The sequence below is a fragment of the Aquarana catesbeiana genome, linkage group LG02 (genome assembly GCF_042186555.1).
Source record: "Aquarana catesbeiana isolate 2022-GZ linkage group LG02, ASM4218655v1, whole genome shotgun sequence".
Classification (NCBI taxonomy): domain Eukaryota; kingdom Metazoa; phylum Chordata; class Amphibia; order Anura; family Ranidae; genus Aquarana; species Aquarana catesbeiana.
In genome coordinates, this window is record NC_133325.1 from 311,628,203 (window position 1) to 311,848,858 (window position 220,656).

Consider the following 220,656-nt stretch of genomic DNA (forward strand, 5'->3'; position numbering starts at 1 on the left):
CCTCACCTACTATTTAACTATGTAACACACATACAACAATTACACAGATTGGACTGAATGGACTAGTGTCTTTATTCAACCTTACCAACTATGAAACTCATGTTTGTATTCTTAAAATACCTAGAAGAAACAAAAACAATGCAACCAGCATTCCAAGGTGTAAAATATCTGTTTAGAATCACCGGTTATTATATCACACAGTTGTCTTGCTGTGCAGAATGTAGAACAAAGCTTGAAAAAAGTTTTTAGCCATTTAACCACTTGACGACCGGCCCATAGTAAAAATACATCATTACTTTGACGTTAAACGCCAGTTTTATGGCAGCAGTTAGCTACCGTAACCCCCGGTATTTTTTTTTTTTACTATGGACAATTCTCTTTTTAATAAAAGTGGTCCTGTGGGCGGATTTGCCACGGAATCACTTTTAGAAGCAGTGGGATAGGTTATCCCCCCTCCTGCTGCTTCCCAGTTGTTCCTGGACTTACCTGACCCATTGGTTAAGCCCGAGAACGATCTGATGCGGCCGTTAGTTGGGTATGGAGACAAGTGAGACCAAGATGGCCACCACTTGGCTCTATGCCCTTGGAGGACCAGAGCAATGTTTGACGTCACTACCAGTTCCCAGGCCATAATAATTTTCTAAAGCAAATGTAAAAAAAAAAAAAAATGTATTTTGCTTTTAAAGGTAAATTAAAGAATTTGGGTCTTTTTGACCCCAGATGTCTCAATAAAGAGAGATCTGGGGTCTCAAGGGATGTTTACATTCCTTGTGATAGGAATAAAAGTGATAAAAATAAAATAAAGGGACAGTGTAAATATTAAAAAAAAAGTAGAATAAATGAAAAAAAAAGTAAAGCACCCCATCCCTCCACGCTCGCGTGCAGAAGTGAACGTGTACGCAATCATATGTAAATGGTATTCAAGCTACACATGTGAGGTATTGCCGCGAATGTTAAAGCGAGAGCAATATATCTAACACAAGATCTCCTCTGTGACTCTAAACAGGTAACATGTAAATATTTTTAAATAGTCGCCTATGGAGATTTTTAAATTCAATAGTTTGTCACCATTCCATGTGCGTGCGCAATTTTAAAGAATGACATGTTAGGTATCAATTTACTCAGCATAACACCATCTTTCACATTATACAAAAAATTGGGGTATATTTTATGTTTTCTTTTTTCATTATTATTCATTAAAGTGTATTGGGTAGCTACAGCCACTGTCAACCTGTCACTGCATTGTATGGGCTGAACGGCTACATCTGCGAGCACACACCTGTCATTCCAGCTGCAGAAATCTTCCAATTCTTGCTGCTGGAATAGCCAGTGTGAGCGTAGCTTTACAGTTACATTTTCTGTATAAGGCCGGGTTCACACTGCTCCGACATGGAAGTCGCACGACTTTGCCCTGCGACTTCAGGTCTGACATCTATGTGACCTAAGTGAACGGGATTCGACTTTGATCCGACTTTGAGATGTTTGCAACTTGTCCTTTGACCAATCAAATCAATTCCTTTGGCTCTGGTATGTATGATACCTTACGCCAAATTTATCAAAAAACTGGCGTAAGGTCCCCTCCCAGATCCAAACCAGGCCCTTTGAGTCTGGTACGGATCTTGAGGGGGAACCCACGCCAAAATTTAAGATCTGTATCAGACTCTTCGTTCTGGTATGGATTTTAAAGGGAAAACCCCATGGCAAAAAAACCCCCAAAAAACCGCATGGGGTCCCCCCAAAATCCATACCAGGCCCTTGTCCCTGCATGCAGCCTAGCAGGTCAGGAAAGGGGGGGTGAGTGCCCCCCCTCCTAGACCATACCAGGCCACATGCCTTCATGTTGATGGGGACAAGGGTCTCTTCCCAACAACCCCGGGAGGTGGTTGTGGTAATCTGCAGACAGAGGGCTTTTTGGAATCTTGAAGCCCCCTTTAAGAAAGGGAGCCCCTGGATATCCCCCCCTATGAGAATGAGAGAATGAGTATGGGGTACATTTTACCCCTAATCATTCACCCCAAAAATAAGCAGTGTAGTGTTACAAAAAACGAGAGACAGTTTTTGACAAGTCCTTTACTAGAAATGAAGAATGCCCCCCATCGTAACTCCAACATGTCTTCTTTCTCCGGTACTGCCATCGATGTCTTCTTCCTTCGGTCTTCTCCCTCTGCTGATGTCTTCTCCTTCTGCTAATGACTTTTTTCTCCAGTCACCCCCCCCCCCCCTCTTTCCTGACCTGCTAGGCTGCATGCTCAGATAAGGGTCTGGTATGAATTTTGGGGTGGACCCTACGCCGTGTTTTTTTATTTTATTTTGGAATGAGGTTCCCTTTCAAGATCCTTAGAGCACAAGTCACATACCACAATTCGGATCAGTTAAGATGACAATCTGACTTGGATATTGCATTTAAATCAATGGGCTGAAATCGTGCCCAAGTTAGACCAAAGTAGTGCAGGTACCTTTTTCAAAGTCGGACCGACACAAGTCAGACCAGTTAAGATGGCTCTCATAGGGAACCTTTGATTTTGACATATCATACGACTTGTGCTCTCGAAGTCAGAGCACATGTCAGACCAGTGTGAACCAGTCCTAAGCTTTCAAGCTTCTTTGAAGGTCCAAGCAGTAATGATACAGAAAAGGTTTAGCAAGTCTTTAAGACAAAATCCTTACAGACAACAAATTCTGGAAAAAAAAGTCAGACTAGGGGTAAAGAAGTGGGCTGTGGAATGTGAGTGAAGGAGAAAAGTCCCAGAGGTGAGAATGGTCATAAGACTACAATATTTGATAGTGATTTAGAAAACTGAGGTCCACATTCAGTCTGTTATTTCATGTATCAAACAGAATCATCACTCAAAGTTCAAAGATTTTCCTTTCCTGAGTAGTCTTTAAATTTCCTTAGTAGATATAGTAGAATGAGGGCCAAACAGCAGTGCTCCCATCCTGGGTGGACATCGTATGGCCTTCTCCCAGACTTGCTACTCAGACGCGCCCCTGCAGGTGCATTTTTATGTGTTTTCCGTTCTTTTCAATAGGGAGGTGTGTTTTTGGTGTGGTTTATTTTTGCCGCGCCAAGCATGCACCAACAATGCAGCAAGCAGGACTTTAAAAAAGCAACAGTTCCACGACTAACCAGTGTGAAGAGTTCCATAGGATTTAATGCTCATGCGTTTTTCTTCTGCTTTTTGTAACGCACAAATGGAAGAAAAACTGATCAGTGTAAAAGCAGCCTAACCTTTTGTGCACATCGCCTGTTCAGTCCTGTGCAGTATGAAGGGACCCTCATGGGATAGTACAAAGTGCAGAATCACAGTATATATAAAATAATATGCAAAGTGAATGGAGGGAAGCTTCAGAATGGCAAAGATGTTTTTATTACAAATTATGTGAGCAGACTGTAGTTCCTCTTTAAGTTTGACATGTCATTTGACTTGGGTTTTCACAAGTCGTATCCTATGTCACATCATTGTGATCCGAGCCTTAATGAGAGGTGTGGTTTCTGGTTCAGCTGTTTACAATTAAATCTGATTCCAGTAATTTGTTGGGAAATTTGGTAAAACCCAATTAAATAATGCCTTTCAAAATTATTTGCATAATCACTAAACATGGTATGACCACTTTCCGCACACAATCCCTCCTAGGTACAGATCAGCCATTTATTTTTATTTGAATAACTTCTCAACCTAATCTTTTTACTGGTTTCTTTATAATGTCAAAATTGGTATCTGTGTTATCCACATCAAACTGAAAAGAGCACAACGTCTGTTCTGCATATAACTGAATGGTGGAAAGCAAAGGCAAAGATGGTATCTATCTTTGGAGTATCTGTTATGCCGCGTACACACGACCGGTTTTGCCGTCGGAATAAACTCCGAAGGTTTCTCCGATAGAACTCCGACAAAATTCCATTCAAGCGGTCTTGCCTACACACGGTCAAACCAAAGTCCGAGCAAAGTCCAACCGTCCAGAACGCGGTGACGTACAACACTTACGATGGACTAGAAAAAAGAAGTTCAATAGCCAGTAGCCAATAGCTTCCGTCTCGTACTTGCTTCAAAGCATGCGTCGTTTTTGGTCCGTCGGAACAGCATACAGATGATCGGTTTTCCCGATAGGAATTGGTTCTGTCAGAAATATTTAGAACATGTTCTATTTCTAGGTCCGTCAGAATTTTCGAAAAAAAAAAAGTCAGATGAGGCATACACACGATCAGAATAGACGATGAAAAGCTTCCATCTGACTTTTTCTGTCGGACATTCCGCTCGTGTGTACGCGGCATACGTTTTAAGTAGGGTGCCTCCTACAACATGGTTACAAATGGATATAAATAGATACTGTGGATACTTTCAATTGTGCAATACTATAGAACAACTTTAGGCTCCTTTAACACTTTTAAGACTTAGGACCGACATGTGGGACCCAAAGTCGCAGAACATTGACACTACTGAAGTCGCTGTGATTTCAGAAAAGGTTCCTGCACTACTTTGATCCACATTTGCCACGGCTTCAATGCCAGAGAGTGTAAAAGTCTTATCAAAGTCGGACTAAAAATCGTGCAACTTTGGATTTGGCTTGTGTGAAAGGAGTCTTAACCAAACTTCACCTAGATAATAGCTGGCTTGTGGACAGTCACGGATGGCTGCAGCCAATGTCAACCTGTCATTGCATTGTATGGGCTGAACGGCTACAGCTCTGAGCACACACCTGTCATTCCAGCTGCAGAAATCCTCCAATTCTTGGTGTTGGAATTTGCAGGGTGTGCTAATAGCCGTGTGAGTGTAGCTTTACAGTTACATTTTCAGGACAAGCTTTCGAGCTTCTTCTTCTAAGGTCCAAGCAGTAATGATACACAAAAGGTTTAGCAAGTCATTAAGAGCCCTTTCACACTGGGGCGGTTTGCAGGCGCTATTGCGCTAATAATAGCACCTGCAAACCGACCCGAAAGTGCCGCTGCTGTGTATCCAGTGTGAAAGCCCCGAGGGCTTTCACACTGGAGCGATGCGCTGGCAGGACGGTAAAAAAAGTCCTGCCAGCAGCATCTTCGGAGCGGTGAAGGAGCGGTGTGTATACCGCTCCTTTACCACTCCTGCCCATTGAAATCAATGGGACGGCGCGGCTATACCGCCGGCAAAGCGCCTCTGCAGAGGCGCTTTGCGGTGGTATTTAACCCTTTCTCGGCCGCTAGCGGGGGGTAAAACCGCCCCGCTAGCGGCCGCATACCGACGGTAAAACGCCGCTAATAATAGCGGCGTTTTACCGCCAACGCCGCCCCCCGCCCCAGTGTGAAAGGGCTCTAAGACAAAATCTGTACAGACTACTGTAGCACCCTCCTAGGTAGGTGCTAGAAGAGAGTATCGTTTTTGGGTCTTTCTGCTCACCAGGAAGGGTGTCAGGTAAATTTAGATGCTCTCTGCCTACCAGGGAGCAGGGATCCATTGGTAGGGTCTGCTCATGGTGCTCAGATGCTGCTCATGTTGTCTGAATGTTTTGCACTGGTCCAATAGGGGGCATATTGGACAGTGGGAGGAAACCTGACAAATGAGAGCATAGGCATATTTACAGCCCTGGTGATTGCCCGAGGAAAATGCCTCACTGCATGCTGGGTGACTGTAAATATACCAAGTGCACATGTGTTCAGGGTCTTCGGCTGGAGAGCAGGGTCCCAGAGGGAGGGGACGGCTGCCCCCCGTCTGCAGAAGCTGCTATGTGGCCTCAGGTGGTTGACTTGAGGGCCTGAATGCGAGTAAAGCTGTAACCCAGACTGCCTGCAGAGCTGACTGGAATGGAGACACACCAGGAAGGATCTGTTTCAGTCTATAGTAAGTACAGATCTGTGTCATGGGGCCTGTCGTGTTAGGGCCATCCCTTCAGCTAGTAACGTCAGAGGACGGGTGCCAGTCAAAAGGGATGCTAGTGAGTGTCCTGAACATAAATAGTTTCACCAAGTCTCCTGCCAAAACAAGCAAGGGACTTATTCTTCCCTTGCAAGTGCTGTATGGCATAACAGAAAGTTTGTTACCACATTCAACCTGGTGAGGCCGAGTGAGAGTTGTCCTCATCTGTAATAAGTTCCAGTTGCAGTATCCCACTATTCCCTTTTCCCATCCAAGTTCCAACAATAAATACCAAAAAAAACAAACCCCTGGATTGATTATTGAAAACAAACGGTTGAGAGTACAGGCGGTTGTGTGAAAACCCTTGGTGACTGACTGCAAGATAAGAAGGGGAAAAGCCCAGGGAAGTCTACATACAGCAATCCCTACAGGGGCAGTGCTACACAACATTTTCTGAAAAAAAAAGTCAGACTAGGGGTAGAGAAGTGGGCTGTGGAATGTGAGGGAGAGAGAAAAGTTCCAGAAGTGAGAATAGAATAGGACTACAGTAATTGATAGTGATTTAGAAAACCGAGGTCCACATTCAGTCTGTTATTTCATGTATCAAATAGAATCATCATTCATAGTTGAAAGGTTTTCCTTTCCTGAGTATTCTTTAAGTTTCCTTTAACCGCTTCCCACCCGGCCTATAGTAGAATGAGGGCCGAGCAGAAGCGCTCCCATCCTGGGTGGACGTCATATGGCCTACTCCCATACTTGCCACACGTGCACGCCCCTGGGGGCACGCAGCACAGCGATCAGGATAAAGAGCCAATGACAGCAGCTCTTTACCACCTGATCGCTGTGATCGATCACAGCCGATCTAAAAAATGTAGACAAAGAGACCGGAACTGTGAGTTACGGATTAAGGCTACTTTCACACTGCTCTGTTGCAAAAACGCTGTAAAACCACATATGCGTTTTTGCTGGAATTTTGCATTTTGCACCTGTGAAAAAAACGAACATGTGACTCCAAAATCCCAACAGGGGGTGTATTTTTGATGTCTTTTCAATTCTTTTTAATGGGGAGGTGTGTTTTTGGTGTGTTTTATTTACCGCACCAAGCAATGCACAAAAATGCAGCAAGCAGGACTTTAAAAAAAGCAACAGACCCACAACTAATCAGTGTGAAGATTTCATTAGGATTTAATGGACATGCGTTTTTCTTCTGCTTTTTTAATGCACAAACATAAGAAAAACAGATCAATTTGAAAGTAGCCTAACCCATTACATTACTGTACACACCACCATACGTGCAATATGCAGGGACCTGCATGGGATAGTACAAAGTGCTGCCTCTGCTATGTTTCCTCCCCACCTTTCTATTTTGCAGGTTATCCCCGAAGGCTACTGGTTATCTCTGAAGAAATCACCCCCAGCAACAAGCTGCCTATAGGGCTATTTAAGCCAGACCCTGCTCTCATGCTACCAGCCACCTAAAGAGGGACCATCAGCGCTCACCCGTGCCGCTCATCACCTCAACATTGATGCCCTGCTTCTTTTTTTTTTCTTATTTTACTTTTATTAAGGGTGGTAAAGAATACATTATCATTTAACATTCTATCAGTTACAAATATGTCATTTTAACAACATTCAGTTTAATTTCATATTGCACAGTGTATACACCTATAAACAAACCTTTACCTATTATCTTCTACTTACACCGAGTTTGAGGGACTTGAGGTACTTATCACCAGCACCTCACCTTTCTCTCCTGAATTCTTCACCCCTCCTCATTACTTTATCTTATACAAAAAGCCCCCTAACCCCCCCCCCCCCCAAAAAAAAAAAAAATTCCTCCCCATTCCCAACTCCTCCCCATTCCCAGCGAGATGGAGGAATTCCAGATTTATAATATACCCAGGCGGGCGGACCTTACCCCTCAGAAACCACTTCCATCATTCTCTTCCCCTCCTCAGAGTACATAAATCGATTCCATGTTGACCATGTTTTGTTATACTGCTCTTTCCTGTTTTAAACCGAGAGGACCAAATCCTCCATGACCCCAATCTCTCTTACCCTATTAAGCCACCTTGCAATAGAGGGTGGCCTAGAGTCCTTCCAACACAAGGTCACACAGGCCTTAACAGCCTTAATCAGATGACACAGAACCAACTTTTTATACGTCTGCACCGGGATTTGTGAGCAATGAAGTAGAAAAAAGGTGGGATCGGGGGGGCAGGAGGCGGAGCCTAGCAGAGCAGACATGCATTGTTAGAGCTCCACACCGCTGAGGAGAGAAGAGAAGGACAAAGCGGAGCCTGCAGGCTCAAAAGGTATCCATTTGAACCTTTTTGCCCCAGGGAACAAACTGTAAAAGTTTGGGCAGGAAATATGGTACTGGGAGGAAACCGTGGCAGAAATAAAAATCACCTCACAAAGAGCTCACAGGCACTCACTGCAGCTGAAGCAGCTCCAGTCACCTCACAAGATACAGTATCAGGGCGCTCTCACAGACAGAAAATGTCACAGCAAGACTCTCCATTTGAGTCAGATACAGAACAAATCCTCTCAAAAACTTCTCCACAAGCCTCCTCAGTATCCCCAGTAATATTATTACAATTTGAAAAGATGCTTCATAAGGCTTTAAAACAAACCTCAGACCAAATAACAAAAAGCCTAACCAAAGAAATAAGAGAGCTGGGAAACCGCACCGCAGCCTTAGAAATAAAAATGGATGAAATTGAAATTACAACCCAAGAAAAATTGGAACAATTAAAAAAAGAGAATTTAATACTTCAAACTAAGCTCGAAGATTACGAAAATAGAGCCAGACGTTCAAACTTGCGCATAAGGGGAATACCTGAAACTGTGACAGACCTGCAATCTACTATTACTGCTCTATTACAAGAACTAAAGCCAGATATCCCTGTTGAACGTTTAGAACTGGACAGAGTACACAGAGCCCTCACAGCCAAAAAGAAAGATGGACCCCCACGTGATATAATCGCAAAATTTCATTATTACAGAACGAAAGAACAAATACTAATTGCTGCAAGAGAAAAAAAGGAACTTAATTTTCAAGGACACAATTATCAAATTTTTGCTGACCTATCCCAACTTACTATTACTAAATGACGATCCATGAAACCCCAACTAATGGAACTGCAACGCCACAACATTATGTATCAATGAGGCTTCCCCTTTTCAGTCAGATTTAACTACCAAGGTACAATTTACAGAAGCAGATCAGCAGATGAACTACAACAAACCCTTTTAAAATTAAATCTGACAGAACCCACAAGCAGCAACACTCCCACACGCAGAAGAATGGCATCATCTTCACCTTCAGGCAGCACCCAGAAAATTTCAGAACAAAATGGGAATCATCATTCTCACAAAAGAGGCCGTTATGCCATATCATCCATGGACCAAGAAGATTCAATGGACTGACACCTTCCTGATATCTCTTCATTTATTATACTAAGAGATGGTTCTCTATAAAAAACCTATATTTATAACTGAATGTAACTGCATTCTGATAGTCACACACTGTGTGGGATCATGTTACATTCCAGTTATATTTCTTATTACTTCTGATTCATATAGCCTTAGAATATATAAGTGAAATAAGGAAATTCATGTTCAGTTATATATTATCAGGTAATAACAATAGATTTATTACTTTTTAGGACAAATATGTTCAATAATCCAGAAGTAATGGAAGCTTTTTCTTTCTTTTCTTAAACAAATATATTATTACCTAACTAGTTCCTAGAATTATGTTTTTGTTTATTCTAATCTGAAGCAATACAACCTCAATTTTATGAGTTAACATATCTAAACAGTTACATATGAATAAAATATGTAATTGTTTACTCTAAAAGGGTTAAAATCCCAAAATAATTCAAACTATCTTCATCAATACCAAAGTTATTAACAGTACCTTTCTAACTGAATTATTTAGCCTAGGGCAAGACTAACCATATACAACCACCCTGGAATAAATAATTTCAACAAAAACTATATTCTGCACTCCAATTAATGAAACATCATTTTGATGTCTTTTGACATAGCACTTCTCTCCTGTAAGCGGAAGATCCGTGTACCCCCATTAGCCCTCCTCATTCTCCCAACCATATTATGTGGGAGTGTGACAAAGGCACTTATTCCCCTGAGAGAGATATTTATTCTCTTTCACGGGTAAATTGTGATTACTTGCAAAAAATAATTTATACAATGTATCATCTAATCTCATATTTTTTTGTTTACTCTTTACTCCAGAATTCACTGGTTTCTTTTCTATCTATTCACCTCTTCAGTCCACACAGGTTGATCTGCGCAGTCAGCTCTGCATAACAAAAAGTAAGTCAAAACTATTTGATCTATTGCCATGGCACCACTGAATATACTTTCCCTGAATGTTCAGGGAATAAATGTCCCTCAAAAAAGGACCAAAGCCTTCCGTACTTTCCATAACAAGAAGGCTCACATAGTATGCCTCCAAGAAACACACTTCACCAAAGATTCTACTCCAAAATATATTTCTCCTTTTTATCAACAAATTTACACGGCTTCTGCCTGTACCACCATTCACCTTATCATCAGAAATTAAAGACCCAGAAGGTAGATACCTGATACTCATGGGTTATATAATGGATACAGCAATCACGGTGATTTCCTACTACGCTCCTAACAAACAACCTACACCATTCCTCTCACATATATTACAAGTGATTAATACACACAAAATAGAAACAGTGATAATGTGTAGGGATTCAAAGCAGGTCCTCCTCCCATTTCTAGATAAATCACCTTTTACACCATCCAAAATAACCTCTAGATTACCTTTTTCTCAACTTCTTTCCAAATACAATCTGGTAGATTCATGGAGAGAAAGTAACCCAATGAAAAAGAAATTCACTTATTTCTCGCACCCTCATCAAACCTTCACCAGAATAGATCATATTTTTCTAACAATAGGAATGATACCAGAAATTATTGCATCAGATATAATTCCGATTCCGTGGTCTGACCATAATGCAGTATACACTACTATAGCCTCAGCCATACCAAAAGCGCATGACCCAACGTGGTACTTACCGGACATAATGCTCAAACACCCACTACATCAGATGGCCATTGAACAAGCTTTAAAGGAATACATATCAATTAATAATACAACAGACATCTCCCCAATAACACTGTGGGAAGCTCATAAGCCTGTCTTGCGTGGTACAATACAAAGACAAATGGCACTATTTAAACGGGAACGCAAAAATCTAGCAAAAAAACTAGAACTCAATTTTAATGCAGCCTACATATCATTTCAAGATAATCCATCTCAGAGTACAAAATCTCATCTGGAAAAATCTAGATTGGAATACGATCTATTTCTCACTGAGTCAGTTGATAAATCCCTCAAACGCTCCAAACACAATTTCTACATGAATACAAACAAACCAGGTACATATTTGGCTCGGGCATTAAATTCAACTAACAAATCTTTCAAACCAATACGTTTGAAATTATCAAAAAATGTTTACACTTGTAATCCAGTTAAAATAGTCCATAAATTTCACTCACATCTCGCAACTTTATACAAGACAAACAATGAATTTAATCCTACAGAGGCTGAACCCTTCTTCTCAAAAATAACCTTACCTGAGTTATCTCAGAATCAAAAAAGCAGTTTGGATGAGCCTATAACTATAGATGAAGTTGCTAACGCCATAAAAGACCTAAAACTTAACAAAAGACCAGGCCCAGACGGCTACTCGGCTTTATACTATAAAACATTCTCAGAAATACTCTCTCCCATTCTCACTGAAACTTTTAACAAACTTCTAGATGGACATTCTTTTCGGCAAGAAACACTAATGGCAATTGTTTGTATGATCCCAAAACCCCTTTCTGATGATACTTCCTGTGTGAATTATTGGCCTATCTCTCTGTTAAACCTCGATATTAAATTATTAGCAAAAATAATAGCAAAACGCCTCAATAGCATTATAGGAAAATTAATACATAGAGATCAAGTAGGCTTCATGCCAAATAGACAGGCAGGCGATAATATACGCAGGGCAGTGTTATTGGCACATATTGCTAAAAAACGGAAAATCCCTTTATGTTTTCTATCTCTCGATATTAAGAGGGCATTTGACACAGTATCCTGGCAATATATGCAATATTCATTACAAAAATGGGGTTTTGGACCCCACTTTTTAACATGGATCAAAGCATTATATAATAAACCCAAAGCCTATATAAAATATGCTGGATACAAATCTGAAGCCTTTAATATCGAAAGAGGTACCCGACAGGGTTGCCCATTATTTCCCTTATTATTTGCCCTTATACTCGAACCCATGGCCCAATACATCAGAACAAACCAAACTATAACTGGCATTGAAGTAGGAGGTATTACACACAAATTATGTATATTTGCAGACGATATATTTCTTTTTCTATCATCACCACAGGTCTCTGGTCCTAACTTAATACCAGCTCTTGATGGATTTGCAGCCCTATCCGGCCTTATGATTAATCCTAAGAAATGCCTAGTGCTTAATATTTCACTCACAAACATGGAATTGATCCCGGCTAGGGCTGCACTCCCATTCACATGGGCAGAAAAATCAATCCCATATCTTGGAATTCATTTAACAGCATCTCATTCTGACTTATTCTCAACCAATTATCCTCCTGTATTAAGACAGATCACAAATCTAATAAAACAATGGTCGCAACTTCCTTTATCCTGGATAGGGAAGATTAATGCAATCAAAATGACTATTCTACCCAAATTGCTTTATCTATTCAGAGTCCTCCCTATTCCAATTCCTTCCTATTTTTTGAGAATAGTACAAAAAAGAGCAACTTCGTTTATATGGGGCTCTTCTAAACCACGTATACCTATATACACACTACATCTTCCCAAAAATAAAGGAGGCCTGGGATACCCTAATTTTACTAACTACTACAGAGCAGCACATTTGGCCAGTCTGTCCAAATACCATGCAAAACAGGAAATCCCATTATGGGTATTTATAGAGGCTTCAGAAAATGACCCTCTATTAATATCAAACTTATTATGGCTTGATCCTAAAGACCGCTTTAAAATTCATAATCCCATAACTAAACACTTCTTATCTCTCTGGGATAAACTAAAAACCAAATATCAGTTACAATCTCCACACAATCCTCTCCTTTCTTTTATCAGAAATCCGGCCTTTTATCCGGCATGGATCTACCCAAATTCTTTTAAAGCTTGGACAACATCAGGCATTCAGACACTAAATGACTTCATAGCATCTAAATCATTCCTTTCATTCCCATCGCTTAGAGAAAAATATGATCTACCAAACTCTGAGATATTTAGATATCTCCAAATCAAAAATTTCTATACACCATTCCTAAAGGGGGATACACCATTATCCCAATTATCCATTTTTGAATCAATCTGTACAAAAGATCCATTTGCTAAAGGTACAATTTCATCACTTTATAATCAATTATATGGAGTAGCAAATCTTAATAGACCCTCTTACGTTCAGAGGTGGGAGGAGGACCTGGGACGAACTTTAGAAGACACGGACTGGTCTAACATATGGCTCACATCTAAGTCATCTTCACCCAACATCTTAGCACTGGAGACAAATTATAAAGTCCTAACTCGCTGGTACCTTGTACCCGCTAGAGTGGCAAAATATTCACCTAATACCTCAGCTCTTTGTTTTCGAGGATGCCCAGAAATAGGCACATATTTACACATATGGTGGACGTGCCCAGTAATCCAAACCTTCTGGAAGGAAGTCTTCGTGATTGCATCTAAAATATTTAAAAAAATAATATAACCAGATCCATATTTAACTTTACTTAATCTAAAACCGGAATGGTTAACACTCTCTCAATTCAAACTTATGATCCAACTAATAACGGCTGCAAAACAAACAGTGGCCAAGGCATGGAAATCTCCTACATTGGTACTAGCAGAAACAATTCACAGAATGAATAATACAATGTCCCATGCTAAGATGGTAGCCATCGATCAAAATCAAATTCCAAAATTTGAAAAACTTTGGCATCCTTGGATAAAACAACAGTTCCTGTCAAACTTCAATGACTCTGTCCTGTTGCCATGGTAACAGATTAAATGACTTACAGAGACACCCATTCTAAGGCTTCAAAGAGAACTAAAAAGAATAATAAACTGACGAGCGGGACAACCTTGTGGACCATACCTCTACCTTTCAACCCTTTTTCTTCTTTCTCTTTCCTTTTCTCCACCTTACGATTAAAGCTCATTATCAGAATTTATTTGACCTATATACACTCTACTTGTAAACAATATGTATAGTAGGTATAAATCATTTAAATACCTACAAAAGTAACTAAGGAAATGATATATATCTTTAATTTAGGTTTACGTGAACCCAATGTTTAATATTTGAAATTTCATGATATTTACCTATATAAACCCTACTGTAAAACAATGAGCTTACTTTATAGATCCTTGTAAACTTACTTTATGTATCTTTATAACATTGTATACTCAATAAACTTCTTTTGACAAGGAAAAAAGGTGGGATCATCTGGTATTAAAAATTCTGTAAATTTTTGGGAAATCTTCTGGACCTCTATCCAATACTAAAAGTAGGAAAGACTCCGTGCTTAGGTTAAAAAGGTTTGCAGCCTCCCCTAGTTGCACCCCTCAAGAAAAGGGGTCGATATGTAATTAAATGAAGGTATGGGGTGAGTGGCGCTCCCTATACTAATAAGAATGTGCTCCTTAAATAAACACAGGAGTGTGTTCTCCACCTAAGTGTATTTGATATGTGGGTGTGCTCTCAGTCACCTAAAGTATAATCAATTTTGTAAATATATGTATATCTCAAAAAGTGGGAACTTAATATATAACACAATACAACCCTCTAAACACTATTAATGCAATAGTAATCAATACTCCCACTAGCAGCAACAAAATATTCTTCACTGTTACCAAAGATATTACCCGAAATATGAGTGCAGTAATATAAAAATCGCAATTCCAAGTGATAAGTGACCAAATCAACAGTGTGGAAAAAAATTAATTATATATATATAAACAAAACTGAAAAAGCTGAAGGGTAAAAAATAAGTACAAAAATATATAGTCCAAAATAGCAAAGTGACTCTTGTGCTTCATCAAAATCCAGTGACTTGTGTGCTCCCCCTCAAGGATCGCCACTCACAGACTCCTGGTACCCCTACAGGGGTAATATAGGCATGTGTAGTTAAAAGTAGATGGCCTCCTATCTCGGATCAGAACGTCCACACGGATCATCTATTCAGCACAACCCCCAACACCATATCCAGGGAATGGTTCACCGGCTTCTTTTAGTCAAGTCCTCATTATGTATGGGATTGAAACTATGTACTCTTCCCCAACTTCTGAAGCATCGTCATGTCAATCAGGCACCAACAGTGCAGCTTTTGTGGAATTCATGAGAAAAGCTCAGGGAGTCTCCAATCCAATACTGTCTGATCTTCGAGCAAGACCAGAATATATGGAGTAGGGTTCCTAACTCCTCCCCACATCGCCAGCAACGATCCGAGGCCTCCGCATGAAATTTACGGAGCTTTGATGGAGTATAATACCATTGCGTCAATAGTTTATAGTTGAATTCTTGGATTCCTGTACAGATCGATGAATTTAGCGAAAGGTAGATGATATTCTTACGCTGAGCTGGGGTAAAGATCTTGTTAAGATCCCTTTCCCACTTATTACTGCTTGGCATCACAAAATCTTCTGGAGGAGTATTTAAAAGCACATACATCCTTGAAATCAACCGGGGGAGAGGTTCTTGTTCTTCACAATATAGTTCAAATGTAGTTAATTGACGTTGGTAATTTGTCGGTGGACCCAAGGATCTTAAGAAATGGCGTAGCTGTATTGCCTGCCAAAGATTTATTTCAAAGAGCCCCCCCCCTGTTGTGTCAAGGAAGCAATTGTAGGCCAAGTCTCCAACTGCAAGAATTGTGATGCGTGAAAGTAGCCCTTCTCTAGAAGTTTATTGAATGCTCCTGCCTTCGTACCTGGCAAGAAACTAGGGTTTCCCAAAATAGGGAACAAAGGCGATTGTCTTGACGAATATTTGGGATCACGACAAATCCTAGCACTAATTTGCAATGTGGGGCCTATAGTGGGGTGCTTTCTAATAGAGATCGGTAGTGTTTCGTAACACCAAGGTGCTTTACGCAGGGATATCAAGCTGAACTGTTGTTCCATGTCTACCCATAACTTAAATTCTCCATGTCTACACCAGTCCACCACCCTTCCCAAATGGACTGCTTGATAGTATTTAAATATATCTGGGACAGCTACTCCGCCAAAACACCTGGGTAACTTCATCAGACCTCTCCTTATCCTTGTGATAAAAATATGTGTAACCTTGCGCCAAAAAAATTTTATGTAGGTGTGACTAAATAAAAATGTAAGGTGCTAACCCCCAAACTAGATAGGAATTCTAGTGCAAGTGAATTAATATATATGTGATGGGGGGGGGGCACTAAATCTATATAAACGGTGAGCTGAATAGCATCTAGATAATCTTGCTCAAACAAACTTGATGTGAACACATCAGTGTACCATACAAAAAGAATAAATATAAGTATAAAGCTTAATACCACAAGTGCATATTACAAGAGAATGACAACCATCCAATCCCTGTATATATAGCAAAATAATGTCTTTGTGAAAAACAATAGGGATTACACTATTTTAGTCCTTCTTGTATCCTTCTATATACTGCCTGAGGTTCTACTGGGGGAGAGGAAGAGGTTACTCACAAGGCTTATCCATACCATGGTAGCAAGCCATTTCTTGCTAAAGGCTATAACTGACCTCTTTTTAATTAAAAAGGTCAACATCTTCTGGTAAGCGGACATCCACTTACAGAGCACTTTGGGTGTGTTACACAGCTGGTGAAGGTCGTTTATTCACACAGAGGAAGATTCACTTATATTCATTCGTATATTTTGCAACAGCGGAAGATTTACTTGAATAAAGTGAGTGGTGATTGCGCTGTGATAAAAGGGGAAGGGGGGAAGAGGAAGGGGAAGGGGCTAGCTCAAATTTATAGAGAGGTGAATGAAAAATGAAAAAATTATGCAAAATATAAAGGTATAATGTGCATGAGGGCTAGTATCATACTAGCACATAAAACATATTGTAAATACTGAAACAAAAGAAAAGAAAAATCTCAGTGCAAAAGGGCTAGTATCATACTAGCACATATGTGGTAACTCAGCAAATACTTATTGGTGATTACAAGTAAATAAATAAAATGGTGAACAGTCCCACCACCTTGTAGTACAAAGTGCTCAAACAATGAGTCATCAGTACCAAAAAGGCAAAAATGAAAAAATTATACAAAATATAAAAGTATAATGAAATGTAATAAAGTGCAGTCTCATGAGCACTAAATCCAAATAAACTGAAGAAACAAAATTGCCTAAAACGTATAAACTATAAAATGAGTGACAAATACAGTGTGGGTACAAAAAAAAAATTGAACCAAATAAAAATATGTAAATAAAAAAAAGTCCATGTGCATGAGAGCTAGTATCATACTAGCACATAAAAAATATTGTAAATACTGAAACAAAAGAAAAGAAAAAATCGCAGTGCAAAAGGGCTAGTATCATACTAGCACATATGTGGTAGCTCAGCAAATTCTTATTAGTGACTCCAAGTAAATAAATAAATGGTGAACAGTCCCACCACCTTGTAGTACAAAGTACTCAAACAATGAGTCATCAGTTCCAAAAAGGCAAGTCCACAAGCCACAGGGAAGGGAAAAAGGTCTTCAGTGGGGACACTTCTGTGCTCGCAAGCAGCTCACCTTACTGCTGCAAGACAACAGCTTGTAATCCAATAACAAATCACCAGCAGGCAAGGGTCCCATCCAATAGTTCAGGCGATTCGGGTGGTGGGTGTGCAGGATGGTATATAAAAAACATAAGCAGACAGTATATAGTATAACTCCGTGGCGGCCAGAGTGAAAAAAGGGACAGGACACAGAAGGGGGATGCACTCACTTTTGTAAAATGAGTGTGGGCATCAATCCAACGAACGCCGAGTTCTTATACCTCGAAAGGGTGTCTTCAAACCGTCCCCGTTTCCTCAATGCTCGTCACAATGGGATGAATATATGTGGAGTGTTGGAAGAGAGTGCACATAGCGTGATCCCGTATATAAATCAGTTTATTAGGTTAAAAACAACATGGTACACTTACATTTAGCAGAAGGCTATAGTAAAAAACATCCACGAGCGCCGAGCTCGTATCCTATCGTCAGTCTGTGACAGTTCCCGTGCTCCAATCCTGACGCGTATCGTCACGTGACTTCATCAGAAGATTTACTTATATTGATTTGGACTGCATTGATCTTTAATTGCATGTGGACTCTTTTTTATTCATTCATTTTTTTTATTGGAATTTTCATATTGTTTTTCACAAAGACATTATTTTGCTATATATGCAGGGATTGGATGGTTGTCATTCTCTTGTAATATGCACTTTTGGTATTAGGCTTTTTACATATATTCTTTTTGTATGATACACTGATGTGTTCACATCAAGTTTGTTTGAGCAACACATATATACTCTCCTTATCCTTGGTCGTTTCTTTGCCCATATAAATTTAGTAAAAAGGGGGCAAATTTGGCGCAGAAAGACTGCTGGAATAGTGATCAGTAATGCTTGAAATAGATATAAAAATTTCGGTAGGATACTCATTTTGATGATATTACATCGGTCAAACCATGAATGTACACCGTGGTGCCATTTATGTGATAAAAGCCGGACTAAGTTGTATAGCGCTGGAAAATTTCCTACATTTAATGGTATTTGTGTACCCAGGTAGTTTAGCGCCGCAGACACCCATTTAAAGTTAAAATTCGGTTGTATTGTGTTACACGACGAAGGGTGCAGTGCAACTCCCATTGCTTCTGATTTGGTATAGTTTATTTTCAAATTTGATAGAGTTCCATAGATGTCAAACTCCTTCAAAAGGTTGGGCAATGGGACATGTGAACTAGACATGGAGAACAACAAGTCATCTGCATAAGCTGACACTTTATAGTTGCGGTCTTCTAATTGTAGTCCCTGAATGTCAGGATTTTGTAGAATTTTATTTAGTAAGGGCTCTATCGAAAGGGAGAACAGCAAAGGTGAAAGAGGACATCCCTCACGTGTTCCATTTGAAATTTTAAAGGGTTTCGAGAATACTCCATTCACTCTCACCGCGGCTTGTGGGGTAGTATATACACTAGCGATCCACTGAGTCATTTGGTCCCCCAGGCCAACATACCTCAATACCACAAACAAAAAAAGCCAATTCACTCTATCGAACGCTTTCTCTGCGTCGGTACACAAGAAAACGCAGGCGGTATTTGTCTTATTGGCATGGTGGACCAAATTGAGCACCTTGATGGTATTATCCCTCCTACATGATCTAAGTCAACCAACTGATTAAGCAATGGTTGTAAACGGGAGGCCAGTACTTTAGTAAAAAGTTTTAAATCTACGTTCAATAATGTAACAAGGGGTTAAATTCTGTGTTACATTTATTCATAGATTCATTTATATATTTACCCTTTTAGATATGTGGTCAGTAAATGCAATGATTAAAACACACAAAACAAAGAATGTAATAAAAGAGATTTACTTAGCTTCGATTAAAGATGTATTACAGATGTTACAATACAGGATAAATTCAGCATTCAATCCAGGGAACCCCTCAACTTCTGAGTTTTCAGATAGTTCTGGAAGCCGACAGTCTGTTCAAGATCTGGGACCTCTTACGTCCTCAGCGAAGTTCCCTGGCCTGCTCTATTGTCTGACCTTTTAAAGGCTAGATGGAAGGCGCGAAAAGCTGGTTTAATCTGGTACTAACAACAGGCTAAACAGAGAATGGTCCAGATACAATGACCCTCTGTGAATGACCATCTGTTAGCTCAGAAACATACATTTTTACATATATAGAAATAATCACCTTAAAACTATCATAGTTAATAACTCATAATACCAAGTTCTTTGTAAATCAATTATGAATATAGACCCGTAAATATAGACCCGTACTACATTCCACCCCTTTATTCACAAGGGACTCAGGTCATAGACATAATCTACAGACTTACGTATAGGTAAAGCCTCAATAGTAGATGTTGTACATTTACTAATACAGACAAAAATAATCTTCACTATAATAAAAATTCCTAATGCTAATAAAATAAACCATGCAATATACATAACCACTTGTTGCCCCAATTGACCAAGCCAAGCAAATATTCCATCATTAGAGATAGAATGAAGTTTACCAACAGCTTTTCGGGCCTCTGTTAATTCTGACTCAATGTTTTCACTACTATCTGTAATATAGGAACAACATTCATCCCCAATTAAAGCACATACCCCTCCCTTAGCAGCAAGAATAAAATCTAGAGCAACTCTGTTTTGTAGTACCACCATGACCAGTGTAGTCCAGATTTTACCCCCATCTTGTACTTACCAAAAAACAGGCCACCCATACTCCAACCCCATACCTTCCTAAATAATGAGACCACACCATACTTCTGGAGTATAAAATGGCCACGACAGCCTCTTTATTAACACCGTATAAAATTAACTCCAATATCAAAACTTTAAATATATAAATAACATATATATATAACATATATATATAACCTCAGGTAACGATCAACCTATTTAAACCAATCTATTGGTCAGTGACGGAGCTACACCCTATTTTACCACCCATCAAAAACAGTACACTGCGGGCACCATGATTTAAACTGAATAAGGCCTCCAGCTGTACCGCTCGGAGACAACCCCTACCCGCAGTGCAACATACCGGTATTCCATTTCGGAATACACAGGAGGGGCCATACTATTGATGACCCCCCACCCCATTTTAACCTTTCATTTACCGCTACCGTCACCGACCAACATCAAAAAACCAGCCACAGCCCGAAAGGATGAAACCTTATCCTTAAGGGCCCCCCCACACCCTCAAAGCCTTCTGAATTCCGTCCTGCAATCCCATAGACCAAAGATCAATCCCTACATCCGTGAGGTGAACCCCATCCTTTCTCAAATAGAGGCCTACATTTAACTCCAATTCTCTGTGACGAATCACCATGCCCCCTTGTTGCACTATAAACCTTCCAACCACCCTATTAACTCTTATCCGAGCCTTGTTGATTCTTTCCACTGACCTGGCATTGCGCCACGTCGTACGTGCCACAATATCTGACCATAACAGCAATGTCTGCGGAAATTTAGAACGGATGTGTAACCAATCCGCCTTAACAGCCGCTATCAGCTCCCTGACAGTACTTACTCCAAAATCATTGCCCCCGGCGTGAATAACCAACACATCCGGTGGCCTATCGAGCCATGCATATCTCTCCACCTCTGGCACCACTCTACCCCACAACATGCCTGGTCTCCCCAACCATCTGATAAACGCCTCCCTCCTTGATATGCCCAACTGCCTACCATCGGGTCTCGCATCACCTCTCCTTGCCCCCCAACACACATACGAGTGTCCTAGTATCCAGACGAGGCGTGGAGACACTCCATCTGAAACGAAAAGACAACAAGGAACGGTGACACCAGTAAAACCAAGACTACCCCGCCATCTGCGTACAAACATCAAAACCCTACATCTTCATTTTTTTTTTTTTTTTTTTTTTTTATTCAACTACTAATTGAGGACGGATGTAAGTGCGGAATCTCCTTGATTCCCAACGCCCGATCCTCTTCACCGCCGCCTCGTCCAATCCACATCTGGCAGCTTCTGTAGCCGCCCCAATGCGGAAGGAGTGTGAGGCGTAAGCCTTCCCATCCAAACCTACTGCACCCAAACATTTCCTAAACACTGCCACAAATTGAAATCTGAATAAATGCGATCCATCTGCATGACACAAAAATGGCCCTTCAACTGACGGTCTCACTTTTTGAAAAGCGCTAACCGTTCTTACCGGACACACTGTTGATCCTGGCAAGGCGAACAACCACACATCCACGCCCCTGCCAAGCTGATCCGTTTTCGATCTGCGCAGCCGTAAACCCACCCTGTCAGCGTGAGTACTTACATCCTGAACCAAAATACCTCCCGCTTCCTTCCTGGACGGACTAACCAACTCGCCCACCCTAAAAGCCCCAAAAAAGGCTAACGAAAAAGCCGCTGCGAACAATAAACACTCATAACTTGAATCACAAACAAATCGTAACTGTGCACAGATTAATACCAGGTTTTGAAACGTGACAGGCCTACGGTTATCCCTTCTTTTTTGACCTTTCCGATACCCTTTTAGTGCCTGCCTCACCCCAAAATCTTTAGTCCAATCCCCTTTTCCTTGTAGCTTAAAGAGAAACGACAATGCGGCCAACTTTTTACCAATGGACGAAAATGCCACCCCACATTCCATATTCCTAGCCACAAAATATAGTACCATTAATCTCGCTTCCCCGCCAGCCTCACTAACCCCAGCTTCACAGATAAGTCCTGACCATTCCTTCCATACCTTCACATATGCCGCCCAAGTGGACTCACTCACAGACCGTTGTATCCATCCCGCGATGACTCCAATGCCAGCTCCCAGATCCACTCCGGGCAAGGGATTCCTTCCAACTCTGCATCCGGAGCTAATTCCCTGAACTTGTCCCACTGAAAGCGAGACAGTGAATCAGCCAGTGTGTTATCGACTCCAGGTATGTGGACAGCATATATGAAAATATTCAATTGCAAGCAACGCAAAACCAACTGCCGTAATAGCCTTATGACAGGTGGGGAAGACGCCGACATGCGATTGACTACCTGCACCACTCCCATATTGTCGCAATTCAATCGCAACTTCAGGTTCTGACAAGACTTCCCCCACAACTCTATAGCCAATACTACCGGAAATAATTCCAGCAATACCAGGTTACGCAGGAATCCCGCTTCCACCCAGGATTTTGGCCAATGCTCCGCACTCCATTGCCCTTGAAAATAAGCCCCGTAACCAGTTGACCCCGCCGCGTCTGTAACCAACTCCATGTCAAAATTACTTACCGGGCCCTCCATCCACACCGACTTTCCATTGTACTCTATCAGAAAATGATACCATACCTTTAGGTCCTCTCGATGCTCTTTCTTAAGCCTAACGAAATGTGTAGGTGCTTTAACCCCTGCTGTAGCCGCTGACAGCCGGCGGCAAAAAACTCTGCCCATCGGTATTATCCTGCAAGCAAAGTTCAATTTTCCAAGCAATGATTGAAGTACCCGCAGCTGTACTTTCCTCATCCCATGTATCTCTCTGATTTCTTTCTGCAGATCCCCCAACTTGTCCTGCGGTAACCTGCATTCCATTGCCATGGAATCAATAACAATCCCCAAAAAACTAATCTCTGTCTTGGGGCCTTCTGTTTTTTCTGCTGCCAGGGGCACCCCAAATCGTTCCGCAATGTGTTGCAGCGTTGCCATGAGGATCGCACACACCTTGGATGAAGGGGGGCCTATGCATAGGAAGTCATCCAAATAATGGATCACCGATTCTAGCCCTGACACATCCCTTACCACCCACTCTAAGAAGGAACTGAAAACTTCAAACATGGCGCAGGAAATAGAACAACCCATTGGCAAGCACTTGTCAACGTAGAATTGCCCTTGCCAGTGGCAACCTAACAGCCAAAAACTATCCGGGTGAACCGGAAGTAGCCGGAACGCCGCCTCTATATCCGATTTTGCCATTAATGCCCCTTTTCCATATCGCCTAACCCATCGAACAGCCGCGTCAAACGAAGTGTACGACACGGTACATGCCTCCGGGTCAATAAAATCGTTAACCGAACCCCCTTTTGGGAATGATAAGTGGCAAATCAACCGAAACTTGTTCGGTTCCTTCTTTGGTACCACGCCTAATGGGGACACTACTAAAGCCTTAAACGGCTGTTCCCCAAACGGCCCCCCCATCCGCCCCAATTTCACCTCTTTCTCCAATTTTTCCCCTACCACCCCCGGGTGTTGTACTGCGGATCTCAGATTCCGAGCCACCGGAGGCACCACCTCCAATGAACACGGTATTTTAAACCCCTCAGTAAAACCCTCAAACAACAACCTCGCTGCCTCCCTATCTGGATACTTACTTAGGAAAGGCCGCATCCTTTCCGCCATCACCGGTGTCATCCCTCTTGTTAACAGTATCTCCGGTACGCTTTCCTTTTTTGAAACACCGTGCCAGGGTATGGGTTCCCCCACACCCTGAGCATTCGTGTTTAAACTTGCAAGATCCACCAAACTTACAAGATCCTTCATTGTACTGCCAGCACACTCCCCATTTTCTGCCGGCCGGTAGTCCTGGGGAGTGGGTACCCCCGGCCCCCCCCTGAAATAACTGAGGCGGGGCCCTAGCAGACGTCATCAGTCTCATCCATAAGCTAATGTCCTTATGGTCCCAACGCAGCTCCGGACGCATCGCTCTGCGTTGACGAAACTGCTCGTCATACCGTAACCAAGCCGTACCACCATATACTCTGTGTGCTTCCCCTATAGCATCCATATAACAAAACAACCCAGAACAATGTTCTGGATTCTTTTCACCAATGACGCTGGCCATGATAGCAAATGCTTGTAACCAATTTACAAACGTCCGCGGTATCAGTCTATACCTCCTCTTTTCCTCATCCTCCTTCTTGGAATCGTTGGGCTTAACCCTGTCCAGGTTAAACTTTTCCAATGGCAACAAGGAGAATATCTCTACATATTCCCCTTTGTGAATTTTGTCTCTCACTTCCTGTTTCAGATGAGCTCCTAGCGGGCCCTCGAAACATACATATATCTCACATTTCGCTGCATCTGCCAGCCTTACCACATCAGTCTTACCCTTAGCTTCCGGGCCCCCTTTTTCACCTGACGTGTCCTTACCTGTCACCGGCTCCACCGTCTGGTCAGCTTGACCCACCGTAACCGCCCGTTCCACCGGCCCAACCCCTGGGTTCACACTCACAACCTGTTCTTCATCCTGGGCACCCCCTTGTGTATCCCCTTGTGCATTGCCAAAACGACCTACCAGCACCCGTAAACCCTCCAATAGCTCCTGAAGCTGTCCCGTGGACCCCGAACTGGCGGATACTGTACCCGCCACTTGTTGGTCCGGAACCTGTCTAACCGCCCGCGGCGAAGGTGCCGCCACCCCCCGTGCCCTTGTTGCCACCACCCCCAACAAGCCCTGCAATGCATTGGTAAATGATAGATTGTCACTGGACTTACCGGGCTGACCAGGAGACCTCCCAACAGCCGCTGAGCCGCCTTCCCTCGCCGGTGCTTGCTGGCTGGGCTCCTCTGCCTCATCCGACATTTCCTCCTCCGATGGTGCCCCGTGCGCTGGAACGGACGCCACAGGCGAATCCCTCCTGGAGCCCCGACCTTCTGCATGCTGTATGGCTTGTCCCCTGTTGCGATCCGACGAGAGCACATGCTGCCCTGACATCCCTGCAACCGGGCCAGCCTGCACACGATTCCGTCCGCCATCTTGTGACACCTCCGCGCCGCCGAGTGAGCTCCGCCCCCTCGCAGCGTATCTTGACCCTCTGCTCACCGCTTCTCCTACTCCCGCCACTGCTCTGCTATCCTCCCCCCCACGCTCGTTTAGAGCTGCTGGGGTGCCATTCTGCTGTTTTCCTCTGGTGACCGTGCGCAGGGAAGCGGCGCCATAGCAGCCCGTGGCCCCGCCCGGTGAACTCTGACCCCGCCGAGAAACGCGCCCGGGCCTCGCCGGTGCCTCCTTGCTGCTCCGTTTTGACGGCGGAAGCGATCGTTCTTCCCCTGGACTCCTCTCCGTTCTTCCCGGTCTGTTTACGGGCCCCGGCGAGTACCGTGCCGGAGGCCGCGATCTCCGCGCACGTGCCGCCGGCTCCTCCGCCCTCGCCGATCCGCTTGCCTCCCCTCCGAGCATCTCCACCACCTGTCCGTGCAGCCAATCCGACCCTCTCACCTCCGCTGCCCGCCTCAAACGCTCCAACAAGTCCTCTAAACTGGCCATAGTTGAGGAGCAGAGAGATTCTGCCTCCTTGTGTCTTTTCACCCCACGCACTGCCCGTTCTGGCTCCACCCCCACCTTATAACTGGACACTCCTCCCAACTTTCCTCTTCTCTCCTCCCCCTACCTTTTCCCAAAACTTAACCCTGTGTGTCACTAGACACACTGTCATGCCCGGCCCTGCTCTAACTTCATTTCTTTCATCGCTCCGGGCCTTACTATCTCATTTGCCTAACCTCTTCTGTAAGAGCATCAATACTATCAAATGTTTTGTTGAACGCATATTCTATGATTTTAGACATTCTCCTCAGCATTTGCACTGTCCGAGCCACTCCATACTGAGGGAGAATAATCATACCCAATCTATCTCCTTCTGTGACATCCCACCTCTCGGGTACATCTTATATTTCTGAGGAACCTATGCTCCTTTTCCAATTCCTTACCCTCCCAGGTGGATTATTAAAAACTATACAGACTTTTGGTACTATATGTCCAATATAGCAGCTACCTGACCAATTTGGTGGTAGCCATTTATAAGCGTTCAGACCACATATAAAATAGAATTGATAAGGTAATGGAGTACGAGTAGTTTGGTGAATCCAGTACTGCCAAAACATATCTACTCGCGTTTGATTTTTAGACAGATTTACACAGCTAATAAGGGCACTATCTTTGGCCACACACACATGTGTATCATTTTTAAATGCAGATCCTCCTATGCGGTACCCATCTACTTCAAAATGAAATACTTCTCCTCTCCCCACCACCTGCACCATAGAGATATTATTCCAATGATCTGTTACTACATAATCACAGTTACTATTTCCTAATTCTATGGAATATGAATCATTGGTACTAGGTCTTTGTACACACAATACACCAGTGGCTTTACGGGATAACGTTATAGAATATTCCTCTGGGCCAAAATTAGTTGGTATTTTTTTATGTGATGGATTAGTCAAACTGTCCATAGCTCTATTCATTATTGCTATTCTCCAAGGGTCATCCAAAGGAAACCAGCTAATGTTAACCGGTAGTCCATATAATGGTATGCCCTCAGGTGCAGCACGGGGTGTTTGTCCACACACCCAACAGTTTGTAACGTTAAAAACATGAGCTGTTGCTTTCAAAGTCTCATGGAAGAAGTTCTTCTGTGCTGTTCCGCTGAAAACGAGGCTGGTCATCATCTGAAACCATAGTATTGTCCTCATGGCAACGGCAACAATCTGTGGATAGGAACATAAATAGGTTGGTCTTCCCGTTCAATTAAAACTAAAGCTGTGGACCCGGGTCCCCAGGCCACAATTTCTCCCTTCCTTCCTTTAGCTCTTCCCCGCTCATAGTTAATAACTCATAATACCAAGTTCTTTGTAAATCAATTATGAATATAGACCCGTAAATATAGACCCGTACTACAAATAATGAAATCGGCCTATAACGGCCGCACTCCGACGGATCATTCCCCTCCTTTGGAATAACCGTTATATGTGCAAAAACTGTATACGGGGGGAGTGCGGCAGTCTGACCCAATGCATTAAAGACCTTTACCATCTGATTTCTTAACAATGGAAGAAAGTTTTTGTAATATTGTAAGGTTCAAAAATAAAAAGAAAAACTGCGCTGCAGAGCAAAAAAGGTCAAAGGTAAAAGCTGCACACAAAATACACCAATATCTGTGTATACCATGAAAAATAAAAAATAAATAAAGTGCGCTAATTATATGAAAATACACACATAGATGTTAATACATGTGGGTAGTAGTAAAAACCACAATCTACTGAGAGCAAGTAAATGACTCCATGAGTGGTAAAAATATATAAGTGCAAAACATAAAAACTCAAATAAAAAGAAGAAACAAAAAATGTGTACATGTGAAATACAATGATATTAATAGCGTGAAAATCTGAAAATCAAACAAACTCAGTCCATGGGTTCAAATATAAAAAGTTCATCAGTGAAAAAAAGCTTCCATCCACTATACAGCTCAGCAGCAACTAATCCCCCTATGAGTGGATTGACAAAGGAGAGAGATGTGCAGGATGGTGCAAATCCACTGGCGGTGACTCCAATAAGTGAGAAAGTGATAAAGGTGGACTCTTACCCTCCGTGTTGGACCCCCTCCTTGGCAGGGTCTATCAGGCATGCAGATTTTTGCCCTCTGCAGGGACCATGTAATGAGAAGATCTCCCCAGCAGCTGTTAGGAATGTTGTCTCCGATCCGGGCTGGTCCAAGTGAAACGCCTGGAGAGGGGGGGAAGGAAAGCTCTCTTGCTCCCAGTGTGGCAAAGGAAAAAACAAAAGAGCGGAGCTCCAATAGTGTAAAAAGTTTCGGAATTTATTAAATAAAAGTACAGACCGCAACGGAGAGTGCACGCTCCGTGAGGTGAAAATACAATTAAAAACAAGCCGGCATATAAAAATCGTAATAACCCGTGCATAACATGGGGCAATCGTGACGGCTTACAACGTAGCCACGCCCTACATGTTTCGTCATTAGTAGACGTCTTCAAAGGGGCCTTCAAAGGGGCCTTTGAAGACGTCTACTAATGACGAAACATGTAGGGCGTGGCTACATTGTAAGCCGTCACGATTGCCCCATGTTATGCACGGGTTATTACGATTTTTATATGCCAGCTTGTTTTTAATTGTATTTTCACCTCACGGAGCGTGCACTCTCCGTTGCGGTCTGTACTTTTATTTAATATATTCCGAAACTTTTTACACTATTGGAGCTCCGCTCTTTTGTTTTTTCCTTTGCCACACTGGGAGCAAGAGAGCTTTCCTTCCCCCCCTCTCCAGGCGTTTCACTTGGACCAGCCCGGATCGGAGACAACATTCCTAACAGCTGCTGGGGAGATCTTCTCATTACATGGTCCCTGCAGAGGGCAAAAATCTGCATGCCTGATAGACCCTGCCAAGGAGGGGGTCCAACACGGAGGGTAAGAGTCCACCTTTATCACTTTCTCACTTATTGGAGTCACCGCCAGTGGATTTGCACCATCCTGCACATCTCTCTCCTTTGTCAATCCACTCATAGGGGGATTAGTTGCTGCTGAGCTGTATAGTGGATGGAAGCTTTTTTTCACTGATGAACTTTTTATATTTGAACCCATGGACTGAGTTTGTTTGATTTTCAGATTTTCACGCTATTAATATCATTGTATTTCACATGTACACATTTTTTGTTTCTTCTTTTTATTTGAGTTTTTATGTTTTGCACTTATATATTTTTACCACTCATGGAGTCATTTACTTGCTCTCAGTAGATTGTGGTTTTTACTACTACCCACATGTATTCACATCTATGTGTGTATTTTCATATAATTAGCGCACTTTATTTATTTTTTAATATTGTAAGGTGAATCCGTCGGGTCTGGGGCCTTTCCAGGTTTAACCGTTTTTATCACCACAATCGACTCCTCCGCTGAAATAGGAGCCTCCAGTTTACGACGTGCTAGGGATGGTAACCGAGGGAGGCGTGCTGAGGACAGGTATTCCTCCAGTGCCGACAAGGGTGCAGATGATGGTGCAAGATTATATAAGGAAGAGTAGTATTCTCCAAACATCTGGGCTATATCCTTTGGTAACAAAATTAATTGTCCATCCTTCCCTTTTATTTGAGGTATGTATGCTGTCGTACTTCTTTCTTTAAGTTTCCTGGCTAACTATTTACTGCATTTGTCTCCTAGTTCATATATTACCTACCAACCTTGCGCAAAATATCTGTAATCTGTCGCCTCAAGTGGGCCAGATCTCTCCCAAGGGAGGGTACCTGTGTCCTTTTATTCTGGAGTTCCAGGGCCTGAATTTCCTCTAATAGTTTCATCCTCTGTTTTTCTCTCTCTTTCTTTAGTCTGGATTCATGTTTAATCAGGATCCCCAGGATCACTGTCTTATGTGCCTCCCATACTATGCCCGGGTCACTTCCCGGAGTATCGTTTATCTGAAAATATGCAGTAATTTCTTTTGCCACATCTTCCCGAATTTCAGGGCTCTGTAGCAAGCTCTCATTTAGATGCCACCTTCTCTCTGGGGAGTAAACCGTGCCAGACAGGGAGAGATGCAAGGTGATCGGGGTGTGGTCTGACCACGTTATACTTCCTATGGATACATCTTATTTTTCATAATCAATTTTTATTTTTCCTTTTATAAATACAACTTGTCCATTCATCATTATACAGCTTTACATTCCACAAAACCATTGATGAAAACTATACAATACATTCATTCCACAATCTAACATAAATAACCCTTCACCTTAAATAAAGAAAGGAGAGAAAAAAAAAAAGAAGGGGGGAAGGTTCCTCAACTCTCTCCCTCCTCACCCCTCATTCCTTCATTGTTGAACAAAAGTCAGCAAATGACACTATGGATACATCTAATACCGAGGTGAGTAGAGTAGTGTGGGGCCAGGAACAGATCTATGAGGGAATACACTTGATGGGGATTAGAAAAAAAAGTGTAATCTCTTTCTCCTGCATGTAAAATCCCCCAAATATCTAATAATTGTAGTTTCTGTAACTTCCGCAATATACCCCTCCTGGTGCCACCTGGGACAGATGATGTCCCTGAAGAGGTATCTATTTTGGGGTCCAGGGGGATGTTAAAATCTCCCCCAAGAATCAATTTGCCTTCCCCAAATTCTGTTAACTCTGTGAGGGCTTTCCTCATAAAAGAGTCTTGTTGTAGATTTGGTGCATATAAAGTGGCCAAAGTCACTTTCACCCCTCCCATGTAGCCCTTAAGAAAAAGAAACCGACCGTTTATATCCAAACGTTTGTCTACCAAAGACCAGGGAACCCGGTTAGAAATCAGGATCGATACACCTTTAGATTTTGCTTCTTGATTAGAAGCATGATATACACATGGAAAGAATCTATTCTGGAGGAGGGGAAAGCCGCCCGCCTTAAAGTGTGTTTCCTGTATAAATGCCACATCCGTACATAGGCGCTTGAGATCGTTAAAAAGCATCCTTCATTTTTCTGGGACATTAAGTCCTTTGGCATTTAAAGAAGTCACCTTTACTTCCTCCATCTCTTCTGAGAAAAAAGAAATGAAACCTAAAAAGAAAAAACAAAAAAACAAAAAAAATAACCCCCCCCCCAAAAAAACTCCAAAAACCGCTTCTAACCCCCCTCCCTACAGAATACCCTCCCTTTTCACTAACCCCTAAGGGATGCGCCCACTTCTGAACCACTAACCAATGGTTTCCGTGGGTGCAGACCTATGTGGGGGGTTGGTCTGAATCGGCCGAGGAGCTCCACTCCTTCCTCCAGCTCCTCAGCTACTTTTATAGTTACATAAAATAATATAATGTAGTCACCCTAGTGTCAATGTGAGGGAAAAAAGGTGGGGGGCAAACCCCCCTCTATACGTAAATACCAATATATAACAGAATCCCCTTCCCTCTGCCTCTAAAACTTAATCTTAATCCTAATCTTACCCGGCACCCATCTTCTCCTTACCCTCTCATCGTGTTCTCACCTATCCCCCTCTCATCTCCCCTTCTCCCCTTACCCTCATCCCCCGTCCCTCTCCTATCTAGACGCCCGTTCCACTCCACTCCCTCTCCTTCCTGCCCCCCCCCCCCCCCAGTCCACCTCATTTTTATTTAATTACATTTCCCTCTCAATATCCTCCTAAGGATCCTAAGGATCATCTCTCTCTTACCTCCTTACTACTTCTAGGACTAAGGTCCCTGGTCTATCCAGGGCTCTATAGCGCTCCTGTCTGTTTCCCCTATTTTTAACTGGATCCTCTGTTTTATCCCACTTTATACTTCTCCCACGGCAGACTGACATATTCGTGTAATATTCCCTACATCATTCCCCCCTCCTAATGTGTTTCTTCCTCCCTCCCCCCTTCTACTCCCCACTATAACCCTGAATCCCAATCCCTATTTCCCCCTCTTAAATCCCCCCCCTCCCTTTACTCCTAAAGTATATAGTGCAAAATCCCATGTAATTATCTTATACAAAGTGTCTATCAGGTCTAGTCATGCTGTGTTCCTAAAACTTGATCTTCTAAATGGGCTTTACCTCCTACCTAAATCTCCTATAATTCTATATATCAGAGGAAATCAAAAAAATATAGGGTTCTATTATAGTTACGGGTAGGTATTTACAATTTACAATTTCTTACTCTTTAAGGAGGGAACCTAGGGTTCATGGGGTACATAAAAAAGTTATATTAACTCCCATCCATTCATTCCACCCCCCCCCTTCCTTATCACCCCCCATAAGGGGCTATTTGCCTGGCGAGTCATCTGCCCTCCCACCCACCTCATGAACCTTAAAATAATAAAATGTGACAAAACACCCCCAAAAAAAAATAATTCTTTCCTTTTTTCTCTTTTTCCTGAACAGAGTTTTTCCAAGAGGGGCAAAGGGAGGTCCTCCCATATCGTTGAGATAACTCCCAACCCCCCTCCGTTTGCCCCTTATCTTGTGACTTATTTTCATAGGGTGCCTTCCATCTTACAGCACCCAATAAAGTGCCCCATCCGTAATCAATAATCTATATCACTTCTATTTAGTGCTTGAAAAAATTAATTTCCGTGCAGTGCACTTCTTAAAACTCAAAAACTAAGCAAAAAAACCCTAATCATAAAAAAAAAAAACACACCACAAACAAATGCAAAATATTATTAAGTGAGTCTTATCAATAGTGTCTATTCCACTGTGCAGTAGGGGGTTGGGTTACCTCAAAAAAAAGGGGGAGAGGAAAAGGGGAGAAGAGAAAAAAAAGAGAGCAAGAAGGGGGGGGGGGAAGCACATCTTTCTCTCTCTTCTCAAAAAGGTACCCTCCAAAGCTGGTTAATCTAGATCTTATGTCTTTCTTTGGGAGGTGGTATCCTGAACCCCACCCTCTCCTCTTGTCTGGAGTAATGGATCTTCTGTTCCCAATGGGGTTACTGTTCATCCTATCAGCCCCGAAATGTGTTGTAACCAACGCTTCTATTCCCAAGAAAGGAAATAACTCTGGGAGGTTGGTGGGGTGCCGCAAGACAAATGTCAATGCATCTTTCTTAATTACTAATGAGATAGGGTGGCCCCACTGATAGGTACCCCTCGACCTCTTAATTTTGTCAAGGAGAGGGCGCAACATGGCTCTTCGCTGTAGGGTAGCTTGGGATAGGTCTGGCAAGATTTTTAGCCGGGATCCCTCATACACAACTTCTCCAGCGTCCCAAGCCTTGCGGCTTATTAGCTCTTTATGGGCATAGCAGTGAAAGCAACATATCACATCTCTGGGTTTATGTTCACTGAGGGAGATCCCAGGGATCTATGTAGCCTCTCGAATTCTAATTCTTGTGGGGAAACAGGGATGTCCAACTGTTGGCATATTGCCATATTCGTGGGATGTAAAGCCTCTCTTCCTATTGCCTCTGGGACCCCTCTGAACCTCAGGTTTTTACATCGGCTACGGTCCTCAAGCTCTTCTAACCAGAGCTGCAGAGAGGGGACATAGGAGTTTTGTAATAATTGTACCTGTTCCAGCCGAGTGACACGGTCCGCCAGCGCAGTCCGGGGTGACTCATCCTGATTCAGTCTCTCAGCCAAATGCTGTACCTCTATCCGGACCCCCTCCAGATCCCTACGATGTACCTCCTCCAAGCGACTAACCATTGCTTACAAATCTGCACGTGTTGGGAGTGATTGCAGTAGAGTTCTAAGGTCTGCATCTCCCAGTACCTTAGGCAGTGCTTCCTGCCGTTCCTGGGGTCTTAGTGGCTGTTCCTCTGCCTCGATGTGCGCTCCGGCTTCCGTACTCGGCATAGCTGGCAGTGTAAGCAGGGCGGAGCTCACCGGCCCTCTGAACTCCCTGTCCGTCGCTGCCCCTCTTGTCTCCAGTACACGGCTCCGGGACACTGCCACTCTTGTGCGAGGAAAGTACTGTGGAATCTCTGGCTGAACCGCTGTCCTGTGTATTTTCTCTTCCTTCTTTTTTCATTACAGTTGAAATGTCGGGGAGGAACAGTTAGGCTACTCCCGGGTAAAACTGCATCAGAGACTGCATTGAAAGCTGGTATGTATGCTGTCCTACTTCTTTCTTTAAGTTTCCCGGCTAACAATTTACTGCATTTGTCTCCTAGTTCATATATTACCTTCCTGCCCTTTTGTATTGTCGCTTTAGCTTTAAAGCGCAAAATATCTGTAATCTGTCGCCTCAAGTGGGCAAGATTTCTCCCAAGGGAGGGTGCCTGTGTCCTCTTATGCTGGAGTTCCAGGGCCTAATTTCCTCTAATAGTTTCATCATCTGTTTTTCTCTCTCTTTCTTTAGTCTGGATCCATGTTTAATCAGGATCCCCTGGGGGCGTGTCCAAGATGGCGACGGGAGCAGACGTGTTTTAGCTCCGCCGTTCAGATCATTTATCCACCATTCCTGCGGTGCCGGAAGCCCATCCGCCGCTGAAAAGCCTCAGCCTTAGCCCCTGGACCCGTCTGCCCATGCCTGGCTACAAACGGGGGGGAGCAGTGTCCTGACAGTCCAAAAAACAAGCCGGGACCGCACACCACGCTGGAGGGAAGGCCGCAGCTGTCCCTCACATCATGGCATCCCAGGAGGAGGAGGTGAGTCACGAGGCTGCTGCTCCACAAGTCCCTTCAGAGCACACAGCACTCCTAGAAGCAATTAATGGCTGTAAAACAGCTTTGACTGAGAAAATGGACAGTGTGTACATAGAGCTGGGCCTTATTAGGAGAGACATTGATGCTTTCAAAGGCAGGGTGACAGATGTGGAACAGCGTGTGTCTGCAGCTGAGGATGTACAGAGGGAGCACACGGCTGACCTTCACTCACTAAAAGTCAGAGTTAAACACCTCGAGTCGCGTGTCAAAGATGCTGAGAATCGCAGCAGACGCAATAACCTGCGTGTCATAGGGCTGCCTGAGGGAGCAGAGGGCAATGACACCAACCTGTTTATGGAGCAGCTGTTGCAGTCTCTTCTACCCCGTGCCTCCTTCTCTCCCCATTTTGTGGTGGAGCGGGCCCACAGGATCCCCACAGTCAGGGGTCCGCCAGGGGCCCCCCCGCGCACTTTTATATTTAAATTGCTGAACGTTCGAGACCGAGAGCTTGTCCTAAGAGAGGCCAGAGGAGTAGGAGACCTGAAGTATGAAAATGCTAAACTACTAATATTTCCAGACTACTCCATTGAGACACAGCGTCAAAGGAAATCATTCGATCAAGTGCGTTCCCGTCTTCGTGCCAAAAATATGAAATACAGCATGCTGTTCCCTGCCAGACTCGGGGTCCAAGATGGAGAGCAAGTGAGATTCTTCACATCCCCAGCGGAGGCGTCCTCCTGGCTTGACACGATCCGTGCAGGATAAAGCAAGTATATGTTCTACAGTTTGTGCTTCGCTTGAGTACTTTTTGCTATACATTCGACTGTGGCTTTCTGGCTTTCTCTGATGATTAACTCTGTTTCCCCCTTGCTGACATTGCATCTACAGAGGGTAAGATGATTCTTCTGCCCAATTGTTTTCTGGAAGAACCAGTGTCCCATAATCCAGTGCTCCCCTGTAGCAGGAGACTTGCTATCATCTCCCCCTGAACCTTTCTTCCCTCTTGCCCCACCTGCTGTTCTGGGGGGGCTGGCAGGGAGGGGGGGTGGGGAATGTTTTGTTTTTATTATTGTTGTTTTTGTTCCTGTTTTACTGATTATTATGTGTATGTATACCGGACACAGTCATATGGGCCTACAATTTTACCGCCCCTTGAGGGCTACTCTCTTGATGTAAGAAGGATGTTTGTTTCTGCTCCATCCGGGTTGGGCTTGTCCTCTGATCAATCTCCTAAATTTATGTACTGGAAGACAGAATAGCCTCCCTAACGATTGTCTCGTGGAACACCAGGGGCCTTAATTCTCCTGTGAAGCGGTCACTGGTGTTCCAGTTCCTAAAAACATATAGTCTTCACATATGTGTCCTCCAGGAGACCCACCTGGTTGGAGGGAAGACCTTTGGCTTGAAAAAGCCTTGGGTTGGCCATCTATATCACTCAACTTACTTTTTGCCAGGGGGGTTAGTATCCTAGTGCGCAAGTCTCTGCCATTTCGACTCCTGGGGCTGGTGCTCGACCCGGATGGACGGTACGTAATCATACATGCAGTGGTGTAATGCTTAGAGTTACTGTTGGTGGGTGTTTATATACCTCCTCCTGCCTCGACTAGGTTACTCCATAAACTGAGCCCTCTTATTGCTAATTATGGTACGGACAATTTGTTGCTTATGGGGAATTTCAACATGACACCGAACCCTGGGCTGGACCGCTTTAATGCACCAGGGAGTCCACATCAGATCTGTCCATTTGGGCGGAGATGTATGGGCTGACAGATTTGTGGAGGTGGCGACACCCCACTGATAGGTCTTTTACCTGTCACTCGGCCACTCGTAGGACTCTCTCACGCATAGATCTGACATATGCCGGGAGACCCCTATTATCCAGGGTCCAACAGATTTCCATCCTACCAAGGGGAATATCCGACCATGCACCGCTTCTTCTCCAGTTGTCTCTGGAAGGTTCCCCCGCAGATAAATTGTGGAGACTGTCGAGATTTTGGATCTCTGACCCCGGGGTGGATGCTGGGTTCCGTCAACAAATGAATACCTATTGGACACTGAACCCCGGGTCGGCCCCGGCGGCGGTGGTGTGGGATGCCTTCGAGGCTTCCTCCAGGGGTCACCATCAAAAGCTTATTGGCGGAGTCCTCAGACAGCACAGGGCAGACTTAGTTAAGGCTGAGGATAGGGCCGCCTCCCTGGAGCGCCAATACACCCAGACTCGAGATCCGGAGCTTTATACTAAGCTTCAGGAGTGCACTAGAGAGGTAATGCTGCTCCGCACCTCACTGACCAAAAAAAACCTACTACAGCAATCCCAGAGAATCTTTGAGGAGGATGAACGAGGGGGCAAACTGCTGGCATGGTTGTTCCGAGAACGGTTGGCCTCCATGAGTGTCCCTTCACTGATTGACAAAGACGGGGTCAGACAGGTTTCCTCTAGAGCAATTAGTGAGCGGTTCACTTCCTATTACTCAGACCTATACTCCACTCGGGTGGACTGTTCTATGGAAGACCTCCACATTTACCACTCGGATGTTGACTTCCCTGTCCTGACTGATACCTACAGAAACCAACTCGACTCCCCTATCACCCTTGAGGAGGTAAAAAAAAAACCCACCACAAACAAATGCAAAATATTATTAAGTGAGTCTTATCATCAGTGTCTATTCCACTGTGCAGTAAAATAAGGTAAATGAGGAGAAATCTGGGGTAAGGGGAAGGGGGAAAAGAGGACAAAACAACCCCCCCTAAAAAGAAAAAAAAAAAAAATGGGGGTGGGTTACCTCAAAAAAAAAAGAGGGAGGGGAAAAGAGAAAAAAAAAGAGCAAGAAGGGGGGGGGGGCACATCTTTCTCTCTCTTCTCAAAAAGGTACCCTCCAAAGCGGGTTAATCTAGATCTTATGTCTGTTTCTTTGGGAGGTGGTATCCTGAACCCCATCCTCTCCTCTTGTCTGGAGTAATGGATCTTCTGTTCCCAATGGGGTTACTGTTCGTCCTATCGGCCCCGAAATGTGTTGTAACCAATTTGGTATCTCCAACGCTTCTATTCCCAAGAAAACAAATAACTCTGGGAGGTGGGTGGGGTGCCACAAGACAAATGTCAATGCATCTTTCTTAATTATTAATGAGATAGGGTGGCCCCACCGATAGGTACCCCCGACCTCTTAATTTTGTCCAAGAGAGGGCGCAACATGGCTCTTCGCTGTATGGTAGCTTGGGATAGGTCTGGCAAGATTTTTAGCCGGGATCCCTCATACACAACTTCTCCTGCGTCCCAAGCCTTGCGGCTTATTAGCTCTTTATGGGCATAGCAGTGAAAGCAACATATCACATCTCTGGGTTTGTTTATGAGGAAGATCCCAGGGATCTATATAGCCTCTCGAATTCTAAGTCTTGTGGGAAAACAGGGATGTCCAACTTTTGGCATATTGCCATATTCGTGGGATGTAAAGCCTCTCTTCCTACTGCCTCTGGGACCCCTCTGAACCTCAGGTTTTTACGTCGGCTACGATCCTCAAGCTTTTCTAACCAGAGCTGCAGAGAGGGGACATAGGAGTTTTGTAATAATTGTACCTGTTCCAGCCGAGTGACACAGTCCGCCAGCGCAGTCCGGGATGACTCATCCTGATTCAGTCTCTCAGCCAAATGCTGTACCTCTATCTGGACCCCCTCCAGATCCCTATGATGTACCTCGTCCAAGCGACTAACCATTGCTTACAAATCTGCACGTGTTGGGAGATATTGCAGTAGAGTTCTAAGATCTACATCTCCCAGCACCTTAGGCAGTGCTTCCTGCCATTCCTGGGGTCTTAGTGGCTGTTCCTCTGCCTCGCTGTGTGCTCCGGCTTCCGTACTCGGCATAGCTGACAGTGTAAGCAGGGCGGAGCTCACCAGCTCTCTGAACTCCCTGTCCATCGTTGCCCCTCTTGTCTCCAGTACACGGCTCCGGGACACCGCCGCTCTTGTGCGAGGAAAGTACTGTGGAATCTCTGGCTGAACCGGTGTCCTGTGTATTTTCTCTTCCTTCTTTTTCGTTACAGTTCAAATGTCGGGGAGGAACAGCTAGGCTAATCCCGGGTATAACTGCATCAGAGACTGCATTGAAAGCTGGATAGCCGGGGGGGATGGATGGAGCCGAGTGAGTGTGTGTCTCTCTACTCCGCCATCTTCAGACCACACCCCCCTTGCCCTGGCTATAAATCTATCCAAACAGTAGAATGGCGGACAGTGGCGGCCCGTCCATTAGGGGCACACGGGTGTTGCCCCCCTATCCACACATCCGGCCCCCTAATCTACATACAGGACTCCGGCTGCATGGATTCCAATTGGGGTGGGGGGTGTTTTAAGCACGTTATTAGAGACAGAGGCTCTAAAAGGCTTAAAAAAATGGTGGGCTCAGGGCGCAGAGCACTGTGTGACGCTAGCGAATGAATATTCACTATTTTCCCACTATCTCCTCCCCGCCAATCAGGAAGCTGGTCTGAGACCCGTTATCCGATTGGCCAAAATTTTAGGTGATCCTATTGAACGCCTAGGAGATGGAGGAGGAGAGAGTACACGCACGGCGGAAGTCATGGAGAAAAGGACACTGGAGCTCTCAGCCCGCCGACAGCCACCCGCCACGCTGGGGATACCGGAGCCGTTGCTCACAGTCTTCCGCCCACCACGCTAAGGACATTGGAGCAGCTGCCTGCAATCCACCGCCCGTCACTTAGATGGGGTAAGTGCCGGACAGATGGGTGGGCGGGGGTAGTGGTGTGCCGCTGGCCGCCTGGGGGGTGGGGGGTGGCGTGCCGTCTTGCTTCTTAATGGCTTTAAAAATGTTTTTTTAGTACCTGGATTTACAGGTAATGGTTATGTTTTAGTCAATAACTTCAGTTCGGTTTCTTTTCATCCAGAAGTTGTAAAGACAAAATTGAGAAAGAGCTGAAGGAGAGTAAAATTGCGGGTTTCATCTCCCCCTTTCCTAACTTCAAAGTGTCCCTATTGGGCGTGGTTCCCAAGAAGGAACCAGCTCTTTCCATCCAATACAACTCCTTTCTTATCCTCCGGGCTAATCTCTTAATGATGAGGTGTCTGATTTTGATGCTTTCTGTTACTTATTCATCTTTTGATGAAGTCCTAATACTTCTCTGGCATTTTGATAATTGTGCATTTATGGCTAAAGTGGACATTAAGACAGCATTTGGCTACCTCCCATTCATCCTCAGAGTTTCAGTTCTCTCAGTTTTCATTTTAATGGTCAATTTAATTATGATTTTTTTAAGTTTAACCTTAACCACTTGAAGACCAGGCTTTTTCTGGCATTTTTTGTTCACAAGTTTAAATCAGTATTTTTTGCTAGAAAGTTACTTATAACCCCCAAACATCATAATTTTTTTTTAGCAGAAGCCCTAGTGAATAAAATGGCGATTATTGCAATTTTTTATGTCACATGGTATTTGCGCAGTGATTTTGCAAATGCAATTTTTTGGGAAAAATGACACTTCAATGAATCAAAAAAAAAAACAAAATACAATATTTATCCCAATTATTTTGTGAAAGATGATGTTACGCTGAGTAAATAGATAGCTAATATGTCACACTTTAAAAGTGTGCGCATTTGTGGAATGGCGAAAAAAATCTCCATAGGCGACGCTTTAAATGCCTTTATAGGTTACCTGTTTAGAGTTACAGAGGAGGGATTGTTGCTCTCATTCTAACGTTTTTGGCAATACCTCACATGTGGTGCGAATACCTTATGTGTGCGCGACTTAGGTATGCATTAGCTTCTGCGCGCGAGCACGGAGGGATGGGGCACTTTAAATTTTTAATTTTTTTCTTATTTATTTTACTTTTTATTTTTACACTGTGCCTTTTAAGTTTGTTTTTTTTTTTGATAACTTTTATTCCTATTACAAAGAATGTAAACATCCTTTGTAATGGAAATAAGGATGGCAGATCCTCTTTATCTGGAGATCTGGGATCAAAAAGACCCCAAATCTCTCCTTCACCTTTAAACCCCTTTCACACTGGGGCGTTGCTAAAAATAGCGTCTGTAAAGCGCCTGAAAAATGCTTCATCTGTAGTCCCAGTGTGAGAGCCCGAGTGCTTTCACACTGGGGTGCTGCGCTGGCAGGATGTCAAAAATAGTCCTGCAAGCAGCATCTTTGGGGTGCTTTTAACCCTTGATTCAGCCTCTAGCGATGGTTAAAAGTGCCCTGCTAGCGACCGAAAATCACCTCTAAAACTAGCGGCGCTTTACCGCTAACACGGCCATGCTGTCAGTGTGAAAGGGCTCTTAAAAGCAAAATCTTTTGCTTTAAAAAAAAAGCTTGTTTATTTCCAGTCTGAAACAGAAGTGACTTCATGACGTCACTCCAGTCCTCCAAGGCCATAGAGGCAATCAAAGCGGATCTATTCTTTTTTGCCTGTGTGAGTAGCCGACGGCACCGCAGGGGCAGATCCAGAGTCTAGTCTCAAGAGGGGCACTGCCAGAAAATAAATTTTTTTGCAGGCAATTTATTTTGGAAATGGCTGGGGTTGGCGCTTCAATCATCCTGGCACCATGGTTGATCTGGTGTCAGGATGATTGAAGCGCATTATTTCTATTATTACATTGTTGTATAAAATAAAATGGTTCAACTCACCCTAATGAAGAATCAGTGGGAGACACATCAGTGTGTCACTTGCTACTGTCGCTTGCCACCAGTTGCAGATTGTCACTTGCCACTTCACCTGTCACCAGATGCAGATTGTCACTTGCCTTGTCACTTGCTTCGTCACCTGCCACACGTTGCGGATTGTCACTTGCCATGTCACCTGTCACCAGATGCAGATTGTCACTTGCCACTTCACCTGCTACACGTTGCGGATTGTCACTAGCCACGTCACCTGCCACACGTCGCGGACTGTCATGTGCCATGTTACCTGCCACAAGTTGCGGATTGTCACTTGACATGTCGCCTGCCACAAGTTGTGGATTGTCACTTGCCATGTCACCTGCCACATGTTGCGGATTGTCACTCGCTACGTCACCTGCCACAAGCTGCGGATTGTCACTTGCCACGTCACTTGCCTGCTACAATTGTCACTTGCTGTTTCACTTTCCTGCTAAGGTGGGGATTGTCTCTTGCTGTGTCCCAGAGTCAGGCAGCAGAGAGATAATGTAATCTCTCTGCTGCCCGCAGCTGCCTGCACAGTGATGGCGGAACTGCAGGGATGCAGGGCGGGCGCCGGGCGGTGAGAAATGATGTCATCTCTCTGCTCCCCCTCTCGCCGGCTCGCTGATTGGCCAGGGGCCCGCTCACCCACCGAGCCGCCCAGCTGCCCGCGAAGCCGCCCGCTCTCTCACCTGCCTGCGGAGCCGCCCGCTCTCTTACCCACCCGTGGAGCCTGCCCGCTCTCTCACCCCCCCAGCTACCCACTGCAGAGCCGCCCGCCCACTCACTCACCCGCAACAAATTTCTCAGGGAGGGCAATTGCCGTCCGGATCCGCCCCCTGCGGTACCGTTTAATTTTTTTGGGGTGAACTGGCAGAAATGGTAAGCACGGCACACAGAGATGAGCGGCTGAAGGGGGGGTGTCTCATGAGCGTCTCGGACCGATTGCATGAGAAACCCAGCTGCAAAAAATTATTCCATGGTTATGGCTGATATCTTCAGCCATAATCCCAGTAAACCACAATGTATATATGCGTATTACGGTCAGCAAGAGGTTAAGCCATAGCTCCCTCTATCCCTCTTTCATCCTCATTTGTCCCTCGTTTTGGTCTGATCTATATAGTTTTATATAAAATGCACTACTTATTTTTCAAAAAAGTGTTGCTAAGCCTTTCATCCAAATTCTAAATTGCTGCATTTGTAAATTTTAATAGCCAATATAAAGGAATAGTAGTGGTAAAAAAAAGTCCTTGTGGATTTCATTAACCTTTTTTGGGGTTAATGCACCTTTAAGGGTGTGTGTCAGGGGGCGTGTCCTATGCCTACATACATTTGCAAGTAGGTGTCCCTCATTCCCATCTCAAAATGTTGGGAGGTATGGGTTAAACTGCGCAGGGGGTTGTTCACTGTCAGAGCGATAAGAATGTGGAACTCTCTTCCACAATCGTGGTGCAGCCAGGAAGTATTGATAGTTTCAAAAGACTCTTGGATGGGCATCTTAGTGAACACAATATACAGGGATATGGGAAAAGATTATCGACATGAACACATATACACCATTTACACAGGCTGGACTGAATGGACTAGTGTCTTTATTCAACCCTACCAACTATAAAACTTTGAAACTCATGTTTATATTCTTAAAATACCTAGAAAAAACAAAAACATTAATGCAGCCAGCATTCCAAGACATGGTGTAAAATATCTGTTTAGAATCACTGGTTATTCTATCTCAGTCATCTTGTGTAGAATGTGGAATGAAGCTTGATGCAAGTTTTATAGCCATTTAAGGTTTGGTTCACACGGCTGTGATGGCAAAGTCATACAGCTTTGCCTGCGACTTTGCAATGCGACTTCTTTCCTACTTTATTCCTACCTGGTTGCTATTTAGGAGCCTATACAAGGGCTGAAATCGCAGCCAAGTCAGACCAAAGTAGTGCAGGAAATTTTTTTAAAGTTGGAGCGACTTGTGTAGTATCAGTTAAGACGGGTTTCATTGGGAAACATTGAATTAAGCATATCATCCGACTTGGAGTTTCACAAGTTATATTCTGTCACATCATTGTGATCTGAGCCGTAAGGAGAGGTGTGGTTTCTGGTTCAGCTGCTTACAATGAATGCATCTGATTCCAGGAAATTATTAGGAAATTTGGTAAAACCCAATTAAATAATGCCTTTCAAAATGATTTGCATAATTACTAAACATGTTATGACCACTTTCTGCACCCACATCCTCCTAGGTACATTTTGTACACCATTTTTACAAAAGTGTCTTCTTCTTCCTCTTTTACTAATCCAGCCATAGCAGGATTTTTTTTTTAATTGAATAACTTCTCAACCTTATCTTTTTCTCGTTTCTTTATAATATCAGAATGGGTACCTGTGTTATCCACATCAAACTGAAAAGAACACCACTTCTGTTCTGCATATACAGTTGTGTGAAAAAGTATTTGCCCCTTCCTGATTTTTTTATTTTTTTGCATATTTCTCACACTTAAATGATTCAGATCATCAAACAAATTATAATATTACACAAAGATAACCCGAGTAAATCCAAGATGCAGTTTTTTAATTATTATTTCATTTATTAAGGGAAAAAAGCTGTTCAAACCTGCCTGGCCCCATGTTACAAAGTAATTGCCCCCTCCCATGCTGAATCATGAAAGAACGGTGATTAACCACCATTTTTTCGAAAGCTGAGTTAAATTTCACTTGCCACACCCAGGTCTGATTACTGCCAGACTTGTTGAATCAAGAAATCACATAAATAGAAGCTGTCTGACAAAGTGAAGCAAGCTAACAGATCACAAAAAGCCACACATCATGCCACAATCTAAAAAAAATTCAAGAACCGATTAGAAACAAAGTAATGTACATGTATCGGTCTAGGAAGGGTTTCAAAACCATTTGTAAGGCTTTGGAACTGCAGTGAACCACGGGGAGAGCCATTATCCACAAATGGAGATAACTTGGAACAGTGGTGAACCTTCCCAGGAGTGGCCGGCCTACAAAAATTACTCCAAGAGCATGACGACGACTCATCCATGAGGTCTTAAAAGAACCCAGAACAACATCTAAAGAAATGCAGGCCTCACCCACCTCAAGTTAGATCAGTGTTCATGATTCAACACTCTCCTCTTTCGAAGCACACTGCATTCGTCTTTTCACTCCAATTTCTCTAAGGATAGCTGTGATCTACAGGCCCCCTGGACCAGTATCAACCTTTCTTGAAGACTTCTCTGCCTGGCTACCCTACTTTCTTTCTTCTGAAATCCCCACAATCATTCTCGGGGACTTCAACATCCCTATTAATACTAACACTGCTTCCACTTCCAAACTTCTCAGCCTAACATCCTCCTTTGACCTGAAGCAGTGGATACATGCTCCAACTCACTCAGAAGGCAATATCTTTGACCTCGTGTTCTCTCACCGTTGCACTCCATGCAACCTTTCTAACTATCCATTGCCTCTCTCTGATCACCACCTTATTAGTTTCACTCTCCCTTTCCTTCACCTCCTCTCCCTCCAACCACCTTAAAGTTACCCGCAGAAACCTACGTCATCTCAACCCTTCTCTTCTCTACTCTGCTATCAACAACCTCTACGACAAAATCTCACCCCTATCCTGCACCAACCTAGTCACTTCTGTGTACAACGCTTCACTTCTAGCCTCACTGAACTCACTGGCCCCCCTCACTACACACAGAATCAAGCCCAGACCCCTTCAACCTTGGCAAACAGATGATACTAGAAGTCTGAAAAAACGTAGTCGTGCTCTTGAGCGCCTGTGGCGTAAGACTAAGTCCCAGAGAGATTTCAACCAATATAAATCTGCCCTCCTAAAATATAATTCCAGCCTCCTCTCTGCCAGGCAGACCTATTTTACCACTCTCATTAGCAACTTATCATCCTTTCCTCGTCAACTCTTCTCCACCTTCAACTCTCTACTTCGTCCTCCACCGCCTCCACCCGCCAACTCACTCACTGCCCAGCAAATTGCCAATCACTTCAAACAGAAGATTGATACTATTCTCGCGGAGATCTCTACTGTGCCGACACCCTCCACGCTTTACACTTCATGCCCACAGGCACAATCATTATTTCCCTCTTTCAACCCCACCACTACAGACGAAGTTGCTAAACTACTTGCTAATGTCCACCTTACCACCTGCCCTCTGGATCCTGTTCCCTCACAAATGCTACGTTCACCCTCTGGCCCTATGCTACACTCTCTAACCCACATCTTCAATCTCTCCCTCTCTTCTGGCATCTTCCCTAACCCTCTAAAACATGCACTTGTCAGACCCATACTTAAAAAGCCCTCACTGGACCCATCCAATCTTAACAATCTACGCCCCATCTCCTTGCTCCTCTTCTTATCTAAACTCCTCGAACGTCTGGTCTACAACCGACTGAGCGTCCACCTCGCTGATAATGGCCTTTTTGATCCCCTTCAGTCTGGATTTCGTCCTCATCACTCCACAGAAACTGCTCTCCTAAAACGAACAAACAATCTACTAACAGACAAAACCAATTGACACTATTCTGTACTCCTACTTCTGGACCTTTCTGCTGCCTTTGATACAGTTGACCACCCCCTCCTCAAAAATAAACTACATGCCTTTGGTCTCCGTGACTGTACACTTCGCTGGTTCTCTTCCTACTTATCCAACCGCACCTTTAGTGTTTCTTATAATTCTACTTCCTCCTCTCCTCTTCCTTTCTCTGTTGGGGTCCCTCAGGGTTCTGTTCCTGGACCTCTACTATTTTCAATCTACACCACCTCCCTGGGTCAACTGATAGCCTCCCATGGTTTCCAATACCACCTCTATGCTGACGACACCCAAATCTATTTCTCTACCCCTCAGCTCACTCTCTCTGTCTCCTTATGTATCACTAATTTACTCTCAGATATATCAGTCTGGATGTCACACCACTTCCTCAAACTCAATCTAGCCAAAACCGAACTTATAATTTTTCCTCCCCCATATGCCTCTTCCCCTGATCTCTCTGTCAAAATCGATGGCACAACCATAAGCCCATCCCCACATGCCAAGGTTCTAGGTGTAGTCCTGGACTCTGAATTCTCCTTCAAGCAACACATCCAATCACTGTCCAAATCCTGCCGCCTCAACCTCCGCAACATCTCCAAAATACACCCCTTTCTAACCAATGACACAACAAAGCTCTTAATTCACTCGCTGGTCATCTCTCGCCTCGACTACTGTAACTCCCTTCTCATTGGCTTACCTCTACATAGTCTATCACCTCTTCAATCCATTATGAATGCCGCTGCCAGACTCATCCACCTTACCAATTGCTCTGTGTCTGCCACTCCTCTCTGTCAATCCCTCCACTGGCTCCCGCTCGGCCAAAGAATTAAATTCAAAATTCTAAAACTACGTACAAAGCCATCCACAATTTCAACCCCAGCTACATCACTAGCTTAGTCTCTAAATACCAACCTACTCGCTCTCTTCGTTCCTCTCAAGACCTCCTGCTCTCTAGCTCCCTTGTCACCTCCTCCCATGCTTGCCTCCATGCCTTTTCCAAAGCCTCTCCAATCCTATGGAATGCCCTACCCCAATCTGTCCGCTTATCTCCTACTTTATTAGCTTTCAGACGATCCCTGAAAACCCTTCTCTTCAGAGAAGCCTATCCTACCCACACCTAACAACTGTATTTTCATTTTTTCCATCAGCTCATCTCCCACAGTTATTACCTTTTTGTTTCCACTTGACCCTCCCTTCTAGATTGTAAGCTCTAACGAGCAGGGCCCTCTGATCCCTCCTGTATTGATTTGTATTGTAAGTTTACTGTCTGCCCCCATGTTGTAAAGCGCTGCGCAAACTGTTGGCACTATATAAATCCCGTATAATAATAATAATAAGAAGAAGAAGAAAGAGACTGAGCAAAAATGGCATCCATGGGAGAGTTCTAAGGCAAAGCCACTGCTGACCAAAAAGAACACAAAGGCTCATCTCACATTTACCAAGAAACATCTTGATTATCTTCAAGACTTTTAGGCAAATATTCTGTGGACTGATGAGAAAAAAATGTACTTTTTGGAAGGTGTGCGTCCCGTTACATCTGGCAAAAAACGAATACAGCATTTCATAACAAGAACATCATACCAACAGTCAGACATGGTGGTGGTAGCGTGATGGTCTGGGGCTGCTTTGCAGCTTCAGGATCTGGACGACTTACCATAATTGATGGAACCATGAATTCTGAGCTCTACCAGAAAATCCTAAAGGAGAATGTCTGGGCATCAGTTTGTGACCTCAAGCTCAAGTGCACTTGGGTTATGCAGCAGGATAATGATCTGAAACACAACAGCAAGTCAACCTCCAAATGGTTCAAACAAAGCAAAATTTAGGTTTTGGAGTGGCCTAGTCAAAGCCCGGACTTAAATCCAATTGAGATGCTGTATCATGACCTTACACAGGACGTTCATGAAGGAAAACCCTCCAATGTGGCTGATATAAAACAATTCTGCAAAGAGTGGGCCAAAATTGCTCCACAGCAATGTGAAAGACTCATTGCCAGTTATCGCAAATGCTTGATTGCAGTTGTTGCCACCAAGGGTGGCACAAGCAGTTATTAGGTTTAGGGGGCAATTACTTTTTCACACAAAGCAGGCAGGTTTGGACAGATTTTTTGCCTTAATAAAGGAAACCATCATTTAAAACTGCATTTGTATTTACTCAGGTTATCTTTGTGTAATAATAAAATTTGTTTGATGATCTGAGTCATTTAAGTGTGACAAATATGCAAAAGAAAATCAGAAAGGGGGCAAATACTTTTTCACACAACTGTAACTGAATGGTGCAAAGCGAAGGCAAACATGGTATCTGTCTTTGGAGTATTGGTTTTAGGTAGGGTGCCTCCTATAACAGAGATACAAATGGATATAGATAGATACAGGACATGTAAAATGTAAAGTATCTCTGCGAGAGCTGTGCCAATTAACACTATTGAAGTCGCTGCGACTTCAGAAAAGGTTCCTGCACTAAATTGATCAAACCTGGACACGGCTTCAATGCCAGAGAGTGTAAAAGTCTTATCAAAGGAGTCGGCTAGTGTGAAAGGAGCCTTAACCAAACTTCACCTACATAATAGCTGGCTGTGCGGACAGTCATGGATGGCTGCAGCCCATGTCAACCTGTCATAGCATTGTATGGGCTGAATGGCTACAGCTCTGAGCACACACCTGTCATTCCAGCTGCAGAAATCCTCCAATTCTTGGTGTTGCAATTTGCAGGGTGTGCTAATCGCTCGTGTGAGTGTAGCTTTACAGTTACATTTTCAGGACAAGCTTTCAAGCTTCTTCTAAGGTCCAAGCAGTAATGATAGACAAAAGGTTTAGCAAGTCGTTAAGACAAAATCTGTACAGACAACAATTTCTGAAAAAAAAGTTATGCCGCGTACACACGAGCGGACTTTACGGCAGACTTTGCTCGGCGGACTTTTCGCCGGACTTTGTCCGCCAGGTGCGCCGGATGGACTTGCCCACACATGACCGGACTTTCCGGCGGGCTAAGTCCGCCCGTCTTTCCGACGGAGTTTCGCCGGAGTTACGGCGGACTTTCAGAATGAACGGACTTGCCCACACATGGACAAGTCCGTTCATTTTGAAAATGACTCAGGTGCGACGGGACTAGAAAAGGAAGTCAATCTTGCCGCTTTTATCGGCGAGATTGACACCTTGCGAGCCCCGCCGCGGGTCATACCAGGCCCTTAGGTCTAGTATGGATTTTAAAGGGAAGCCCCCCTACGCCAAAAAAACGGCGTGGGGTCCCCCCTAGAATCCATACCAGACCCGATCCGAGCAAGCAGCCCCGCCGGTCAGGAAAGGGGGTGGGGACGAGCGAGTGCCCCCCCCCCCTGAACTGTACCAGGCCGCATGCCCTCAACATGGGGGGGGTGCGGGGTCTCCGCCTATATAAGTCACAACGGAGCCCTCAGAGAGCAGTCCAGCCAGAGAGAGCGTCGTGTCAACATCTGGAGAAGAGAAGAGGGAAGAAGACAAGAAGCCCAGAAGTCCGGACCTCCGCTGGCAAGAGAGCGGCCTGAAGACAGCGGAGAAGGAACCGGAGGGACCCCCGAAGCCGGAAGAAGACCCCCCCCGAGCTGTTTAATAAATTATTTTAAAAACCTGTGTAGTGTGTTTTATTGACACTTTTTCCCTAGGTGAATGGGTAGGGGTACCATGTACCCCATACTCATTCACATAGGGTGGGGGGCAGGGATCTGGGGGCCCTTATTATAGGGGGCTCCCGGATTCCGATAAGCCCCCACCCGCAGACCCCGACAACAATGTCCAGGGTTGTCGGGAAGAGGCCCTTGTCCTCATCAACATGGGGACAAGGTGCTTTGGGGTGGGAGGGCCCCCCTCCCCCAAGGCACCCCCCCATGTTGAGGGCATGCGGCCTGGTACGGTTCAGGAGGGGGGGGGGGCGATCGCTCGTCCCCACCCCCTTTCCTGACCGGCCGGGCTGCGTGCTCAGATCGGGGTCTGGTATGGTTTCTAGGGGGGACCCCACGCCGTTTTTTTCGGCGTAGGGGCTTCCCTTTATAATCCATACCAGACCTAAAGGCCTGGTATGCCCCGCACTTGCCGCAGTAGGAAAATTTGTTTTTCCTATTGCAGCGAGCACGAAATGCAATACCCTGCCCTCGCGTCGTATCTGGTCCGTTGGACCAGCATACACATGAGCGGGCTTTCCGTCGGACCAGCACACAGACGAGCGGACTTTCCACCAGAAACTGAGTCCAACGGAAAGATTTAAAACTTGTTTCAAATCTAGGTCCGGCGGACTTTTTCCCAAAAGCCCGCCGGACCTAGATTTGAAACAAGTTTCAAATCTAAAAGTTCGCCTGAGCCTACACACGGTCAGATTGTTCGGCGGACTCTGGTCCGCCGGACCAAGTCTGCCGTAAAGTCTGCTCGTGTGTACGCGGCATTAGTCAGACTAGTGGTAGAGAAGTGGGCTGTGGAAGGTGAGGGAGGGAGAAAAGTTCCAGAGTTGAGAATGGTCATAGGACTACAGTATTTGATAGTAAATTTGAAAACCGAGGTCCACATTCAGTCTGTTATTTCTTGTGTCAAACAGAATCATCATTCATAGTTGAAAGGTTTTCCTTTCCTGAGTATTCTTTAAATTTCCTTTAACTGCTTCCCACCTAGTTTATAGTAGAATGCGGGCCGAGCGGGTGCACTCCCATCCTGGGTGGATGTCATATGGCCTCCTTCCAGACTTGCCACTCATGAGTGCCCCTGGGCGCAGCACAACGATCTGTAAAGAGCTGTGTCCCTTGGACACAGCTCATTACCGATCAGGGTAAAGAGCCAATGACAGCAGCTCTTTACCATGTGTCCAATCACAGCCCATCACAAAAATGTTAACAAACACTGGTAACTTGCTGTTTCTCGTTCTTCACACACAGACCATGTGTGAGGAAAATGCGTTTCTGGTGCATTTTGCACCTGTGAAAAAAGAACAGGTGACTCCAAGAACGCAACAGTGGGTGCATTTTTGATTCATTTCAATGGGGAGGTGCATTTTTGATTCATTTTCAATGGGGAGGTGTGTTTTTGGTGCATTTTTTTACCGCATCAAGCATGCCCCAAAAATGCAGCAAGCAGGACTTTAAAAAAAGCAACAGACCCACAACTGACCAGTGTGAAGAGTTCCATAACATTTAATGGTCATGCGCTTTTTTTATGCTTTTTTTTAAACGCAAATACAGAAGAAGAACTGATCAGTGTGAAAGCAGCCTAACACTTTGCATTACTGTGCACACCACCTGTTCAGTCCTGTGCAGTATGCAGAGACCCGTGCCGTATGGTATAGCCGCCTCTGCTGGAAAGCAATGGCTTAGGTGGTGCTTAGCTGAAGACACCCCTACCGCTCAAAGCCAACCAGCTTATCATTCATCCCAGCCTGTCAGACCTGTGGAAGTGGCCTCACCTTATACCAGGGATGAAAGCAACCGCCGCAGGTCTGTTTCCAAGCCACAGAAGTTCTTCAGAACCCGCTCCTTCAGCTACTTTGCAGGAACCAGGCACCTCTTCTCTTCCTGAAGAACCCTAGGTTGCTCCGGAATGCCCACATGGTGAGAACTCTCTGTACTCTATCTCTGGCTTTAGCTGCTTTCTTAATTCCCTAGATCATACCTTTGTTAATATGCCAGAAGGGAACCACCGGCGCTTTCTCCCTCACTTATTGCCAGAGCGCTCTCTGCTGGGGCTGCTTGCCTTCTTCAAAACCAGAATGCTTTGCAGGATGTGCCAGCACAAACATCACAAGACACACATCTTTTTAATGCATTACAAAGGGGCACAGCTTCATCGTGCTTTTCAGGGTGCACAATTTCCTGGTACTCTGCAGGATGCACATTCTGCAGGTGCTATAATGAGTGCACAGCCGCCTGGAGCAATTGACAGAGTGCAATCTTTTGGCGCACAGCCATGTACACAGTCTTCTGGTGTTTGTCCAGGTGCACAACATTTTCGTGCCTTTCAAAGTTTGCAATCTTTCAGTTTAATTCCTGAAATTAAATTAAATTTGGTGTTATCGCTCTCACTCTCTCATACACGGCACCTCATAGCAAAGAACGCTCTGAGGATCTGAAAAAAAGAATTGTTGCTCTACATAAAGATGGCCTAGGCCAGTGATAGCGAACCTTGGCACCCCAGATGTTTTGGAACTACATTTCCCATGATGCTCACCTACACTGCAGAGTGCATGAGCATCATGGGAAATGTAGTTCCAAAACATTTGGGGTGCCAAGGTTCGCCATCACTGGCCTAGGCTATAAGAAGCTTGCAAGACCCTGAAACTGAGCTGCAACATGGTGGCCAAGACCATACAGCAATTTAACAGGACAGGTTCCACTCAGCACAGGCCTCCCCATGGTCAACCAAAGAAGTTGAGTGCACGTGCTCAGCATCATATCCAGAGGTTACCTTTGGGAAATAGACTTATGAATGCTGCCAGCATTGCTGCAGAGGTTGAAGGGGTGGGGGGTCAGCCTGTCAGTGCTCAGACCATACGCTGCACCCTGCATCAAATTGGTCTACATGGCTCTCGTCCCAGAAGGAAGCCTCTTCTAAAGATGATGCACAAGAAAGCCGGCAAATGGTTTGCTGAAGACAAGCAGACTAAGGACATGGATTACTGGAACCATGTCCTGTGGTCTGATGAAACCAAGATAAACTTATTTGGTTCAGATGGTGTCAAGCGTGTGTGGTGGCAACCAGGTGAGGAGTACGACAAGTGTGTCTTGCCTACAGTCAAGCATGGTGGTGGCAGTGTCATGGTCTGGGGCTGCATGAGTGCTGCCGGCACTGAGGAGCTACATTTCCATGAGGGTACCATGAATGTCAACATTTACTCTGACATACTGAAGCAGAGCATGACCCCTCCCTTCGAAGACTGGGCCGCAGGGCAGTATTCCAGCATGATAATGACCCCAAACACACCTCCAAGATGACCACTGCCTTGCTAAAGAAGCTGAGGGTAAAGGTGATGGACTGGCCAAGCATGTCTCCAGACCTTGTTGTGGAAATTTTATTAAGGTGTATTTAATATGTATTGTCACAGTGTTTCCCAGTGTTAGTTCTCCTGCAGCCCACTCTAAAGAGCGGACTGGGGCAGACTGATGCCAGTTGAGACCCGTTTTGGTAGTGAAAAGCTTCCTGAGGTTGCAGAGAGGTGTTTGCAGAGTGGGGATATGTCCTCCAGCGAAGGGCCCCTGTGCAGTGCACAGACGATCGTCTGGGGGGGATGTGTTCACTCTGCGAAGACATTATCGGTTATAGGGGGATGTACGCTGGTGTCGCTCTGTTTGTCTGATCAGCATGTGGAGGGGCTATGACATGTCCCTGCACATAATCTCCCATCAGCAGGAATGGTAGAATAATCTAAAAAATAATAATTTTTTTTGTTATGCTTTTTTTGCACCCTTCTTTTTTTGGATCCCCTTTGGAGAATGGGTGGCCATATGGACGCCCAGGGTGCCGCTGGTGAGGTTCAGCTGTCTAGGTTTCCTGGCAATTGTGCCCTTCTAGGTGGCACCATGGGTGGCCTCCGTTCATTGCTCTCACTGCCTCTGGCCTGTTCCATCCCACCCTGGTCACTGGGTGACCTTGCTTCCACCTAGGAACACCTTGCCTCCTTGTGTGGTACTTTGGTGTCATGAGAGGTGTTTGAGTGTTGTTAACCTGCGGTCAGTTCCAATCTGGGCCTTTGTCTTGAGTGGGACTTTCCAATGGGGTGCCTTTGGTGCCATCGTGCATGCCCATGATTTCACTTCTGGTGGTAAAATTGGGAATCCATGTCCGGCCGGTGAAGTCAGACACCGGTGGGATGGAAGGGATACATAAATTGGAGCAGGTGGAGGTGTTCCGGGGACGGCACCCTTTGGTCTGACATTCGCCCTTTATAATTGGTAAGTGTGGCACCCTTGTATCAAATGACATGGTTGGATTTGACCCTCCCCCCCCCCCCCCGGCTTTTTTATATTAGACAAAAATAAATGTCCCCGTGTGTTCCTTTTGACACAGTGCCTCTATGCATATGTTTTAAGGTTTTCTGTTATCACCGCTGAATGGTAGGTTTATTAGATGTGTATTTAATTATGATATATACCTGGGGTTTTTGGTCTTGGGGTAGATAATTTACCCCTTATTATTAGTATATATAATTTCTTGATCATATTTAGGGTGGTCTTTGCATGGGTTGCTTTTATTTCTTGTGGCATTAATATGTAGTACTTTTAAATCTCCGTAAGAAGACAGTGACTGGCGAAACATGTTGAGTTCAAGTAACTACATGTACAATAAGCCACATGGATATTGCTTGATGGTTTTAAAATTCAGCAACACTGTATAATGTTGTTTTTTATGTTGTGTATTTTGTAATTAAATGTGGATACTTTTATTGTATACTTGTGTTGTTTTGGCACCTCAAAAATCCCTTCTTTTCAGTATTGGCCTAATATTTCTCTATGGGATGCGGTGCCCTTGATTCCCAGGTTGGCCGGTATTATCCATATATAGTCTATGTAATTGAAGGGTTAGTGTGTGGGTGTGGCGCTGTCCTAATTTATAGAAATACTTGGTAAATTGTGTGTAGCCAAATCCCATATATAAAGTCGCATAAACCAAAATTGCAAATAAAAGAAAATTCAAGGAAAATAAAAACAAAACATAAAACAGCAAAGTGACTCCCTTTGGAGTGTGTAGGTGTAACGTTGTCCTAGTGGAGAAAAAAGTGGAGAAAATGGAAAAAAATGGAAAAAAATGGAAGAAATCGCATAAAGGACTGCTGCCTCCACAAATGTGATTTCCACCAAGGTGGAAAAAACAGAAGGTAGGTGAAGGGTTAGTGTGTGGGTGTGGTGCAGTCCTAATTCATAGAAATACTTGGTAAATCGTGTGTAGCCAAATCCCATATGTAAAGTCGCATATAAAGTATAAACCAAAATTGCAAATAAAAAATTCAACGAGAATAAAACCAAACATAAAACAGCAAAGTGACCCCCTTTGGAGTGTGTAGGTGTAACGTGGTCCTAGTTTAAAAAATACTTTGTAAATCGTGTGTAGCCAAATCCCACATGTAAAATCGCATGTAAATTATAAACAAAATATAAACAAAATCGCATATAGCAAATTTAACGGCTAGGTTGGCCCCCTTTGAATTGGGGGAGGGGGAAGGGGAACAGGGGATGAAATCAAAAAATGACTTTAGCCAAAGCTATTCCATCCGCATAAAAACCCCATGTAGTGATTGACAAACATAACATTGCTGAATAATTACATAGGTTAAATTGTGACTAGTGCTCAGTGCAATTTAAGTGAAAAACTTGACATCTTTGTAAAACAAAGCAGGTATTTGTATAAATCTTGGTGACCAGGTGCTCGTGTCTTGTGATCATGCGGACATTCACCAGCTTCTTTAACCCCTGCGGGGGTAATGCGCAGTCACAGTGTATGCCACTGTGCGGCAATCCACAGGCAGTTTCTGGGTCACGGTGACGTTTTAGGCAGCTTCTTTAAGCCCTGCGGGGGTAATGCGCAGTCACAGTGTATGCCACTGTGCGGCAATCCACAGGCTGTTTCTGGGTCACGGTGACGTTTTAGGCATAAGAGAAGAAAGAGGAGATTCCATAGCGTAAAACCATAAAACACTCTTTATTGAACGCAGATGACAGAATGGTACTCACATTTAAGCAGTTTATAATAGGCAACCAAATGTCATCAAAACAGGAGAGCGTCAGATTTAGGTTGGTGATCCTCTGGGAGATGATGCAAAAGCGTCAGAATAGGCCACGCCCTACGCGTTTCGTCATAGGGACTTCAACTGGAGCGTGCCCCCTTTGCGTCACCTCCCCTCCTTTTATACTGTGCGATGTGCTGCATGCCTACACACCGGAAACCTCCGGCGGCCATTTTCCCTTAGGTTTTTGCGCGGCCATCTTGCATGTGGCTATTGCAGACCGGAGCCATATGTATAAACCTTTAGTGGAATATCCCTAGTGTTGTAAAAACAGGAAATGACCCTAGTGTTGCAAAAACAGGAAATAAACCAAAGGGAAATCCGTGGCCATTTTATGAGAGATTTTGCAGACCGAAGCCCAATAGAGCAATTGATAGGTATATGCTATTTTGCAGGCCGAAGTCCGCGGCCATTTTCTTGTAGGTTCTGCAAGATCTATGTAGGTTATATGCCTGAGTCCGCGGCCATTTTCTTGTAGAATGTGCGGGGTTTATTTGGATTATACGGTGACCCCGTACGAAAAAACTTCTCCGTTCGAGTATGTGTCACTCTGAGCCACGGATTTACTCTATCAAGATGGAAAATAAACCCGTAAGGAATCATCATAGGCAGGGGCAGTATTAATTATTCGCACAGTAATTAAATATACCTGACGAATTATACATAGAAATATAAAATATAAAATTTAAAATACATATACACAGAAATGTTTAATATTTATTGCTCCAAAGTACTAAAAATAAATTGCATATCACTATGTACATGCAATATTATAAAATAAAAAGTTAACTAAATATGAAAAAAATAATATAATATAATATTTTATAAAAATTTAATAATAAAATTAAAATTAAAATGATAAAAATGATAAAAAGGGGGGTAAAATAAGAGGGGTGGGAAGGAGACCGAGGGAAGATGGTGTTTGTGTCATCATGGAGCCTAAAATTAATGTCATACGTCAGGAACCTTTTTCATTTTTCACGTCAAAAAAGATTAAGCTAACTAATAGTGGTAGTTTACTGGTAGTACTAATAGTTAGTGAGAAAGCAATTTAGGTCGACATCTATATTCATTCCTGATGGTTGTAGTGTGTCTAGCTGGAAAATCCATCTAGTTTCGTTTTGCGACACTTTAATTTTCTTGTTGTCGCCCCTCCAGTGCCCTTTGATTTTATCAATAGCATAAAAAACAAGGCCTGAGGGGTCCCTGTTGTGGTGGTCTCTAAAGTGTCTGGATACACTGTGCTTTTTAAACCCGTTTTTTATATTTGTAATGTGTTCTCTGATCCTTATGTGCAATTTTCTAGTTGTACGCCCCACGTACTGTTTCCGACATGGGCATTCTAATACATAAGTGACGTGTGTATTATTGCACGTGATCAGGTCCCTGATGGTATATTCATTTCCATTAGATGTCGACCTAAATTTAGTTGTCTTTTTACTTGTTTTCTTACTTACTCTACATGGTAAACATTTACCACATTTGTAAAAGCCTCTAAGGTTATTCCCTATTTTAATTTGTTTTGGGGGGTCAAGGCCATTGTGCACTAGTTTGTTCCTAAGAGTTGGGGCCTTCCTGTAAATAAAAATAGGTTTGTTTGGTAATATTGGTTTAAGAATCTGATCTGACTGGAGAATTGGCCAATATTTTTTAATGATTGATTCCATAGTTTTATATTGCCTGTTGTATCCTGTCAGGAAAGCAAAGCCTATATTTCTACTCTTTTCTTGTTTACGTGAATTTTGTGTTCCTTCTATCATCCCGTTTCTATCCATACTTTTCACTTTTTGTTTCAATAATAATAGGTCCCTTCTTTTATATCCTTTATCGGTGAACCTGTTGATTAAGACTTCAGCTTGTTCCTCAAAATCAGTGATGCTACTGCAATTTCTGCGTATTCGCATCAATTGCCCCTTTGGGATGTTACCTATCCACTTCGGGTGATGGCAGCTACTTGTTGGTATGTAGCCGTTTCTGTCTGTATTCTTGAAGAACGTTTTTGTATTAAGCTGCCCGTTTTCTTTGTATATCTGGAGGTCGAGGTAACTTATGTCTTGTTTACTCCAGTTACCAGAGAAAGTTAAACCGTAGATGTTATGGTTAATTTCTTCGAGAAATACTTGTAGTTCTTCTTCTGTGCCTCCCCATACTACAACAATGTCATCTATATATCGTCTATATAGCTTCATATTTGGCCTATTGGTACTATAGATTTGTTCTTCTTCCCATTTGTTAAGGAGCAGGTTGGCTACACTGGGGGCATACTTAGCCCCCATGGCCACTCCCTTCTCTTGCGTGTAGAAGTCTCCCTTATGCCAGAAGTAGTTATGGCTCATGGCTAACTTTAAACCTTCTAATATGTATTTTATTTGTTCTTCTTTCATGTTGGTTTGTTGGTGTAATGCCCATTCTGCTCCGCTGAGGCCATCTGATTGTATGATGTTAGTGTATAGGGAGTTGATGTCAATAGTCACAAGTATGTCTTCCTCCTTTATGTTGAAATTTTTTAACTCCTTAATCAGCTGTTTACTGTCTTTCAGGTAGGATTTCCCTCCGGTTACCAACGGTTGCAAATAGCTGTCCAAATATGCCCCCAGTCTAGAGAATAGGCCATCAATCCCACTTATTATGGGTCTACCTGGGGGGTTAAATTGGTTCTTATGGATTTTTGGGACATAATATATTATGGGGGTCTTGGCTGCTTCAGGCAATAGAAATTTTGCTTCTTTTTTATTCAGGATTCCTTTTTTCTCTCCTTTCTGTATATAAGCTTTGAGCTTCTTCTTATATTCTGCCTTCGGGTTGCCCCTTAGCTTTTTGTATGTGTTAGGAATAGCTAGCAGTTTCTCCATTTCTGATTCATAATCCTTTTTGTTTAGGATAACAAGTCCACCGCCCAGGGCCGGACTGGCCTACCGGGATACCGGGAAATCCCCCGGTGGGCCGGCTGTCTGGCTGCCCCTGGTGCCGCTGTGAGGGCAGCGGCGCCTGAAAGAAACATGGCCGCGGGGCCGCCAAGCTGACATGCAACTGCGCATGCGCTAGCGCTATTCTCGGAAGTGTGTACGGGCTTTCCCGAGCTAGCCATGCTCGGGAAAGTCCGTACACAACCGGCAATTCTCAGAAGTGCGGGCGCATGCGCAGTGACGATGGCGCCGTGCGGCGACATTTTTAAAAGTACCGCAGCGACTACTTGTCTGGTGGCCTCTTCCTCCTACTCCCCCTGCAGCCTCTGACCTCCTGCCCCCCCTGAAGCCTCTGACCTCCTGCCCCCCCTGCAGCCTCCGACCTCCTGCCCCCCCCTGCAGCCTCTGACCTCCTGCCCCCCCTGCAGCCTCTGACCTGTCCCCCCATGCAGCCTCTGACCTCCTGTCCCCCCCCTGCAGCCTCTGACCTCCTGCCCCCCCTGCAGCCTCTGACCTTCTGCCCCCACTGCAGCCTCTGACCTCCTGCCCCCCTGCAGCCTCTGACCTCCTGCCCCCCCTGCAGCCTCTGACCTCCTGCCCCCCCCGCAGCCTCTGACCTCCTGCCCCCCCCTGCAGCCTCTGACCTCCTGTCCCCCCCCTGCAGCCTCTGACCTCCTGTCCCCCCCTGCAGCCTCTGACCTCCTGCCCCCCCTGCAGCCTCTGACCTCCTGCCCCCACTGCAGCCTCTGACCTCCTGCCCCCCCTGCAGCCTCTGACCTCCTGCCCCCCCCTGCAGCCTCTGACCTCCTGCCCCCCCCGCAGCCTCTGACCTCCTGCCCCCCCCGCAGCCTCTGACCTCCTGCCCCCCCTGCAGCCTCTGACCTCCTGCCCCCCCCTGCAGCCTCTGACCTCCTGTCCCCCCCTGCAGCCTCTGACCTCCTGTCCCCCCCCTGCAGCCTCTGACCTCCTGTCACCCCACCCCCCGCAGCCTCTGACCTCCTGTCACCCCCCTGCAGCCTCTGACCTCCTGTCCCCCCCCTGCAGCCTCTGACCTCCTGTCATCCCCCCTCCACAGCCTCTGACCTCCCCTGTACCATCCGCAGCCTCTGACCTCTCCTCTACCATCCGCAGCCTCTGACCTCCCCTGTACCATCCGCAGCCTCTGACCTCCCCTGTACCATCCACAGCCTCTGACCTCTCCTGTACCATCCGCAGCCTCTGACCTCCCCTGTACCATCCGCAGCCTCTGACCTCCCCTGTACCATCCGCAGCCTCTGACCTCCCCTGTACCATCCGCAGCCTCTGACCTCCCCTGTACCATCCGCAGCCTCTGACCTCTCCTGTACCATCCGCAGCCTCTGACCTCCCCTGTACCATCCGCAGCCTCTGACCTCCCCTGTACCATCCGCAGCCTCTGACCTCTCCTGTACCATCCACAACCTCTGACCTCCCCTGTACCATCCGCAGCCTCTGACCTCTCCTGTACCATCCGCAGCCTCTGACCTCTCCTGTACCATCCACAGCCTCTGACCTCCCCTGTACCATCCGCAGGCTCTGACCTCCCCTGTACCATCCGCAGCCTCTGACCTCCCCTGTACCATCCGCAGCCTCTGACCTCTCCTGTACCATCCGCATCCTCTGACCTCCCCTGTACCATCGGCAGCCTCTGACCTCCCCTGTACCATCCGCAGCCTCTGACCTCCCCTGTACCATCCGCAGCCTCTGACCTCCCCTGTACCATCCGCAGCCTCTGACCATCTCTTGTCTTATATCACGTCTGCAGTCTGGAGAGGAGTCAAGAGTGGGAGTGCCTCAGGGATGGGGGTCATGGGAGAAGTCAGACATGTATGGACTGTGGAGAGGAAACTATGGGGTAAAACCAGAGCCACCGAGCTGGAGCCGACTGACTGAGCCCTGTACGGTGCACCTGAGAGGAGGTCAGTGACAGCGCCGCCAGGCCTACCTGAGGGGGGAGGGGTCAATACAATATTGTAAGGGGGCACTGATATATAGGTTTCCCCCTTATATCAGTAAACCCCCTTACTTTAGTGTTTTCTTTCTGCGGAAGGTACTCTCTGGTCACCAGAGTCCTCCCCACATTCCCAGAGTTCCCCTTTACATCATAGTCTGCAGGATTCCACCTTACAGTGCAAGGGGGGACTCTGATGTGAAGAGGAATGCAGTGGACTCTGATATAAGTGGGGTCTCTGATCACCAGTGCCCCCCTTTTATATCAGAGTTCCCGCTTAGATCATGATCTGCAATGTTCCCCTTTATGTCAGAGTTCCCTTGCACTGTAAAGGGGAATCCTCCTGATATATGGGGGAACTCTGTGTTGGGTTATATTAATCTGACTTTCATGTAAGAGGAGAAATCTGGTTTTTGACTTTTGTTTAACTTAACACATTGCTAATAGCAGTTATAGCTTAAATATTGATATTTGCACTGAAAACTGCCATTTACGGCACCTTTTTTTTGCAGTGTCAATAAAAAATGTGCCAGTAAATGGCATAAGTTTTTGCCTTGAAAAAAATTGCTGCTGTTTGTAAAAGCCATGTCTCTCTTATCTATATATAATACACTCTTCAAATGTGCTTTAAAATGCATGGTTTTCCCTTTTGTGAACAAGAAAATAAAGACATTATGCGGTTGGGCTGGTATAAAAATACTATGGGGCTGGTATGAATTTATTTCCAGGGCTGGTTTTTATTCCCAGTCCGGCCCTGCCACCGCCCTTGTCCGCCGGACGTATGACAATATTTTTCTTTTTTTCGATTTCTTTGATGGTCTTCCAGATTTTTGCTTTTACCTTTTTTGGTTTTAGCTTTCTTATATCTTGTTCCACCATCTTTTTAAAAGTTGTAAGGCTTTCATTCTGTTGAGTATTGGGATTGAATACGGAGTTGTTCTTCAACTGCGAGTGCTTATAAATTGGGGCTTCTTTTTCCGTGAGTAATTTATTTTCTCCTTTCATTGCAAAAAATTTCCTTATGTTTAATTTTCTAATGAATTTTTGCAGGTCGATGTATGCTTCAAAAGGGTCCAAGCGTTTTTCTGGAGCATACTTAAGTCCCAAGTCAAGTGTCTTCATTTCTTCTTCGTTGAAGGTCGCTTCGCTTAAGTTGAAGATACCACCACCTAATACTCTCGCCTTCTTTTTCTTTGTCCCTCCTCTCTTTCCTCTGGTCCGTTTTCTCTTCCTCCTCTCTGCATTCTGTATTCTTGGTCCATTCTCTCTCCCCATTGCATTTCTTCTGGTGCTCTGTTCCTCATTCCCGCTTCTGTGTCTCGGGTACTTCTTGGGTTCCACCCCCTGTAGGGGTATCTGTTGTTTCGGTTCCTTTCTGGGAATCTGAAGGGTTTCCAACCTTGAGGGTCTCTGTCTTCCCTGTGTAGAAATGGTCTTCTTCTGGGGGCCGGGGGTCTCCCTCTGTATTCCCTGGGAAAAAAACCCCTCCTGTATTGGGGTTCTCTATATGGTGTGTAATCTTGTTCACGCCTTAAAGGTGAATACCTATTCCTATACCTAGGCGTTCTTGGTGTTGGAGCATTTGCATGTGTTCTATTTCCATGTATATCTTGTTGTCTATGGTTTCTTCTTTCTGGGCTGTATCCTCCTCTTCTATACTCAGATGTCGGTGTCTGCCCTAGTGGTTCTCTCATACTTCTTACTGGTACAGGTTCTGTTTCTTGCCATATGGTTGCGTCTTCTTCCGTTATGCTCTCATTAGTGTCATCTACCATTGAGATATTCAGGTCTTCTTCCATATAGGTTTCATCGGTCTGCCACTTATATACCTGTTGATTTTTATAATCTAGTACGTCTCTTTTAAATTTCTTTTGTTTTTTTAATTGTATTTCCTTATCATATTTCTTTGCTGCTTCTTGTAAGTTGTTTTCTTTGTCTTTATATTCTCTGGTTTCATGGAATGGTAATAATTGATCTCTTATTTGTAATATTTCTGATTCGATGTTCTTCAGTTTGTGTTGTCTTCGCACCACTATTTTGCGTAGTAATGCGATTTCGCTATCATTGAAGAACTTATACCATTCCTCCATTAGCCCTTTTTCATTAATCGCATCGTTAGGTGAGACATCCCACCTGAGCCTCCTAGGGGTGATTTTCTCTGTAATATACATTTCTATCGTGGCTATGTCCCACCAAACTCTGATCTGTTTTTCTATGGTATGTCTGAGCTGTTTAAAAAGGCTATCCATATCTTTTTTATTGACTACATGTTCCTGGTTAAAGACTTCAGTGAGATTTATATTCCTATTGTTTAGATATTTGAAAATATCCATTGCAGCAGATGACTACTTGGTACTCTAAGGGCCCAAGTTAAATAGTAATGAAATATGAGTGGTGTATCCGCGCAACGGAACAGAAAATTAAAAAAGTGGAAAAAAATGGAAATAATGGAAGAAATCGCATAAAGGACTGCTGCCTCCACAGATGTGATTTCCACCTAGGTGGAAAAAACAGAAGGTAAGTGAAGGGTTAGTGTGTGGGTGTGGCGCTGTCCTAATTTTTAGAAATACTTGGTAAATTGTGTGTAGCCAAATCCCATATGTAAAGTCGCGGATGGAATAGCTTTGGCTAAAGTCATTTTTTGATTTCATCCCCTGTTCCCCTTCCCCCTCCCCCAATTCAACCTAGCCGTTAAATTTGCTATATGCGATTTTGTTTATATTTTGTTTATAATTTACATGCGATTTTACAAAAAGTATTTTTTAAACTAGGACCACGTTACACCTACACACTCCAAAGGGGGTCACTTTGCTGTTTTATGTTTGGTTTTATTCTCGTTGAATTTTTTATTTGCAATTTTGGTTTATACTTTATATGCGACTTTACATATGGGATTTGGCTACACACGATTTACCAAGTATTTCTATGAATTAGGACTGCGCCACACCCACACACTAACCCTTCACCTACCTTCTGTTTTTTCCACCTTGGTGGAAATCACATTTGTGGAGGCAGCAGTCCTTTATGCGATTTCTTCCATTTTTTTCCATTTTTTTCCATTTTCTTCACTTTTTTCTCCACTAGGACAACGTTACACCTACACACTCCAAAGGGAGTCACTTTGCTGTTTTATGTTTTGTTTTTATTTTCCTTGAATTTTCTTTTATTTGCAATTTTGGTTTATGCGACTTTATATATGGGATTTGGCTACACACAATTTACCAAGTATTTCTATAAATTAGGACAGCGCCACACCCACACACTAACCCTTCACTTACCTTCTGTTTTTTCCACCTAGGTGGAAATCACATCTGTGGAGGCAGCAGTCCTTTATGCGATTTCTTCCATTATTTCCATTTTTTTCCATTTTCTCCACTTTTTTAATTTACTGTTCCGTTGCGCGTATACACCACTCATATTTCATTAATAATAGTCTATGTAATACTTGTGATGTAATAGGCCGTTGATTATTCAGTTGATTATTCAAACAATCCACCTGGTGCCACCCCCCTCCCGGGTCGGTCAGTAGATAGTTGGGGCCCCGCACTTACCCCATCTCATGGGCAGCGCTCCAGGTGGCGACGGCTTCTCTCCGGGCTGCGGGCGGCTGCTTTCGTGCTCCCTCTGTGTCTCCTCCCTCCTCCTCCTCCTGGCGGCCAATAAGATTGGATCTCCTTTCGGCCAATCGGGTGACCAGTCTCAGGACCCGATTCCTGATTGGCCGGGAGGAGAATCAGTATTACAATAGCGAATATTCATTAGCTTTTGTCACACAACTGGGTGGACTTCGGGCGCAGTACTCTGTGCCCTGAGCCCTCCATTTTTTGAAGCCTATTAGAGCCTCTGGCTCTAATCACGTGCTTAAAAAAACAAAAAAAAAACAAAAATAAAAATAAAACCCGATAGAAATCCATGCGTTCAACCAATAGAAATCCATGCGTTCAGCACCCTGCATTTAGATCAGGGGGCCTGACGCATGGATGGGGGGAGGCGCCCGTGCGCCCCTAATGGACGGGCCACCACTATGTGTACCCATCTTCTGATGGCTACTTCCAGCATGATAATGCATCATGTCGCAAAGCTCAAATCATCTCAAACTGGTTTCTTGAACATGTACTCCAATGGCCTCTACAGCCAGGGTGGCTTTGGCCAATTATGGCTCAGGGGGTTTAGTACGTGCCCCACACTATATAAGGCCGCCTGCACGTCGGCCCTGTGTAGTGTGTTCCGGCGTTGAGAGAGAGAGAGAGAGACAGTGTCATTTGATTTAAGTTAGATAGAGTAGGCAGGCGAGTCAGTTAACTGCACTTACAGTGTATTGGGCATATATATGCATCCTAGGTGTTTGGTGTATATATATATATATATATATATATATATATATATATGTATATATATATATATATATATATATATACTGTGTGTATATATATATATATATATATATATATATATATATATATATATACACACACATATATATATATTTACAGCTACCTGAAGAAAATTGCTGGTGTTCTTCTGATCCTATTAGTCCTATTAGCTACAGTATTTACAGTTAGTGTAGTGCGTCCTCTGCACAGTGTGCACCTAAAGCTACCTAAATACAATTGCTGGTGTTCTTCTGATCCTATTAGTACTGCAGGCAGCTGCAGTATTTACAAGTTAGTGTAGTGTGTCCTCTACACAGTGTGTACCTAAAGCTACCTGAAGAAAATTGGTGGTGTTCTTCTGATCCTATTAGTACCGCATGCAGCTGCAGTATTTTCAAGTTAGTGTAGTGCATCCTCTCCACAGTGTGCACCTAAAGCTACCTGAAGAAAATTGGTGGTGTTCTTCTGATCCTATTAGTACCACAGGCAGCTGCAGTATTTTTTTTATCTTTTATTTTAAATAATCTTTATTCATTTTCTTTACAGTTACAAAATGTGATATATAAAAAAATACTACACTAAAAATAATACAGGATACGTTTGAGAACAATTTACAGTAATTACCCCTTTATCCCCCTATTTTTTTGCTACTCCCTTTTATCTCATCCCTCCCCTCCTTACATATATTCTAGGTCTTACTTTCTCCTGTTCCTGTATATTTATTTCCACTGGGCCTTCCATAGCCTTTCTTTTAATGCGTTACATAGGGTATCCCATCTTCTCCAACCAGGGTTTCCACATTTTTTTTAAATTCTTTAATATTTCTTCTCCTTGTATACACTGTTTTTTCTCTCCATATCATCTCTGTTACTATGCTGACCCATTCTCTTACCGTTGGGGGTTTTTTTGCTTGCCATCTTTGTGCTATTAATTTTCTTGCTTGAAAAAGACATCTCAGCACTGCTTTAGTTACATCGGGCCTACCATCTATTCCCTCTCCCAAGCCCAAAATGCAGAGTCTGGGATCCATCTCCAGTCTAGACCTATATATCGTGTTTATTGTTTCGAGGATCTCTGACCAATAGCGAAACAACTTAGGGCACCTCCATATCATGTGCAGCAAATCCTCTATGCCCTGACATCTAGGGCACCCCGACTCTGCTCTCCATCCAAACTCAAACATTCTCTTAGGCGTATAGTATGTCTTGTGAACCAGCATCAAAAATTACACCTTCTGTGCGGGCGAGAGCGACACTAAGTGTCCTCTCTCTAATACCTTCCTCCATTGGCCGTCCGATATTGCCCCTAGATCCTCCTCCCATTTCCCCCTACTCTTAAGGGATTCAGGGCTCTCAATACTTCCTCCACATAGATCTAAATATATGTCAGATATAAATCCCTTACTCTTTCCATGGCCAACGATTTTTTGATACAAAGGGGTATTCCGCCAGACCGGGCCTTGTTCCTCAAACTGGGCATTTAAAGCATGTCTAATTTGTAAGTATTTATAGAATGTATGTTTAGGTATATCATATTCCTCTCTCAATGCAGTGAATGTTTTTAACGTTCTTCCCTCATACAGCTGGACCAACCTATCTATTCCTTTCCTTTCCCATTCTTTAATCCTCCCTATCTTTTCCAGTTCCCGCAGATTTTTATTCTCCCAGGGGGGGTTTGTTTTTGTCACCCCACCTTGTCCCCTAAGTGATTTAACTGCTTTCCATATTTTTGTGGCTAGTACTACTGTGGGGGTTTTACTAAGAAAGGAATTAGCCTCCATTATCTCCACTACTGATTTATGCGGCGTCCCTAATATCATTAATTCCCTATTTATATCTCCTTCTGGTTCTCTATTCCCTTTTAGATGTTGCAGTTGGGCTGCCAAAAAGTAACTTAGTGGGTGCGGTACCGCCATGCCCCCCTCCTTTGTTGATAGCTGTAGGGTTTGTAGACTTATCCTGGGTTGGCCACCTTTCCATATTAAACCACTAAATAGAGAATCAATTTTTTAAAACCATTTCTTATGTATCCAGGTGGGGGATATTATGCAATACATATAATAATTGTGGCAACTGCAGTATTTACAAGTTAGTGTAGTGCGTCCTCTGCACAGTGTGCACCTAAAGCTACCTGAAGAAAATTGGTGGTGTTCTTCTGATCCTATTAGTACTGCAGGCAGCTGCAGTATTTACAAGTTAGTGTAGTGCGTCCTCTACACAGTGTGTACCTAAAGCTACCTGAAGAAAATTGGTGGTGTTCTTCTGATCCTATTAGTACTGCAGGCAGCTGCAGTATTTACAAGTTAGTGTAGTGCGTCCTCTGCACAGTGTGCACCTAAAGCTACCTGAAGACAATTGCTATTGTTCTTCTGATCCTATTAGTACCGCAGGCAGCTGCAGTATTTACAAGTTAGTGTAGTGCATCCTCTGCACAGTGTGCACCTAAAGCTACCTGAAGACAATTGGTGGTGTTCTTCTGATCCTATTAGTACCGCAGGCAGCTGCAGTACTTACAGTTAGTGTAGTGCGTCCTCTGCACAGTGTGCACCTAAAGCTGCCTGAAGAAAATTGGTGGTGTTCTTCTGATCCTATTAGTACCGCAGGCAGCTGCAGTATTTACAAGGTAGTGTAGTGTGTCCTCTGCACAGTGTGCACCTAAAGCTACCTGAAGAAAATTGGTGGTGTTCTTCTGATCCTATTAGTACCGCAGGCAGCTGCAGTATTTACAAGTTAGTGTACTGCGTCCTCTGCACAGTGTGCACCTAAATCTACCTGAAGAAAATTGGTGGTGTTCTTCTGATCCTATTAGTAACTCAGGCAGCTGCAGTATTTACAAGTTAGTGTAGTGCGTCCTCTGCACAGTGTGCACCTAAATCTACCTAAAGAAAATTGGTGGTGTTCTTCTGATCCTATTAGTACCGCAGGCAGCTGCAGTATTTACAAGTTAATGTAGTGCGTCCTCTGTACAGTGTGCACCTAAAGCTACCTGAAGACAATTGGTGGTGTTCTTCTTATGCTATTAGTACCGCAGGCAGCTGCAGTACTTACAGTTAGTGTAGTGCGTCCTCTGCACAGTGTGCACCTAAAGCTACCTGAAGAAAATTGGTGGTGTTCTTCTGATCCTATTAGTACCGCAGGCAGCTGCAGTATTTACAAGTTCGTGTACTGCGTCCTCTGCACAGTGTGCACCTAAATCTACCTGAAGAAAATTGGTGGTGTTCTTCTGATCCTATTAGTAACTCAGGCAGCTGCAGTATTTACAAGTTAGTGTAGTGCGTCCTCTGCACAGTGTGCACCTAAAGCTACCTGAAGAAAATTGGTGGTGTTCTTCTGATCCTATTAATATCACAGGCAGGCAGCTACAGTATTTACAGTTAGTGTACTGTATCCTCTGCACAGTGTACACCTAAAGCTACCTGAAGACAATTGCTGTTGTTCTGCTCCTATTCATACCACAGGCAGGCAGCTACAGTATTTACAGTTAGTGTACTGTGTCCTCTGCACAGTGTGCACCTAAAGCTACCTGAAGAAAATTGCTGTTGTTCTGCTCGTATTCATACCACAGGCAGGCAACTACAGTATTTACAGTTAGTGTACTGTGTCCTCTGCACAGTGTGCACCTAAAGCTACCTGAAGACAATTGGTAGTGTTCTTCTGCTCCTATTAATACCACAGGGAGGCAGCTACAGTATTTACAGTTAGTGTACTGTGTCCTCTGTACAGTGTGCACCTAAAGCTACCTGAAGACAATTGCTGGTGTTCTCATACTAATAATACTACAGGCAGGTAGTTGATTCTGCTAGCTGCAGTATCAGTATATATATATACATCCCAGCTAGGGATGAGCTTCATGTTCGAGTCAAACCCATGTTCGACTCGAACATCGGCTGTTCGCCCGTTCGCCGAATTGTGAACGATATGGGCTGTTCGCCAAATTCGTGTGGCACGTCACAGCCCACAATTCACTGCGGCATCGCAGTGCATTGCTGGCTGATGATTGGCCAAGCATGCACTATGACCCACATGCTTGGCCAATCACAGCGCCGTCGCTAGAGAGAGCTGTAATTGGCCAAAGCCAGGGTGGCTTTGGCCAATTATGGCTCAGGGGGTTTAGAACACGCCCCACACTATATAAGGCCGCCTGCACGGCGGCCCTGTGTAGTGTGTTCCGGCATTGAGACTTGAGAGACAGAGACAGAGAGACAGTGTCATTTCATTTGAGTTAGCTAGATTAAGCAGGACAGTCAGTGAGTTAGCTGCACTTACAGTGTATTGTGTATATATATGCATCCCAGGTGTTGTGTGTGTATATATATATATATATATATATATATATATATATATATATATATATATATATATATATATATATATATATACATATACACACTGTATTCAGTTTAGCTAGATCCATTCCTGTTATCTTCCTACTGACAGGCAGACTTGTCTTGTTACAGTATTTACAGCTACCTGAAGAAAATTGCTGGTGTTCTTTTGTTCCTATTAGTAAAAGCTACACGTTAGTAACCTCTGCACAGTGTTCAGCTAAAACTACAAGTTAGTGTAGTGCACAGTGTTCAGCTAAAGCTACAAGTTAGGGTAGTGCGTCCTCCTCACAGTGTTCAGCTAAAGCTACAAGTTAGTTTAGTGTGACCTCTGCACAGTGTTCAGCTAAAGCTACAAGTTAGTGTAGTGCGTCCTCCTCACAGTGTTCAGCTAAAACTACAAGTTAGTGTAGTGCAACCTCTGCACAGTGTTCAGCTAAAGCTACAAGTTAGTGCGTCCTCCTTACAGTGTTCAGCTAAAACTACAAGTTAGTGTAGTGAGACCTCTGCACAGTGTTCAGCTAAAGCTACAAGTTAGTGTAATGCGTCCTCCTCACAGTGTTCAGCTAAAGCTACAAGTTAGTTTAGTGTGACCTCTGCACAGTGTTCAGCTAAAGCTACAAGTTAGCGTAGTGCGTCCTCCTCACAGTGTTCAGCTAAAGCTACAAGTTGGTGTAGTGTGTCCTCCTCACAGTGTTCAGCGAAAACTACAAGTTAGTGTAGTGTGACCTCTGCACAGTGTTCAGCTAAAGCTACAAGTTAGTTTAGTGCGTCCTCCTCACAGTGTTCAGCTAAACCTACAAGTTATTTTTTTGCAAGCTCTGCACAGTGTTCAGCTAAAGCTACCTGTAGAAGGTTGGTGGTGTTTTCCTGATCCTATCATTACAGCAGGCAGCTAAATAAGCTACAAGTTAGTGTAGTGTGAGCTCTGCACAGTGTTCAGCTAAAGCTACCTATAGAAGGTTGGTGGTGTTTTTCTGATCCTATCACTACCGCAGGCAGCTAAATAAGCTACAAGTTATTTTTTGGTGAGCTCTGCACAGTGTTCACCTAAAGCTACCTGTAGAAGGTTGGTGGTGTTTTCCTGTTCCTATCACTACCGCAGGCAGCTAAATAAGCTACAAGTTATTTTTTGGCGAGCTCTGCACAGTGTTCAGTTAAAGCTACCTGTAGAAGGTTGGTGGTGTTTTCCTGATCCTATCACTACCGCAGGCAGCTAAATAAGCTACAAGTTAGTGTAGTGTGAGCTCTGCACAGTGTTCAGCTAAAGCTACCTGTAGAAAGTTGGTGGTGTTTTCCTGATCCTATTACTACCACAAGCAGCTAAATAAGCTACAAGTTAGTGTAGTGCGAGCTCTGCACAGTGTTCAGCTAAAGCTACCTGTAGAAGGTTGGTGGTGTTTTCCTAATCCTATCACTACCGCAGGCGGCTAAATAAGCTACAAGTTATTTTTTGCCGAGCTCTGCACAGTGTTCACCTAAAGCTACCTGTAGAAGATTGGTGGTGTTTTCCTGATCCTATCACTTCCGCAGGCAGCTAAATAAGCTACAAGTTAGTTTTTGGCGAGCTCTGCACAGTGTTCAGCTAAAGCTACCTGTAGAAGGTTGGTGGTGTTCTCATACTACAGGCAGGCAGTTAATTTTGCTAGCTGCAGTATCAGTACATATATATATATATATATATATATATATATATATATATATATATATATATATATATCTCCCAGCTTAGTGCAGCTACAGGCCATTAGTATGTCTGGAAGGCCAACAAGGAGAGGCAGACAATCACAAGCCAATAAAAGAGGGCAAGCAGGCTCTGTGTCTAGAGGCAACAGTGCTGGTCATGGAGACGGTGCATCCTCATCAGCACGTGGCCGTGGGACATGCTTGGCCTTTTTTTCGGCAGCTGGCCGCGTTGAGCCGCAACATGTGGAAGACTTGGTCGAGTGGATGACCAAGCCGTCCTCATCCTCCTCATCCTCTCTCACCCATGCTCAGGGTACTTTGGAAAAGCAGTGGCCTCTTCCCTCGGCTCAATGTCATCAGTGACTCCTTCCCTAGCCCTACCATGTCCTCCTGAGGAGATCCTCGAACTGTTTGACCACAGTGTTGGGTACATGCTCCAGGAGGATGCCCAGCGTTTGGAAGGCTCTGATGATGATACTGAGTTAGATGAAGGCAGTAACGTGAGCATGGACAGAGGGGGTGCCCAAGAAGGACAGCAATCTGGCAGTCATGCTCCCCCTGCTGCAGCATACTGCCAGGTTTGCTTCAGTGATGAGGAGGGAGGGGATGATGAGGTCACTGACTCAACGTGGGTGCCTGATAGGAGAGAGGAGGAGGAGGAGGCACATCACCAACGAGGCAGGATGCCTTCCAGGGGCCAGCCTAAGGGCAGCACACTGACTGCATCACACCCCAAAGCTCCGCATGTGCAGGGCACTGCAGTCTCTGTGCGTTATTCAAAATGTTCTTTGGTGTGGGCCTTTTTTGAGACTAGTGCATCAGATCGCACCGCTGCTATTTGCAACATATATCTCAAGCGTATCTCGCGTGGCCAAAACATCTCCCGCTTGGGCACCACAAGCTTGACCAGACATATGTTGACCTGCCATGCAGTTCGTTGGCAAGCGTATCTAAAAGACCCACACCAAAGAACAAAGAGGACCTCTCCATGCTCCTCATCAGCTGAGATCTCCAACCCCACTATACCTTCATTCCTCTCTGAGACCTGCACTGAGAGGAATGAAGGTGTAGAATGAGGTGTGTCACAGCCAAGTACTTGTGGGCAATCTGCTTTCGGTACACCAACGTCAGATTGTAACAGGCAAATTTCCCTGCCCCAGCTGCTGCACCGCCGAAAGAAGTTCGCTCCCAGCCATCCCCATGCCCAGCGGTTGAATGCTAGCTTGGCAAAATTGCTAGCACTTCAACTGCTGCCTTTTCAGTTGGTAGACTCTGCCCCCTTCCGTGAGTTTGTGGAATGTGCGGTTCCTCAGTGGCAGGTACCCAAACGCTACTTTTTCTCACGGAAGGCGATTCCGGCTCTCTACCGGCATGTGGAAGGCAGTGTCCATGCCTCGCTGGACAGGGCGGTCAGCGGTAAGGTGCATATTACCGCTGACTCATGGTCCAGCAGGCATGGACAGGGACGTTACTTAAGTTTCACCGCGCATTGGGTGACTCTGCTGGCAGCTGGGAAGGATGCAGGACAAGGTGCAGTAGTGTTGGAGGTTGTTCCGCCACCACGCCTCCAAAATGCCACAACTAATGATTGTGACACAATTTTCTCCTCTACCCCCTCCTCTTCTTCTTCCTCCATGGCCTCTTTCTGTGCTTTGTCCTCGGAACCAGAGGTGCTCAGTAGGCTTTCAAGGGGCTACGCATGTACGCAGGCTAAAAGATGCCATGCGGTGCTTGAGCTGGTGTGCTTGAGGGACAGGAGCCACACTGGGGCAGAGGTTCTGTCAGCTCTCCAGGGGCAGGTTCAGAGGTGGTTGACGCCACGCCAACTTAAGGCAGGAATGGTGGTTTGCAACAATGGCACCAACCTCCTCTCTGCCCTCCGACAGGGACAAATGACCCATGTTCCCTGTTTGGCTCACGTCCTTAACTTGGTGGTGCAGCGGTTCTTGGGCAGGTACCCGGGCTTACAGGATGTCCTGAGGCAGGCCAGGAAAGTCTGAGTGCATTTCCACTGGTCATATAATGCCAGTGCTCAGCTGGCGGACCTCCAAAAGGAGTTTAACCTGCCCAAGAACTGCCTAATCTGTGACATGCCCACCAGGTGGAACTCAACGTTGGCCATGCTGCAGCGGCTGCACACACGGCAGAGGGCCAGCAATGAGTACCTGTGCGACTATGGCACCAGGACATGGTCAGGGAAGCTTGTTTTTTTCCCCACGCCAGTGGGCCATGATCAGGGATGCATGCACTATCCTGTCACCATTTGAGGAGGCCACGAGGATCGTGAGCAGTGACAGTGCATGCATCAGTGACACTGTCCCCCTTGTCCACCTGTTGGAGCACATGATGCGTGGAATAATGGACAGGGCACTTGAGGCAGAACAGAGGCAGGAAGAGGAGGACTTCCTTAGCTCTCAAGGCCCCCTTTATCCAGACAGTGTTCCTGCGTGCCCGCCGATCACACAGGAAGAGGACGAGGAGGAGGAGGATTGTGTCAGTATGGAGGTGGAGCCTGGCATCAGCAGCAATCTTTAAGGGATCAGTCCCAAGAAACACATGGACTTGTACGTGGCTGAGAGAAGGTGGCTGCGGACCATGTCGTCCTTAGTGACCCAGAGGACTCCGGACCGAATGCCTCAGCAAACCTACGCTGCATGGCCTCCCTGATTCTGCAAAGCCTGTGTAAGGATCCTCGTATTCGTGGTATCAAGGAGAAGGACCAATACTGGCTGGCAACCCTCCTTGATCCATGTTACAAGGGTAAGGTTGCGGACCCTATCTTGCCGTCGCAGAGGGAGCAGAGGATGAAACATCTTCGGGAGGCCTTGCAGAAAGGTCTGTGCAACGCGTTCCCAGAGACTGGGAGGTTACAAACTCCTGTTTCTGGACAACATTTTGCTGAGGCTTCGGTCAGTCAAAGAAGGAGCGGTGGAGAAGGTGGCCATCTGACCGATGTGTTCAGACAATTTTTTAGTCCGCAGCCCCAAGGTATGATCGGTTCCAGCAACCATCGCCAGCGTTTGTTTTACATGGTGCAGGAATACCTAGGGGCAAGATCTGACTTGGACACCTTTCCCACCGAAAATCCTCTGGGTTACTGGGTCTTGAGGATGGATCACTGGCCAGAGCTTGCACAGTATGCAGTTGAGCTACTGGCCTGTCCTGCATCCAGCGTTCTTTCGGAACACACATTCAGTGCTGCTGGAGGCTTTGTAACCGATCACAGGGTGCGTCTGTCCACCGACTCGGTCGATCGACTGACCTTCATAAAAATGAAGTCTTGGATCACCACCAGCTACCAAGCACCTGATGCTGATGTAACCGAATAATTTTTTTTGAAATCTCAGATCCCTTCAAAGACTGCCTATGCTGATGCTGAGTGACTATCCTGAGTAATTATCCTCTTCCTCCTCAATGATCACGCTGATAGCTTGTAAGAACATTTTTTGTTCTGGGTGCCGCCACCAGTGCCTAAGGCTCAATATTTCAGCCCCTGTTTAACAGGGGCGTGTAATTACAATTTTTGATGCAATACATTGCAGCAGGGCTCGTTCTTGCGTTCCAACTAGAGTATCTGTGAGGGGTTGCAGTGTTGTGGCACCAGCACCAGTGCCTAAGGCCCAATTTTTCAGCCCCTGTTTAACAGGGGCGTGTAATTACAATTTTTGATGCAATACTTTGCAGCAGGGCTCGTTCCTGCATTCCAACTAGAGTATCTGTGAGGGGTTGCAGTGTTGTGGCACCAGCACCAGTGCCTAAGGCCCAATTTTTCAGCCCCTGTTCAAAAGGGGCATGTAATTACAATTCTTGATCTAATATTTCACAGCAGGGCCCGTTTCTGTGCCCAGCAAGAGCGAGTGAGGACTTACAGTGTTGTGGCACCAGCACCACCACCAAAGGCCCAATTTTTCTGCCCTTGTTCAACAGGGGCATGTAATTACAATTCTTGATCTAATATTTCACAGCAGGGCCCGTTTCTGCGCCCACCAAGAGTGAGTGAGGACTTACAGTGTTGTGGCACCAGCACCACCACCACCACCAAAGGCCCAATTTTTCTGCCCCTGTTCAACAGGGGCATGTAATTACAATTCTTGATCTAATATTTCACAGCAGGGCCCTGTAAGGGCTTACAGTGTTGTGGCCACAACAACACCTAAGGCCCAAATTTGTGCTGAGAATATAGGGCAGGCCCCTACTTTCAAACATCCAACTTACAAACGACTCCTACTTGCAAACGGAAGGAGACAACAGGAACTGAGATGAAATCTACCCCTAGGAAGGGAAATTCTCTCCTGTAAGAGTTAATATGGGAAAAACATTTCTCCTTTCCACTGATGCTTTATCACCAATCATTGGGACAAAAAGTGAGGTGAAATCTTCTGAAGAGGAGCACAGACAGCAAATCAAATGTCACAGGGATGATAACCCTTCCCTATGTTTTCCAAAAAGCTTAAAAAAGATTTTTTGGCTGGAGTTAAACACGTTAAAAATGTACCTGTTCAAAATTACAAACAGATTCTACTTAACAACAAACCTACAGTCCCTGTCTTGTTTGCACCGCTCGTATACTGCTGTTCAAAGTACATAGAGCCTGGTGGCCCCACACCTTTCCTTTTTTTAATTTGGGTGCGGGGTTCCCCTTAATATCCATACAAGACCCAAAGGGCCTGGTAATGGACTGGGGGGTACCCATGCCGTTTGTCTCACTGATTTTCATCCATATTGCCAGGACCCGACATTACATTAAACGCGCAAGCAGTTTTAAATGACTTTTTTTCCTTTAAAAATGACATTTTGTGCAGGGACTGTTCTAAGCACGGGAAACATGCGCCACTTTACAGGCATACTATAGACACCCCCAGGTACGATATTTAAAGGAATATTTCACTTTTTTTTTTTTTTTACTTTAAGCATCATTAAAATCACTGCTCCCGAAAAAAGGACGGTTTTAAAAGTTTTTTTTTGCATTGATACATGTCCCCTGGGGCAGGACCCGTGTCCCCAAACCCTTTTTAGGACAATACCATGAAAATTAGCCTTTAAAATGAGCACTTTTGATTTAGAACGTTTGAGTTCCATAGACGTCAATGGGGTTCTAACGTTCGTGCGAATTTTCGGTCCGTTCGCAGATTCTGATGCGGGGGGGGGGGGTGTTCGGCTTATCCCTAATCCCAGCTTTGTGCAGGTACATCTCACTGCAGGCCATTAGTATGTCTGGAAGGCCAACAAGGAGAGGCAGACAGTCACAAGCCAATAAAGGAGGGCAAGCAGGCTCTGTGTCTAGAGGCAACAGTGCTGGTCATGGAAACGGTGCATGCTCATCAGCACGTGGCCGTGGGACACGCTTGTCCTTTTTTTCGGCAGCTGGCCGTGTTGAGCTGCAACATGCGGCTCAACACGGTAGACTTGGTAGAGTGGATGACCAAGCCATCCTCATCCTCCTCATCCCCTCTCACCCAGGCTCAGGGTACTTTGTTTGGCAAAGCAGCTGCCAACGCGGCCTCTTCCCTCGGCTCAATGGCATCAGTCACTCCTTCCCTAGCCCCACCATGTCCTCCCGAGGAGTCCCCTGGAGGATGCCCAGCGTTTTGAAGGCTCCGATGATGGCACCCAGCTAGAGGAAGGCAGTAAAGTGAGCGCAGAGAGAGGGGGTGCCCAAGAAGGACAGCAATCTGGCAGTCATGTTCCCCCAGCTGCAGCATACTGCCAGGTTTGCTCCAGTGATGAGGAGGGAGGGAATAATGAGGTCACTGACTCCACGTGGGTGCCTGATAGGAGAGAGGAGGAGGAGGCAGATCACCAATGAGGCAGAATGCCATCCAGGGGCGAGCTTAAGGGCAGCACACCGACTGCATCACACCACAGAGCTCCGCATGTGCAGGGCGCTGCTGTCTCTGCGAGTTATTCCAAAAGTTCTTTGGTGTGGGCCTTTTTTGAGACGAGTGCATCAGATCCCACCGCTGCTATTTACAACATATGTCTCAAGCAAATCTCACATGGCCAAAACATCAACCGCTTGGGCACCACATGCTTGACCAGACATATGTCGACCTGCCATGCAATTCATTGGCAAGCTTACCTAAAAGACCCACACCAAAGAACAAAGCGGACCTCTCCTTGCTCCTCATCAGCTGGGATCTCCAACACCACCTTACCTTCATTCCTCTCTGAGATCTCCACTGAGAGGAATGAAGGTGTAGAATTAGGTGTGCCACAGCGAAGTACTTGGGGGAAATGTGCTATCGGTACACCGACGTCAGATTGTACCAGGCAAATTTCCCTGCCCCAGCTGCTGCACTGCCGAAAGAAGTTCACTCCCAGCCATCCACATGCCCAGTGATTGAATGCTAGCTTGGCTAAATTGCTAGCACTTCAACTTCGGCCTTTTCAGTTGGTAGACTCTGCCCCCTTCCGTGAGTTTGTGGAATGTGCGGTTCCTCAGTGGCAGGTTCCCAAACGCCACTTTTTCTCACAGAAGGCGATTCTGGCTCTCTACCGGCATGTTGAAGGCAATGTCTTGGCCTCGCTGGACAGGGTGGTCAGCGGTAAGGTACATATTACCGCTGACTCATGGTCCAGGAGGCATGGACAGGGACGTTACCTATCTTTCACCGCGCACTGGGTGACTCTTTTGGCAGCTGGGAAGGATGCAGGACAAGGTGCAGTAGTGTTGGAGGTTGTTCTGCCACCACACCTCCAAAATTCTACTAGTGGTGATTCTGCCACACCTCTCTTCTCCACCCCCTCCTCTTCTTCCTCCATGGCCTCTTCCTGTGCTGATTTGTCCTCGGAACCAGCAGTGCTCCGTAGGCATTCAAGAGGCTACGCAAGCACGCAGGCAAAAGGATGCCATGCGGTGCTTGAGCTGGTGTGCTTGGGGGACAGGAGCCACACTGGGGCAGAGATTCTGTCAGCTCTGCAGGGGCAGGTTCAGAGGTGGTTGACACCACGCCAGCTTAAGGCAGGTATAGTGGTTTGCGACAATGGCACCAACCTCCTCTCCGCCCTCCGACAGGGACAACTGACCCATGTGCCCTGTTTGGCTCAAGTCCGTAAACTTGGTGGTGCAGCGGTTCTTGGGGAGGTACCCGGGCTTACAGGATGTCCTGAGGCAGGCCAAGAAAGTCTGTGTGCATTTCCGCAGGTCTGATAATGCCAGTTCTTGGCTGGCTGACATCCAAAAGGAATTTAACCTGCCCAAGAACCGCCTAATCTGTGACATGCCCACCAGGTGGAACTCAACGTTGGCCATGCTGCAGCGGCTGCACACGCAGCAGAGGGCCATCAATGAGTACCTATGTGACTATGGCACCAGGACAGGGTCAGGGGACCTTGTTTTTTTCTCCACGCCAGTGGGCTATGATCAGGGATGCATTCACTGTCCTGTCACCATTTGAGGAGGCCACAAGGATGGTGAGCAATGACAGTGCATGCATCAGTGACACTGTACCTCTTGTCCACCTGTTGGAGCACACGCTGCGTGGAATAATGGACAGGGCACTTGAGGCAGAACAGAGGCAGGAAGGTGTGGAGCCTGGCACTCAGCAGCAGTCTTCAAGGGATCATTTACAGTCCCAAGAAACCCATGGACTTGTTTGTGGCTGGGAGGAGGTGGCTGCGGATCATGTCGTCCTTAGTGACCCAGAGGACTCCGGACCGAATGCCTCAGCAAACCTACGCTGCATGGCCTCCCTGATCCTGCAAAGCCTGCGGAAGGATCCTCGTATTCGTGGTATCAAGGAGAGGGATCGTTACTGGCTGGCAACCCTCCTTGATCCACGTTACAAGGGTAAGGTTGCGGACCTTATCTTGCCATCGCAGAGGGAGCAGAGGATGAAACATCTTCGGGAGGCATTGCAGAAAGGCCTGTGCAACGCATTCCCAGAGACTGGGAGGTTACAAACTCCTGTTCCTGGACAATGTGTTGCTGAGGATTCCGTCAGTCAAAGGAGCGGTGGAGAAGGTGGCCGTCTGACCGATGTGTTCAGACAATTTTTTAGTCCGCAGCCCCAAGGTATGATCGGTTCCAGCAACCATCGCCAGCGTCTGTTTTACATGGTGCAGGAATACCTAGGGGCAAGATCTGACTTGGACACCTTTCCCAACGAAAATCCTCTGGGTTACTGGGTCTTGAGCACGGATCACTGGGCAGAGCTTGCACAGTATGCAATGAGCTACTGGCCTGTCCTGCATCCAGTGTTCTTTTGGAACGCACATTCAGTGCTGCTGGAGGCTTTGTAACCGATCACAGGGTGCGCCTGTCCACCGACTCGATCGACTGACCTTCATAAAAATGAATCAGTCTTGGATCACCACCAGATACCAAGCACCTGATCTAAACGAATAATTTTTTTTGAAATGTCAGATTCCTTCAAGACTCTCTATGCTAATGCTGAGTGACTATCCTGTTATGCTGAGTGACTATTCTCTTCCTCCTCAATGATCATGCTGATAGCTTGTAAGAATATTTTTGGTTCTTGGCGCCGCCACCAGTGGCTAAGGCCCAATTTTTCTGCCCCTTTTTAACAGGGGTGTGTAATTACAATTTTTGATGCAATACTTTGCAGCAGGGCTCGTTCCTGTGCTCCAACTAGAGTATCTGTGAGGGGTTGCAGTGTTGTTGGCACCAGCATCAGTGCCTAAGGGCCAATTTTTCAGCCCCTGTTTAACAGGGGTGTATAATTACAATTTTCGATGCAATACTTTGCAGCAGGGCTCGTTATTGCGCTCCAACTAGAGTATTTGTGAGGGGTTGCAGTGTTGTGGCACCAGTCCCTAAGGGCCAATTTTTCTGCCCCTGTTCAACAGGGACATGTAATTACAATTCTTGATCTGATATTTCACAGCAGGGCCCGTTTCTGCGCCCACCAAGAGTAACTGTGAGGACTTACAGTGTTGTGGCACCAGCACCACGACCATCACCAAAGGCCCAATTTTTCTGACCCTGTTTAACAGGGGCATATAATTACAATTCTTGATCTAATATTTCACAGCAGGGCCCTGTGAGGGCTTACAGTGTTGTGGCAACACAAACACCTAAGGCCCCAATTTCTGCAGAGTATATAGGGCAGGCCCCTACTTTCAAACATCCAACTTACAAACGACTCCTACTTGCAAACGGAAGGAGACAACAAGAAGTGAGATAAAATTTACCCCTAGGAAGGGAAATTCTCTCCTGTAAGAGTTAATATGGGAAAAACGTTTCTCCTTTCCACTGATGCTTTATCACCAATTCTTGTTTCACTAAAAACCCCAAATTTTCAAAAAACATTTGTCATTGGGACAGAAAGTGAGGTGAAATCTTCTGAAGAGGAGCACAGACAGCAAAACAATTGTCACAGGGGTGATAACCCTTCCCTATGTTTTCCAAAAAGCTTAAAATAGATTTTTTGGCCAGAGCTAAACACTAAAAATGTACCAGTTCAAAATTACAAACAGATTCTACTTAACAACAAACCTACAGTCCCTGTCTTGTTTGCACCGCCTGTATACTGCTGTTCAGAGGGCCTGGGGCCCCACGCCTTTCCTTTTTTTAATTTGGGTGCGGGCTTCCCCTTAATATTCATGCAAGACCCAAAGGGCCTGGTAATGGACTGGGGGGGGGTACCCATGCCGTTTGTCTCACTGATTTTCATCCATATTACCGGGACCGGACATTACATTAAAGCCGTAAGCAGTTTTAAATGACTTATATATGACTTATATTATTATTAATTTAAAAATGTCATTTTGTGCAGGGACTGTTCTAAGCACGGGAAACACGCGCCACTTTACAGGCATACTATAGACACCCCCCAGGTACGATATTTAAAGGAATATTTCACTTTTTTTTTCACTTTAAGCATCATTAAAATCACTGCTCCCGAAAAAACGGCCGTTTTTAAAACTTTTTTTTGCATTGATACATGATGATACATTGATACATTGATACGGAGGGTTGCTCTATAGGGATCAATGGAACTGATGTGGTACACAAAATTACACCTCTCCTAGAGGTCTGTGACTTGGAGAACAGAGTGTTAACCAAATCTAAGTTTGCAATATTACCACAATGTCCCCTATGCCTAATGGGCAGGGACCTAATGTCTAAATTAAAACTGAATATAACTTTTACAACAGAAGGAGGGATTATTGCCAGATCCCCTCACTGTGATTTACAGATGCCAAAAAGACAAGATTTTCTGTGTTACTTCATGTCAGTTCCTACATACTTAGAAACACATCCCATCTGGGCAAAATCCAAAACTGATGTAGGACACATACCTTGTACACCGTATGTACCCACCTTCAAACCAGACACAGTACCCACATTCCAGAAACAATACCCTTTGCCAAAAGAAAAGATCATGGGACTTCAGCCTCTGATAGAAGAATACCTAACATTAGGTATTCTAAGGCCTATAATTAGTCCCTGGAACACACCAATTAATCCAGTAAGGAAGGCTAACGGGGAATGGAGGATGGTGCAGGATCTTAGGGTAGTCAACAAAAGTATACAACCCTTACCCTTACACGGTCCTCCATATACACGGTACTAGACCTGTCAAACGCATTTTTCAGTATAGAAGTGCATGAGGACTTCCAAGACATCTTTTCTTTCACATGGTCCACCGAGCAGGCCGTTGGCCAGCAACTAACCTGGACCAGGCTTCCGCAAGGTTATGTGGACAGTCCGGCAGCCTTCTCAATGGTGCTTAAAGCCACCTTGGATGACTGGGTCCCCCCAATGAAATCCACACTCTTGCAGTATGTTGATGATCTACTGATATGTAGTGAAAGTAGGGCACAATGTGAGGTCGATTCCGAGAGTCTGATGTCGCACCTAGCACTCAAGGGTCATCTTGCGTCTAGAAAGAAGATTCAATGGGCCCAAGAGCAGGTAGAGTACCTGGGGTGCGTCATTGCAGAGGGAACACAGATGGTGTCTCCAAAACGGGTCGAAGCCCTCACTTGTCTCGGCCCACCAAAGGACAAAGCATCACTATTGTCCTTTCTAGGTTCAATAGTTTACTGCAGACAGTGGATTCCTGATTGTTCCTACTATGACTCTCTGCTAAGGCAGGCTACAACAGCACAGGCGCCAAAGCTGATCACATACACCCCAGAAATGACTTCCTCTTTTGAAATCACTAGCCTCGGCCCCGGCCCTCGGCTTGGCAAATTATGAAAAGCCCTATGCCCTATACTGTGTGGTCGGGGGTCATGCCTTTGCTGCAGTTCTAGCCCAAATGCATGGCACCCACTACCGCCCCGTAGCCTACATCTCAAAAAATTACCAGTGACAGTCCAAGGGATGCCGGGCTGCTTGCAAGCGCTGGCAGCCTGTGCAATGGCTGTAAAAGAAGCATAAAAGATCACTTTAGGGACTCCAACCACCCTATACACATCACACAGTGTCCTCCATTTGTTACAAAACATGAACACCCAACACATGACTACGCAACGTTCATCAGGGTATGAAATCATTCTTACAAACACGCACAACTTAACTGTCAAAAGCTGTGCTGAAGTAACACCGGCAATCAAACTCTTACACGCTTTGCTAAAACTCCCAGTCACTCCCCAAGACTGTCATGACTGTACACAAGAACTTCTCACTGTCACAGCACCTTGAAGAGATCTCACTGATCTGCCTAATCCAGACTACCCTAATGTCTTTATAGATGGTAGCTGCACACGTCCAGACAATCAATACAAGACAGGCTATTCGGTGGTAATGCTACCAGATCTCATACTAGAAGATGGTTACCTCACTGGCGCAACCTCCGCACAACAAGCTGAGCTGTATGCACTCACCAGGGCATGTTTAATACACAAAGGAAAAAAAGGTGAACATTTACACAGACAGCAGGTACGCATTCGGGGTCGCGCACGATTATTGTATGATCTGGTTTAGGCGTGGTTTCCGCACCGCAGATAACAAAAAAATAAATAACAGTGGTTATGTGTACGATCTAATTAAGGCAATACAACAGCCCGATAAATTAAACATTGTCAAAGTTAAGGGACATGCCACTGATGGATCTCTAGAGTCACAGGGAAACGCTCTAGCAGACAGAGTAGCAAAAGCTGCAGCAGAAAGGCAGCCACAACCACATGACACAAAGCTCCTATTATTCCAGAATGACTTTAACACCCCCTCGTTCCAACACACATCTGCACTCTTGCAAAAACAGGCATCTGCTGATGACCTGGACTACTGGAGCGATTCAGGTTTGACCAGAGACCCTACAGGTCTCTGGACAAACAAGGAGGGAGTCATAGGGATACCTAGAGCAGCAGCGCCCCTATTGCTGTCTTATCTCCACGGCTTTCAGTAAGGCTAGGGGTCCTCTTCCAGATAAGAACCACCCCCCCACAGTAGGACAGGCTTATCCCCATATGAAATACTAATGGGAAGGCCGGCCCAAAAGAAAGCAATTGAGGGAGAGGAGGTTAATCTTTATTCCTTACAGGAAGAGCACGTGAAACATCTGGTAAGTAGCCTTACTGAAAACTATGACAAGGTAGCTGTCACTTTTCCTCCTCTTTCCACAGAACCTACACACCCCTTCATACCCGGTGACAAAGTCTTGATAAAGCAGCTTGCAGCAAGGAAGGTACCAGGGCCCATCTACCAAGGACCATTTGAAGTACTTAAAGCAACCCGGACTGCCATCCTCACAGACCAAGGACCACAATGGATCCACGCATCAAGGATAAAGAAAGCACCAAGCATGGAAGCAAGCCAAGGACCACGAAAGAAAAAGAAACCAAGCCTAGAAGCAAGCCAAGGACCACAAAAGAAAGACATTGAACTCAAACCCCTGCCCAAGCCCTCTACTATCTCCACCCGAAAGCCCCCCAACCCCCCCCAATCCCTAGAGATCTTAAGCAATCCCTCTGCAGCACCCTCCCTAGAGGACTTGGGAGCCCCAGAAACATTAAGCAAACCCCCTGCAGCACCCTCCCTAAAGGACTCCGGAGCCCCAGAGACCTTAGACCTAATGACATTCGAGTAATAGATGTTCGGGTATTTCCCCCAGGTTCCCAGGACCCACCTGAACAGCCCTGGAAATGTACCACTCAAATAATTTTAGTCTTTGCCATCCTGGTTACTTTTGAAATTATTCTGATAACTACCTTTGTATGTTGGATGACTAACAGTTGTAATTTTCAGCTCCCTTCTAATTATACTAACCGTACTCGGCGAGGTTTTATGGGAAATTCTATTTATCCCTGCTGCACTCAGATAGCCGGACAGATGTCCAAAGCCCAATCTCAAGCCGTTACGGGGTATCATATTCAAAGGAGGGATGGGAATTGTCACATAGCAGCCATTGTCTTTACAGCCAAATATAAGGGAGTAGAAAGGACTTGGTGTATGGATCCCAATCATAAACCAAGTCAGAGCCTGGTGTCCAAGTTTAAAAAGGCCAAACTCAGAGATATAGGAATCAGCCAAGTTATTCAAAATAAAAGATCAAATTATGCTCCCTTTGCACCATTAAATGATACTAGTATGAAAAAGGCCCCCAAATCAGAATTCCAATTTTTAGAATCCAGAAGGGAACTCCTAAGACCAGACTTTAGAAGTATTAATAATGGGGCACAGCTAGATCCTGAAACTTATTCAGTACCCGGGACCTCACAACCAATAGTAAACCCCTTCTCTTTACAGGATACACCAGGAGTCCACAATTTAATCTTAATAGAGCAGGTAAAGACTTGTATAATGGTAGATTTTGCAGAGACACAGTAGTAAATTTTACACTGGTGGATTTGGGGCTCATAGCCAATGGGACACTAGATATAGAGGGACTTCTCACACACAACATAACAGACCCTGATGAACGCATTGGGAACATGTCCTCCTACAGTATTTCAAATTGTATGAAAGGGAATAGCTCGATCACAGAATCTTGGCTTATCAGCACACATATGAATAGTTCATGGATGGAGGAGCAGGAGGATGAGGCACCCTCCATAGGGGACTGGATGTGCCTAGTGGGACTAAGGTTCAACCTACATTCAACTGGGGATGTATCCGCCCCTCATATGCCCCACGGATGGATGGTGTGCTGCGGCCTTTGGTGCCACACCACCATCCCATATCCCCTTGATAGAAAGACCTCAGGGTGGTGCACCCTGGTAGAAATGATTCCTTTCATGGGTGCTACTCCAGGGGACTCCCCTGTTGAGATGATACAAGCACATGGTCATTTAGAGTTTGGGAGGCACAAAAGAGAGGTCACAGTGTAATAGTGGGATAGTGTAATGGGTTTCTTTAAAAAGGCAGGCATGATATTGATCATGATAGTACTCCTGGGTATCGCCATTTATTCCACTATTAAATTCCTATCCTATATAACCAGTAAAGTCCCTGATATTACAGCAAAGATTAAATCGGACTCTGAGCTCAAGGAAACTATGGCCATGTTCTACATTGACCCCCTCTACATTGAGCCAGAGGAAGCCACGGCTATGTTCTACACAGAACATACCTGGTACTCCAAACAATAGGAAATTTATGATCAGGGAGAATGAAATCCTCCCTGATCAAAGGAGGGATTGTAAGGAAAATGGCTGCACTTTGGTTCACTTGGTTCACTATATATATATATATTTTTGATAATAGGCCTGAACTCCTTTTTGAAACGCTTTTTATGCAAGGCTTTGACAATGTTTAAGTGGAAATTTTACTGCGAGCTGTCTGCAAAAACAGAAGGTTTGCGGTGACAGATCTTGTACATATGTACAGGAACAAGACAGGACATCTCACCACAAGTCTGGGCCTAATGCCAGGAGGCACCTTATCGAAAGTACCTTTAAAGGTTATTTCTATATTAAACTTTGGGGTAACTTTTTTTATTAGGTACTTTTTAAGCACGTCATCTAGCAGAAAGGTCATTGTCTCTTTTCTATATGCCATATACCATGTAACTTGTGATACTTGTACTCTTGTGATTGGATAAGCTAAGGGACCGCCCCTTGGTTTGCCCCTTATGATGTATATTGAATGGTTATCATATATACCAGGGAAAGAGAAACATAAAGATATATTTGCAATATCCAACTGACTTGTGTGGTGTCGTTCATATCACTCATTTTTCCAATCGATTGAAGAGGCCTTCTTGATGTCCAAGTTCAGCTCGAGCAAGGAAAAGGTTTGGGGGCGCACTTGACCAGTTGACCAGTTGACCACTACCCTCACACCTGCATCAAGACTCAGGTCCCCAAACCCTTTTTAGGACAATATTATGCAAATTAGCCTTTAAAATGAGCACTTTTGATTTCGAATGTTCGAGTCCCATGGACTTCAATGGGGTTCTAACGTTCGTGCGAAGTTTCGGTCTGTTCGCAGGTTCTGGTGCGAACTGAATCGGGGGGTGTTCAGCTCATCCCTACTTGGCATGTGTTCTTGCGCTTTACTTTATACACTTCATAAAGTAATGTGTTTTAGATAAAATATGAAGCACTTCCTTTTTTTACTTTCTCAGGATATACAGGAGGTCCCCAAGTTACGAACCTCCGACTTGCGAACGACTCCTACTTACGAACGGGAGGCGGCATCGGCGGGCACAGCGGAAAACAGCAGAAAATATTGGAAAACATGGGAAAACTACGTTGGAAAACATCGGAAAACTACGCCTCTGCCGTTCTGCGCATTCGCTTCCGACATACGAACAAATCCGCTTAAGAACAAGCAGGCAGTCCCTAACCCATTCGTAACTCGGGGACTGCCTGTATTAGCGTATAATTATTGTAAATTCTGTTAGATGATAACTTGAGCTAACTGACCATTTAGTTTTGTATCTGTATCAATCAGCTATTAATCTATACTGCAGAAACATCCTACCATTTGCACTCAATATCTGTGGAAATAACAATTATCCCTTAAAAATCAGAAATCCCTAGACACCAAGAAGGGTGACACCATGCTGAGTTTAAAAATATTAATGAACATTATCATCATTATTGCTTACCCCAGGAGATAAATGCTAATAAGGGTAATGCAGTGAAGATTTTTAAGTAGCATAAAATGGGGCTGTCTAAAGTCCCATATATAATTTGCCAATTAAAGTGTTGTAATATTTGCAACAATTTCATATTGCTGATTTTGGACTGTTATTGGAGCACATATACATGGATTTATTTATCCGTGTTATATCTCCACACAGTATAAAACTGCTTACTTTAATCATATCCTTTCTATGGGTTAAGCTACTAGAAACTTTGAATGCAGGATTTTGGAGAAATGTTTATACAGTAGGTGCAATTAGAAGTGTGTGCAACAGAGTACATCATAACAAATGATAACTTGGTGATATCATAAACAAGGAACACCCATGCTTTAATGGATATTCTGTTTTCTGGGAAGCCATGACTAATCTACTAATCTGGAAGTCATGTTTTATTTGATGTAACAAAATCATCCCCAACTATGATATTGTATGATTGCTAGAAATGATTGGTCGTATCAATACTCGTACACAGACTAATATGATGCTGCACTGCATCTTAACTACTTGTGATGTCATACCTCTGAATCCTCATTACATATACATTCAGAACTATTTGCCCCCCCCCCCCCCCCCCAGCAGGAAATCAGTACAGAAAAACCTTTACATATTGTACACTATGGACTGTTAACAGAACAAATACCCAAAACTCCTGGCAGATAGTCGCCTCTATTATTTTTGCATAACAGGACAAGGGAGGGGGAGTTGTGTGGGACAATCAAGGGTCTTTTCCATTGTCACTCTAGCACTGGGAGGTGGCTTACAGGATGGGAGAGCACGTTCTGTAATAGTTCTCCTGTCCCTTTCATTTTTATGACTGAGGAAGGAGAGGTTACTGAGCCTACAGAAAAGTGGTAATCATTCATAGAATTCCTACAGGCACTCATCAAGGCCTGTTCCATACTAGATGCGGCTGCGGCTCACAGCAGGGGGTCCAGTGCATCCCTGTTCTCCTTTTCAGGTGTAAATTGGGTCCAAATCTTTGGCTGGATTCGCACCATAAATGGACCAGAAGATGCACAGGACCCTTTTTTACTGCAGACCGTGGCAGACCCGGAGCTGTGTGAATTGGCTCCATTGAGAGCCAGTCACAGTCTCTTGTCATGCGAATTGGATGCAGAGAAATCTGCATCCAATCAGAATAAGTGTGCACCCAGCCTAAAGGAAATCTGCAATATAAATAGGTAGCATGCCACTGCTGATCCTATCTATGTGAAATTGCACATTGCTTGCTTGTATGCCTAATCAATCAAATTTTTTTTTTTAGAAACTAGTTATACATACACACATTATAAATACTTTTTTTTTATTAAGTGATCACATGACCTCTGTTCTCAGCTACATAAGGGGCTTAGAGAAGTAAGAGTGAAAACTGCAGGGTCGTATGTTAGCAGGAGGCAAAGAAACGTACAGTGATCTCACTTGTGCAGGGGGCGTGTCAGCAGAAGTCTGACCATTGGAGTACAGGCAGGCTGTGCACAGGTAGAATGCAAAGAAGAAAACTGACCATTCTGGGATAGATGTATTTACATGAGTGGCATGGGCACTTTGAAATAGGAAAGCAGGGGACTGGCAGGATCACCAGGTATTTTACACAAATGGAAGAAAAGCAAAGAGAACAGAATACTTTGTTATACAAGTACACAATAACACAGACACATATGAGGAATGTGAAATGTTGGGGTAGCATACACTTTAAATGTTGGATATCATTAACATGATTATAAAGGAAAGGATAGCATTAACCTTATGATGGAAAGGAGAAGCATAAATTGTGCACAGCATAGCTCCCAACTGTCTGATTTCGAGGGACTATCCCTGATTTGGAGCAATGTCCCTCTGTACCTCACCCCCCCCCCCATTTGGCCCTCATTTTGGTCTGATCTATATAGATGTATATAAAATGCGCTTTTTTTTTTTGTTTTCAGATGAAATGTTTCCCAGTGCTAAACCTTTCATCTGAATTCTAAATTGCTGCATTAGCAAATTCCAAAAGCCAATATAAAGGAATAGTAGTGGTAAAAAAGCACTTGTGGGTTTAATCAATCTTGTTTTTTTTTTTTGTACAATTCTCCTTTAAGGGGGCGTGGCAAGGGGTGTGTCCTATACCTGCATACTTTTGTTGATAGGTGTCCCTCCTTCCCATCTCAAAAAGTTGGGAGGTATGGTGCACAGGGAAGACACCTGTAAACAGTGTAATGAAAAGTTTTATTGTTTTCGCATAAATTCAATATGTATCAAAAAAACAAAAACCAAACCTTCACCAACCCATAATAAAAGCATACATGACAACGTTGTTGAGCATTTAAAAACAACCCGGGCTCACAAACATTCATCCAATCATGCCAGGGGATTGATAGCAGATGACAGATGAGTGGGGGCACCTCGGCCAAGCAGTAGACCCCACCAAAACACTGGCAGCTGAGGCAATTGTCACAAGGGAGACACTAGTGTTACACAGTCCATGGAAGAATAACCAGAATGGATGTATTAATGGAGCAATGCAGGTAGGCTGAACCTGGGATGAATTAGGGCACTGTAATGCCGCGTACACACGGTCGGACTTTTCGTCTACAAAAGTCCGACAGCCTGTCCGACAGACTTCCGGCGGACTTCCGGTGGACTTTCGGCGGACTTGCAGCAGACTTTCTAACGAACGGACTTGCCTACACACGACCACACAAAAGTCCGACGGATTCGTACGTGATGACGTACACCGGACTAAAATAAGGAAGTTCATAGCCAGTAGCCAATAGCTGCCCTAGCATGGGTTTTTGTCCGTCGGACTAGCACACAGACGAGCGGATTTCGGGGTCCGTCGTAGTTACGACGTAAAGATTTGAAGCATGTTTCAAATCTAAAGTCCGTCGGATTTGAGGCTGAAAAAGTCTGCTGAAAGTCCGGAGAAGCCCACACACGATCGGATTACCAGCCAGCTTTAGTCCGTCAGCGTCCGTTGGACTTTTGTAGATGAAAAGTCCGACCGTGTGTACGCGGCATAATACACATATGACAAGGCTCATCTAGCTGATGTCACACAGGCAAAAAGTATGTAGGCAGCGGAGAACAGATAGCAAGCAGACATTCATGAGTAGAGAGGTATCCACACGCTGGCATGAAATTCAAGCATGGAAGAGTGTAGGTCTGGGATCAGCGTCCCATGGAACTATCTCACCCGTCCTGTAGTCAGATCTGGTGGATACTGGATGTGCTAGTCCCCTATCACATGTTTCTTAGCTGCTGCGGATATTAGTGGGATAAAAGACAGAATGTTTGATTCAAATGCCTCATCCGCGCTGCTCTAGTCCCCAATCGCATGTCTCTTAAATCCTACAAGTGTCAGTACAGTGGAAGGCGGATGCCTGATTCCAAAATTTCTGATTCCCTCATTGAAAATGTTAGTTATGACGAAACGCATCTGAGGAGGTACGTGCCGATGTCACCACACCATCTCGTTGAGGAGGACGGGAGCTTTTGTATTGTAGCCGGCCGGCTTAGTATTTATATGCAAGATTTTATCGTTTGTTTGTAAGTGCAACTTTTTTATCCTATTAAAACAGTGTTGACGTTATTACGCTATGGTGTATTGTATCCTCTCTTGGGGTGATACCAACTGACACCTACGGCCCATATGGATTACCTGGTTCTCCGCTGAGAGTTTTCTTTCCATCCATCAATTAAGCTGCATGTCTGTTTCCAGCCGAGGATTTGTTTTCCTATAGGGACATCTGCTTTTTTGGTGTGGTATCTGGTAAGGAGGCCCTCTATGTGGTGGCGGTACACTCAATTGTGATTTATCCACTGGGTGGTTTTCTGTCCGTGCATTTTTTGGTTTCACACTGGGAGTGCAATTGCATATATTGTAAATGTATTCATTATTTTTGACAATATTACGCTATGGTACATCTTTTTCCTTTTTGGTTGATATGAAATTATATGTGGAATCAACGCCAACCTATGCTAAGAGGCTTGCAACTATACATCACAGTATCGTATTAGTGTGTCTTCTTGCAAAATCAATAGCCCGGGCTGGGTTAAAGCCAACTGCACATTTGGCTTACAATCTGGTAAGCATGTTTTTCACAAGGTGATGGTACACTTTCTTGTGGTTTAGTCACTGGGTGAACGTTGAACTTATTTCCAGTTGTTCAAGCATTTGGAACACCATATATCACATACATTTTTTGGACTATAATTAACGCGATTTTCTCTTTTTCAGCCTGATTCCAAAAGCCTCACGTGCGCCACTGAGTCCCCTTGGGACAAGACAGACCGGCAGGTGTATGTAGCTGAGTGAGTGAACTGAAAGGGTCGGGTCATATGATGTGATGACATCGATGCTTTTCGCTCACAGATCACATGAGCTTCATCAGGACACTGGGAAAAGCAATCTTTAAGCTTATAAAAAGTAGCGGATCCCCGCTAGTTAAGAAAAACTAAGCTATTAACCACAGTATAATGTCCATATCATGATTCAATGAACAGAGAAAAGTATTTACATAGATATGGGCACCTTTTGGATACAGACATAGTCATTGCAAATATATTTACATAAAATAGGTATTTCATCCAAGCCACTCAATCAAAGAGATCTGCAGCAGAGAAAACATAGTTTAAATAAAAGATAAAGGGGAACTCATAACCCAAGTATTCCCCAATCAAAACCATAGTGTATTAGATAGGGATCAAGGAAAGCTTGTAGGCTAAGTTCAGTATTAAGTCCCTTTGGAATCTGTAAAATGGAAAATCCACTCTTTTTTCTCTCACCACAGGAGGACTGTATCGAAGTCACCCCTGCGGTTGGAGAGAGTGATGGCAAAGAAACCATTTACCCTTATGCCCACATGATCGGAAATTCCGCCAGCAAAAGTCCGATGTGAGCTTTTGGTCGGAAATTCCGACCATGTGTATGCTCCATTGGACTTTTGCTGGCAGAATTTCCAGCAGCAAAAGATTGAGAGCAGGTTCTCTATTTTTCCGACGGAAAAAGTTCCTATCAGAAATTCTGATCGTCTGTAGTAATTCAGACTCACAAAATTTCTACGCATGCTCGGAAACAATTCGACGCATGCTCGAAAGCATTGAATTTCATTTTCTGGGCTCGTCGTAGTGTTGTACGTCACCATGTTCTTGACAGTCGAAAGTTCAGAGAACTTTTGTGTGACCATGTGTATGCAAGGCAAGCTTGAGCGGAATTCCGTCAGAAAAGCCATCCAAAGTTTTTCTGATGTAAATTCTGATTGTCTGTACAGGGCATAAGACCCTCTGGGGAAAAAATGTGAAATGCATCAAAATGTTGGGCAATGGGGCTTCATTCTGGATTGTTTTTATTTTTATCCTTATTCCTGATGCTATTCAGGTGTTCACCAATGCGGACATGCAATTGGCGCTTCATCTTTCCAACATAGATTTTTTTACAGGGACATTCAAGAATGTACAAAACTCGTGTAGTACTGCAGTTAATGACATGTTTAATATGGTATATTTTTTATGGTATATTTTCCCGTGTCGATGAACCTATCAGTGTGTTCCACAGATCGACATATGTGACAATGGCCACAGGGAAACATGCCATTAGTACGAGGCATGTCAGCCAATTTCTGGATGGGGTACGCACAAATTCTGAATGCACCAAGCAATCCTTTAGCTTTGTTGCCCTTCTAGATACCAACAGAGGTCTAGGCCCTTTAATCCGAGACAGGTTCGGGGACCGGGTTAAATTGGGCCAATGTTTGGCCAGGACTGACCAAACTGTATTCCATTGAGATCCTTAACGAGTAATAATGTGGACTGGGGATGCTTGGGATGGAGTAGGTTTCACTGCATGTGTACTAATTAGGTCATCACCTTTAGATACCGAAGCCCTCTTACGTGCATACCTAATAGTTCTGTGTGTATACCCTCTGTCCCTAAATCTCTGATAGAGTTCTATAGTTTCAAGTTGACAATCGGCATCCGCAGAACAGTTACTGGGGATGTGAAGGAAATGTCCAATGGGAATGCCCTGGATCAGTGATGGGTGGTGGTGACTTGAGGCCAACAACAGGGTTTCGTCAGCTGTCTCCTTCCTAAAGGTTCTTGTTTCCAATCTATCGTCATGGAAAGATATGGAAAGATTAAGAAAAGAAATCCTTTCAAAGTCCCATGTAAAGGTAAGTTTAATGTTTCTATCATTGGTATTTAGTTTAGAGATGAATTCCTGTAGGTCATCAATGGTCCTACCCCAAATGACCAGAACATCGTCGATGTACCTGAGCCATAGACGTAAATGGCGGAGGTACATCAGCGAATTGTACACAATGCTCTCCTCCCACCATCCCAAGTGAAGACAGGCAAATGCAGGTGCCCACGGTGCCCAAATAGAGGTACCTCGTATTTGCTGGTAATGCATTCTAGAAAACTGGAAACAATTATGAGTAGGGTTGAGCCGAACACCCCTTGGTTCGGTTCGCAGCAGAACATGCGAACAGGCAAATAATTTGTGCGAACACGTGAACACCATTAAAGTATATGGGACACGAACATGAAAAATCAAAAGTGCTAATTTTAAAGCCTTACAAGCAAGTTATTGCCTTAAAAAGTGTTTGGGGACCTGGGTCCTGCCCCAGGGGACATATATTAATGCAAAAAAAGTTTTAAAAACTGATTTTTTCAGGAGCAGTGATTTTTATAATGCTTAAAGTGAAACAATAAAAATGAAATATTACTTTAAATATCGTGCCTGGGGGGTCTCCTTAGTCTGTCTGTAAAGTAGCTTTTCTTTCCCATGTTCATTACACCACAGAAAAATGACATTTCTAAAGGAAAAACTTAATTCAAAACTGCTTGTGGCTGTAATGTATTGTTGGATTCCAGCAATATAGTTAAAAATCAATGAAATAAACGGTGTGAGTCCCCCCCCCCCCCCAGTCCATTACCAGGTCCTTTGGGTCCGGCATGTATATTAAGGGATACCCTGCTCCAAAATTAAAAAAAAAAAAAAAAAATGATTATATATATATATATATATATATATATATATATATATATAGTGTGGGGCATGGACTTAGCCCCCTGAGCCATGATTGGCCAATCATGGCTCTCACAGCAAAGCGTGCTGTGATTGGCAAAAGCATGCAGGTCAGGTGCATGCTTTGGCCAATCAGCAGCCGCCAATGCACTGCGATCTCGCAGTGCATTGACGATCCCGCAGGTCGTTATGGGGCGTTCCGCAGGTGGTAGAATTTCCCGCGAACGCCTAATAATGTTCTAAATTCGGCGAACAGGTGAACACCCGATGTTCAAGTCTAACTTACGTTCGACTCAAACATCGGGTTCATCCCTAGCTATGAGTGAGGACAAATTCAAGAAGTTCTAAAATTAATTAATTTTGAGATCCTATAGAGGGATATTTTTCCTCCAAAAAATGGGCAACTGCACCTATCCCCCACTCAACATTAATACCGACGGGTATAGATTCCCTCTGAACCTCCACTCCTGCGATCATGGCCAGCACATCCCTAGTATCTTAAACAAAGGATGGCATATCTCTTACCATTCCCTTAATCAGGGCATCAAAGAATTTCCCAGTCCACTCAAGGGGTCCCCTTATGGCTATAATAATGGGCCTCCCAGGAGGATTCGTTATATCTTTATGGACCTTTGGGATTATATATATATATATATATATATATATATATATATATATATATATATATATATATATATATATATATGGTGGGAATATTATACTCATCAACCAGGAGATAGTTTAGTTATTTTTTACTGAGGAGATGTGCCTCAAATGCCAGTTGGAGTTATTAATTCAAGGAGCCAACCACAAGGGGAAAGGAATTGATCTTAAGTTTGGTGGAAGTTGATTAATTGCCTAATTGTCTCAGTATCTCTTGCTCATAATATTTCTCAGATAGAAGGACCACATTACCCCCCACATTACTGGGCTTGATGATTAAATCGGGGGCCTCACTAAGCTTGATAAGTGCTGTTTGTTCCTTTTGTAAAAGATTGTCCTCAGTCAGCCTATTTCATCTGATCTTAGTCGGGTCCTCCTGGACCAAATCAAGGAATATCCCAATCCACCGATTATTCCTGAATTGTAGCATATTTGTGGATTTGATATTGAGGTTCACTTTTCACTTTCATGGAGTCTCGATAGAGCATTCACTCTTCATATCGCTGACATCATCCTCCATCAAAGAGACAAGGTCCTCTGTTGCTTGCTGATCCCTTAGATCATGAGAGAGCCCTGGATCGCCAGGGATATTTGATGTGTCAGAGTGGATCAATCTAAGATACATCTTTCTGAGAAATAGGGAGAGATCTTTAAACACCTTGAAATGACTCATCCTATTAGTCAGTGAGAAGGAAAGACCATGGGATAGCAGCCGCATATGTCTGTCCTGAAGGTCGAATTCAGAAAGGTTAATAATTCTCATCTTGTCGGCACCGTATCCCAAAACTCCTGTATCTCCCCTACTGGAGTCTACTTGTGTCTCTGACACCTGGTGACAGTTTTGTTCATTTCTTTTGTTGCTAGCCTACCTCCTCCTCCGCCTTTTCCGTTTCGGATGTTCTGGCCTTTGTCTACTATAGGTAACTTCAGGTTGCCCCATACAGGGAGTACCTCGTCTACCTGTGGAGTTTCTTCCTATAAAAAACAAACTGTTCGAAAATCGTCCCCATCACTATCTGATGAAATAGGGGCCCCTTTATTTAAGGAATATGAGCACTGACGACGGCGTCTCGAGCCGCTGCGTCCACGATTGGCAGTCAAATCAAAAATCTCACCACATGCCCAATCGTCCAAATCTCGTTGAAACTTGGACTGTTTGGTCAGTTGTAGATTCCTTTGAACTTTAAAAAAAAAAAAACAGCCATGGAAATTATTTCATACCAGACCCATAGCATTATTATACCAGCCTAACAGGATAACGTCAATACTTTCTTGTTCCTAAAAGGGAAAACTATGCATTTTAAAGCACATTTGAAGAGTGTATTATATATAGATAAGACAGATATGAAAGCACATAGGGCTGTATATATATATATATTTCTCCACACATACTGCTTAGAATTAAGGCCAAAAAGCTCTATATTGGTCTCATCACACCAGAGAACGTAATTTCTCACCATCTTGGAGTCCTTCGGGTGTTTTTTAGCAAACTCCATATGGGCTTTCATGTGTCTTGCACTGAGAAGAGGCTTCCGTTGGGCCATTTGCCATAAGGCCCCGACTGGTGGAGGGCTGCAGTGATGGTTGACTTTCTACAACTTTCTCCCATCTCCCGACTGCATCTATGGAGCTCAGCCACAGTGATCTTTGGGTTCTTCTTTACCTCTCTCACCAAGGCTCTTCTCCCCCGATAGCTCAGTTTGGCCGGACGGCCAGCTCTAGGAAGGGTTCTGGTCGTCCCAAACATCTTCCATTTAAGGATTATGGAGGCCACTGTGCTCTTAGGAACCTTAAGTGCAGCAGATTTTTTTTCTAACCGTGGCCAGATCTGTGCCCTGCCACAATACTGTCTCTGAGCTCTTCAAGGAAGTTCCTTTGACCTCATGATTCTCATTTGCTCTGACATGCACTGTGAGCTGTAAGGTCTTATATAAACAGGTGTGTGGCTTTCCTAATCAAGTCCAATCAATATAATCAAACACAGCTGGACACGAAGGTGTAGAATCATCTCAAGGATAATCAGAAGAAATGGACAGCACCTGAGTTAAATATACGAGTGTCACAGCAAATGGTCTGAATACTTAGGACCAAGTGATATTTCAGTTTTTCTTTTTTAATAAATCTGCAAAAATGTCAACAATTCTGTGTTTTTCTGTCAATATGGGGTGCTGTGTGTACATTAATGAGGAAAAAAAGCAAATAGCTGCAATATAACAGAGTGAAAAATGGGGGTCTGAATACTTTCCGTCCCCACTATATATATATATATATATATATATATATATATATATATATATAAATATATATATAAATATAAATATATATATATATATTTATATATATATATATATATATATATATATATATATATATATATATATAATTCTGTTTAAAAGTGGTAAAAGTGGAGCTTTTCACTGACCCCCCCTCAGACTGGCCTGGCGGCGCTGTCACTGACCTCCTTTCAGGTGCACCGTGCAAGGCTCAGTTAGTTGGCTCCAGCTTGGTGGCTCTGGTTTTATCCTATAGTCTCCTCTCCACAGTCCACACGCGTCTGATTTCTCTCATAACCCCAATCCTGGCGGCACTCCCACTCTTGACTCCTCTCCAGACTCCCTCTCAGATACTGTAGACATGATAAAAGACAAGAGATGGTCAGAGGTTGTGGACATGATACAGGAGATGTCAGAGGCTGCGGACATGGTATAGGAGATGTCAGAGGCTGCGGACATGGTACAGGAGATGTCAGAGGCTGCAGACATGATACAGGAGATGTCAGAGGCTGCGGACATGGTATAGGAGATGTCAGAGGCTGCGGACATGGTACAGGAGGTGTCAGAGGCTGCAGACATGGTACAGGAAATGTCAGAGGCTGCAGACATGGTACAGGAGATGTCAGAGGCTGCAGACATGGTACAGGAGAAGTCAGAGGCTGTGGACATGGTACAGGAGATGTTAGAGGCTGCAGACATGGTACGGGAGATGTCAGAGGCTGCAGACATGGTATAGGAGATGTCAGAGGCTGCAAACATGGTGCAGAAGGTGGTCATAGGATGTGCGGACATGGTACAGGAGATGTCAGAGGCTGTGCAGACATGGTACTGGAAGTGGTCATAGGCTGTGTGGACTTGGTATAGGGGGTGGTTATAGGCTGTGCAGACATGGTACAGGAGGTGGTCATAGGCTGTGCTGACATGCTACAGGAGGATGGTTATAGGCTGTGCGGACAAGATACAGGTGCTTTCAGAGGCTGTGCGGACAAGGTACAGGAGATTTCAGAGGCTGTGCGGACAAGATATTGGAGATATCAGAGACTGTGCAGACATGGTACAGGAGGCGGTCATAGGGTGTGCGGACATGGTACAGAAGATGTCAGAGGCTGTAGACATGGTACAGGAGGTAGTCATAGGCTGCAGACATGATACAGGAGGTGATCATAGGCTATGCAGACATGGTACAGGAGATGTCAGAGGCTGTGTTGACATGGTACAGGAGATGTCAGAGGCTGTGTGGACATGGAACAGGAGGTGGTCATAGGCTGTGCAGACATGGTACAGGAGGTGGTCATAGGCTGTGCAGACACGGTACAGGAGGTGGTCATAAGCTGTGCAGACATGGTACAGGAGATGTCAGAGACCGTGCAGACATAGTACAGGAGGTGGTCATAAGCTGTGCGGACATGGTACAGGAGATGTCAGAGGCTGTGTGGACATGGTACAAGAGAGTAACAGGAGGTGGTCAGAGGCTGTGGAGTGGTTCGGTCTTACCTGGCCATGATGTGGTAGGTGTACTCCACTGCCGAGACCGAGAAGAGTGCCTTATGCCGCATACACACGGTCGGACTTTTCGTCTATAAAAGTCCAACAGACTTTTGACGGACTTTTGGCGGACTTGCGGCAGACTTTCTAACGAACGGACTTGCCTACATACGATCACACAAAAGTCCGACGGATTCGTACGTGATGACGTACACCGGACTAAAATAAGGAAGTTGATAGCCAGTAGCCAATAGTTGCCCTAGCGTGGGTTTTTGTCCGTCGGGCTAGCATACAGACAAGCGGATTTCTGGGTCCGGCGTAGTTACGACGTAAAGATTTGAATCATGTTTCAAATCTAAAGTCTGTTAGATTTGCGGCTGGAAAAGTCCACTGAAAGTCCGGGGAAGCCCACACACGATCGGATTGTCAGCCGTATTTTGTCCGTCGGCGTCCGCCGGACTTTTGTAGACAAAAAGTCCGACTGTGTGTATGCGGCATTACATTTAAAAGTGGCGCTGCCCGGCGCTATTATGTTACTACACATGCGCCCGCCTGCCTGAAAATGGCCGAGCGTGTGCGGGCTTTCCCAAGCCCAGCTGGCTTTGGAATGGCGCATGTGCAGTTGACATGTCAACCCACAGCCAGAATTTTTACAGGCACCACTGCAGCCACAGCTCAATGCGGCCCCAGGGCAGACGGCCTGCCGACCTACTGGGAAATTTCCCGCTATCCTGGTAGGCCAGTCCAGCCCTGGTAGGATGTGAAGCTCACAGTGCAGTAAAGATCAGAGCAAGCAATTTCAGTACATCAAAGGAGCATGTACAACTGTGCAAGTCTGAGGATTAAGGCTGGAGTTCAGCTTTAAACTTCAGCTTTAAAATCCATTACTTTTAAAGAACAGCACTCGTGCAACAGCATCATTGCCATAATCTTTTCCAGTTGTGCAACGGTCAACATCATTTAGGTCGCTCACTCTTTCAGCACCGGTTGTATCCTGTAAGAAGTTTTTAACAGTTAGGTTATGCATACTGTTTTAGTGTAATGCGTATTCATTGCATAAAATGTAAAAAAATACTGAATTCTTACTTGGATGTACATAATATAACTGGATACTAACATTTGCAGGTAAAGTTGATCCAGGGAATATCCCATTGCCTCTCGGGGGATCAGGAAGGAATTTTTTCCCCTGCTGTAGCAAATTGAATTGTGCTTTGCTGGGGTTTTATGCCTTCCTCTGGATCAACTGTGGGTATAGGATTGGTGTGTGTATAGGATTGTATGATTTTTTTTTTTTCACTTTTATTGGTTAAACTAGATGGACTTGTGTCTCTTGTGTATTTGTGCCCTGACTAGAATTTATGTTTATTACCCCAGAAGCCAAGACTACAACAGTACATTACTATACCTGGTTCCTTTTGTCAGTATCAAAGCATAGGTACATTTATAAAAATGTAATTGAGTTTTTATTTTTTATTTTAAGTTTGCAAACTTGACCATATTTGATTACAGATGAAGAATAAAACATAAATTAATTGTGTAATGTATTTCATTTTAGTGTGCTTACCAGCCAGAGTGGAAAGAATAAGAATTGTAAAAAAAAAACCTCAATTCTGTTAATTCATAAATGATATAGAGGTAAATATAAATAGCTCGATCTCAGTTTTTGCTGATGACACAAAAATAAGCAGGGCAATAACTTCACATCAGGATATAGAAATTTTACAGGAAGACCTTGATAAAATAATGGGGTGGGCAACTACATAACAAATAAGGTTTAATATTGAAAAATGTAAAGTAATGCACTTGGGGGGTAAGAATATAAAACGCAAGTTATTTGCTAGGGGGAGAAAGTTCTGGGGGTTCTAGTAGAAGACAGACCGAACAATAGCATACAATGTCAAGCTGTAGCAAGCTGCAGCAAGCAGACTATTAGAATGCATTAAAAAGGGAATTTACTCCAGAGCTAAAAAGATAATCCTGCCATATTATAAAACTCTGGTTTGGCCATATCTGGAGTATTCCATCCAGTTCTGGTCACCAATCCTCAGGAAGGATGTACTGGAGCTGGAGAGAGTCCAGGGAGGGGCAACATAGTTAATAAGGGGATTGGAGGACCTCAATTATGAGGAACAACTTCTCCCTAGAGAAGAGACGCTTGAGGCAGCTATGATAGCGATTTACAAACACCTCATGCTGATCCCAGCATAGGAAGAAAACTATTCAGTCTCTGGAAGAGAAGCCGTTTAACCTTAATCAGTTCCGGACCAGCCGCCGCAGTTTTACTGTCATCTGTCAGATTCGGGCTCAGAATACGATCCTGTAGACGACAGCGGCACCCTGACAAATAGCTCTGATGATGTAGTTGTGGTCCCTGCCAAAGTCAGGCGTACCAGACCCTGATCTTCTTCTGCTGTCATTGAGGTGCAAGAACCACAGGTCCCTCGCATGGAGCAGAGAGCCAGTACTAGCGCCGCTATTCCTTCTGGTGAACTGGCAAGCACCAGCGGCCTAGTACATCCTGGTCATACATCCAGCACTGCAGTAACACTTGGTGACGTGGCGAGCCCCATAAGTGCAGTTCAAGCTGGCGAGGTGGCAAGCACGAGTAGTGTCCCGCTGCCACCAAGAAGACAAACACAGGCCCGTTGAGCCCAAAGTGCCCTTCCTGCTGCATTCACTAATCCTAATTGGGAACCCACCACTTCTGCAGCACCCTTACTTCCCCCATTCACTGGCCAACCCGGAATTCAGGTGGAAACAGTTGATTTTACGGCACTTGATTTTTATTCGCTGTTTTTCACCGAAGATCTCTATAGATCTATTGTAGACCAAAGCAATTTGTATGCTGGTCAATTCATCACCACTAATCCCCAGTTCTCCCTTGCCAGAGCTTGGAGACCAATCATGGTTTCTGAATTTAAGACCTTTCTGGGCCTATCCCTCCTCATGGGCATAGCCAAAAAGAGTGAGTTGCAGTCATATTGGTCCACTGACCCAATTCACTATACGCCCGTGTTCTCTGCCTCCATGACCAGGACATGATACGAGCAGATCTTGCGGTTCATACACTTCAGAGACAATGAACTCTGTCGTCCTTGGGGTGACCCTGGATTTGATCAGCTCTACAAAATCCGGCCCCTCGTAAACCACTTCAACCAATGTTTTAACAGCTTTGTTTACTCCCGATCAAGTTGTCTACTTTGATGAGTCCCTGATTAAGTTTTCTGGCCGCTTGTCTATCAAACAGTGTCTTCCCAGCAAGCGTGCCAGATACGGGGGTCAAAATGTATAAGCTCTGTGACAGGGCCACAGGCTTATACATATAGTTTTATGGTTTACGAGGGAAGAGATAGTTATATAGAGCCGGAGAACTTCCCAGATTACATAGGGAGTGCTGGTAAGATTGTGTGGGACTTGGTGTCACCCTTATTCAGAAAGGGGTATCACTTGTACGTGGACAATTATTACACGAGCGTGCCACTTTTTAGTCACCTTTTTGATTATGGAATTGGCGCATGCGGCACCATGCAATCTAATTGCCATCGCTTCCCCCAATGGCTTGTAGAATCCCAAATTAGATGGGGGGAGAGAGCCTGCTTGAGGTGTAATAATTTGCTAGCAGTGAAGTGGAGGGATTCACGGAATGATTTAGTTCTGTCCTCGCTTCACGCAGACACGCCAGTCCAAATTCCTACGGCGACTGGTGTTGTGGAGAAACCCCTCTGTGTCCACGAATACAACCTTAACATGGGAGGGGTGGACCTCAACGACCGCCGTACCTGATTGCCCGTAAGGCCAGACGCTGTTACAAAAAAGTGTCTGCATACTTATTTCAATTGGCTTTGCTGAACGCTTATGTGCTATACAGAGCTTCACGACGGACTGGATCCTTCCTTAAATTGCAGGAAGAGATCGTCAGAGCCCTTCTGCTTCCAGATGGTGCTCTTGCCCAACTTCCCAATCCAAATGCAGTGAGCTGGCTGCATTAAAGGCATTTTCCTTTTGTCCTCCCTGGTACCCCTACCCAAAGAAAACCCCAAAAAAGATGTAGCAAATGCGGATTTAGGCGTGACACCCGCTTTTATTGTCCCTCCTGTCCTGACCAACCTGGTCTCTGCATTGGTGAATGTTTCAAACGCTACCACACACTAGTGGAGTTTTAGCGTAGGATACAGCACCACACAGTCCTAGGCACACTAACACAGGGTCTTGGGGTCTCGAAAGATGTGATGGCCATCACATTTTGAGAGACCCTAATCTGCAACGTTCAGTTTACAGTTTTTTTGTGAAAAAAGTGAAGAAAAAAAAAACACACAAAAACACAAAAAAAATGTAAAATAAAAAAATCCAAAAATAGTTGTATTTTTCTCCCTTCTCTCTATTGTTCTCTCTCTTATGTTCGCGCTCTACTGTTCGCTCACTATTGTTCTATATCTATCGTTCTCTCTATTTTTACTATGTTTTATTGTATTTGCTTTGCAGGTATGGTATGTCATACTGTAATATTTGTTTTATTGTTAACCATCATTTGCTTAGCAGGTAGGCCATTCAGCTGCAGCACCGGTTTATTTATCTTGACAGCAACAGCGTTTGCCCCCATGCTTCAGCATATATTTTTTTAGGCACAGATTGCAATGTTTTATTTTTATTATGTTTTATTGTATTTTTTTTGCAGGTATGGTAAGTCTTGCTGTTATACTGTAATGTTACTTTGTTTTATTGTTAACCATCATTTGCTTAGCAGGTACACCATTCAGCTGCAGCACAGGTTTATTTATCTTGACAGCAACAGCGTTTGCTCCCATGATACGTAAAGCCGTGACTCCAGCACTGTCGGAGGTGATATCACCACCACAGTTTAAAAAAATGGTGCATGTATGCCCATCATTAGAAGTGGGTGGATGAAGGGCAGTATTCTAATGGTGGGCATACCCACCGATCAATCCCTTTTTTTTTTGTTCAGCCCACAGGCTGCATGAAAAAAAGAACATTACAATGTATGCCCAACAAGGACCAGCAACATACTGGTATATTGCTGGAGTTTGAGTGGTTATACCAGAATGATGCCTGCAGGTTTAGGTATCATCTTGGTATCATTCTTTTCAGCCAGTGGTCGGCTTTCATATAAAAGCAATCCTAGCGGCTAATTAGCTTCTAGACTGCTTTTATAAGCAGTGGGAGGGAACATCCTCCCCCCACCGTCTTCCATGGTTTTCTCTGGCTCTCCTGTCCCAACAAGGAACCTGAGAATGCAGCCGGTGGTTCAGCCAGCTGACCATAGAGCTGATCAGAGACCAGAATGGCTCCAATCATCTCTATGGCCTAAGAAAGCTACGAGCATTTCATGACTTAGGTTTCGCCGGATATAAACAGCGCCATTGGGAAATTGTCAAAGCAGTTTATCACACCAATCTTGGTGTGGTCAGATGCTTTGAGGGCAGAGGAGAGATCTAGGGTCTAATAGACCCCAATTTTTTCAAAAAAGAGTACATGTCACTACCTATTGCTATCATAGGGGATATTTACATTCTCTTAGATAACAATAAAAATGATTAAAAAAATGAAAGAAACAGTTTAAAAAATATAATAAAAAGCTGGGCGCCCCAGATATTCAAGCCTACCACCGAGCAACTATCCTAGACCAACTGAAAACATGGTGGTCAGACAAACACCACACTACCTGGAAACAAATTGAATCCAACCTACTACCCACGGATACTAAAAACTTCCTAGCCGCATTGTGGCTCAACCCCCACCCCAAAAGATACCCTCTTGACACTATCACATCCTCCACAAGAATTTGGACTTCAGTACTGCAACTCAAGGGAGGGATATCAAAGGGCACTCTGACAGCAATACCCACTGAGGCATTACACCTCATCTCCCCGGACTTACCTCTCTCAGAATGGACAAAAGCCGGCATCTCCCATCTAGGTATGCTCTTCTCATCATCAACTATGTTTTCATTTGAGCAATTAATGCAAAAATACGGATTACCCAAACACACGTTTTTTCTCTATCTAAGTATCAGATCTAGCTTATCAAAAATTTCCTGGACAACTGCAGACGATATCTCACTCCCTATACTCAAATTTTACAATATAGCTATACCCAAGACCAAAGGAATCTCCTTTATGTACAAGCTACTCACTAAACCAACTACTAACCATCTGGCTTCTTCCGTACAGTACTGGTCCTCTCTGTCAGACCAACTACCCTCAGAAACACAATGGCCAAAAGCCCTCACACTGCCCCTACGCCTGTCGCATTGCATTAACCACTGGGAAGCAGCATAAAAGCTTTTTCACAAATGGTACTTCACCCCAGAAAGGCTGGCGAAAATATACCCGAACACCTCCCCAAACTGTTGGAGGGGATGTGCTCAAATTGGATCTCTTTCACATATATGGTGGGAATGCCACCTAGTCAAGAATTTCTGGAGACAGGTACACAATCTAATTGGAGCTTTATGTGGTACACCCCAATCTCTGTCCCCGCTTGACCTACTCCTAGGTCTCTCGATCCCAACAATGCCCACCCATCGGCAAACAATGGTCACACATATTCTCATTGCCGCAAGACTAACAATCGCAAAAAAATGGAAATCAGCCGACCCGCCAATACTTAAAGATGCTATTAACCTACTCAACCAACACTTTCAGATGGAATTCTCTTTTGCCAAAGCCAACATGTCCACTGAGCGCTTCAATAGAAACTGGCAACCCTGGATTTTGGACTCTAGAAGTACACCACTGTTGTAATAGCCCAACCCCTAGCTCAGCTAGCTTATACATCAGCCCCCACTATCTTATTACGGTCTCATGGACACTTATTAAAACACGTAATATAGGGTACAATGTCATACCATGATTTAGGTTTTACAGAGATGTTCCCCCCAATCAGTACTTAACTTACTAGTACAAGAACCCTTTATACTACCACAGTTGTCTGTAGTATGCTTGTTTACTTATTACTCACCGATTGTTTCTTTTTGTTTGATTTAGATCAATCAAAATTACACTTAAATAAGCTCTTTTCTCATTGCCGTTTGTATAAATGCTAAGACGCCAGGGTATGCCCAATTGGCGATGTTTCTGTATTTTTCTTTTCTCTTTGAAAAACAAAATAAAAATCTTAAATTTAAAAAAAAAAAAAAAATATATAATAAAAAAGCAAAATAAATAATAATAAAAAAAAAGCACCCCTGTCCCCCCGTGCTCACGCGCAAAGCCGAACGCAAGCGTCAGTCTTGTGTCATTTGTAAACATGCATGTGAGGTATCACCACGAAGGACAGATTGAGGGCAGTAATTTTAGCAGTAGACCTCCTCTGTAGATCTAAAATGGTAACCTGTAAAAGGCTTTTAAAGGCTTTTAAAAATGTATGTAGTTTGTCACCGCTGCACGTTTGTGTGCAATTTTAAAGCATGTCGTGTTTGGTATCCATGTACTCGGCATAAGATCATCTTTTATTTCATCAAACATTTGGGCAATATAGTGTGTTTTAGTGCATTAAAATTTAAAAAAGTGTGTTTTTTTCCAAAAAAAAATTGCGTTTGAAAAATCGCTGCACAAATATTGTGAAAAAAAAATTGCAACACTCACCATTTTAATCTGTAGGGCCTTTGCTTTAAAAAATATATATAATGTTTGGGGATTCAAAGTAATTTTCTTTTGCGAAATTTTTTTTTCATGTAAACAAAAAGCATCAGAAAGGGCTTTGTCTTCAAGTGGTTAGAAAGTGGGTGATGAGGGGGTGGGGCGTGGCTGGCAGCCAAGGAGATGGCAGCTTGAGGAGAGAGCTCCGTAAGAATCCAGAGCAATCCAGCGACTGAAAGCAACATAGAAAGGCATCGTGAGGTGATACTGACAGTCCAAACACTCAGCTATCATCTGCCATCAAGATGTACAAAAGAAAACCCGAGCGGGGCCCTAAAAAGCTGACGGTCTTTTTCGGCCTAGCCGAGGACCGCGGACCTCAAAATGGCGGAGCGGCCTATACCTCGAGGCGCGGCAGTGGAGGATCCAGGAACGATCACCACTATCTGGCATCATCCCCAGGGAACAGCAGCAGATCCTCACCGAGCGGAACCCCTGTGCATAGCCCACAGAAGGCTTTACACAAAAGGTCAGTGGAACACAAAATATCCAGGTGAGATGGGGGGACATGACACCTCACAGGACAGTACAAAATAATTCACTAATCAAATGCATAATTTCCCCACCCTGGACCAGCCACTAACTGACACCATGATGAGAGACATGCTTGTCACTTTTAAGGTTCTCACTGCACATGGACCTGATAGAATGCACAACTCAATTAAAATCTGAGGTTGCTGCTATTTTTGACAGAGTATCTCATGCAGAGGACAAAATGGGGGAATTTGCCATGGCCCATAATGAGCTGGTTGATGCCTATAACTGAGCGGAGGATGAGATTCTATCGATTAAAAACAAAATGGCGGACTTAGAAGACTGCTCAAGGAGGAACAACATAAAGTTGAGAGGGGTGACTGAATCTATAGTGTCAGCAGAACTCAGGAAATATGTCCAGCAATTCATCAGAGATATCACTGCACGCATTCATTTCTTTCATGTGAAGGAGGATTTGATGAGATTCACCAGAAAAAACGTCCCTCTACCTGACCCATATGCGGACATTTCTGTGTATTCTGACATCTCACAACACACCATGCTGGCTCGGAAGAACCTCTTGGGCGGAGTTACGAACGTCTTTGCGTCACTTCCGGTCAGCCGAGAATAGGATTCTGACGGCATCCATTTGCTCATGTTTACACCCTTTTAAATATCTGTATAAAATGTGAGTATATCTCTTATTTAATCAATAAATACATTTGTAATACGGATTCACACTATGGGCATCCCTTCTCTTCTATATATGGCGGACAAATAAAAACATCGCCAACAATATTAAAAGCACGGACCAGGGGCTTCAAGGATTGCTACACAGTGGCAGATACTGTGGCCGCGCAATTCCAACCGGGGGAGGGGGGGGGGTGAGGCCATCCGGTGAGTGCATTCACATTAGGATAAGGATCACCAACACCAGCTGTCACCTAAATAAGAAGTTTTTTGAGATATCATTCATCAGCAAGCACTGGACACTTTTTGAGCACAAGTCACTTTGTCTGTGTATATTCGTTTTTATATTAAGTTATTGTCACAAGAAAAATTTATCATTTATTGTTTAAATTAATTTTAACACCTGCCAGAGGGTGTAGTTCATGGTTATTACTATATCACCAGTCTAACCCCTTTTGGTTTAAATATATTGTTTTGTCAATATTCATTTTGTTTAGTGCCTATCACACATCCCAAATACACTTATCTCAACCAGGACATATCCAATTTTTATTTAATCTTTTTTGACTTCTATAGTGCCACACATGCACACAGGCTTTTGTTTATAGCACAAGCATCGGTTTTATGCAGAGGGTGTAGCACAATAGCACAACATTAATAGAATCGCCGCTTCCTTCACTCATCTCTTGTATTGCATCACCCGGATTCATAAATTAGTTTTCCAACATATATTTAACCCTACTCTTCACTTAGTCACATCCAGGAGAGAGTAATATATATGAATACCAGCACAACTTCATAAGGTATTACACCCTGCAGAGGGTGTATATACATTGATATTGTTTTTTTCTGCCAGGATTTTTTTGCATATTCTTTCGGTACTTTGTTTACTGATTCTTTTACATACCTATACCTGGTCTTTGCAGACTGCAGAGGGTGCAACACAGCAGGTTTACTTTAACAGGTGTTTAACCTTAAATCAGAACAGCGCCACACCTACATTCTCTTACAAATCATCTTGGAAGAACCTCGCCACGCTGACAAAACTATTTCAAAATCACAAAATACCCTACACATGGGGGTTTCCTACAAAAATCATCATAACAAAAGAAAACAAAAGCTATGCCATTACTAATCTGGAACATGGCTTAAAATTGGCCAAGCAGTGGCAGCTTATCCCGGCTGAAGAAGAAGGCACCATTGCTTCTCCCACTCATAAAATTTCCTCTGAGTGGCAAAAAGTTAAACCAGGGTGAACACAAGGATGATCAGCAATTGCAATTTTCATTACCCCACACCTTTTTATAACCTATCCTAGATAGGATTCTGGATCTCTGGGAGTAAAGACCCCCACCGCGTTGAAGCGAATGTTTTCGCACATAGTGATATGTTTCACTTTTTTAATATGTTTTCTTGTTTTTTTCTCGTTATTTTCTTCTGTTTCATATATATCTGCAATCTATGATGAACCTCTGCACTGGAAAATGCCTATGACTTCAGAACAACCAGGTCTGCACAGAGTTTTCAACTTCCAGCATTCATTCCCTATCCCTTGCTGCCATCTACAGGTAATAACAAGAAATTGCACTTGATCAAAATGCAATTGATCCACATCTAGCACTGACTTCACAAAATAACAATGACCATTAAAGTGATCTCGCTTAATGCGCATGGCTTGAACAGCCCATTTAAAAGAAGGATCATGTGGCAAAAAGCAAAAAAACTTAAAGGGGACATTCTTTGCATACAGGAGACACATTTCTCCCGGGACAAACAGCCAAAATGTTCGGATAAATCTTTCCCTCATAGCTTTCAAGCTTGTGCCCCAACTAAAAAACGTGGCAAGATGATTGCATTCAACAAATTAGTAGTAGCTTTCAAACTCCATACAGCTGTAACAGACTCAAAAGGCAGATACATCATCTTGGTGTGTGAAATGAACAATTTGTTACACTATAGTCAACCTGTATGCGCCAAATACTGGACAAGCATCTTTTTTAAAAGCTCTTCACCATAGGATTAATAAGCATAAACAAGGATCTCTACTCATCTGTGGAGACTTTAACTGTGTTGTGGACAGAACCATGGACTGCTCCTCCTATCAGAGTGCACACAGATATGAACTAAAACCATTTCTCGCAGAGACTAATCTCTACGATACTTGGAGATGTACCAATTCATCAGAGCGGGACTATATACGTTTTTTTCAGCCCCTCACAATTCCTACTCAAGGATTGACCTAATTTTATCAGACCTCACTATTCTACAAAATATTCCAGAGGTGAAAATACATGCGATAACCTGGTCAGATCATGCCCCAGTAATCATTACCATACAAGAACAAAACTCATGTACCCCTACTTACCTTTGGAGGAATAATATTTCAATACTGTCTAACACGCTCTATCAAAGGCAAATTTCTAAATTACTTAAAGAATATTTTCAGCATAATGATAATGCAGAAGTGAATGTAATGTCTTTATGGTGTACTCACAAGGCATATAGCAGAGGCTTGCTAATCCAAGCTGCAGCTAGGGAAAAGAGGCAGAAGGCTAAAAATCTCACTAATCTATTAACAAACTTAAATACATTGGAGACACAAAACAAACAAAGCCCCTCCCCTATCACCCAATCAGCACTGTTATGCCCTGTACACACGGTCGGACATTGATCGGACATTCCGACAACAAAATCCATGGATTTTTCCGACGGATGTTGGCTCAAACTTGTCTTGCATACACACGGTCACACAAAGTAGTCAGAAAATCCGATCGTTCTGAACGCGGTGACGTAAAACACGTACGTCAGGACTATAAACGGGGCAGTAGCCAATAGCTCGGATTTGTGTACACACGATCGGAATTTCCGACAACGGTTTTTGTTGTCGGAAAATTTTATAGCAAGCTCTCAAACTTTGTGTGTCGGAAATTCCTATGGAAAAAGTGTGTGATGGAGCCTACACGCGGTCGGAATTTCCGACAACAAGGTCCTATCACACATTTTCCATCGGAAAATCCTATCGTGTGTACAGGGCATTAGAATGTAGGCAAAAGCTTTGACTAGCCCTATTAGCAGAACATACAACATCTCTGAAACGCTTTAAAGCCACCTATTGTGCATATGGCAACAAAGCAGGCAAACTCTTAGCTAATTATATACAGAAAAAACAACAAAATTCTAAACTAAGTTCTATCACTGACCCCCATACAGGCAGTTTACCATCCAACTAAAATTGCCAATGCATTTCAGAAATACTACAGTGACTTATATAACTTAAAATTTGACTCCAACACCCCACAACCAAATGACCTCAATATAAACACTTTTCTTAATTCAGTAAACCTGCCCAAACTAAGTGAGGAAGCCTTGGACTCGCTTAACTTACCGATACTAGAAAAAGAAATATTAGATACAATTAAATCACTCCCAGCATATAAATCCCCTGGCAGTGATGGGTTCTCTGCAGAATACTACCAGACCTTCGCAACAATTCTCTCTCCGCATTTACAAAATTGTTCAACTATGCAGGCTCAACTGCCTCTTTTCCCAAAGAAATGCTAGAAGCCACTATTATAGCCTTGCCAAAACCAAGTAAGAAGCCGGACTGTCCTCAAAACTTTAGACCAATTTGGCTGCTTAACACTGATTTAAAAATATATGCGAAACTTATTGCTAATCACCTGGCTATAGTAACCCCACAACTAGTCAAAGCAGACCAGGTAGGCTTTGTGAAGGGACGTCAGGCACCAGATGGAACGCGCAGACTCTACAATCTGACTCGTGGGACCCCCACTGTATTTCTGACGCTAGATGCTGAAAAGGTGTTTGATAGAGTACACTGGGGGTTCCTGAGTGCGACATTGAAAAAATGTGGCATCATGCAATTATGACATTATACACAAAACCCTCAGCTAAAGTATTTACTTCTAATGCTTTATCAGACAAATTTCGCATCACCAATGGTACCCGTCAGGGATATCCTTTATCACCCTTGATTTTCTCTATAATAATGGAGCCTCTGGCGGAGACCATTAGAACTTGTGACTCAATCTCTGGAATTGACGTAGGGGGATGCTCCCATAAAATTGGGTTATTTGCTGATGACGTTGTATTAACACTAACAAGTCCGGCTTCCTCACTGGAAAAAGTACAATCGATCTTGCATGACTTTGGGCTGGCATCTTACTATAAGCTTAATTCAAACTAATCTACTATCCTGCCCATAGGGCTGACAAATAGGCTGAAAGACCATCTCAAAGAAACATTCCCGTTTCAATGGGTATCCAAACAACCTAGCATATCTAGGGGTCACGCTGACTTCACCATCAGCTTCTACGTATGAAGCAAACTTTCCTAAGTTGATTGGAAACATTAAACAAGATCTGCAATACATATCCAAGTTTGAATTATCTTCGATGGGAAGGATCTCCGCATTGAAAATGATCCTTCCACCTAAGATAATATACCAATTTAGAACTATACCGATAATTATTCCAGACAGCTTCTTTACAGAGGTGGATAAACTATTTAGGCAATTAACAGTCAGGTCCATAAATATTGGGACATCGACACAGTGCTAATCTTTTTGGCTCTATACACCACCACAATGGATTTGAAATGAAACGAACAAGATGTGCTTTAACTGCAGACTTTCAGCTTTAATTTGAGGGTATTTACATCCAAATCAGGTGAACGGTGTAGGAATTACAACAGTTTGTATATGTGCCTTCCACTTTTTGTTTTTGTAAGTTGGATCACAGCTTTTGGATTACACGGACCTTTATCAATACTGGATTAGTGACGCAATTGGTCACTACTTGCATGCACATGAGCACTTTGTTATATGATTTAAATCACTTACAGCATAGTTTTTCAGCACGGTCATTATTGACATGTTTGGACACTGTATAAAAGCACAGTCATTATCGACTTATTTGGACACTATATGAAAACACAGAACCACTTTGATATATTGCTGCTTTTTTAATATATATATTTTTTAATTTTTTGGCTTGTAATACACAGTTATGCACTAGGCACTTAACTATATCCATAGTATGATATATGCGTATTAACATTTATAATTCACTGGTTCATTATTTATTTAATTTTAGATCAATTATTTACTGTGTATTTCTTATACTTGCCTTTTAGCGCAGTGTATATATATTTATGAAAGAGGGAATGCAGACAGTTTTTTTTTTTCTTTCTCACTGCTGGCTGTGTTGGCTATGTGTGTTTGCTTGCTCCTGCTTTCACCCCTCCCTCATGGTAGTGCAGAATGGATCAAGTCAGAGAGAGGAATATAAAGAACCTTAGAGAGAACTTGATAGAAAGAAGCTATGAATTGTAGTTCTTAAAGGGGGAGCTGTATCATGCTTGCTATTGAAGACTAATGGCTACTGGACTTCAATTTCCACAAGTGGCTGTACTTAGAGGAGGAGAGCTTTACCGTTTTCCCAGGCAATTTGTACCTGATTGCAGTTCATCCAGGGAACAGAGCGATTGGTACAGACCTATGGTCAGGGTCTATGGCTCACATCCAAGTGACTGGAGCTATTAAAGAAGAGACTGTTCACTCACATCAGAGCGAGGGGACAGACATGCATCTGAGCCTGCCTCACCCCGCTCCTGGAAGTGAAGACGCAGGTCAGCACAGCGCTCCACGGAGGATCCATGACCGACATCCTGGCCGCCCGGAGGCTCTGAGGACCCTCCGCATCACCGGAACAGCTACCAGGACCCAAGTCACAGAACTCACATTCCAGGAACCCCCCCACTGGCCCGTGACACCCACATCCCCCAAGAGCACACGGATGAAAATACTTTATATGCTGGTTTTTAGCAACTCAAATGTGAGTGTTTTTATCTATTGTAATAAATATTTTTAACATACATGCTGCACTTAGAGGGCGCCGTCCTTCTTTCTTTTTCTTCTTTTTTATGCATCTGAGCCTGCTAGAGCTGCCTTCAGAGACTGAATTTGAAAGAGAGAAAGTCACTACACCTTCAGGATTGGCATTGAGAAACTGTGGTCTGTATGAGGGGCCGAGATCTCATCGCTGGGGACTGCTAATCACCAAGTCATTGGAACCAGATTAGCTGCCTGCCAGGAAGTGGTGAGCTGAGCTACACATCTTAAATGCTCAGAACTCACTGTTAGTCCCGGCAGAGACTGCTCCTACTTAGCAGCACACCTGTCATGCCTGTAGCATTAACTCCTGGTGGAGCTGCTGGTTTAAGCAGGTCTGTTACCTTCACTCTGCTTCCCTCTGTTTCACTGGCACCGGGTCTAGGGTTCCGTTGAGTTTACTTCTGGATGACACACGCACCAACACTGGAGTACGTTTTCAATGCTTTATTAAAACAAACGACTTAGGAAGTAGCAGGAAAGAGGTAGAAAGGAAACTTGCAGAAGAAACTCAAACATTCTCTGGTAGGGTTCTCTTGACAAAATGTCCTGGTAGAATTCAAACACTATTGGAAATGCACTCCCCTCGTGGGACACACTCCTTGCTCGTCTGGATAGGCCTCTCTCACCGGTCTAGCAGCCAGCACGCAGCACGAATCAAAGTCTCTGCCACAGACTTGGTTGGGAATTAAATCCGTACGATCCTCTGCCACAGGATGTATAGATTTTCTGTAGTGAAAGTCAGTCACAGTGCCTGAACCTTTAAGCCGAGCCGGCAACACTATGCTGTATAGTTACTTTTGGATACGTCCTCCAACCGAGTCACCAGGCCCCTCTATAGACCAGCACGCTGCGTGATCTCTCCAAGACGGGTCCTCCCCTGGGATCTCCTCGGTTGTCCAGCTTCATCACATAGGACCGACAGCTCAGGACCATTCCTCGGCCGCGGTGGTAGGCTCCAGGCAAGCCTCTGGACCCACCCCTGCGCCACAGTATCGTGGGCCTCCGGAACGGAGGACCACGAGGTAGCTCCTTAATGCATACCTGTCGGCCAGGAGGGCCAGCAGGTGGCTGTAAAACGAACCCCAAAATATGGCGTCTGTCCCATAAATACCCTCGCCCAGAATGCAACTCGGAGGACCACCTCCACCGAGCGTGCCTTCGGGACAGAGGAGCATCCATTCGCTTCAACACGTTGCCTTTCCAACCCTGACCAGTGGCAACAGCGACACCCACCGGTCATCAGGGAAAAACACACAACGTCAGCCAAGCTGGAACAGAGGCAAACTTTTTACCTTACTAACGCACAGTTTACTAAATTTGCCTAACATGCGGTAGATTGCAAATCTGCCAGGGCTACATGCCTTACTCACTAACACTCTTAAAGGGATAGAAGGGCCCCACCAAAAGGCGACCATTATTAATTACAAGGCGCCAGGTACTTTCTACTACCTTCAGGTGTATCCCCATACTAAGGACACATACACCTGCCTGCTGTTGGTGTAAACCAGGAGCTTTTTTTAATTCTTTTGAACTGGTTGAGGTTGTTTAGAGACTATACTTACCCGGAGTAGTTTAATTTAATCTTGCTATAACTTTTGAGTGCCAGCTAGTGCGTAATGAACCATTTCATAGCATCCTTAAATCTGTGTAATATGTTTATCCTTTTACCCTCTGTTTGCATTGCCTTAATAAATGAAATTAACTATCTCCGAGCTATTTGTGGCTTTATTTTTGTGCATTCTTAGAGTGGTAGCCTGCTAACCCACAGGTGTAAACGGCTTTAGTGTATGACCAAGTGTGTCAGTGGGGACCGAGCAGTTAAGAAAGTCGCAGCAGAACAGAAGACCCGTCATCACCAGCGGTTCCTGCAGGGGTAATCGCTACAGCTGCAAATTGAAATGCAAACATTTTATTATTAAATATAAAGAGGCTTTTGTGGCAAGTTATGATTTGGTTGAAGTCCAAAGACTGTAAAAAGAAGCAGATTGGTTGCTAGAGGTTATTGCATTTTGCTCTACAACTCATTGCTGTCCATTATTAAGGGATAGTGGGGCCTAATAGGCTATTTAGGCTAAGCCCTAGCGGGCCTCAGTTTTCAAAGGTCTTCAGTAGTACCTTTGTGATCTGAAGTCTGGCTTTGCTGATTCCTGTTACTGACCCAGCTTGTTCTTTGACCTGCCTGCTTCTATGCTCAACTGTTCCTGTACCAATCCTGATGTGTGTCGCCAAATCTTAAAGCCCCTGTGATGCCAACATCACCAACTTTGTTGTTCCTACATTCCCCTCCTCCCTATGCAGGAGTGTTTGGACTGGAGCAGTATGAGAGACTGCTCTCATTATCTTAGGCTCCCTATCCAGATACATGAGATTTTCGTCTTGTCACCACTGTTCTGCTCTCTGATGTTCCTTGCTGAAGGTTCTGACATGAGAAAGCAAAAGCCCTGCCTCTACCAAGATGGCCACCTCCACACAAAGACAGTGCAGAACAAGATATGGTTAATAGTAATGGAGAATATCAGCTTTAGGGAGAACAAAGACAATGCTGTGGACTAGTTCTTTGCACTCTGTCTATCGTCTAAAAGCTTTCAAAGTCAGCTACACTTGTAGGTCGGTAGGCAGCCTTACAGCAAGGAGGCTTGAAAAAGGAGCGCGCATGCCCACTGTGAGCTTCGCGCATGCTCTGAAACGCGTCGTGTGTTCTCGTCCACCACAGTCATCCTGGTGACGTCACACGCCCATAGCACCTTGCCGGAATACGGAGGTTTCCACCTAGCTCGGCAGCCCAGTGGTCTGTCACTCCGAGCGGAGGTCCGCGGCTATCCCCTCAGAGCAACACTACAGACTCCGGCAAATGGACGCAGGACTGACCTAGGATGACCTTTCCATTGGAACTTTACGTCATTTACTTTACTGTAAGTGTGTATATGTGCTTATTATTTTATATTAAATGCTTGCACTCAGAGGCGCTTTCCTTCTCTTGTTTTCATATGGTTGTCTAGAGAGCTCATCATGAAAGCTGCCCTTAGCGCTGGTGTTCATTAAAGATAAAGAATTTGCCTGTCACCACATTGATCAACCATTGTGGACTTCATATAGACTTTTTTGATATTATCTTCAGCAACCATTATTGGACTTTATATAACTTATAGATAAAATTTATGTGATTCATACCACTGGTCCTGAGCGCTGATACATTTATATGTGTTTACAGCAAGGAGGTGACCATTATCATAGCCAGAAAGCAACCCCAGCTATTTGATCATTTATTTATTATTTTATTGTAGTTTAACCTAGGTTGCACATTTAACATAATTTCAAATAAGGGTTAGTAAGATAAAATAAAAGGTCATTTTTAACATTAACCAGTACTTTTAGCTAGTAAAACGTAATCAAGACAAAGATCATGAAAATGAAAAGTAATATATTTGCAATTTTTGAAAAAAATAATCTAATTAGTAGTAAACATGTATGTTTGGCGCATTTCTCACTCATTTCTGGGAAGGCGCACAGAAACACTTGTTTCTGCGTGCATTTCCAGAATGCGCAGGTGTGAACGGGTCCTAACAGTTCACAACCATTTTAAATATGACCAATGGACATGAAAGTAATAATAACAGAAGAAGAAGAAAATCCACACAACACTTGGTAAAAAAATAGGTGAATAGAGCCAATAATAATAATGATAAGGATAAAAAAAAGGAAAAACGTAAATGCAATATAATTTGTGTAATTAAATAGGATATAGATAGTATAATATCTCTCCTACAAGTCTTTAACATATTTAACAGTAGAGAAACTGGAGTGGTGAATTTTTATAACTTTGCTGGTTTGAGATTGTGCTCTTTGCGAAAGATGTTGCAAAGAAAGATAAATATGGAAGCCCAGAGCCGTTCCGGAATCCGAGAAGTTAACGATAACTGTGGGAAAAAAGTTAAGAAAAATCAACTTTCTACTAGAACAGCTTCTCCTTAGCAGTGCAAGCTCATCTATTTACATTTTTTGCATGTGCATCTGATGGAACATCTTAAACTCTTTTATACTGAAAGCGGAACTAAACCCTACTATCTTTTTCAGCCAAGGAAGCTGCCATTTTAGCCTCTGTTTGATCTGCAACTGCCATGGTGCTGCACATGTGATCAGTTATGACACCAGACATTTGATGGTTTGAACATTTGGCTGAGAGTACAAGCAAATGTGACAGTTAGCATTCCTGGCATGATGGGAATGTAACTGTTTTTTGGAAACCTTTGGTTTAGTTTCAGCTTTGAAGCTGGACTCTAGACAAAAAAGCTAAATACACATGTTACCTTATCTGTCAAAGGATTTGTATTTTTTCTAGAGTGGGGCTTTAAAGTCTCTCTGAGGCTGGGTTCACACTATAGAACGCAGCGGCTCACAGCAGGGGTCTGGTGCATCCCCATTCACTGTATCAGGTCTGATTTTAGCCCCAATTGTGGGATGAATTCGGACCTGAAACAGACCAAAAAGATGCTCAGAGCTCCTGTGCATTTCGCACTCGAGCCGCTGCAGAGATAATGCTGCTGTGCAATTTCACTGCTGAACAAACAGTGCGAGGAAGTGGGAAAATAATGCTCTACTGGCAGGAGCAACAGTTGATAAAATAATGTTAAAGAGAAGTCACCAGTGCGTCATATATGCCATTTTTTATTTTCCCTGTGTTTCAATTTAGGGATAAGGACTATAATCCTGGAATTTCCACACTGGATGTATGTTGGCAGGTTAAATTATTGTTCAGTGTATTTTTAAGTGGATTGCCTGAAAAACATCCTTAGTTATTTATTTCAGTTATTTATATAGCGCTGTCCATTTACGCAGTGTTTTACATATACATGTTACATTCACATCAGTCCCTACCCTCAAGGAGCTTACAATCTAAGGTCCCTAACTCGCATTCATACATTTTAGACAGGATCCGATTAACCTACCAGCATGTCTTTAGAGTGTGGGAGGAAACCTAGGCAGGCACAGGGAGAACATGCAAACTCCAGGCAGATGGTGTCAGGATTTGAACCAGCGACCCTTTTGCTGCTGCTAGGTGAAAGTTCTAACCACTCTGCTGCATCCTTATAAGAGCTTCTGAATCATACTTCATTATGAAGCTAAAAAAAGGGCTAATTCGCACTTAAAGAAGGGTAACGACACTTTCGTGAGAAAAAAAAGCAATATAAATATATATATTGTATACAATTACAAAACAATTCCTGTGAATGTTGTTAAACTTATTATATAAGTTTTATTATTATATTTATACTGCAGTGCTGTCATTTTCTGTAAAATTCAATGTGCTATGGCACCTGGAGGCGTTCTGTACACAGATGGTGTATGGAACACCCCTAAGACATGTCATTTCCTGCTAGTGTGGTTTTCCAAGAAGTCTGCACTAAGAAAAAAGTCAGATTTTGGGCAAAAATGTCATTTTTGGTGAGATATCCCCTAAGGGAAATCACAATTAAAATGATGCAGACCCTGCCACTTTCCTAGCAGGCACAGCAGCAGATTGATAATTAGAAAATCACTCTCATTAGATTCACTTGGACACAGAGATTGCACATGGACACAGAGAAACAAACTAACAAAAGGTAGGACTCTGCAACAAAGTTTGTTAAAATCCTTGCAATGTACATAGATCTCTCAGAGGAGAATATTTTTTTCTCAACAAAAGTGGAATTACTCTTTAAATGCTCTGCTGAGGTTATGGCATGTGTTAAGTCGGCCATAGACAGAGCATTTTTTTTCCTGGCTGCAACCACGGGTTGCAGGAAAGAAAATCACTCAATTCCACTATCAACACAGTCAGTGTTGATGGGGGAATCCCTCGCGTGGAACTATTGTGTTCTCCTGGTGGGGTGAGGAGTCCCTGCCGAGAGAACACAGTGATTACTGCTAGTGGCTATAATAGCCTCTAGCAATAATTGCATGTAAAATCTGACAGGCTGGTTGTACCCAAGTTGATTGATCGATCAACATGGGTACATTCAACCTGTCCATACACGGTTTGAATCTCAGTTGGTCCCTGCTGAACTCGCTGACATTTGAATTGTCTATGGTCAGCTATAGTTTGCGGTGCATTAAAGCAGAATTAAAGTCCGTAATACTTATCTCAACTTCAACAGATTGGTTGCACAAGATTCTTGCTTATACGCAGGAGTTCAGTCATCCCAGCACACAGGACCTGTGCCAGAGTGTAAACTGAGCTACACTTGCATTGCGCTATACTGTGGTGCATTTGGCTGTACTGTATATTGGACTGGGATGCCCTTCACGATGAAGGGCACCACAGTGCCCATAGAGCAGGTGCTTAGCAATTCATTGCAGAAACACATATTTTAGTGCACATTGCAAGGGTGATTAGGCCCTGTGCAATTTTTTAATACTAGTCTTATGACCTGATGTCACCAGATCGGTGGCTGGTCACCAGTGGGCTGCAGCTACTGCTATCATACGGTGCTCCAACATGCCCATTCTTCAGCCTATTCACCCAAAGCTGACATGAAATACACACTGTGCATGCACAATTACCTTCTACCTGCTAGAAAGCAAGCGTTTTGTCATGCATGTGCAGTGCACACCCCATGTTATTAATAAATAAAGAAGACAATCGCTACAAGGCACATGTGACTCTTTATTTCAATCCGGAATAAAAATATGCAAAGTTTCCGCCACGCTCATGCATCTCCGCCCTACACAGGCCTTAGGCCGGCCATACACAGAGCAAATTTCTTTCCTGCAACCATGGCAGGGGGAGCGGGGGAGGGTGGGGAAAGCTGTCCCTGCCGGGGGAAGACAGTGAATAGTGCTAGCAGTTATAGCAGCCGCTTGCGATAATCGTAAGCGAATCCGGCAGGCTGGTTGTACCCAAGTTGATCGATCGATCAACTTGGTACATTCAGCCTGCCCACTAATGGTTCGAATCTCAGGAGGTTCAACCGTGTATGGTCGGCCTTAGTCTTAGCATTAGGAGGTGGCAATTAGATCTTATTTAAAAACTCCCCCTCCAATCCGCTCCCATCAGCCCAGGTGCAAAGTAATAAACTCTTAACTACCTCACTGTCAGCAGAGGATCAGTGAGGGAGACACAGATACATTGTAAAGGATTTAAGAATAAGGCCTGTGTAGGGTGGAAACACGTGAGCATGGAGGAAACTTTATATCGATTTTATCCTGGATTGAAATAAAGAGTCGCATGTGCCTTACCGTGGTTGCTGATTCATTCATGACATGAGGATCGGCCTACAGAACACAGTTCGTTACAGATCCTGCACTGACAGTTCTTGTTCTGGGTGAGCGGCAGCTTGTCCTTTTGTTTTCTAGAGTGCACACTCCATGCCAACTACGGGCAACCATAGCAAGGGTCAAAGAATAGGCACAGGGCGATACACCTATTCTACATCATGCATTTGCAGCAGGGCCTGGGGAGGAGTGGAATGCAGTTCTACATTCCTGCACTGGATGAACCTGTCTATGTACTGGTGTGGTATAGAATGCTGTCCTGTACCCACATTTATACTTTCTATAATCCTTACTTGGATAGAGTGAGACAAGTGTCCTGCTGTTCTCTGTGATATTCCAATAGTTCTTACTGCTTGACGACCATAATCCTTAGCTTCAGGAACGAGTAATGGCTTTGTCTTCAAGAATGTACTAAATGCTGTCATATTGGTCTTTACAAAAAAAGAGACTAAGCTCTGAATAAAGATTCCCTTAGAAGCATATTCATATTGTAGAGCTCGAGAAAAGTGATCCATAAAAGACTGTAAAGAGAGAACATCAATCTAAATTAACATGATTTGGTATACATTGTATAAACAATCCTTATACTCAATGGCAGGTATGTCAAATGCAAAAAGAAAAGAGTCTGCATTCTGTGGAAACAAAAGTGTATAAATAGTAAAACATTTTCACTTTTTTTTAAGTTCAGGAAAGGGAAGGGTTATGACCTCTGTCGTGTTTTTATGTCTGTCTTTTTTAAAGCTGGATTAACCTTCTGTATTTGTCCTATTGGCCATTGTCACTGAGACAGAAGATGGGAAATCCAAAATGTTGAAGTTGTCATCAAAACAGGTCGGGATGATTAATTTTCCGTTGTCCGGGGGGGTTCCCTTCCCTTCCCTTATAGAGATTTTGTCTTTCTATAGTGTCCCTGGGACTGGAAGTGAAATCTCCCCAAGGACAGGAAACAATGAATTGATTAGGGTTCTAACCTTACTTACTCCATCCACAACTACAAATCTTGAGGGGCCATATTATGTCTACTGAGGGTCACATATGCAAAAAACAGCCCTATACTTAAAGAGGAAATAAACCCTGATGACATTGGTGAATGTCTTTTGCAAATATCTCCTAAACCATGTAGGTTTAGGAGATATTTCTTGCACCTACAGGTAAGCCTTAATCTAGGCATACCTGTAGGTAAAAGTGGTCTGTAAGGGTTTACAACCACTTTAATTTGTCTGTAAACAGAAAAAATATTTACTGTGACTCAGCAGATCAGTAAAAACGTACCTTTAGCAGATTACTTCTCCATATGTGATAGCATAATTTCTTGTAACCTCACAGGAACCTGTCAGAGGTCTGATTGGAATATCCTGTCCTTTGATGCCACCAACTTAAAGTGGAGTTCCACCCAAAAGTGGAACTTCCACTCATTAGATTCCTCCCCCCCTCCGGTGACACAGTTGGCACCTTTCAGGGGGGAGGGGGGTACAGATACCTGTATATTACAGGTATCTGTACCCACTTCCGGCATAGATATCCGCAGAATCTGCGGGTATTTACGCCACATCCTGTTCCCCCCCCGCTGCCTGCTGGGAAACACACGGGTCCCAGAGGCAGCAGGGACCATCCCTTTCCGAAGATGGAGGCGGCAGCACCCGAGGACGAAGAGACGCTTCGGCCTCGGGTGCCGACATCGCGGGCGCCCTGGACAGGTAAGTGTCCATGTTTTAAAAGTCAGCAGCTGCAGTATTTGTAGCTGCTGACTTTTAAAAAAAATTTTTTTAGGTGACACTCCGCTTTAAGGCTTGCACAGGCAGCAGCGGGGGCTTTTACACACACTGCTGACATAGCAGCAAGGAATGTGTGTAAACTTCACAAGCCAAATGTTGGCTTTTAAATGGAAGGGATCACCATACCTCCCAACTTTTTGAGATTGGAACCTATCAGCAAAAGTATGCAGGCATAGGACACACCCCTTGCCACGCCCTCTTAAAGGAGAATTGTATAAAAAAACAAGATTGGTTAAACACACAAGTGCTTTTTCTACCACTACTATTCCTTTATATTGGCTTTTGGAATTTACGAATGCAGCAATTTAGAAAATCAGATGAAAGGTTTAGCACTGGGAAACACTTATTGATATATAAAAAGTGCATTTTATATACAACTATATAGAGCAGACCAAAATGAGGAGGAATGAGGGACAAAGGGACATTGCTCCAAATCAGGGACAGTCCCTCCAAATCAGGGACAGTTGGGAGCTATGGGGATCACTCCCACAGACACTGGAATAGTTACATATTCAACCATTAAATTTCCTGGCTTCGCTGTCCTACCTTTGGACCCAGCATGGTTGGAGTCGCTCGGTAGTAGGGAGAATAACAAGCAAATTTCTGTTTTCTGACCTTCCCTAGCTAGTAAAATCCTGGAAGTGACAACAAGGACTTCATCAATTTTGGTTTCAGGTATCATTTTCACTGGCTGCTGTGACCAGGGAAGAAGCAAATGGAGCAGGATTTGTATGTACATTGTATGTACATCCTGAGTGCTAAAGTAGTTAAAGTACATGTAAACCCTAAATGAAAGACATTGAATTTGCTAAAGCACTGTGTATCATAAGCAATCACCTTTTAAAAAATAATACTGTTTTAACATTTATTTCATCCTTTGTTGCATATATTCACTGTTGATTTCTGGCAGCCTCTTTACAACCACTTCCTGCCTACGTGCATGTTAACAGCAAGTGCTGCAGGTCATTTTTCTGTGAGTTTCCTAATCGTGACCACAGTGGAACATACATGTGCAGTGTTACATAGATAGTGGGGTTAAAAAAAGACTCAAAATCATCTGTTCAACCAATAAAAAATAATAAAGAGTGTACCCTGCTTGATACAGGGTGACAACACACAAGAACAATTGGGAGTTACCCTGTACAGAAAGTGCCTATAAAAGAACCTTCATGGCAGGACCACCAGGTATTATTTTTAATGAATTCAAAATAACTTTTAAAATTAGCATGCGAAAGCCTATATGAGACTACAATGGTCAAGCTTACATACAAAATGTAAATTATACTTCTTTTTCTGCAATGTGCTCACAATTAGTCAGGTAGATACGTTACCTTGGAAGATGCATAAATATTCATTAGAGGGGTGGGTTTGCAACAAGATGCAGAGGACACATTAATAATGGCTCCTCTCTTCCTCTGTACCATCCCTGGGAGAACAATATGAACCATCATGACAGCTGCTCCAATATTGATATTAATGATCTCCCATAGTTTGTTTTCTGGAACCTCTGTAGTGATCTGTGGATAATCATAGAACACTCCAACATTGTTAACTAAAATACCCACTTCTACATTTCTCAGAGCCTCCTTAATATGAGGATAGACTTCACATCCCAGGCTGAAATCAGCCACTATGAACTGAGTTTTTACTTTGTAAGTCGCAGCAATGGCATCAGATACTTTCTTAAGCTTCTCAGGGTTGCGGCTGACCAAGATGATGTTGACACCATGACTTGCCAGCTCCTCTGCATATGCTTTACCAATGCCTTCTGTGGCTCCTGTGGAAAAGAAAAGATGAACTGCAGTGATTTATAGAGACTGCGTTAAGTTGTGGTATAATACACAAAAATAATCTGGTGGACATGCTGATGCTACACGGAAAACACATCCTTAAGAGCCGGTTCACACAGGGGCGGCACGACTTGCAGCGCAACTCACAGAGGCGACCTGCACACGACTTCAGCGGCGGCTTGCAAAATGACTTCTGTATAGAAGTCAATGCAAGTCGCCTGAAGTCGCCCCCAAAGTAGTATAGGAACCTTTTTCTAAGTCGGAGCAACTTGAGTCGCTCCTATTAGAACAGTTCCATTGTACAGGACGCGACTTGTCAGGCGGCTAAGTCGTCTGACAAGTCGCCACTGTGTGAACCGGGTCTTAGGCAGCCTGTTAAAGATAATAATATTAATAATAATAAGGCCTTTTTTCTCAGTGAATAGGTGCAAGAACTCAACCGTGCCCCCCTCCACAAGCTACCCCCGCAGTGGGAGAGCACACCATATCAAAGGGAGGGTGTGGCCAAATTGGACTAACATTTAGAGGGTCTTAAAAAGACCTTGTTAAATACCAGGAGTTTGTTATGCACAGGGTTCAGGCATGCACTACATACAGAGTGCAGAGTCCAGGGTTCAGGATTGTGCTACATTCTGAGGGAAGGGTTCAGGGGTGTGCTATGTACAGCATGCAGTGTCCGGAAGGTCGGTACATACAAAGTGCAGGGTTTAGGAGTGTGCTATGTACAGAGTGCAGGGTTCATTAGTGTGCAGGGTTCAGGAGTGCACTACATACAGAGTGCAAAGTCCAGGAGTATTGTACATGCAGGGTACAGAGATCAGGAGTGCGCTACGTATAGAGTGCAGAAATCAGAAGTATGCTATGTACAGGCTGCAGGGCCCAGGAGTGACCTACATACAGGGTGCAGGGCTCAGGAGTACGCTACGTACAAAGTGCACGCCTCAGGGGTGAACTACCCACAAGGTGCAGGACTTAGGATCACGCTATGTGCAGGGTAAAAGGCTCAAGAGTGTGCTACATACAGGGTGCAGGGCTCAAGAGTTCACTATATACAGGGTGCCACCATTACCTCGGAAAATAAAGAACGGCAGCCATCTTGAATGGTCAGCAACAATCCCAGGGTGTGTTGTCAGTCAAGGTGTAGCCAGTAGTCATTTCTTGAAGAGAATTAGATAGTATATTTCTGTATACACCTCCCTGATTTAAGGTGAGGACTTCAGCCAATTATAGTGACTTCTCAATGAGTCAAGGCAAGTCTTGCCAATAGAGATGGGCCGAACACCCCCAACCCCCCCCCCCCCCGTTCGGTTTCAGAACTTTTGAACATCACAAAAGTTCAGAGCCAAACAATGAACCTTATTGAAGAACTGGAAAAATCAAAAGTGCCCATTTTGAAGGCTTATATGCAAGTTATCAGGCATCAAAAGGGTATGGGGGGCCAAGTACTGCCCTGGGGGACATGTATCAATGAAAAAAAGTTTGTAAAAAAAGATAATTTGTAAGTGAGCAGTGATTTACTGATGCTTAAAGTGAAACAATAAAAATGAAAAATTTCTTTAAATATAGTGCCTGGGGGGTCCCCTTAGTCTGCCTATAAAGTGGTGAATCTGTACCGTGTATAGAACCTACTGCAGTAAAACTGATATTTATAAAGAAAAAAAATTACATTTAAATAGTTTTTACTTGCAAGCTTTCTTTATTTGCACAAGCTGGAATTTCGATGCTGGGCATGTGGGTGGCAGTTACTGTTTTTTTGTTTTTCGCTGAAGCAACTGGGGCAGAGAAATTAGCCTGCTGGCTGCTGCAGCTGGTGGTGTGCTGCTGGCAGAAGTGCTGCAAGGACCTGTGACACCCTTCGCTATGCCATCATCCCTGTCAATGGAGGCTGTTGAGGGGTCATGAGATATAGTGGGCGTAGACCTGAAAGGTGAGGAGTGAGGAGGAGCAGAATTGCATCCCTTTTGTGTGGCTTTCAGGTGCTCTTGCCAATGGGCTGACTGGTGGTAGATTAAATGGCTGATATGCTGGTATGCTTGATATGCTTGAGGCCGAATTGCAACAGTGTGATTGCCTGCACATGTCCTAAAAAAGGCCCAGACAGCTGGGAAGTGGGCCGGGAGATAACAGCTCAATGTGATAGAATAGGGTGGCTGCTCTCTACTTTTTCATGATGGCTGCCTCGTTGGGGTTGTGCCTCACCCTCACTTTCCTCCTCTGTCCTTATTTATTTTTCTTTTACATAACAGGAGAAAAATGAACAATCCTTCTGTATATTACATTCCATTCTGCACATACAGCCAGACAAGAAATAAAAAACAAAAAAAAAAACATGATAATAACTTGTTACATTCCATTCCATCTGCTCCTGTCTGTTTCTAATATATTATCCAATAAAGATGCTCTATCCGGCACCCAAGTCACGGCAGTGACCTCATCATCATCATCTCCTCCATCCTCATCATCACTGGAGCCAACTTGCCAATATGCTGTGGCTGGGAAAACATAACTGCCAATTTGTTGTTTACCATTGTTGTCCCCTACTGCAGTAAAAGTGCACTGGCGCACTCCATTTTACTGCAGTAAAAGTGCACTAACGCACTTCAATATACTGCAGTAAAAATGCAATAATGCACTTCAATATACTGCAGTAAAAGTGCCCTGACACACTACAATATACTGCAGTAAAAGTGCAGTAAAAGTGCCCTGACACACTAAACTGACACACTTCAATATACTGCAGTAAAGCTGCCCTGACACAATAAACTGACACTGAAGTAAAAAAGGAAGGTTGCACTACACTCACGCCGCACTATCACTATATTCACACTACACTGATACTTTACACTCACAATAGAATCACAATAGCACACTATAGTACACTAACTCGCTAGTAGCAATGAACAGAGCCCTGTTTAATCTATATCCACTCCAATGTCACACTGCAAATGACTGCTCTGGGAAGGAACATTTTATAGTGTGGGGTGGGTCTATAAACAATAAGCCGGGGCCCATGTGTGGCGTCTAACATGAAGGACGTCTTTTGAGAGAGCTCCAGTCTCCGTCTGCTCTCGGGGACCCCTGAGAAGCTACAAGAGCCACAGTCAGTGCCGGGGGTAAGCTGAATTGATACCTACACTCTTCAGGCACCCCATGGGCAAAATTGGCCAGCAGCAGCAGTACTACAAACCGATATTCAGGCCGCGACAGGAGACTCACATGGATCGGTATATAACTAGGCCGCAAGCCGCGGTCTCAAGTTCTCCCGCAGATCCCTTCGCATCTATGGACCCGCTCCTGGGGATGGATGATGCAGATACACACACAGCAGACACCCATATCCTGGCTCCCATCCCCTCCATTTCACAAGAGGTTCTCATCCCAGCTATCTTAGATGCCAAGTTGGACGCTAAGCTGAACCAAATTGGGGAACGTACTGATGCCCTTGAATACAAACTGGATGAAATGGTTAATTATGTACAGGCTATTGAGGAGGAAAACTATAACCCTAGACATACAGTGTCCCAGCTACAAGTACAACAAGAGGACCTGGAAAACAGGGCGAGAAGGCAGAACCTGCACTTCCGGGGTATCCCTGAGACAGTGGGGGACCCCGCTCTGTGCTCTTATCTCCTTGGCCTTTTAAATGTCCTAGCCCCCACGGTAGTGGATGTGGACTGGCATCTTGATAGGGCCCACTGCTCTCTGGGCCCAAAACCTCCGGCTGAAGCAAGACCCAGGGATGTTATAGTGAGGTTCCACTATTACGATAACAAAGAGGCACTGACACTGGCCACTCACAATAAATCCCAACTCGTGTACAAAGGGGCAAAATTACAGATCTTCAGTGATCTCTCGCCTACCACCCTGGCCAAGCGAAGAAACCTACGCCCAATCACATCCCATTTACAGCACCACCAGGTTCCTTATTACTGGGACTTTCCCTTTCGTCTCACCGTATCCAAAGATGGCGTTCAACACAGCCTCTGTGATCTTCAAGAGGGAGAAGCTTTCATAAAAAGTCTTGGCCTCCCCCCTATACCGAAAGAAGATCTAATCCTTCCTCCTGTTCAGGCTCGTCTATTTCCTACTACAACAAATCGTGTCTGGACCCCTGTGAGAAGCAGATCAAAGAAACAGCAATCCACACCACAACGTCCAAGACCCTCCAAGCAACCTCCTTAATGCCCTCTCCGGGCACACTGGGGCTCATTTTTTTCTTTTTCTGATTTTTCCATAGTCTAAAAGGTACGCAGTTTAGTGCTCTGGACTATTGGTCTATAAATTACCCCATGTTTTACTGGGGGTAAAACTTACCCAACCAATGAGGTATCAATGTTAAAGTTCTTGGTCACTATCATCAGGTTGACAGTTGTTCCTGTTTTTGACTTTATCTTATTTTTGTTCCTCTTACTTTTTTATATAAATATCAGGATCTCTTTTACCTGACTCTTTGCAAATACTGCCAAGTTCATAAGGAGAGCAGGCGGACCCCACCCTCTCTCCCTGAAATCTCCTGGTGGAGGTCCTCATGTGTCCCTGCATGGCCTCTATTGTTCTCTGGGGCCTCCTGAGACATGGCCATGTCTCAGGTACTCAACCACAGGTTTTTTTCTTTTTCTTATTTTTGGTATTATTATGTGATTATGTTTCTGTTTTTTGCTTTCCTTTTTTCTCATGTCTATGCACGGATGCCAACTCTGTTGGTCAAACTTACAATATTTTCTTAATTTTTTTTCCTTCCTTTTGCTGTCCATACCTCCACATGGTATATTGGTTTAAGCACAGGTACCGAAGGATTACTCTGTTTGTATGGGATGCCTCCCAACCTCATATCTTTCTCCATATATTCTATGTATTATGGGTTTTCATGTTTTTTGCACTAGCACAAGCTCCTAAGATAGTAATGCACATATGGCATTGAGGATCATGTCATACAACGTAAAGGGACTGGGTTCAATACGGAAACGTTGGGTGGCACTGAAGGAGTTTAGATCCTCAGGCGCAGATGTGATAATGATACAAGAGACACATTTCCGAGCAGGTGGCTCATTTAAATTTGCCTCAAAATCCTTCCGCATCTCCTACTTTGCCTCTTATTCCACGGGCAAGGCGTGAGTGGCAATCCTGATTAAAAAAGAGTGTCTTATCAAGATTAAGAATACACATGCAGACCCCCATGGTAGGTTCCTAATCCTAGATTGTGACTATATGAACTCCTCCTTCACTCTAGTGAATCTTTATGCCCCCAACACTGGCCAGATTGATTTCCTCAACAAACTTTTTGACTCCTCTCAATATCACTCTCAACCCTTCATGATTGTTGGAGGGGATTTCAATCTGGTCATGTCCCCCACTAGAGATAGGCAAACACTGTTTAATGATACCCCCTCGAAAAAACGAACATCTCAAGCAAATTAATTCCGTAAATGTATTAAGTCTCATCAACTTTTTGACTCATGGAGGATCAAACTCCAATCTGCTAAACAATTCACGTTTTATTCTACGGCCCATAAAATGTACTCTCGCCTTGATCATTTCTTTATCTCCGCCCCTCTCATCCCTCATGTTACTGAATCTGACATATCCCCCATAACATGGTCAGACCATGCTCCCATCATGCTAGACCTTATGCTCTCATAAACCTATACTAGATCATGTCATTGGCGACTCAATGATTACCTTTTGCAAGACGAGGTTTCACGCACTAAACTAGCAACAGGCCTAAAAGAATTCTTTCAGCTTAATGTTGGATCTGTATCTAACTTCTCTACACTGTGGGAGGCCCACAAGGCTGTATTTCGTGGTGAGTGTATAGCCGAAAGTTCTCGTCTGAAAAAGGACAGAAACAAACTTATACAGTCACTCTCGGCTGATCTGGTGACAGCAGAGAGAAGGCTGTTGTGTAATCCCACAGTGTTGAAGTTACGTAAGGTTATTTCCCTTAGAGAACACATCAAACTCGTACAACTTGGGAGAGCGGCCAAGTCATTACTCTGGACAAAGCAAAAATTTTATGAGTATTCTAATAAGCCCCATAAGATATTAGTAAATAAACTACGCCTGCGCCCATTCAACTCATTCCCTGACTTTCTCTTTCAAGCTGATGGAACGAAAACACATTGTCCCCAAGAGATGTCCAGGACTTTTGGTGAATTTTACCATAAACTGTATAACTGCTTAACCCCTGACAATAATTTTAATTTCACCCAAGAAAAATTTAAGGAATTCTTCTCCAATATAAGGCTTCCGAAATTGTCCTCATCAGACCTAGCTAGCCTAAACTTGGCCATAACAGCTGAGGAACTCCTATCTATCATTAAAGGGCTCCCGTTACATAAATCACCAGGTCCTGATGGAATGCCCTATTCTTATTATAAAACCTTTTTCGATATACTCTCTCCCCACATGCTGACTCTCTATGAATCCATACTCAAGGGACAATCTCCCCATCCTCACTTCTCCCATTCTTACATTTCTGTCATCCTGAAGCCTGGTAAGGACCTTTCAACTCCAGATAACTACAGGCCCATAGCCCTTTTAAATTCAGACTACAAAATCTTTACAAAAATTCTCTCCTCCAGATTGTCCAAATTTATCCCCAAATTGATCAACAGGGACCAGGTGGTCCATGCTGGGGATAACACTCGACGCACTATTGACTTGATCGACCTCCTTGACAGATCCTCACGTCCAGCCCTCATCCTGAGTCTGGACACACAAAAAGCATTTGACAGGCTGAGTTGGCCTTATATGTTCTCCACCTTGCGTGCTTATGATTTTCAGGGGCCTTTCCTAAAGGCATTGGAGGCTTTGTACTCTAAGATCACGGCACAGGTACAGATGTCCTCTTTCTTGTTGCCTGGCTTCCCCATGACAAATGGTACTCGGCAGGGCTGTCCTCTATCACCGTTACTTTTTATTTTGTGTTTGGAACCCCTGACCGAGTCCATCCGTATACACCCGGATATACGTGGGGTGGTGATGCGACAAGGGGAGTATAAACTATCACTCTTCGCAGATGATATTTTGTTGACGATCAATAGCCCGCTCCTGTCGCTTCCTTCACTACACAACTTACTCTCCACTTTTGGCGCCATCTCGGGCTATAAGGTTAACACCTCCAAAGCTGAAGCTCTTCCGATACATATCGCACCTCCTTTTTGTTAGCACAGCTCAAAGATTCTTATCCTTACAAGTGGTGCACAAATTCCCTTAAGTACTTGGGTGTCTTTCTTACTCCTCTCTTTATTCTGCAAATTACCCTTCCCTGTTGCTGGACATTAATAAATCCCTACAAAGCTGGACAAAACTTTCCATATCCCTTCTAGGCAGGATTAATGTGCTAAAAATGTCCATTTTACCTAGATTATTATACCATTTTGAAACATTACCTGTCGCTATCCCCACCCCCCAGCTTAAAATAGTTCAGAGAAATTTTCTAAAATTAATTTGGAATGACAGAGCCCACCATATAGCGAGCTCGGTGATTTTTGCCAAAAGATCTAGGAGGGGCTTGGAAGCACTGGATATAGTAAAATATTACTATGTCTCACACCTAAGAGCCATTGTATCCTGGTCCTCCTATGTCTCACACCTAAGAGCCATTGTATCCTGGTCCTCCTTGCAGGCACCCAACCACTGGTCCCTTATTGAGAAAGGTGTGTTATATGCGGTCCATCCATGCTCATTAATATGGATTCCCTCCCCTTCCATAGATCCTATTTACAGACATCAGTGTACTGCTCCAATAGGATTCACCTTATCTATCTGGCGTAAGTGCCTCAAGACCTTCTCTCTTATCTCAACTTGCCCTCCTCTCATGAATGTCCTCTTCAACCCATCTATACCAGATAGATTGTCTCAGGGTAGGGTACTCCCATGGATAAACACTTCCCTGTTCCAACTCTGGAATCTAGTTCATCCTATTACACGCAGACTACACACCTTTGACACTCTTTGTGAGAAATTTAAAATCCCAGCCCACCTTTTTATTTCTATTTACAGGTCAGGCACCTCTTTCGTTCCCACTCCCCATCCCTGACCCTAGATAAACCCACCCCGTAATATACTCCATGAGTCAACCCCTCTCACTGAGACTACACATCTATATATGAGGAGATGGACTCATTTGATAGGTAGACCCATCTCCTTACAGATGTGGGATAGGATATGGTCTTCCACTTTTAAGTCCTCTAAATGTGTGCTCCAGAGGGAAACATCCATTAAATCCTCATGTTTTGGTATAAAACCCCTGAAGTTATTTATAAATATGACCCCTCGGTCTCTGCACATTGCTGGCACTGTTGGACTGATATTGGCTCTTTATTTCACATCTTCTGACAATGCTCTATGATCCAGCCCTTTTGATATGAAGTAATGTGATTAATACAGAAGGTGATGGATGTGTCTCTCCCGCTAGATCCCCTGCATTACCTTTTGGGCCTTCCTTTTTCTGGTATCTCTAGGAAAACTAATAGGCTGATTTCATACATACTTCTAGCTGCCAAGAGGCTTATCCCATTGTGCTGGTTATCAAACACACCTCCTCCATGGTCCAGATTCTTACAGCTGATAGCCGAGATATGGAGGATGGAACACTTGATGGCTTCTGTGCATGATAATGTTCCTCAATTTAATAAAATATGGGACCCTTGGGACCAATCGGTTTACAGTACATCCTTACCAGCCAATACATCATAGAATACTACCCAGAGACCTGTGTCCGTGCACAGGCCGGTACCCCCCTTCTCTCTTAGAAATACCCTACTAATACTTGTATACCATAAGTTTGTTAGTGTCTTTTTATTTGATTTTTGTTCTGTTAATGGTCAATACCTATGAGTTGCTCTTATTTTCTGATATGGCATATAAAACACCCTTGTGCTCTGTATACATGGACATTTTTCATTTGTATCTTTATATCTCATGTTACGATTTAGATACCTTTATGATCTGTAACAAAGTTTTTTCCTTTGAAAATAATTCAATAAAAACTATAATTATAAAAAACAATGAGCCATGATTGGGCACAAACATCATTACTTTCTCCAATCATGGCTCTGACAGTTTTCTGTGCCTTGATTGGGCAAAGCCTTCACTGCTTCAGCCAATCAGGGCTTCCAATGCACTGTGCGTGGGGCGTTCAGTTGACCAAACAAATGGTCGAATGCCCTGACAATTCGGGTGTTTGCTGAACAGCAAATGTTTGGACCGAACTTATGCTCAGCCCGAACCATTTACCCAACACTACTTGCCAAACATCACTTATAGTCTATACATCTCAGTACGGACCTGGTGGTCCCTCATCATACCTCATACATCAGGTCAATCTCTCTGGAGTTCAAGCTATAAAGCTGAAAGGCGTCCCTTCACCATTAAGACCAGCAAACAAAGATTGGGGAGATAGGGTTCTCAAACCCATGTTACACAAAGTACAGAAACAAACAGATAATGCTATATCACTTGCTTTAGGTTATCCAAATGAAATAAAATTCATCCTACTCTCTCCTCCTATTGAAGCTTGTTTCAAATTATCTTCACCTATTAGTGTTTCCGTTCTTTTCTAGAGTATCAACTTACATATACCTTTAGAAGGACCTAACCAAGATTCACCATTTGTGAACCATCAAAGATGGAGCCCCAGCTAAGCTAGCAAAAAGAAACGAAAGATAACATTTTAAGGACATTCTCCCTTTTATTTTAATTATTAGCATTTGTTTTACTATTTATTTTATTAAAGATCATATATATATGTAGCACCATCTTCTTAGGTAGGTGTTAGAGGTAAGATTTTTGGTTAGAACAGGCAAATTTAGGCAGGAGCTAGGCCTGTTTGTTTTGATCTGTGTGGGCTGGGAGTGACTCAGAATAGGCTGGTGACTCACAGACAGCATCATTCCACCGTCACCTCCCTTTTCCTTCTAGAGGGTTCTAGAAGAGAAGCAGGGAAGAGAGGTGGAACTGTCTAGGGTGTCTCAGGGAGCCCTGACCAATCCCTAACTAGGATTGGCAGGGGGCAGGCCTCCTTGATATACCCAGGGTCAGCCTAGCTGGGGAGGAGTTGTCGGGTGGAAGAACTGAGGATGGAGTACTAGGCTGTCTGGGCCTTTGAGGGAGCTCCCCATTCTGGGGGGGGGGGGGGGTGACCTTGGGCCTGGGACTTGGGTGCAGGACAGATCTCTTCAAGAACACACGAGGGATCTGAACAGGAGGCACAGAGAGGAGTCAGAGGACAGCAGAAGCTAGTGCTGCCGGGAAAGTCTTCAGGAGGGAACCACCAGTTTGCAGCCAAGCGGTCTGGTAAATGACATGTGCTAATGGGAGGACTGGAGAGGCATGCCAGAGAGGACTGGGAGGAAACAGTCAGAGCTCGGTGTGGAGCCAGTAAGGATTGCAATCTCAGAGGCAGTGGAGTCGGGCAGCTGCAGCCATGAGGGCTGGCAGGGCCTGAAGAGGGGTGACTGGGAGCAGTAGTCCACCATAGGTCAGCTAGCACACAATGGAGATTTTTAAGGGTAAAATTTTGTCGCCATTCCACGAGCGGGTGCAATTTTGAAGCATGACATGTTGGGTATCAATTTATTCAGGATAACATTGTCTTTCGATATATATAAAATTGGGCTAACTTTACTGTTGTCTTATTTTTTAATTCTAAAAAGTGTATTTTTTCAAAAAGAGTGCGCTTGTAAGACCCCTGCGCAAATGCGGAGTGACAGAAAGTATTGCAACAACCCCCATTTTATTCTCTAGATTGTTAGAAAAAAATGTATAATGTTTGGGGGTTCTAAGTAATTTTCTAGCAAAAACACTGTTTTTAACTTGTAACCAACAAATCTCAGAAAGAGGCTCGGTCTTTAAGTGGTTAATGCTTGGGTTACCCATACAGTATTGTGATTTAGTTTAGATTTTATGTCTGTGAACATAAGTGTCATTTGTACCGGACATTCTCAAAAAAAAAAAAAACACACAGCCAGTGAAAATCTGTGTCTACGGCTTTTCTAACCAGAATGAGTTTTACAATACTTTGACTGGAATGCATACTTGGTGTGATCTGCTAATTTTTTTCAGCTCTGTGAATTACAGGGAGCTTTGTTAATAAGGCATACATCAAAGATGAAGGCATTATGTGAACCAATACAAGTAAAAATAAAACATATTTCAATTACGTGCTTTTAAGTTTCAGATCTTCTCACTCACCAGTAACTATAGCCCATTCTCCATACTGTCTGATATGCTTGGTCCTGCTTAGAAAGCAAGGAATGACATATTGCTGTATCATTGAATACCAGAAATGAAGAAAGATGGAAACATTCCACATGATGAAACACCCTCCAACTACAGCCAGGATCTCCATGTGACTGGAAAAGAGCTCGAACATCCTCTTGGATATCAACACAGGGATCTTATACATCTCATTCACTGTCTCCATCATTCTACTGAAGCCAAGTTCTTCCATCTGAAATAATAAATACTTAAATGAAAAAAAAAAAGAAAAACTTCTACTAGAACTGTAATGTCTCCTACAGCGATAAATCTCATTACAGTTATGTTTCTACCAGATGTAGACATTTATTGATTCTTTTTCATGCCAATGTTATAAGACTAGGTTCACACTTGTGTGGATGGTTGTCACAGCAGGATCGCACCGGTTACCGCGCCTACAACCACCCGCAGATAAAAAAATGAGCTGCCGCTCAGGAGATGTGTGAGGGTATGGTTAATCCTAATGGCACCCATGGGCGCTGAAAACCACAGTGCACTAAATGGTTTTGCTGCGGCTGAGTTTTCTGAAAAGGTATAGAGACTTTTCCACTGCATTTTAAGTGGATGCAGCAGCCCGTTCAAATGAATGTGCATGAGCAAGCGCTGCCTTGGATAACTTATAAAGAATGAAACATGCCATGAGGGAAATATAAGGATTGCTCATGGGCAACTTGTATTTTTAGAAGCACAGGTCAGCATTGGAAAGCTACCTGTTCTCACCATAGGCTTACTTTAATGGACTTCAAGTCCAGGAACAAAAATAATAGTCGATTAACCACATTTTTAAAGAGCATACTAAAAAAGGTAAAGGTGTGAAAGAAGACATTTACATTAATCGTTCTGCATGTGGTGAGCAAAATCTTCTCTCTCTTGCAGAGCTCCAGGTATCTCTCCTATCTGACAGTTTTGGGTGTGTCAGAAAGCGTATTTCCTACTGGGCCTGTAGTTCCTCTCACTGTCCCCTACATGACTGCTTTCTCCTATAGTGATGAAGTGGAATGTTCTATTTTTTAGGATTAATTAGCTAATGAAGGGAAGGGACCTCTTGTATGCACCAGAAGGATACTGGAGACCTAAATGGCTGGAAGGGACCTTTTTCTTTAAACTGAGAGATCACTTCCAAGTAAAGCCTTGTACACACAGTCAGATTATTGGATGAATTTTCGTCAGTTTTTTGTTTGATGCTAGTCTCAAATCGAAAGTGAAGAGGGTACTCACCATCAGAACATTTTCTAATGACAGACGTCAGAAGTGACGTAATGTGTTGAATTGTTTTGTGTGTGTTCTTTCATTTCTGAGCATGCCTAGTCTTGCTCTTCAGATTTTTTTTGTCAGAAAACCATACTGTTTTTCCACTTCCTGATTGAGTGAATCTGTAGACACTAAGCAGAACCTTGGGAGCACTGGCATCTAACAAGCAAAGTTAGCTGATGGTGCACCGTCGAGATGCCAAGTCCAGTTGAGGGTGGAGTCTGCTTCCAAGCCTGGACAAGTGATAGCCAAGTGTAAGGACACCAGGGCATGAGCAAAATCAGTGTCAGAAAAAGGCAGAAGTCAGCAACAATCGGACATCAAGGTACAGGTTCACTAGAAAAAAGTGTGTTCAGTAGTCCAAGCCGAGGTCGAGGTCAATAGCGGAGGCCTGAGGTCGAGGTCAGTAGTGGAGGCAGGCAGTGAGCATGAGCAGACAAGGATAATCTGAGAGCACAGTCAGAGAGGAAGCAGCAACGGGATCAAGATGTGCATCAAGAACTGGATAACAAAAACTGAAGACCATTAGCAAAGGGCTAGTGCAGAGTTCAGGTTTAAAGCAGAACTTTACCCATAACAACTTGATAAAACATCTTTAGCAAGGAACATACAGTCAACATTAATAATTATGTACCAAAAATTACGTGTACTATAAATTGCCTCCAGTCTTATTCCTGCTTCTTCTTGCCGAAGGCTGTCATTTTATTGAAGCCCTGAGCCATTGAGCAGCAGTAAATCTTTAGGCTGTCAGCAGATTGGCCTCTACATTTTCAACACTGTGCCTCAAAATAGAGAACAACTGAGCATGTGCAGAGCAAGGTGAGACAGTGTATTATCAAACGTTAAACCATATAGGCACTTATTTTTAATGTTTTACATAGCTATACCTGCAAAAGGGTATAGTAACAAGACTTCATTTTCTGACTAAAGTGCCACTTTAAATAAGCTGCATGAAAGCAGTGGACATGCACTAGCCAGACAGCACACTTTAGCCTATCGGCTGGCACCATGTTCCTGACAGAAGCACTGGTGATGTAAACAGGGCCTTACAGCTGCATCCTTTCACATGTTCCAGGAGGCAGACCCAGAGTTCTAGGCAGAGTTACAGGAAGTAAAGGGAGATGGATTAATCTGTTCACAGTGAAAATGGTCACCATAAGAAGAATGTGGAGGGAAAGAAAAATAAGGTCAGAAAATAAATAGCCTGCAATTATCTATAAGTATCTGTTTGTAGATTGTAATTACTAAACCTTTCTAAAGATGCCTTTGTTGTAATGTTTACGATAAGGGTGAAGTTCCTCTTAACCCCTTCCTGCTGTCGTTATCCATGAGGCCACATATATGCGTACCTATCTTTTGCTAGGAGCGTGCCGTACAGTGCACTCACAGCACAGGGACCAGGCACTCACTGAAATCCCCGGGTATCGTACTAATGATCAGGACCCATGACTCCCGGTTCTCAGTCACCTAATTGCTGTGATAGCCTCCTATTGACACAGTGATCAGGCACTGTGCAGCCCGCACATGTATTTTCTTTCTCTTCTGAATGGAGAGAAAGATACATTGTATCTTTCTCTGCTTGCAGGAGAGAAATATTTAAATAAACAAAAGCGTGTAAAAAAAAAAAAAAAAATGAAAAGAAAATAGCTAGGTCAAGGTTTGAGCTAGGTCAGACTCAGGATTAGTGTTAGGGCCAATGTAAGGGTCAAACGTTGGAGTCAAAGGTCAGGGTCAGTATATTTTTGGGTAGGATTATTTTTAAAAAAAAGCATTTTTTAAATTAGTGTCAGTGTGTTTTACGTAGGATAAAAAAACAAAACAGAACGTACACTATTGTGTTCCTGGGCCCTACTACAAGTACAAACAACAACTAACATGAACTTATGTGGTACCACTGTGATCATCAGGAGCAGGAGAATTTATTTTGGGTTGTTCTTTGGTGGTAAGTTATAGTAAGAGCAAGAAATATACAGCTACATTTAAAAAGGAAAATGCTTTTTTTTAATATTTTGGGCTAGCATTCCTTTGATAATTAAAAAAAAAACAGGATATATCCATTATCATTTATCACCAAAAGAAAGCCCACTTTGTCATGAAAAAAGCAAGGTACAATCCACCTGGATACACAGAGTAGTTGTGATGATATGTACAGTTTTACTAAAACATGTCAAAAGTGCAAAATTGTGTTCAGGCATTTGTTTTACCCTTAGTCACTAAGGGGTTAACTAGTTCCCCATTATATATTTTCTAAAGGCATAGGTCCTGTAGAATAAAAAGATGGTAGTAGCATTTTTTTATGTTGCATGAAATTTGCTTAACTGTTTATCAAATCTGTTTTCAGGAAAAAAATAAATAAGATACATTTTATTGCACACAAACACAATTTAATCCCCAATTGTTTGTACAAAAAGATGAGGTAGTACAGAATAAATAGATACCAAATGTCTCAAGCCTCAAATGAGTTTCCTAGAATTATTGTCCTCATTCCAATGTTCAGAGCGATATATAACTTATGTGTGACGATATTTGCTTACATACACCTAGGCACCGTGTGCTTGCTTTTGCATTTGTGGGTGTGGACAATGAAGCTGTTTTTAATTTTTTTCATATTTTTTTATTAACCACCTTACTACCGTGCTATAGCCAAAAGACAGCTACAGCATGGTACTATAGTTCTGGGAGGGAGACGTAGACGTCCTCTCAGAACCCTGCCCCCTTGTGCGCCCCCCTAAGGCACGCATTGGACATGCTATGATAACGCTGTGTCCTTCTGAAACAGCTGATCACAGATCAGGGTAAAGAGCTAATTACAGCATCCCTTTACCCTGTGATCAGCTGACTTTCTGGTTATCAGCATTCCTTTCCAGATGGGCTGTGTCTGTGTGAGGAAAGGAGTTCCGATAACTGACAAGGCTGTCAGCACACTGTTTACACTGATAGTCAGGGCACTGATCATCAGTGTCCTGATCAGTGCAGCTTATCAGTGCATCTCAGTGAAGCTTATCAGTGCCCATGAGTGCTGTCTAAAAGAGTCCATCAGTGCGGCTTATCAGTGCCCATCAGTGCCGCCCATCAGTGCTGCCTCATCAGTGCCCATCAGTGCAGCCTCATCAGTGGATTATTTGCCACAATTTGTGGCAGTGTTGAATTGTAAGCCTGTTAATTTGCTGCACATTTTCACTGGCAAGTTGTACACTTGCAGAGCACTTGAAGCACAAGTTCTAGTAGCCACTTTTCCAAATTTGCGTGGCAAGTCTCTAGCAGGAGCAAAGTTGCAGTGGTGAGTCTACAGCAAGTTACAGTGACCCCTGTGGTGGGATGACTTTTGCGCAACATAACTGAACCAGAACTTGCAGCAGATTTGCAGAATGTTTGCAAAGAAAATTGATTTGGAGTCATGGAATGTGGACTTGCTGCAATTGTGCAAAAAACTTGCACAAGTTTATTGCACAAGTCTATGAATAGCTCAGCAAGTCATTTTCAAACTTGCAGCTGAATTGCTTGCTATCTGGGCATCAGTGCAGCCTATCGGTGCTGATCATTTCAGCCTCGTCAGCATACATCAGTGAAGAAGAAAAATTACTTATTTGTAAAAATTTATAACACAAACTAAGAAAACTTTTTTTCTCAAAAGTTTCGGTCTTTTTTCTTTTATCAAAAAATAAAAAACCCAGTGATGATTAAATAACACCAAAAGAAAGCTATATCTATCTAAAAAACTGATAAAAATATCATATGGGTACAGTGTTGCATGGCTGCGCAATAGTCATTCAAAGTGCAATAGCACTGAAAGCTGAAAACTGGCCTGGGCAGGAAGCGGGTGAAAGTGCCCATAATTAAAGTGGTTAAATAATTGTATTTTTTTTTTTTTTTTTTACTTTTTTCATTGAACTTTATTGCTATCACAAGGGCACTAACAAGCCCCGTATGTGATAGCATTGAACTGGTGACAGATCCTCTTTATGGAGACATCAGGGGCCTGTAAAAAGCACTATAAAAGGGCTATACAGCAACCCAGATTATGTTTAAATTACCACCAGAAGCCGGCAGAAGAAAACCAATACAAGCTCATGGCTGCTGCAGTCAGGGGCTTGTTATAAACCATTCACATTTTGAATGTCCCTAGGATGTCCAAAAAAAGGTAAAGTGGTTAATGATATAACTGTGACAGCTAGCAATATTGTTATAATTACTATCACTACTAGCCTTTCTGTCTATATTTCACCTTGAATCTAGGAATCTAATATTTTACAAACAAGGGTTTTTTATTGAAAGTTCTGACACAATGAGAGAATGAAAGGTCTGCATAACTGCAAAATAGTATATATATATATATATATATATATATATATATATATATATATATATATATATGTGTTGTACTGTATAGTTGTTTTGTGATAAGGCAACAATTGTTTAACCACTTCCCGCCCGGCCTATAGCAGAATGACGGCCGGGCGGTGGTTCAGTTATCCTGACTGGGCGTCATATGACATCCAGCAGGATAACAGCCGCCACGCTCCCGTGGGGGCGCGCATCGCGGTGATTGGTGGTGCGGTGTGTCACTCTGACACACTACTACACCGATCTTGGTAAAGAGCCTGATCACGATGTAAACAGGAAGAGCCGTTGATCGACTGTCCCTCACTCGCATCTGACAGACGCGAGTAGAGGAGAGCCAATCGGCTGATCTCCTGATGGGGGGGTCTGTGCTGATTGTTTATCAGCACAGCCCCCCCACAGATGCCCGCCCAAGACTAGCAGGGATTGCCACCACACTGGAACACCAGGTATGCCACCCTAGACCACCAGGGAAATGCCAATCAGTGCCCAGACAGCTGCCAATCAGTGCCCATCCCCAATGCCTGCCAGTGCCATCAGTGATGCCTATCGGTGCCATCTATAAGTGCCGCATATCAGTGCCACGTATCAGTGCCCATCATTGCCCAGCAGTGAAGCCTATCAGTGTCCAGCAGTGCTGTCTATCAGTGCCATCCATAAGTACCCATCAGTGCAGTCTTTCAGTGCCCACCAGTGCCCCCCATGAGTGCCCATCAGTGCTGCCTATCAATGCCCATCAGTGCTGCATATCAGTGCCACCCACCAGTGCCGTCTGTCAGTGCCCCCTCATTGGTGCCACCTCATCGGTGCCACCTTATTAGTGCCCATCAGTGAAGGAGAAAACGTACTTATGTACAAAACTTTATAACAGAAACAAAAGAAAAACTTTTTTTTTTCAAAATTTTTGGTCTTTTTTTTTATTTGTTTAGCAAAAAATAAAAAAAGCAGAGGTGATCAAACCACCAAAAGAAAGTTCTATTTGTGGGAACAAAATGATAAAAATTCTGTTTGGGTACAGTGTAGCATGACCGCGCAATTGTCACTAATTAAACAGCGAAAGCGCTGAAAGCTGAAAATTGGCTTGGGCAGGAAGGGGGTGTAAGTGCCTGGTATTGAAATGGTTAAAAAATTAAAGCTAATATTAATTATATCAATCACCTGATGTCTTGAGTTTAATTAAATGATTAAGTGAACATATAAAGTCTTATTAGAGTTGCTGGATTGGTGACAGAATATCTGATGGAATTGGCTGACTTGGATGGCCCAAAGGCTGGCCACCACCCAAAAAGCTAAATCACAGGCACTCATTGTAATTTGGTGAAGGGGAAAGAAACGACTGTTCCAGACATCTCGGGATAGCTAAGTATACTTGACTGCAAGGACATCAGAAAAAGGAGATAGATAATAAATCCTTGACATCTTTCTGGGGAAAATATCCCTTTTTCAGGGCTAAAAACATACAAATGTGAACAACAGCTGCTTATACTATAAAATGTAAAGTCATTTGTCGAAAAATTAAATAATCTGAAAAAAATACCAAGGCTTTAGCCTAAATATATAAACATGCATGCACAAAACAGCATATAGTACTAACAACAAAATAAACTACTATAAGGAATGTCTATAAAAAATATTTGTAAACATACTGCCCCCCAAAAAAAGTTTTGTTGTTTTGAGAAAGATCAACTAAACATGTATTCCCTTAAAATCAACAGAACTTAAACATATTTATACAAAAAAAAAAAAATAATAATAATAATATATAAAACTTTACTGCAAATAGTGTATTTTGTAAAAAGCCACAATGATATCTTTACAATTGAGATAAAAATTGTATCTAAGAAAAAAAAAGTATTATTTTGCAAAATTCTTAGCAACCTACCGTAGAAAAGTTCTGCTATACAAAGTGATACATTTTCAATAGTTTGAATGGCCTGCTGACTGAGTGATCAGATGGCATTGTAAAATGTATTGCATTGTAAAATGATCATAGGATGGCTATATATACATTTTATAGTAATAGTAAATACCTGAAAGATAGACCTTTGTCATGTAAGGTTCAGTAAGTAGCTGAAGAAAATCCGTTCATAACGAAAAGTACCTGGTAAATGAGGGAAAAGGGGTAGAGACTAAAGGAGGAGATAAAGGTGATGTTATAACATGCCATATGTATTAGCACATAATTAAAACCGGGGAGGGGGGGTTTAAAAAAAAATGTTGTCAACTTATATGTTGATAGTACAAGGCTTTGGCTCACAAGCACATGAACAACTTTTTGCAGATATATAAATCGATAGAAAATGTAAAGGTGTGTCAATAAATACATAGTGAATGAATAAAAAGCTTTATGTTTAATTAAAATCAATTAGTGAAAAGCACAAATAAAGTCAACCAAGGTTCTTTGGACAAACATCTGCAGAAGTTACAAATTTGTACGGTGAGAAAAGTGGCCATGCTAATAGAGCAAGTATTAAATCGGAGTTCCACTTCCGCTTTTTGTAATCCTTCCCCCCCCTCCGGTGTCACATTTGGCACCTTTCAGGGGGGAGGACACACAGGTCCCAGAAGACAGCAGGGACCAGTGGAATTGTGCAGCGCGACTCATGCATGTGCAGTAGGGAACCAGGAAGTGAAGTCGCAAGGCTGAAGATGGCGGCTCCTCCACCCGAGGGAAAGATCGGCTTCGGGTGCCGACATCGCGGGCACCCAGGACAGGTAAGTGTCCATATATTATGCAGTATTTGTAGCTGCTGACTTTTAATATTTTTTTTTCAGCGGAACTCCGCTTTAAGATAAATAATAATAGATGTAATCCTGAGTAGGTTAAAAAGAAATATACAGCATAAGTACAATATGTACAGTATATACTGTACAGCCGTGGCCAAAAGTTTTGAAATGACACAAATATTCATTTTCGCAAAGTCTGCTGCCTCAGCTTTTATGATGGCAATTTGCATATACTCCTGAATGTTATGAAGAGTGATCAGATGAATTGCAATTAATTACAAAGTCCCTTTTTGCCATGAAAATGAACTTAAAGCGGTGTTCCACCCGCAAATTTTTTTTTTTTTAATTCAGCAGCTACAAACACTGTAGCTGCTGACTTTTAATAAGGACACTTACGTGTCCAGGGAGCCCGCGATGTCGGCCTCCTGAGGCCGATCCATACATCGGATCGGGTGCAGGCCCCGCCATTCTAATTAAGGGAAACAGGCAGTGGAGCCTTGCGGCTTCACTGCCCGTTTTCTACTGCTCATGCGCAAGTCGCGAGACACATTGTGAATGGCCAGATGTCTTCTGGGACACACACAGGTCTCAGAAGACTTCGGGGGGGCTTGCCAAAGAAGAGGATATGATATCCTGCACCACGGACCGGCTGGACCGGAAGTACAGGCCGTACTTCTTAAAAAGGTAAGTTAGAAGAAAAAATTATTTTTTTTTATTAGCCAAAAACGAGGGGAGGAGAAGTGGTCTTTCATTTAAGACCACCTCTCAAAAGTGGGTCCGCTTTAATCCCATAAAAAACATTTCCACTGCATTTTTGAAGAAGGCTTCAGGGTACCCAAGAAAGTCCTGCAAGTGCCAGAATTGTCTCCTACAGTTGATTCAGCTGCGGGATCAGGGCACCACCAGTGCAGAGCTTGCTCAGGATGACAGCAGGCAACTGTGAGTGCATCTGTACGCACAGTGAGGCAAAGACTTTTGGAGGATGGACTGGTGTCAAGAAGGGCAGCAAAAGAAGCCACTTCTCTCCAGGAAAAACATCAGGGACAGACCGATATTCTGCAAAAGGCAGGGAACGGCATTCCTGTACTTTTTCCACAACTGGAATTACGTTCCCATTAGTAGCCGGGTCCAGGGCTGATGACTTTAGTGTGGTCTCTGCACAGCCATGGACAAGTGACAACTAGCAACACTGGGGCTGCCAGCCTCGGGAGTCGGGCGGCTGCAGCTGCACTTTCTGTTCTATTTCTGCTTAAGCTCATCCCTCGCTGTGCAGCTGCTTAGAAAAAAAAAAACTTCTCCGGGTCTCCCCTGTGTTCAATAGGGCCGGGGGACAGAGAGCGGACTATTTCACCACTTTCGGCTTTAGGCGGATTAATCCACAGCAGCACGCTACGCAGTTGAAGGCAGGCCTCTTCTATATCAATACATTGGAGCCGGCTGGGAGCTCTGCTGCAGATTAATCCGCCCAAAGCCGAAAGTGTCGAAATAGTCCGCTCTCTGTCCCCCGGCCCTCTTGAACACAGGGGAGACCCGGAGAAGTTTTTTTTTCTAAACAGCTGCACAGCAGGGAATTAGCTTATTGGTTGACAGGATTTGGGAGTCCCTACCCGCTCTACCTCGCCCCCCCCCCCCCCCCCCCAGTCTTCCAGCCCTAGTTGCCCAGGAGAAAGGGAGAAGACCAGATGTACCAGCAGTGCACAGCTGGTCCCGGGCTCCCAGCTCTAGAGGAATCACCTGCGGGATCAGCATGTTTGGAGTGACACATCTGAGGGGGCCCCCCTGTTCCCCCCCCCCCATTGATGGACACTGGTGAGGCTGCACTGATGGGCACTGGTGAGGCTGCACTGATGGGCACTGATGAGGCTATATTGATGGGCTCTCATGAGGCTGCATAGATGAGCACTGATGAGCCTGTGCTGATGGGCACTGGTGAGGCTAAATTGATGGGCACTGGTGAGGCTGCATTGATGGGCACTTATGAGGCGGTGCTGATGGGCACTGATGAGGCTGTGCTGATGGCCACTGGTGAGGCTGCACTAATGAGGCTACATTGATGGGCACTGATGAGGCTGCATTGATGGGCATTGATGAGGCTGCAGTCATTGCCATAGAAACATTTGTAAAGGGGAGGGGTTAGCAAGATGACCACACCCATTTGGGGGCACCAGAAATATTTCTGCGCCAAGATGTCTGTGACCCTAGGATCGGCCCTGTTGCATTGCTGTAGATTAGGGTACACTAGTGTTGCCCTCTGAAGAGTGAACCACAGTGGAGCACTTTTCAGAGGGTGTTTGACAGGCGACAAGGAAGCATTATATTGCCTCCTCACCATCTGATTTAATCCCTAACAACCTACACCACCTTGCTGCAACTGTGTTCATTTTTATGGGGGGGAGGGGGGATGCCAGATATAGGATTCACCCCGGGTGCCAAATGCTTTAGGTATGCCTCCACGGCAGCAGGTTGGGACTGGTGAACAGTGAACTGTGCTGCCTTTGTATCTGCCTGTGCCGATCCTGCAGTGTCACTCTATATTTCACAAGAGGACTCAGAGTGGACAGCACAGGCCCCCAGGGTGCTGAAGACCCTTTGTAAAATCACCAATCCCTCATTCCCTGCTGTACCCATGCTAGCAGCCCCAACCCCTGATGTGCACACACACACACAGCATGGTGCTAGATAGGTGTGTGTGCACGCAGATGCAGCAAGTGAAAATTTCAGTTGGAGGAGACAAGGGGCTGTAAAATCGGTGTGTCCAAACACCCCCCCTTCAACTTGACAAATGTTTGCGTATATCCTTCTCTTCTGCTGCTTTGAGTGCCGACTCACACTATGCGGTACGGAAACCGTATGCGAGTTTGAGCAGGAATTGCACCGCATCCCTGTTCAAATCACATGCGATTCTTCAGCAGTGCGAGTTGAGCCATTATTCTGTATGGCTGAAATCGCACCAAATCTGCACTAAAATGGGGCAGGACCCTTTTTTTGGCCGTACTAGAATCAGATCACTTGGGTGTTCACACCCATGCAATCCAATTCTGTAAATCGCACTGTGTTTTGTGAACTGATTTTGGGGTGTCGTTAACTTAATATACACACTTGCAGGGGTTTGCATGAACGGGGTGCGATTTGGATGTGGGGTGCAATCCACACAGAATTTGTTGCGAATTTGCAGCACAAAAGTGTGAACGGCACTTATTCTCTTACTGTAAAAGACTGCCACTCCTCTGAAAAGCAATCCACACATAGATTGCTTTTCAGAGGTATTAGACAGGCCGTGAGGAGGCAATATGTTGCCTCCTCACCACCTGATTTAACCCCCTAAATGCTGCAGGGCCAGTGAGCGGTAGTGCCCACCAATTGCAACTGGTGATATACAGTCATGTCCATAAATATTGGGACATCGACACAATTCTAATATTTTTGGCTCTATACACCACCACAATGGATTTGAAATGAAACAAACAAGATGTGCTTTAACTGCAGACTTTCAGCTTTAATTTGAGGGTATTTACATCAAAATCAGGTGAACGGTGTAGGAATTACAACAGTTTGTATATGTGCCTCCCACTTTTGAAGGGACCAAAAGTAATGGGACAGTTTAACAATCATCCATCAAACTTACACTTTTTAATACTTGGTTGCAAATCCTTTTCAGTCAATTACAGCCTGAAGTCTGGAACGCATAGACATCACCAGACGCTGGGTTTCATCCCTGGTGATGCTCTGCCAGGCCTCTACTGCAACTGTCTTCAGTTCCTGCTTGTTCTTGGGGCATTTTCCCTTCAGTTTTGTCTTCAGCAAGTGAAATGCATGCTCAATCGGATTCAGGTCAGGTGATTGACTTGGCCATTGCATAACATTCCACTTCTTTCCCTTAAACTGTTTGGTTGCTTTTGCAGTATGCTTCGGGTCATTGTCCATCTGCACTGTGAAGCGCCGTCCAATGAGTTCTGAAGCATTTTGATGAATATGAGCAGATAATATTACCTGAAACACTTCAGAATTCATCCTGCTGCTTTTGTCAGCAGTCACATCATCAGTAAATACAAGAGAACCAGCTCCATTGGCAGCCAGACATGCCCACGCCATGACACTACCACCACCATGCTGCACTGATGAGGTGGTATGCTTTGGATCATGAGCAGTTCCTTTCCTTCTCCATACTCTTCTCTTCCCATCACTCTGGTACAAGTTGATCTTGGTCTCATCTGTCCATAGGATGTTGTTCCAGAACTGTGAAGGCTTTTTTAGATGTTGTTTGGCAAACTCTGATCTGGCCTTCCTGTTTTTGAGGCTCACCAATGGTTTACATCTTGTAGTGAACCCTCTGTATTCACTCTGGTGAAGTCTTCTCTTGATTGTTGACTTTGACACACATACACCTACCTCCTGGAGAGTGTTCTTGATCTGGCCAACTGTTGTGAAGGGTGTTTCCCTGGTGCCTCCCATGTCAGCATACCCATGGTTGGTTGCTCCACCCTCTACCAACCCACAGGACCATTTTAACTCTATAAAAAAAGAGTTCCTCCGCTTAGTCAGTATTCTTTACTTTGTCCTCATGCCTGCAGGATCATTATCAGCCTTACCTCACCGCTTTATGGTGTAACCGTTGCAGGTTCATGCTCTCCTGCAGTATGGAGTCCCATCGCTTGGGCTGCTAAAGGCGCCAGATAAGTATGGGAGGCCGTTTTTTTCTGTGGATCTTTTTTTGGGCCATATTGGAAGATTAACAGGAGCTTAGCCTCTCCTCTATGATCTTCCCTGATGGTATGTCTCCTATCTGTATGTGAGCAGGCTGTTACTTGCACATGTGACAGTACGGTGCATGCTCAGTAGCAAACTGAAGCTGTCAGCGGCCATCTTGGTACTCCCAAAGTGCTCTCAGCATAAATGGAGAGCCTGGGATTCATTACAGGGCCAGCTATCAAGGTGAAGACATCTCCCTTAAGTGTCTTTCCTATTTTTTGCAATGGAGCCTGGCCAAGCTGCCCCTAGTAATGTGATACCGCAACAAAAAGATCCTCATCATACCGCTAGGTAAGGGCTGCAACAATCAGGTAAGTTTTAAACTAAAATAAAAAAGAGCACTACGGGCAAATTAGAACATATTTTTTGTTTCTACAGCCCACACCGGGGATCATCCCGCAGATCATCTCACCGTAGCTCCTCAGATAGGAGATCCAAAGGTCATAGGAGCTCAGGACACTCTCACTCATCCTCAGCTCATGCCTCCCGCAGTGGCCAGAGGTCACCCTGACATACCCCTAGCAGACATGAATCCCACAGACCGGTGTATCCAAAAGAGAAGACCTGTTGGGTATGTGGAAGACAAGCGCTGCCGGAAAAATTGGTATGCGAGAAGTGTCTACTAGAGGCTACAGGGGATAAAGAGAAAGATAAGCAGCAGTCTCTGGAATCAATTAAGAGCTTGATCAAGGATTCAATCAGGGAGTTGGCCCTCTCCCAAGACCAAATTAACCCACCCTCGCCTGAAGCAGCAGTAAGCGCGTCCACTCCTCATTCGGACGCAGAGGTGGATTCTGAAGATGAGGCGGAAGGGGTGGATAGCAATATTTCAGCTTTTGACTTCGCTCTAGTTGAGCCTTTCATAACCGCGGTCAAGGATGCAATCCAGTGGGAGGAAAATCCGGAGTCAGTTATAAGGTTGGCTAGAAACTCGACCTTGCCACTAGAAGACGCAGTCTCCTTTAAAGATGTCCTTGACCGAAGGATTGACTCAGACCTGAAAAAAAATATCAGGCGGCTGGGGGAGCATGCAAGCCGGCGGTAGCTCTGACTTCGATCTCAAGGGCCACCAGAGTATGGTCAGACAACGTGGAAACGGCCCTCAGACAAGGGGTAGGTTCAGAAGAAATCATTAAGACACTGGATGAATTAAAGCTGGCCTCAGATTTCATAGCAGAAGCTGCTATTGACGTCCTAAAATGCTCTCCCAGGGCCATGCTGTATTCCATAATGGCCAGAAGAGCGTTGTGGCTAAAACCATGGTCAACCGACCCAACGTCTAAGCAATCATGGTGTCGTATTCCATACGATGGGAAAGCCCTGTTTGGCGAAAAAATGGATACAGCAATTACCAGAGTCACAGGGGGGAAAAGTGGGTTAATTCCCCAGGACAGAAGCAGGAGGAAGAGATTTGCAAACCACCCGGCGGGCCAGTTAAGAGGGAAGGACTCCAGATCCTACCGTCCGGGAAGGGAGTATAGAAGGGGCTGGAAAGGTTCACAAGCTACCTTTCTGAGGTTGGCTAAACCAAAAGCCTCTACATCCACAGTTGATGGCCAGAAGTCCTTTTGAAGCCCTCTCCACCCAAACCGGTCCGGTAGGAGCCCGTCTAAAGGCGTTTGCCCGGGTTTGGGTGGAAGGTTGCGTAGACCAGTGGGCAGTGTCCACGGTCTGTCAAGGTCATTTCTGGGGATTCAAAAGGCAGCCTCCCCTCTATTCCTTTCAGGCCACCAAGATTCCAACCTCCAGAGAGAAGGAGGTCCTTCTTCAATATGTTAAAATGCTTGTTCTCCAGCAGGCAGTAGTACCAGTTCCAGACTTGGAGAAGCACTTAGGCTTTTATTCCCCAGTCTTCTTGGTCCCCAAAAAATCAGGGGGTTGGAGGCCGGTGCTAGACCTGAAGAGGCTGAACAGGTATATCCGGGTGGAACATTTCAAGATGGAGTCCTTAAACACGGTCATTCTATCTGTTCAGCCAGGAGATTGGATGGCGTCCATAGACCTTCAGGATGCGTATCTGCACATACCTATCTGCCCTCAGTTTCAACCTTTTCTTCAGTTCAGAATAGGCGACTTATATCTTCAATTCCAATGCTTTCCCTTCGGGATTTCAACAGCGCCCAGAACTTTCACCAAAGTGCTAGTAGCGATCTTGGCTCCTCTTCGAGAGAAGGGGATTTGAGTACTACACTATTTGGACGATATTCTAGTTCTTTCTCAGCACAGGCAGACCTTGGTGATACAAATACAGTTGGTCCTAGACACACTGATAAAGTTTGGTTGGCTAATCAACTAAGCCAAAAGTCAACTTACGCCCACACAGGAGATAATTTACCTAGGGGCATTCTTCAACACTCCAGGAAGAGCAGTTTCACTCCCTGCAGAAAAAATCCCTTCATTGATAGGGAAAGTGAAAAGGGCGCTAGCGAGCCATTCTATGGCAGCATCAGACTGTCTAAGCCTGCTAGGTTCCCTCTCTTCATGCATACCTATGGTGAAATGGGCCAGATGGCATCTACGGACTTTCCAGGTGGGCTTCTTATCACAGTGGAAGAAAGATCGCCTAGAGCAGAGGATATTGATTACACCTACAATGAAATCCAGCTTTTGGTGGTGGACAAGACCATCCAACCTTCTGCTTCACTGTCCCCTTGGCCCCATCCCATGGACTGTTCTGACGACAGACGCAAGTCAGTTAGAAGGGGGGGCACATTACCAAGACCAGTTGGTACAGGGCAGATGGCAATTCAATGCGACAGAGGTAGTATCAAACACCTTGGAGCTATGGGCGGCTTGGTTAGCAATCCTGTCTCTGGCCACCTTCCTCAGGGGAAAATCCATCCTTCTCCAGATGGACAACAAAGCGGCAGTAGCTTATGTTCAGAATCAAGGAGTAACGCACAGCAGGTCCCTTCTGAACGAAGTGACACCCATTCTGACATGGGCCGAGAGGAATTTAGTCAACCTACGAGCCTCATATATCCCAGGGCCAGAGAACCAGTTAGCCGATCAGCTTTCAAGATCTTTCAGCCACAACAGTGAGTGGTCTCTGAATCCGAGGGTCTTCTCCTGGATATGCCAACAATGGGGCACTCCCCAAATAGACCTATTTGCCTCCCCACTCAATGCAAAGACACCGCTTTTTTTTTTTCAAGGTTCCCATCTCCGAAATCAGCAGGGGTGGATGCCCTAGCCCAGCCATGGAACTTTCAGATGGCATACGCATACTCACCAACTCCACTGATACTGAGGTTTCTCCAACGTCTAACCACAGAAGCGATCACAGTTTTAGCAGTGATTCCATACTTGCCCAAGAGACCGTGGTTCACGTTGCTAATCAAGATGACCTTGTGCAAACCGCTTCACCTTCCACGCATAGACAACCTTCTGTCTCAAGGCAAGTTCTGTCACCCGCACCCGCCGGAGATCCTAGACTTGAGGGTTTGGAAGTTGAGCGGAAAAGGTTGGGCGAGTTAGGATGTTCGCATAATGTCATTCAAACACTACTACAGGCCAGAAAAGCATCTACGAATTCCACATACTATAGAGTTTGGAGAAAGTTTACTGAATTGGCAGAAACAAACCATTTCGATCCTCTAAACCCCGGAATCCAGAACATACTCCCCTTTTTACAGAGTGGATTGGACTTAGGTTTGGGCCTGAATACGCTTAAGGTCCAGGTTTCAGCCCTTTCAGCTCTAACAGACACCTGGTGGGTGCTAGATCCTCTGGTGGAACGTTTCTTGAAAGCAGTTTTAAGATTGAGACCGCCTAGAAAGACGCTATACCCCAAATGGGATTTGACTATCGTGCTTAATATCCTTTCAAAACTTCCGTTTGCTCCAACAGAAGAAAGCACCTTGGAGGATATTTCTCTGAAGGCAGTCTTTCTAGTCGCCATCACTTCGGGTCGCAGGGTATCAGAGATTCAAGCATTAGGGTCACAAGAATCCTACATTACCTTCTTCCCGGACAGGGTGGTGTTGAAACCTATTCATCAGTTCATCCCTAAAGTACCTTCAGTCTTCCATCTGAACCAAGAGTGGGTTCTACCAGCATTTGGGGAGGATCCAGCCTCCTCAAAACTGCATGAGTTGGATATAGCCAGATCCCTAAGTCACTACCTAAATTTGACGCAGCAGTTCAGGAAAGATCAACGGCTATTTGTCATCCCCAAGGGTGCCAGAAAGGGAATGGCAGCATCTAAGGCGACCTTGGCAAGCTGGATTGTAAGGTTAATCCAAAGAGCATATCCGGCTAGTGGTCTCCCAGTTCCAAATGCAGTCAATGCGCACTCAACACGTGGAATAGCCTCCTCCTGGACAGCTTTGGCTTGGGTCTCCCGTGAGACAATTTGTCGAGCGGCCAGCTGGTCGTCCTTCAGCACGTTCATGTCCCACTATAGTGTGGACCCAGCAGTCCTTACTTCACAAGAGTTTGGGGAAAGGACTTTGCAGTCATCTGTACTGTAGCTTTTTTGTTTAATTAAATTGCATTATTGCAGTACCCTCCCTGTAAGCGAGTTATTTACCATGGGTATGCTGACATGGGAGGCACCAGGAAAACAGAAAATTGAATACTTACCTTTCCGTAATTTTCCTTTCCTGGTGCCTGCCCATGGCAGCATACACCCTCCCTTCAATGATCCTTAGCGTTATGAGATCTAGTTACAAGAATACTGACTAAGGGGAGGAACTCTTTTTTTATAAAGTTAAAATGGTCCTGTGGGTTGGTAGAGGGCAGAGCAACCAACCATGGGTATGCTGCCATGGGCAGGCACCAGGAAAGGAAAATTACGGAAAGGTAAGTATTCAATTTTCCGTTTTCTTCACTAGTGAAAGAATTGTTCGATCATCCACCACAGTTGTTTTCCATGGTCTTCCAGGTCTTTTGGTGTTGCTGAGCTCACCGGTGCGTTCTTTCTTTTTAAGGATGTTCCAAACAGTTGATTTGGCCACACCTAATGTTTTTGCCACTGTTGTAATTCCTACACCTTTCACCTGATTTGGATGTAAATACCCTCAAATTAAAGCTGAAATTCTGCAGTTAAAGCACATCTTGATTGTTTCATTTCAAATCCATTGTGGTGGTGTATAGAGCTAAAAGATTAGAAATGTGTCGATGTCCCAAAATTAATGGACCTGACTGTGTGTGTGTGTGTATATGTATGTGTGTGTGTGTATATATATATATATATATGTATATATGTATATATGTATATGTATATATATATATATATATATATATATATATATATATATATATATATATATATATATATATATATATATTGTATGTATTTTCCATACAATCAAGATATACTCCATACACTGAGGAATATGCTCCATACATGGGTGTATTCCATGCATTGAAGGGTTTACTCTATACATTCAAGGCATACTCCATACACTCAGGGGATGCTTCAATCAGAATATACTCTATACAATGGGGTATACTCTATGTTCAGGGCATACGCCATACAATCGGGATAATATACACCAAACATACTCCATACAACCAGGGTATACTCTATAAATGCAGGGCATACTGCATACACTCGGGGTATACTTCATACAATCGGGATATACTCCAAACATAATCCATACAATCAGAAAACAACCCCATACAATTAGGATATAATCCATACAATCAGAATACTACCCCATACAATTAGGATATAATCCATACAATCAGGATATACTCCATACATTCTAGGCATACTCCATACAATCAGGACATACTTCATACAGTCAGGATATATGCCATACATACAGAACATACGCCATACAATCAGCATATACTTCATACAATTAGGACATACTCCATACATTCTAGGCATACTCTATAGTTACAATCAGGATATATGCCATATATACTCCATTCAATCTAGATATGCTGTATACATTCATGGTATGCTCCATACACTCAGGGTATACTTCAACAGTCAAGATATAGGCCATACATTCTGTGCATATTGCAGTCAGAAAATACTCCATATAACTAAGGTATACTCCATACAATCTGCATATATTCCATATATTCAGGACTAGGGATGAGCTTCGTGTTCGAGTCAAACCCATGTTCGAGTCGAACATCACATGTTCGCCCGTTCGTCGAATTACGAACGATATGGGCCGTTTGCGCCAAATTCGAGTGGCACGTCACGGCCCATAATTCACTGCGGCATCGCAGTGCATTGCTGGCTGATGATTGGCCAAGCATGCACTATGACCCGCATGCTTGGCCAATCACAGCGCCATCTGTACAGAGAGCCGTAATTGGCCAAAGCCAGGGTGGCTTTGGCCAATTATGGCTCAGGGGGTTTAGTACACGCCCCACACTATATACGCCCCACACTATATAAGGCCGCCTGCACGGCGGCCCTGTGTAGTGTGTTCCGGCGTTGAGAGAGAGATAGATAGACAGTGTCATTTGATTTAAGTTAGAGTAGGCAGGCGAGTCAGTTAGCTGCACTTACAGTGTATTGCGTGTGTGTGTGTGTATATATATATATATATATATATATATATATATATATATATATATATATATATATATATATACTGTATTTACTGTATTCAGCTTAGCTAGACCCGTTCTTGTTATTCTCTTCCTACTGACAGGCAGGCAGGTGTTTTTACAGTATTTACAGCTACCTGAAGAAAATTGCTGGTGTTCTTCTGATCCTATTAGTCCTATTAGCTACAGTATTTACAGTTAGTGTAGTGCGTCCTCTGCACAGTGTGCACCTAAAGCTACCTGAAGAAAATTAGTGGTGTTCTTCTGATCTTATTAGTACAGTACCGCAGGCAGCTGCAGTATTTACAAGTTAGTGTAGTGCGTCCTCTGCACAGTGTGCACCTAAAGCTACCTGAAGAAAATTAGTGGTGTTCTTCTGATCCTATTAGTACATTACCGCAGGCAGCTGCAGTATTTACAAGTTAGTGTAGTGCATCTGTGGTAAGGTGCATATTACCGCTGACTCATGGTCCAGCAGGCATGGACAGGGACATTACCTATCTTTCACTGCACACTGGGTGACCCTTCTGGTAGCTGGGAAGAATGCAGGACAGGGTGCAGTAGTGTTGGAGGTTGTTCCGCCACCACGCCTCCAAAATACTACTAGTGGTGTTTCTGCCACACCTCTCCTCCACCCCCTCCTCTTCTTCTTCCTCCATGGCCTCTTCCTGTGCTGATTTGTCTTCGGAACCAGCGGTTCTCCCTAGGCATTCAAGGGGTTACGCAAGCACGCAGGCCAAAAGATGCCATGCGGTGCTTGAGCTGGTGTGCTTGGGGGACAGGAGCCACACTGGGGCAGAGATTCTGTCAGCTCTGCAGGGGCAGGTTCAGAGGTGGTTGATGCCACGCCAGCTTAAGGCAGGTATGGTGGTTTGCGACAATGGCATCAACCTCCTCTCTGCCCTTCGACAGGGACAACTGACCCATGTGCCCTGTTTGGCTCACGTCCTTAACTTGGTGGTGCAGTGGTTCTTGGGCAGGTACCCGGGATAAGAGGATGTCCTGAGGCAGGCCAGGAAAGTCTGTGTGCATTTCCTCAGTTCATATAATGCCAGTGCTCGGCTGGCTGACCTCCAAAAGGAATTTAACCTGCCCAAGTAACCGCCTAATCTATGAAATGCCCCTCAGGTGGAACTCAACGTTGGCCATGCTGCAGCGGCTGCACACGCAGCAGAGGGCCATCAACGAGTACCTGTGCGACTATGGCACCAGGACAGGGTCAGGGAAGCTTGGTTTTTTCACCACGCCAGTGGGCCATGATCAGGGATGCATGCACTGTCCTGTCACCATTTGAGGAGGCCACGAGGATGGTGAGCAGTGCATGCATCAGTGACACTGTCCCCCTTGTCCACCTGTTGGAGCACACGCTGCGTGGAATAATGAACAGGGCACTTGAGGCAGAACAGAGGCAGGAAGAGGAGGACTTCCTTAGCTCTCAAGGCCCCCTTTATCCAGACAGTGTTCCTGTGTGCCCGCCGATCACACAGGAAGAGGATGAGGAGGAAGAGGAGGATTGTGTCAGCATGGAGGTGGAGCCTGGCACTCAGCATCAGCAGCAGTCTTTAAGGGATCATTTACAATCCCAAGAAACCCATGGATTTGTACGTGGCTGGGAGGAGGTGGCTGCGGATCATGTCGTCCTTAGTGACCCAGAGGACTCCGGACCGAATGCCTCAGCAAACCTACGCTGCATGGCCTCCCTGATCCTGCAAAGCCTGCGGAAGTATCCTCGTATTCATGGTATCAAGGGGAGAGATCAATACTGGCTGGCAACCCTCCTTCATCCACGTTACAAGTGTAAGGTTGCGGACCTTATCTTGCCGTCGCAGAGGGAGCAGAGGATGAAACATCTTCGGGAGGCCTTGCAGAAAGGTCTGTGCAACGCGTTCCCAGAGACTGGCAGGTTACAAACTCCTGTTCCTGGACAACGTGTTACTGAGGCTTCGGTCAGTCAAAGAAGGAGTGGTGGAGAAGGTGGCCGTCTGACCGATGCGTTCAGACATTTTTTTAGTCCGCAGCCCCGAGGTATGATCGGTTCCAGCAACCATCGCCAGCGTCTAGGGGCAAGATCTGACTTGGACACCTTTCCCACTGAAAATCCTCTGGGTTACTGGGTCTTGAGGATGGATCACTGGCCAGAGCTTGCACAGTATGCAATTGAGCTACTGGCCTGTCCTGCATCCAGCGTTCTTTCAGAACGCACATTCAGTGCTGCTGGAGGCTTTTTAACCGATCATAGGATGTGCCTGTCCACCAACTCGGTCGATCGACTGACCTTCATAAAAATGAATTGGTCTTGGATCACCCCCAGCTACCAAGCATCTGATGCTGATGTAACCGAATAATTTTTTTGAAATGTCAGATCAAGACTGCCTATGCTGATGCTGAGTGACTATCCTGTTATGCTGAGGGACTATCCTCTTCCTCCTCCAATGATCATGCTGATAGCTTGTAAGAATCTTTTTCGTTCTGGGCGCCGCCACCAGTGGCTAAGGCCCAATTTTTCAGCCCCTGTTTAACAGGGGCGTATAATTAAAATTTTTGATGCAATACTTTGCAGCAGGGCTCGTTCCTGCGCTCAACTAGAGTATCTGTGAGGGGTTGCAGTGTTGTGGCACCAGTGCCTAAGGCCCAATTTTTCTGCCCCTGTTCAACAGGGACATGTAATTAAAATTCTTGATCTAATATTTCACAGCAGGGCCCGTTTCTGCGCCCACCAAGAGTAACTGTGAGGACTTACAGTGTTGTGGCACCAGCACCACCACCACCAAAGGCCCAATTTTTCTGACCCTGTTCAAAAGGGACATGTAATTACAATTCTTGATCTAATATTTCACAGCAGAGCCCGTTCCTGCGCCCACCAAGAGTAACTGTGAGGGCTTACAGTGTTGTGGCAACACCAACACCTAAGGCCGCAATTTCTGCAGAGTATATAGGGCAGGCCCCTACTTTCAAACATCCAACTTACAAACGACTCCTACTTGCAAACGGAAGGAGACAATGGGAAGTGAGATGAAATCCACCCCTAGGAAGGGAAATTCTCTCCTATAAGAGTTAATATGGGAAAAACGTGTCTCCTCTCCACTGATGCTTTATCACCAATCCTTGTTTCACTAAAAACCCCAAATTGTCAAAAAACATTTGTCATTGGGTCAGAAAGTGAGTTGAAATCTTCTGAAGAGGTTCACAGACAGCAAAACAAATGTCACAGGGGTGATAACCCTTCCCTATGTTTTCCAAAAAGCTTAAAAATAGATTTTTTGGCTGAAGCTACACTTTAAAAATGTATCAGTTCAAAATTACAAACAGATTCTTCTTAACAACAAACCTACAGTCCCTGTCTTGTTTGCACCGCCTGTATACTGCTGTTCAGAGTATATAGGGCCTGGGGGTCCCACGCCTTTCCTTTTTTAAATTTTGGGTGCGGGGTTAATATCCATACAAGACCCAAAGGGCCTGGTAATGGACTGGGAGGGGGGTACCCATGCAGTTTGTCTCACTGATTTTCATCCATATTGCCGGGACCCAACATTACATTAGAGCCGCAAGCAGTTTTAAATGACTTTTATTCCTTTTAAAAATTTAATTTTGTGCAGGGACTGTTCTAAGCACGGGAAACATGTGCCACTTTACAGGCATACTATAAACACCCCCCAGGTACGATATTTAAAGGAATATTTCACTTTTTTTTCACTTTAAGCATCATTAAAATCACTGCTCCCGAAAAAACGTCAGTTTTTAAAACTTTTTTTTGCATTGATACATGTCCCCTGGGGCAGGACCCGGGTCCCCAAACCATTTGTAGGACAATACCATGCAAATTAGCCTTTAAATTTAGCACTTTTGATTTTGAACGTTCGAGTCCCATAGACTTCAATGGGGTTCTAAATTTCGCGCAAATTTTCGGTCCGTTCGCAGGTTCTGGTGCGAACCGAACCGGGGGGGTGTTCGGCTCATCCCTATTCAGGACATACTCCACATTCTCAGGGTATACGTTGTACACTCAAAATATATCCATACAAGATGCTAGATCATAAGAAATGCTATATGCCAGGCTTTGTGAGAAATGCTATATGCCAGGCTTTGTGGGATATGCTATATGCCAGGGTTTGTGCAAAATGCTATATGCCAGGCTTTGTGCAAAATGCTATATGCCAGGCTTTGTGCAAAATGCTATATGCCAGGCTTTGTGAGACATGCCATATACCAGGCTTTGTGAGACATGCTATATACCATGATCTGTGAGGCTGAGCTATATACCCTGTCCTGTGGTGTTGGAGCTATATACTCTGTCCTGTGGTGCTGAGCTGTATACTCCTGACACTATGGGTGGAAGCAAGTGGAATACAGGGGACGGAGTGGGTGGATTCTATAAGGGGTGTGGCTTATGAGAAGTGGGAGGGGCCAACCGGGAAGGTGCGGGGTCTGGCACCCCCCTATCCTAAAACTTCACCAGCCGCCACAGAGCTTTACAGTGTTGTGTCACCACCACCGCCGCCTAAGGCCCAATTATTCTGCCCCTGTTTAACAGGGGTGCATAATTACAATTTTTGATCTAATATTTCACAGCAGGGCTTGTTCCTGCGCTCAACAACAGAATCTGTGAGGGGTTAGTGTTGTGGCACCACCACCACTGCCTAAGACCCAATTTTTCTGCCCCTGTTTAACAGGGGCGTGTAATTACAATTTTTTTTTTATCTAATATTTTACAGCAGGGCCTGTTCCTGCGCCCACCAAGAGTAACTGTGAGGGCTTACAGTGTTGTGGCATCACCACCACCAAAAGCCCAATATTTCTGCCCCTGTTCATGGGGAAAAAGGTGTCTCCACCGATGCTTTATCACCAATCCATGTTTCCGTAAAAACCCCAAATTTTCAAGATCCAATTGGGACAGAAATTGAGGTGAAATCTTATGAACAGGGGCACAGACAGCAAAACAAATGTTACAGGGGTGATGAAAAACCTTCCCTATGTTATCCAAAAGGCTTAAAAATAGATTTTTTGGCTGGAGCTACACTTAAAAAAATGTACCTGTTCCAAATTACAAACAGATTTGACTTAAGAACAAACCTACAGTCCCTATCTTGTTTGTAACCTAGAGATCGCCTGTATACTGCTGTTCAGAGTATATAGGGCCTGGGGGCCTTTTCTTTTTTTTTATTTGGGTGCGGGGTTCCTCTTAATATCCATACAAGACCCAAAGGGCCTGGTAATGGGCTGGGTGCTTACTCATGCCGTTTTTCTCAATAATTTTCATCCATATTTCCAGGACCCGACATTACATTACAGCCGCAAGCAGTTTTAAATGACTTTTATTCCTTTAGAAATGTCATTTTGTGCAGGGACTGTTCTAAACATGGGAAATACGCGCCACCTTACAGGCATACTATAGACACCCCCCAGGTACGATATTTAAAGGAATATTTCACTTTTATTTTTTTCACTTTAAGCATCATTAAAATCACTGCTCTCGGAAAAACTGCCTTTTTTAAAACTTTCTTTTGCATTGATACATGTCCCCTGGGGCAGGACCCGGGTCCCCAAACCCTTTTTAGGACAATAACTTGCATATTAGCCTTTAAAATTCTCACTTTTGATTTCTCGTGTTCGAGTCCCATAGACTTTAATGGTGTTCGAATGTTCGCGCAAACTTTCGGTCCCTTTGCATGTTCTGTATGCGAACCCAAAGCGGGGGGTGTTCGGCTCATCCCTACTACTGAGATGTTCTTGTTCAAAGGTGCAGCAGTGTGGAGCAGCAGGATGGTTTGCCATGCACCATGAAGGTGCAAACAGAGGGGCGCAAAGAAGTGCCACAAGAGTCTTCAACAGGGGTCCAATGAAACAGGTGTTCAGCCTAGAATGGGGGAGGATATGTTAATTATCAGAAATGGTGTGGGTAAAGGAGGGAGGTGAGTCCCTCCTTGGTGAAGGTATCAACCCCGGAGGGGGGGGGGGAGCAGGTCTCGGGAGTATTATAATATAAATATGTGATAGAGATCTAGTCTTATGTAAATGATCTAGTCTTATATAAAAAATTCCTTAAAATAAAAAATTCTATGGTAGTCCCATGCTCACATGCTGGCAGGGAGGTCAAAGCACCAAACACATGGTTGTAAGGATGTTAGAGTGCTGCTTTAAGATATGTTATACAAGAAGAAATGTATTTTGCTTTCTTATGCAGAAAATTAGAAGTGCAAAGATTATTTGCGAGCTATGTACTTGAACAGGATGTACGTGTGGTTAGCCTGACATTTTAATATAGACAATGAATAACAAAGTTATAACATGTTAGAAGTTGGGTGTCTGGAACATTGGCAGATTGCCTAGCATATGTGGTCACATATATATATATATATATATATATATATATATATATATATATATATATATATATATATATATATATATATATATATATAAATTTATATTTAGATATAGCCTGAGGGATATCTATAGGCAGAATATGCAATTTATGACGTTTTATGCTTATTTTTTCATAAAGTCTATGCTTCAATCTCATTGGCTGATAATAAGAGGGAGGTTTTTCTCTCTCTCTGTAAGTGTATAAGATATATGCAAACCCAGTAAACCATTGTAATTTCGATTCACCATCCCATGTGTGTGTCTGGATTACCCGATCGATCAGAGAGTTCTATCCATACACCCATAGGTCCAACCCATGTTCAAAGGAGAAATAGGGGCGGCTTAACAGAAATGGTACCAGAAGTGGTGGCGATCGACTGCAAGGTGAGTGGAAACTTTGTAAATTTATTTTACGAAGCCTTTTCACTTATCCTAGCACGATTGACCCCTATTGTTTTTTTTAAATTTTATCATCTCGAGGATTGCTAGGTTGGCTCTCCTGGGATAAAGAGGTAGCATAATCTCAAGGATTGCTAGGTTGGCTCTCCTGGGATAAAGAAGTCGCGTAGTTTTAATGGTTAAATGATGTCCCGCTAGGCTGGCCGGACTTACAGGATTATAGAGAGCGTTTGATGCTTTCTTAAAATACAGGACGGGTGTATGGAGCTCTAAAAAAAAAAAAAAAAGAGAAGAAGGGGAAATTGTGTGCACACAATTTAACGTTGTTTCTTCGTGAATATATTGCTCTGTATTTTGTTGTGATCATATGCATGTGTGAATATATACTTCGACATAAGGGAGTTGATTTACTATTTGGTTTGATCTTGATAAGTGATATACATAAAGTTATAGAGTTATATCAGTGTTTTTGTGTTTGTTGTGTGTTAAACAAATGTCACAAAGGTGTTCTGAGTGTATTACCATCTTAAACTGAGAAAGAGACCTTTATTAAGAGAAGGTACTCCAAGGGTTCAAATGTTGAGATTCAATATACAAAATAATTTTGTATTTGAAGAAGGTTTAAGAGTAAGAGGAGTAATACGTATTATAAGTATCATTGTGACATTAAGGATATTGTGAAATAATTATGGGAAATAAATTAGGGAAGGAAGTTCCCGTAGGTGAGCGGGACCAACCTTCCCCCTATGATTTTGTAAAAGGCACTTGTGGGGCAAATTGTCTCGATCCTTTTTGGGAAAATGTACAAACTTGTGCACATCAGTTGTATCTTTCAGGCTTGGGGTCATTGGGACCGTGTTCCCTGGAAGATTAGGAGGAGGTAATGAAAATTTGTGGGACGCATAATCGACACAATTACCCCCCGGGTGACACTGGGATTGTAAATATATGATGAAATGTTGTAAAATGTACTAAGAGAAAGACAGGGAGAAAGAAGCGAGGAAAGCAAAGAGGCCAGAGAAAAAAAAAATCAGAAGAACTAGCTATAGCATTACAAGAAGTAGAGTCTGCGGGTCAGATAATCCTTCGTTCTGCAAACAAAGAGAAGGAACCTTTAAGGCCCTTCCTTTGATCACGATAGGTAATACTCAGGTTCAGATCCCCCTCCCTGTCGGCTAATATAAGAGACACCTGCCCTAAACCTAGAAAGGATCCCAGAGCTGCTGCAGCTTTTCTAAAAAGGTATTGTATAGGAGCTAGGATGGGAACAGAAGATCTCCAAATCATTATTCAAGCAGTATACCCTGAAACCACGGTTGAATTTGATGTAGTGGCAGCTTTTATCACGGCAGATCCCTATGACAAACCTGAAGGGTGGGATATTTTTTGAGGGCCAACTAGGACTAGCTTGGCAGAAAGCATACAAGTGTACACACTATGTTGTCTTGCAAACAAAATCCAGGGGAAGATTTTTACTCATTTTTGGTTTGTCTACATAAAATATATCACTCACTGATTGTAGGTTTATCACTTCAGAATGTACAGAGGGTTGCTCAATGGGTATTAATGGAACTGATGTCGAACATAAAGTGACTCCTACATTACAAGTTAGTACATTACAGGACGAACTTCTTACAACTATGTGTTTTGCTATTTTGACTGACTGACCTTTCCTTAATGGGAAGAGACTTAATGTCTGCTTTAAGAATCAATATAAGATTTGACCAAGAAGGTGGATTGACAGCAAAGTCTCCACTATATGACTTGACTAATCCTAAATATCACGACTTCAGGGGACATTACATGCTTCTACCTGGACCGCTAGAAAATCACCCAATTTGGGCTAAGGACAAAACCTCTGTAGGACATCTTAATCGTACACCTTACTCTCCTACTTTCAAACCCAACACAATATCACACTTCCAAAAACAATATCCCCTTACAGAAGGGGCAGGGCATTTCACCATTGATTGAAGAATACAAAAAGGAAGGCATACTAAAGGAAATAGTTAGTCCATGGAACACTTTTTTTTTTTAGTGTACCGGTTGGGGAGGACGCATAAAGGATCTTTGGTTTTGTTTGGGGCCGGGTCAATTGGACACGGCTCCCACAAGAATTTGTTGACAGCCCAGCAGCCTTCTCTATGGTATTGAAATGATCGCTTGACGACTGGACACCTCCTCAGGGTTCAATACTACTTCAATATATAGATGACCTACTGCTGTGTAGTGAGAGCAAGGGACGCTGTGAGTCCAACTCTGAGCATCGCCTCACCTCAGAAGGTCATTTGGTGTCTTGAAAAAAGATCCGGTGATGCAGGTCGCAGGTTGAGTATTTGGGGTGTATAATCAAACAAGGGGAACGTTTGGTGTCACCGGCTCGGGTCAAAGTACTTACATGCCTCAGTCCCCCGAAGGAGAAGGCCACGCTTCTCTCCTTCCTCGGCTCGATTGTCTACTGCAGACAATGGATACCTGATTGCTCACACTGGGATTCGATCCTTAGAGCAGCTACGTTGTTGGGCTCTCCAAAAATGATTAATTGGACTGAGGAAATGCTACAAGCATTTACCACCCTCACTGCGTCCCTCTCAAGGGCATCTGCATTGGGTCTTACCCGTGCAGGTTCAGGGGATGCCCTCTTGCCTTCAAGCTCTCGGGGCTTGTGCAATGGCTGTAAAGGAGGCATCCAAATAAACATTGGGAGGGCAGACAACATTATACACAACACATTCGGTAGTTCACCTTATGCAGAACATGAGTACTCAGCACATGACAGCACAACGTACAAGTGGCTATGAAGTTATACTCTTTAGCACACAACATCTTGACATCAAATCATGCTCAGAGACAACACCACAAGTCAGGTTTCTACACTCTCTCTTGTATCTTTCAGAAACTGATCCTATTCTTCAACATGACTGTAATCAACAGCTTTTAGAATCTACTTCTCCACGTTCTGATTTAAAAGACACCCCAACCCTGATTACCTACATGTGTTTGTAGACGATAGCTGTACACGTCCTGACGATCACACATACAAGACTGGTTACTCAGTTGTCAGGCTCAGAGACAATATCTTAGAAAGTAAACCACTGCGAGTAACTTCAGCGCAACTCCTCTTTGAAGGACAGGATGTGAATGTTTACACAGATAGCATGTGGACGCTTTATTGAAACACTCCTTCTTCCTTGCCACATTAATGTAATTAAGATTCGTGGGCACTCATATGATAAAACAGAAATAGCAAAAGGGAATGCACTCGCTGATAGGTTGATTTGATAGGTATTCAATGGAAACTACACATCCCTTATCATCCCCAAAGTGCAGGAGGAGTAGTAGAAAAGATAAACAGAAATATTAAAGATAAACTAAAGAAAGCGACAGGAGGAACTTTGAGAAACTGGTTAGATTTTCTTTTCGCAATACTTTTCCAAATCCGTACCTCACCCCATTCTAGAAACGGCTTATCCCCTTATGAGATATTAATGGGAAAACCAACACAGAGGAAATAGATAGAAATAGGAGAGGAACCTAATCTATATTCTTTACAGGAAGAGTACGTGAAAAACCTGGTAAGTAGCTTTACAGAAAATTATGACAAGGTAGCTGTCACCTTTCCTCCTCTCTCCACAGAACCAACACATCCTTTTATACCCAGAGACAGGGTGTTGGTCAAGCAACTAGCAGCAAGAAGATCTTTTGAAGTATTGAAAGTTGCAAGAACAGCAGTCCTGACTGACCAGAGCCCACAATGGATCCACAAATCAAGGATAAAGAAAGCCCCTGATCACTGAAAAATATACATGTCCACAGATGAAACAATGGAACTCTAATTCTCTCAATAACAGGAACCCCCTACAGACTTTGGTTCTGCCCCTGTTCCCCAAATAGGTGAAGTGACTTTCCAGATTCTTTTTCCCCCTTCCCCCCCTAAAAGAAACTTTTCAATCTGCCTATCAGCTTTTTCAATGACATGTAAAATATGTTCTTTTGTTTCTATGCTTTACACAAAACAGAGATGGTATAATGAATAATATTGGTGATCAATACAGACTTTTCGTCTGTTATGATCAAAGGAGGGATTGTAAGGATGTTAGAGTGCTGCTTTAAGATATGTTATACAAGAAGAAATGTATTTTGCTTTCTTATGCAGAAAATTAGAAGTGCAAAGATTATTTGCGAGCTATGTACTTGAACAGGATGTACTTGTGGTTAGCCTGACATTTTAATATAGACAATGAATAACAAAGTTATAACATGTTAGAAGTTGGGTGTCTGGAACATTGGCAGATTGCCTAGCATACGTGGTCACATATATATAAAAAACTTATATTTAGATATAGCCTGAGGGATATCTATAGGCAGAATATGCAATTTATGACGTTTTATGCTTATTTTTTCATAAAGTCTATGCTTCAATCTCATTGGCTGATAATAAGAGGGAGGTTTTTCTCTCTCTCTGTAAGTGTATAAGATATATGCAAACCCAGTAAACCATTGTAATTTCGATTCACCATCCCATGTGTGTGTCTGGATTACCCGATCGATCAGAGAGTTCTATCCATACACCCATGTCCAACTCGGGTTCAAAGGAGAAATAGGGGCGGCTTAACAATGGTGTTGGTGATGCTTGCTAGAGGTGTCCTGGTTCAGAGGGGGTGTGGAAAGCATTGGGCTCACCTGCCTTACACCAAAGGGCAAAAACAGCCTGGCACAATGAGTGCAGCGGTGCACGAGTCTTGGGGCGAATGCTGGGAACCTAAAAAAAAAGGGAAAATGGATATAAGAAAACGTGGGGAGGAAATAAACAGAGATGTAAATGAGAGATAAGTTTAGGGCTAACCCTGTGCTCAAACAGTATCCCATAACAGGCAGCAAGATCCCATAGAGAGATCTTCCTACCCCTCCACTTAGCACTGTCAAAAATAAGTCTGACAAATTTCTGAACTTGAATACCAACCCCAATGTGTCAGCATTTGTCAGACTTGCAAGCAGAGATATATGCAAAATCAAGTCGCCCAATTCCAAAAATGACAATCTGTCCAAACCTGAACACGAAGCTCTTCGCTCACTTAGAGACCACCCCACAATAACGATCAAACCCTCCGATAAAGGAGGCAATATAGTGGTGATGGACAACGAGTTCTATGTGGAAATGTGTACCCAAATACTTAGCAACTCAGAGTGGTACTGTAAGATACCGGCAACCAGAATAGAAAGATTCCACAAAGAATTTTACAGGCTGGTTGACCGCGCATATACTGAAAAAATTATCAATAAGGCAGAATGGGATTTCATACACACACAGCATCCACGCACACCAACTTTTTACTCTTTGCCCAAACTGCACAAGAATATGACACGTCCATCAGGAAGACCCATCATTTTTGGGAATGGTTCCCAAACTGAAAAACTTAGTAAGTTTGTGGATGGATACCTACATCCCCATGTCCTCAAACTCCCAAGTTACATTCACGACACTGCACATCTATTGCAAAACATAGATGGGCTATGCATCCCCCCCCAAATCTGTACTTGTGGCTGTGGATGTCGATGCCTTGTATAGTTCGATACTGCATGACAAAGGTATTTCTTGTATACGACACATCTCCCAAAACAGCCAGCATGAGCCCAAGACCGACGAGTTCTTGCTGGCCACGCTGGAATTCATACTATCCCACAATTACTTCACTTTCAATGGGTCCCACTACCTCCAGGTGCAGGGTGTTGCGATGGGGACCTCATGTGCCCCATCGTATGCCAACCTGTACCTGGGGGAGTGGGAACAAATGATACATCAATCCGTACCCCTTGCCCAGTACATGGAGAACGTCGTCATGTGGTTTCGCTACATCAACGATGTCCTCCTGGTGTGGAATGGACCCACAGAGCTATTGCCAGCCTTCCTTGAACAACTAAACATTAGCACCTTCAATTTGTCATTCACCATGACTTGGGATAAGGAATCGATTACATTCCTTGACACCACAATCTACAAAGACGCCAACGGATCCCTAACGACCAGCTTATTCAGAAAACCTTCAGCAGGCAATTCAATAATTCATGCCAGCAGTTTTCACCCCCAACCCCTCATTTCCTCAATCCCCTACAGCCAATATTTACGTACCAGGAGAAACTGCACCAATGACAGTCTTCAGAAAAGAGGCCAACATACTGAGATCACAATTTTGGGCACATGGATACTCAAACACGTGCCTCAAGAAAGCATACAAGCGAGTATGTGCAAGAACCCGTGGTGACATACTCTACAATCCTGCATCCAAAAGGAACAAACCCCACCCCATTTCCATTGTCACCAAATTCTCCAAACAGCATTTGGCTATCAAACGGGTGATAGGCAAGTACTGGCTCATGTTGACAATGGACCCACTGAATACCAGCCACCCTGGTATTCACCTACAGAAGAGCTGGTTCTCTCCGAGACAGGGCAAACGTGATCCATGCAAAAATAAAGGGACTTTTACCTGTGGTGGTTGTAACTACTGGAGATTTTTAAATACCTCCAAAAACATCATCCTCCCTAACGGTGAAAAATTATATCCCAGACATTACGCTAATTGCCAGACATGCGGGGTAGTTTATCTCCTCGTATGTGAATGCAATAGCTTCTATGTAGGAAAGACAATCCAGGAATTCTGGCTCAGGGAGTACAGACACATCACATCAATGAAAACCTGTAATCCAAATCTACCACTTGGTAGACACGTCACCAGAGTGCACAAGGGCATATGCCCAAAATTTTCATTTTTAATCATCGATTGCGTGCACAAGGGCATGCGAGGAGGAGATGTAAACAAGATACTACTACAATTAAAGCAGAGGTGGATTTTTAGATTAAAAGCCACCCAGCCCCAGGACTCAATGGATGCATATCCTACAGACCCTTCTTAGAAGGCTTCTCTTCAGGGGGCTCTGAGTGGGAGCCCATTGAGGGGCCACTCTAAACGATCTCTCTATCTCTTCCCCTATGAGTACTCAACATCTATGCTCCAAACCTGTATAAGTGTATCTATGAACACCATGAGATTCCAATGTCCCATAGCTACCCTTATACAATGTATAAATGTACATCTTGTATATATGTTTGTTTTTTTCTTTAGCATGGACACATCGTTGTATACATATAAAGATCCAGGTTGATGACGCAATGTATGAATCTGCTTCATCTCTAACAATATTTAGAACCTTATTTTATTTCTGGATGTTCAGTTCCTGACATTCTGCTTCTCTGTGCCATTCATGCTGTACTGCAGCGCCATGGTCTGGGTCCTGTCCGCTGGGCCAGCCCAGTTAGCCCATGGGACTTCCCCACTCGGCGCAGGGGGGCCATCCTGTGCACTGGTTTGGCACAGGCAGCTTCCCACACAGTGGAAGAGCATGGACGGTCCCCGTCCTGTGGCTCTTCTGGTTTCTGCGATGCGAGCCACTGACGCGGGTCTACGTCCCCACCCCGCCACACTCGCCGTCATCACGCCGAGCGTCCCACGTCATCGCGCCCGGAAGTGTTTGCACACACCAGCTGCGACCACCACCTCCATGCACACCTTGCATGGTTTGAAGGGGGCAGATTCGCGCGCCGGTGACTCGGGGGGCATTCACGCAATTCTAAGACACTCCCCCCAGCGCCTGCTGGATTGAACAACAGCCCACTGCCATACCATATTTAAACCTGGCCACATCAATACCCGGTCTCCTGCTTCCGGTTTTCCTACTCCACGGTCGCTTGTTCTTTGCATCCATCTCCACTCTGAGACGCTCACAGGTAACTCTCTCTCTCTCTATGGGATCTTGCTGCCTGTTATGGGATACTGTTTGAGCACAGGGTTAGCCCTAAACTCACATTTACATCTGTTTATTTCCTCCCCACGTTTTCTTATATCCATTTTCCTTTTTTTTTTTTTAGGCTCCCAGCATTCGCCCCAAGGCTCGTGCACTGCTGCACTCATTGTGCCAGGCTGGTTTCACTCTTTGGTGTAAGGCTGGTAAGCCCAATGCTTTCCACGCACCCTCTGAACCAGGACACCTCTAGCAGGCATCACCAACACCATGTGTTTAGTGCTTTGTCCTCCCTGCCACTATGTAAGCATGGGACTACCATAGATTTTTTTTTTATTTTAAGGAATTTTTTATATAAGACTAGATCATTTACATAAGAGTAGATCTCTATCACATATTTATATTACAATACTCCTGAGACCTGGCCCACCCCTTGGGGTTAATACCTTCACCAAGGAGGTACTCACCACCCTCCTTTACACACACTTTTTTATTTTTTTTATTTAATTCCTTTATTTTAGTAGTCATACATACAGAGAAATAAACAATTTCATTAATCCATCAATCATATGCGCTCCAACAAATCCATTCAAAATCCAATTAACAGCATTACTCCTATCTTAAATACATCTACAGAAAAAAACAACTAGTTATTTGAGATAGTCCCCATTCCATCTTCTGTTAGACCTGCTTCTCTTGTATGCTCTGACAACATATTTTACTAAGAAGAAAAACCTCTACATATCTGAAGAGGCAAAAGGAGAAAGTAGTAGTAAGTAAGAAGCCCCATGAGGGAAAGAATTCCTAAAAAAAAGAGAAAAAAGATAGAAAGAGAGAAGAAGAAAAGAAACAAAAAAACAAAACAAAACCCTGATAGGGGAGGGGGAGTCGGAGTTGGAGGGGAAATGTACCGAGGAAAAAGCGAGTTTACTATACCATCATCCAGGGAAGTGAGGGCACCCCCAAGGCCCCCCACTCCTCCCTTTTTCAAATACTCTCAGGAGCAAAGAGGGAACTCCCTTCCTCTGAGAATTTAAATGTATTCCATTGGCCCCAAGTTTCTTTTTTTTTTATTATTTAAATAATCTTTATTCAGTTCATCACAGTTTACAAGATTATAAAATGCCAAGTTTTTAAATATACCACATATATATAAAAACAAGAAAAAGAGAAAAACATATATAACAGAAGGACAAAGTATGATAAAGAAACAAGGAACCAAAAACCCTTTTTCCTTCATCTAAATTTTTTTCCTTTTACCCCCGCCCCCTCCTAACCTATAGACTAACTTCCTTGCTTGGAAGAGACATCTCCATACAATTTTAATTCTGAAGTTGCCTCTGTCTATATTTCCCCCTACTCCCAGAATACATAATTTTGGATCCATTTTAAGTTCTAAGGAGAGGATCTTATTTAGAGTTTCCAGTATCTCAGACCAGTAGTGGAATAATTTTGGGCATTTCCATATCATGTGCATCAAATCCCCAATATCCTGACATCTAGGGCATTTAGCATCTAACCTCCATCCAAATTCACATAACCTTTTGGGGGTATAATATGTCCGTCCTGTGCAATAGCATTAAATGCGACACCTTCTGAGCAGGTGAGACTGAGACCTGGTGCCCTCCCACCAGTATCTCTCCCCACCGCTCATCCGATATTGTACCCAGATCCCCTTTCCCATTTGTTTCTACATTTAGGTTTTTCTGGGGTCTCTATATTACTTTTACAAATGTGTGGATACGTTTCAGCTATGGACCCACTATAGCCACCCGGATCACCTAATCTTTGAAAAATGGGGGAATTATTCCAGGTCGGCCCTTGACCCCCAAACTGTGTGTTCAAAGCATGCTTAATTTGTAAAAAATTATAAAATTAATGGTCCAGAATATCAAATTCCTCCTTCAATGAGCAAAATGTTTTTAAGGTATTCTGATTATATAACTGAGCTAGGTTATCTGTCCCTTTTATTTCCCACGCTTTTATTTTCCCTATTGACTTTAGTTCCGGTAGATTCTTATTATTCCACAGGGGGGTGTGCACTTAATCAAGCCTCCCATTCCCCTCATGGCCTTAATAGAGTTCCAGACTTTTATCATCAATTTAACCGTAGGGGTTCTATGAATAAAGGAGTTTGCCTCCAACGCCTCCACCACTGTCCTATGGGGCGCACCCATAATCATCAGTTACCCCTTGTTATATCCCTTAAAGCCAGAACTCCTCCCTAGATGTTGTAATTGGGCTGCTAAAAAATAACTCCGTGGGTGAGGTACTGCTAAGCCCCCTTCTCGCAATGAAACTTGTAAAGTTTGTAAGCTTATCCTGGGGGGTCTCCCTTTCCATATGAGATCTCTTAATAATATGTCAATTTTTTTAAACCATTTCCGACTTATCCATATTGGTCAATTATGCATCACATACAGTAATTGGGGGAGCCAAAGCATTTTAATCAAATTACACCTCCCCACCACTGATAGAGGTAAGCCCCTCCATATTTCAACCTTACTTTTAAATTTCATCAGCAAGGGGGTTAAGTTATTGTTTAAATATTCATCTGGGTCTCTCGTTATTTTTATACCTAGGTATTTTGTCATTTCTACTATTTCCATCTGAGTACTACTTAACGACGCACTCTCTCTAATGGGATCTATTGGTAGTAGGACTGATTTCTCCCAATTTATGGACAAACCTGACAATCTTCCAAAACTCGAGAAAATATCCATCACTTGACTGAGGGATCTCTCCATATCGCCCAAAAATATGAGGACATTGTCAGCATATAATGCAATCCGCTCTTCTCCATCTTTCCTCAGGAACCCTTCCGTTATCCTATTTTCCCTTATTGTTATAGCTAATGGCTCCATTGCTAGAGCAAATATCAGGGGAGATAAGGGGCACCCTTGCCTTGAACCTCTTTCTAAATGGAACCGAGTAGTCATTATTGATTCTTACCTTTGCATTTGGATCATTATAAAGTATTTTAACCCAATTAATAAAGGAAGGGCCAAAACCAAACTCCTTTAGTACCCGCCAGATGTACTCCCATTCTACGCTATCAAATGCTTTTACCACATCTAACAGCATAACTGCCCTAGAGCCCATATTCTCTGTAGGGATCTGTAAATTCAGAAAAACTCTCCTAATGTTCATACTGGCTGCTCTATGGGGAATGAATCCCGTCTGATCCGGATGAACTACTTTGTGAATTATTTTCCCTAATCTGGCAGCTAGAACCTTTGCTAGAATCTTTACATCTGAGCAAAGTAAAGATATAGGCCTATAAGACCTGGGTTCCAAAGGGTCTTTCCCCTCTTTATGCAAAACAATAATTGTGGCTTCAGTCATTGATGTGGGTAATTTCCCCTTTTCCTTTGCCCAATTAAATACCTTAAGAAGTTCCGGGAGTAGCGTTTCCCCATAGCTTTTATAGATCTCGACTGGTAAACCATCACGACCAGGAGATTTATGGTTGGCCATCTCTGTTACTGCTATTTTAATTTCTTCCAGAGTAATCGGGCACTCCAGTTCTTCTCTATCTGTCCCCTTGATTGACGGTATGTCCATGTTACTGAAAAAGGAATCCATTTCCTCTCCTCCCATGATCCCTCGGGATTTATATAGATCCTTATAATATTCTTTAAATGTATGAGTAATTTCCTCTATCTGAGATGATATCTCACCTCTTGGGGTCCTAATTGCTGAGACCATGGAGGGAGGGGAACTGTTTTTGACAATATAAGCCAGCATCTTCCCTACTTTTTCCCCTTCCCCATATATAATTTGTTTCTGGAACAGCCTTTTGTTTTCTACCTTCCTAATTATTATATCTTTATATCTTTGTTGTTTATTCTCCCACACTCTTTGTTTATCAAGGGAAGGTTCTTTCACATACTCCTTCTCTGCCTCAATTAACTCTTTCCTAATCTTATCCTCCCAATCCCGTGATGTTTTTTTAATTTTAGACACTTTCTGAATGAGTAGTCCCCTCAAAGTTTAACCTGTTAAATTCATTCAGCTCAGATACCACCTCTTCCTGATCCTCTATTATTTCCAACCAAGCTGGATTCATCTTCCATACTCTACATAATTTCTTATTTCCTGGGTTTCCTGGTCCAACACCCCTCTAGGTTGATAGACTATGTCTTTTATTACCTGTGAGGCTAACTCATTCCCCAATGCTAAATCTATCCTTGATAAGGTAGAATAGGAGCTTGAATAGCATGAATACTGTAATGCCCTCGGGTTCCGTTTTCTCCAAATGTCGGACAACCCAGCTTCTTGGAGAAATTGACTCATCCGATTTTCCTGTAGTCCTTGACTTTGTTTTACTGGGGGGAACCTATCTACTTTTTTTTTATCCATGACTACATTGAAATCCCCAACTACTATGACTGGTAACTCAGGTTTATCTATTATAAATTGCAATAGACTGTACATTACATCCAGTTTAAAGGGAGGGGGAATATATATATTAGCTAACACACATTCCTGATTCTCTATTGTACAATACATGCAAATATATCGACCTTCTTCATCCAGATTACACTGTCTGCAGGAGAATACCACCCCCCTACCAATTAACACCGATACCCCCCTAGAATAAGAGGTATGCACAGAATGAAACTGGTGCTGATATCTCCTATTCCTCACATGAGTTTAAGTTTCTTTTGTTAGGTGTGTCTCCTGCAGACAGGCCACTCCAATTTTAAATGTATCCAAAACGTCAAATACTGCTGCTCTCTTAGCAGGGGAACCCAACCCCTGGACATTCCATGACCCAATATTTAAAACCATCACTTAATCGAATTTTTATAGTCAATGGACCATACAAAAAGGGGGATATTAAGATCTAATATCAAAAAGAAAGAATAAGAAAATAACAGATATATTTTTAACCCCATTAATCTATAAAACACCATTTCCCCTTGTGCTTTAGTTCCCCAAAATACTAAAATACTTATCCCTATTAATAAAAGAGGGTAACCTGGTTTAACAAAGTATTTTAAATTAGTGTCTTCAGTCCCTTGAACTCTACTCGTATCTCCCACCACTAATGTAATTATTATAACTATATTTAAATTTTCTTGTGCACTGAAAGTTGCCCTACAAAGTAATTTATAAAATGGTGTACAAAACATTTCCTTACGGTCTTGTGAATCATATATACCCTTATTCTGTGTCCTCTTACTCCTATAACCTCTGCCCACCCCCTCTCAAACCAACCCCCCCCCCCCCACTTTTTTAATGACCGTCTCATACCCTCCCACCATTACAAAACTTATTCCATCTGCCCCCATACCTTCAATCCACCTGCCCTCTACCCCCCCCCCCCCTCCCTACGTTCAGATACAAACCCATTCCTAGTTCAATCTAACCATGTGTGTTCCCCACCCCACTCCACTCAAAATATATCAGTTTTAATCTTATATTTATTCCCCATCTATATATATATTTTCTGACTAAACCCCTATTTATTTCGGTGACAGCTTGTCCTTCTTATCCTCAAGCCATGCCAGCGCCCTCTCCGGAGAATCAAAAGTTTGACTTCCTCCTAGCGCATTTACTTGAAGCCTGGCAGGATAAAAGAGAGCATATGTGACATCAAAATTTTGGAGGCTACGTTTTATTCCTAAAAATTCGGCTCTACGCTTTTGCAATTCAGGTGAGAAATCAGGATACATTGATATCTTAGCTTCATTGAAGGATATATTCCCTATCTCTCTGGCCCTATGAAGAAGAATTACTTTGTCTTTATAATTTAAAAATTTCAACAGCAAGACTCTTGGAGGGTTTCCTTGGGAGGGGGGTCTGAACGGAACTCTATGTGCTCTTTCAATAGAGAACTGCTGTGAGAATGTCTCTCTTCCGAAGATTTCAATCAGCCATTTTTCCAAAAATCCTATTGGATCTGCACCCTCACTCTTCTCGGGCAGCCCCACTACCCTCACATTGTCTCTACGAAGCATGTTTTCCATCTTGTCAAACTTTTCCGTGAGTCTATTTATCTGTTCTTTCCGAGTCTTAGCCTCTTGCTTCATAGGGTATAGCTCATCTTCTATCGAACTTATACTCCCTTCTACTTCTGTCACTCTCTCCGCTGTTTTCTTAAGATCATGGCGCACAAGGGATAATTCTTCTTTAATATCTTTCATTTGATCTGACATTTCACCCAAAGATTGTTTACAAGCATTAATTGCTAAAAGAATGTCTTTGAGGGATGGCTCCCCTTCTATTACTTGAATCTGGGTAACAACTGTTTCCGTTACTTTCCCCGCTGTTCCTGCTCCTTTAACTGGAAAATTCTTTATTGTGGTACCGGTTACAAGTGTACTTGAGTGCCCCTGGCTCTTTCTGTCTGTCGCTGTTTTATTTTGTGCCTGCTACCCCCCTTTCGTTGGAGTATGGTCAGTTGCATCCTCTCCAATTTAGTGGTTGCTGCGACTGCTGCTGCTGTTACCCCTGCCACTGTGGATGGCATCCCCTTATCTTTATCTTTTTCTTTATCCTTAGCCGAGCACAATGATTGAATCCCCATACTCTCCTGGTTGGCATGCTCATCTCCTTTCCTCCTTGCAGACATGGTTTCTTCCCTGCACACCACTACAAAATTTATCTATCGTACCAAAACGATATACAAGCAAGATAAGCTAAGGGTCAGGGAAGAAAGGGAGGACTTTTAGCTAAACAGTTTTTCAGCAAATACCACCGGCTAAAGATGTTTACTTTACAGCCCACACAGGGTAGCACAGTTTCGTATTAAGTCTCCAGGAGATCTAAGCCACTGCTATAAATGGGGTATGGGGTATGCAAACTTAGGGAACAGATATTACCTCCGTTCAGCCGTTGCCTCCAATCCAGTTATTCAGTGGTTCTCTTCCCCCTTTGTTTAACTCACCCACCCGGAGTATGTTTGAACGCCACTTCAGGAAGTCCTCGATTGCTCGGAAGTCTCCGCTCGGCTTTCTTGCGTTGCGGAGGCTGCGCTCAGGGAACCTCCACTGCTGACACCTTGACGTCATATCCTGCGATAGCTATCCTCCCTCTTGCTCCCGCAAGAGTGTCTCTCGGCGTGCTTTCCAGGCGCTGTGTTAAGTCCAAACACCTCCAGAAACTCCCGGAGGTGTTTGAGGGATAGGGGGAAGCACACCGCTTCGGCTCCGAGGGGTATTCACTGTGGGGGGCAGACGGCAACCAGGCACACGGGACCGTAAAAGAACGCCAAATACGACCGGTACACGGCACTGAAGGTAACGCCGGCTGGCTCTAAACTTTACTGCACGAGGGGAATCATGCCCATAAGGTGGGAGTGGGGCGAACACACACGCTCGCTCCTCACTAACTCACTCCACCATCCGCTTCCGGGCACTGGCCCCAAGTTTCTAAATATGTCTCCTTTCGATTTTGAGCCAATAATAACAAATCCTCTATCCTATTAACCTCTTCTATTCGTGTCACTCATGTAAGAATTGTGGGAGGGCTCGTTTCTCTCCACTGCCGTACGATACATGATCTAGCAGCGTTAATAAGATGACACAAAATTAATTTACTATATGTTTTCCCCGTTATGTTTGAGACATGTAACAAAAATAGGGCTGGATCTTCTGGGAGGTTATAATCAGTAAATTTCTGTGCTATCCGCTGTATCTCCCTCCAGAAGTGCTCCAGTTTTGGGCAGGACCAAAGAACGTGGAGTAGAGTCCCTCTTTCCTCCTGACACCTCCAACATTTGTCCTGATCTCCAGAAAGAATTTATTAAGTAATGAGGGTGAACAGTACCATCTTGTCATTATTTTAAAATTAGTTTCTTGGATTCTTGTGGATATTGAAGATTTTAACGCAAGATTTACTATCTGCCTATGTTGTGCCTGGGTGAACATCCTGTCTAATGTCATTTCCCTCTTCCTTATATATGGAGGGACATAATCCTCTTGGGGAGCAACCAGTAGTGCATACATTTGCGAGATTAAGTGAGAGCAAGGCCCCATCCCCTCACATAGTTGTTCTAAGGGTGTCAATGTTCGTTGAAATCTGTTCGGAGGTGGGAGAGTGTTAATATGTGTTTATATCTCTAAGTCAATACATAATCATTTATTCTCTGTACATTTATATTCTCAATTCTATACTCATTCTATATTATCAATTTCTTGCCCATTGCTCTATTTCATATAAGTTTTACTTTCATGAAGATCATATCAACATAACGCCCTCAAAAGAAGAGGGTCCGGGGAGAAACTTTCCCATCCATCTCTCCCCTTTCCCTATCTCCCTACCCCTCCCTGTCTACTTCCGCAGGGAAATATGTCAACTACATAATAAACCTCCCCCCCAAAAAAAGCGCTTTACACATAAATACTACCAGACATTTTTCCCTTAGTTGGGTAAGCAGATGGTACAAACATTTAATGCAATGGGACACGGGACAGGATTTACTCCAGAAACCATGAAAGCACATATCACCCTTATTTCGAAGGAGGATAAGGACCCATCAATATGTGGCAGCTATCGCCCCATTTCATTATTGAATGTAGATCTTAAGTCATTTACAAAAATATTAGCCACACGTATACAACCACATTTGACTGCATTAGTACACCCAGACCAGGTAGGCTTCATTCCAACGTGGGAGGCCCGTGATAATACCACTAACATTTTGAATCTAGTCCACTTAGCCAGTCATTCTAAAACATCCACTGTGTTCCTGGGAACGGATGCCGAAAAGGCATTCGACCGGGTTAATTGGTCTTTTATGTTTTCAGTCCTACGGTATGTGGGTGTAGGGGAGAGGATGGTAGAGTGGATCTCGAGCATATACACAAGGCCGGAGGCACAAATAAAAGCAAATGGAGTTCTATCGGAACCTTTCTCTATCTCTAACGGCACCTGCCTAAAATGATCTTTTATTCTGCCTCACTAAACCTGTTATATCTATGCCGAACCTACTAAGAGAATTGGACCAATATGGTGCACTGTCCAATATAAAAATTAATATGTCCAAGTCAGAGGCAATGGGTGTTTCTATGACTACGACTCAAATTAACGCTTTAAAAATGAATTTTAAGTTTAGATGGACCTATATGGGCATCAAATACCTGGGCACGTTGATTCCACCTAAATTGGACCAAACCTTTGAGTTGAATTTTCCACCTCTGAGTAGAGTGAAAGTCTTACTTTCTAAATGCCATCAGGGCCTTTTCTCTTGGTTCGGTAGATGTAACATAAGCAAAATGTCAGTATTGCCTAAATTTTCCTATCTCTTTCAAACTCTACCCATTCATATACCCCCAGAATTCTTTAAACAGACTAATAAGATGATAACTGAATTCATTTGGGCCCATAAAAGGCCCAGAATTCAACGCCGTTTAATGACAATGCCTAAACAATATGGGGGGGGTAGATATGCAAAAGTATTATCAGGCAGCTCATATGGCGCGACTAGTAGACTGGTGTAGGCATGCAAGCTCTAAAATATGGCCAAAGATCGAGCAATCACAGTGTGAGGTCCCATTGCGTCGTGCGGTTTGGTGCTTTGGAGACCTGAGTTCAGCTCTCAAAAAGCACCCAACCTTCGGCCCTACCCTGCGTTTTTGCTCTCGAATATGTTCCACCGCTTTATTATTATCTGTCAACTCCCTCCATACCCTATTGCATGGAATCCTCGTTTCCCTCCGGGACTACAGGAGGGACCCTTCAGGAAACTTTCAGACTCTGTGTTTTCAGGCCTCGCATTTTATACAAATAGCGACTGGGACATGGCCCTCATTACCTGAACTAACCTCATCCAACGACCGTTTCTGTCTTGATTTCTGGAGTGGAGCTCAGTTGCGACATTTCCTTAACACTCTCCCACCTCCAGATAGATTTCAACGAACATTGACACCCTTAGAACAACTATGTGAGGGGACGGGGCCTTGCTCTCACTTAATCTCGCAAATGTATGCACTCCTGGTTGCTCCCCAAGAGGATTATGTCCCTCCATTATATGAGGAAGTGGGAAATGACATTAGACAGGATGTTCACCCAGGCACAACATAGGCAGATAGTAACTCTTGCGTTGAAATCTTCAATATCCATGAGAATCCAAGAAACTAATTTTAAAATAATGACAAGATGGTACCTCATTACTTAATAAATTATTTCCGGAGATCACGGACAAATGTTGGAGGTGTCAGGAGGAAAGAGGGACTCTACTCAACGTTCTTTGGTCCTGCCCAAAACTGGAGCACTTTTGGAGGGAGATACGGTGGAAAGCACAGAAATTTACTGAGTATAACCTCCCAGAATATCCAGCCCTATTTTTGTTACATGTCTCAAACATACCGGGGAAAACATATAGTAAATTAATTTTGCGCCATCTTATTAACGCTGCTAGATCATGTACCGTACGGCAGTGGAGAGATACGAGCCCTCCCACAATTCTTACATGGGTGACATGAATTGAACAGGCTAATAGGATGGAGGATTTGTTAATATCGACTCAAAATCGAAAGGAGACATACTGTATATAGAAACTTGGGGCCAATGGAATACATTTGAATTTTCAGAGGAAGGGAGTTCCCTCTTTGCTCCTGAGAGTATTTGAAAAAGGGAGGAGTGGGGGGCCTTGGGGGTGCCCTCACTTCCCTGGATGATGGTATAGTAAACTTGCCTTTTCCTTGGTACATTTCCCCTCCAACTCCGACTCCCCTTCCCCTATCAGTGTTTTTTTTTTCTTCTCTCTTTCTATCTTTTTTCTCTTTTTTTTTTTTTTTTTAGGAATTCTTTCCCTCATGGGGCTTCTTACTTTCTCCTTTTGCCTCTTAAGATATGTAGAGGTTTTTCTTCTTAGTAAAGTATGTTGTCAGGGCATACAATAGAAGCAGGTCTAACGGAAGATAGAAAGGGGTCTATCTCAAATAACTAGTTATTGTTTTTTTCTGTGGATGTATTTAAGATAGGAGTAATGCTGTTAATTGGATTTTGAATAGATTCGTTGGAGCTTATATGATTGATGGATTAATGAAATTGTTTTTCTCTGTATGTATGACAACTAAAATAAAGACATTTAAAAAAAAATATTTACTTGACAGCTATTTTCCCCATTGTATCTTTTACAGCTGCCTTTTTCTCCAGGTCTCCAACCAGCGGCCTCTACAGTAAACTGCAGGAATATAATCTACAATACCCTGAAGCTATATTTTATTTAAGTTACTTCTAATGCCCCGTACACACGGTCGGATTTTCCGACGGAAAATGTGTGATAGGACCTTGTTGTCGGAAATTCCGACCATGTGTGGGCTCCATCACACATTTTCCATTGGAATTTCCGACACACAAAGTTTGAGAGCTTGCTATAAAATTTTCCGACAACAAAATCCGTTGTCAGAAATTCCGATCGTGTGTACACAAATCCGACGCACAAAGTGCCACGCATGCTCAGAATAAATTAAGAGAGGAAAGCTATTGGCTACTGCCCCGTTTATAGTCCTGACGTACGTGTTTTACGTCACCGCATTCAGAACGATCAGATTTTCCAACAACTTTGTGCGACCATGCAAAACAAGTTTGAGCCAACATCTGTCGCAAAAAATCCATGGATTTTGTTGTCGGAATGTCCGATCAATGTCCGACCGTGTGTACGGGGCATAACATGAGCCTCATGCCTTCTTGCGCCTTTCTAAGGAACTTCTACCTGGACGACACTTTCCCAATCCAGCACATTATTTTCTGTGGCTTCTAAATAACAAAGGATTATTGTTACGCCTCTACACACAAATTAGGCCCCTTTCACACTGGGGCGGTGGGGGCGTCGGCGGTACAACAGCGCTATTTTTAGCGCTGCTGTACCGTCGTTCTTGCAGTGGTATTCGGCCGCTAGCGGTGCGGTTTTAACCCCCGCTGGCGGCCGAAGAAGGGTTAAAATCCCTCGTACAGCGCGGCTATAGCCGCGGTATTGCCGCGGTACAGCCGCGCTGTCCCATTGATTTCAATGGGCAGGAGCGGTTTAGGAGCGGTGAATACACCGCTCCTTCACCGCTCCAAAGAAGCGGTTTGCAGGACTTTTTTCACTGTCCTGCCAGCGCACCGTTTCAGTGTGAAAGCCCTCGGGCTTTCACACTGAACAAACAGCGGAGGCTGTTTAGGGGCGGTTTGCAGGCGGTATTTTTAGCGCAATACCGCCTGCAAACCGCCTCAGTGTGAAAGGGGCCTTATAGATGGACTGGAAAGAGGTAACTGACTGTGCAGGAAAAGTCTAGGACATCAATAATAGTAGGTTTATTTTCCACACTGGTCAATGAAAAAGGTTGTTTAATAGGAAATTACAATAGTTTTCTGTTTAAGAGCAGTAACGAAATGTATAGGCTATAAGAATGGGCTAGTTAGCTTATTACAATACAGTGTCATTAAATTAATACATATGTGCTAATGTGAAACTGCCTTTGTATATAGAAGATTAAGTGTACAAAGACTAGTAAGCGCGGGGTCCCACCTATGCGAATTAGATGTGCGTTTCCGCACATCTAATTCACACAGCAGGAGAATGTGACTGGCTCCCTATGGAGCCGGTTCACATATCTCCGGGGCGGCTGCGGAGTGCACTGCACAAAAACGCTGTGCGTCTTTGGCTCCGTTTCAGGGCCGAATTCAGGCATAGAATCGGCCCTGATTCGTCCCTGAAATGGGGAACAGGGACACACAGCGCTCCTGTGCGATCTGCAGCCCGTTGTAGTGTGAACCCGGGCTTAAGGTAGATGTTTGGGTTGAACTAGACCAGAGCCATCCAACTGGTGGCCCATGGGGCCTTCTTCTGGTCGCCCTGAGGTACAGCTTAAGCAGGATTCTGGGGGATGTGGAGCGCTGAAACAATCTGTGTTTCAGCCCTTACTATCTGGTGTAGTTGTCCTGCCCATCAATTCTGATGATATCGGGGAGAAAGAAAGCAGCACAGTAGCATGTATTCAGGTAAGTAACAACTGAGCACCAATGAAGAAAGAGGGTTTGTTATTACTACCTCTGAGAACAATGGGGATGGGGGGGTATATTTGTTGCTGCCACTGACACCAGTGAAGCGGGTTGTGGTTATTATTACTGTCTCTGTTCTGAGATAAATTACACTTCCCAGAAACTGTTTCACAGCTTTCTGTGCCAAAGTGTTGCTTCCATACAGGCTGGTATAAGAGTGGGATATAGTGAAAGTATGCAGGTGAGTGGAGGGGCCTTCGAGGAGAGGCCTCCCTACAATGAGGTTATCCCTGTTATCTACATGACCTTTCCTGGTTTTCCTATGATACATATGACTATTGCTTCATATTTTGAATTAGAAATTGTGAAAAAAAAACTGGTTAATTTAGATGTGGGCCTTCATTCAACTTGTGAATACAAATATGACTCTAGAGTCCTTTTTAGCAGGAAACCATTGAACTAGAATTTTGGCAGCTGAAATCCAACTGAATGGTGTGGCACACTTGCACATTATATTTCTCTAGCTTTTGAACATGAGGTCCAATATGTATTTTCAATTGTATATTAACCACTTGACCACTGGGCACTTAAACCCCCTTCCTAACCATACCAATTTTCAGCTTTTGGTGCTCTCACATTTTGAATGACAATTACTCAGTCATGCAACACTGTATCTATATAAAATTTTTGTCCTTTTTTTCACACAAATAGAGCTTTCTTTTGGTGGTATTTAATCACCGCTGGGTTCTTTATTTTTTGCGCTATAAAAGAAAAAAGACTGAAAAATCTGTAAAAAAATGCATTTTTCTTTGTTTCTGTTATAAAATTTTGCAAATTAGTAACTTTTCTTCATATATTTTGGCCAAAATTTATACCGCTACATATCTTTGGTAAAAATAACCCAAATCGGTGGATATTATTTGGTCTTTGCGAAAGTTATAGAGTCCAAAAGCTTTGGTGCCAATATCTGAAAATTAATCACACCTGAAGTACTGATGGCCTATCTAATTTCTTGAGACCCTAACATGCCAGAAAAGTACAAATACCCCCCAAATGACCCCTTTTTGGAAAGAAGACATTCCAAGGTATTTAGAAAGATGCATGGTGAGTTTTTTGAAGTTGTCATTTTTTTCCCACAATTCTTTGCAATATCAAGTTTTTTTTTTTTTTCACAAAATTGTCATATTAGGTTATTTCTCACACACCGCATATGCATACCACAAATTACACTCCAAAACACATTCTGCTATTACTCCAGAGTGTGGCGATACCAGATGTGTGAGACTTTTACAGAGCATGGCCACATACAGAGGCCCAACATGCACGGAGCACCTTCAGGCGTTCTGGAGCACCCAGGCCAATTCTGACATTTCTCTCCTACATGTAAAAATCATCATTTATTAGCTAGAAAATTACATAGAACCCCAAAACATTATATATGTTTTTTTAGCAAAGACCCTAGAGAATACAATGACGGTCATTGCAACTTTTTATCTCGCACGGTATTTGCGCAGCAATTTTTTGAACGCTTTTTTTTTTTGAAAAAAAACAGTTTTGTGCTTTAAAAAAAAACCAAAACAGCAAAGTTAGCCCAATGTTTTTGCATAATATGAAAGATGAAGTTACGCCGAGTAAATAGATACCCAACATGTCACCTTTCAAAATTGCACGAGCTTGTGGAATGGTGTCAAACTTCGCTACTCAAAAATCCCCATAGGCGACGCTTTAAAATTTTTTACTGGTTACATGTTTTGAGTTACAGAGGAGGTCTAGGGCCAAAATTATTGCTCTCGCTCTACCGATCACACCGATACCTCACATGTGTGGTTTGAACACCGTTTTCATATGTGGGCGGGACTTACGTATGCGTTCGCTTCTGCATGCGAGCACACAGGGACAGGGGCACTTTAAATTTTTTTTTTTTCTTTTTAGTGTTCATTTTACTTTATTTATTTTAGTTTGATGCTTTTAAAAAAAAAAAAAAAATTGACCTCTTTTATTCCTATTACAAGGAATGTAAACATCCCTTGTAATAGGAATATGGCATGACAGGTCCTCTTTACAGTGAGATATGGGGTCAATAAGACCTCACATCTCACCTCTAGGCTGGGAAGCCTGGAAAAAAAAAAAAAAAAAAGATCCTGGCTTCGATCGTAGTGGTGAGTCGGTAGAAGCACCGGAGGGTGGCAGGAGGGGGGGGTCATCCCCTTTCGCCTCCTGTAAGAATGATCAAGCAGTGGAACAGCCGCTATGATTGTTCTTATGGTGTAGGGAATCGCCGGCTAAAAAAGCTGATATCTGAATGATGCCTGTAGCTGCACTCATCATTCAGATATCCCCGCACAAAGTCAAGAACGTCGTATGACAGCCGGTGGGCAGGAAGTGGTTAAAACGCTTTTTTTTTTTTTTTTTTAACACAAAGTTGTCCATTTATACATTATTTCTAACACATAACATGTACATACCAAAAATGACACCCCAAAATAGATTCTCCTCCTCCTCCTGAGTACGGCCATACCACATGTGTGAGACTTCCACAGCCTGGCCACATAAAGGGGCCGAGTACAGCCAAGTATGGCTGAGCATGGCAGGGTATGGCTGAGCATGGCAGGGTATGGCTGAGCATGGCAGGGTATGGCCGAGCATGGCTGGGTATCACCGAGTATTGCAGAGTATGGCTGGGTATGGCAGAGTATTGCGGGGTATTGCAGAGAATGGCTGGGTATGGCAGGGCATTGCAGGGTATTTCAGAGTATGGCGGGGTATCGCCGAGTATGGCTGAGCATGGCTGGGTATGGCTGAGTATGGCTGGGCATCACAGAGTATGGCTGGGCATCACAGAGTATGGCTGGGCATCACAGAGTATGATTGGGTATGGCGGGGTATTGCGGGGTATTGCAGAGTATTGTACAGTGTGGTGTGGGGTATTGCAGAGTATCGTGGGGTATTGCAGAGTATCGTGGGGTATTGCAGAGTATCGCGGGGTATTGCAGGATGTTATGGCCAATGTAGCCAGTGTGGATTTAATGGCTATGACATTCTGTTGAGCTAGGTAGTCTATGTTCACAAGACCTGAAATGTGACGTCATGTGTTCCATCAAACTGCAGTCTCATAAATTGTGCATGGAACCCCATAACCTAGGAGAATAAAATTGCTAAAAAAGACCATAAGGTCCTAAGTAAGCTTAATAGAGTGTGCATGCATGGAACATTTAACGTCTAACATTGTGACAAATGAAGGCACAGGAAATAAGAAACTTTGTAAAATCGTATTAAAGCAGAACTAAACTGTATCTGAGCACCACAAACCAAAACACTATTTAATTTTTTAAAAATATTTAAAGCAAATTCACTCATTCATTAATGTCTCCATCCTATATTTTGCTGGAAAATCACAGAAAAATACCCCTTATAATTTCTGACTGTGGTCATCTTGAGTAAGGGCAGACGACTCATGTAGCAAGTACATCCTGGAATCCATCTGCCCTTAGCTCAGACTCCTGGGATGTATGACATCATTTGCCTAGGCATAGGAAGCAGGAAGTAACTGAGGAAATGTAAAAAAACTGTTTAAAACACGTAAATATGATATACTTTCCCTTCAATTTACTAATGCTTGCAGCATAAGGATTCAGTATAGGCAATGTTGATTGAGAGAGTAATGTTCCATTTTAATTAGTCAATTTTTAAAATCTGAATGGCTTTTTAAGGCATGTTTTCTAGTGGTCATGTTTACATTTTTCTTGATACAGTTGAGGTCAGTCTACAGCAGGTGTGTCCAAACTTTTTTCAAAGAGGGCCAGATTTGATGAAGTGAACATGCGTGAAGGCCGACCATTTTGCCTGACATTCTTTGAACCATTAAAGTTCGGTCTAAATGTGTTCGTTCGAGCACTAATACACTACTCAAGAAGAATTCCCTTGCTTTTGTGGCTGTGTGTGAGTAAAGAGATGAGCTCAGGCATATTATTTGGATATACCGTATTTATTGGCGTATAACATGCACCTTCACTTTAAGAGGGAAGTTTCAGGAAAAAAACTTACAATTCTAAATAAAGAACTGTGAAGCAAAATAAGGGTCAGTGCCCATCTGCAGACCCCCAATTGCCAGGAAGGCAGCACCCACCATTGCCAGGAAGGCAGCACCCACCATTGCCAGGAAGGCAGCACCCACCATTGCCAGGAATTCACTAACCATTACCATCAGTGCAGCCTTAGAGGGCACATGGAGGGGGCAGGACGAGCGCCAAAGATATCCTACAGGAGAATCTCCTGTTTACACAGCGGCCTCTTTAAGAGAAAGACTTGTAATAGGACTTCCTATTACAGAGGCTGCCGTGTAAACAGGAAATACTCCTGTGTGCATGGCACTCGTCCCGCCTCCTCCCTCCGAGGCAGGCAGCTTATATATCTTTTGTGGCCCCATCGCTAATAGATCGTCGGGGGCCACAAAAGATATACATGTTTAGATAACCAGGCGGGCTGTTCAAAACCGGGCCGCGGGCTGCGATTGGCCCACGGGCCGGACTTAGGACATGCCTGGTCTACAGCATACATTCCTTCTACAGCAGGGGTGTCCAAACTTTATTCAAAGAGGGCCAGATTTGATGAAGTGAACATGCGTGAGGGCCGACCATTTTGCTTGACATTCTTTGAACCATTAAAATTCGGTCTAAGTGTGTTCGTTCGAGCACGAATACACTGCCCAAGAAGAATTCCCTTGCCTTTGTGGCTGTGTGAGTAAAGAAATGAGCTCAGGCGTATTATTTGGATATACCATATTTATTGGCGTATAACATGCTCCTTCACTTTAAGAGGGAAGTTTTAGAAAAAAAATTAAAATTTTAAATAAAGAACTGTGAAGCAAAATAAGGGTCAGTGCCCATCTTCAGACCCCCAATTGCCATGAATGCAGCACCCACCATTGGTAGGAATGCAGCACCCACCATTGGTAGGAATGCAGCACCCACCATTGCCAGGAAGGCAGCATCCTATTACAGAGGCTGCCATGTAAACAGGAAATACTCCTGTGTGCATGGCACTCGTCCTGCCTCCTCCCTCCGAGGCAGGCAGCCTATATATCTTTTGTGGCACCGGCGCTGGGAGATCGCCACAAAAGGTATACATGTTTGGATAACCAGGCGGGCCGTTCAAAACTGGTCCGCGGGCCGCGACTTAAATGCAAAAAAAAAAAGACAACAAAAAAATATGCCTTTAAGGCAAATGGGGGGAGCTGACGTTATGACGTCGCTTCCGCCCTCCTATGGTATGGAGATGGGTGGGGGCCATCTTAGCCTCACTCGTCTCCATACTGAGGAAGTGAAAGGACCCGATCGCCTCTGTCTCTACCAACGGCTCTGGTAAGCAGTGGAGGGCGCAGGAGGGGGGTGGCACCTCTCCCGCCGCCGATAACTGTGATCTCGCGGTGAACCCGCCACAGAGACCACCATTATCGGAAACCCGACCGGCTCCTGTAAAGGTGGATACCTCGGTTGTGGCAGCAGCTGCTGCCGTTACAGAGATATCCACCTTCAAAGTGCCGACGTATATGTACAGGAGCCGGTCGGTAAGTGGTTAAAACACGTAAATATGATATACTTTCCCTTCAATTTACTTTGTCACCAAGTTTCCCAGAACTTTTGTCCCCATTGGAAGATTTTCTCCATTCCTGTTCTAGGGACAATGCAAAATTTGGGATTTTTATTTACTTCCACTTTCAGTGATAAAGTGTGACCCGGAGGAAAATCTAGACGAGGGTCGGCATGACTATGGGAGGAACAGGTCGGCAAGGGTTAAGTTTTTACTGAGTTAGTTGGGGAAAAGGGTAGCTTACCTTATTGGAGGAGCAAGTCAGGTGTTTGGGTGGAGCTGGAAAAGGGTTGGGATGTTGCACAGGCTGTTGGGAAATCATTCCAGGATTTCCTCGTTGGTAGAAGTTCCCTCCCTCCCGCCCTACTTTGGGTTATGGGTTTTTCTTTTTATAAAAAAAAAAAAAAAAAACAAAGAGAGAAAAAAGGGAATAAAAAAAAAAAAAAAATGTATACATATATATATTTATAGTTTTTATTGAAAAATTTGTCACAGCAGCTGGCGGGTCAGGGGGTCTTTGGGGGGTCAAGAATTGAAACAGTTTATTAAAGTTTGGGGGACCCATACAGGGTATGGGATCCCACCTTGGTTGGTTGTTGGTGGTTCTCCCAGGACTTAGGTCCCAAGGGAAAGAGAAATTTGGAAAGTCGCAATGTCCTCGAGCCGGCTGGGGCACAGCTGAGGTCACAGTTGTTATTGAGCAAAATGGGACCCCAAAGACCCCCTCCTGGTGTTAAGAATTGTTATGTTTATGGTTATATTTATTTTGGTTAATAAAAGGCTGTTGTGGCCATTAAAACCCATGTCACGCAGCGTTGTGTGGTTATTATAGGTTTAAGATATGTGCAAGACCGCAGTTGACGAATCCTATAGTCATGGTAAACGTAACAAATCGAGAGAGTGAATCTCCCTAACTGGGGCACAGACAGCAATAAACCCTGACAGGTGTTCTAACTGCTCTCCACTCTATCCAAAACTAAAAAGATTTGCCTTAAAGAGGAAGTAAACCCTGATGGGTTTTACTTCCTCTTTTTTTCCCCTGCAAAGTAAAAGCATCGCATACTAGCCCATTATGTTGCACTTACCTGCAAACGAAGCCCGCGATGTCCCTACTGGTGGCCACGTCCATCTTCACCCCTCTTCCTTCCGGGGCCATGGACTCCGGCTCTGTGACTGGCCGGAGTCGCGAGGGAGCTGACGGTCATGGCACGGGCCCTTTAGAAACAGCACGATCGCGCCCTTTCTTCAGTGCGCATACGCCGATGACGTAGGCGCAAGGGTATATTGTAAATATCTCCTAAACTGTGCAAGTTTAGGACATATTTCCAGTACCTACAGGTAAGCCTTATTATAGGCTTACCTGTAGGGAAAAGTGGTGTGTAAGAGTTTACAATCACTTTAATAACACTTGAAGTCATACATTTATATGTATTTATTATCTTGGTGCCATTTTATCTTCAGTAAATTTAGTAGGGAATTTTTTAAATTATGTTGTATTGATGTATACTGATAAAGATAGTTATACATTTTTTTTTTATTTATAATATTGTTTGATAAACATTTTGCAACCATCATTGGATGTACAAAATCAACAGGAAATCTTCTATTCTATAGTGCGAATGTGCAGATTATAAAAAGTGGTCTGGGCACCTGAAAATTGAAAAACAGGGCTCAGCAGTGAAAGAGTTAAGAGTAGCTGTGTTGTCCATTCAGTAACAGGTTCAGCGGATAGTATGACCCTCCATTGCTTGTACTTACCTTCCTTACGTTCCCCGAAGCTCAGAAGAGATAATTAAACCATGTTTCTGTTTCCTGTCTTATAGTACAGGATTCTGTGCTGGAGTCTCAAGTCCCTCGCTGTTCAGCATGTGGTGGTCTCATCAAGCCTGACATTGTATTTTTTGGAGAACAGCTTCCCGCTCGTTTCTTCTTGCATCTCACTGACTTCCCCACAGCAGACCTTCTAATTGTCATGGGCACCTCTCTAGAGGTCAGACCGCTGATAAAAGGAAACAGCAAAGGTTCTCAGGACTTAATATTATAGTTATTTTGCATAGCACTATAAGCCCACCATCACCTAGCTAAGAAAAGAATATACATTGACCCCATATGAAATACTGATGGATGGCTTCCATTTCTTTATATTGATGTTGATTTATTAACCATTGCCCGACCGGCGCACGCCGATGTACGTCGGCAGAATGGCATGGCTGGGCAAATGGGCGAATCTGTAAGTCCCATTTGAATTTCCTGCCGTGCCATTGTGTGTGTGTGTGTGCGCGCACCGCCTCTCCGCGAGTTGGGTCCCGCGGACTCGATCGCCGCGGGCATACTTGCAATCGCCTCACGGAGAAGACGAACAGGGAGATGCTGATGTAAACAAGCATCTCCCCGTTCTGCCTAGTGACAGTCTCACTGATCTCTGCTCCCTGTCATCGGGAGCAGAGATCAATGACGTGTCACAGCTAGCCCATCCCCCCTACAGTTACAAAACACTCCCTAGTACTGACTTAACCCCTTCACTGCCAGTGTCATTTACACAGGAATCAGTGCATTTTTATAGCACTGATTGCTGTATAAATGACAATGGTCCCAAAAATGTGTAAAAAATGTCCGATGTGTCTGCCATAGTCACAGTCACAATAAAAATCGCTGATCGCCGCCATTACTAGTAAAAAAAAAAACTATTAAAAAAAATGCCATAAAACTATCCCCTATTTTGTAAACGCTATAAATTTTGCACAAACCAATCAATAATTGCTTATTGCGATTTTTTTTTTTTTTTTACCAAAAATATGTAGAAGAATACGTATCGGCCTAAACTGAGGGAAAAAAATTGTTTTTTTAATTATTTTTTGGGGATATTTATTATAGCAAAAAGTAAAAAATAATGGTTTTTTTTCAAAATTGTCGCTATTTTTTTGTTTATAGCGCAAAAAATAAAAACCGCAGAGGTGATCAAATACCACCAAAAGAAAGCTCTATTTGTGGGAAAAAAAGGACGTCAATTTTGTTTGGGAACCACGCCGCAGGACCGCGCAATTGTCAGTTAAAGCGACGCAGTGCCGAATCACAAAAAGTGCTCTGGTCAGGAAGGGGGTAAATTCTTCCGGGGCTGAAGCGGTTAAAGAAGTTGAGCATGTTTACATTGCAAAGTAAAGGAGGTGAAGCCATGCTAACTTTATTCATCCAATCATTTTGTGAGCAAAAATCCTGTTTTTTAAATTTTTTCTTTAACACGATTGTGTATTCATTCAAAGTAAATTTTCACTTAGCTTCACTTCAATCACCAAGCTATGTGAAAATTTATTTTGCAAAGTGAACACACGCTACTCCTTTAGTAAAAAAGTCCCACTGTGTTGATGAAACAACACCCTTTGCTTAGTTAGCATTTTCCTCATGTAGAAATATACAGTATCTCAGTATAAAAGTGAGTACACCCATCTAGTTTTTGTAAATATTTTATTATATCTTTTCATGTGACAACACTGAAGAAATCACACTTTACTACAATGTAAAGTAGTAAGTGTACAGCTTGTATAACAGTGTAAATTTGCTGTCCCCTCAAAATATCCCAACACACAGCCATTAATGTCTCAACTGCGGCAACAAAAGTGAGTACACCCTGTGAAAACGTCCAAATTGGGCCTGACTCGGTTAAATTCATGATAGGCAACTCCTATCCTCATATTGATTAGTGGTTCCAAATTAATAATAACTAATGCAGTAGGGAACAGACACAAAAGATACGCTCAGCATCTTTCCAAATTACTGTTCTGCTTTATTATGATGCAATTGAAGGTTTTTATGCACATGATTACGTAGGTATCACATTAATATTACAATTGTACATTTATGGTAACAAGGGGCGTTACATAGGCAGGCTAATTCTAATCAGGACTCAAAAGAATGTAAACATTTACTGAAAACATTATTAGTGCTGTGTGCACAGTGAGGGCAATGTGCAATACATACAAAATACAATACAATTATATACAGAACTTACAAATTTCCATTACAGTCTCCCCTTTTTTGATCAATATTTTGATCACTAACCATACATGCTATCACCTTTAACCTGGAACCTCCACACGCTTAGGTAGAGGTAGTCCTGGCCAAAGAGGCAAAAAACTCCATTGTGGAGAAAATAATAGCTGAGCAACTTTTTTCATTACCAAATGACTTTTCATTGTGAAAAACAAATGATTGATAAGACATATTTACAGAGTACTGCCTGTACACTCCTGTGGCCAGAATGGCCTTCTAGCTGAATTGTTGGCATGCTGACTTATCAGCATATGTAAACACAGACAATTCTACATAAAATGGAAGATGTACAAAAGACAAATATGACTTCAACATGGCTGAACTACTTTTCAAATATATATATCCCTTACAATTAAAGTAATTGAATCAAAACGTACCCTAGACTGTGATCACAAGAGGGAAACAAATCAAACACAGAGATTTTTTTAATTTAGTCATTTTTTGCAGTGTCTGGTGTGGATCCAGGTGACTTTTCCTTCAAGTTTTGCAAAAACTGTACATGAAATAGATGCTGTATTGAATCTCCAAACATTTCCTTATATATAAATGTCTCTTAACAATCCAAAAGTCACCTGGCTTTAGTTTTAGATCCTTCCAAACTTTTAGGATCTGGAATTGGGGAGAAAACACATAAATGAGTTTGTCAAAAACCTTAAAAGATCAGCAACATTCTCTGTGAGATCCGAATGGAGGACTTCAGCTGCTGAGACAAAATATAAGCAAGTGAGTAACACACTCCCAAACCAAATCTCATAAGGAGAGAGTCCAACATCCCCCTTAGAGGCCTGATAAAATATAAGAAAACATTCAGGCAAAAGTTTTCTAGTTTCTTACTCTACTTTGTCCGCTACATTGTAGACAGTAAGGGGTGTAAAAATAAAACCTCAAAACTTCTATTAAGGACTCTCCTATAAAAAATGATTTCCTCTGTTACTCTCTGTACTTTCTATATTTACTTCTGATAACACTTTTTACTGTGGCCTTTGCCAGTAGCATTTGCCACTGGACATCCAAAAAACATGTCCATACAGACAAAATGCATACTCGTAAGATCCTGACTTGGGCATCTGGATATATCTTTTTGTAATCTCTGGAAAAGATGTTCAGCTTTTGGTAACACCTTTGGTAACAGGTAAAACAAGAAGTGGTATGTTATAAAAGCAACTGTGGTGAACCCTGGCTCTATCCCACGCTCATTTACTAAGGCAGCCATAACTTCTTGTGACTGGTGACACGGCCCATGTGTCAAGCTGGAGGGAAAAGAGTGGCTGGCAGAGCTAAATGATCACCTTTTCCAAAGTCCTGTTTCATAAGAAGTTGCCCCCTGTGGACTACTTGTTCTTCTCGTTCTGTAGTCCTTAAAGTTGAATTATTAATCCCAGCTATACTGGGCCAGAACTAGGGTGGAATCTGTGAGTTGCACAGACCCATCAAGTGTCTGGGGCTGTAAATGCAGCATCGTTAGTCACCTGGTCTGCTTCCATGTGTGAGTTTTAAAGTTAATATGGCTACCTCAGCAAGAACCCGGAAGGCTGAAAACAGCCGATCAAATTAACTTGGCATGCTTGGTTGGTTTACCTGCCGAAGTAAAAACAAACTTCTGGCCCTTTAAATGGCACCAAAAGCTCTCTATATCTCGACTATCTATATAAATATACTCTTTTTATAGCTCACAGGCTTTGCTAAAACATGGAGCTCTGCTTCTTGAGCTGGGGAAAAAGGATCCAATGACTCTGAATACAGAGTATCCTTCTGGGTGATAAACTGCATACTCAAATCTACAAAAATTGTAATATCTGGGTCTTCAGGAAGTGTGTCCCGCACTGGGCTCACAGCAGCTGATTCCCACATCAATTTAACATACGTGTCTTCCTTTGTCTCCAGCCTCCTCCAATAGAGGCAATAAGGTGTCTGGATTCAAATGTACACATTTTTCATTGTTAGATTTGTACATAAACAAACTCATATTTTAAACCTTTCATTAGACAAACATTTAGTTAGCTGTATATTTGCTGCGCAGAATGTCGGACCATTAAAAATTAAATGTTTGACCAAAACAATATCTAACTTTGTCTAATAGCACCTTTGCATAAAAGCTACAGCTCTGATATATCAGGGTGAACCCTTCATTACTGGGTCCAGCTTGCATAAATATGTTACAATGGCTTGTTTTCTATCATGCTGTTTGTGTAAGAACTCCAGTTTCATGTTTCAAAAGACAACTTCTTCCTGGCAATATTATAATAAATGATAACAATACCCTGCGGTCATGCAGAGATGCCCATAAATGCAAAATATTCTTCTGTTTATACCACTGTACTTACAAGGAAAAGGGGCACATCATTTCACAATCCACACATTCTGCTTTGGATTTCAAAAATAAAAACAAAAGGATCAACAATCTGTATGATGGAGCATAATCAAAAACTATAAAACAACTGGCTGCAGGTGGCATCTATCCTAACAGGGTGTGTGGACTTGATGTGATGGGTCTGTTATATTTACATTTTATTTATTATTACTCTCACATCATGGACCGCACATCAAGTTATTATCAAGAACCTTGAAATTTCATTTTTGTAGAAGAACTTCTTATGTATTCCATCCATCTTGGCTTTGTTAAATATTATGGCAGCTTTATTCAAAATAACAACCTCATCTTAATCTTTTTTTTTCTCTCAATAAGGGCTTATTGTATAAATGTAAAATTACAAAATTGTTATCTTACAGTAATCTAAACTAATCTCATTCATTACAAATTTCCCCATTAACCTGGATTTCATTTCCAACCAAAGGTTGTCTAAACCAGTTTCAATATATCTATATTATTAATAAAATTGTTAAACTCATTAGAAATGAATACTCATTATTACTTAATTTCCCTTTTTTTTTTTGCACTGTTTCCACTCTCAAAAGATTTTCAATTTGTATAATACACGGTTAAATATAACCTTCATTTTACCATGTTTGGAAAACAGATTCAAAATAATTGTGATCACATTGTTTACCATTAGATTCGTTAACCCGGCACATGTTTTGTCTAAAAAACTGGAATTGGCATGGTGTCCTTCCAGCTTATCACTGACCTCTCATCCCAGCCACATTTCTTTCATGAGAGCGCAAAGGAGGGGGTCACATCTGCGTACATGACACACAATCAATAGAACTAAAGGTCCCAGCATTCGCACACACATACACCAATATCTCTCTCACTTTCTTTTAACTCTCATTAATATTTCCCTGCCTAAATTCTGCTTTCCTTATTTTGTTGAAATAACTTTTATATCTAGCTTCTATGACCAGATGGGCAGCCGGAGTGCTCATCCCATCTTCTCTCTCTGACAACATATAAAGTATTCTGTTTTACCTCTCATTTCTCTGTTTCTGACTCTAATAGTTGTAGTGCCTGACCCCAAATTCATCCCACAACTTAACATGAAAATGTCCCTTTCTGTCTAGTGTTAATGTCACCCTTGATCCATCCTGCTCACATAGCTGTTTCTCTAGCTGTTTACTCTGCATGATTCTTAGTCCCTATGGACTTTGGTAACCCAATTACCCATTGTGGATCCCTGTCCACTTTAACCATTAATCTAGGGGCTCAGTATAGGCGGAACCGCACCTTCGGTTCATATATAGCGCTCCTCTTGCGCTGGGCATTTTTGAGGGTCTCTTACCCTTCATTCCCTTACTTAATTCAATGCCCATAATGACTGGCCAGTCTTCTCTCTTCTCTACGTGTGCCTATACCCTCTTGCCTCTAAACTACTTTATCTAGCAGATTTACTACGTATACCTGTGAACAGCACTATTCTTCCCTTTCTTATCTATAACACTCCAATGGACAATAGACAGGGACAACATAACATATAACCACCAATCAATACAGTTCGATTAAGGGGAGTAAAACAGGTACCCTTTGTCCCGAAAATGCCTTACAGATCAAGGAAGTCTGATGACTCAAATGTAAGCAAAAGGCTTACCTCAGCCGGCTGATTATCAGAAATTCCCGGATCGTCTCAAGCTCCTCGTTTCGGATACTCAGGGTCACCTGGAATCCCCTCCTAAGGCAAAGCTCGCCATGCTGACTCGGTTAAATTCATCATAGGCAACTCCTATCCTCATATTGATTAGTGGTTCCAAATTAATAATAACTACTGCAGTAGAGAACAGACACAAAAGATACGCTCAGCATCTTTCCAAATTACTGTTCTGCTTTATTATGACGCAATTGAAGGTTTTTATGCACATGATTACGTAGGTATCACATTAACCACTTGACCACTGGGCACTTAAACCCCCTTCCTAACCAGACCAATTTTCAGCTTTCGGTGCTTTCACATTTTGAATGACAATTACTCAGTCATGCAACACTGTACCCATATGAAATTTTCGTCCTTTTTTTCACACAAATAGAGCTTTCTTTTGGTGGTATTTGATCACCTCTGGGTTTTTTATTTTTTGTGCTATAAATGAAAAAATATCGAAAATTTTGTAAAAAAATGAATTTTTCTTCATTTTTATTATAACATTTTGCAAATAAGTAATTTTTCTTCATAAATTTGGGCCAAAATTTATACTGCTACATATCTTTGGTAAAAATAACCTAAATCAGTGGATATTATTTAGTCTGTGTGAAAGTTATAGAGTCTACAAGCTATGGTGCCAATCACTGAAAATTGATCACATCTGATCACACCTGATGTACTGAGGCCTATCTCATTTCTTGAGACCCTAACAAGCCAGGCAAGTATAAATACCCCCCAAATGACCCCTTTTTGGAAAGTAGACATTCCAAGGTATTTAGTAAGAGGCATGTTGAGTTTTTTGAAGTTGTTATTTTTTCCCACAATTCTTTGCAATATTAAGATTTTTTTTATTTTTATTTTTTTTCACACCAATTTGTCATTATAACAGGTTATTTCTCGCACATGGCATGTACATTACACAAATGACACCCCAAAATATATTCTGCTACTCCTCCTGAGTATGGCGATACCACATGTGTGAGACTTTTACACAGCCTGGCTACATACAGAGGCGCAACATTGAAGTAGCACATTCAGGCATTCTAGGAGCATAAATTACACATCTAATCTCTCAACCACCTATTACACTTTTGAAGGCCCTGGAGCACCAGGACAATGGAAACGCCCATAAAGTGACCCCATTTTAGAAAGCAAACACCCCAACATATAATCTATGAGGCATAATGAGTCTTTTGAATGGTTCATTTTTTTCCAGAAGTTTTTAGAAAATGTGGAAAAAAAATGAAAACCCATTTTTTTTTACACAAAGTTGTCCATTTCTAAGATATTTCCAACACATAGCATGTACATAGCAAAAATGACACCCCAAAATATATTCTGCTACTCCTCCTGAGTATGGCGATACCACATGTGTGAGACTTTTACACAGCCTGGCTACATACAGAGGCGCAACATTGAAGTAGCACATTCAGGCGTTCTAGGAGCATAAATTACACATCTAATCTCTCAACCACTTATTACACTTTTGAAGGCCCTGGAGCACCAGTACAATGGAAACACCCACAAAGCGACCCCATTTTGGAAAGCAAACACCCCAACGTATAATCTATGAGGCATAACGAGTCTTTTGAATGGTTCATTTTTTTCCAGAAGTTTTTGGAAAATGTGGAAAAAAAATGAAAACGCATTTTTTTTACACAAAGTTGTCCATTTCTAAGATATTTCCAACACATAGCATGTACATAGCAAAAATGACACCCCAAAATATATTCTGCTACTCCTCCTGAGTATGGCGATACCACATGTGTGAGACTTTTACACAGCCTGGCCACATATAGAGGCCCAACATTGAAGTAGCACATTCAGGCGTTCTAGGTGCATAAATTACACATCTAGTTTCCTTAAAATCTATCACATTTTTGAAGGCTCTTCATATTTCTAACACATAGCATGAACATACCAAGAATTACACCCTAAAATACATTCTGCTGAGCAAAGGGTAAACAAAAGATTACCTGTGGTTTTAGTAGTGCAGTTGTCCACAGGAGGAGAGCCCTGATCCAGGCAGCAGGCAGGGACGTGGTCAGCGACAGTGAATGGAATTGTCCAGGCAGCAGGCAGGAATATTGTCCATAGTACAGGCAGGGATAATGTCCTTGTAAAGTCCAGGGTCAGTGCAAGTAGAGACATTGCCAGCAGTGCCAAAATATTGGTCCTGGTAGTAAGCAGGAACATGGTCCAAGTAGCAGGCCAGGAAAGAATGGGGACAGGGGTAGAGGCTTCTCCCACCCAAATCTCTTTGAAGCCTCCGAGTCTCCAGACCCTAAATCTGGGAATGAGAAAACTAAAAAATTAGTTTTCTTCATCCAGAAAAACATTTCTGGAGCCCCTCACATATGTGAGACCCCTGTGTTGCCACTAGCAAAGCAGGGTAAATGATCAGTCCAAGAGGCAGGCAAAAAACGTGGTCAAACAGTCCAGGGTCAGTTCCAGAGCAGGCAGAGGTAGGTACAGTTTAGCGTTAGGCATAAGCTTGGTCGTATAACAGGCCAGGGTCAGTTCCGGAGAAGGCAGAGGTAAGTTTATCGTTAGGCAGAAGCTTGGTCGTATAACAGGCCAGGGTCAGTTCCGGAGAAGGCAGAGGTATGTTTATCATTAGGCAGAAGCTTGGTCGTATAACAGGCCAGGGTCGATTCCGGAGAAGGCAGAGGTAAGTCAGGTTCAGTGCAGTGGCATAAGGGGTGTGGAGGAAAATTACAGGAAATGAGAATTACGTTTACCATACTTCCCTAATAATGTAGAGAAGTATGGTAACGGCGGAAACATTCACTTATACAGAGGCCTGGTTGGGAAGGACAATCGGGACAATAAAATGAGGTGTCTCTTCTAATTCCTCCTCTGGAGCACACCCGGCATCTCTTCTGACGTCTCTGGCCTGTTTCACTGGGGGGGATTTTGTCAGGAAAGTGGCGTTCGTGGAGCCTGCTCACATAATCAGAGCGAATAATTTCTGGTGGGCTTTCAGGGTACAAAAGGGCGGAGATTACTTGTTCCTGGTAGTGCAGATAGGATACGGGGTTCTCTGTCGATTTTTGGTAAATAACATAAGTGTTATACATGGCCAAACTGAAAAAATAAATGGACACTTTTTTATACCAGTGACGGGATTTTCTTGTGGGAAGGTAGGGTTCAATCATCTGATCGTTGAAGTCCACTCCCCCCATCAATAAATTGTAATCATAAATACAAGCAGGTTTCTGTACTGGGCCGTTTCTTCTTGGGACTTCCACGTAGGTGTCATTATGGATTGTCGTCAGCATGTGGACATTTCGTCTGTCCCTCCACTTGATAGCTAATAGCTCCTGGTTCCGCAAAGACGCCGTCTCCCCTCGGCATAGCCTTTCATTGACCAGTTTTTGCGGGAAGCCTTTTCTATTCGTTCTTACGATACCACATGCTGGGGTGTCTCTCCGGTGAAGATTACGGAAGAGGGGCAAACTTGTATAAAAGTTATCCACATAAAGGTGGTACCCCTTTCCAAGCAGTGGATAAACAAGCTCCCAGACAACTTTGCCGCTGGCTCCAATATATTCTGGACATTCAGGGGGATTCAGTTGGGTGTCCTTCCCTTCGTACACCCGGAAGGAGTAAATGTACCCCGTGGCTCGGTCGCAAAGTTTGTACATTTTTACCCCATATCGGGCCCTTTTGCTGGGGATAAATTGTTTGATGCCGAGCCTGCCGGAGAATTTCACAAGGGACTCATCCACGGAAATATTCTGTTCGGGGGTATATAATTTTGGAAATTTTTCAGCGAAATAATTTAGGAGTGGCCGAAGTTTGAATAATTTGTCAAATGATGGGTCATTTCGGGGAGGGCACTGGGTGTTGTCGTTGTAGTGGAGGAAGCGCAAAATCATAAGGTATCTTGATCTTGGCATTATCGAAGAGAAGAGTGGCATGTGGTGGACGGGGTTAGTTGACCAATATGAGTACATTTCGTTTTTTTTTTGTGAGTCCCATTGTAAAAGTTAGGCCTAAGAAAATTTTAAATTCCGCTATGGTAAGCTCTCTCCACTCAAATGGACGGGCATAACTAGAGCCAGGGTTGCTTTCTATGTACTGCTGTGCATAGAGGTTGCACTGGGCCACAATGGACGATAGTAAGTCGTTGGTGAAAATCAAATAAAAAAAATCAAGCATCACAAAATCATCGGTGTTCACCTGGACACCTGGCTGGGCGGTAAAAGGGGGGATATTTGCTGCTCCGGAATGAGGGGGAAGCCACAGGGGGTTTTGAAGGGCATAGGGAAGGGTGGCATGGCCTCTATCCATTTGTGGCTGAGAGGACACCCTTCTGGTACCTGGCCTTTGTTGCGGTGGCACTGCGCTTGAGGTGGACGGCACTGCGCTTGAGGTGGACGGCACTGCGCTGGAGATGGACGGCACTGCGCTGGAGGTGGACGGCACAGCTCTTGAGGTGGACGGCACTGTGCTTGAGGTGGTAGTAGGCTGCTGCTCCACGCCAGAACGCCTTCTTTTCACGGGCACACGTTCCTCTTCCAAATCTGTATCAGACTCGCTGCTTGTCACGGTTCATAGGCTGAATCCGAATCGGACAGAGACTCAGAGAGCTCCCCGCTGCTCTCATCGGTCATGCTGAGACGCTGGTAGGCCTCCTCGGCCGTAAATAATTTTTTTGCCACACTGGTGGCTGGTGAGGTTGATGTGGCGCAGATGAGCACTGATGGGCACAGGTGGCACTGATGTGGCACTGTAGTGGGACTGGTGTGGCTCTGGTTGCACTGTAGTGGGACTGGTGTGGCTCTGGTTGCACTGGTGTGGCTCTGGTGGCACAGAGGTGGCACTGGTGGGCACAGGCGGCACTGGTGGGCACAGGTGGCACTGATGTGGGACTGGTGTGGCTCTGGTTGCACTGTAGTGGGACTGGTGTGGCTCTGGTTGCACTGGTGTGGCTCTGGTGGCACAGAGGTGGCACTGGTGGGCACAGGCAGCACTGGTGGGCACAGGTGGCACTGATGCGGCACTGCAGTGGCGCAGATGAGCACAGTTGGCACTGATGGGCACAGTTGGCACTGATGGGCACAGGTGGCACTGATGGGCACAGGTGGCACTGGTGTGGCACTGGTGTGCACTGTGGTTGCACTGGTGTGGCTCTGGTTGCACTGGTGTGGCACAGAGGTGGCACTGGTGGGCTCAGGCGGCACTGGTGGGCTCAGGCGGCACTGGTGGGCTCAGGCGGCACTGATGTGGCACTGCAGTGGCGCTGATGAGCACAAGTGGCACTGATGGGCACAGGTGGCACTGATGGGCACAGGTGGCACTGATGGGCACAGGTGGCACAGGTGGCACTGATGGGCACAGGTGGCACTGGTGTGGTACAGGTGTGGCACTGGTGTGCACTGTAAAATCACTAGTGTGGCACAGAGGTGGCACAGAGGTGGCACAGAGGTGGCACAGGTGGTACAGGTGGCACAAATGTGGCACAGATGACACTGTTGGGCACAGATGGCACTGTTGTGGCACTGTTGGGCACTGCTGTGGCACTGTTGGGCACTGATAAAGGTAGAAAACTCACTGTTTGTCACTGTATAAGCTCTCCTCTCCTCTCACGCTGCATCGGTGTGAGGAGAGGAGAGCTGTAACCTCCTGATGACCCTGCTTTGCCTTTTTGTTTATATTTGTGATCGCTCCTTCATTGGACGGAGCGATCACATGGTAAAGGGCCGCTGTCATTGGCCCTTTACCGCGATCCGTGTTGCGCCGGGTCCCCTGGACCCGGCGAACACGGATGTTCCTGTGTGCGCGCCCGGGGGGGCGCGCGGGAGCGGTTCTCCGGGATCACGTCATATGACGTCCTCCCAGAGTTATCCAGCCGCCCTGCAGCCGTCATTCGGCTGTGGGCGGTTGGCAAGTGGTTAATATTACAATTGTACATTTATGGTAACAAGGGGCGTTACATAGGCAGGCTTATTCTAATCAGGACTCAAAAGAATGTAAACATTTACTGAAAACATTATTAGTGCCGTGTGCACAGTGAGGGCAATGTGCAATACATACAAAATACAATACAATTATATACAGAACTTACAAATTTCCATTACAGGCCCAAGTGTCAATATTTTGTGTGGCCACCATGTGGCACTGCCTTAACCCCTTTTGGGCATGAAGTTCACCAGAGGTTGCCACTAGAGTCCTTTTCCACGCCTCCATAACGACATCACAGAGCTGGTGGATGTTAGAGGCCTTGCGCTCCTTCACCGTCCGTTTGAGGATGCCCCACAGATGCTTAATAGGGTTTAGGTCTGGAGACATGCTTGGCCAGTCCATCACCTTTACCCTCAGCTTCTTTAGCAAGGCAGTGGTCGTCTTGGAGGTGTGTTTGGGGTCGTTACCATGTTGGAATACTGCCCTGCGGCCCAGTCTCTGAATGGAGGGGATCATGCTCTGCTTCAGTATGTCACAGTACATGTTGGCATTCAAGGTTCCTTCACTGATCTGTAGCTCCCCAGCCAAGGCAGCACTCATGCAGCCCCAGACCATGATACTCCCACCACCATGCTTGAGTGTAGGCAAGACATATTTGTCTTTGTACTCCTCATCTGGTTGCTGCCACACATGCTTGACACCATCTGAACCAAATACGTTTATCTTGGTCTCATGAGACTACAGAATATGGTTCCAGTAATCCATGTCCTTAGTCTGCTTGTCTTCAGCAAACTGTTTGCAGGCTTTTTTGTGCATCATCTTTAGAAGAGGCTTCCTTCTGGGGTGACAACTATGCAGACCAATTTGATGCAGTGTGCAGCGTATGGTCTGAGCACTGACAGGCTGACCCCCCACTCCTTCAACCTCTGCAGCAATGCTGGCAGCACTCATACGTCTATTTCCTAAAGACAACCTCTGGATATGACGCTGAGCATGTGCACTCAACTTCTTTGATCGACCATGGCGAGGCCTGTTCTGAGTTGAACCTGTCCTGTTAAACCGCTGTATGGTCTTGGCAACCATGCTGTAGCTCAGTTTCAGGGTCTTGGCAATCTTCTTATAGCCTAGGCCATCCTTATGTAGAGCGACAATTCTTTTTTTCAGATCCTCAGAGAGTTCTTTGCCATGAGGTGCCATGTTGAACTTCCAGTGACCAGTAGGAGAGAGCAATAACACCAAATTTAACACACCTGCTACCCATTCACACCTGAGACCTTGTAACATTAACATGACACCAGGGAGGGAAAATTGCTAATTGGGCCCAATTTGGACATTTTCACTTAGGGGTGTACTCACTTTTGTTGCCAGAGGTTATGGGGCAGCACAGTGGTGTAGTGGGTAGCACTCTCACCTAGCAGTAAGAAGGGTCGCTGGTTTGAATCCCAACCATGACACTACCTGCCTGGAGTTTGCATGTTCTCCCTGTGCCTGTGCGGGTTTCCTCCGGGTACTCCGGTTTCCTCCCACACTCCAAAGACATGATGGTAGGTTAATTGGCTTCTGTCCAAAATTGGCCCTAGTATATGAATTGGGGGGCCTTGGATTGAGGGTAGGGACTGATGTGAGTTTGGGATGTACAGGGTTAGGGCCAATTGTAGACACATACCAACACTTTCAGGTTGAACTGGATGGACTGGTATCTTTATTCAACCTGACTAACTATGTAACTAAGAATAGGTTTAGACATTAATGGCTGTGTGTTGAGTTATTTTGAGGGGACAGCAAATTGACACTGTTATACAAGCTGTACACTCACTACTTTACATTGTAGCATTGTCATTAATTCAGTGTTGTCACATGAAAAGATATAATAAAATATTTACAAAAATGTGAGGGGTGTACTAACTTTTGTGAAATAATGTACATACAAATGCAAACCATCACATGCAAATACAAATCATCACTTACAAATACAAAAATCCATCACATGCAAATACAACGACCCATTACATGCAAATACACTGTCCCATCACATGAAAATACATAGGACCATTGCATACAAATGCAATGACCCATCGCATACAAACATAATAACCAAAAGCTGTGCTCTGAATTTTCTGGAGAGATGTCTTTTTTCCCCAAGTACATGCTCTCTACTAATTATGATAGTCCACAGTTTTCAAGCTTGCCCAACTTTTTCTACAGAAATTTATTCCAAGCCCCCTATATCCAAAGACAGACATTTTTAGATCCATTCCTACTTCTACCATTGGCTGTTTAATAAAGGACCTTTGTTTGGTATTTGTGCTATACTGCCAGTAGTCTTGTTTTAATAAGTCCTCATCCTATATACTTGATAAGAAAAGCTTTACAGGAAACTACAGCAATAGTTAATATACAATGTAAAACTATATGTCTGGTTTACAGGTGGAACCATTTGCCAGTTTGCTGTATGCAGTCAGTCGTTCTACACCACGAGTTCTTATAAATCGAGATAATGTGGGACAATTTTTGGACACTTCAGATGGACTCAATGTAGTGGAGCTTGGAGAAGTCACCAGTGGAGTGAAGCATTTTGTACAACTGCTGGGCTGTGAGTGTGAACTTGACGAGCTAGAGGAAAGTGGCAAGGTAATGTAAAAAAAAAAATGAGTGACACATGACAATATCCTTATTTTCCAAAAATAATCACATACACTGCTCTATGCATCCCTTAGTCCATCTCGGGAGTAAGCAAGGTAGGTTTTTTTAAACCAGAGTTTAAAGAGGAAGTAAACCCTGATGGGTTTTACTTCCTCTTTTGCTCGCTGCAAAGCCTGCAAATGAATAGCATAATGGGCTAGTATGCATCGCATACTAGCCCATTATGTGCCACTTACCTGCAAAAGGATCCAGCGATGTCCCCTGTGTAGGCAGCATCCATCTTCTGGCCCCTCTTCCTTCCGGGCCGCAGACTCCGGCTCTGTGATTCGCTGGAGCCGTGTGACGTCACTCCCGCGCATGCTCACAGGAGCTGCGATTAATGGCACAGGCTAGGGAAAAATGGCACTTAGTTTAGTTTCTTCCCCGCGCATGCGCCGTTGGAATTTTCGGCGGACTACAAGTGAAATATCTCCTAAACGGCGCACGTTTAGGAGAGATTTCCACTGCCTATAGGTAAGCCTTATTCTAGGCTTATCTATAGGTAGAAGTCCAAGAAGTGGGTTTACAACCAATTTAAAGTCACTTTAAATCAACTAACCAGATAGACAAATGTACTGATTTTGCGGATTTACGGATGACACAACTGTGGTAGGTCTCATCAGCAACAATGATGAAACACTCTACAGAGAAAGAAGTGGAACAACTGTTTAAATGGTGTAGTACAAACAACCTGTTCCTTAATGTAAACAAAACAAAGGAGGTTGTGATGGATTTCAGGAGAAATTGTGTTGATCACCACCCACTGACTATCGATAACTTGACTGTGGAGAGAGTAAGTAGTATTAAATTCCTGGGAGCGCACATCACAGAGGATCTTACATGGACAACCAACATCACGTCACTAACCAAGAAGGCACAACAGCTCCTATATTTTCTCCGCCGCCTTAAAAATGCCAGTCTCCCTCCACCCATCCTTACTACATTCTATAGGGGATCCATTGAAAGCGTGCTGACCAGCTGCTTCATTGTCTGGTATGGGAACTGCAGTTCTGCTGACCGCAATACCCTGCAGTGGCTAGTGAAGATGGCTGAAAAGATTATTGGTGTCTCTCTCCCCTCCTTCCTGGACATTTTCCATACACGGTGCTCCAGCAAAGCTACCAGTATCGTGAGGGATCCTACCACCCCTCCCACAGTCTCTTTCAGCTCTTGCCATCAGGTAGAAGGTACCGGAGTATCAAAACCAGGACTGTCAGACTGCTCAACAGTTTTTTCCCCCAGGCTGTGAGAGCCCTCCACTCCAATTCTCTTTGAAACCTTTTCTACAACCTATAAATTGGTACCAGGAACGTCTCACGTCCCCTCCTTTTTAATCTTGAATATGCGCTAGACACTTTTATAAACACTTACTGCTACAAAGACTTTTACGTAGTTCCCAGATGTGTATAGGTTTTTTTTTATTGGTGTTTTTATTCATTGTATATTTATTTATAATTATGTTTAATTTGTATGTAGCACCATGGCCCTGTGAGATAGGACATTTCATTCTACTGTATGTTCTTACGTGTAGTAGAATGACAATAATGCTTGACTTGACTTGACTGATACATTCCTCTTCTTTCAGAACACAGAAGATCATCAAGCATGAACTGTTTGTAGTGAAAACCTAAGTACGGTGTAATTCAGGAATAAGGGGTGAAGAAATGTTAACGTATATAATAGTAATAACTAACGATAAGTATGTGTGTAATAGTAATTATAAATGGAGCTACTATGAACCTGTGAGAAGTGCTTTAGCTATTGGTAATAATTGAAAGAAGTAATACTGTATATATGGTTTGTCAATGTGACTACTTACTGTACTCTTCAGCAACTGTGTTTTTAAATAAAAATAAATTCAAAATGTATTAATATATTGGTAGCAATGTATTGCTGTATTTACTCTCACAACATTAATGGTAACTCACTAATTATATAACAGTCACATTGGTGATTCACTATATTCACCTGCACGTTCACTCCTTCAAGCAACATTCACTGACATCTATTCCTCTTGAAACACAGCGGAGGTTACCAGGACACAGGTGTGAAATCACACATCACATGCTGCTTGTTGAGGCTACTTTCACACTGAGGCGGGGGTTAGCGGTAAAGCAATGCTAGTTTTAGTGGAGCTTTGCCGGTTATATCGGCGCTTTTAACCCCCCCCCCCAGCAGCCGAAAGGGTTGAAAGCGCCTGAAAAGCGCCACTGCCAAAGCGTTTTGCAGGCACTTCAGCAGCGCTACCCATTGATTTCAATGGCAGGGGCGGTGCAGGAGCGGTGTATACACCGCTCCTGCACCGCCCCAAATATGCTGCTTGCAGGACTTTTTCCTGTCCTGCTAGCGCACCGCCCGAGTGTGAAAGCACTCGGGCTTTCACACTGGGAAGGCATGAGGGGCACTTTTCAGACGCTATTTTTAGAGCTAAAATGCCTGAAATGCGCCCCAGTGTGAAAGGGGTGTTAATGCTGTGTATGCACATGTCCAGGCTGCCGGATGGGGCAGTGATGTGAATTATTATGTACAGTTATCCCTACAAATATGAAAGCTGAAGTTTAACCACTTCCCTACCCGCGTATGTACATATGACGTCCACAGATGGGATCTCCCATCCTGGGTGGACGTCATATGACGGCCTCGGGTTCCCGGCCGTCTAGGGACCCGGTGCGTGTGCCCGGCAGCCGCGATGTCCGCCGGGCACCCGCGATTGCCCGTTAACCGGGCCGGACCGTGGATCTCTGTGTGTAAACACAGAGATCCATGTCCTGTCAGGTGAGAGGAGAGCGATCTGTGTTCCCAGTACAGCGGAACACTGATCGGTCTCCTCCCCTTGTACGTCCCCGCCCCCTACATTTAGAAGCATTCCCTAGGAAACACATTTAACCCCTTGTGTCCCCCTAGTGGTTAACCCATTCACTGCCTGTCACATTTACACAGTAATCAATGCAATTTTATAGCATTGATTGCTGTATAAATGTGAATGGTCCCAAAAATGTGTCAAAAGTGTCCGATGTGTCTGCCATAATGTCACCGTCACGAAAAAAAATCGCGATCGCCGCTATTACTAGTAAAAAAAATAAATAAATATTTTTTTTTTAAAAATGCCATAAATCTATCCCGTATTTTGTAGACGCTATAACTTTTGCGCAAACCAATCAATATACGCTTATTGCGATTTTTTTTTTTTTTTTTACCAAAAATATGTAGAAGAATACGTATCGGCCGAAACTGAGGAAAAAATTTGTTTTTTTTAAAAAAAATTGGGATATTTATTATAGCAAAAAGTAAAAAATATTGTGTTTTTTTCAAAATTGTCGCTCTTCTTTTTGTTTATAGCGCAAAAAATAAAAACCACAGAGGTGATCAAATACCACCAAAAGAAAGCTCTATTTGTGGGGGAAAAAAGGACATCAATTTTGTTTGGGTACAACGTCACACGACCGCGCAATTGTCGTTTAAATTGCGACAGCGCTGAAAACTAAAAATTGGTCTGGGAAGGAAGGGGGTGAAAATGCCCTGTATTGAACCGGTTAATCTGCTTATTTTTCTTCCTCCTCATTAACACGCTCATTATATTTTAAATTACAAAACTAAACTAAAATCAATTCCTTTTTTATTGTTTGGATTTGACTATCTGTCAGGCTTTTATTGCTCTCTGTGGCCCCCGTTATGCAGATTCACCCTCCATATTTGTCTTCTTTACCGTTAACAAGTGAAAATACCGTATTTATCGGCGTATAACACGCACCCCAAGTTTAGGAGGGAATTTTAAGGAAAAAAACTTACATTTAAATGCCCATCAATGCAGCCTCATCAGTTTTCATCTGCAGCCTTCCCCAGTGTCTTTGCAGCCGTGTGTCATTATTGCAGCCTGTGTCATTGCAGCCTTCCCAGTGTCTTTGCAGCCTTGTGTTAATATTGCAGCCTTCCCAGTGTCTGTCTTTGCAGCCTTCCCAGTGTCTGTCTTTGCAGCCTTCCCAGTGTCTGTCTTTGCAGCCTTCCCAGTGTCTGTCTTTGCAGCCTTCCCAGTGTCTTTTAAAATTGGCGCCGAGGAGAGGAATGAGCGGCGCCGAGATGCACAAAGCCGAGTGTACTTCGGCTGGACTCGGCTACTCTCGCAGTCCCGCCCATCTCCACTGATTGCGAGAGGAGAGAAGTGAGCGCTGCCGACATACACAAAGCCGAGTGTACTTCGGCTAGACTCGGCTCCTCTCGCAGTCCCGCCCATCTCCACTGATTGCGAGAGGAGAGAAGTGAGCGCCGCCGACATACACAAGCCGAGTGTACTTCGGCTAGACTCGGCTCTGCTCACAGTCAGGGGCGGGACTGCGAGAGGAGCCGAGTTTAGCCGAAGTACACTCGGCTTTGTGTATGTCGGCGGCGCTCGGTTCTCTCCTCTTGCAATCAGTGGAGATGGGCGGGACTGCGAGAGGAGCCGAGTCCAGCCGAAGAACACTCGGCTTTGTGTATGTCGGCTCCGCTCGCTCCTCTAATCACAATCAGCGGGGATCGGCATATAACACGCACCCGCGATTTCCCTCTCATTTTAAGGGGAAAAAAGTGCATGTTATACGCCGATAAATACAGTAAATCACAAATTTTGGGTTGTGATCAGAACAGGAAAAGAGTGGGAATCTTTCAATGAGGATGTGAGTCTTTCCCTTCGGAGGATTTTCCTTCTACTTCCTGTTGTGGCTATGGGACAGGATGTGTCCCATAACCACAACAGATGACACATGACCACAGACCAAAATAGAAAAAATAATTTTTTTTCACCTCACATGGACTACTGTATGGGGCATGCATGGAGTGCATTTTGGAGTATACTGTGGGAGAGTGTATGGGGCATGCATGGAGTGTGCTATGGAGTATAGGAGAGTGTATGAGGGATGCATGGAGTGTGCTGTGGGGAATAGGAGTGTATGAGGAATGCATTGAGTGTGCTATGGGGTATAGGAGAGTGTATGGGGCATGCACAGAGTGCACTATGGGGTATAGAAGAGGTGATTAGGATATAGAAGAGTGTATGAGGGACACATGGAGTGTGCTATGGAGTATAAGAAAGTGTATGGGGTATGCATGGAGTGTGCTATGGGGTATAGAAGAGGGCAAGAGTGATGCATTAAGTGTGCTATGGAGTAAAGAAGAGTGTATGGGAACACATGGATTGTGCTATGGAGTATAATAGAGTGCATGAGGCATGCATGGAGTGTGCTATGGAATATAGGAGAGTGTATGGGGATACATTGAGTGTGCTATGGAATATAGGAGAGTGTGTGCTATGGAGTATAGGAGAGTGTATGGGGCATACATGGAGTGCACTATGGTGTATAGGAGAGTGTATGGGGACACATGGAGTATAGGAGAGTGTATGAGGGATGCATGGAGTGTGCTTTTGGGGTATAGGTGAGTATATGGGAGACACATGGAGTGTGCTATGGGGTACAGGAGAGTGTATGCGGCATGCACAGAGTTAATTATGGGGTATAGGAGAGTGTATGGGGACACAGAGTGTGCTACGTGTCCCATAACCACAACAGATGACACATGACCACAGACCAAAATAGAAAATTATATTTTTTCACCTCACACGGACTACTGTATGGGGCATGCATGGAGCATATTTTGGAGTATACTGTAGGAAAGTGTATGGGGCATGCATGGAGTGCGCTTTGGGGTATAGGAGAGTGCATGGGGCATGCATGGAGTGTGCTAGGGGGCTGACACATGATTCAAAACCAGGACTGTCCAGTTGAATCCTGGACAGGTGGCAACCATAGGTATAGGAGAGGGTATGGGGCATGCATGGAGTGTGCTATGGGATATGTAAGAGTATATGGGAGACACATGGAGTGTGCTATGGGGTATAGAAGAGTGTATGAGGGATGCGTGGAGTGTGCTATGGGGTATAGAAGAGTGTATGAGGGATGCATGGAGTGTGCTATGGGGTATAGAAGAGTGTATGAGGGATGCATGGAGTGTGCAATGGGGTATAGGAGAGTGTATGAGGGATGCATGGAGTGTGCTATGGGGTATAGGAGAGTGTATGAGGGATGCATGGAGTGTGCTCTGGGGAATAGGAGAGTGTATGGGGGATTTGTGGAGTGTGCTATGGAGTATAGGAAAGTATACGGGAGATGCATGGAGTGTGCTTTTGGGGTATAGGAGAGTGTATGGGACATGCATGGAGTGTGCTATGGAATATAGGAGAGTGTATGGGGACACACTGAGTGTGCTATGGAATATAGGAGAGTGTATGGGGACACACTGAGTGGGCTATGGAGTATAGGAGAATGTATGGGGGCATGCATGGAGTGTGCAATAGAAGAGTGTATGTTGCATGCATGGAGTGCACTGTGGGGTATAGGAGAGTGTATGAGGGATGCATTGAGTGTGCTATGGGATATAGGAGAGTATATGAGGGATGCAAGGAGTGTGCTATGAAGTATAGGAGAGTTTATGGTGACACATGGAGTGTGCATGGGGAATGCATGAAGTGCGCTATGGAATATACGAGAGTATGTGGACACATGGCGTGTGCTATGGAGTATAGGAAAGTATATGGGAGATGCAAGGAGTGTGCATGGGGAATGCATGGAGTGCGCTATGGAATATAGGAGAGTATGTGGACACATGGCGTGTGCTATGGAGTATAGGAGAGTGTATGAGGCTTGCATGGAGTGTGCTATGGGGTATAGGAGAGTATATGGGAGACACATGGAGTGTGCTATGGGGTATAGGAGAGTGAATGGGGCTTGCATGGAGTGTGCTATGGGGTATAAGAGAGTGTATGAGGCATGCATGGAGTGTGCTATGAAGTATAGGAACGTTTATAGGCACACGTGGCGTGTGCTATGAAGTATAGGAGAGTGTGTGAGGGATGCATGGAGTGTGCTATGGAGTATAGGAAAGTATACGGGAGATGCATGGAGTGTACTTTTGGGGTATAGGAGAGTTATGGGGCATGCATAGAGTGTACTATGGAATATAGGAGAGTGTATGGGGAGTGGGACACACGGAGTGTGCTATGGGGTATAGGAGAATGTATGGGGTATGCATGGAGTGTGCTATGGGGAATAGGAGAGTGCATGGAGTGGAAGCTGCTGTGATGCTGAGGAGGAGGAGACGCAGAGAAAGCCGCCACCAGGAGGAAGCGCTGCCCACGACCTAGATGGGGTAAGTGTTTACGGGGCTGGTGACCGACTGACGGGGGGGGCTTTGCCGCCCCCCCCAAAAAAATACCAAACTCAACGGATCAAAAACAGAGCTTCTTCTCCTACACGCAAACCAAAATTCCAAAACTAAGACCCCATGGACACCGCCCACCATCTTTGGACAGACCATCTCTCCAAGCACCAAAGCCAAGAGTCTCTGAGTCATTTTTGACTCAGAAATGTCAATGGATGCACAAATAGGATCAGTAGTCAGCGGATCTCACCATCTCCTCCGCCTGCTACGTAGACTCATCCCCTTCGTCCCAGAAGAGGACAAAGCAGCAGTAGTTGGAACAATCATCAATTCCAGACTCGACTACGCAAATTCCCTCTACATAGGACTACCCCAATATCAGCTTGCGCGCTTACAACTCATCCAAAACATGGCGGCAAGACTGTTAACAGGAAAAAAAACCCTGGGAATCCATCTCCCCTTCCATGAGGAGCCTACATTGGCTAACCGTAAAGAATCGAATCGCTTTCAAGACCCTCTGCCTCACCCACAAATGTATACAAGGAAACGCTCCTCAATACCTATGCGAGAAAATAAAACGCTACACACCCAATCGCAGTCTTCGATCTTCTAACCAAAACCTCCTCCTTATTCCAAAACCCTGCTACAAAACAAACGGAGAACGAAGATTCGCAGTCCAAGGACCACGGCTATGGAATGCTCTACCTACTCACATTCGCATGGAAGAAAACCATCAGGCCTTCAGAAAATAACTCAAGACCTACCTCTTCTAAGAAGCTGGACAACACAGGACAGATCTAGCGCCTTGAGGCGATTCAGTTCGCATTTGCAGCGCTATACAAATCATTCATTCATTCATTCAGCAGCGGGCACTGCCTGGTAAAATAATAGTAATAGTAAAGAATAGTAATGCAGCACACATTGCGCTCCCTTATTCTCCTGTCATGTCCTGTTCTGAACCACATTCCTGTCTGAATAATGTGTCCAGGTTTCAAGTGGACTGAAACCCAGACACGTGATTCAAAACCCGGACTGTCCAGGTGAATCCTGGACAGGTGGCAACCATAGGTATAGGAGAGGGTATGGGGCATGCATGGAGTGTGCTATGGGGTAAAGAAGAGTATATGGGAGACACATGGAGAGTATGGGGACACATGGAGTGTGCTATGGGGTATAGGAGAGTGTATGGGGCATACATGTAGTGCAATATGGGGTATAGGAGAGTGCATGGGGCCTGCATGGAGTGAGCTATGGGCAGTGGCGGAATTACCGGGGTCGCAACAGCCGCACTTGTGACGGGGCCCGGCATTCCGCCACTGTCGGGGGGCCCAGCGGGGTTGCTATTCACGGCTCTGAGTGGAGATCGTGTCTGTCATGAAACAGTAGCACTGATAGAAGCACCGGAATTAACATTCTATTTGCCCGTCCGTCCTCTCTGGCAGGGGATGAGAGAGGACACACAGCTGCTCTCACGGCTCCCCCTTCTCCCCCTCCCCTCTCCTGTGTGCTCCGCGGGCAGTCAAGTGTGAAGCTAAAGAGCTCACATTTCCCGCGGAGCACACAGGAGAGGGGAGGGGGAGAAGGGGGAGCAGTGAGATCAGCTGTGTGTCCTCTCTCATCCCCTGCCAGAGACAACGGATGGGCAAATAGAACGTTAATGCTGGTGTCTCTGTGCTACTGTTCCATGACAGACACCGATCTCCGCTCAGAGCCGTGCTGTCCTGAGAAGGCAGACGGCACTGATGGAAATGAATAGCATTCCCTGAAGAGCACTGATAGAAGGCACTGATGGGCACTGATAAAAGGCACTGACGAGCACTGATAGGAGGCACTGATGGGCACTGATAGAAGGCACTGATAGGAGGCACTGATAGGAGGCACTGATGGGCACTGATAGGAGGCACTGATGGGCACTGATGAGCACTGATAGAAGGCACTGATGAGCACTGATAGAAGGCACTGATGGGCACTGATAGAAGGCACTGATAGGAGGCATTTATGGGCACTGATAGGAGGCACTAATGGGCACTGATAGGAGGAATTTATGGGCACCGATGAGCACTGATGGGAGGCACTGATGGGCACTGATAGAAGGCACTAATGGGCACTGATAGAAGGCACTAATGGGCGCTGATAGGTGGCACTGATGGGCACTGATAGAAGGCCCTGATAGGAGGCACTAATGGTCAATGATATAAGGCACTGATGGACACTGATAGAAGGCACTGATGGACACTGATAGGAGGCACTAATGGGCACTGATAGGAGGCATTTATGGGCACTGATAGGAGGCACTGATGGGCACTGATAGGAGGCACTAATGGGCACTGATAGGAGGCATTTATGGGCACTGATAGGAGGCACTGATGGGCACTGATAGGAGGCACTAATGGGCACTGATAGGAGGCATTTATGGGCACTGATAGGTGGTATTGATGGGCACTGAGGAACACTGATAGGCAGAACTCAGGCAGTATTGATGGGCAGAATTGAAGAGTACTGATAGGTGGCACTGATGGACGCTGTTAGGCGGCATTGATGAGCACTGATAGGCAGCATTGATGGGCACTGATAGATGGCACTGATGATTGAGGCACTGATTATCAGTGTAAACAATTTAGTGACATTCTTGACAATTAACGGCAGTCCTTTTCTAACACAGACACAGCGTGGGAGGAAAGGGCTGCGGATAACCGCCAAGTCTGTTTACATGTGATTGCGCTGGATGCACGTCCCAGGAGTTATGCGGGAAGCACGGTTTTGGGAGGATGTCCATGGACACCCCCCAAAATTGGAAGCCCGGGGCTCGAATGGAAGGGGGGCAGGGGGACCCATCATGGTTTCTTGCACCGGGGCCCTGAAGGTTCTAGTTACGCCTCTGGCTATGGGATATAGAAGGTATGCATGGAGTGTGCTATGGGGTATATGGGAGTGTATGGGGCATGCATGAAGTGTGCTATGGTGTATAGAAGAGTATATGGGAGACACATGAAGTGTGCTATGGGGTATAGGAGAGTGTATGAGGCATGCATAGAGTGTAGTATGGGGTATAGGAGAGTGTATGAGGGATGCATGGCGTGCGCTATGGGGTATGGGAGTGTGTATGAGGTATGCATGGAGCGTGCTATGGGGTATAGGAGAATGTATGGGGGGCATGCATGGAGTGTGCTATGGTGTATAAAAGAGTATATGGGAGACACATGAAGTGTACTATGGGGTATAGGAGAGTGTATAAGGGGTGCATGGAGTGTGCTATGGGGTATAGGAGAGTGTATGAGTGATGCATGGAATGTGCTATGGGGTATAGGAGAGTGTATGAGGGGTGCATGGAGTGTGCTATGGGGTATAGGAGAGTGCATGGGGCCCGCATGGAGTGTGTATGAGGTACGCATGTAGTGTGCTATAGGGTAAAGGAGAATGCATGGGAGAGCTATGGAGTGTTCTGTGGGGTATAGGAGATTTTCTTTATCGTACATCACGGGACACAGAGCACCATAATAATGACTATGTGGGCTATACGCTTACCTTTAGGTGATTGGACACTGGCAACTGATAGTAAGACTGTTCCTCCCATATAACCCCTCCTATACCGGAAGTACCTCCGTTTTTTCGCCAGTGTCTTGAAGGTGATGGTCATGGCTGTTGAAGCTCTTCAAATTTCTTCAAAAATGTCCCACTGAGGACGTTATAATCGGATCCATTCGGATGGCATAACAAAAGCTAAAGTGGATGGTACCCGAGCCTCGGTTCAAGAACGAGGTGTTGCTTGTAATGTGTCCTATATAGGCGCTGGACCGTTGTTAAGTTGGTATTCCTGGTCAATCTTGCCCAAGGTAAACCAGAAAGGGTGCTTTACAGGTCCAGGGGTGTGGACCCCAAGATATGGGGGACCCGGTCCCTGAAGGTCCTTTAGAGGCGCTACTCACCGTGATGGGGAAAGATTGGGCCTGGTAAAACAGGCCCTGCTGCTTGGGATGGTGAGTACTCCCTTTGGGAATTATATATATATATATATATTTCCCTCTGAAACCTGCTGGTAACCTTAAACCTGTGTCTGGGATTACAGATGGCCGGTATGGCGCGCATTTGGGTCAGGCGTGCGCGAGTGCGCGCACGTGCCGCGTGCACACTGCCGGCATGTGTGTGCGCCCCTGGTGTGCGCACTGTCTGTGTGCGAGTGCACCGCTGCTGTGCGTGACGCAGATGCGCCGAGTGTGTCAGGATGGCGCATGCACCGTGCAGTGGGCATGCCGCTGATCACGCTGATGCGCGCGCTCACTCTCAGGCTAAGGCTTTATAGGGATGGAGCTCCTGGTGTGTGCGTAGGCAGCACAGAACGATAGTGGGCACGTGAGTCTGGAGTTGTGACAGGATGAAGGCTGGTTGTAGTTTGTGGGGAGTACTCCTTTTCTTCCTCGTGTGTAAGCAATGTCTTCCAGAAAACGAGGTATAGGGAACAAGGCAAGCAAAGGGGTAAGAGTACCTCCTTTAAAAACAGGAGACCAACCCCATGCTGATGCAGCCTCAGTTTCTCCCGAAAGACCTGCGGCATCTGGCCTGGCTGAGCCATTTCATTTGTCAGGCATAATGGCAACTACCAATATACCTGCCTCGGCTTCTGTTACAAAGGATGATTTGGCATCTGCCTTAGCGGGCCTTGAGGGCAAAATAGCTGGCATGATTGCCTCTGTAACACGGGGGAGGAGGAAGGGTAATAGATCTCCCTCCCCTGAGCCTGGGCTAAGTGAAGAGTCACTAGAGTACCAGGGCTCTTATAGCCAGATGGGTCCAGGTGATCTGGAACCAGAATGGGCGGAGGATTTGGAAGAGGTGGTCATAAAAGACCGGGAGGAAGGAGAGGCTGAAGAATCCTCAGCTGAGGACTCTGGCTCTGAAGAGCCAATTTCAGCCTCCCATTCCCAAAAATTGTTTATCCAATCTCTAATTGAGATGGTACGAATTGGGTTTAAGTTACCCCCGGTTCAGGAGTCTGGACTCTCCTGTTCTACTTTGGGATCTTTGCGACCTCAGCAAATTTCCCAAGCGTTCCCTTTGCATCCGTTACTGGAGCAGGTAGTTTACGCGGACTGGGAGCACCCTGACAGGATACACTTACCTCCAAAAAGGTTTTCTATCTTATATCCTATGGAGGAGAAGTTCAAGAAGAAATGGGGGACACCTTTGGTGGACGCTGCCATATCTTTAGTAATTAAAGTTTAACCTGCCCAGTGGATAATGCCCAGGTATTTAAGGATCCGGCTGATAAAAAGCTAGAGTCCTTATTAAAAGCCTCCTTTACGGTGGCTGGTGCAGCAGTTCAGCCAGCAGTTGCAGCTATTGGGATTTGCCAATCCCTAAAGGATCGCTTTAAAAGGTTGGTAAAGAACCTACCTTGCCAGGAGGAATCTGCCCAGGAATTGTCGGAGATTCCTCATGCCTTATGTTTTGCAGTAGACGTACTGAAGGACTCAATCCAACAGATGTCTCGTTTTGCGTTACTGTCAATCAATATGCGCAGAGTCTTGTGGCTAAAGAACTGGTCTGCTGAGACGCCATGTAAGAGGCTACTCGCAGCTTTTCCATTCCATGGAGAGCGCTTGTTTGGCAAGGATCTGGATAAATATATCCAAAAGATCTCTGGAGGAAAGAGTGCCCTACTCCCCAATAAAAGGAAAGGGAAGCAACCCCCCTATAAGATTCCCAATGCTCCAGGACCTAGTGCTTCTTTCCCTAAGCGGTATCGACGGCCTCAGCTGTCTGGGTTTAAAAGACCCAGTGGCTATAACATCGGCTAGAAGGGTGTCAGAATTGGCCGCCCTTTCTTGCAAGGAACCTTTTTTGATTCTTCATCAGGACAGAGTGGTCATGCGCCCTCGTCCGGATTTTCTACCGAAGGTGGTTTCCAAATTTCATTTGAATCAGGATATCATTTTACCTTCCTTTTTTCCAAACCCTAAGACTAGGGAGGAAAGGTCGCTTCACTCACTAGATGTGGTGAGGGCGATCAAAGTTTACTTGAAGATGTCAGCTCCCTTTCGGAAGACTGACTGTTTTTTTGTCTTGCCTGAGGGTCCTAAGAAGGGATAGCCGGCAACAAGTTCAACTATATCCAGGTGGATTCGTCAGACTATTATCCAGGCGTATGGATTAAAGCGCAGGGTTCCACCTTGAGATTTAAAGGCACACTCCATTAGAGGGATTAGTGCATCATGGGCAGTACGCCAACAGGTGTCTATGGCTCAGGTTTGCAAAGCGGCCGCTTGGTCTTCAGTTCCTACGTTCACCAGGTTTTACCAGGTGGATGTGAGATCTCAAAAGGAGACTGTTTTTGGCCACAGCATGTTGCAGGCAGCTTTATAGTCTCAGGCCCGTTGGGCTTAGGGATAATGTGTTCCCCCCCTCAGGTGCATTGCTTTAGGACATCCCACATAGTCATTATTATGGTGCTCTGTGTCCCGTGATGTACGATAAAGAAAAACAGATTTTTAAAACAGCTTACCTGTAAAATCCTTTTCTTGGAGTACATCACGGGACACAGAGGTCCCTCCCCTCTTTCCTGTATCGGCATTGCTTGCTACAAAACTGAGGTACTTCCGGTATAGGAGGGGTTATGTGGGAGGAACCGTCTTACTATTGGTTGCCAGTGTCCAATCACCTAAAGGTAAGCGTATAACCCACATAGTCATTATTATGGTGCTCTGTGTCCCATGATGTACTCCAAGAAAAGGATTTTACAGGTAAGCTGTTTTAAAAATCCGTTTATATGGGGCATACATGGAGTGTGCTATGGAGTATATGGGGCATGCATGGAGTGTGTTATGGTGTATAGAAGAGTATATGGGAGACAAATGGAGTGTGCTATGGGGTATAGGAGAGTGTATGAGGGATGCATTGAGTGCACTATGGGGTATAGGAGAGTGCATGGGGCCCACATGGAGTGTGCTATGGGGTATAACAACATATGAGAATTGAGTGAGCGCTAAACCCAACACAGTGTTAACCCAGTGGCGGCCCGTCCATAGGGGGCGCCTGGGCGCCGCCCCCCCCCCCCCCCCTCCAGGCAGCAAAAAAAAAAAAAAAGTCAAAAAAAAAAAATTTTTTTTTTACTACTACTACTAAAAAAAAAAAGAAAAAAAAAGGTCCTTAAGTGCACCTTGTTCGGACGCCGGATACAGTGCGACGCCGGACACAGTGCACTTATAGGAAGCGCCACGTCTATGCAATTAGGAGATTGCAGACGTGGCGCTGCATTTGCGGGCGTTTAGCCCACCTTGGGGCGTTTTCTGAGGCGCCGAGTAGCTTCCGCCCGGCCATAGTAATACATACTACAGGCGCCGGGCGGAAGCTACTTGGCACTTCAGATTTGTTTGACATCTGCCCTGAGTCAGATGTCACTTCCTGCCTCTCTCTTTCATTGCGCCCGAGAGAGGAAACAGGAAGAATGCTGGTGCCAGTGTGAGGAGGAGGAGGACACCGCAGGAGACTGAAGGTAAGTACCGCTGTGTGGATAATGGGGGGGACACCTGCTGTGGGGGGCTCTGATGGGGGACACATGCTGTGGGGGGCTCTGATGGGGACACCTGCTGTGGGGGGCTCTGATGGGGGACTTCTGTTTTGGGGGGACTCTGATGGGGACACCTGCTGTGGGGGGACTCTGATGGGGGACACCTGCTGTGGGGGCTCTGATGGGGGACTCCTGTTTTGGGGGGACTCTGATGGGGACACCTGCTGTGGGGGGACTCTGATGGGGACACCTGCTGTGGGGGGACTCTGATTGAGACACCTGCTTTGGGGGACACCTGCTCTTGGGGGGCTCTGATGGGGAACACCTGCTGTGGGGGGACTCTGATGGGGGACACCTGCTGTGGGGGGACTCTGATGGGGGACACCTGCTGTGGGGGGCTCTGATGGGGGACACCTGCTGTGGGGGGCTTTGATAGGGGACACCTGCTGTGGGGGGCTCTGGTGGGGGGCTCTGATAGGGGACTCTGATGGGGGACACCTGCTGTGGGGGGACTTTGATGGGGACAACTGCTGTAGGGGACACCTGCTGTGGGGGGTTCTGATGGGGACACCTGCTGTGGGGGGGCTCTGATGGTGACACCTACTGTGGGGGGCTCTGATGGGGGACTCCTGTTTTAGGGGGACTCTGATGGGGACACCTGCTGTGGGGGGCTTTGATGGGGAACACCTGCTGTGGGGGGACTCTGATGGGGGACACCTGCTGTGGGGGGACTCTGATGGGGGACACCTGCTGTGGGGGGACTCTGATGGGGGATACCTGCTGTGGGGGGCTCTGATGGGGGACACCTGCTGTGGGGGGCTCTGATGGGGGACACCTGCTGTGGGGGGCTCTGGTGGGGGGCTCTGATAGGGGACTCTGATGGGGGACACCTGCTGTGGGGGGACTCTGATGGGGGACACCTGCTGTGGGGGGACTCTGATGGGGGACACCTGCTGTGGGGGGCTTTGATAGGGGACACCTGCAGTGGGGGGCTCTGGTGGGGGGCTCTGTTAGGGGACTCTGATGGGGGACACCTGCTGTGGGGGGGACTCTGATGGGGGACACCTGCTGTGGGGGGGACTCTGATGGGGGACACCTGCTGTGGGGAGACTCTGATGGGGGACACCTGCTGTGGGGGGCTCTGATGGGGGACACCTGCTGTGGGGGGACTCTGATGGGGGACACCTGCTGTGGGGGGCTTTGATAGGGGACACCTGCTGTGGGGGGCTCTGATAGGGGACTCTGATGGGGGACTTTGATGGGGACAACTGCTGTAGGGGACTCTGATGGGGACACCTGCTGTGGGGGGTTCTGATGGGGGACACCTGCTGTGGGGGGACTCTGATGGGGACACCTGCTGTGGGGGGACTCTGATGGGGGACACCTGCTGTGGGGGGCTTTGATAGGGGACACCTGCTGTGGGGGGCTCTGGTGGGGGGCTCTGATAGGGGACTCTGATGGGGGACTTTGATGGGGACAACTGCTGTAGGGGACTCTGATGGAGGACACCTGCTGTGGGGGGTTCTGATGGGGGACACCTGCTGTGGGGGGACTCTGATGGGGACACCTGCTGTGGGGGGACTCTGATGGGGGACACCTGCTGTGGGGGGTTCTGATGGGGACACCTGCTGTGGGGGGACTCTGATGGGGACACCTGCTGTGGGGGGACTCTGATGGGGACACCTGCTGTGGGGCGGCTCTGATGGGGGACTCCTGTTTTGGGGGGACTCTGATGGGGACAC

The 220,656-nt window shown here is 44.1% G+C and overlaps 1 protein-coding gene, 1 long non-coding RNA gene and 1 pseudogene across 3 annotated transcripts; 2 read left to right on the forward strand and 1 right to left on the reverse strand.

Annotated features, from left to right (window-relative positions):
- Positions 1–116,061: 116,061 nt before the first annotated feature.
- LOC141127858 (inactive hydroxysteroid dehydrogenase-like protein 1) lies at positions 116,062–164,395 on the reverse strand. 2 transcript variants are annotated; one of them, XM_073614701.1, is made up of 5 exons: positions 164,219–164,395; positions 134,810–135,068; positions 123,155–123,600; positions 120,342–120,569; positions 116,062–116,714 (listed from the first exon to the last, which is right to left on the reverse strand). In XM_073614701.1, exons 1-5 carry the CDS (start codon positions 164,261–164,263, stop codon positions 116,610–116,612), a joined length of 1,083 nt encoding a protein of 360 aa, XP_073470802.1. In that variant the 5' UTR covers positions 164,264–164,395; the 3' UTR covers positions 116,062–116,609. The 2 variants fall into 2 exon arrangements, with proteins under 2 accessions (XP_073470802.1, XP_073470803.1); XM_073614702.1 differs by lacking the exon at positions 164,219–164,395 and adding an exon at positions 142,498–142,599.
- Positions 137,055–166,004, forward strand: LOC141127859 (uncharacterized). Its single transcript, XR_012241600.1, has 2 exons — positions 137,055–137,313; positions 164,861–166,004. It is a non-coding gene; the product is annotated as an uncharacterized lncRNA (long non-coding RNA).
- Positions 166,005–178,098: 12,094 nt separating this feature from the next.
- On the forward strand, positions 178,099–205,935 carry LOC141126912 (NAD-dependent protein deacetylase sirtuin-3-like; annotated as a pseudogene).
- The last annotated feature ends 14,721 nt before the right edge of the window (positions 205,936–220,656 follow it).

Coding starts and splice junctions, on each gene's coding strand:
- LOC141127858 (XM_073614701.1), bottom strand. CDS start 164,263: ATGTGTGATCGTCAGGACGTGTACAGCTATCGTCTACAAACACAT. Junction 135,069..164,218: donor GCTATCGTCTACAAACACAT/GTAGGTAATCAG, acceptor TTATTATTTCAG/ATGGAAGAACTTGGCTTCAG. Junction 116,715..120,341: donor ACTTGTCTCACTCTATCCAA/GTAAGGATTATA, acceptor TTTTTCCCACAG/TTATCGTTAACTTCTCGGAT.